Source organism: Pan paniscus, chromosome 5 (genome assembly GCF_029289425.2).
Source record: "Pan paniscus chromosome 5, NHGRI_mPanPan1-v2.0_pri, whole genome shotgun sequence".
Lineage (NCBI taxonomy): Eukaryota > Metazoa > Chordata > Mammalia > Primates > Hominidae > Pan > Pan paniscus.
Genome location: NC_073254.2, coordinates 113,312,015 through 113,600,372, shown reverse-complemented (window position 1 = coordinate 113,600,372; position 288,358 = coordinate 113,312,015). Strand labels below are relative to the sequence as shown.

The following is a 288,358-nucleotide window of genomic DNA, read 5'->3' as shown; positions in this document are numbered from 1 at the left end:
AAGTATATTGGGATGATGTGCTTAGGTTATATGAAAACACTACTCCATTTTATATAAGGGCCTTGAGTGTCCATGGATTTTGATATCCATGGGAGTTTTGGAACTAACCTACCATAGTTATCAAGGGATGACTGTTTAAGAAATACTTGTGGCCACATCAAGTGGCTCACACCTGTAATCCCAGCACTTTGGGATACTAAGGTAGGAACATTGCTTGGACCCAGAAGTTTGAGACCAGCCTGGGCAGTACAATGAGACCCTATCTCTTAAAAAAAAATCAAAAATTTAGCTGGCCATTGTGGCACGTGCCCATGGACCTAGCTACTCAAGAGGCTGAGGCAGGAGGATTGTGTGAGCCCAGGATTGCGCCACTGCACTCCAACCTGGGAGACAGAGGGAGACCTTGTCTCAAAAAAAAAAAAAAAAAAGTAAAGAAAACAAAATGAAAGAAATGTTTATATAAAGAGTACCACAAAATTTTACTAAGGAAGAAAAACTATTTTAAAAGTTAAGTAAAAGTAGAGGGACATGTCAGATTTCTGGATTAAAAGATGGGATGGTATAGATGTATAAATTTTCCTAAAATTACCTGTAAATATCATGAAATGTTAATCAATACATCAAAAGAATATATTTCAAACATGACAAAAATAATTCTAAGCTATGAGAAAAATAAATTGTATTATCTTTGTGCCTTCTCTCCTAAAGAATGCCATGTTTGAGGAAGCATATGGACTATATTATACACCTCACTGAAGAAGATATCACATATATAAATGAACAGAAAACTAGTATGTGACTGTTGTTAGTGAGCTGCATATCTTGATAGGCAGCATATTCCATACTATATTTTTGCAGTTCTACTAATTAGGCAACCAATGTTTCAAAATGTAATGTGCATAAATATATCTTGGTACTTAGAATAGCAAATAAAAAGGAGAGAATCTCTCTTGACCAAATTTCAATTTCTAAGTTAATCTTTTATAAATGGGAAGTAGGACAAACACTAATCCACATTGAGGACTTCTAATTTTCTAGGTACTTTACGTATATTTTGTCATTTAATCTTAACACCAACACCATGAGATAGATAAACCAATAGTTCCACGAGAAAACTGAAACACCAGTTATTCAACTACTTACTGGTAAATTCAGTCAATCCCAAGATTTTCTGGCTCTCTAAATTCAGACCCCTTCAATTTGCCATTTTTTAGTGGTTTAATTGCTTCTATCTCTTACATCATTTTTTAATATTCTTATTTCAAATAGTATGATTTCTACTTTGGTCATTCTCTTCATCATGTCTGCTGATTCTCATGTTGGTTTACTTCCCATGCATTAGCAATTTTTGATTAGTGAAATTTTATTTATCTACAGCATATCCGCCTACTATCTATCTATATTTATTTATTATTTAGAAAGCCCTAGAGTTGTGGAAATGCCACTTCAGACATGTCTTTGGTTGTTTTGTTTTTTTGTTTTTCAGGGAAATTTTAAGAAGTTTAATAACCCTGGCAAAATTTTTATGTTGAATTCTTGGCATGTTGTTCTAAAACCATGCAGTGTGTGTACTTTATCATTTTATACTCACATTTAAGATAAACTTGAGATTTCCATTTCTCTTCAGTGACATTTCCTCTTCAAAGATAGAGACACAAGAAATACCCTTACTGCTTTTTAGAAGAAAGGATGCAGTGAGGAGTGCTGAGTTTTATTCAGGCTCTTGCCTCCTAAAGCCCTGAGGCTATGCCATTCATCCTTGTGTGTCTTTACAAACTTCAGAACCCACTTCTCCAGACCGGATATGACCCCCCAGAATTCTATTTCCTTAGCCACCTTGGTGTCAGCCTCAATCTACTACTTTTGGACTGGTTTTGTGCTTGATTCCAAGTAAATGTGGATTAATTTTTTGTTGTTTTTAGTTCAGATATCCAACTTTTTAAATCTAGCATTTCCAGATATGTATAAAGGGGCATTTCCTCTTCTCTCCCCCTCCATATGAACTGACACTTAACACCCCATGCTCTTCTCATTGTTTTTACCCCCATGATCTAAGAATTATTCCTCTCTACTCTCATCTAGTTTTCTTAAAATTCGCAAACAAACATTTTCTAATCCCTTCCTTTTTTTCTTATTATTTTTTTTTATTTCTTTAATCTTTTCCTCCTTTCCTGGGTGCCTTCTCTTCTTTACTATCTCCAACATCAGCCAGTCCACTTCTCCCCACTTTTCTTTCACTTTTCATGTAACTTATCCATTAGTGATTAATTTTGTTTGGTTTTCTCATGTTATACAAGGACATAAGTCACAACTGAAATATTTTTTGTGTGTGCTTCATTGGTTAGCTTGGAACACTACAAAAATGCAACCAAAATGGGGCCTAAGGGATCAAATTATTATGAAAAATTAATTAAGTTAATTAACTGTAACTTGGAATTTGAATGCACAGAACTCTTTCAGGTAATTAGCACTCCTATAGGCTAGGGATTGTATTTTTAGGGTGGAACAAAGTGTGAAGTTTGAACTGAAGTCAGGTAATTTATGAAAAAAACTATTTCCCCGTGTTAAGATCTAAATAAATATAAGCCATTTCAGTTTTAAATATAAGATCTGTTAAACTATGCCAAGGTAGCTTTTCAAGGGAAGATATTCTGTTAAAGTTAATTCTCATTCTACTTTAGAAAACTAGTTAAAACTTTCAGAAAAAAAATCTTATTAATGTAGGGATCAATTCATCATTTGGAGATCATCTTGGGTCAAAAACTCAGTTTGTACAATAGAAAAAAATTTTAGCTCACAGTTATTCTGCGCTATGTGCCAGGGACTATTCTAAGTGACTTATCTCCAATCATTTAGTATTTTCTAAAACGACTCTAAGTAATAGATCATGCTATCATTTCATTTTGTGAGGAAACTGAGGCACAGTCAGGTTAGGTAAGTTGTTCCAGGTCACATAGGTATTGGATTTTGGAGTTAATATTTTAAATTAAGTAAACTCACTCCAGGTATGGGGCTTTTTCAAAAAAAAAAAAAAGCACTTTTTAAAATAGTTCTTTTCTTCCTATTTTTTTTTTTCTTAGAGCCAAAAATTCCAAACACTAAAATTAGGCTTTCTTAATCCTAAGTGGTAATTGGGTGAGTTTTCCTGCGGAAAAACAATTCTGAATTCCACAGTGTTCAGGAAATAATGCGATCTGAGAGTGAGAGAATAATTTAAAGCTAAAGCTATGTGAAATATTTCATAAAATATGAGAAAAACGACACTTTAAGAACTATAAGTCTAATGCAACTGCATTAGAAGAACCATGAAATCCATGGATAATTAATATTAATCCAAGAAAGAGAATAAGATTTGTCTACATCCTATCTATAGAAATAAATGTAGATGTTAGTATACTGGTGTAAATGTGTACGTGTATTTCTTAGCTCTGTCTACTGAAAAGGCCAGGAGGTAATGAGACCCAAGTAACAATGAGCATCCTCAGTGCCTCAATCTTCATTTATTAATGCTACAGTCCAACAAATGAAATGCGTGCTTCTGGAGAAATGGCTGATTCCAGAGTGCTTATGTTATTCATTTGCAATACTGTTAAGCTCATTTATATTCTTTGTGTTATATTTTAGGCTCTCCCACTCAAATCCTGGTTTCTTTTAATTTTTTAAATTATTTCTTTAAAATAAATAATTTGGGAGGATGTTAACATTGTGAGGATATGTTAAACAGCAACATGGTTCTACAAGTAAAAACTATACAAACAGTTATAATCATACAACTAATACTCCCTACTCATGCCACCTACCATCACCCCCATTCTTTTCATCTCATTCCTACCCTCTAAGTAGCCAATCTCATTAGTTTCTGCTTTATCCTTCCTTAACTTCTGTTTAAGAAAATGAGAATATACATGTATATTTCCATGTGCCGCTACTTTCTGCAATAAAGGGTAGAAAACTATAGATAATGTTTTCACTTTGTTTCTTTTACATAACAATATATCCTGGAAATCAATCTATGTCAGTTCAAAGAGACACTTCTTATTTTTTATAGCTGCATAATATTCTATTATGTAAGTGTATCACTTTATTTATTTATTTATTAAATCATCCTCCCATGTATGAGCATTTAGGTTTTTCTGATATTTTGCAATAAACAATGCGGTAATGAATAATATTGTCAATGTGTATTTTTATATTGTCGGAAGGCTATTTTCAAGATGATTTCCTAGTAGTCAGATTGTTCACTGTAATAGGTTGAACGGTAGCCTCAAAGAAGATATGTCCATGTATTCATCTTCAGAACCTGTGAATGTTGCTTTGTTTGAGAAAAGAGTTTTTGCAAATATAATTAAGTTAAATATCTTGAGATGGAAAAGACTATCACGAATCATCTAGGTGTTTTCTAGACCACCTAGGTCTAAAAGATAAGGACCCTTTTAACAAAAGGGCAGAGGGAGACTTCAGATTGACATAAAAGACAGAGAAAAAAAGTCAATGTGATCACAGAGACAGAGACGAGTGACGTGGCCACAAATCACATATGTCAATAGCGTCGAGAAGCTGGAAGAGACCAAGAACTGATTCTTCCCTAGAACCTGCAGAGGGAGTATGGTTCTGTTAATACTTTTGATTTTTTTGAATTCTGGCCTCTGGAGTTGTGAGGGAATAATTTTTCTTGTTTTTAAGCCAAAAGGATTGTAACAGATAACATTCACACTGGTAAAAAGATTACCTGTTCCTCAACAGCCTCACCAAAAGAATATATTGTCATACTTACAAATTTTTGCCAAATCTGATCGGTTCTATTGGTGTTCTTTTAATTTATATTTCTCTGTGAGTTAGATTAAACACTTTTCATATGCTTAAATGCCATTATTCTTTCTTGTTTGTTAAGTATCTTTCACATATTTTCCCAATATTTCCATCATGTTTTGGCCCTTTAATCCTCAATTCATTTTGTTAATTTTTATTGTATATGGACAATTTATATTTGTGTATGTTTATGGGATACAGAGAAGTGCTATAACTTTTTAACACAATGTTGAATGGTTAAATTAAATAAATTATATTAATCAGTTCAAATGTTTAACATTTTTGTGATGAGAACACTAAAACTTTATTCTCTTTGCAATATTAAATCATATAATACTCAGTTATTAGCTATATTCAGCATGCTGTGTTATGGATCTCAAAAAAAATCAAACTTCTTCCACCTATCTTACAGAATTTATATTCTGTGACTATTATCTCCCCATTTCCCCCACCCACTAGCCTCTGATAAATACCATTCTACTCTTTGCTTTTATTAGTTCGACTGTTTTAGATTCCACATACAAGTAAAAATATGTGGTATTTGTTTTTCTATGGTTTATTTTACTTAGCATAATGTTTTCCAGTTCTACCCATATTGTCACAAATGATGGAATTTCTTCCCTTTATAAAGCTGAGTTGTATTTCACTGTGTATATGTACCAGATTTTCTTTTTTTGTTTTTTTTGTTTTTTTTTTGAGACGGAGTCTTTCTCTGTCACCCAGGCTGGAGTGCAGTGGCGCGATCTCTGCTCACAGCAAGCTCCGCCTCCCAGGTTCATGCCATTCTCCTGCCTCAGCCTCCCGAGTAGCTGGAACTACAGGCGCCCGCCACCACGCCCGGCTAATTTTTGTATTTTTAGTAGAGACGGGGATTTCATCGTGTTAGCCAGGATGGTCTTGATCTCCTGACCTCGTGATCCGCCCGCCACGGCCTCCCAAAGTGCTGGGATTACAGGCGTGAGCCACCGCGCCCGACCCAGATTTTCTTTATCCATTTGTCCCTGGACGGACACAGGTTGCTCTCATAACCTGGCTATTGTGAAGAGTGCTGCAATGAATACCAGAGTGCAGAAATCTCTCAGACATACTGACTCCAAAGCTTTTGGGTAAATGCACTGAACTATGACTCTAATTTTTAAGAGTTCTTTATATATTAGGGCTATTTTCCTGTTGTCTATGATATATTCTGCAAATATTTTCGTACAGTTTGTCAATTGTCTTTTGACTTTGTTTATAGTGTTTTCACCATACTTTTTTCTTTCCTCATTTTTCTGTAGTTAAATGTATCAACCTTTTAAAAATCACCTATGGATTTTGATTCATGATTAGAAAGACTTTCCCTCCATCAAGTTAAAGAGAAACTCATTCAATGAATTCTAGTTTTCTTCTAGTACTTATTTATTTCTACTACTTGTATGGTTTTATTTTTATACTTTTGTATCTTCCATCCGGAGTTTATTCTATAATTTGCACGTGACTGATACCGTTTGGTGCAGTCCTATACTTTTATAATTTCTAAATCCCCTGTTTTAGATGTGTGTCTTCTATACATCCTATAGCTGAATTATGATTTTGGGATCCAAAATAAAAATACTTTCTTTTAATAGATAAGCCCATTCACATTTATTGACATGGCTGAGACAGCTGGTTTCAACTCCGTAATATTTAATAATTATGTACATTTTATCTTATTTGCAGTGTTTTTATTAAAATGTGTGCTTTTGCTTTTTAAAAACCTTATGTTTGTTTGTAAGAAGATTTGTATTTTTATTCTAGTGATTCTCTTTTTTAGTTAGACCTTTATACATGCACTTTCCTTAACCTCTTAATTTACCTTAATCTACTTTCTTTTCTTATTTTTCCTTTTATAGAGCATTAATTTTGAGTTTTTCACAACATCCATCAATGTGCATTAGTAGTCCACTCATTCTACTTTTGTTTTAGATCTAGAATTACATATATTAAAATATTTACCGTCAGTCTTTTTGCTAAAGCATTGCCAGCGATACATCAGCTGAGTGAAGATTATCCTGCAGTATATTCTTCAAGAAAAGATTATGGGTACAAAATCCCTAAGTTATTGTACGTTCAAAACTGTTTTTATATAGCTTTGATAATTGAAGGACAGTTTGGCTGGATATAATCCTTAATTAACTTTTTTTCACTGAGTTGTTTGAAAATCTGCTCAATTTTTGTCTTGCTTATGTTGTTTTTAAAAAGTCTGATGCTTGTCAAATTCTATTGACTTATAATTTATATGATCTTTTTACCCGGAGATCTTGAGGATATTTTCTTTATCTTTGAAGTCTAATCATTTTACTGTGACATTTCTTAAATTTGACCATTCTGTGTTAATTTTTCCAGGCACCTAACGGGACCCTTTAATATATACACTCAACTCTTACTTTACCTGGAAAGTTTTTGTCTTAGATTATAGTTTAAATACTAGTTACATTTCATTGTTAACCCTTTCAGGGACATCAATTACATAAATGTCATTGTTCTTATTCTTTTTACTTCTGTTCTTATCCCATTTTTTATCTTACTGGTTATTATCCCTTTCTTCAGTTCCTCTATTAAATTTTCATTTTATTTTGCATCTAATATTTTATTCGTTATCTCAAAGATAATTTTGTCTCTTTCTTCTATTCCTTTCCTGAGTACAACCAATTGTATTTTTCTTTCATCCTATTATTTGTCCATTTCTGGTCTTAGTTTTTAAATTTCTGATTCAAACTGCTTCTTGATAACTCCAATGCTTGTCTGATTATATTTTACTTTCAAATGTTGTTTCCTTCTGTGTATTTTTACAAAGAGTGAGAAAGTAAAGGGGTGACTTTCAGTGTTTTAAATCTATTATTCTTTACAATATCTCTGTATACACTTATTGAAATTTTATGTTTTTATTTCTGTGGTTTGGAATGAATAATAAAATTCTGAATTCAATGAAAGCTTCTCTCAGTGTTTCAAAGTCTAGATTCTTCAATGGGCTTTACTCTACGTTAGGACAAAAGGTTGAGTAGTGTGCCTCTGGTATTTTTTCTAATACTTTGTATGGCCTTGAATTTTCTCTTTTGTGTATTTTCCCTCTTCAGCACAGAATTTCCAAAAATTTCTTCTTCCTTCCTTTTTACCTTTTTCTGACCCAGAAGCTAAGCCTTTCAAAAGCTGCCACTTCAAATAATGTACAATTTTAAGTTACATTCTTGTAGTCCACACTCTTATCCGTCAAAAGTTTATTTTATAATAATTTCACAGTAAGAGTGAAATTACATATTCTGGTAATAGTTTTATCTCAACCTCAGGTTATTGGTATTTCTCTCTTCTCTCTTCCTCACAGTTTTTCTCTACCTACCCTTACTCACACAAAGATGTGCATCAGGGCAACTCCTGGAGTAATCACTTGCTGGGATTAGATGGTTTGCCTTTTTTTCTTACATTTACTTTAACATTTAGCAACCTCTGTCTTTAAGTTATACTAAGGGGTTTGTTTTGTGTTTTTTTTAATTATTAAACTTTAAGTTCTGGAGTACATGTGCAGAACATGCATGTCTGTTACATAGGTATACATGCGACATGGTGGTTTGCGGCACCCATCAACCCGTCATCTACATTAGGTATTTCTCCTAATGCTATCCTTCCCATAACCCCCGAACCCCTGACAGACCTCCCTGTGTCCATGTGTTCTCATTGTTCAACTCCCACTTATGAGTGAGAACACGTGGTGTTTGGTTTTCTGTTCTTGCATTAGTTTGCTGAGAATGATGGTTTCCAGAGTCATCCATGTAACTGCAAAGGATATGAACTCATCCTTTTTTATGGCTGCATAGTATTCCATGGTGTATATGTGCCACATTTTCTTTATCCACCATCATTTATGGGCATTTGGGTTGCTTCCAAGTCTTTTCTATTGTGAACAATGCTGCAATAAACATACATGTACATGTGTCTTTATAGTAGAATTATTCATAATACTTTGGGTATATACCCGGTAATGGGATTGCTGGGTCAAATGGTATTTCTAGTTCTGGATCCTTGAGGAACTGCCACATTGTCTTCCACAGTGGTTGAACTAATTTACACTCCCACCAACAGTGTAAAAGTGTTCCTATTTCTCCACATCCTCTCCAGCATCTATTGTTTCTTGACTTTTTAATGACAACCATTCTAACTTGCATGAGATGGTATGTCATTTTGGTTTTGATTTGCATTCCTCTAATGACCAGTGATGTTGAGCTTTTTATCATATGTTTGTTGGCTGCATAAAAGTCTTCTTTTGAGAAACGTATGTTTATATCCACTTTTTGATGGGGTTGTTTGTTTCTTTCTTGTAAATCTATTTAAGGTCTTTGTAGATTCTGGATATTCGCCCTTTGTCAGATGGATAGATTGCAAAATTTTTCTCCCATTCTTAAGGTTGCCTGTTCACTCTAACGACAGTTTCTTTTGCTGTGCAGAAGCTCTTTAATCAGATCCCATTTGTCGATTTTGGCTTTTGTTGCCATTGCTTTTGGTGTTTTAGTCATGAAGTCTTTGCCCATGCCAATGTCCTGAATGGTATTGTCTAAATTTTCTTTTAGGGTTTTTATGGCTTTTATGTCTCATATTTAAGTTTTTAATCCATCTTGAGTTAATTTTTGTATAAAGTGTAAGGAAGGGATCCAGTTTCAGCTGTCTGCCTATAGGTAGCCAGTTTTCCCAACACCATTTATTAAATAGGGAATCCTTTCCCCATTGCTTGTTTTTGTCAGGTTTGTCAAAGATCAGATGGTTGTAGAAGTGTGGCATTATTTCTGAGGTCTCTGTTCTGTTCCACTGGTCTATATATCTGTTTTGGTACCAGTACCATGCTGTTTTGGTTACTGTAGCCTTGTAGTATAGTTTGAAGTCATGTAGTGTGATGCCTCCTACTTTGTTTTTTCTGCTTAGGATTGTCTTGGCTATGTGGCCTCTTTTTTGGTTCCATATGAAATTTAAAGTAGTTTTTTCCAATTCTGTGAAGAAAGTCAATGGTAACTTGATCGGGATAGCATTAAATCTATAAATTACTTTGGGCAGTATGAACATTTTGACGACATTGATTCTTCCTATCCATGAGCATGGAATGTTTTTCCATTTGTTTATGTCCTCTCTTATTTCCTTGAGCAGTGGTTTGTAGTTCTCCTTGAAGAAGTCCTTCAGATCCCTTGCAAGTTGTATTTCTAGGTATTTTTTTCTCTTAGTAGCAATTGTGAATGGGATTTTACTCATGATTTGGCTGTCTGTTATTGGTGTATAAAAATGTTTGTGATTTTTGCACATTGATTTTGTATCCTAAGACTTTGCTCAATTTGCTTATCAGCTTAAGGAGATTTTGGGCTAAGACAATGGAGTTTTCTAAATATACAATCATGTCATCTGCAAACAGAGACAATTTGACTTCCTCTTTTCCTACTTCAATACCCTTTATTTCTTTCTCTTGCCTGATTGCTCTGGCCAGAACTTGCAATACTATGTTGAATGGGAGTGGTGAGAGAGGGCAACCTTGTCTTGTGCTGTTTTTCAAACGGAATTCTTCCAGTTTTTGCCCATTCAGTATGATATTGGCTGTGGGTTTGTCGTAAATAGCTCTTATTATTTTGAGATGTGTTCCATCAATGCCTACTTTATTGAGAGTTTTTAGCATGAAGCACTATTGAATTTTGTCAAAGGCCTTTTCTGCATCTATTGAGATAATCATGTAGTTTTTGTCATTGTTTCTGTTTATGTGATGGATTACATTATTGATTTGCATATGTTGAACCAGCCTTGCATCCCAGGAATAAAGCCAACTTGATTGTGGTGGATAAGCTTTTTGATGTACTGCTGGATTCAGTTTGCCAGTATTTTATTGAGGATTTTCGCATTGTGTTCATCAGGGATATTGGCCTGACATTTTTCTCTTGTTGTGTCTCTGCCAGACTTTGGTATCAGGATGATGCTGGCCTCATAAAATGAGTTTGGGAGGATTCCCTCTATTTCTATTGTTTGGAATAGTTTCAGAAGGAATGGTACCAGCTCTTCTTTGTACCTCTGGCAGAATTCATCTGTGAATCTGTCTGGTCCTGGACTTTTTTTGATTGGTAGACTATTAATTGCTGCCTCAATTTCAGAACTTGTTATTGGTTTATTCAGGATTCGACTTCTTCCTGGTTTAGTCTTGGGAATATGTATATATTCAGGAATGTATCCATTTCTTCTGGATTTTCTAGGTTATTTTTGTAGAGGTGTTTATAGTATTCTCTGATGATGGTTTGTATTCCTGTGGGATCTGTGGTGATAGCCCCTTTATCATTTTTCATTGCATCTATTTGATTCTTCTCTTTTCTTCTTTATTATTTTGGTTAGTAGTCTATCTATTTTGTTGATCTTTTCAAAAAACCAGCTTCTGGATTCATTGATTTTTTGAAGGAATTTTCGTGTCTCTCTCTCCTTCAGTTCTGTTCTGATCTTAGTTATTTCTTGTCTTCTGCTAGCTTTGAATTTGTTTGCTCTTGCTTCTCTAGTTCTTTTAATTGTGGTGTTAGGATGTTGATTTTAGATCTTTCCTGCTTTCTCTTGTGGGCATTTAGTGCTATGAATTTCCCTCTACACACTGCTGTAAATGTGTCTTAAAGATTCCGGTACGTTGTGTCTTTGTTCTCATTGGTTTCAAAGAGCATCTTTATTTCTGACTTCATTTTGATATTTACCCAGAAGTCATTCAGAAGCAGGTTGTTCAGTTTCCATGTAATTGTGTGGTTTTGAGTGAGTTTCTTAAACCTGAGTTCCAATTTGATTGCACTGTGGTCTGAGAGACTGTTTGTTATGATTTCCGTTCTACTGTATTTGCTGAGGAGTGTTTTACATTCGATTATGTGGTCAATTTTAGAATCAGTGCAATGTGGTGCTGAGAAGAATGTATATTCTGTTGATTTGGGGTCAAGAGTTCTGTAGATGTCTATTAGGTCCTCTTGGTTCACAGCCGAGTTCAAGTCCTGGATATCCTTGTTAATTTCTGTCTCCTTGATCTGTCTAATATTGACAGTGGGGTGTTAAAGTCTCCCACTATTATTGTGTGGGAGTTCTAAATCTCTTTGTATGTCTCTAAGAACTTGCTTTATGAATCTGGGTGCTCTTGTATTGGGTGCATATATATTTAGGATAGTTAGCTCTTCTTGTTACATTGATCCCTTTACCATTATGTAATGCCTTTCTTTGTCTCTTTTGATCTTTGTATGCTTAAAGTCTGTTTTATTAGAGACTAGGATTGCAACCCCTGCTTTTTGTTTTGTTTTGTTTTCCATTTGTTTGGTAAATATTCCTCCATCCCTTTATTTTGAGCCTATGTGTGTCTTTGCATGCGAGATACAGCACACTGATGGGTCTTGACTCTTTATCCAATTTGCCCATCTATGTCTTTTGTTTTTATTCTATTGTTCCATTTTGGTTTTTGATAAAATGTTGGGAGATGTAAACCTAGGCAACTGCCATTGTCCTGAACTACACAGATTTGCAAATAAAAATATTAAACCATGATATTATACCTGAAATATATACTATGATGAAAAGAATATTAAGATAAAGTCATTATCATAAATATATACTATCACAAAAAGGGTATTAAGATGAAACGATTATCATAAACATACAAACAAAACATAAATTTGTGAATATAAGGTGTTTAATCATTGTTCAGTTTTTAGCCTTATGTTCTAAATAATGTTTCCCTGAACATGATATGATATATTTATAACTGTCTTATTTTTTGAATCTTGGGCCCCTCATTTTTTGTTTTGCATTTGGCCACCCAAATTATGCAGCAAGATCTGAGTTCTAATGAAGGTACTAACAGACTCATGATAGTAGCTTCCATTTCTGCCTCCTTCATCAACTCAAAATAACTGATAAGTTCCATCATCCCTTACTTCTTATTCACTTATTCTTTTCCAGCAAAGGTTTATTGTTGAGTTATAAATTCCATGATCTTTGAGCTATTAAAGTCTTTATTTATTGAATATCTCATAACATGTTTCCTCTTCAATTTTCTTAAGCCTGGCCATTTATCTGCAACTTAGTGAGTAGAATAGCTATACCTTGACTTGTTAACACATTGAACTAAAATGGTATTTATTTTACATCAGATATCTTAAATGTCTTTATTTCCTCTTTATTCAATTCGCTCTTTAAATTGGTACAGTATACCTTTGTTCCTTGAAACTTCATTTTCACGGTTCAACAATGATCTAATTGCCAAACTCAGCACACCTTCCCTGGTTTTTCACATTCTCCTTGACAATATTTCCATTGTTGACCATTTCTTTTCTACTAAAAATTTTCTCTCAACTTCTTTCATGATATAACATTTATACCTTTCCCCTCTTACTTCTCTGATATTTTCCTGCTCAGTCTTCCTTTTTGTGGTTCTATATAAAGCATAAACCATAAGGCTCAAACCTCACTCAAGAGAAGAAAGGAGTAGGAGAATTTAAAGGAAGAACGTATGCGTAGTATCCAGAATCAAAAGGAGTTCTGAACTGAGAAGGTCTCACGATTCAAATACAGAAATTTGGGAATCTTTCTCTAGGTTTTTGCTATGAGAGTGATTCAGATGCAGTGACTCATAACATTCTGTGAAGTTTCAGATTCCAGAAGGAAAGATCTGATTGAAACATCTAATAAAACTAGAAATACAGCCATAGCCCTAGAGGCTGAAAAACCCCAAGTTGATGTCTAATATAAGTATTCACTCTAAGAGTCAACTGCACTCTGACAAGAAATAAATATTTCTGAATTTTTACTCCATTCTGTGTGATATAGTTTACAACAGACAATGAAAACTTAGCCAGTAAGTACGCAGAGAAGAGTGGTAGAATCTAAAAAACAATTTCCCAGATAAGGGAAGAGTTGCGGGGAAGAAAATATACCTTAACAGTTTTTAATATCTTATCATTATTATGAGGTAGAAAAACTCAGTGAATTTTTATAGCTCCAGTCAACAGAAAGGACTATCACAATGTAAAATATGTGTCCTCATATTTCAGAAGCCCAAAGTAAGAAGGAACTTTTTTTCTATTACAAAGTTTTTCATTAATAATCTTAGGAGAATTTAAACACACAATAAATATTATGAGTAAATTCCAATTTTACTCTCACCAGATGTTAAAATTGAAGATTAACAATTATCTATGATGAATATTCTAGAGAAACATGCTGATACTAGTTGAAATCCATAGTAAGCATTGTCAAATAATATAGTTACATAATGTTGACATTGGACTAGGTCTTAGATAATCTAGCCTACTTCCATAATTCTATAAATGAACAATGGGAACTCTATAAACTATGTGGCCACAGGGTTGGTTAGTGACAGAACCAGAACAGAAATACCATCTAGGAGTGCTCCACAAACATGGAACATAGTGTAATATCTATAATGAGCAGAGGGACATAATGGATCACAAGCAGGAACACTGGTTAATCTTAGTCCTTAATGTCAAAAGTTATTCTGACAGGCTCAAGCTATAAAGTTTGCCAGAACGCTCTGCTCTTATGTGAGGAAATAGCCTAAGTTGGCATTTTTTTCTAGCAAAGATAATAAAAAATGTTTACATAATTTTTAAAATATAAAAGTAATATAAACCAATACCAAAAAAAATGTGCCAAATAGAAGAAAGAAAAAATCACTGGAATCTACTTCCGTTTGAGTGGAAGAAATCCACTCAAATACAATTATTTTGGTCCTCTGGCTTATTTAATTTCAACACTTATTTATAATATGTGTGTTTTTACATGTACATGCACACAACATATACACATGCATATGCTCTTCATATATAAAAAACCTGCACCTTTATTTTTTACTCTTCTTCTAACTATGATCACATCATCTTAAGTAGTTCCTTGCTTCTCCTTTAAATGAGTTATCAAAGAACAATTTTAAGAAACTAAAATCTTAAGGAAGTATTTTTAAAGGAAGTTATAGAATATAATAGCATTTTTCATATTATAACAATGCTCAGGTATGTCTATATCCATATTTAACTTAAGAAGATTCTTTACTCACACTTACATTTTCTACGATTCCTTCTGGTTTTTCAAATCTACTGTTACTCAACTGCTGATAAGGATTCTAAATGATGATAATACATAGATTACATATTTTATTTTGACTTAAAATATATAAATGAACATTTATTCACCCACCTTTTGATGTAAGAAATTTTAAAAAAATTCAGCTCTACTGATTGGACAATATATTATTTGTAAATTCTACCCTTTTTTTGAAGCAGAGTGAAAACTTAAAACACTTTTCTAAATATCTGAGTGCAAAATCTTTCTAAATTTTCTTCTTTTTAAATTTGTTATTATCATTTGTACATAAAACTATGGAAATTTTTGGTGATTAGCTATTGAGTCTTTTCAAAGTATTTAACTTAGTTTTCATAGACCCAACTCTTTTCACATTTATATTTCATTATCTTTGTATTATGGAATTATATTTTATAATTACAATGGTTATAAGCAGGTTTAATAAAAAATTCAACTGGCTCTTATTAAGCATATGAATCTTCAGTGGGAACAGAAGTGCACTGGTACACTAGACTACCTGTCATGAATCTGTGCTATGACTTGGGCAGCATTTAGTGTCATTTGCAGAGGGACTCTGAGGGTCTGTTACGTTCAGTAGAGTCTGAGTAAGAGAACTTCTACTTTATTTGGGGTAAGATAACATATTAACATATAAACAAGTATATAAAATATAGTAGAAATCACTATAGAACCAGGTGTGAAATACATATATCAGGTTTTATATATGTGTGTATATATATACACACACACATACATATATATATGTATATCACAATGTCTAGTAATGTAATTGACAGTATATCATAAAAGAGTTCAGAAAGAACTTTTCAAGCATAAAGGTATTGAGAGGTAACAGTTTTTCTCTACTCCCAATATTTCCTTCCATGTAACAGTAAATAAATTAGTGGAACACCCTATCCTCTCTGCCCCTTTACCACAACCATTCAAGGAAAATGGAAGACCTTTTTTTTTTTTCTCTTTTAACTTCAGCAGTATATGTGCAAGTTTGTTACATAGGTAAATTTGCATCATGGAGGTTTGTTGCACAGATTATTTCATCATCCAGGTATTAAGCCTAGTACCCATTATTTATTTTTCCTGATCCTTTCACTCCTCCCACCCTCCACCCTCTGATAAGTTCCAATGTGTGTTGTTCCTCTCTCTGTGTTCATGTGCTCTCATCATTTAGCTCACAGTTATAGGTGAGGACATGCAGTATTTGGTTTTCTGTTCCTATGTTAATTTGCTAAGGATAATAGCCTTCAGCTCCGTCCATGTCGCTGCAAAGGACATGATCTCATTTTTTTTATGGCTGCATAGCATTCCATGGTGTATATGTACAAGGTTTTCTTTATCTAGTCTATTATTGATGGGCATTTAGGTTGGTTCCATCGAAGACCTTTTTCCATTGGAAAATTTGAGCTCAACATTTCCCTTCTTCCCTTTTGATAAATGGGCCTGCTCTCCCAAGATAAGGTTTTGCCACAAGGTATAGAGAGATCTTGCTCCAGCCCAGAGATGCCTATGGTTTGGGATATGATGTTAAGAAGCACATATGTCATAATCTTCAACATACCATTTATCAGTGGTAAAGGTGATATTTGGGCTCTCGTTTGCTTATTTATGTTCTTGTTTGTTTGTTTGTTTTGCTGGTTCAGAACTTGAGCGAAGAAGAGGGTTCTAAGTGGAGGCCCCTGCAAAGATTCAAGCAAGGAGATGAAGGAAGGCTTGGTAAATGATATGGTACTTCAAAGACATGGGGTGAGAAAAATGAAAAGTCCTGAGTACTCACCTATTTTATTGAATTGTCTGAATTGCTTTTAAGAAGTCTGTTGTTCCCAATTCTTTGCTGATCCATTTTCCACTCTATTGCCACAGTAACCTTCCTTTAAAATGTGACTATGACTATGTATCTCATTTAGTTCCTCAGCATAGCATTCAGGGCCCTTTATGGCTAGGGTGACTGTATATCCTATTTTGTTCAGGAAAGTACCAATTTAAACATACTGCTTCAGTGTAATTATTTACAGTGTACCCCTTGACTCTCAAAGTGTTCCAGTTTCAACAAATTATATTGTCAGTATTTATGATCTATCTGTTACCTACCCTTTCAGTCTCATTTCTTCTTACCCTCACAGGTCCATCCAACAACAATCCACTCAGGAATTCCAAATAATGCATGTATATTATCTCCTCTGGCCCTTTGTCAAAGCTGCTTCTTTTAGTAGGATGTCTTTCCTCCTTTCCCTCACTTGGTAAAATCCTACTCTTTCATTATGGCCCAGATCCAAGGCCACAGCTTCTGTTGTTTTCAATGACTCCTTCTCTACCCTTCCAAATTTGTACAGCCTCTGTGTCTACCATTGGTACAAAATGTACTTTGAGGCTCTAATGCACTGGTACGTTTTGATCAATGTATCCAATGTAATTTTTACTAAGACGGAGTATACACAATGTTAAACAGTGTCTATTGAGTGAACACTGAGCTGAGAGAGTCCTTCATTATGGCACAGAGCTGGGTACAAGATGCTCTTTGGAATAGTTAATTAGAGTTTAGTGTTCAGCGGGTGACAGGGAACAAGCTCAGGTTAAGTGTGACGTGTGAGAGCTCTCCCTGGTGAGTATATAGCAGTACTTGTTTAGATGGGCAGTACACAGTCCAAGTCCAACGGAAGCCTGGGCTAGAGAACAGTAAATCCTTTTATAGACATTGTGAGACATTGTTATACTGTGGTAATGATTACATTGTAATTGTTGCTAACCTGTTTAGTGTTCTTTGGAGTCTTTTAATCATTTCAAGTGTGCTGTCAAAAGTTCTAGTGTTCACAACTATGCTGACAAAAAAAAATGAAGAGCTACTGATACATTAAGAGCAAGCAAAGGCTTGTACAGGGCATATAGAGTGAGAGCTTAATAAATGCTAGCTACCCCTGCCTGGAAAATAGTTATGTACTCTAGTAAGCCATAGAGATACCATGGGAACTGATAAACTGGTGTAATTTTTTGTCTGTGGGGAAAAATGTGCAGAAATAAAGTGAAAAAAATTTCGAATAAAAGTCTCCCCAAACAGCTTTTCAGCCACAGCAGACTGAGTCACTAGCCCCAGTTCTCACAATTTGTTTCAAGCAGGTTTGGGTACTGAGGGACCGACACAGTGGTCACATCTCTCGTTAGTGTGCTTCCTTGGGAATAGTTGTCAAACTTAAATGTCTTTTCATGATCTCTCTCTATATATATCTTTGTTTCATTTTATTATTTATTTACTTATTTATTTCATTTTTTGAGACAGAGTCTCGCCTTGTCACCCAGGCTGGAGTGCAGTGGCGCCATCTCGACTCACTGCAAGCTCCGCCTCCCGGGTTCTCGCCATTCTCCTTCCTCAGCTTCCCAAGTAGCTGGGACTACAGGAGCCCGCCACCACGCCCGGCTAATTTTTTGTATTTTTAGTAGAGGCGGAGGTTTCACTGTGTAAGCCAGGATGGTCTCGATCTCCTGACCTCGTGATCCGCCCGCCTCGGCCTCCCAAAGTGCTAGGATTAGAGGTGTGAGCCATCATGCCCGGCCCTTTCTGTATTTTTGAAGAATTCCAGGTATTTACCTGGCAAGCACTATTTTCTGTAACTATTTTCGCAGTCAAAGCTTCTATACCCTCTGATTCACAACGGGATAGAAAATAATTTCCTATATTCTCCCTTCACTGTATTCCTCAAGCAAATATACAACATTTTGAATGTTTTATTACAATGCTATTACTATTAATGAAGGAAAAAAAAGAATAACCTCTTTACCATACTCTGTGAAAAATTTTAAAAAATACTCCTCCATAAAGGCTAATGGATTTGGGTATACAAATAATAGAAATAAATTCCATTCACTTTTGAGAAGAAAATCATTCTAAGAATATTTGAGCATTTCTTCACTGCTAGGGCTAGGGGTCAGTGAAGGGAGGTAAAGTTGGGAACATAACAGCTGTAGAAGTAGTAGCAGAAGGTTACTGAAAAATCAGCTTTAGAATCATTTCTTCTTCTTCTATTTCATTGCTCTTGCCCAGAGAAACATTCATCTTGCCAAACAAATTGTGATTCAGTTTCCTCATGATAAGGGTAATTATGTTATCAATTTCATAGGGTTGTTGTGAAAATTAAACATGATAATAAATGCAAAACACTATAAACAATTCATTGCACATGTTAAGAACTCAATAATGTTAGTCTTTATTACTGCCATTACTTTAATTTTTATTATCCTTACCCTAGACGCATACTAAGGCAGAATAAAAAACTGGGTGAATAGTGTGATGTGTATGGGATGAGATAGGGAGAAGACAACCCTGTACTGAGACAAGAGATTGCAGATAAATGGAGAAAAATGAAAAAAATACAAAAACACTCTACCAGCAGAAAAGGGAAGACCCCCACATTCATTGGTATAGGAGTATACATGTTCCGTGTTTGATTTCAGCTTGGGGGTCAAAAGTATATTGGCCGCAATGTGGTGATAGGGCAAAAGGAGGTATTGAGGCAGGGTGCAAGTGTAATCAGAAAAAGTAGGAAAGCAAGATGGTACAGAATACAGGTCACAGCACATGAAGGACATTGCTGAAAAAGAGCATAGATAATTAGGCCACTTCCAAGCCAAGCACCTAAGACTGAAGAGGAGAAGGTGTATGAACAAATTATTCTTCCCTGACAAGAATATGGTAGCAGTGCAGGAACATCAGTGCAAAGCAGAGACAGAGACCTTCCTGCCATTCCAGGAGATACATTGTAAAATTGAGAGAGTTTATGAGTGGACAGGTATTCAGGGTTTAGTTCATGTGAAATGAATTGAACTAAAACAGGAAAGAAGCATAACCCTAGTCAAAAAGAGCCAAGACATTCACATTCTTTAGGAACCAATGTGACGTGTGCTCATAAAAGGATGGAATCAAGTAATTCGCTTAGGCTCCCAGGGAAGGTTTTTTAAGACCTACTGTTGCCACCCAATCAGACAGTAAAATGTTTCCAGGAACATCTTATGATTAATTAACTGGGCATTTATCTCTTAAGAAAATGAGAAGCAACTCCTCCACATAGCTGAATGCCCAATTGACTCACTTGATTGAGGCTAAGATAGTGAAGTCCCTATATATAGTGAAGGATTTACATTCATGTGGACATGCTTACTATAAAGTTCCTGTCTCAGTATAAAGGCTGAATAAATTTTGACTGTACCTAAGCCAGAGTACATATGCATCTTAGTCATATTTAATCCCAATATAGAACAGTGATTGATTGGCGAATTTCTAGTACATTGGCAGGAGTAAAGATGGATATATTTTGGAGACAAGCAGACTTTTGCATCTTTTCAAATCCCATTGAAACCTGTGTGTGCCTAGGAACCAATCTTACACAGACAGTTTTTTTAGGAGGTTCTTGGAGTTTCCAAGAATGCCACAAAAAAGTAATATAGACACTGTATTCTACACTCCCTGGGGAAAGTAAGTCAACTCTCTTACATTTGTTGAGAAAATAGTCTGAAATTGTGAGGTCTTGAAAGAGTCACCTAAATTATCTCATGAGATTGAATGAACTATTAAAATTTTATAATTTGGGGGATAGATGATATATTAAAATTCTTATTTGCTAAAATTAGGCTAAAGTAAGCAGGTACAAAACTTTAAATTCTTATATAAAAATAAAATATATATGCAATTTGGCTAACAATATATTTGGAAGAACTTTGAACTTGTGTGCGGTTTGAAAAATGAAGTTCACGGTTACCTGAGAATAAGGGCCAGCTTTATTTTATCCATCATTGTAATGCAGCTATCAATATCTTTTCAAGTAACCTCAAGTTCTCTGAACTCGTCTGGATTTAACTCAGGTTTCTAATGGCATTTTAACATTTTACACAGTGGTTTAATAATACAGAGTCTTCAGCTAAAAAATATTAGGAACAGATGGTGAGAATGGACTCATTCCCATTCCTGATGTGCACTTTATTATACTACTTTCAAAGAGTGACCTAAAGCACATTCCAAAAATGTACAGTAGGTGTGTGAATTGCATCTCTTGAGAAATGACTATTTGGTGCAGTATTCCTTTAACTATTGCTATTCCTAGCTCTGTTTCATTATGTATGAGGTAACGTTAGGTAGAAAACAAAGTAAATTTATATCCGGGGATGCAAATGCCAATAAAAAATTTATAATCTATAAATGATTTTTAATATCAAATTCTTTTTTGATAAAAGCCTATTCCCTAATGTTTAAAAAGTGCTTTTACATCACTCAATATCAATCACAATAGGATACTTTCTAAAGTTCCCTATTCCAAAAATTATGAGCTGGTAAGATGAAAATAATACAGGTTGAGTATCCCTAATCTGAAAATTTTAAATTCAGAATGCTACAAAATCTGAAGCCTTATGAACAGCAACAGGATGCCACAAATAAAAATTTTCACACCCTACCTCATGTAACAGGTACACAAAATTATTTAAAATGTATAAAATTACCTTCAGGCTATGTTTATAAGGTTTATATGAAGAATAAATGTATTTTGTGTTTAGGCTTGGGTCCCATCTCCAAAATATTTTATTTTGTATACAAATGTTCCCAAATCTGAAAAAAATTCAAAATCCAAAACTCTTCTGGTCCCAAGCATTTAGGATAAAGGATACTCAACCTGTAATAGCAATAGCTAATATTAAGTGAGTAGTTGTTATGTGCCAAGCACTATTTTAAATACTGTATATTTTTCAATGCCATTTTTTGATCAAGATATCCCCAACTTTAGAAAATAAATTTTGAGGTATAAATTTATTCCCAATTCATATAAGAGAAAACAAAAACACAAAGAAATTAAGTATTTTGCCTGAGTTCCTAAAGTTCATAAATAACATACTCTGTTAGATGGCGATTAATACTAACATTTAATCGTGAATAGAATAGGACATGTTTAAAGGTACATCTACAGAGTAAAATAAATTGGTTGATATTCTAACATATTTATTACTAGATTACAGTATACTCTGCCATCTAGAAATATAGATGGGCTTATGAAAATCTTCTCCAAGTATACCACTGACTCAATGCACTCCCACTGTATTCCGACCAAAAAATCACCATAAAATTGTCTTTAAAATTTGATATTCTGCTTCTTCTATCATAGTTATTTTACTAGAATAATAAACAGTGTGGAGGTTTGGGGAGGCTGATGCATCTTTATAGTAGTAATATCTTGCTATAAGCACTTTGCTTGGCTATGAACATTTTACTTTGCTTGGTAAGACTGGGGAGTAGCTAGACATATATGCAAAAACAATAATCCAGATCTGATTCTGCACTGAAATTCCACATAGACACTGCTACAGTGATCCTGAAAGAGTGAATATCTGTGTTCCTGAGTCACATATCCTTTTAGAGAGATTTAAAAATAACATTTTGTGTTTGAACAGTAAATATTTTCTTCAAGTAGCTTACAAAATGTCATACTTGCTTGAGAAATACAAGATTGATAATGAAACAAGAGACCTTTACCTTTATTTTATCATGTAACCAAGGATTGGCTTGCACCTCCTATGGATTTAAAATTTAGGAAGATTGCACTGACTTAGGCTTATAATTAGTTCTTGTTAACATTGTATAGTGCATAAAGCAGTGGTTCTCAAATGTTAGTGTATATCAGAAATCCTGGATGGTTGTTAATAATCCTTACTGGGGAACCTACTCCCAGAGTTTCTGATTCAGTAGGCCTCAAATAAGGCTGATGAATTTGCAGCTCCAAGTTCCCAGGTGATGCTGATATTGCTAGTTGCAAGACCACACTTTGAGAACCACAACTGAGTGTGTACTACAAGAGTCTTAAAACCAAGTATCAATTATTGGAATGAAATTTGCCTATAAGTTCTAATGTCTTTGTTCTCTCTTAGAAATAATTGATACTAATATGTATTAGCTGGTTGTTTTATATAAATGTATATACATTTTACCCCTTTCTTTTTTATAGGATGGTTGCCCTATAAATGCTTCTATACTGGGCCCTTGAATCACAAATTTAAAAAAATAGAAATGCAAAATTTTATGAAGGAATACATCTAAATATATAAATCATCCTTTCTGCAGTACCACGGTTCTTAGGTGGCAGTTTTGCTCAAATGAATAGACTTTTTTTTAGTTGAGAAAATGATAATCTGTTTCAAGTTGCTCTTCTTTCTAATTAAATAATACTAGAAAGAATTATCATCTGCAGCTTTCCCAAGCGTATAGAGACTATATAAAGAAACTGATACATATTTCTACATGAGTCCTATTATTTTATTTTTTATATATTGTCATTTCTTCTAGTGGTCTTAGAGCATTGTCAGTAAAGATCTGCATAGCACACTTCCTCTCAGGTTTTGAGATCAACTTTTTGTTAACACTTAGATATGCCTTCCCTTCTCAAGGAGGATTATCCTATAAACTTAACCTTTGAATTAAAGATATTTATTGACTAACAATGTAAACAGGAAAAACTTTAAAATCTCAACAGAAATTATTTTCTCTTTAAATACTTTATTACATTTTATTTTACAGCAACTCACATTTATGGCTTAATATGGAACTCATTTTACAGACTGTTGACATGTTATTGTTAATGAAACCAGTAAGATATTCTCTTTATAACTCTAAACATAGCTATGTTATCAAGGTACAGTATCTAACAAAATGCTTACAAACTTAAAATCAAAAAAAGTCTAACATCTGTTTCCAAAGTAACTTTGCAGTCACTAAGAGTAAAACCATATTACTATCAAGAGACACAAAAGAAAACCAGAAGAGTTGTATTTTCTCAGCTTGTTTGTATTGTGAAACACAGTTAAACAAATAGCATCTCCCTTTCACGGCTCAGAATCCCAGCCAACAATACAGCTGAGGCTGAAACTATTTGAAAGGAAGCTGCGGCTTTTGTTGGGATCTGGCTGAATGACATTGCTTGGTGGAAAGCAAAAGTGCTCTTGCTTTACCACAAATACTTTACAAGGCAAGGAACTTTAGAGAGGGACGACAGCAGAAACTATTAGAAGATTAATGAGGATCCCCACAGCCTGTTCTTTTAAGGATTGCCAGGAACTCTTTCATCAAGCATATTTACAGGGGAAGTGAATCTACTGCAAAAAATTATATATATTTACTATACATATATATAGAGAGAAATGAAAGGGTTTTCTTTAAGCCTGCTTTAAGGTAAGAGATCCTAAACAAAAGATTAATGGCATTTTATCAACAATGAAAGACTCAAAAGAAAAAACCCACTAAGGAGAAAATCTATGAAAACTTTCATTGTGCATGCCAATTAGCCATTTTGCTCTTCAATGCCAAACAAACTCCTGTTTTGTTTTGTTTTGTTTTTTCTCACAAACATAAAGAATGTAGGAGGAAAGTGAAATATATCATACTAAGAATGTGTTAATATGCATGTTAAATCATATTAAGTCTGATTTACCTGTAATATGTTGTCTTTCCACAATAAGATGTAAACTTACAAGTTCATTACATAAAACTCACAAGAACAAAATGGATATAATGTTTTTTCAACTTTTAAAATTGCAACAAGTTTAATATTAAGTTTATATGCTGCGTATGCTGACAATATAAAACTTATTTTTTTTTTTTAGAAACAGACTGACCAGGTTTAAATCTGTTAACGGTTTAGTGCAGAAAAATAATTTTAAATGTATCTGTCCTCTCGCTTTTTGAATGAATCCTTCTTTAAAACATGGTAATAAAGTACTCTGACTTTAAAGGCTCCCTCTGTGCAGCAGCAGGCAAAACACAAAAGTAATTTCATTTACTAAAAGGAATTGAAAATAAGATATATCACTAGAAAATAAGAATAAATACAAATTTATTTATGGACTTCAAGTCATTTGGGAGGTATTTCAAATATTGATTTTCTCTTCCATGTAATAATATAAGAGATAGTCTTCTCTCACTTTAAAATTTTGAGAAATAAAGAGCTCTTCACAGTTTAAGCATTTTTAAAATTACTATACCTAGGGATTTTAGTAGATATTTGATAATTGTTTAAGATGTTAATTATCTTTCTAATGATTAACTGACCCAACTTAATAGTCTCTCCACTAGGATAAATCACCCATATTCTAGAAAAATATAACCAAACTCTTAGCATCTCTATTTGGGTTCCCAGTGGGCATTTCAAAATTACCAAGTTCAAAACAGAAATCTTGACTCAACAGCAGCCTCAGATCTACCCCACCCCTAAAACGTCTTCTGCTTTTAGATGTCCTCATTCACACTTGATATTACCTTGATGATCACCCCAAAATGTAAAAGGCAAAATTAATTCATCTCTTTAATAATATCCCACATCAAATCCATCTGCTTAATCTAGGGGTTATATACTTCTCATATACTTCTCAAATCAGACCATTTCCATGAACACTGGCCGTCTTGATCATTACCATCTTCTCTCACCTGAAATACTAGAATAGCCTCCTAACCTGTTACCCAGTTTCCATCACTGGATTTCACATGACTCATTTTCTACTTGCTAGTCAGGGCAAATTTTCAAAAATGTAAATCAAGTCATGTTACTCCTTGGATTAAATCTTTCCAATGGTTTCTCATTGCAAGAAACTATTGGAAAGCACTCAAGGAATACCATTAAGTACTTCAAAGTAGCGGATAACAACAACAATAAATATCTAATCTGGTTGTATAAGCCTACAATCTACTGCTTGATTCAGTCGGTCTGCTTAACCATTCACTACTACACTTCAACCAAACAGACTTTGCCAAGCTCATTTTCTCAGATAGAACTTTTCATATTTCTCTTAAATCCTACAAATTCCTTGCCCTAATTATTCAAAAGCCTGGCTTTTTGTAATAATTCAGGCCTCAAGTCAAACGTCACCTTCTGAAACAGACCTTTATTGGCCATCTCACTTATGGCAGATCTCTCTTCCTTTCTACTCCAGCCACTTCTGATCCTATATGCCAGTGTTATTATTATAGAACTTATTACCATCTGAAAGTACGTTAACTTTTTTTTTTTTTTTGAGTTGGAGTCTCGCTCCGTCGCCCAGGCTGGAGTGCAGTGGCGCGATGTCGGCTCACTGCAAGCTCCGCCTCCCGGGTTCACGCCATTCTCCTGCCTCAGCCTTCGGAGTAGCTGGGACTACAGGCTTCCGCCACCACGCCCGGCTAATTTTTTTATATTTTTAGTAGAGACGGGGTTTCACCATGTTAGCCAGGATGATCTCAATCTCCTGACCTCGTGATCCGCCCCCCTCAGCCTCCCAAAGTGCTGGGATTACAGGTGTGAACCACAGTGCCTGGTAACTCACGTAAACTTTTAAAGATCCAAACAAACATGCAGTAGGCTGATTCATTTGAACAGTATAGACTAACTCCAGAATTAATGTATTAATAATAGTCATTGCCTTTAATGAAGGTTACACAATTCCCTTAAAGTCAATATAATAATTTTTGAAATTTGACAGCTCAAGAAAGAATAGAAAGAGGCTTAAAATCTGTTCAAGTATGTTATGAATAGCAAAGATACACTGTACTCTTAGAAAATGTATCCGTGTAAAATGAACATGATTATGATTTGATTTGTGCAGTCGTGTTTATATGATTACTCTTAATATTGCTTGTTAATTCTTAGAATTATATTGAATATGCTAAAGCAAGATTGTTTAATATCCCTTGTGATTTCCATGAGAAATAAATGTCGTTTTCATTTGGCTAGTGGAAAATATGAACACAAGTTCAATACTAATTTACATAACGTACTGTGCTGTTTCCAAAGGCTCAAGAATACGCATTTTTTCCCACATAGTAGTAATCCCTTCCACTTTATAGTATGAAAATCCCATCACATATATTATCTCATTTGTGCCTCATAACAATCATCTGAGTTAAGCAGAACATTGTACTATTTCATTCCTTCAAATGAGGGAAAAAGAAAACTGGGGATCAAAAAGTTGCATATTATAATTTTTTCCAAATTGCACGGCTAGAGAATGAACAAACCTACTGTATAGCCCAGGGTTTAAATTTTTATCCCAGCACTCTTTTCATTGTATCATCCACCTCTGTTAATTTCCTGACAGGTAGCACAGGAAGTAATTAAAGAACAGTGCCTTGAGCTATGGCTGCCCACAGAAGCATCATGGCATCCATGTTTCCCTGCAACAGCAGATCCAGTTATGACTCCAAGAAGGAAGTAACTATTTTAAACACAAGGGGATGAAAACTTCTCGTGTATCATCAAAGTGAAAAAGAGAATGCTAATTCTACGAAGAGAAAGCAGCTGCCATTAGACACACATCTCTCAGAATCAAAGGGCAAAGAGCAGCTGGAATCCACTCCCAGACAGCAGTTTCCAGAACATATTGAAGTGAAGCACAGCTTTCTATAGACATCATTTGATAAAGATTCAGTATTTAAAGATTCCTCATTGAAGGAGAAGAAAAAAAAATACACACACACAGGAAAAGACTGAGAGCCTTGTATTACAAGGCATAAAGCTTGCTCAGACAGAATTGGGCAAAACAAACTTGAGACAGAAAGATCAGAATCCAAATTGGACTATATCACATTGCTATATGAATATCACAAGTCTTCTGTGAGGAGAATTTGGAAAGTGATATCAGAACCAATATTATACTTATTTGACTATACTGTAAATTATATATAATCTTTCTTTAATTTATAGACCCAATTACTCTGGACAAATAAATCTGCTATCTTCATTAAATTGTACTGCAATGAACCTTCTCTGAGTACATTTTTATGAAGATACCTGGACAACACAGGTCCTATTAGAGCAAAAATTCTGAAGCCCAGATGTGATGAGATTAATTAGTCAGTAAACCCACCCTATACCATTCTGAATGAGTTTTATTTCTGTTTGTCTTAGGCTGATTATTTCCCTCCACTAATGATCATTTTATCTCTCAAGGCCAGGATTATATACGACTGCATCCTTCCAAGCTCCCAAACTGCTTCCTTCCTTACTATCCTGGGCCTAGGTGTGATAATAATTTGGCTGCTACAAAGGCCTAGATTACTGAAATATCCATTGTGGTAACTAGACACCTACACCTTGATAATTAGTACCTCTGTAAATAAATCATCCTAGAAGTAAGCTATTTTCAAGTGCCATCTGTTTCTTATTGGGACTTTTAACAGATACAGCCCCACCTGGTACCCACAGAGTACAATACTTTCAATACTTTCTGTTATCTAGTCCTCATCACATCCATAACAGTTATCAAATAATATTTCCTGTTTTACATTAATAAAACTTCGACTCATAGAGTTTAAACAATTAATATACTGTCATACATATAGTAAGAGGTAATGCTAGAATTTTGATATAGTATAGTCTGAGCCAAAATCACTGATGTGTCTACCATAGTGTATTGACTCATAATTTTTTATTATATATATTCTCACATATATATGCTTTATTTTTACAAAGATTTTTATAATGGTACAGATGTTTTAGTGAAAAAGATTGTAGAATGATATGGTTTGGCTGTGTCCCCATCCAAATCTCATCTTGAATTGTAGCTCCCATAATTCCCATGTGTTGTGGGAGGGACCTGGTGGGAGGTAATTGAATCATGGGGGTGGGTCTTTCCCATGCTGTTTTCATGATAGTGAATAAATCTCACAAGATCTGATGGTTCTATAAAGGGGAGTTCCCCTGCACATGCTCTCTTGCCCACCACCGTGTAAGATGTGCCTTTGCTTCTCCTTTACCTTTGCCATGATTGTGAGGCCTCCCTAGCTATGTGGAACTGCAAGTCCATTAAACCTCTTTCCTTTCTAAATTACCCAGTCTTGAGTAGGTCTTTATTAGCAGTGTGAGACTGATGTAACACATAGAGGTAACCTATCTTGACTCCTTTATAAATAAATGAGGTATGAAAACTAAGAAATAATGTACCTTGCTCAAATTCACAAAGATATTGACTGCCACCTTAGCATCCTACATACACTTTAATTAAAGACATATGTAGTATTCAATGAGTTATGCAGAGAGGTGAAGTGACTTGCCAAAGTGACATTCTTAAAGGTAAAGACCACGATTCTTATCATTTCCAAGCACCTGTTTTAAGAGTTGTAGGACAGTAGATGCTCATAACTCTGCATACAAAGAGAAAATAAAATTTTTGTTAATTTAATGTATCCATTAAGTATTTAACTGGCTATATTATAGATGTGATTAGAAATAACAAATCAATTTATGAAAGTAATAGTAATTTAAAGGAACATAATTGACATTTTTAAATACTATATTTCTTTTTGTTACCTTCACATTATATTTAGAGTATCACTGTCTGATCAAATGAGGAAGAATCCTGATATTTTAGGTTATTTTGAGTAAACCCTTAATACTGGCTTAAAAATATTAATATTAATAAAAAATGTAAAAGGGGGATCTAAAATTTGACTAAGTTCATACTAAATATGAAACTAATAAAATTAGGGAAAAAACACAAGAATTTCTGATAAAACTGTTATAATTTGAAATGCCTTTGGAAGTTTTAACCAATTAATCAAAAATAGAACTTAAGAAGTAAAAGTCTAAATATGGCAATATAAACAAAAATTATTTTTCTGGATAACATGTTTTTACAGCTAGAATATTCAAATTGATCAAAAGAAACACTAATAAAGTTAATAAGAAAATTCGATAAGGTGGCTGAAAACAAAATAAACATACAAAATTGCATAGCTTTTCAGAATACCAGTCTTAAATAATTGGAAGTATAGTGGTCCCTGGGTAGCCATGGCGGATTGGTTCCAGAACCTTCTTCAGATATCAAAATCCATGGATGCTCAACTTCTTTATATAAAATGGTGTAGTATTTGTACATTGCCTACACATCTTCTCCTGTATGCTTTAAATAATCTCTAGATTACTTATAATGCCTAATACAATATAAGACCATGTAAATAGTTGTTATACTATATGATTTAGGGAATAATGACAAGAAAATAGTGTCTGTACATGTTCAGTACAGACATAGCCATCCATTTTTTCCAAATATTTTCTATCCTCAGTTGGTTAAATCTTTGGATGCAAAACTGTTCCATGCAGAAGGTTGACTGTATAATTAAATACATACATACATACACACACTCACACATACATACATGCTGATACTATATACACACATACATACATACTAATATTCAAATATGAGGCACTTAGTAAGAAAATGAATAAGAAATATATGGGATGTAAATAAAATAAACTGCAGATTTCCTGAAAGCAATGAAGAAATATTTAAATAAATTAAAAGTTATGCAATATTTCTGTATAAGACTACAAAACACAATGCAAAATTCTTTTCAAACTACTTTAAATTTGTAACACAATTTTAATTAAAACTTTAAGGAGATCTTAACTTAATTTGAACAAAAATAATTATCAAGTTTGTGAACAGACAACCAGAGATAAAACAATTCTTAGTAATTTTAGAGTAATAACAGAAGATGTGTCTGAGAGATTAAAATATTTATAAAATGTATTATAATTCAGTGCAGAATTTCCACAAAATAGATAAATTGAGTAGATAAAATGAATAGCCCCCAAATGGAAACTAGTTCATAAAAAGAAATATGTAATAAAAAATGTGGAAAACAATGAGGGAATAAGAAATTAATCAACCAATGTTCTTGAAGAAATGGTCACTAATAGAAAAACATGAATTAAGATCCTTTATACCATACGCCAAAATTCATTATAGATTAATTAAGTTTTTAAATATAACAGATCAAGCCATAAAAAGCTAAAAATGTATAATAAAAACTTTCTAAGTTTAAAGTAATTGTGATAAATTATGAAGGATACAGTTTATATGCTGGGAACATAAAAAGTTAAAGCTAAATATCAAGAGTATCACAAACACTATTAAAAGAGTGGAGAACTGCTTGCAATGGAAAAAGATTTAATAACTATTGCATAGAGTTCACACAAGCCATCAAGGAAAAAACTGATACAATAGGTGAATAAGTAAAGAATATGAGAGACAATTCATAAAAAAGGAATTTCATATAATAAATATACCAAAAAGCTGATTATCCAGAGTAATAAAAGATATTTTCATTAAAATTAAATCAAAATTTCAACAAACAGATTTAGAAAGATTTTTAGAAGTTAATACTTTTTAAAAGTTTGTGAAAAGAGGAAGTCTCATTCATTGACGGAAATTGTATGTTTCTGGGAAGTAATTTGAAAATATGTATTAATATATATATTTTATTCTTGGTCATCCATAACAGGGACATAATCTAAAACATAAATATTTATGCATTAAATTGTTTCACACTGCATTAGGAAAAAAAAAGCACACCCACGTTACATATATGATATGAACTATGTACAATTCAGCAGTTCATGTTAATTGATTCTTTTGTAAATCAAAATATCTATAATACTTTGCACTTTCCTAATGACTAATGATGCTGAGCATCATTTTATATGCATATTTTCTTTTAGTATATACTGCTTTGTGAAGTGTCCATTTAAACATTTTACCACTTTTATTGAGTTACTTGTCTTTTTACTACTGAAGTTTTACTTTTATTTATATATTCTAAATGACAACCACATAGTGAGGTACCATGACACATCTTTTAGAATGGCTATAATAAAGTGACTGACTAAACTGAGTGTTAGCAGCATGTGGAGAACCTGGAACTCTCATATACTGCTGCTGGCAAAATAGCACAACAACTTGGGAAAATAATTTGGCATTTAAAAAAATAATTATCATATTTTCTAGCCATACCATCCTTAGTATTTATCTAAAAGAAGCAGAAGTATATATCTATACAAAGACTTGAACAGAAATATTCATAGCACCTTTACTTATAATAGCCAAAAACTGGAAATAACCCAAACGTCCATCAACAGATGAATAGACAAATAAATTGTGATAAATCCATACAATATGGAACATACTAGACAACAAACTAGAAAAACTATTTACTAATACATGCAATGACATGGATAACTCTGAAAATAATTATGCTGAGAAAAAGAGGATAGATATTTAATTATTAATAAGCCATGAGTATTCAACTATTCAAATGATAAACAATTCTAGAAAATGTAATAAAATCTATAGTGTTTAAAAAGTAGATGGAACTGTGGGGTTTGGGGGGAACTTGAGAAGAGTGTGGGGAAGGGTAGAAAATAAGAATTATAAAAGGTGATGAGATCAGTTTAGGGAATGAAAAATATATTCACTATCAGGATTCTGTTTATGGGTTCACAAGTATATACTTATGTCAAAATTAAGCAAACTACATTTGACATACGTAAAGATTACCTTATATCATTTATACCACAATAAAGCTGTTAAATATTTTAGAATGACCATGTATATGACTTTTCATGTTTAAGTGATTTTCTTTATTCTGCAATTATATTATATATGTGTGCAGATTCCTACCTTGTAGCAGTAATGTGAAAAGTTGCCCTCACTGGAACAGTTTACAGAGGGAAGTTCTAAGTGGGTCAGTTAGACAGCATAGGTTACCCAAAAATTTCCCGTGGAATATAGGCATAGGAGAGAAGGCAGTAACAATAGGGAGGAGGTGGAGCAAAGAACAGAGAAGGAAGAAATAACATAGGTTAGCTGTAGAAAATGGGTTTGGAATGGTCCAGGAGCACATAAAGGCTGAGGTCCTGAGGCCTGTAGTCCAAGGTCTCACGAATTCTCCCAGGCTGGTCATGAAGACTAGAGTGTCTCATTTGATTTTTGAGGAAAGCCTAGCAGGTTTCATTAGACTAGGGTAAGACAAATGACATGTATTCTGAACTAGGTAATGAATCAATTGATTAAGTAAAGAAGAGACCTCTCAACGATACACCTTCAAAGGAAGAGAAGTTCCCATACTAGACAAGGAGAAACATTGTTCACATTATGTAAAAAGGAATTTGCTGATGAATTGTAGCTAGAAAGGAAGATATGAACACTTTCTTACCCTACTGTGTATATAAAATAATTGCTCTTTGAAAAAGTAAAATCTCAACTTAATGATAATGCTTAGGGATTAAGATGTTCTTGTTAATTGAATTTTTTATTTATACAATCATTGATGACAATCACAGAATTTCACAGTTGGAAAAAGACCTTGGAGATCATTTAGTCCAACCTCATTTTATAGATTAGGTAACAGAGGACCAAGAGGTTAAGTAAATGGCCCAAGGTGGCAGTCAATTAGTGACAGAACTGGGATTATTTTAGAGAAACTTAACTAGAACATGCTTTTTGTTTCAATCTCTGTGATTGAAAATCTTCCTGCTCAAAATGTATTCATCAACTTAAATGTGTTAATATAAAAATACAGGAACTCTGAACCTGTAAGGAGGTTGTGCCCCCAATTTCTTCTTTTACTAATTCATTTAACTAATATTTATGGAATGCCTACTATGTTCTGGGCACTGATTAAGTTCTGAGAATAAAGAAATAAAATGTACAAATAGCTCATTTTCTAAGGGTTTGGCAGTAAGTAAATGTGATAAGTGCTATGGCAGTAAGCACAAGGGCTCTAAAACCATAGCAAAGAGGTGTCTGCTGGGGTGAAAAAAAGATTGTGGCAAGTATTGCATTAATATAAACAATTGATTAATTAAAGATACACACACATTCACACACCCACACTCACACATACACACACACACACACACACAGTAAAACTATAAAGAAAAGAAAGGAAATTATTATCACAAAACTTAGGATAGCAGTTTACTCTAGGACAGAAGGAACGGAGGCAATTGGCAGAAGCCCATTTAATTATATTGGTAATCATCTATTTCATTTCTTTTTTTTTTTTTTTTTTTTTTTTTTGAGATGGAGTCTCACTCTTGCCCAGGCTGAAGTGCAGTGGCACGATCTTGGCTCACTGCAAGCTCTGCCTCCCGGGTTCACACCATTCTTCTGCCTCAGCTTCCCGAGTAGCTGGGACTACAGGCGCTTGCCACCATGCCCAGCTAATTTTTTGTATTTTTAGCAGAGACAGGGTTTCACCATATTAGCCAGGATGGTCTCGATCTCCTGACCTCGTGATCCGCCCGTCTCAACCTTCCAAAGTGCTGGGATTACAGGTGTTGGCCACACGCCTGGCCAGTAATCATCTATTTCTTGAACTGGAAGGTCATATATATATACTTATTGTATTTTTTAGGTAGTTATATATGTTTTGTGTTTACAGGTTATATTAAATAAAGAAAAAAAGTTTAAGCAGCTGAGATGTAAAAAGTTAAAAGGAGAATGAGCGAAAATTAAAGTCCCTCTTAGTGGTAAGGGGAAGAAGAATTTCCATAGTAGTTCTAGGGATACAGATGTAACAAAAGGAAAATTGGAGAATTATAAATAAGTTGTGCTTGGGAATGGTGACAGACGCTTCATATTTTTTCACAAAAAATATGAAAAAGAGCTAATTTTGAGAAATATTAGGAAAAGATAAAGGCATTTCAGGGTGTTCCCTTTGGATTGGATGTCCATGGTTCTGTTAGCAAAAATAAGAGGTATGTTTCATATTTGCTGAGAATAAAGGCAAGTGGTTGTAGGCTAGGGAGAGAAAAGTTAAGGGGGTGTGGATGGGAACGGAAGTGTTCTTTAAAGCTAGAAAGGAATAAAAAAGTGTGAAACAGTCTCTAAGTGATACAGAAATTACCATCAAAGTCTATCTGAAGAGTAGCAATTAATCTGAAGTTGATTATCTTAACAGTCTTGTGACTTTTGTTTTTTGTTTGTTTTGCAATGATGAGCAGGCTGGCAGCAGAAATAGAGAGCTCAGGAAGCTTAGAATAAGGCGGAATGTGCTGTGGAGTTGACTGAAAAGGAAGGAAACATAGGGTATTGGCTTATATCATACATGGGACTGGAGTGTGAGAAGTGAAGTTCTGATCAAGCAGACAAAAGAGAGGAAAAGTTGAAGCCATTTGTACCTTAATCCAAACCCACCAGGGAAGAACAGGTATAGAGATTATGTTTAGGGTGAGATAGTTAGGTTTATTGTGAGACTAACTACAAAGTGCAGTTGAAAGGGGAAAGGGTGTAGGAGGTTGTATGAGCCATGAACAATGTACAAAGAATGTGACAAACTCAATTTGGATTCAGACAAAAGTCAAAGAGGGTTTTGCAAGAGCAGGTGTTAGATCCCAGCAGGAAAGCAGGGCACAGCTATAATCTGGTTGATGGCTCAGGAAATTTAGGAAGAAAAAAAAAAGGTCTCTATTGAGAAACAGGTTTGTAGGTGGAAAATAAGGGCCCAATTAGTAGGTGAATGTTTAGAAGCAACACTTTTGTACAACTAGAAAGGAGCAGAAAAGGAGACAGGCTAAAATGAATTGAATTATTAATTAGCCCTTGTGGGGGAACTGGATCCCGTAGAGATAAGAGTAAGTTTGACTGTGAGGTCCACATTCCAGAGCCTCTGGCTAGAAGAGTAGTTAAGGCTAAATGTCATCAGATTTGTGTAAGTTGTTCAGTAGATCTTTCCTAAGCAGGATGGTCTTAGACATGCGGAACTGCCAAGGTGTATTGGATGGGTATCAGGTTCACTAGCAGAGTTTAGAACAGAAGAGTAAAGAACTGAGGTAGGTGCTGTGAGAAAAGGCAGAATAGACATTGTTTAGTAGAAAAGGTTCAGCATTGGGTGTAGGAGGTGGTTAGAATTTAGGGCCAGCAGCCCTTGAGATTCTCTGCTTGTGACTGATACAGTGTGTTGGTTGTCTTCAGGTTTTCTGTTAGTTCATATCATCACCAAGACTGTCCAAAATGATTTATAGTCACCTACATTTCTTCTTGCAGACATTCATCAGAATGTCGGATCATGGGTTAGTATTTTCAAAGACTTGTGTTATTCTTGGCAAACTCAAAGTGTTCCCCAAAAATAGGAGCACCAGTGCTGTCAAAACTTCTTTAGTATATGAAACTGTCACAAAGGAAAAACAAAACCCACCCTGGAATCCTGGAAGATTCAATCACTTTCACTTACAGGCCATACTTAACAGAAAAATGACAAGCCAGAGTCACTAACCTTGAGATAGTGAAATGTGGTCAATCATTTGGGAAGGTTAAAAGTGCGTGAGTAAAATTTGTGGAACATATGTGACGTGAAAAATGAAAGGAATAGGACTAAGTGTAGGAAAATATTCATATAAAAGAGAGAAGTTAAAAGTATATTATCATTTTAATTTTTTCGTATTAAAATGCACCTTAAAGTTACCTTTAAACTTGATGGATTTAATTTTAATGGGTTGTGTGTGTAAACTTCACTGCAGTGTTCTTCACTGTAAAGCATAAGAGAAGCAACTACATTTGGGCATCATCTGGAGGATTATTCAGGAAAATACCAATAGGGTCTTAAAATTATTTCACCTATGGGGAGTCCCACAGCATGAACCTTGAGTGCAGTGTTTCAGCAAAGCTTCAATATATTTGTATTTTAATACTTTGGAACAAAAACTAGAACAATGTGCTCTGGAATTTAAACATATCACATTAAGAATTCATGGGAGTGGCTGGGTGTGGTAACTCAGGCCTGTAATCCCAGCTCATTGGGAGGCCAAGGTGGGAGGATCACTTGAGGCCAGAAGTTCGAGACAAGACTGGCCAACATGGTGAATCCCCATCTCAACTCAAAATACAATAATTAATTGGGTGTGGTAGTATGCGCTTGTAAACCCTGAGGCAGGAGAATAGTTTGAACCGGAGAGGCAGAGGTTGCAGTGAGCCAAGATCATGCCACTGCACTCCAGCCTGGGTGACAAGCTGTCTCAAAAAAAAGAAAATAGAAAAAGGAATCCATAAGAATGCTAAAATAATTCCCTATTTCATAGTCTTAAAGATTAATTAATATTTTATAATTTTATCATTATTAGATATATCTTTAATTTTTACTTTCTAAATTATATGTAAAATACTTTTAAATTATCTAAATTGTTAATAACTTTCTTCCTGTTGATATTAAATGTTATCCACAGAGAGTTTAAAATTAGGTTTTAATTGTTTTAGGCACAAAACTTTCATGAAAGCTTTTTGTAACCTTATTTATCTGAGAAATATTTTAATGTATTTTAACTTGATTTATGTTCTTGAATATAGGAAATTTTCTTAAAATATAAGTGCTATTCAACATCAACCTAAATATTTTGAACTATGGCCTGGAATAAAAATACATTTTACAAAAGCATGCCATTGTTCATTTTATCCATTTTTTTTCAAAGTTAGTCTTGAACACATACTTTCCTAAGGGTGAACAAAAATTATCACTGTAAAGTAGTTAAAAAAGAAAGAAAGGAAGAAAAAGCCATTCTTACTCATTTAAAATTTTGAAGAAGAAATCATGGAAATAGAAGAAAATTATATGAGTCAAGTTCCCAACAAGAAATGGATCAAATAGGATACACTCAAATCTGGATCATTCAGCAAACTACTCGAATATGAGGCTATTTACAGAGATGGGGGTGTAAGGGAACCACAAAGTACAGTGCAGCAACTCTGGCTTGGTAGTAACTGTAGAGCTGCTGCCCCCTGACCTAAGGGAGAAGAGAGGGGACACTTACTGGACCATTACCGGGAGAGGGCCAATAGAATAAATACCAAGTTCATTCTCTTTCTGCCCACTGTTCGTCCACGGCGCTCCCCACTGGCCAGAAACAAAAGCCCTATTGCGGCAGTTTAAGTTGTAACATTTCCTCAAACAAACAGCAGGGTAGAGAAGGAAGAGCAGAGGATCTGGAACCCAAACCCAAAATATATAGTTAAAAATGTTTCTCCTAAACTAATGTGCAACGTGTTTAATTCATAAAATTTATTGTGCAGTATTACTAATTACAACCAACAAGTAGATGGCTAAATTATTTCTAATTTCCATGATCATTATTGACAAAGTTCACAATCTTGCTTAACACAAATCTTATCACTAAATGAAAGTTAGAAGAGATATTTTCTGGGGTTTTGTTCACACACACATACTTTTAAAAAATTAATATATTCAATAGCTAGTTTCATCATTCATTTTTTTTTCAATCATTAACATGCACTCCGCTAGACAATAGGGATTAAAAAGGAGGTCTCTGCTCTCCAGAAATTCATAGTGTAATGAAAGAGACAAATTTAGCAAGTAATTAGAATACAATGTAAGTGAAAAGTGGTTAAAGACCTCAGAACTGGGAAGCCTTCACAAAAAGCTAACTTTTGACCTGAGACTAGAAGAATTACCGTAGATAAAGTGGAGAACATGTGCAAAATCAAGAAGTGAGAGGGTCTGGTATGTTTGGGAAACCACAAAAAGCTAAGAATGATATGGACAGAGTGAAAGTGAAAGATTCAGATGAGATGCAAAAGATGAATTAGGAACAAATTGCAAAGACTTTTTGAATACAAAAAAGTAGCTTGAATTTTGTCTTTAAGACAATAATTTTCAAACTTTTTGCCAAAATAATACAGAAAGCAGAGAGTGAGTTGGTACCATCATAAGTCCGTCAGTAACATATGAAGTAGTAATCTACTGCAAACCAAATAAATAAATAAATAAATGTTATTGTACTTTATTGTGAAAATTAATGATAATTTTACATTTTATTATTTTGTTTGTAATAATATGAAAGAGATGTTTTGACCCATTTACAAATGAGTAAAGTGGATACTAGAGTATGCTCAGCCATAGTTATTTTGGGGCATCTAAAACTTTTTTACATAATCCAAGAAAGTATGCCTTTCCCAGCAAGCTTTAAAGGCAGATTTCAAAAGTCCCACGAGGCAGAGGAGAGTTAACAGAGGTATAAATGTATATATACATATGTACAAAAGTAAATTTACCAGAAGGAAATACTTTGATGTTAGGGAGGCCACCCAAATATTAGAGTCATAATAGGGACAGTGATAAGGAAGAAAAGATAACTGATTCAAGAAATGCAGCATCTAGGGTCTGAAAACTTTGGGAAAGGAAAAATAAGAATACAAGGATGATTTCAAGATTTCTATCTTGGAAAATGTTTCTCAATGGTGATAATATTGTTGAAAATCAAGAGGAAGGGTTGGAAATGAAGGTGATGATTACAGTTTGGGGACATATTGTGTGAGTTTTACAAGTAGGTCATACATGTAAGTAGAGTTTTTCAGAGAAATTATATAAAATCAGGTCTAGAATTATAAAACTGAAGTTTAGATGAAGGTTCAAAAATTAGTCACTTTTATGATATATGCCCCCATTTACCCTTATGTGATTATTATGCATTGCATATCTGTGTCAAAACATCTCATGTAGCCCATAAATATACACACTTATTTTGTACCCACAAAAATTTAAAATAAAATTTAAAACAAAAAAGTAGCCACCTTTAAACCAAATTTGGTCTATACGAGTGTTCTGTTTAACTTGTACCATGTTAAAATAGTTTTCTGAACAAACACTGAAACATTTAGAGACTAATTACAACTCTTCTCAAAATACTGGAAGTTCAAAGAACCCTGAGCCAAAGCACCACATGACAAATATTCCACTTGCTAAGTGAGGGCTGCCCCTTTATAAAAGATTAGCAACCTCCTTTACTCCCCTGCTCATTAAAGACACACAAATGCTTACCTCCATCTTCTTTGCTCATTTATATTACCTGTGAGCACCTGTTGATCTTTATATTTTCAGTCAAAGCTTTTATAGTTAATGAAAGCACAACTGAAGAGGAGAGAAGCGGAGTACAACTGAGAAAGAAAAAGAATTAAGAAGAGACAAGGAGAAGAAATGGGAGGGGAGAGGGAGGAAAGAAGAATGTTTGCCCTGAAAAGTATTACAGAATTTGGAAGAGAGTTTCAGCAAAGGATTGTAAGGATTGTCAAACAAGTAAGAAAACTGAGATTATGCTGTCATGAAAGCCAAAGGACGAGAGATTTCCAATAAAGATATGAAAAATCTCATGCAGTCAAAAGGTTCGGTTCAAAGAAATTTGGAATTTTGGAGATCATGTTGTTTCAATAGGGGTCAGGTTGCAGGAAGTACAGTAAGAAGAATGGAAAATGAGAAAAGAGCTACAAATGATATAAAAAAAATTGTAGTGATTTTTTTGTTTGTTTTTGAAAAGTTTAATTCACGTAACATTCTAAAAATGATTCTGAAAATGTTTTACATGTAAAGGTTTGTAGAACATCAGAAATCAGTGTCCTAAATTATAAATTCTTACTTGACTTTAAATAAATTTTATCTTTAGAATGCACATATCAAATGAGAAAATTGATTGGTGAAGAGAAACATGACTTGGACTTTGTTTTAGAATGTTGCTTGAATATGAGGATAGATGAGGACTTGAAATAAACCAACTTAAGGCTGTGGTAATTTTTGGACCTGACTCTGATTTCTCCTTATTTAGGAGACTATCAGAAAAGTTAGAGAAATATTAGTGAAAGCATGTATTATGCCTAAGGTTTATATAAACTTATTATCTAACTCAATATTTAAAAAAAATCATTTGTGGAACAGCAGTAAGTCCATTTACAGCTAATGATGTGTTCTGCACCCCACCTGTATCAGTCGGCTTGGTACATGAAACCAAATACAAACTCAAAAGGAGTATGTGATTGAAGAGAGTTTACAGAAGGGACTGTTGAACAAAGGCTTCAACATAGTTAAAGGAAAACATAAAAGAATGGTAAAACATCCAATGGCTCGTGATAGTGGAAAGACGGTTCAGCCCCAACCCTGAGTATATAAGGAGAGGAATTATTTAGAGAACGCAGGTAAACATGTCACTGTAGAAAAGGAGCAGGGCAGGATCTGTGGCCTTCAAGAGACAATAATAACAGCCAACCTAAAGCCAGGCACTAACTGAGCTAGGAGAATAAGTAACTCAAACCCATTGTCTTTCTGATCTCTAATTTTTAGGCTTTGTTTCCCATATTCTGAGGCCAACCAGAAGTTAAGGGAGACCAGTTGATATGCCCGTAGAAGTTAGCCTCCCCTAGCACAGAGCAAAGTAGAAAAAGAACAGAAAGACATCTCTCTTTCAGCAAGTCTCCCAGGCCCTTGCTGGGAGACTTCAAGGAACAATGAGATATATCTTCTAGGAACAATGAGATATATCCTCTTCAAGGAACAATGAGATACATCCTCTACCCCGATAGTAATCATGTCTCATTCTTACTCTCTTGCTGTTTGGAGTCTTGGACATAAGGCAGGTGCTATGGCATAGTAGTTTGTTGGTTTCCTTGTTTTTACAGCATTCAACCTCTTCTTATTTTGAAGAAACTCCCCATTGTTTATTGTCTCTGTGGGGATATGGGGGAAAGAACTCCTGCCAGTGATTGAAGGCTACTGGAAGCCAGAAAAATAGACTTTCCTTCTTCCTGCCCTTTGACTAGTAAGGTAAGTGTCTGGGCCTAAGAGCACTGAGTGAGATACGCCCCTCCCAAAACACTAAACTTGGAAGATATAAGCAAAAGTAACTAGAGTTAGGATTTATTCTAGACAGAGGAAGCTTTTCTCATTTCCTTAGCAGCAGCAGCAGTAGCAGTAGCCTGCCAGGTTATCCCTGCTAAAAACACTTGTAGTGCTTCCTGTATTTTTACTACTAGGAAGTGTTCAGCTCAATTCATTCCTCTAAACTAGCCTTCCAGCTTCTCTGCAATTACATATGTTCCAAAAATCCTCCCAATAAATGCGCTTGTTGGCTTCTGTTATTTGTACCTAAGAGCATCGTAACACATATGGTCCCTAGTTGCAGCTTTGAGTTGCAAGCTGGATGACACCAGGTTCTCCCAAAGAGCAAGTGAAGTTCTTTCTTTGCTTCTGTCACCTGGATCTATCCCAGTTTGTCCTGTCCTCTTTATCCAGCCACTCAGTCCCCTTACGTAATCCTCCCTTTGACCTGACTCTTCCTCTTCCCTTCTCGTTAGTTTTTTATTTTAAAAAATAATTTTTTAATAAAAAAGAATTTTATAATTTCAATCCTAATCTTGGGGAATATTTTAATGAATTAACTTAAATGGGAATAACTGATAGAAGCTTAATACAATAACCAATAGACTTTCAAAAGTCAGAAGCCAGCTGTTAATGGAGATATTTGGGGAATAGGAAGACCATCCTGGCAGTCTAAAAATCTAAAACGATTGACTACTCTGATTACAAATCTTGATGCAAGGGAAGGCAGGAAAATAACATGTTACCTGTGTCTACTCTAAGCTAACAGCACTATGCTAGCCACTTTTGGAAAAAATTACCTCCTTTTGTTCTCGTAAAAAGATAGTTTAGGCAACTGTCTCCAGTCGTGGCTATTTAGTGAAAAACTTGGGAACTGAACATGTAACATCTACCCTCAGTTCCTGCGATACCACCATCCTGCCTAAAAATGACAGCTACCTCTTTACAGAACTTGACACTCATATATGAATGTGAGAAAATTAGTGGCAGGAGTCTGTTCAGCGACAAACGTACAAGAAACTATATGGCACCTCAAATTTCAAGATGAATTTTTGACAGCACAAGAGGCACTTTATTAAGAAGTCATGAATTTGATTGGGTTATGCTTAAAACATCTACAAGAAAACCATTTCTTAACATTACCATTTTATTTTCTATGGTATTGATGGAAAGGAAATTGCATAATTTGCTCATGTGTCAGGGGTAGTCTGCTTATTTACTGTTAATGATAATCAAAATATCTGACATGTCATAATGTTCTGGTAACACTTAAATCAAACTGATTATACTGGAAACCTAATAAACAGTAACTACAGAAATTTTTAATATGCTTCTGGCTGTTGACGTACTGCCAATCGGTAAAATATTTAAATTCCAAACCACAAATGGATGTGTATTAGACTGTATAATCAAAATAGAGGAAATAAAAACACAGCTTTGATTGCGCAGCCTTTTAACATTAAATTAAAGAAAAATAAGTAAAAATCATAAAAATACACTTCAATTTTGGATGTTAACTTTAGAGAATTAATATTGTTTCATGAACAAGATGAGTTTCTTTAGTGTAATTGAATTCTTTTTGGTAATCGGGTTTCATAGGTGTGACTGGAAGCAGCTGCAAAAGCAAATCAAGTTTGCTCAGAAAGAATATTAATGGCATTCTGAAATTTCTTATTCCCAACAGGAGAGTAAAACTTTAAGCTAAATACTTGAAAGAATACACATTTTACATGTTTCTTTCATTAGTTATGAGAGTTGCTTATTAATCAATGTTTAACAATGTAATTACAGCTGTTTTAGTCTCACCAGATAACACAGATTAATAAATGACCTGCAACTAGTGAAGTGTATAAAAAGGGTAATGAATTCTTTCCATCAGCACATTAATTTATTAGTAATAAACAAAGACCATGATGAATTAGGAGAATTGTAGGGTTTCTGATTATTGAAATCAAATTTCCAGATGAAAGCATTTAATCATTCAGTTTTCCTTCATTTATTTCTCTTCATGTCTGATAATGGGCTGGGATTTGCCTTTCAGGGCTGCATTAAATAGTTGATATAAAGCTCATCTCTTCTACTATTTGCAAGTTTACATTGATCCTATCCTTATTGTTATATATTAGTTTTACCTAACACTGAATGTAGTATAACTTTGATTTCAACTAATTGAATTATTTATGTTCAGAAGAGCTTCTTGTTCCAGCTCAATAAAACGTTGCTGGATCAGTAGCTGTTTTTTTCAAAACTGGAATTAACTATATAGAATCCTATTTGAAAGTTTCAGCTAAATCAAAGGAAAAAGGCAAAATGCATGCATATTATGACAAATATCACCAAAATATGACAATAAAGGAAAATTATCAGTCATATGAACACTGAAAAGTAACATTTAAGACTCATATTATCAACTTAAAAAAATCTAGTGTCTTTTGAATTTCAGAGCCATACAGTTGCTCAAATACGAATTTTTACCTGGTAGCATATATTATAATAAATATTTCTTCAATAACCACCAATCTGGGGGGGATGAAAAATTGGGGGGGCAAAAATTTAGATATATATTACTAAATTAGAAAAGAAATGCTGCTTTAAAACACTATAATTAGAAGGAAGAAATACTTAAGATTTTTTAAATGTGCAAAATGTGCTTAAAACCTATACGTATTCTGCTTTAACTGTACTTTAACATGTGAATTCGGAAAGAAAGGTATTCATTCTTTTAAGAAACAGTAGGTAGAGTGAGCTGGAAGTGAGAATTTTCCAAGGGTAAGAATTGGAAGCAAAATAAAATTTTACACTAACTTTCTGCCCAGAATGGAAATGAGACAAGCAAGAAAAATACTCTCTCCTGATAAGAGAGGGTAAATTATAGAATGTTTCAAACACCTGAAGGATGACACTGCCTCCTGCCTGCACCCACATGTAGTTGGAAATATCCTCTCTTCTTCTAGCTCTAGTCTAGCCCGATGGAACATAAAGTTTTTTCCTCATGTAAAAAGAGGCAAGTTCGCAAAGGAACAACTACTTATGCATGATCAGGAAGTAACTTGGTATTTTTTTCTCCATGAAAACTTACAAAGAGGACGTTAAAAGCTTTTTAAGACAGAGAAATTATATATATAATGATTCCTAATGCCAAAATTGTTCTGAATTCTTGGAAATTAAAAAAAAAAGACATATATTCATTCTGAAATTGTGCTTTAAAAAAAAAAAGTAGGGTACTTCTACTCTTGTCCAAATTTTTTCACAAAAAAAACCTTTTTCACGTTTCCTGGAAGACTATGGTGCACTGGGTCCTACCGTACTAGCCCTGTTTGTAGCCTCACCTTCCGGGATGTCCATGACATTTGGACTTATCATCCTTATGTTGTGCTTCATATAAGAGTTATTTAGTCATGTAGTAAAGACTCATTGACTGTCTTGTATTTTAATCCCTGTAGTGGCTGAAATAGTAGTTGCCAACCTAAAAGTACAGAAGAGTGGTAAAAATGAGCCACTTCTTTGGAGGCTCACACAATCTATTGCCAATAGAATATCAAGCTGAAGATGGAATTCATACTGCTCTTTAACTGTTTACCAAGTTGTGGTACCTGAACTCACCACAAATAGTAGGTTTAGCTTCTTGAGGAATTTGAATATCTTAGAGGGCTACGGAACCATTAGAGTCAGCATAAGAACAAAATTAAAGTTAATCAGCATTTCCTCGTGTGGAGCACTTTTCATTGTATCAGAATTCTGCTGGACCAATCAAAATATGAAAGAGGGAAGGGTATTTAATAAATATTTGAATAGATAAGTGAAGCGTAGTAATGACCAGTAGAGTAGGCAGTAAGAGTAGGTCAAATTATCCTAAGCACAGCCACATGCAGCAGGCCACAGTTGTGAATAAATGGGAAAATAAATATGAGAGATAAAGCAAACCCACATTCAGGTATATCATACAGTTTTATATTTCACTCCCTTTTTTCCTTTCTTTCATCTTTCATCAAGATTTCTGGTCACTTTCAGACCTAGGAAGCTCTTTTTTTCTGAAAATGTTTATATTTCACTTTAAAACATAATTTAGCAGATGAAAGGTTTAAATGGAAGAGGAAATCATTCAGTGGTGCATATATTAAATGTTTCTGACCATACCATTTCTACATTGTCACTACAACATGTACTAAGAAAATTGATAGTGAGATCTATGTATTTTTAGTTGTGATTTAATGCTTAATTTTAAGAAGATATTTATAAAATGTATATCCAGAGATTGACTAGGTATCAGTTGAAGGGACTCAGTGAGTAGAACCTATCACTTTTCCTTAAAATGCGGTATTTTGAGGTATAAGATAAGAAGCAAGCTCAACTGGTTGGTTGATGATATGGTTTGGCTCTGTGTCCCCACCCAGATCTTATGAATTGTAACTCCCATAATTCCCACAGGTTGTGGGAGGGACCCAGTGGCAGATAAATTAATCATGGAGATGGATTCCCCCATACTGTTCTCGTGGTAATGAATCAGTCACACGAGATCTGATGGTTTGATAAGGGGAAACCCATTTCACTTTGCTCTCATTCTCTTTGCCTGCGGCCATCAATGTAAGACGTGACTTGCTACTCCTTGCTTTCTGCCATGATTGTAAGGCTTCCCCAGCCACGTGGAACTATAAGTCCAAATAAAACTCTTTCTTTTGTAAATTTCCCAATCAGCAGTGTGAAAATGGACTAATACAGTTGACAATATGGGCCCCGAGGCAGAACACAGGAGGAGGTTCTCTCTGTCTTTCTTTCTCTCTCTCTCTGCTCCTTCTTCCCCCCTTCCAAAGATGGAGAGTAAATACAAGAACAACATTATCAAACACTTACACTGTGCTATGTGATAGATGTTGTTCTAAGCACATTTGTCTCTTAATAATTACATGAGTTAGGTACAATGATTATCTCCACTTTGTGCGTAAGAAAACTGAGCCACAGAGTAGATAAGCGACTTGTACACAGTCACTGAGCTGGAAAGGGAGGCTGAGAATAGAATCCTCACAGTTTGGCTCCTGTGATCAACACCAAAGCTTCTTTGCTTACATTATGAAATCCATCCCTGGTAGCAACAAGTTAGAAGCTGAGATAAATGGAGTATATTGCAGCATTCAGTCAGAGAATTGAGAGGGATGAAATAAGGTAGGTGAGAGGAAGAAGCAACTATTTAAAAATTATAGGCAAGTTGCAGTTGGTCTGAGGAATTCTAGAGCTATCATATAAAAGCTTTCAGTCATTTCTCTAAAGATTACAGTAGAGGAATTATTAACAGAAAGAGAAGTATAGGAATTATAGTTATCAGGAAAGGAGAAATTTCTGAAACAGTAAAAGGAAAATTTCTAAAGCATTTGTAGTGTGAGCCTTAGAGTTTCAGAATGAATTTATAATGACATGGGAGCACACTGACTGGTGGCAATGGCCCACAGAAAGTTGGGAGTTATTGATCCATTCTGAGAGAGCTGGCAGAAACTAGCAGGAATTTAAGAAGAAAATGTGTCAGAAGCATCAAAAGAGGTCACTGAGTAAATACAAAAACACATAGAAAATCCAGTTTAATTCTAGAGAGGCTGAATTCTACATAAACATAGCAGAAATAATAATGCCAATGTTATTTAAACTATTCAAAACATGAACACGTTTCAATATAATTTTTGAATGTGTCATAACCAAGAATGAACACTGTGAGCCAATTTCACTTATAACTGTAGATACCTAAATTTAAATAAAATAGTGGAGATAATCATTGTACCTAATGCCTAGAATTTTTAAGAAAAAAAATGTGCTTAGAACAACATCTGTCACATAGCACAATGAAAGTGTTTGATAATGTTATTCTTGTATTTATCCTCTGTCTTTGGAGAAAGGAAAGAAGAAGAAGAGGTGGGGGGATCCTGCTCCTGTGTTCTGCCTTGAGGACCACAATGGATTGAGAGTAAGCAAATGAAAAAAGAAATAGTCCTCGTAAATAGCTACCTGTAGAAATTTGGGGTTTCTCTACTAATAATAGACAAAATAGACTTTAAGCCCAAAATTGTTACAATGATAAATAAGAATATATATATATATATATATACACAGTTTAAAAAGACATTTAATCAATAAACTGTAACATTTATAAACATATATTCACCAAAAAGAGAGAACCCAAAATACATGAAGCAAACATTGACAAACTTGAAGGGAGATACAAACAGTTCTGTAATAATATTTGGAGACATCAATACCTCACTGTCAACAATGGATAGAAGATCTGGCCAGAAAATCAATAAGGAAATAGATTATTTGAATTGCACTTTAAACCAACTAAATCTAACAAATATGTATAGAACACTCCACCCAACAACAACAGAATATACATTCTTCTCAAGTGCACATGGAGCATTCCCTAGGATAGACCATATTGTAAGCCAAAAAACGAATCTCGGGTTTTAAAAGATATCAAAATATCTTCTCCAACCATAAGAGAATGAAGCTAGAAATCAATTCACCGAGGGAAAACTAGAAAATTCACAAATATGCTGAAATCAAACAATATAAAATACACTTAAGCAACCAGTGAGTCAAAGAAAACAGCACAAAGGCAATTAGAAGAAAGATTTCAAATCATATCTTAATATTACACTTTAAGAAACCAGAAAAAGAATATGCAGCTAAACTCAAAGTTAGCAGAAAGAAGGAAATAGTAAAGATTAGAGCAGAGATAAATAAAATAGAGCTAAGAAAACAGTAAAGAGAATCAAGGAACAAAAAAATAATTACTTGTAAAGATACACAAAATGGAAAAATCTTAGCTAGACTGGCTAAGGAAAAATGAAGACACAAATAACTAAAATCAGAACTGAGAACAGCAAATTATTACTAACTTTACAGAAATAAAAAACAATTATAAGAGAATACCATGAAAAACTGTACACCAACTAATTAGATAACCTAGATGAAATGGAAAAAATTCCAAGAAACACACAAACTACCAAAACTGACTACTTAAGGAGAAATAAAAAAATCTGAACACATGTATAATAAATAGAGATTAAATTAGTAATCAAAAACCTCCCAACAGAGAAAAGCCAAGGTCTACTGCTTTACTGGTGAATCCTACCAAATATTTTAAACAAGATTAACACAAGTCCTCAGACTTGTCCAAAAACTAAAAGGAGAGGAAACTCTTCCTAACTCATTTTATGTTACCAGCATTATCCTGATAGTAAAGCCAGACAAAGACACTACAAGAAAGGAAAACTACAGATGAATATCCCTGATAAATATTGATGTAAAAATCCTCAACAAAATATTAGCAAACAGAAATCAGCAGCAATTTGGAATTACGTTTCCAAATTGGAGCCCTGAATGACTAGAACAGTATTGAAAACAAAGACAAAGTTGGAGGACCAACACTTCTCGATTTCAAAACCTACTAGAAATCTATAGTAATCAAAAGAGTGTAGCACTCTCATGAGGATAGATATCTAGACTAATGGAATTGAATTGCATGCCATTATCAAGTAGGATTTATATCAGGAATTCAAAGGTGGATCAACACAAAAAATAAATAAATATAATACACCACACTAATAAAACAAAAAAGAAAAAAAAAATCCTCACCATCTCAGTCGATATAGAGAAAGTGCTTGGCAAAATCAGATACCATTTCTTGATACGAACACTGAGAAATTTGAAAGAGAAGAGAACATCCTCAAGTAATAAAGAACTTTTATGAAAAAACCCTAAGTAACATCATAACCATGGGGAAAAACAGAGGAATGAAGGTGAAATACAAGGATGCCCGCTTTTACTATTGCTGTTCAACAGTGTGCTGGCAGTTTTAGCCAAAGCAATTAGGCAAAGAAGAAAAGAAAGAAAGAAAGAAAAGAAAGAAAGGAAGGAAGGAAGGAAGGAAGGAAGGAAGGAAGGAAGGAGAAATAAAGAAATAAAAGGCATCAAAATTGGGAAAAAAAATCTTTATTTAAAAATAACATAAATCTATATATAGAAAATTCCAAAGTATACACACACACAAACATACACACACAAACCAAATCAAAATAAAACAAACAAAAAACAACAACTAGACCTAATAAATAAACTCAGCAAAATTGCAGGATACAAGATTAACATACAAAATTCAGTTTTATTTCTATATACCAGCAATGGTAGTTTGAAAGGTTTTTAAAATCAATTTGATGTATAACAGCATCCAAAAGAATAAACTATCTATGAATAGATTTAATCAAGTAGGTGAAAGGCTTCACTAAAACACAAAATTTTGCTAAAAGGAATTAAATACCTACATAAATGAAAAGACAACTTGTTTTCATAGACGGAAAAATAATATTGCTAAGAGGCAATATTATCCAAAGAGATCTAGACCTTCTATGCAATCTCTATCAAAATTCCAATGGCCTTTTTTTTCTTTTTTCTTCTTTTTGCAGACATTGAAAAGCTTATTTCTAATTCATTTGGAATTACAATTACAAATTGAAGCCCTGAATGACTAAAACAGTACTGAAAACAAAGACAAAGTTGGAGGACCAATACTTCTCGATTTCAAAACCTACTGGAAATCTACAGTAATCAAAAGAGTGTAGCACTCTCATGAGGATAGACATCTAGACTAATAGAATAGAATTGAAAGTTCAAAAATAACCCATACATCTATGGTCAATTAATTTTCAGTAAGAATGCCAAGACTATTTACTGGAGAAAGAATAGTCTAGGACATCCACATGCAAAAGAATAGTGCTAGGATAACTGGATATTCATATGCAAAAAAATAAATCTGGACCTCTATGTTACACCACGTACAAAATGGCTCAAAATAGATCAATGATCTATTTCTATAAAAGCTAAAACCAGAAAATTCTTAGAAGAAGACATAGTGGTGTATCTTTATGACCTTAAATTTAGCAGTTAATCATTAGATATGACATCAAAACATGTGCAACCAAATAAAAAATAGATCTAAGTTGGACTTCCTAAAAGTTAAAAACTGTTTTGCATCAAAGGATATTATCAAGCAAGTGAAAAGAAAACTTATAGAACAGAAGAAATATTTTCAAACTATATATCTGATAAGGGATTAATACTAAGAAGAAGAAAAAAAAAACTCCTACACGTCAACAACAAAAAAGGCAAACACCCAATCTCCAAAAAATGAGCAAAGGACTTTAATACACATGTCTCCAAAGAAGATATGCAAATGGCCAACAAGCACATGAAAAGATAGTCAATATCAGTAGTCATTAGGGAAATGCAAATCAAACTCACAATGAGCTATCACTTCACACTCTCTAGGATGACAATTAAAAAACAACATGTTGGCAAAGATGTGGAGGAATTGAAACTCTTATACATTGCTTACGGGAAAGTAAAATGGATCAGGCACTATGGAAAATAGTTTGGCAATTCCTCAAAAAGTTAAATATAGAATATCATGCAACCAAACAAATCCAAATCCATTCAATATATGCCAAAGAGAAATGGAAACAGGTACTCAAATAAATAAACATATATGCATGTTCATAGCAGCACTGTTCATAATAGCTAAAAGGTGAAAACAACTCAAATGTTCATCAATATATGAATGGATAAATAAGTTTGGTATACAATATGATTTTACTTATCCATAAAAAAGAATGAATTGAATATTTATACATGCTACGACTTGGATGAACCTTGAAAACAATATGCAAGGTGAAAGAAGCCAGTCACAATCACCACATATTGCATAATTTCACTTATGTGTAATAACCAGAATAGGTAAAATCCATAGACACAGAAAGCAGATTGGTGGTTGTCAGCCAGTAGGAGGAGGGGAGAGTGAAAATGGGTAGTAATTACTTCATAGGTTTCACTTGGGGTGATGAGAATATTTTGAAATTTGATAAAGGTGATGGTTAAGCAACATTGTGAATATACTAAATGTCACTAAATTATTCACTTAAAATGGCCAGCTCTATGTCATGTGAATTTCACCTCCAAACAAGCAATCAAAGAAACAGAAAAAAAACATAATAAACCATGGTCAAATAGGGCTCATTCCAGAAAGGCTGATCAAGATCAGTTCATCTACTTAAGTAACAAACTCATATAATTATAGTCTCGGTCAGTTAGGCTCCTATAACAAAAATACCATAAACTGGGTGGCTTATAAGCAATAAAGAATATATATTTATGAATAAGTAATATTTATAAAAATTCTAAAATAATAGAACTAGAAGAGAACAATTTCACTTTGATGAATTTTGATAACAGATATTTATCAAAAACTTATCATTATAGTGAATGGTGAAATGTTAAAATCATTTCACAAGTCAAGAACAAGAATACCTGTACCAACTATTGTGATTGAAAATTATTTTGGAAAGTTTAGTTAATGCAATTATACATAACAATTAATTTTTTTAATACTGGAAGAATAAAAAACTCTATTTATATAATATATGAATATATACCCAGAAAAATCCAAGAATTAAAAATAAAATTTAGTTAAATTGGGTGGATACCTAATAAACATGAAAAGTTTCACTGATAATTCCCAATAACAAGTTAATAGGACTGAAAAATAAATGTTCCAATTACAATTTAAAAATTATAAAATGCAAGGAATAAGTTTTCAAAAATAGCACCTGTGTGAGAGAAATTATATTATTAAAAAACAAAAACAAACAAACAACAAAAAAACAAGACCTGAACAATTAGAGGAATAGATTTTTTTCTCTTGGTAAGAATATTTCATATTATTTTTATTAACTTACTGCAAGTCCAATCAGACTTCCCACACAATTTTTAAGGTTAAATATTTCAATGTTTATATTGAATAATAGCCCATGAAGAGCTAGCAAAATTAAGGAAGAGTATAATGAGTAGAAAAAAATAATATTAAAAAATACTAGTTTTCCTAAATACCAAACTTCTTACTATAAAACTTTTGTAATAAAATATAGTATGGTCATGGGAAGTGAAAAATCAGTGACACAGAACAGAGAATTCAAAAGTATATCAGTATATATAATGACTCACAACACTAGGTAGCTATATAGGCAGTTATAAACCCAAGAAAAAGAAAAAATGGTGTGGGGTGTGTGTGTGTGTGTTTGTATGTGTGTATAGAAGATTCGTGTTCTGAAAGATACAGTTGGAAGGAAGGAGGACACTGACTCCATCTCTCAATGGTGAGGTATGTGGTGCTGAAAACATTCAGTTTCAGGAGAGATACAGTCTGGGGACTATCCCTTAAGGTGCCAAGGTGGGAAAACTCTCATAGAGGTTGAGAAACTTACTCACCATGTACCACCAATATTGGCAGGAAAACAGTGGAAAGCATCAGGAGTAGTACAGAGAAGAGAAGATATGAGGAAACAGTTGGGTCAGGGAAAAGCAAGAAGAATGAGAGAATGAATGAAATTGAATGAATGAAATAAAGATGGAGCTCACCATATGCAAAGTTAATTTTGAATTCATTCAGTGTTTAAATTTTAGAGACAGTTTTTAGAATGGTTCATATTTATGGAAATGAACAGATCCTGTTGATGCATTACGTGAGAAAACAAGTTACAGATTCAGACCTTATGATTGTTTTAAGCAATTTTGTAAACCTAGGGAAATGACCATATTGTAAGAGGATGGATAAGGCTGTGGTTAGATACACACCAAAATGTTAACATGTTTATATGGGATCAAACTGGGAAATGAGAAGTAATGAAGAAGGTAGTGGGAAATAATTATCAATTTTTCTTTATATATTGTTGCATTATTTAGTTATAGTGAATTCATGTTACTTTTTATATTATTTGTAAATACACTTACAAGAAAATAAAATAATACATTGTAAATCCTTCTAAAACAGAAGTGTGGCTTAAGAAACATGACAGTAGAAGATTGAGACTGAGGGAAAACCATTAGAAATCTGAACTGGGAGGAAAAAGGAAAGCATTTATTAGGCCTATGCCAAAAATTGGAACATAGGACATTTTCCCACTTGAAGGCACTGACACAATTTAGATAAATTTGTAGTACCAATATCTCAGGAGATTTAGGCAGAATGGCACAGATCAACCCAGTGTCCATTCCATGGAAGCATTCAGAGACTGAGGCTCCTCAGTCCTACCACAGAAACACTGAGAGTTACAGAATGGCAAATATCTGTAACTGGTTCCAAGCAAGAGGTAAGAGAGAATGAGGCACTCAGTAGGAATTGTTGGAATTGAGGTAGAACTTGGGCCTACTCATCAAATTGTTCTACAAATCAATTAGGCTAGTAAGTAGTCCATAGTAATAAGCAATATTTATTATTAATAATAATTTGACAGAAGGCTGCTTGTTAGACCTTTTGCTGAATGATAACTTTTGTAAAATTTGTTTAAAGACTACTATCTGCAATGCACTGTGTTAAGTGAGTTATACACATAATTTCATATTGCATCTCTGGGAGACACCTATTTTCATCTCTGTTACAGATGAGGAAACCAATACTCAACAACTAGAAGTTACCTACCCTAAATCATAAAGCAAATAAGAATATGGACTGGGGTTTAACTATAGATATGCATGCCTGCGTCATTATATATCATAAAAAATACACCCCAGGGTAAGACTGTAATTGACGTTTAATAGTGCTCCCTGAATAGTATTTGTTTCCAAGATACATGCCTAAAACTAAAATCTTGACTTAATACAAAAATCACATTCAATTAGCAAACAGGCACCAATGATTCTTTCCATTCATACAATTTTTCTAATATTATGATCTTAGAACTTAGGCAGGCCTGAGATATTGAAGCTATAGTTATTGAAAACTTTTAAGGAAAATTGATGAAAGTGAATCATTACATTGAAATTGGAAAATTAATTATCAACTTTTGTGTCATGCCAACACAGAGAATAGAGCCAGTGCCCAAGAAATGTAATGAAGTATTTGCGGTTATGTAATGATACAACCAGAAAAAGATATACCTGAGGAAGAGACAAAAAGAGAACTGTTATATGAAAACTTCTTTTTATTTGAGAAAACATCAAGCACACTACCGAAATATTTACACCAAAACCCATAAAACCTGCTGGGGACATGACATTAAAACAGTACTAGTTTTTCTGGATTTCTCATGAAGTATATATGGCAGATCATGAGTTGATTTAATCATTTCTTTTCCCACAAGTAAAAGTCTCTTTGTCTTTGAAAGACAAGATGTATTTACAACATTTGCAACTTTATTTTCCTGCCCAACTGAGTTGAGATAAGGTATTAAAAATGACTCATAAACTGTGGGATCAGCAATATGTACAGAGAAATTGTTTATGAGTAGCTCTTTGGGTATAAAGAAAAGTTTAACCATTATAAATACATGGAATGTGTTTCTCTGCTCAACATACATATATATGTGGATTTATATCTCTCTCTCTCTCTCATATATATACATACATATATATGTGGATATATATATATATCTCTCTCATATATATACATACATATATATGTGGATATATATATATCCACACATGCACACACGCGCACACACACACACAAATGTACATGACTTCTACCAAGTTTATTACATGTTTCTGTAATAAACTAAAAGGATCTTGGTCCATCAAGCTCTGACAGGGAACCCTATTAGGAACTACAGCCTTGCGCATTTCCTTTTAAGATGTTCTCGTTGCAAGGAACTTCAACCTTGTCATGGAAGATACAAAGGGAGTTTGTCAGCAGTATTTGGCCATCCTTCACCTCAAGAAGGGCTTAGCTAGGACCTAGGAATTGGGCTTTATGCAATTTAAAATAATAATATGTGTTCACTTTTGTACTTGCTTCTGTTGTAGTGGGTTATATTTTGTCCTCTTTTTTGTTTTAAATAATAAAGTTAATATTTAATATTAACTTTAATAGGTTTAAATATTAATGTATATCCCAAAAAATTGTATATTTTACAAACATTAAATCCATTATATATATTTTTAATCATTATGCTATAAGTTCTGGGGTGCATATGCAGAATGTGCATGTTTGTTACATTGGTATACACCTGCCATGGTGGTTTGCTGCACCCATCAACCCATCATATAAATTAGATATTTCTCTTAATGTTATCCCTCCCCTAGCCCCCCACCCCCCGAAAAGCCCCAGTGTGTGCTTTTCCCTTCCCTATGTCCATATGTTCTCATTGTTCAACACCCACTTATGAGTGAGAACATGCTGTGTTTTGTTTTCTGTTCTTGTGATAATTTGCTGAGAATGATGGTTTGCAGCTTGATCCATGTCCCCGCAAAGGACATGAACTCATCCTTTTTATTGCTGCATACTATTCCATGGCGTATATGTGCCACATTTTCTTTATCCAGTCTATTATTGATGGATATTTGGGTTGGTTCCAAGTCTTTGCTACTGTGAATAGCGCTGCAATAAATATATGTGTGCATGTGTCTTTATAGTAGAATGATTTATAATATATACCCAGTAAAGGGATTGCTGAGTAAAATGGTATTTCTAGTGCTAGATCCTTGAGGAATCGCCACACTGTTTTCCACAATGGTTGAACAAATTTACACTCCCATCAACAGTGTAAAAGTGTTCCTATTTCTCCACATCCTCTCCAGCATCTGTTGTTTCCTGACTTTTTAATGATCGCCATTCTTACTGGTATGGGATGGTATCTCATTTTGGTTTTGATTTGCATTTCTCTAATGACCAGCAATGATAAGCATTTTTTCATATGTCTGTTGCCTGCATAAATGTCTTCTTTTGAGAAGTGTCTGTTCATATGATTTGCCCACTTTTTGATGGGGTTGTTTTTTTCTTGCAAATTTATTTAAGTTCTTCGTAGATTCCGGATATTAGCCCTTTCTCAGATGGATGGATTGCAAAATTTTTCTCCCATTCTGTAGGTTGCCTGTTCACTCTGATGATAGTTTCTTTTGATGTGCAGAAGCTCTTTGGTTTAATTAGATCCCATTTATCAATTTTGGGTTTTGTTGCCATTGCTTTTGGTGTTTTAGACATGAAGTCTTTGCCTATGCCTATGTCCTGAATGGTATATCCCAGGTTTTCCTTTAGGATTTTTATGATCCTAGGTCTTATGTTTAAGTCTTTGATCCACCTTGAGTTGATTTTTGTATAAGGTGGAGGAAGGGGTCCAGTTTCAGTTTTCTGCATATGGCTAGTCAGATTTCCCAACAACATTTACTAAATAAGGAATCTTTTCCCCATTACTCGTTTGTGTCAGGTTTGTGAAAGATCAGATGGTTGTAGGTGTGTTATGTTATTTCTGAGGCCTCTGTTCTATTTCATTGGTCTATATATCTGTTTTGGTACCAGTATCATGCTGTTTTGGTTACTGTGGCCTTGTAGTATAGTTTGAAGTCAGGTAGCGTGATGCCTCCAGCTTTGTTCTTCTTGCCCAGGATTGTCTTGTCTATGCAGGCTCTTTTTTGGTTACATATGAAGTTTAAAGTAGTTATTTTTCCAATTCTGTGAAGAAAGTTACTGGTAGCTTGATGGGGATAGCACTGAATCTATAAATTACTTTGGGCAGTGTGGCCATTTTCACAATATTGATTCTTCACATCCATGAGCATGGTACGTTTTTCCATTTGTTTGTATCCTCTTTTATTTCCTTGAGCAGTTGTTTGTAGTTCTCCTTGAAGATGTCCTTTACATCCCTTGCAAGTTATATTCCTAGGTATTTTATTCTCTTAGTAGCAGTTGTGAATGGGAGTTCACTCATCATTTGCCTCTCTGTTTGTCTGTTATTGGTGTATAAGAATGCTTCTGATTTTTGCACATTGATTTTGATTCCTGAGACTTTGCTCAACTTGCTTATCAGCTTAAAGAGATTTTGGGCTGAGACGACAGGATTTTCAAAATATACAATCATCTCCTTCCATCTCATTATTCAAGATTTGACATGCATATCGCGTCCTTAAAAAGGACTTTGCCTACACCTTGATTTAAATTAGTTTTCTAATCAATTGTATCATATTGCCAACATTTACTAGTCCTCAAACACTTATTCTCAGATCCCATATTATTTTTATTTGCTCACATGATTTGTCTCCCTCATGCAGAATCTAAACTCCAGGAAGCCAAGTGTGAGTTGTTCATTGATACATCCTCAGTATCTACAACTGAATCTTGCTCAACAAAGAACAAAGAAGAGAAGACTGAAAGGAAAATGAAGAGGAAGAGGAAAAGAGGGAAGGAGAAGTGGAGAAGAAGGTGAGGAAATGTGTTTATTTATCTGAACTTCAATCCAGACTACTTGAATTAGCCAAACCCAAGATGGGTTAGTAAATTTGAACCCTGAAGCACTGGAAACATACTTGTCCATTACTTGTGGAATGCACCAGAATTGGGAGGTAAATGCATGGGGAAACATTAGTCTCACAAAATTTGCAGTGACTTCAGACTTTGGTGGGAAATGGTGCTGGAGAAATTGGAGTATTCCAAAAAGAAAAAAAAAAAAGAAACTGTACCTAACCCTCATGACTATAAGAAAAATAAACCCAAAATAAATAAATCACAGACTTAAATGTAAAAAGTGCTAATACCAAACTTTTAGTAAAAAAAAAAAAAAAGAAAAAATAGGAGAAAGTCTTTAGTACATAGGGTAAGCAAGGAGTTTTTAGACTTAGCAACAAGAATACAATCCACAAAACAAAAACACTTGATAAATTAGGCCTCCCCAAAACTAAAAATTTTTTTCCTGTGAAAGATCTTGTGAAGAGGATGAAAAGCTACAGACTTTGGCTTTCTGTTCAGCAATTTACGAGTTAGAGTTATCTAGCTTCTCTCTATCATTGCCAGGATTTGATGTTATCACAATTTTTAAATTTTAGCCATCATTTAGGTGTGTAATGATTTATCATTGTGGTTTTAATTTACATTTTGCTAATAGATAATGATGATGAATATTTTCTCATGTGATTACTTGCCATCTGTACATCCTCTTTGGTGAAATGTCTCTTCACATCTTTCACCATTATCCAATGAGATTTTTGGAGTTTTTTTACTGTTGAGTTTTGAAAGTTCTTTATATATTCTAGATGCAATATAAAATGGAGCAGCTCCTTTGAAAAACAGTATAGAAGTCTCAGCATTTTGCAAAATTGAACTTGTGCTTACATATGAACCAGAAATTGTACTACTGGGCAGTATTCCAGATAAATTAAAATGTGATCACTCAAAAACCTGTACATGAACATTCATAGCAACTTTATTTGTAATAGCCCAAACTTGGAAACAATCCAAACATTCTTCAATGAATGAATGGGCAAATAAACTGTAGTATACTCAGAAAATCAGACAATGCAATACTACTTATAAATAAAAAGAATGAACTATTGATACACTCAACAACTTGGATGAACCTCAGGAATTACTATGCTGACTGAAAACAGCCAATCTCAAATCACTTACTACATGATTTGTAAAACATTCTTCACGTAACAAAATGAGAGACATGGAAAAGATATTAGCAGTTGCCAGACATTCCGAAGTTTGGGGAGAGGATGTGGGTGTGACAATAAAGGGGTAGCATGTGAGAATTTTGAGGTGATGAAACAATTCTGTATCTTGATCATGGAGTGGCTACATTAATCTAAACATGAAAAGTATATGTCTGGTTTAGTCTATTTTCTGTTGCTTAGAATACTTGAAATTCGATAATTTATAAAGAAAATGAATTTATTTCTTACAGTTACGGAGGCTGTGAAGTCCAAGGTTGAGGGGTTGTATCTGGTGACAGCCTTCTTGTTGGTAGGGAATTTCTGTGGCATTCCAAGATGGCACATGGCATCAGATGGCAAGAGGGTTGAGGATGCTAATGTGCTAGCTCAGCTTTCCTTTTCTCATAAAGAAACCAGTTCCCTTCCCATGATAACTCATTAATCTATTAACCTATTAATTGATAAATCCATTCATAGGGCAGAGCCCTAATGATCCCATCACTTCTTAAGGGTCTGACCTCTTAATATTGTCACATTAGGTATTAAGTTTCAATATGAATTTTGGAGGGAACATTCAAACCATAGCACTGTCCAATAGAGTAGCAATTAGCCAGATGCTGCTATTGAGCACATGAAATATGGCTAGCGGTACATGTTAAAAGTATAATATGTTTGATATATTAGATTAAATAAAACATATCACTAAAATGTATTTCACCTGCATTTATTTTTAATGTGGCTACTTTAAAATTTAAAATCACATATATAGCTCACATTATATGTTTATTGAACAGCCCTGCTCTACAGCAATTATTCCCAGCTCTGAGTATAGAGTAGAATTACCCAAGGAGCTTAAAAATGTACTAGTATCTACACTCACCTCCTATTAAATATATAAAATTGTTGATAATGATAATATCACTGGCCTTGATAATTTTAAAACACTTCCTAGATGATTTTAATGTGCTACCAGGTTTCAGAATCACTGATCCAATGTAGTTCTTAATTATGGGGAACGTGGAATCTTTCAGCAATTGGATATGGGAAATCCTCCCCCAGAAAAACGCATATTTGCACAAGATTTGCATAGAATTTCAAGGTATTTCTAACAAACCCCTATTCCAAGGCTTTTGTATAATTCACTTTACGTCAATTGGGTTTCACAAAATTTGTTATTTACGTCCTTAGTTATACACCTTTATTATCACAGTTCATTGCCAAGTAGGAATGCTAGGGCTAGGGTGAGCTGCCCATCTTGACGCTGCTAGAGATTTTTTTTTTATTTACTTAGCATATATAATGAGAACTTATCCTGCTTAATTCTGCCAATTTCCCTAATAATTATCTGTTGTGTTTTAATATTTATAGCTCTCTTTAAAAATGAATATACATCCTCTGATATATTTTTCCTCTTTTGAATTTTATATATTAACTATTCTAATACTCTTCAAAGATTTGAATTGTTATTACTAATGGCACTGCCAAAAAATCTTGCCTCCAGATAATCTAAACTGCAGGAAATGTCCTTGTAGAATGTTTCTCTAGAAATAACCTTAAAAATCTAATTATAAAACACATGGTCAAGCTAATTGAAAACTATTCATTAATTTATTCAACAACTAAGTACCTAGTATATATTTAAGCACTGCTCTAGGCACCAAGGAGAATTTTAAAACTCCCTATCCTCATGAGTTCTAAATTCTAGTTTAGAGATATATTAAATGTTATAAGTTAATATATGATATATTGAGTGATGGTAAGATCTGTGGAAAACAATAATGGGGATAGAGAAGCCTAAAAAAAGATCTTTGTGAGAAGAGACAATTGAGTGGATCTGAGGGAAGTGAAAGAATGTTCCATGCAAATGTGGAGAGGAATTACACTTCTGGCAGAGGGAATTCAAATATCCTGAGGCAGAAGCATGCCTGACCTCTTAGAAGAGCTGGAAGCCAGTGTGATGAGAAAAGGTGAGAAAACGAGAGGGAGCCGGAGAGAGGGTAACAGTTTGGTGAGACTGTGTGAGCTGTTAATGAGATGGGAATCACTGGAGAGTTTCCAGGGCCAGAGTAACATATTATGATATATAGTTTTCTAGGATTACTCTAGCTGGACAGGCACTGTTATAGTCAGAGGCCCCAGTTCACATGCTAATCCAAAATCTAAGAGACAAGTAATGTATTTTAAATTTAAATGCTGTGTTTTGTACCTAAAATTCTAACTTACAAATATATAGTGTCTTAGTCCATTTTCTGATGCCATAACAGAATCCCAGAGACTGGGTAATATATTAATAATAGAAGTTTATTTGGCTCATGGTTCTGGATGTTTGGAAGTCCAAGAGGATGGCACTGGCATCTCGCAAGGGCCTTCATACTGCATCATGCCATGGCAGAAGGCAGAAGGCAGAAGGGCAAGCAAATACGTGAGACAGAAAGAAGAAATCAGGCAGAACTCATCCTTTTATCAGGAGCCTAATCCCAAGATAACTAACCTAGTCCCACAATAATGGCATTAATCCATTCACGAGGTCATCACCTCTTAAAGGTACCACCTCTTTTTTTTTTTTTTGAGATGGAGTTTCACTCTTGTTGCCCAGGCTGGCATGCAATGGCACAATCTCAGCTCACTGCAATCTCTGCTTCCCAGGTTCAAGTGATTCTCCTGCCTCAGCTTCCCAGGGAGCTGGAATTACAGGTGCCTGCCACCATGCCCAGCTAATTTTTATGTTTTTAGTAGAGACAAGGTTTTACCGTGTTGGCCAGGGTGGTCTCGAACTCCTAACCTCAGGTGATCTGCCCTCCTCGGCCTCCCAAAGTGCAGGGATTACAGGCATGAGCAACCATGCCCGGCCAGTCTTACCTCTTAATACACCATAATGGCAATTAAATTTCAACATGAATTTTGGAGGGGACATTGAAACCCTAGCAGAGAGTAAATGTTTTGAAGTTTTATCAATGTGATAAGAATCTTTATAAACACATTTGATGGCATAGGGTTTTAAATGTCATATTTTCCCTCTTATACAAAAGCAAGTAGAAAAATATTCCAGATTCCTGACTACCATGGTTTCTTTGGCAATAGAATTTCCTCAAAAACTTAGTAGGATCTTGCAAACATACTGTCATCTGCTGGATTTATGACCAAAGCACCACTGTAGTGCAATGCAAAAGAGTGAGTCTTTCCAAGAAATTATGCTGGGTTCATTGGATATATCTATGGAAAAAAAAAGAATCTTGACCTCTACCTCACACCACATACAAAAATTAATTTTACATGGGTTACAGATCCAAATATGAAGGAACAAATGATAAAGATTTTGAGGAAAACCTAAGAAAATACCTTTTTCGCTTGGATTAGGCAAAGATGTCTTGAGCAGTACACCATAATTACTAATCACAGAAGAAAACAGTAATAAATTGGATTACAGTAAAATTAATATTTATCAAAAGATACCATTAACATAGTGAAAAGACAAATCACAAAGTGTGGCAAGATACGTATATCTGACAAATGGTGCATATCTAGATATAAAGAACTCTTAACAGTTTATGAGAAAAAAAACAGATGACTCAAATAATAAAGGCAAAAATTTTGAACAGATTCTTCCCAAATGATGATATCCAAATGGCCAATGAACATATACATAATACATACATATGCAACTCTGTGAACCAGTATTTCAACTCCTAAGAATACATCCAATAAAATGCACATATATGGTGTATTGCTTTGGGCTTCTATAGGAAAAACACCATAGATTCATTGATGTGAACAACAGAGATTAATTTCTCACAGTTCTAGGGGGTAGGAAGTCTGAAAGCAAGGTGCTGTCATGGTTGGATTATGGTGAGGGCTCATTTCCTGGTTTGCAGATGGCCATCTTCTAGCTGTATCCTCGCATGGCAGAGATTGTCTCTCCTGTCTCTTCTCATAAGAGCACTAAATCCATCCATCAGGATTCCATGCTCATGACCTAATTACCTGCAAAGATCCCACTTGCAAATACTATTATGTTGGGACTTAGGCTTCAACACTGAATTATTGGAAGGCACAAACATTCAGTCTTAGCATATGGTCATCAAATTAGAATTCTAGAACATATCATTTATAATTTTCAAGAGCAAGGAATTATTAAATGTATATGAACAGTAGGATAAATAAATCAATTTGGTTTATTCTTGCAATGGAATTCTGTACAACCATGAAAATAGAGAAACCACAACTACATACACTATGCTCAATAACATGGACAAATCTCTCAATTGGTTAAGCGACTACACCAGACACAAATTACATAATGACAGATTCAGGTCACATAAACTACACAAAATGGAAAAACATTTTATTGGAAGTAGAGACTGAGACTTGACAAGAAGGGGGATTTCTGGAAGTTCTTAATGCTCTGTTTCAAAATTCCACTACTGGTTATGCAAGTGTATTCACTTTATAAAAATCAATCAAACTGTATACTTAATAATAAGTACGTTTTCCTTGTATGCATTACTCTTCAATAATTTTTTTTTTAATTCTAAATGATAATGGTGCCTCTTATCATTGAGAAATATTAATGGACTTTGTTGTTCAAAGTCTTGAAATCATGTAAGACTTGGAAGTTGAAAGTTAAGCCACAGCTACCACCTTTCTTTTGGCTTTATATTCTGGCAGGAAAGACCATGGAAATGTCTTGTGTTTTTGGCAGCAGTCTTCCACTGACTTTTCTTCAGCTTCTTGCTTGGTGAGAACAGTGGCAGCAATGATAGCTGGGGGAGTAAGGGTTCTTGTTTTCAGCTTCCTGATTCCAGAATCGCTGCTCCAGAGATGCATTCCGAAACCCATTCCACAGGTGGTTTTAAGTGCAGAAGTGTCAGTGTTGAAGAGTTCTGCACGGATCTGGTGATCATTCCTGGAGGACCAGTCTAAAGCCTGTTTCTTCAGACTCATGGGTGACAGCCCCTAAGATGACCCCAATGATCCTGAATCCCAGTACTCAAGTCCTTGTGTATCATTCTCCTCTTGAGTGTGGACGGGACCTAGTGACTGCCTTGCAATGGGCAGAAAAGTATAGGTATCACTTCCGAGATTAACTTACAAAAAGATGGTGACGTTTATCTTTCTTGTGCCTTGCTGACTCTTTTTTCCTTGTGGTCCTGGCTCTGGATGTAAACAAAGTGTATGTTGTGAGTAACCCTATGAAGAGGTCTGTGTGGCAAGGAACTGACATTCGGTTTGCAGACAATGAAAAATGAGGTTGCCACTGTCATGCTGAGTGATCTTGGAAGTGGGTCTTCTGACACCTAACAACAGTCACTTGTGTTTTAGGAAACAAATCCTCCCCTTCAGCTTTGAGATTATCACGGTGCAGACTGACATCTCAATTGTGACTTTGTGGAAGACCCTGAGACAGAGGACTCAGCTAAGTTGATTGGATTCCTGACACACAAAAACTATGAGATAATAAATATTCGTTTTGTTAAGCCTCTGAGTTTTGGGCTAATTTGTTATGCAGTTATGTACAACTAGTACAATAATGTTCAAAAATTTTGTGAGCAGCTAATTTTCCAAATTAAATTTATTCAGCTTAAAATGCCTAGGGTAGTGTCTGTTTCATCAATAAAGTGTAACTTTTATACTCCCCACTGCGCCCTTTACATATTATCTTGCTCCCTGAAATTTCCTTTCCCCTATTCCCCTTGGCGGACCACCTATTATTGGCAACTCAAGGTCAATCTACAATGCCAGTCCCTAACAGGATGCTCTCCAGTCTGATTTATTGCTCTGAATATATCTATCAGATATCTACCTATCTCAATTAAAAGGCAGTATCTGTTAATTGTGTATTTCTGCCATATACTAAAATAAGTATTTCTTGAGGACCACAATGGAGGACATTTCCTAGTCATTTTTGCATGCCAGTACCTAGACAAAACCTGGAGAGCAGAATGTATTTCTAAAGTGTGATGAGTGAAGGGAAATAAAGAATAAAAGAGGGAAGAAGCAAAGAATGGAAAAAGAAAAGAACAACTAACTATAAAACCAGTCATTTTTCAAATACAATATGGTAACTACAACATGATGTCCCAAAATCTGAATGAATTCTTCAGTGTCTCATTATGCAGCAGAAAACATATTTCAGGCTAAATGTTGCAGAATGGGATAAAATGAAAGGGGTCAGGGCCGCAATAAGATGTACCTAGGTTTGCTAAGGGAAATGCTTGGATCTGTAGGTGATGGAAGTAGCCTAGAAAGGCAGGTTGTATATTGTCCAATAAATATTTTGACAGGAAGACTGGTACTATCTGCAAATGGTTGACATCAGACAGATTCAGAAAAACATAGTAGTAGTTGTCTAAAAGGTGGCAGGAAAAGTCAGGCATTGACGAGCAGTTCACATCCAGGCAGATGGCAGTTGTCCACATCAAGACAATGTATCAGTAACTAACAAGGCCTAAGGCATAAGGCCAGGTTCTGGACAAGGATCCCATTAGAGGGATGGGGAAGCAAAAAGTTAACCTATGGAATACACACTGTAGTTCTTAAGAGATTTGAATACCAATTTTAGAAAAACAGACATAGACTTTAATTCAAAAATGAAACAATGGTCCTCTGAATATTTAATTCGTGATCTTTGAACGTTGTCTTTCTAAGGCTAGGCTTAGTTTGGATAGAGACTAAGATGGCTTCTACTGGGTGTAGAGAAATATGCAAAATCTATGCATCACATAGACCTTGGAAATGATAGATATGTGTATTTGAATAGGTAAATATTTCTGGATCTATGTTTATGATGAATCAGACACCATTAGAGAAATACATTTTAACTATTTACTTTAGCATTGAGATAAATGCCTTATAATGGTAAGCCTAGAAAATTTTACATTTTGAATTACAAGTATTACTAGAGAATACATTTCAGATTAATCTATAAAGCATAAAACTGCAAAATTACACATTTCGTACAATGGTACACAGAATACACTATCTTAGTCAAGTTTTAACTATAACTTTAAAGATATATTTATAATATAGCTCTAGCAGTACAATTTTTATAAAATTCATACTTTCATTCTCTGATCAAAAAATTTATCTATTTAAGTCTTAACCTTGATTAAAAATTAAAATGGCTAAGTATAGGGCATTTGTTTTTAAATATTCATCATATTTTAAGATATTTGACTAGGTAGAACTCTAACATGGACTCTAATGTGTTACTACTTTCCTTTCCTTTTCATTCAGTATTATTCCCCTCCCTGTTTTATAGCCTTCTGACCAAGTATAACCGATTGGGCCAGAGCTGCCAATTCTCTAAAATGGACACAACTACCATTTATCTAAAACGTGATGATCCACTGGACTTTCTCAAAAGTACCTAAGAATATGCATGTAATTATTGTACTGCATTTCTTTATTAAAACTTAGAAAGTAATTTTTCCCTCAAAAGTTTAAATCAAAGGTATATGCAAATATATTATAATTTGTTAAAATAAAGACAAAGATATGATAGTATAGAAAAATTAATTTCAAGTTGAGATCTTAAAGAACTCTCATAAGAGATCTTGTACTTCTTATTGAAATGCAGGATAATTTCTCTTTTCTCTGTACTTGTGAGGTAGATAAAGTAGGTTTTGTCTTTTATGGTTATCATCTATCTTTAAATGAAGGAACTTTCTGCCAGAATTTTCATGTTTTTAAGTTTCACAGACTTTGCCACCAAAGCCTGCTTGTTAAAAGCCTGCTGAAAGAGTGACTATCAGATATTAAAATACTTAATTAAACTGAGATTGACCTCAGTCATTTCATCAATCTAAAATCAAATAGAGAATGTGGCAGGTTAATTCTGTAGCTTATCTACAGCAATGCGCCTATGAAACCAAACAATGATAATAATAAGCTCATAGAATCTGAGATGATGTAAAATTTTTATGAAATTTTCTATCTGATATGAGTGCAGGGAGGGGAAAAGAAAACAACTTTAGACAAGTCAGATGATAAAAATCCTTACTGTGCATTGAATTTTCTTGCAGTTTATGGTCAATAGTGCAATTATAAAGATATCATCACTGTTGAAATCAACACAGAAAAACTGAATGGTTACCTATTTCTCTAAGTATATGATATTCTCCCTGTTTTCAAAAAGAAACATGAGTCACAAAGGCATCATGATGGGTGTTAGGTCTTTTGTGTATTGGGTTATGATTTATTCATCTGCGTATGTCCCTAGTGCCTTTTTGTATTTAATAAATACATGAAAAGCCTACTTTTGATAGAGGTTTTGGTCACCATTCTCTCTCTGGAATCTTACGACAGATTGTGAATCTTTAATCAGTTTGATCCACATTATCAAGAAGAAATACAGTCACTTATCTTTTTTAAGTTTGCTTGTCGAAATGGTCAAATCTAGCATCTCTCTTTTGAGGGCTTCTGCTCTCCTTAATTCCTCCTGAGAATCTCTAGGCATACACTCAGTCGAAAGGGATCATATTTTGTCCAGATGATTATAATGTTCAGTGCACTACTGACTTTAGTTACATCACTGTCATATCACATATCTTTTAAAAATTGGCTGTACTTAGTATTACTACAATGATACCTTGTTATATAGATCCCTCCATGCTATAATGTCACTTCACCTTTGAGCTAAAATGGTAGAGCTCTTTTAGTTCATACTTGCGTAATCAGCATAAATACCATAGCTAGGTCGCTGGGTTCCAAGGCCTTTGAGTATCAGCAAATGTCTTCACCCAGTAAATTTTAAGCTCAATTCTATTTCCCTCACAGTAAGCACTTCTTTGTGATACTTGGGCTCATTTCTTTCTCAGTCAGAACCATTCTTATCTTTCAGAGCTTCTAATACTGTTAAAACTCAAATGGGATAAGTTTGGGATCCTCTCCTCCCAGGAAAGTCCTTGTCTCTTATATAAATTTGTCTTTTCTTCAAAGAGAACAACTGCATGCCAAGTCTAGAGGTATTATAAGACATCACCTCTGGTATGTATAGAATTTTACCCTTCCTCCATGGAGAGAATGTCCACAGCTTTACAATTTCACAACTAGGGGGCACTACTCCCGCATTTCTTTCTCTAAAACAGAAATTCCAAATTATTACGATACATAGAAACTCATTATTTTTTAGACCTCTTCTTAGACCTTTTTGAGATTAGTCAGGCAAGTTTTGACAGAATTTCATTTTTAGTATTAACCATGGCAGAAGATTAGGATGAGGTGTGGTGTCTAAAATACTCCTCAGCCTAGAAAGTTCTCTGGGAACTTCAGAGGATCCTTAAAAACTCTGGACTGTTAAGTCCCAGAGCATGCTCCGTCCCAGCCTGGCCCTGTTCTTTGGGTAAAAGACTAAGATAAGTGGGAACAGACTAAGGAAGAGAGTATCTGAGGTCACTCTGGAAACTCAAAATTCTTCGGGTTAGTTAAAAAAACAAAAACAAAAACTGGAGCAAGCTTTTCCATAGTATAATTCACCTTCTAATGTGCCTTTGAGCCTATTCATTTAACTTGGCCTCTATGGACTAAAATAGGTCATAGGACATCTCACAAATTTTTATGAAGGCATTTTGTAGGCTGGCATAGGTACCGAGAGAAAAAGAAACTTAAAAGTAATCAATGAGACAAATATTATATATTCATAATATATGTATATATACATGCACAAATACACACACATACAATTTCACAATTAACTCATCTTTACCTTGTACAGGGTGGACTTGATTGTCCAGGACACCCAGAGGTCCTGTTGCCCCCTGGTGGTCGCTGAATTATCACAGATCTTGATACCTAAAAATCCTCTGGGTGAAGAGCTTAAAAATTACAACATGAGAAACCATGGAAGCATGTAGAAGTAATTTGAATAATTTAAGCCAGTTCATCCTATCAATCCTGGTGATTTATGGCAAAATGAACTGGAAGTAATGGAAGAAAAGAGCCTCCCCATGCAAAATCAAGTTTGAAAAAAAAAAAATCCACTAAGAGCACCGAACATGTGTTACTTGATTTCAGGTATAAAGTGCTACATTTTCCTAGCTACATTTTGTTATTTTAATATTACTTAAAAAAAGAGTAATTTGACTGAACACTTTTTAATATTTTAAGTGATTAGAAAATTTCAGTGGTACCTCAGCAATAATATTCAAGTGGACTCATAATTTAGATATAAATTATATTTTTATTTGTTAAACTGTCTGAAATTAACTTGGAAATTGTACTTAAAGAATTATAATTGTAATCTTCTGAACTTTAGTTATTTATCTGACCTCACAAAAGTGTGTGAAATTTTACAAAAGCACAAAATAAATTCTTGACTTATGATTTGATTTCTGACCTCTGACTTCCTATACTTTCAACTAAATCTGAGCTTAGAAAAATTCATGAATTAATACGTTTTTAATGAGTTTAGGTTATGCACATTTTTTACATTAGACTGCAAATAAATATTTTACATACACTACATAAATCATGTTAATGTAAATATGTAAATGATTTTCCTACACAGTGGAAAGATTGTTTATATTTTGACTGAAATCACAGAATCCAATTTTCTGTAATATCTGTTAACTGAGACATAATGCTTCTTTTCTGCTTATAATCAATTTCTTCTGCACAGTACCTTTTCTAATTCAGTTTAAATTACCCTTTTTCTGTGATGAACTTGCATTTTCACATTTGCCAGCTGTGAATGCATTTTGATGATAAGTACAAAAGTAGTGGGTTCAGAAACAGCCCTTTGATTTCATTGTTGTTGTTAACTATTTAGTTTGACAGTCTTGGATTTGTAACATACTGAAATCTCCAATTGTTCCTTTGCCCTCGAATGGCCTGAATACTAGACACACACAGTATAACCTTTTCTTTCATTTGAAAATTCATAGAACTTATTCCCTGAAGTCATTACAATTTACTCCTATTTCTCTCTTAAAATCAGAGAATATTTCCCAGAGTTAAACAGTGAGGTAAATATTAGTATTGTAACAAGTTAAAACAAAATAGCAGGTGTACCCTCATTTAGAATGTGTCTTGAATTTGGACATTTCCCTACATGTACAGTCATGTGATTATTGGTAATTATACAAATAAATAATACAAAGTGCATTAAAATTGGGTATATCTCCTTTGTATCTGAAGAGAGGCGTTTTTCATCTTTCCACTATACATTTATTATAGATGTTGCAACAGAGGGGATATAAAATTGAAATATTAAGGTCTTAGTCTCTGTTTCCATTTACTTAAAATTCACTAAATATATGTGGACGACGCTATCAACTTAATTGTACAATGAATGCATAAAAATGTAAAACTAGTTTTCAGAATTATTGCTTTGGCACACAAGTGTTGGTCTCATACACTATTTGGTATTGCTCAGGAAGACAAGTTCCTTTTGAATTCACTTTATATACAAACACATTGCATTATTAAAAATAATTGAGATAATATGCTTAAATCATAAAATGAAGCTAAAATAAACTGTAATGGTGTGAGGAAGTTCACCATTATGTTATTTTAAAATGAGAAAGTTTTGTATACTGATAATTTTTATGTCAGTGGCTTCATGTACAAATAGGTCTATATGCTTTATCATTAGTCAAATACAGTCGAGTGTAAATTTATATATTAATCATATACTGTATGCTGAACACTGTCTTCTTGACTGTCATTTATTTTTATTTAAATGCTCCGAATTCTTTGTCAATATATCTAGATACTACAAAAGAAAGAAGAGAAGTTTGAAAAACCTAAAAATGAGTATCACTGTGCAGCTATGCAGGGAGAACTGTCAGCAGCCTGGCACATGTGCATTTAATGTGAAGCTTCTTGTCTCTAAAAATAAGAGTAAAGTTACACATGCCCCTGTGTCTGACAGAGAGAAGGGACACAAAAAGAGGACTCACTATACCACCTACACTCATCAGAGGAGTGAAGGATGTTACTTCTTTGGTTTCCTGGTTTTAATGGAAAAGTATTTGTATTCACATCATTGAGTATTAGTCATTCAATAGATGAAAGGAATATTTTAAACTTTAAAGGCCACCTTGGTGTCATTGTAAGAAGTGGGGATGAGACCCTGGGGAAAGTGTTGAAATCCTGGAGAATTCGTTTTAACTATTAGAAGTGGTTTAATATTTGTAAGTTTGTAGTTCTGTGAGTTCTAAAGACTAAGTGCAGGGATTTATGTTTTTAACTCTTATGCTTTAGTTTACAAGTTTCATCCTTAAATCATCTATTTGTGTAAATAAAGCTTCATCTCCTCTATAACAAGTGTGTTCTCCCCATATTTTTTTTTGTCTCTTTCTAAGGTTAATCTATTACGTATTTACATTTTCTATGCATCCTTTAAGGGACACTGAAGATGCTTTTTGATACACTTTCTAAAATATTAAATAGGCATAATGGCTAGGAATATGTAACATTTAAGAAATGTTTCAGAAACTACAGAATCAAAGAGGTTTAAAGAATAAATTTCATATCTCTCTTCCATGTTATTTTATTAGGCAAATAAAAACTACAGGAGACAATTTAACATAAAATACAAATAAATATCTGGGGGTTGTCATCTTAGAGAACTCCCTACTATAAACAGCAGAAACAACTCAATTTACTTTATATTTCCAGATAGAAAGGCTGGAAAAAGTTTGGAGCCTTATGTGAGATCAAACTTTGGATCTATCGGAAATAAAAGGAAATCATAAATGACTGAGAAATATTTTTAAAGGAAGAAATTATAGGACAAAAAAAGAAATTCATCTTAAATATGTGATCAAGTTACTCTGTGTGACTTTTGAAATTGAAGATTTGGCAATTAAAATTTTAAAGTTCTTCCTCTTATTACCTACCTCTTGAATACAAAGTGTCCGAAACTGCCTAATGGAAAACAGATTTCTCTACGCAGCCTTCCTTGCCGTTCGGGTTGAATGAATTCAACTGGAGATATTGGTTATGACTTTTTTTATTCTTAGTTTCTCTTTGAAAGATAAGCATTGAATAATTCCTGAAAATGGTAAATACTTGCGAAGAGAAAGGTCTTGTTTTATGAATTTAATACGTAGTGGCATTCTTTAAAATTAAGTGTAATTTACGCAGCGAAATGGAAAACTATCAAAGTGGAGGCAATCCAAGGAAAACCTTAGAAAATGATAAACGCGTAAAAAAACGATACGCAACCATCAGAAGGTTCTCTCCTAATGTCTCACTTCGCTCAACAAACTATGGTGAAAAGACAGGGCGGAGGAGAAGGGGCGCTTAAAACAAAAGACTTCCTTTCCCACTCCCTTTTCCTCTGTTTCTTTTGCCAGAGCTTGTTGCAAACTCTTGGAAACATTGTTTAAACATAATACACTTGGTTACTTTATTCTTTCAGGGATTGTGGTGGGTGGTACCTAAAACTGACGGCTCTTGGAGTAACAGAAAAAGAGAAGTAGAAACTTTTCAAAAAGGCAAAAAACAAAGTTACCCTGCCCGCGGAGGTTCTAACAACAAAAAAGTAAAACACACTTTACTTAAAGGCACAGCTCATTTCACTGTCCGGGCTCCGTGCTTGGTAGCTGAGAGAAGGCTTGCTTCGCCTCTAGTTTCTAAAAGATCGCGCGGAGTACAGCTATAGAAAAGAGTGTAAGTTGGGAGCGTTATTCTCAGATTTATTCTGCTACGCGAAAGCTGCGGTTGCTAAAAGCAGAGCGTCCAAAGCAGCACACACCTCGGCTGCCATCCTCGTTCTCCTCTGAACATCCAGCGCGAGCTCAGAACCTGGAGGGAATCCTGGACCAGCAACCTGACTCCGCTCGGCACCGATTGGCTCCTGCCTCGGACCCCGCCCCCGAGGCCGGGGCGGCCATTTCGCCGGGACCCGCCCCTTGGCCCTGGGAATCGCCTCCTGGCAGGCCGGCTGTGCCTGCCACTCAGCCCGAGTGGCGGAGGCTCTCGGCTCGGAGCCCCGCCCCCTCCCCCCCTAATTGATATTATTGGAGTGTGGAGCAAGCGGCCGGTCTGCAGTCGGAGACTTGCAGGCAGCAAACACGGTGCGAGCGAACAGGAGTGGGGGGGAAATTAAAAAAAGCTAAACGTGGAGCAGCCGATCGGGGACCGAGAAGGGGAATCGATGCAAGGAGCACAATAAAACAAAAGCTACTTCGGAACAAACAGCATTTAAAAATCCACGACTCAAGATAACTGAAACCTAAAATAAAACCTGCTCATGCACCATGGTTTTTCAAACTCGGTACCCTTCATGGATTATTTTATGCTACATCTGGCTGCTCCGCTTTGCACACACAGGGGAGGCGCAGGCTGCGAAGGAAGGTAAGGTGATGGGAAAGCAAAGTTTGTTCTGACTTATTTATTTAGATGTCTACCTGCACAAGCCAGCTCGTCCGCGGCGCTGCCGGCCGCGCCTCCGGCGCCGGGCGACCCTCCCCCGCCGGCTCCCCGCCCCCTCACCGCTGAGGCCGCTCCTGGCGGACCAGCGAGCGCGAGCCAGGGCTGTTCCTAGCCGCCTACAGCCCTGTGCCCAGAGCCGTCCATCCGACGGGTGCGGGATTTCTGGCGCGGGCAGTCTGGAGGGCGTGAGCAGCAACGGGGGTGGGGTGGGGTTGGAGGAACTGCCGGCGAGCTTATTTCTTAGTACCTCAGGCGGGTCACATCTCTCTCTAGCTCGGTCTTCCTTCTCTCCTTATTCGCCTTCTGTGGGAGCTGCGGCCAGAGTTGGGTTGGAGACTGGGAAATGCAGCCCCTACCGTCTCCGCCAGCCCGCCGGCGAGTGGCGGGAGCCCGGAGCCTTCCCAGAGGGACCGAGACTTCGATGAGCTCGGAAAGCTCGGGTTACTAATGAAGTGCTCACTGCGTCGGAGGCGGCGGCGCGGTCCTGCGGTTGGCGCTCGGCCGCCAGCACGGAACAATAACGCCGCGGAGGTGAAGCGCGGCGTGCGGCGCGCGACCCGAGGGCCGGGGATGTCTCCATTCAGCGCGCGCTGCGCGTCGGGCCCAGCGGTCATGGGGGCAGCGGCAGCCCAGCGGGCTTGGCCGGGCCGTGGAGGCAGGGGGCGGGCTGGAGCTGTGCAATTTGTAAGGAGATGCCGCCTGGGCGACTCAAAGTCCCCAATTATTTGCCCCATAGTGCAGCAATTGAGGAATCCGAGTGCCCAATCCTTGCCAAAGACCTGAACCCTGAGGGTTGGTTCTGGTAGGAGAAGGCAGGTTTTATTTGGCAAGCTGTTACAGGTACGCCTGTATATGGTTATGTTTTCCTTCTTTGAACCTTTGACAGAAGGTAAAATACCTTTCGGTGCCTGTAGTTGGAGCTGGGGAAAAATAAACCCTGTCAATGGAAGTCTCTTGCTTTTGAGCAGTGTCACAATCCCATCCCCAACCCCCCTCATCCCGTCGCCCCCCTGGTCTTTCAGGCTGTGTATCTAAGTTTCATTTTTTGATCTGTTAAAAGCAGAAGAGAAATAATTGCTTATTCCTGATGTGTAGAGGGAGAGGAATCTGTTATGAAATTTAGGTCATGGTGGTTATCGGGCGGGGTGTTGAGGGGACTTACATATAGGTCCTTGATTCATCTATTTCTGAAAACTTAGTGCACCTTTTCTTTATTCTCATCGTGCACTCCTCTTAGTTCGCTCAAGCCCCCCTCCAACCCGGCGCCACATTCTAGTCCTACTTTCAGCCTGACCTTCTGACCCCACTTTCCACATCTGCAACCTGTATAGATGCTGAACCCATTCAGAGAACCCCGTGCCTCCAAGCTGGCGGTTACGCGTTTGCAGAAGGACGGACATCTGCTAGAAACGCACGCTCATCCCCTCCAAAACCACATTTCTACTCCCCTGACGTTAGCGATCAGAAACCTTCAGCCCTGGCATACTGTGATTCCTCTGGAATAGCGGACCAGAGGAAAAGTTTGCACCGCCGCGGCGAAACCCCGCGCGCGAACACACGCAGACTCGGGCTGGAGTTTGGGCTATAAATAACTGCATCACTAGGGGGAGAGGTTCCTGCAGCCAGAATGTCTAGTTCTCTTTGCTCTTCTGGGTGCAAGCTACGTGAAGAGGATTCTGATTCTAAGAGCCTGAATTCTTTAGATGCAGAAGTGTGATGTATAAAAGGCGCGGGGGTGGTGGGAGGGAGGGTGGTGATCTGTGGCTGGCGGGCGGCGAGTGCGCCCGGCTTCTAGGCGGCGACGCCTCTAGGGCGCAGCGGCGACCAAGAGCTGGCGTTCTAGGGGTTCACAAGCCCCGAGGCGGCCCGCAGTACCCAAGGGCTAGCTCTGGGAACCGCTTGAAGCAGGTGCCGGGCCTCCTGGGGCATTTGGGGGTGGCTAGAGGAAGATAAGAAACCCCCTTCCCTCACTTTCCTTGTGCACGTTCTCTCGGGTAGGTCAGTTATCATCGCTACAGGGAGCGCGTGTCAGAGTCTGACGCTTGGAGGCAAAGTGCAGCTGCTTACTTTTTCTCTCCGTAAATGCCGCCGCCTCTTCCTCAGAGGAGATGCTTCCCGAAAGCCACTCTCCTCTTCCCGAAAGCCACTCTCCTCTTCCCGACTCCTTCTCGAGCGAGGGCGCCACCGGCTCCCTGGAGTGCCCAGGTCTGGCAGAGGCGTAATGGATGCTTGGCGGGGCTGGCGCGCCCGTCTGGCAGCCCCCGCCCCGCCCCTCCGACGGCCCCGCCCCAGCCCCGGGACGCCAGCCTTTGCCCGCGCGGTCGTTGCCTGGGTCTGTCAGGGCGCGCCCCCAGTCTAGCCCCTCTCCCATCACCTGTTGGCCCACAGGACTCCGGGGCGCGGAGCCCTGGAGTCCTAGGCCTGGCCCCCAGCGTCCGGGTGAGCCGAGGGACTGCGCCTCCGCGGGCGCAAAGGGAGGTCGGCACTCTGCTCCGAGCGGGAAGGGTAACGCGCTCTCTTGAGGGTTTAACCAGAGAGCGGACCGAGCAGAAGAGAGACGCACGGATCACTTGAGAGCGGCTTCTGATTAAACGTTCTCGGGCCGGGTTCTGTTTTGTTTTAATTTGTTAGTTTGTTTCTCTCTTAACTTGGCCATCACTGCTGTCTGCTTAGGTCCCTTGCTTCCACCCCCAGGCTGAGCTGAGGGGTAGCAGAATGGCAATAAACAGTAATCTCGCAATGTTTATTTCACTCTCAGAAATGACCCAAGAAGGTCACCTGCATTTAAAATCCTGTTGTCTATATTCAGCACACAAGAAAAATAAAATAAAAATAAAGTAAGCATCTCAAAAAGAGTAGAGTACCTGGCCACCCACCTTGTTTCCTTGTGCTTCATGTCTGTTGTTGAGGATAAAAATAAACTTTAAAAATTACTTTTTATATAAATTCACTAGTCCAACGATTTATCGATGTTACAAGTTGAAATACAAATTGGCATTTTGAAAGTGTTGTGGGTGTGTTTCTCATTTGAAAGGGAGTCAAATGTTTCTGATCAAGTTTTTTTTTTTTCCTGTCAGTCTCCCTGAGAGTCTTAAGTGTAAAACACTAAACAAAGAAACAACAACAACAACAAAACAAAAATCCTGGGTCTCTATATTTTCATTTACAGTGAGTAACTTTGACTAGTGTGAAGGAATTAAACACATAATCAACTGTTCCTTTAAACAGATAATCAGTTGTTCCTTTGTTTTCTTATCATAACACATTTTTGTCTTTCAAATACATATTTTATCCCTAGTGATTGAGTTGTATAATTATTAAAAGTTCATATAAGCATGTATTTTAAGTAAAAATTTTAACATTTTGCTGAGGCTGATGTTAAGCCTATTGACATACTTAAAATTTATTCACTATTATTTCTGGACAAATTGATGCATTTGTCAAAATGGTGTAGAGTCAGATAAATATTTTTAAAGTGCAAAAACTTATGTAACTCTGAAACCAGTTTGACCGAAAGAGTGAGTGCTTTAGAAGAGTAATTGTCCAAAAAAGAAATAAAATATATCAAATAGAAATATTATGTGTATTAATATATAACATTCTAATGCATTCTCATATTGATAGTATCAGGAGCATTTATAACACTTTATATACATTTTAAATTAATCGCATTATGCTTTTTGATAGCATAAAAGTGAAATACAAGTGATTAGAAGTCAGAGTTGATACCATTTTGAGAATTATCTGTCACTTTGAAAATTTAGAAATTAAAAAAAATGCTGAAAAAACTGATGTTTGACTAACCTGAATAAAAATCTTGCAAATAATAGGCAATTTGGTTTTCTGCTAACATTGCTTAACATAGTTTTTAACATTTCTGTATTCATTTTAGCTTAAAAAACGACACTGTATGTGGAAAGATTTTTTAAAAGATAAACTCCAGTTCTCAAAAGACAATAGAAAATACTGCTGGCAGAATGTTACAAATTAATGACTGGATCAAGAGTAATATAGGAATTATACCTTATTATGTTCATGTTATTGTATTTGACAAATTTGAACAGCTCAATGGTTTACAAAACTGTAATATATAATTACTGTGGAATTAATGTATCACATATAAAATTTCTACCCTCATTCTAATATTGCATTTTAAGATTTATTTTAATATTGTAATTAAAGCATACCAAATATAATATTGGTGTCTTAATATCTTTTTTCCTTTAAGGAAGTGGAATATACATGTATCAGGAGGGTGTTCATTTCACCATTGATTTACTTAAATAACTACAGATCTTAAGTCATATAGTGATAGTTATATGAAAAGATTCACCTTAAAAATGTCTACATGTGTGCTTAAGTGTTTCATGTAACATATGGAAATACAACTTTCTTTTTCAGTACTACTGCTGGATTCTAAAGCACAACAAACAGAGTTGGAGTGGATTTCCTCTCCACCCAATGGGGTAAGTTTTTTTCATCATAAAATATCACTTTTTTAAAATAAGAAACAAAACGTTTCCCTTCCCTCCAGGGTAATTATTCACACTCTTCATGTATAAACTGTTTAATTCCAAATATCTCGTCCAATATTATGTTGCATTTATAATGAGACATTGAGTTCCCTGATTAGAGAGGGTATACTTAGAACTTTGGGAAATGGAAAAAAAAAAACAAACCTCATAGCCATAGTCTTTTGAGTTCTTATTGTGTGGAATCATACCTCAGGGTCCAGGCTGTAAATGCTAACTAATTACAGGGAACATTCCTTTCACAAACTCACTTAAACCTCTTTAGTTGCTTTATATTTCTAGTATAATCACCATGTCAGTGGTATATAATTCTTTAAATCAGTATGTAATCAATCTGTTTTCCTATTTTTAAAAGTTTCAGCATCATTCAAAATGTACTTTAAAATATAACTAAAAATGTACTATGTTCAACATTTTGGTATACAATTTACTATAAAATATTATATAGATTCTCCAAATTTATATTATGTGCTATCCGCTGTTATTAATCAGAAATGATGGCAAAGCCTGCACATATTACAATAAAAATCTGCAATAGATATGAGTGAAAATTGTCCAGTAATAACCTACCAAAATATTAGTAAATCTTTAAAAATACTAACCATTATTTTTCATATGTAAATGTAGCTCAGTATCCGTGTCTTCAGATCTTATTTTTAATTGTGAGAGAGGGCACATTCTTTATTCCTTATCAAGTAAGAGGGCTTTGAGAAAGGAGAAGATACCCTATTGCTATTTGTGTTTATCTTTGGCTTATTAAAAAAAACCGTGTGGAGTGTAAGTTATGATACAAAAACTAGCATATTTTGCAAAGAGAAGAATGAAAGTTTGAAAGAGATTGTTGAGATCATAAAATCAGCATGTCAGGAACTGAAAGTTTAAGAATGTAAAATATGAACAAAACAAATATGTGTAAGATATTTAGAGTTTTCATTAAATTTAATTTTTAAGATTCCTTTCATTCATATTGTGGTTATCTGTATTGGTTATGATAAATTATAAATCAATGGCAACCATTTTACAGATTAAATATAAAAATTCCATGAGTTGGAGGTATGAATATAATACCTTTCTTGAGATAAGTGGTTTCTGTGAGTAAAATAATATACATTATAGACAGCCATTCATGATAAAAAATGAAACACCTTTCTTGCCAATGACAGATGTAGCCCATTTTCTACCATCCATCAATTAAAACAAATAGAGATAGAGGATGGTTTTATCTCTGAGGAGAAGTAAACTGATATATGATTGTAGTATTTCATCCATGTAATACACAAAATGACAAATTATGACTGTCAATGTTATCTTGGACTCAAATGGGCATTTTATCAGTCCAAAGTATCTTAACAGTTAACCCTACATGTCTGTAGACATCAACACATAATATTAGAAAACAATGATGGACAATATTTTCTATATCTGTGCAATAGGTTAGTTTGCATGTGACTAAATACCTAACTAAAAAAAAGTTCTTGAGATATAAGTTTTGAGAAAATATTTCTATAAACATACTATAAAAATGCAGTGTCTGAATGAAGACATTTTTCCCAATGGCGTCATTTGTGGAAATGTTCATAATGTCTTAGAAAGTGAGATAATAAAACAACAGTTGTGTTAAATGAATTTATGTAGTCTCAATGTTTGTAGTCTACATCATAGTTTTCCTGAAGCATTCCCCTCTGGAATAAAATTTTAAGTAAAAATAAAAATTAATTGGGTTTCAAGGGTAGTAAAATTGATTTTTCTTATACAGAATAAATGAATAAATTTGTTCTCGAAGTTAGATAAAGGAATTCTTAGGCTATATTCTTTTAAAATAATTAGCTTTGGTTTCTTCAAACTGCAGAGTTGTTAAAAAGGAGCACATTTATCTTTGGAGCTTTTGATTTTTTGGTAGATATCATTACTAGTTTTACTTCTTTTAGCAATTTCAATCTAATTAAGAGACTGAAATCTACCCATCCAAATGGATGAATTTGGTTATGTTTGGCTGATTGCCATTCAGATTGTAGGCAGCTAACTGAAACAAAGGGAAGCTAGGCACACTGTTAACTAGTCACAAATGCAAGTTGAACTGAGTAAAAGCTGAACATTAAAATGGGTTCTTTACTACATTTGAGTACCTTTGATGATATTAGGCTGTGCATAACAAAATCATACCAAATATATAACATCATCAAAGTAATTTCTGAATTGTATTATATTGCTAATTTGTCAGTCTTGTTAATTTTCTAAGGACTGGTTTTAAAAGTATACATTAATATTGTACAGAACACTTAAATAAATCAATACTCAAATCAAGTATTTAAAATAAAAGTATTTACCACATGATTTTTATTTTCTCATCTTTTCTTGAAACAGTAGTTAAAATATTGCATGCTATGCAACTTTGGACTTGAACACAAATGTTTTGTCTTTGAATTTTTTATTGGGGAAATTAATATTAACATGACAATTTCATTATTAAGACATCATAAATACAAAGTGGGAAATTTTTTAATAATTGTACGAAGAAAACTATTCATTTAGGCTTTTAAGATTCCTAGGTGAAATGATTTTATTGATTAATGAGCGACAGAATATTATATATGGTTTAATAGTTTGAAATTGTTGCAAATTCTGACAAATGCACTTTTTTTCCTTTTTTGAGAAAATATTTAATATAGATTTGTTTGTAATGTACATTATATCAACATATAAATGGACATTTTTAAACATCTGATATTTTTCCTGTCAGAAGGTTTATACTAAATATGATCCAGCATGCAGATTTGCCATGTACATTTGATTGTCTATTGAAAGCAATTTATTTATAAAAATGAATCATACTCTTATAACTACTTATTTATAGTTATGTGGCTTTGTATGCGATATTATATATAACACTGGAATAAATAAATAGCTCTGTAAAATGTTACTTCCTTATATCTCATTTTGAAACGATTGTAAAATATTCCAAATTATAAATATCAACAGGTTGTTGAATGGTTTATTCAGAATACCGTGGGCATTTTCTTCTTCATGTTTTTAAGTACTCTGTAATCGTAAGTATGATATGGCCACTTAAAATGTCAACTGAGTTATCAAAAATTCTGCCAGGCATCCGTATGTATATACTTTCACTGGTAATTTAAATAATTGTGAGCTTTAGTCTATAAAAATTATAATCTCAATGGAGAACATAAACATAAGCAAACATGTAAAAAAGAAACACTAATATACTCACAGAAAGATATTAAACAAAATGAAATATTTATTGTATGTATACACAAAGCAAGCAGCGTAAGTATGTTCCACCACCAGGATGAAGCAGAACCTGGAATCTTACATTCTCTGGTTTATAGTTTTGCCAGCATAGGAATCAACCGAACTTTTTTGAAGATCTGTATTTGTGAAGTACTTGCACTTTCAAAAGCAAAATGTTATTTTTTGCTGAATGACTGATGACCTTTTTTCAAATTTTACAGTGGGAAGAAATTAGTGGTTTGGATGAGAACTATACCCCGATACGAACATACCAGGTGTGCCAAGTCATGGAGCCCAACCAAAACAACTGGCTGCGGACTAACTGGATTTCCAAAGGCAATGCACAAAGGATTTTTGTAGAATTGAAATTCACCCTGAGGGATTGTAACAGTCTTCCTGGAGTACTGGGAACTTGCAAGGAAACATTTAATTTGTACTATTATGAAACAGACTATGACACTGGCAGGAATATAAGAGAAAACCTCTATGTAAAAATAGACACCATTGCTGCAGATGAAAGTTTTACCCAAGGTGACCTTGGTGAAAGAAAGATGAAGCTTAACACTGAGGTGAGAGAGATTGGACCTTTGTCCAAAAAGGGATTCTATCTTGCCTTTCAGGATGTAGGGGCTTGCATAGCTTTGGTTTCTGTCAAAGTGTACTACAAGAAGTGCTGGTCCATTATTGAGAACTTAGCTATCTTTCCAGATACAGTGACTGGTTCAGAATTTTCCTCTTTAGTCGAGGTTCGAGGGACATGTGTCAGCAGTGCAGAGGAAGAAGCGGAAAACGCCCCCAGGATGCACTGCAGTGCAGAAGGAGAATGGTTAGTGCCCATTGGAAAATGTATCTGCAAAGCAGGCTACCAGCAAAAAGGAGACACTTGTGAACGTAAGTAATGTGTCCTATTAAAACTCTACTTTGCCTTTTTAAATTTCAGTATCAGACATTTTAAACTTTAATAGTTATTTGAATACGTGAATCTGCTCTGTACCAGAAGCGCAATTCAGTAGATCTTAAACAAAGCCACCGTTGAACTTAGTGATTGCCCTACAGTAGCATCTGCACTAAGTGTATGTAATCAATATAGGTGATAATGAAATTTGTTACTAAAATTTAATGTGTCCTATGCTTAACATGGAAGTCAATAGTTGCACATTGGGCTATGGAGTTTAGAGAGGAGTCTGGGTAGTTGGACATGTAGCCTGGCAAGACTGAGGTGACATTTAACAGGATTTAATGAGATGCCATTCCTCCTGTTTTTAAACCCATATTGTCTGGGCCGTTGAGTAGCAGTAAATAGGAGGTTAAGAGGGCTGTGAATAAGAGCTCTAGTGACAGGCAGGGCATAAACGAATACATTTACAAACTTTTAGAATTATCTTATATAAATACTATAACTTTAATACAAAATTTTCAAATTTCACTTACAAAATCTCTGTGGTTACTTCTGAGAAAGGTGTGTTTTTTTTTTTTTTTTGGACTAAGTACCAAAATGACCACATTTTTGTGAAAGTGGGCCAAAGTAAAGTTTTAATTATTATAGTACACCAATTGCATGTTTTGAAACAATCATGTATGAATTAGTAAACTTTTTTCTTTGTTTTATAAAACCGTTTTTTTTCTCTTTCCTAGCATTATGTGGCTAAATATTTAAAACTATGTCATATGGACCTTCAAGATTGATAGATATTCTGTTTCTAGGTTTCATGAAAATAAATTATAAAGTTATGTTACTAGTGTCTCTTTTTAACTTATGATATATAAAACATAATACATTAAAAATAACACATATATCTATATTTATTTTTACGCCAGAGCCAGAAGCACAGGTTTTATACTTGGAATTCTTAGTTGAGCTAAAGGGGACTACTGATAATAATAACTATTATAACTAATTTTTCTTGATAACTTAGTATGTGCAGACATCCTCCATTTCCTTTACATAGGCAAGCTTATTTAATGAGGTAGGTATGATTATCATTTATGTTTTACACAATAAAAAAATAGAGGATATCAAGAGTAAATAGCTTGCTTGCAGTTACGTTAGTAATATTTGTCTGAGCTTAAATTCAAACTTGAGATATTCTGACTTTAGAGCCTAGGCAACGATATTGCCCTAGTTTTAATCACAAAGCAAGGAGAATCCTAGGAAATACTGTTTCAAGGCTCATAGTGTTTAGGTGCCTCATATACATATATAAATTGGATTACTTCCCCATAAAATTCTCATTCTAGTAGAATATTTTTAAAATTAAATAATTTTTAAAAAGTTTAGACCTGTGCTATACAGTACTGAACCCAGCAGTCACGTGTGGCTCTTTAGGTTTTGAAAAATGACTATTCTACATTGAGATGTGCTGTAAGTAAAAGTTACACACTGGATTTCAAAGCTGTACTGCAAGAAAAAAAAAAGTAACATATGTCCTTAACAATTTTTAAATGTTGATTACATGTGGAAATAATAATATTTTAGGTATACTGGGCTAGATAGAGGATAATGTTAAAATTTCAGCTGTTTCTTTTACTCTTTTTTAGTGTGGCTAGAAATTTTAAAATTGCATTTGTGGCTCACATTGTGTTTGTATTGGATATACTTTTCAAATGGAGTAACTGAGCAAATACCTTTTTCTGTCCTATTCAAAGAGTTAAATACTTCATGTGGATGGCTGCTAAGCATGTAAAGTACCTATGGCTCTGCACTCAATTATCATCTTCACCAGAGGTGACATTGTGAAGTGAACTCTGAGCAAAACAAATGGAGATGATATAGGTTCAGGTCCCATAGGCCAGTTTAGCAGTCTCCTTTTATGTCCCTGAAGGAGTCAAACCTGTCTCCTATTGTCTTCTTTCCCTTTCCCTCACTGGCAGTATTTCTAATTGAGTAGAAAATCCTGCAGTTTCCATATATGTGGAAATAAGAAACTGATGAAGATTTATCCCTGCTTGTAGGCAAAATGCTATTCCACTGGGTAAGTAGAGAAATATTCTCAGTGAACTAATCAATTCAATGAAAGGCAGCGTTCCTATTGACAGGAGGTTAACAGTTACTTGAAAGTGATGGTGGATTCAGCAATAACTGTTACAAAAAATTTTGGGAACCTTATTGCACTTTAGTTATGAAAGGAGCAGTTTCAATATTATGCAGAACTTGATTGATATGAAAAAGGAACTTAAAACTTTTACACAATTAAAATGGGAAAAATAACGAAGTAGAAATACATATAAAAGTACACAATTAAATTTATCTGAGAAAAGATAGGAAATAACATTAAAGGCCCTGTGTTTTAAAGGTTTTAAAGAAGATTACGGGTTTTTGTGGCAGTTGTTTCACTTTGTGTAATTTAACTCATTTATTTGTTAAGAAAATGCGATTTCCACATTTATTCATAAGAAAATGTGAACAGGAGCTGTTCGAGTTTTATGCTTCTAATTATAGAATTTAGTAAGAAAAGAAAAGCAGTCTTAAACCACAGTAAATAGATATATTTATCATGAAAAATAAACCTCAATTTATTTCAAATGAGAAAAATCATCTCATTAAACATGGTACTGTAAAATTACTTACATTCATCAAATTTAATTGCAAGAATTGAAACATTTTACTACCAAAATTATTGTTACCTGCAAACTATACCAAGGTATTTAAAAATAAAATAAAATTACTCCACTGTCATCTTCATTAATTCTGCTTTTGAATACTTGAAATTAGGTATTAATATTATAGTAACATTTAATTAAAAAATAAAAATACATGGTTAAAGGAGGCAAGATGCTGCCTTATGGTTTAATCGAAAGAATATGTGTGCGTTGTTGTAAGTCAAGTAAATTGCTTATGACATAACTTTCTTAATTTTTAGCCTTGGTGATGTTGACAAAGGAATTAAATACCTTCTACTTAACCATGGAACTATGTTCATTTGCAAAAACACTTCCCTCCTTGGCATAATTCCAATGCATTGCTGCAAGAGTACTTGCCTCTGGAATCACTCCAGGCTTGCCTTTACAGTATTCTTCCTGTTTCCTTTCAATGATCCTGTTAAGAGTTTGAAAACAAATTCCAGTCCCATATTGAGGAAAACTAATGTGTTTGGGAGAGGATGCTAGTGAGTCCCTAGCCAAATGAGAGTGGTTAGCCACTTAAAGGCAAGTTTATCTGGGCACATTTTGAAGTAGCAGCCCATTGTGATGTTTGCTAGAAGACAATATGAAATATGAATAACTATAAAAAACTGATTTTAGGTTTGATGAGTTGATGTAAAAGCTTTTCTTCATGACTGAAAAAATAGCTCAATTTTGAAAACCAAATGCTTCTCAAGTCTAATATGTGGAGAACTTCTGTCCAATTCTTAAACATAGTATTTTTATGAGGACATCTCTTTATATTGATTTAAGAATTTATAATTTCATTTAGTATACTTTTATTGTCATTTTTTAAAATTTACAAGTTATGTAACAACTTTGATGCAAACTAGCCAATACATTTTCTTAGATAAAAAGTATAGTTATTTTAAAAATTAAGAGATCCTGTCATATTTTACATATGTAAATATTTCAGGAAGACTAATAAAATAAATCTACTGAAGTATATTTCAATTTTTGTAACTTTTATGCAATTTTATTCGATTTAGAAAGTAGAATAGTGCTTGTCAAAGTGTGGATCTGGATATTATAACTTGGATTTGCATAGACAGTTTGCAGTTTATACTGAACAGTCACATTCATTTTCTCATTTAAACCTCACCACATCACTAAGATGTGGAAAATATTATTATTTTTCTCTCTCTTTCAACATATGAAGAAGCTGAAGCTCAGAGATATTAATAAGTAACAAAATTGGATAAGAATTCAAAAATCCTGTTTACCAATTCAAGTCTTTTTTCCTCACTCCACTACTTCTCTAAAATTTGTTCTGGACTTTACCCAGTAGATTTTAGTTACTAAAAAACTAATGAAACTTTATTCTATGTAGGGTGACCATATGCCCGATATGCCTGGGATAATTGTTTTTTTAATTAACACTGCTTCTTTTTGCTTTGAAAATTTTTTTTTTTTATTTGGATGATAATCCTACTTGTAAAAAATTCTTCTCATTTGGAAGTAAAAAATTCAAAGACATAAGATTTACATGCACATATATCAGGATATAGAAATGTGATTTACTTGCATTACTATATTGCTTAATTTAAATTTTCTGAAAGCAAATATGTAAAATTTTTCTTTCAGATGATTTCACGTAAAGGGGAATTCAAGTAATCATACACTTATAATTTTTATGAGAACTTTTCCTAATAGCAGCTTTTTAATAGTTTGTTAATGTTGAGGTCTATCATTATTTTAATAATATATAATTTATGAACATATGTATAATTTAACAAATGAAACAATACATTCAATTTTATAGCATCAACAATATTTAAATTCTGTTTCTTGATCAAAGTTTTTGAAAACTGCCTTTATTTTCACAGACGAGTAGCATGTAATTTGTACCATGAAATTTTCATAACAAATGAGTCTTTATATAGTATTTATAATCATATATATATATATATATATAAAAACACACACACACATATATACAGAAATGTAAGAAACACCAGTGGGTTAGTAGCTCAGATGCCGGAGTCACAGTTTCAAAATGCTGGTTTCACAACTTACTAGGTGCATAAAGTAGGACAATCTCTCTAAACCTTAATTTCCTTAAGTATAAAATGGGGCTAATAGAAATAGTACCTCCCTCATAGGGTTCTTGTCAGAATTGAATGAAGTAATGTATGTACAAATCCTAAAAATAGCATGTGGGACATAGCAAATAATCAATGAATGCTTATCATTAATAATAAAACAAGGAATTTGCTAAGTAAAGAAACCTTATGGTGATGAACAAATGAACATGTATCTCACAGGCCACAAATAGTTAAATATCCTTTAAGCAAGTAATTTCACACCTGTTAATTTATCTAAGAAGGCATTTCAATTAAAAAATATTTTACATAACCCTTTTTTTCCACCAGCAGTGTATGCAATTTTAATTATTGATAATAACCTAAATGTCCAAAGTTAAGGTGTATCACCTTGATTGAACTTAGTCTATAGAATATCAATGATATTATAAAGGAATTTTGAATTTCTATTAATAATTTTGAATGAAAAACAAAAATTTGTATAAAATGACATTTAGAATTATGCAAAATATACATAGGAAAAAGAGTAGATGGTAGTCTAACAATGAATGTATCCGTGTAGTGGGATTGTGGGTGATCTTTTGTTCTGTCTATAATTCAAAACATCTTGAACATTAACTTTTATTTTTGTACACTATAATTTTAAGTTCTAAGTAACCAGGTAGCTTATATAAAGACAACTTGAATTGTATCTCCAAAATATGGGTTTTTAAATTAAGTTTGTTTATGTATAAACACAGGGCTCAGGTACTATAGCAGTAGTAAGTGGCAAATATAGTTTAAATTATATAAAAGGTAGAAGATATTAATAGAAGGCATTCAATAAATACAGCTCATATATTTTGTTCGTTTTTAGTTGTTAATAGATACCAAATCCTATTTTAAGTACTTGCATGTATTAAGTAATTTAACCTTAAAGGGAGGTGTTACTAATTTAGTCTAATAGAATGAGACTATTATTACCCAGTTTAAAAGAGAAAAAATACTCTTACCGTGAGAAGTATATGTCTCTCTCTCTCTCTCCCTCTCTCTAAACATGTGTGTGTATATATATATATATGATTATATGTATACATGTATACATATATATGTTTATATATCTTATATAAGTTTGTATATATATAAATTCATGAATAAAAACAATGTAAGGAAACTGAAGCATAGTGACTTTGGGTTAAGTACTTATGATCACAGAGTGGTGAACTGCTTTTTAATCAAGCTAGTCTGGCTTCAGAATCCTTATTCCTAACCAATACCCTGGATCATGTCTTTATAGAGGAACATTTTATCTATTGCAAAGTCTTTTATGAACATAAACTTTTTTCAGAACATCTTGAAAGGTGATACAAATCTGAACATTTTCTTTCATTTATCATAATTTCGAAATATGTGTCTCTACCTTTCCTAACATCCTAAATATTTCACTTGCTTTGTCATTCTCTTTTTGATTCCAGTTCTTTCTTTAGATGGCCATCAGATTGTATTTTGTAAAACACAACATAGTATCATTATTCAGAAAGCTTCAGGCTTCTAATTACCTAGAAAAATTGTCTGTATTTTAAACTTGCATGTAAATTTCCTCATCTTCACCTTATCTTCTTTTCTAACTTTCAGTCACATTTTTATCACAGTTGAAGCCCCTGCTCCCTCTGCCTGATACTGTTCTCTCACTCTGCCTTAAGCATGCCCATAGATATTTCTACGATGTCTCATTATTTAACATTTGGCCTCAACTAAAAGGAAAAAAATTAACAATTATATATCTCACAATTTTCTATTATACTTTAATTATATGCATTCTTGAAGAGGCTCCCTAGCTTCTTTTTCAAATTCTGATGTTGGTTACTGGCAGTACCATTCTCCTTGTTCTTAATCTATCTTGTTTTTTCCTACGTAGTTACCATATATTTTCTTATGGTCTCCCAGTTGTAGAAATTCTGCCTTTCCTTAAAATATCAATTTAAATACCATGTATACCCTGTTAGTTGATCTCTCCTTTTTCTTTCTTTTTTTTTTTTAAGAGATGAGTGTTGCCATGTTGCCCAGGTGGGAGTGCAGTGGCTATTCACAGGTGCAACCATAGTAGATCATAGCACACTACAGCCCAGCACTCCTGGGCTCAAGTGATCCTCTCTGCCTCTACCTCCCAAGTAGCTGGGACTACAGGCATCTGCCACTATGCCTGGCTTCTCTTTTTGAGTACTTAAACTTTGCCCTTTCCCTAGGGGAATCATTGCATGCTATCTTATTTTATTCCTTGTCTTTTCCTCTTAAAGATTCTATTTTTTTAAACAGCTAAACCTTGTGATTTTTTTTTTACCTACCCGCCATGATACCTAGCAGTTTCTTACACCACCTTAGCCTTCCAATAAATATTTATGAAATTTCTTAAAGAATTACTCATAAACTACCCACTGGCAAAGGAAATATTTTCTTTCTCTGAATTCATTTAATTCAATGAATTTAAATTAATTTCAATGCAATTAATTTAATTTCTTGTATATGGCTAGTCTGTATGAGTAGTCTTAAACTTTGTGAGGATGGGAGTCCTTAACTACATTCCATTTTCCTCATAGCAAATAACAGGATAAAATGCTAATAATTAGCAAACATAAACAAGACTGCCTTCTGGAGTTGAAGAATTTATTCATGTGAAGATAATATAATTGTTACTTATTGTCACATTCTCATGCTTTCTTACTGTCTTTATGTGTCTTTTCAATTTCTCCCTTTTTCTCCTCTGAGGAAACAAAATGCATTTCACCCGTGTTAGCATTATTTATGTCTTAAGAAACAGAGATCTAAGAGCCTGCTAACATTTTCTATATTAAGAAGGCCTTGAAGTGTGTTTATATTTATATTATATGGGAAAGCAACTTTTGTTATAAAATTATATTGTTTTGCTTCCAAATTATATATTATAAATATTAGTTTGGATTGCAAAACAAAAAATAACAGAAAGAAACAAAACATGATAATTATCCCTAAGCTAATATTACCCTATTGTCTCTGTAAGTGGGAAATTACATAAATTCCATATTATGTCAAAACGTTTTTCTCCTATTTGAGTTATACCTACACATATTACCTTTACAATTTTTTATGCCCTTCATTAAATTATTCACATTCAGAAACTCAAAATACTTGTTTTAAGACATTTTTGGATAGGTAACATACACAGATCTAGAACAAATGTCATCCCTATGACCCAGTTCCACAGTATATTTTTCCAGGTACAAATATTGTTATTAGTTTCTTGTGTACCTTGCAAAGATAATTGCTCTTACCTTCCTTAAAAACATGGAGAAATATCATTTTGATGCTTAAAATTAGAATCATGTCACAATTTCCAATTAGAACATTGTAGGTTTTATTTGAAATTATACTTCTTTTTACCCATATTTAGTCATCTTTGTTCTCACAATGCATCTAACATGGTACTTATTTCAGTGAATAAAGAAGGATAGAAAGAACTGATGAAAGGGGGGAGAACATAAGGAAATACGGAAGGAAATAGGAAATTAATGTGTCTGATTTAGTTTTCTGTGGTTTGTTAGTTTAGTGTGACTTCAGAGTGTTTCTAATTAACCTAGCATTGGGAAGTACATGGTCAGTCTTTTATAAATTTCTAGTGGAAGTTTAAATTGGCATCGGTTTCTGGCAGGCAGTTATAATACAAATCAATTATGCCTTAAAATTTTGCATTTGATTTGATTTTTCTGTGTAATTCATAGCTATTTTCTCTAAGATAATCACTAATCTATGAAATATTCATGATGATATTGTCTATCATTAGTTATTTTATAGAAATAATATTTTCATGGGAGAATTTTGACACAGCTATATATTTGATATTTTTCTCTATGTCCATACAAATATGATACATGAATACCAGAGGAAAGATTTCAGAAAATCTTTTTGTTTCAATTTTTCTCACATTTAAATAACTTTAAATTACCTCATCCCCTGCAAAATATCTCACAAATTTAGTTTTATGGATGCATGTCTTCATTAGGATATTAATGTAAGTTTAATATGTGAAAAGTAGAAGGTCACATGCACATACAAGTTTTTATTTTTTAACCTGGTAGTAAAACAACTCAATTTAGAATTTAGTTCAAATTAATGAGTTATAGATGTTATTTTTTGTTTTCTACCCGTGTTACACACTTTGGCTAAAGTTATAGAATCTGTAGGTATATGTTACAATATTAATCTCGAATGATAGCATTTCTCAGGAAGCCAAAGTGATACATCAGCTGAAACAAATGTACATTATTTTTCTTATATTCTGTGATTTTGTTAAGAGTTATGGAAGGTTTATTATTTAATTTACTTTGTTTAGTGTCGATGAATGACATAAGAACAAAGAAACCCAGGGAAATTGCACTCTGGGATGTAATAGTTTGAAAGTTTTTAATGGTTATATTTTTTATGGATTTTGAATTTTTTCATGTTATTTAGTCATTTAAGTTATTTACTGCTGATGATTATGTTATCTCTTGCTCCTAATGTATTAGAAAATCAGGGGGCTTTGAAAGGACACATACTGTATTTAATATTTTGTTTCATGTGTCACCCAGTTAACACCTAGTTTAACCCCTGGCCTGTGGTGATGGTAGCCTCAGACTTACCCTGAACCCATTAACACTGAATTACAACCTTACATAGAAAACCTAGATCTGGAGAAGAGATCACTGTGATGCTTTTATGAATAAAGCATAATATCAATCTGATACAATATTAACTACATATCATACATTTATCATTTTTAAGTTGAATGATTCAACAATCTATTACATTAGTATAACCTAGTCTGCTTTTTAAAGAAATCATTCTTGGTAGGCGCAGTGACTGATGCCTGTAATCCCAGCAGTTTGGGAGGCTAAGGTAGGAGGATTGCTTGAGGCCAGACGTTTGAGACCAGCCTGAGCAACGTAGTGAGACCCCAGCTCTGCAAAAATTGGAAAAGTTATTCAGGTGTAGTGGTGTGTGTCTGTAGTCTTAGCTACTCAGGAGGCTGAGTTGGGAGGATTACTCAAACACAGGAGGTTGAGGTCACAGTGAGCAGTGAGTGATAATGGTACCACTGCACCCCAGCCAGGGTGACAGTTAGACCTTGTTTCTAAACAAAACAAACAAAAAAGCAGGGCAGGAATCATTCTTTCTAAAAGAGAGTTGGACCAGGAGAGGGATTAGGGGTGAATGGATAGGTGTGGAGGGATAGAACACATCTAAAAAACACTTGTATATGTGGAGTTGCTTGATAAAATAAAAGCTTATTCTGAGAAAAATAAATGAAAGATTAGTAATTCACTGTGCAATTCTATATTTCCAGTGATTTATATGTTCCCTGTTTATTTTAATAGTAGTTTACTATCATTATTTGCTAAACTAGTTCTCATATAGAAAATAATACCAAATGGCATTAGCTTACTTAATGACATTAACCTAATATATAGGTTAAATAAACCTAATGGATTTTTAAAATGTTTCATAATATCTTCTACATTTATCCCAGTAAAATAAGTGACTTGTATTATATAATGTCCCTATTTTAGTTGACATTTTCCTATAAAGTACTTTTATCCTCGAAGAGAGATGTGCGGTAGGATATGCCCCTCACCCACTCAGATATGATACACTCTTTATAACACAAAAGTTCTTTGGGCATTCTTGTACTCCTTTAGGGCATAATCTCTTTCAAGACACTTAATATTACAAATTCTTCAAGTCTGAGTGTGCCTTAAAGATCATCAGAGATAAATTAGAGGGTTTTTTTAGTCTTTTTATTTTTAAATATATGGGACAACTAAAGTCCTCATTTATACTTCTAACAGTTCATTAATGACAGATTCAAAAGTAAGTCACATCTTACTCTTTCCAGTTTCCTTTCTCCTTTGCCAGTACACACACATAATACATATACACACACACAACCACAGATATCCAAAAGCATGCATATATAAATACACTCATATGTATGTGCACGCGCACGCGCACACACACACACACACACACACACACACAGAGCCAACAAGAGGGGAAAACATAAGTCAACATAGTGGAGCAAGAAAACAAAATATCTTCTTGAATCATTTTTAGATTTCCAAATTTCTATGCATTAATTCCTTAATTTGGGAGTACTGAATAGTTAAGATTTCTTTTCTATGGAAATCTCAATTTACAATTAAAAAGAGGCTAAAAAATCCTGTAGAATATTATTGAATTATTTCACATTTTAAAAATAATAAAATAAAGCTACTTCAATAACATCTTTAAATATTGCTTCACAGAACAACAAAGGTGTAAACAAACTTCTTTATTTTCAAGTAGATATTTAGGTTTTCTTTATCATATGGAATACTTGAAGGCTATTTATGTCTGGGAAGGGAAGAGAAAGTAAACTTCACTTTTTATATACCTCTAAATTTCTGTGGTATTTTAGAACAAAAGAACACAAATTTTAGCAATTAATGATTAGGAAATGTGTTTTAAAATGAGAACAGTGGGCACCTCTTACGTGATCAGAAACTGAAGATTTGCGCAGGAGCAGAAGTTTTGCTGTTTTACCGTGTGATTTCTGACCAGATCTCTTCTGAGAAACCTTTAAACTTTAACCTCTCTGCCCTTGCAAGGGAAAAGGGGCAATCACCCTTCTGCAATATCTGTTTCTCAAAACTGACTTTTAAAATTAACACATGTTAAGCTTAGACATTCAGGCTGTGAATTGGAACTGGGAAAACACGTGGCTCAAGAGTTATGTTGAGACAGTGTTTTAGTTTGCAAAATAAACCTGACAGGAAATTTTAAAGTTCACTATTTAGCACATGTTCTTTACTGTGTCTAATGTTTATTCTGCACAAACATTATATACAGGAGAACTGTGTTTTTCAGAGCTGAACATAACAATTGGATCATTTCCCTCCTTTGTAAATTTTTCCAATGAGACAATTACTACTACAAAATCAAACAGCTCTCTTGCTGATTTTCAAGATTATTTACTAGGCCATCACTGTGTATGTATTCATCCTCTAATATGCCTCATCCTTCATTATAATAAAGTGTATCTTCTTTTCAATCCCTGTTCCATCTGATTTCTTTTTTTTTTCCTTCTCCATCTTCTCTTATAGTGTTTTAGACACTGGCATTAAATGTTCATTTATCTTTGAGAAAATTCTACACTATTCCTTTAATGGAAAGATAAATAGTAATTTCAAAATAAAAATTACAAATCATACGGTATGGCACATTTTCATAATTTGAATTCTGGCCTCTTTTATAGAGCTAAGAAAATAAATCACACTTTGATCAATGCTGAAGGTTATAGTCTCTTTTGTAACATTTGGACGGTGACTTGTATAATTCCAGAATTACCACTCTCAATCAATACTGTAAAGGAACTCAGCCAAGATGTTTATAAGAGTACTTAATCAGTTAAAGTTCTTAATCTTTATTTTTTCTGAAAGCTGAAGTAGTTCTGTTATGGTGTGTTTCAATTTGAGAAAGAGAAATGGAGACCAATAACAAATAAGAATATAAAAATAATATATAGAAATAGTTTTTGCTGCCAGGAAGATAGATTAAGGGTGAAGAGGTAAGAGTGAACAAGGTTAAAATACTGACACAACTTGTTCTGATCTTTAGTTTTTAAGGATTTTCTGTCATTATATACTCTGTTGCAGAGACAAAAACTATATGTTAGATCTGTAAAAGAACATACATATTCAGGAACCTGTGAATACAACTCATTTAAGCTTATATGTTACAAGCTGGGATAAAGTTGACTAGAAAAACAAAACACTGATACATACCAGAGTTCACTTTAAGCACACTTTTTTATTGCAGCCACTTTCTTTTTCTTCCTTTTTTAAAAACCACTTTGTAATGTATAATATGAAAGAAAATAACAAAACCAAATCTGCTTTTGAATATAGGGTAATTTACACAGAAAACAATGTACATTATATTCATATAAACCTAAAGGGCACAGTTATTATTCATTAATGTTAATAGATAACTGAGTGTCGCTTGCCAGTCAGACTGGAATCCAATGGAATGTTGACATCGATTGATGGACATACTCATGAGAATATTCGTAGGTAGACTGCTTAGGTCAGTTGAACACATAACACTATCCTGGACCCAACTTTGGGGGTGATAAATCTTGCTATTTTTCTTTATTCTTAAAAAACATTGCATATTCTTCAGAATTCATATAATTAAGATTAATTTAGAGTTTTAGGACCATATTTATCAATTAAGAGTAATGATTGATTTGATTTAAAGAAAAACTGGGTTCCTGGTGCTTCTGGTTCCCATATTGGAGGAAGAATTTTGATTTTGTTTACTCTGTTTTATAGAATGAAAATTCTAAGTAAAAATTGATAATTACTTTTCATATACATATTTGAAATTATTGGAACTTTTCTTGAAAAACTATTTACTTGAGAGAATAAAAATTGAGCATCATGGATGCACATCCTATATGACATTAAAAAAATAGAAGGAAACTGTGTTCTTACAAGTGTTGGTATTGTATTTTTTTAATGGGCTTCTCCACCTTAGTAAGTATACTTATTTTAATGATTGAGGTTAATGATACATCTAGAACAAAGCTTTTGGCTGAAGAAATTTTCATTGATAGTTATTTTCAACTATAATTTGATAATGTTCTCAATTTTAATGAAAACAGTAACACTAAAAATAATATTCAGAATATTCAGAATATTTTAATTAAGCTCATTAATAGATTCTATTTCAGAATCATATAATATATTATCATATATTTTTCTCTACAGTCTAACAAAAGGGTTAACATGGTTAGAATTAGTAATTCTTCATTTTTAGTGAATTTATTTTTAATTTCCCCATTTGTACTGGGGATTGTCATATTTATATTTATGTTGCATACATTTATTGGCTAACTCTGAAATTCCAGATGTGCAAATATATTGTTATATTTTGTATGGAATAATTTTGATAGCTATATATTGTAGTACTTTAGAGCTGAGTTACAACTGCATGTTTCATAATAGTCATTTTTCCTAAAATGTAAATCTATTTGTAAAAACATTTTATCATTTTAGCATATGCGTTTTTGAAAAGTGGAATTTGGGGTTATGTAATCTCTTTAACATTCAAGTATCAATAACAAATCTCGAACATATTAAAAGAGCTCACAGTCAGGATCTCAAGCAGCATGTAATTTATTATATTGTTATAGCATCTTTGTTAGGTATTAAATATTTTTATATGCTTTTAGTCAGGATAGGATCTATATCACAGCTTCAGCCACTAGTAAAAAGCAAAATATATTTCTGAAAATTATGTAGAATTTTTTTCAGGTATGTACATTTTAAAATATGGTTGTCAGTAACAGTTTATATAAAATGACTAGAAAAGTACATTTTTTCTACCTAATGAATAGTTCTGTATAATTATTGTTTACACATTAGTCATCAAAATGGCATGAGATTTTGATTTTTCACCTAGAAATATGCTGTGAGATTATCCAAGGTTAATTTCGACAGATAAATGACATGTCACTTTCATTAAAATGACATTGGGAAACTGAGATAAATAGTTTAGCATTTTCTGTGCTGACATGATGTTTGCCTGTCTGATTGCATCCTTTCCAATAGACAGCAGAGACACAATTACAAAAAAAGACATCTGTGCCAAGGTTTAGCTAGCCAAAAAGGGCATGCTCTTGTATTTAAAAAGGTAGAGAATCCAATCGATGAAAACGTCTGGACCTGTTAGCACCAATAAAACTGAAGGCCACTGGGAAGCTCAGAGAGGGTCTTTGTTGTAGAGATAGAAAGAGACCCAAACTATGACACTTTCAGAGGAGAAGGGTCAGCAAGGAAGATCATCCATCTTCTTCAGTGGCAGCTTTCTGTCAGATTCTAACCCTGTTTAGTGGAGGAACTAAGCCTCTTCTGTTGACACCAACCGATTCTCAGCCAAGTGTAAATGAAGCTAATATTCACTGACCTTATGCATAGCAAATGAAGCCCTATGTGTCATTTGAGAAATAATGTTATCTGACACTTCAAAAAGTGAGTGACGGACAGATTGTGTGTGTGTGTGTGTGTGTGTGTGTGTGAAATAAGTAAAGATATATCCTTATCCACTTTATATTTTTAGTTGACTTTCACAATAACCACAGTTTTACCATTTTGACAGAAATTTAAGTTTGTATTATTTTTGTTTACATGTCATGACATTTTACATGCAGAGCTTGACTGTGCTGCAGAACAAGCTCGTTTGGCTTTCTTCTGTCTCTAAATGCAGTGCCTAGTTACAGAAAGAGAAGATTCAGTTTCTACTAATAAAAGCTGTAAATTTCCAAGACAATTCTGAATTACTAGTTCACACTCAAAACATAATGAAGGAATATATACATCTTTCACATTATTAAAACATGTATTGGTCTTGTTAGAGATCAAGTCAAAAAGGCTTTTTTTAAAACCATTTTTAAAGCATTGTCTAAAATCTCCTTTGCTTTTTAGTTAGTAATTCTGTTAAAATCTAATAATCTTTCTTAGTCTTTAAATCAAGATTTTCATGTTTTGCTTACTAAGGATTATATTTTAAATTGCATATTATACATTTCTTGTTTGGAAGGATTTTCCATAGTACTGTAAAAAAAATTCTCACAAAAAATAAAGTTTAAAATATGCCAGTAATAAGAAAAATGCTGTACATCAAAAATATTAAGTATTTGCTGTATTTTGTAAGTAAAATATTAATATTAGCAGAAATGAATAATTGTGATAAAAATTAAATAATTTTAAAGAATGTATGGAATTTAAGGATTTGGGGAAAAGATAGGTTAAAGCATAGCATTGGATTTTCTGAGTTTCACGGAAGGTGATTATCTGACACGGTAGATTTCCTGAGAATCACCAGGACAGATCTGCATCTAATTGACATCAATCATGTTTGAACTGAAAATAAACAGTTGTAAAATTTTTGGAATCTGTGGATTGATTTTTGTTCACCTCATCAGTCTTGTTTATTTGTACTTATTAAAGAAGTGAACTTGCTTTTTGTTCTACCAAACTTAAAAAGACAGCATCTCATCAGTAAGATATTCTCTTCTTAGTTCTTTTTTGACAAGTAACTAAAATCAGATGAGATCTTACATAGTTTCCTCCTGGCATTGTTCCTGAACCTAATCATACAGACACTAAACATGTGTTTAGTCAGTTCTTCTTATTTTCCTCCCACATTTTTGTTAATCTAAGCACCATTCTAAGTAAAATGGTGCTCAAAGACCACAGAGAAATTATCTGTGTTGATAGTAACTTCGCTGAGTTCTGACTTTTCTCTCTCTCTCATCACTTGTTTATCCTCAGTAGGATTTAGTTATGATATATATATATATGGCGCGTATTTGAGTTGTAGCTTTGTTTATAAAAGATATGCAATATCTGCACATACAGCTACTAAATTCAGCCAATGAAGCCATTATTTTTGAAGTAGTACGATAACAAAGAATAACTTAAGAAGTTTTGTTATTGTTGGTAGTTGTAATGGTGATTGTGGTGGTGGATTAAATTGAGCTAATTTTCAAATCTTTAGAATTGCAATAGTTTGTCTAAAAAGTCAAGATAAATCCGATGGACACAATTACATGCAAACACATACACTCAGAAATGACAGGAGCCTCTTATTATGGAGATAATTTGTATAAGTGATCTACACAGTCTAGTTTAACTCTACTGGTAAAAATTTATGAAAAAGCTGACTGGAGTACAGATACAATTTGTTGTGCATTTTTTACATTAATTTGTGATGGATTTTTTTTTCAGAAACCTCACTCAAAGAGTTTCCATAAAAGAGGGGAAAAATATGATTTGGCTAAAAGGCAGTGGATTTGGCTTCATGGAATCACTGGTTAATGGATTTAGCCAGGTGTTCGAATCTAAATTGAAAGGGCCAATTGTACTTTATGATCTGCAGAAGTCATATTAGATTAGTAACACTGAGGTTTAGAAAGCAAAGTGGCATTTCATGCTGCTGTCAAGTAAGTTTCTACCCCTTTGCCCTGGGAGCTTAGAGATTTCAGTCTAGTTCAGTCCTAGCCCAATATAGGGTTTTAAAAAATATGTTAATCAGTGTATTTGGAATCATAAAGTCTTCTGTTAACTTTCTAAAATTATTCTTTACTGAATCATTTGAACCAGTGATATCATCTCACTGGACCTCTTAGTTTAATCTGAGAGGTGTTTTTTTTGGATGGAAACTTCTAAGACTAAAAGGGTACTAAATATATTTCATATACTAATTTAACAATCATTGATTGAACTACATCACTCAAGATTATTTAGGTACTGTATTTACATATGATACTGATTTATATTTCAGATATTTATTAGCCAAACAATTCCTAAAGTCACTAGGATTCTAGGTTCTGGAAAGCTATCATAGCTGAGGGCTATGGTTTGAGAAAAAGATGCCAATAGAGGGTTATTAAAGATGCCTAAACAATTCACATCACTTCGACATGGATTTGTTAAAACAGGTCTTAAAAAGAGTTTCAGAAATCCTTAAATGCAGTCAGACTGTAGAATTGAAGCACCCTTATTCAAAGTTGATTGCAATTACAGCCACATATGATTATTTAATGAAATGAGATTTTTTTCTTAAACTAGTATTAGTTTCATGATCCTGTGAAAAGTAAGGTATTACTATAATTAATTTAATAAATAAGTTTATGTAATTGTTATTCCCAATAAAGAATTTCTGTTTCTATTCATTTTCAAAGAAATATTGAAAAATATTTAAGAAAATTGATTGTTGATTTCATATTTTATGTTTTTGTAAAGTCCTTGTCTGAAAAATATATCAAAATAGACATTATGCATATTGCTTTTAAATAATAAATGGTGTTTTATTATATAACGGATAGGTTTGACATACATACATTTTTCAATATGAAATAAATTATTTTGCATTTAAGCCATTAAAATCAACCTATTCTTTGGTGGCAATTTGCTATGCTGTGTTAAAGAATGCAAAATGTTATTTTGTATCTTTAAGGAATTACTTGTAGAAAAATAAGGTAAATGGATAGTATGCACTTTTAAATGCATTTTATTTTTTTCTGTTTAAAAATGTATTTAAAAATTTAATAAGATTTTTGTCATATAATCAGTTAGAGAATCATCAGGTGAATAGTGACATCTGTAACTGAGAGCCATGGAATTTGCTGTTTTTTTCTTTTGTGTCGATCTGGAGGGAAAAATAAATCAGTAGTTCCTATACCTGGTTTGACATTTCCCAGCTTTTCCTATTGAGGCAGCCAGGCGAAAGCAGTCAGGACAACTGAAAAGGTAACCATCCCTTTGAGGGCATGGTTGATTTTGCTCCTGATTCTTACTGTGCTATAGGGGTCAAGGATATCTGGAAAGGCTTGACCTGTGTTTCCTGTCAGGAAAAGTGGGTGATTTTCACTTTCTACGCCTGCAGATCTCTGGAGTTACGTGTACATTGGAGTTTACTCTTCACTGCTTTGTCAGCATAGCTGTGGCTTTCTTCAGCAGTTGTGAAAGAATCCTGAGATGAAAGGAATTGGGTGTAAAAATTGCGTTATTCTGTAGAGCAGGAGAATGTACTGTATAATTTTTTACAAATTTAGATTGTGCCATATGATTAAAAAAATTTAGATTATGCCATTTTATTTAAGGAAATTGAGTCTAACGCTGTCTGATATGCTCCAAAGAATTAACACTATAATGAGTCAAAAACCAACTACAACTCAGAGTTTATATTTTTAGTTTTATTTTTTTAATCTCATAAACCGTGAAGAGTTTAATTTTTATTCTATTTTTAGGTAATTGGAAGGTAAATTGGGAAGCAATAGGTTAGAAAGTGGAGTATTTTTTTTCTGTTGCCTGTGTCTTTTAGCTAGGTAACTAATTAACCAGCTTCCCCTTCCTCTGTTTCTCCCTCTCATCCTTCCACCTTTCTGTCTGTCATTTGTATTCATAAATATAATAGAGAGAGTTCATAAACCTATAGATATATTCATAAATATATAGATAATTTTCTCAGGTCAAGAAGTTCTGTAGTAAATCCTTTTCTTAACTGTAACTTTTCTTTGTGACTGGAGGAATAGTTTTTTAGTTTTGCCATGTTCAGGCTCCTTGCCTTGGTCCTTCTCTGTCCTTTTCCATGGAAGCATCAACGTCCACATGAGAAGAGGTTATGTTCATATACAAGAACAATTTGTTCTTGGCAATACCATATAATTATGTTTCAAAATTTGAATATTGGGAAGTATTTTCCAGTTTTCTTTTCCTCTCTTGCCAGTTGTCTCTTTTGGTTTGTTTCTTAGATGGTGATACCATATTAGTAGTTTCTCAAGTAAAGATGCCACAGAAGTTTCCATTTCCACTTTTATTCCTATAATGACCTCTCTTGCTCCAAGGTGTAGTTCCATCTTTCAGAACCTCCATGAATCTCTGGAGAGGTAGCACCTGCTAGAAAATTCTGAAGGGATTGTACTTTTCAGAGTACACTTATAACAAGGCTACAAGGATTATTAGACTAGATTTAAATACTTGTTGACAATTTAAATTATTACCAAAATTTAATGCATTTTAATGAGGGAAAATGATTAAACTGATGGGAATGTAATATATTGGGGGATTAGGAATTCTGCAGTGCTGCATGGAGAGTAGATCAAACACAACAAAATATTGGCATTAACGAGAATTCAGTACTAAAAAGACTGTTGGGAAAAATGTTTGGAATTAAAACCAATTCAATTTAGTTCAATCAACATTTCTTGAGTGCTTTTTGTTTACAGATTAACTATAATAAATTTTGGAGAGAGAGATAAACCTGCATGAGTTTGTAGGTTGCCAAAAATACTTAAAACTAATAATGTTAACAATCCAGCAATGCATTTTCAACTCCATTTGAGAAATTAAATTTTGTTTTATTTATTTCCTTTAAAAATGCCAAAGTAACAGGAAAATAGAATAGTATAATGAATACCCTTATGGTCTTCAGACTCTCTAATTGTTAAAATTTTTCTACATTTATATCCCCACTCCCCCCAGCCCTGTGTGTGTATAAACTTTTTTTTTGTCCTGGCTGAACCATTTGAAAGTAAGTTACAGGCATCATGACAGTCAATGCCTAAAGACACTAGCATATGTTCTCAAAATGAAGATGTTCTCTTACATAAACACAATGCCATATTTAAAATCCAGGAAATGTAATATTTATTTTAAAATTTATCTTAATGTGTAGTTTCTATGTAGTTAATATGCCAGTTTCTGACCTACTTCAAATTGCCTTTTTTATAGCTGATTTTTTTCAATTCATGATTCAGTTAAGTATTTCATATTTGTTTTGTTGACATAATTTTTTTCTTTTCTTTTAATTTGAAACTTTCATTCACCTTTTTTCTTACTGTACTGATTTTTTTTTTGAGAATCCAGACCAGTTACCTTTTAGAATATTCCACATTGTAGATTTTCTTATTTCTTTAAATGTTAGATTCAAGTTGAATTTTGGGGGCAGGGATACAATATAGTTGATGTGGTTTACTTTCCATTGAGTGACAGCATGCTGCTTTGTCTCCTTATTTCTGATGCTAAAGTTTAGTGATTTTGTTAAACCAGAACCCTGTATTATAAATTTACAAATTTCAGTGATACTTGGAGACACAGAAATTTTCCAATTCACTGACAATCTTTTACAAACTGCTTTATCATTAAGATGTCAACTGGAATCATTTGTTACAGATAGTACAAAGTGTTCATTTTGTGTATTTTATTCCTTCTATATTTATTGTTTTATTCTGTAAGAAAGATTTTTCTTTCTCTAGTCCCAACTTCTTGTTGTTATTGTTGAATAGTGCTGTGGACTCAGATTCCAATATCATTTTTTAAAGAAAACTTTCATCTTTTTAATTTCTAGTTGAAGAAGGGTGAAATGAAATATTCATTTACTTTTGTGGCAGTTCATAATTTTTAGGATTGAAATTATAGCTAATTTATTCCAACATTTGTTCTATTTTTACTTGCTTATTTTTCCTCTGACAAGAATTTAATGATACTTTACTTTTATGCATCTTTTGTAATGCGTAAATAAGTATTCCATTTTCAGGAGACTTTTTGAGACATATTTCAAATTAGATTGACAGCATAACCCTATTAAAGTAAGTAAATAATTATCAAGAATATTTCTTCCAGACGAGATAGACAGAGGTGCCAGTCCAGAACCCACCACGTGATTAGCTGTGTGAAAGCGAAAGCTATTTAATCTCTCAAGACCTTTGTCTCCTACTTTCAAAGTGGGAAATATTAGCAGTATCTATTTCAAGAGGTTGTGTATGGAACAAGTGATGTAATATACACAAAGTACTAGCACATAGAAAATGGACAATAAATATGCATAAAAATGAGATGATGCTTATAAAGCATTTAACACACTGTCTAACTCATGGTAAGATATCAATAAATGTTAGCTACAATTGTTATTCTAAGAATTGCTTTCTGGGTTTGTATTTTGGTAAATGTGGCTGGAAATGATACAGAAATCTTATTGATTGTCTCTCCAAATATCTCCGAAATCTATTCTGTCAATTTCTGTACATCCTACTGCACTATTTTGGTTTAAGTCTGTGTCTTATCTATCTTACAGAGTGTCAGTAGCCTCCTAATTTATTTGTGTGCATTTGATCTTGCTCCCCTTCATTATTTTTTCTACTTACTCTCCAGAGTCATTTTTTAAATTGCAAATTCAATCATGTTATGATTTTCTTTAAAATATATCATTTCCTCCCATAGTTTCTAAGATCTTTCTTAATATTTAATCAAAATCCTTTTTTTACTTACCTTTGCTTATCTTTTTATGCATCACCTAATGACACTGAATAAGTATCCTAAATGTTTTATTCCCCCCTGTGATTATAATATATTGTAATTTTCTGCCTGGATTGTTATCTCTTTACGGAAGGTTCTTCTAAGCTTATCACCCTTCACTATTCTCCCCATTTCCTTCTGAACAAGCCCACAGTCATGCTGGTCAGAGAGGCTTTCAATATGTACCCAGTTTACTGTAATGTGCCCCATTAGATTATAGGTTACTACAAAATAATAGCATTTCTTTATATCCTTCACATAGCACCCTGCCTAACTCACCTAATGAGTAAATAGAAGAGCAATGATTACACATATAAATGAAGTCATTTAGATAACTTCTGTAAAGCAGGAAGCACAGATTATATGTCCTTATCCAAAATGTAGTGAAGTACCAACAAGTGATTTTGATGATGGTAATATTGATAATAATAGGGATTCTCTTCCAGGGTGAGAAAATGCCTTTTGACTTTTGAAAAGATGTCAACTTAAATGTCCAAGAATAGGGGATTAAGACTATTATGAATATCCTTATGGTGAAATGTCATTGAAACTCTTAAATTATGTCATTAAATTATATTTGCTTTCATGGAAAAATGTTAATGATATTAGACTAAGGAAGAAAGAAGTGCACAAAGTAATGTGATACATGTTTTTAGGAAAAGACTGGAGGAATATACAAGATAATGTTCATGTGGGTCATCTTTTGTTGGTGGACTATTTGGATTACTCTATGTTCTTTATGTTTTCCTCCTGGATCATGAATTGCTATATGTACATGTGTATGTCTCTGTGTCTATCTATCTATTCTATCTATCTATCTATCTATCTATCTATCTATCTATCTATCTATCTATCTATCTATCTAAGATGGTCTGGCTTTATGTCCTACACCAAATCTCATCTTGAATTGTAATCCACTGGTATTGGGGGAGGGACCTCATGCAAGTTGATTAGATCATGGAGGTGATTACCCCATGCTGTTCTTGTGATAGTGAGTTCTCATGAGATCTAATGGTTTTATAAGGTGTTTTCCCCTCTTCACTCTGCAATTCTCTCTCCTGCTGCCATGTGAAGAAGGATATGTCTGTTTCCCCTTCCTCCATGATCATAAGTTTACTGAGGCCTCCCCAGCTATGCGTAAGTGTGAGTGAATTAACCCTCCTTCCTGTATAAATTACTCAGTTTGTGCTATTTCTTCATAGCAGTGTGAAAACAGACTAAAACAGTCAATTGGTATCAGGTAGTGGGGTGCTGCTATAAAGATACCCTAAAATGTGGAAGTGACTTAGGAAATAGGTAACAGGCAGAGGTTTGAACAATTTGGAGGGCTCAGAAGACAGGAAGATGTGGGAAAGTTGGGAATTTCCTGGAGACTTGTTGAATGGCTTTGACCAAAATGCCAATAATGATGACAATGAAGTTCAGGCTGAGGTGGTCTCAGATGGAGATGAGGAAATTCTTGGGAATTGGAGCAAAGGTGACTTTTGCTATGCTGTAGCAAAGAGACTGCTGGCATTTTGCTCCTGCCCTAGAGATTGGTGGAACTTTGAACTTGGGAGAGATGATTTAGGGTATCTGGCAGAAGAAATTTCTAAGTAACAAAGCATACAAGAGGAAGCAGAGCATACAAGTTTGGAAAATTTGCAGCCTAGTGATGTGGTAGAAAAGAAAAAAAATTTTCTGGGGAGAAATATGCTGCAGAAATTTGCATAAGTAATAAGGAGCCAAATGTTAGTTGCCAAGATAATGGGGAAAATGTCTCCAGGGTATGTCAGAGACCTTCACAGCATCCCTTGTCATCACAGGTCCAGAGGCCTAGGAGGAAAGGACAGTTTTGTGGGCCAGGTCCAGGAACCCCCTACTGTGTGCAGCCTAGGGACTTGGTGCCCTGCATCCCAGCCCTTCCATCTGTGGCTAAAAGGGGCCAAGGTACAGCTCAGACCATAGCTTTGGAGGATGCAAGCCACAAGCCTTGGCAACTTCCATGTGGTGTTGGTCCTGCAGGTGCACAGACATCAAGAATTGAGGTTTGGGAACCTCCTCCTAAATTTCAGATGATGCATGGAATCACCTAGATGTCCAGGCAGAAGTTTGCTGCAGGTGTGGAGCCCTCATGGAGAACCTCTGCTAGGGTAGTGCAGAAGGGAAAAGTGGATTGGAGCTCCCACACAGACTCCCCACTGGGGCATTGCCTAGTGGAGCTGGGAGAAGAGGGCCACCATTATTCACACCCCAGAATGGAATATCCATGAACAGCTTACACGTGCACCTGGAAAAGCCACAGGCACTCATTGCTAGCTCATGAAAGCAGCCAGAATGGGGAGCCCCCCTCTTGCATCAGCATGATCTGAATGTGAGACATAGAGTCAAAAGAGATCATTTTGGAACTTTAAGACTTAATGACTGCCCTATTGGATTTTGGACCTGCATGGGGCTTGTAGCTTCTTCATTTTGGCCAGTTTCTTCCATTTGGAATGGGTTTATTAACCCAATGCCTGTACCCCCATTGTATCTAAAAAGTAACTAACTTGCATTTGATTTTACAGGCTCATAGTCAGAAGGGACTTGCCTTGTTTCAGATGAGACTTTGGACTTGGAATTTTGGGTTAAAGCTGGAATGAGTTAAGTCTTTGGGGAACTGTTGGGAAGGCATAAATGTGTTGTGAAATTTGAGAAGGATGAAATTTGGGAGGTGCCCAGGGTGGAATGATGTGGCCTGACTCTGTGTCCCCATCCAAATTTCATCTTGAATTGTAATCCCTATATGTTGGGAGCAGTCCCCTCTGCTGCCCATGCTGTTCTCATGATAGTAAATGAGTTCTTATGAGATTTGGTGGTTTTATAAGGAGTTTCCTTTACTCCACTCTGCACTTCTCTCTCCTACTGCCATGTGAAGAAGGACGTGTTTGCGTCCCCTTCCACCATGATTATGTTTCCTGAGACCTTCCCAGTTATGCAGAACTGTGAGTCAATTAAACCTCTTTCCTTTATAAATTTCTCAGTCTTGTGTATTTCTTCACAGCAGTATGAAAATAGACTAATTATCTGTCTATCTATCTATCTATCTATCCTATCCATCCATCCACACATCACCATCTCTATGTATATCTAATATATTTATATATAATTTTACAAAGAAAAAGCCTCATGGGAGTAGAACAAGACAAAATTACCCATCATTGTCTCATTCTTCAGTCTCATTAATAAGTGGGGTGCAAGTACTTTTTTGGTTGTTGTTAAATAAAAATATGAGATACCATTGTAGTTAATAAATATAGGGTTTTTTATTTTCAAGAATATTCCAGTATAAATTAAAAAATGCAATCTGGACCAATTTATTTAATATACTACTATAAATGTAGAAGGAAAACAAGTTTTGAGGGAGTTAAAAGTATGAAAGCGTTTGATTTTTATTATTCCTTTCTGACTGCTAGATGACATAGAGGTGGATTATTTAGACACACTGTATTACATAATATGTAAATATCTCTATTATATATTCATATGCATACACATATATTTTTTCTCTTCTATTAATACTAGTTCTTGAGCTATTGCTGTTACTAATAAACCATTATACATTTGCAATCAGTTACATTGTTTTGTGGGAATGAATTTCATTTATAGAACAACATGCAAATGGGTAGCATGAGTTCTAATAGTAAATGTGCCATTTTATGTAAGGAAGAAATTGGTATATAATAGTGTATTAATCCCCAAAAGGAAACCAAATTAATTACATAACTAATAAAAGGAAGTGCATACATTGCTATAATCTTCTTCAATGGCATATTAAATTTTGCCATATACTTTATATTACACACATATTTGTGTTTGTAGTGCAACCAGTTTTTGATGGTCTGTTATTTCATATTCCAAATCTCTGGGTTTCTTCCTTCTATTGAAAATATAGTAATATAGTTTTTTACCTTCATGCCATTCAGTAGGTTTGTTTTAAGAAATTAACACTGATTTTCATGCTAAATTACAAGAAATATTTTAAGAAGACAAATCGTTCAATAACGAGTTACAATATAAGTCAGAAATTAATTCTAATTAAAGTGAGGGAATAAATTTCAAGGAGGGAACAAATAAGGTCTTTCAGGAGATAATATGTGCATTGAGGTTTAATAGACAAATGTGCGATCCTGTGAGGGCACTTCTAGGCACAGTGAGCATGATGAACAAAAGTGGGTGACATATGAAATCGCAGCTCTTATTTGATGATCAGATGGCTAGGGCTTGAGTGAGAAGGATTATAGTGATAAAGCTAGGAAAGTAGAAAAGTTGCATTAAGTTCCGGAGGGCTTTCTATGTTGTACCAAAGAATTTGTACTACTCTTTGTAGTTATGGAACAATGGCCAAGAATTCTTAAGGAGGGCATAATGATTAAATTTTGGCTATAGTAATAACTTTAAGGGAAGTTAAAGTTATTACTGAATACTGAACTAGATATGAGAGAGGCTGAAGGCAACAACTTCTTTTGGAAAAATTTTAGGCAAAGACTCTGAGCTAAGATCCTGTTGCTGAAAATGGGAGAGAAGGGAGGGGGATGTGTTAGGGACACGTTATGGAGGTAGAACTAGTGCTTAGTAAAACAATGAGATGTATTAAGGGTAACACATGACATTAGGTTTCTGAGTTTATTTTTTAACTATTCTTTTTAAGCCAAATTCACTTCAGCCAAACTAACTTGGTCAATAATTTTAATATTTTTGAATGTGCTTATTTTACTTTCCTGATACTGATTTTCTTCCATCTCCTCATAAAAGGTTTATATATTATATGTCCTCCAAAAACTCATGTTGGCCATGCATGGTTGCTCATATCTGTAATACCAGCACTTTGTGGGGCTGAGGCAGGAGGATCCCTTGAAGCTAGGAGTTTGAGATCAGCCTGGGCAACAAAGCAAGACCTTGTCTGTACAAAAAATTAACCAGGCACACTGACACTCCTGTAGCCTCAGCTACTATGAAAGCTGAAGTGGGCAGATGGCTTGAGCCCAGGAGTTCGAGGCTACAGTTAGCTATGATGGTACTACTGCAGTAAACTGGGTGACAACAAGACATTGTCTATAAAAAAAGAAAAAGAAAAACCTCAACTATTATCCAGGAAGCCCTCTCTGATTTTTATGATCAAAACTAATATCTCCTTAGAAGTCCCAGAATATTTTATTTTTACATTTTTATGACAAATAAATTATTGCCTAAGATATTACATTTTGGTGGTGTAATTTGATGTAATCCTAAGTGCAAGCCCTTAGAATTACATTTTGTTGGTGAAGTGCAAGAGTTCAGGGACCAGCGTTTACTCTACCACTTACCAGCTGTGACCTTGGGCGAGCTACTTAATCTCACATAACTTGAAGTTTCCTCACGTTAAACTGAGGAACCATGATAGAATCTATGCATTGAGTGACATCCAAGATTATTATTAACATTAAATTATACACACACACACACACACACACACACACACACACACACACACACAAAATGAGTTCCGATATAAGTCATTGTACACACACACACACACACACACGAGTTCCAATATAAGTCATTGTATATTTTATATATATGTATATGTGTATATATATATGTATATATGTATATATATACACACACACACTACAGTGTAATGTCCTTGGAACAAAATAAATGCTTGGTAAGTGTTAATTATTGGGTGGCATTAGAGTTTATGTTTGAATTATTTAGAATATTTAAGGGAGTGGGGAATGGAGATTTTCTTTTAAATGATGGGTCCATCAAATTAAGCTCTCTTAACATCAGGCTCTTAAAACAGGATAAAGACTTGTTGATTGGGTTCAGTGGACAAAGAGACGGAAGCAGTTTCAAATACTCACTTTCCCTAAAATCTCCTTGGTCATTCAGAAAGTCAAGTAGTTTTTCTTAGAATGAATGTGGCTCTGGATAGTGGCTGTGTGTGATGGTAGTGATACCTTTTGAAAATGACTTGGGTATGTTGGGACTTTTTCATGGATATTTTTAAAAAGAGTAGTGGTAGAAAAAGCTGGAAGGACAAGTTAGATTAAATCCTGGTGGGAGAGTTTTTCACGGACACCCACACGGAGCAAGTAGGATCTCATTGTATCGCTTAAACAGTGGTGAGGGAAAAAACCTCGTTCAATAAACCGGGGACTGAATGGTAAGGTGGGGAAATGGCTGGAATAAGAATAGAGAGATTTCATGAAGAAAGAAGAGAAATGACAAAGCAAACTTGTTAGCAGAGTGAATAAAAGTTTATTCTTAAATTATTTATATTGTCTATAGCAGGGGTCCCTAACCCCCACCTGCAGACAGTAGTGGTCACTGGCCTGTTATGAACTGGGCTCCACAGCAGGATGTGCGGGGCAGGCAGGTGCATTACCACCTGCGCTCCTTTTCCTGTCAGATCATCTCAGCATTACATTCTCATAGGAGTATGAACCTTATTGTGAACTGTGCATGTGAGGGACCTAGGTTACATACTTTTAATGAGATTCTAACTAATGCCTGATGATCTGAGGAGGAACAGTTTCATCCTGAAAACATCCCTTCTACCCAACCCCCACCCTGGCACCCATTTGTGGAAAAATTGTCTTCCGCAAAACCAGTCCCTGGTACCAAAAGTGTTGGGGACCACTCGTCTACATAATAAGGACTCCACCTTCTTTATACTGTGAGATAACAACATTTGAGAGGTTAGTTTTAAGGAATTTTTCTATCCAAAGTTTTCTAAACTTATTGGATTGATATAATGTGTACAGTTGACTTATATCAAATTATTTTTATGTAATTCTTAGTGGTATTTGGAGCAATGTTTGTGAACACATTTGGCGAAATGATTATCTAGGCATAGAAAGCTGGGTTAAAGTGGAAGAGGAACAAGATACAAGGCTGAGATCAAAGTGAGGAATTTCAGAATTTGTGACTGGAAATGAAAAATTTGACTGCTGATGATGACTTAAGTATGGCTGTGCTTGTTGACAGATGGAAATGCCATCAATTTCTCTCTCCAAAAGACTGAGCAGAGGAATTGGGATGAGAGGATCACAGGTATAAAAAAAAAAAAAGAAATAAAAAGAAAAAAATCTTTGTCACAGAATTCCAGGATGTAATTGTTTTTTCTCCTAACTTGTCAGTTTATTTGTTCCAACAACCATTGACATAAAGCTTGTAAACTTTTTAATTTGTGGTTAATTAAATTTGTGACTAATTTGCTGTTTATTAATTATCCATTTGTTATAATTAATAGATACATGTGTTAATTATGATACCAAAAGTAGCAGCTTATTTGGTCTATAGAATAACTCAAAAAATCCTAGTTTTTAAGGGCCATATTTTAAGTGAAAAAGATTTTCTAAAATATAAACCTTTAGTTTGTTTCAGATAATGTAATAAAACACAATATGATCTTTTAGAGGGATATTGCATTAGATCATATTTGGGTTCCCCACAATTTCTTCAGCCTAGATTTATGAAAATGAGATAGGTATCACTTAATTATACAGTAACTTAAAATAATAACTTTTATTGCTTATTTTCCTTTCAGGTGAAAACTTATTGCACTAAAGTTTCTCAATTTGTAATTGTGTTGTCAAGGACAGATGTGCATGGAGCACTAAAAATAGATAAATTTTAAAATGGCAAATGTAAATTCTTTGAAATGAATATACCCGATAACTGATAACATTCAGAAAAAAATAATTATGTATTGTATCTAAAGAGGACTTTATTATTTTCATAGAAGATATCTCTGAAAATATTCAGGAGGCATTGCTTAATGGCAGCTGAAACAAGTGAAAAGCAAATGGAAACAAGGCAGTCACCGTCTGCAGAGCTTTTAATAGTTTTGGTGAAAAATTAAGGACCACTTGCCATGTTGAATTTTATGAGTGATGCAGAGGTACTTGCCAATACATTCATGAATAAGTGAAAAAACAGGGTTTTTAATAGTAACACAAACCTTCAAATGGAATTAATAAAAGACAAGGCTCTTCTTTACTGGGTGGAAAGTTATCTGCTATATAGAAAGGCCTATTGAATGAAACATTTGTCCTCAAATTCCCTTTAATCTACTGTGAGGTTCTGCCTGTTACCTCACTTGGAATAATGTGCCAATTTTGTAAGGATAAAGAGAATTTTATCCTTTTTTCATTCCCTTAGCTGTTTGCTGCAGCATTTCCTTAAATTTCACAGTACCTGCCTGTTTTTAGCAGCTCTAATTTCAGACTATCACTTTCCTGAACTAATGTGTAAAAACTGATATTCTCATCTTTTTGATGGAGAATATTGACGAAATGCAATCCCAGTGAGAATGCCACTTACTAATGGATATTTCTTTCTCCGGACATCTTAAAAAATTCTGTTCAACTCTTTATACCTCTTGTTCTTTATAAAAATGGATTAAAATGCCTGGTACCATGGTGGAATGCTTTTATTGTCACATATTGCTTTTGTATTATATACTGTAAGTGGTTATTGTTCACATTTCATGCCTTTAACAGTTCATGCCTTTAACAGTAACTATATTTTCGTTTCCCCCTCCCAAAATATTTGTCTTGTGGCAGTTTAGAACTGGAGCGCAGGAATTATGAGAGATATTACTAGATTTGATGTGTTTGGTCTTTACTCTTTGCTTTTCTAAGATAATTGGGTACTGCTCCTACAGATTGAAAGGGTTAAATGGATTAATAATAGATTTTTTAAAATGTTACTGGAGAATGAAATCTGTTTTGTCACTGAGGCAAGAAACCCAGATTCTTCATACTAAATCAGGGTGCTTTAATTAGTATGGAGGAATGTTAAAAACAAACAAAGAAACAAAATCTTTTCACAGTTTTAAACTTGTTTTTGAGCAGATTGATGCTGGGAAATATATTGATTCTAACTCCTAAAAGCATTGGTAGAGGAACTGCATGGCAAAAAAATTTCACAAAATCTCTAAATTTCAGAACTTTGGTGTATGTTTAGGTTATTGTTTGATGTATGCCTGCTGTATGTCTAGGTGTATGTCTTTAGTTATTATATTTAGGATGAATTTTACTAATGGACTCATCACTATAATTTCAAGAACTCTTTTATTTCCCTTTATTGTTATTTTAGTGATTATGGTGACATTCATTCTGCTATTATTAATAGCTCTTTTTTCACTCTTGAAAGGGTCCTGGTTTGATTGTATAATCACTGGCCATATAAACCTTTTGGCATTCTATTTCCACATATTTTATGTTTCCAAAACAATCACTTTTCTAAGTGTATTCTTGCATATTTTAGCTTTTTAAATATAAAAAGTTATTGTTACATATCGTATCCCAAGTTAAATTGATCTTCATGTATCTGATAATTACATTCCCTAAAAAAAGTTATTATAATGCTCTAAAGTTAAGTTATTAAACTGTGACTGAAATATTCATATTTCATAATAGCAAAATGACCAACTATAATTTTTGGAGCCAAATCTAGAGCTGAAAATGTAAAGCATTTTATAGAATTATTTGTCAAATTTAATTAAATGGAAAGAAAAATTATGTTTTGGAGGAAGAGGCAATTCAAATTTTTAATTTTTCTTTCTACCAACCGGAATTAACCTTCAATTAGAGTAAGTCTGTATTAAAGCAAATTTGATTTTTATAGTTCATTACATATTTATGTTCTGATCATAGCGCCAACTATCCCATGTGTAACATAATTTTTACTTGAATAATGCTAATGTATTTCTTTTTCTTGTATTACTTATGTTAATATAAATACTTGTTTATAATTTTATTCATTTCAGCCATATTCAATATATGTTTGTGTTTTTCATCTCCATTTCTATGTGGAATGGCTAGTGAATAAAATGTATACATTTATGAAATAATTAGAAAATTGTACTTGACAGTAATGAAGTACCAGATTGTACAGTACACACCAAATAACACAAGACTTTGACAGAAGTTTAGAAGCAGAATCCAGAATCTAGAATTCTAAATCCTGAAGCACCATAATTTACTAGAAACGGAAATGGATTCAGAAATGAATGACTGGGTTCTAAGCCTATTTTTACTACCTAGTCATATTCCAAAATATAGTAAGTTACTTAATCTCTCTGAGCCTCCACTTTTGTAATCTGTCTAATGTGGGAACTTTACTTGTCTTGCCTATCTCGTATGATGGTTGAGGACCCTACTTGCAATTGTAAATCAAATTGCATTTTAAGTTCCAGTGTTTTAAAATGGAATCTGCTTGATGTATTCTGGATAACTGAAAAGTATAAGAGTAGAGACTAGGGAATATGTTAAACATCTCTTGATTTCCCTTCTCAAAGATTTTCTCGATGTCCAGTTCCCGCTAAACTAATTGATGCATACTGCCTCAGTCTGCCGTCATCTTACATGTCATCTTGCATTACCACCGAAGCCCTCCCGTTAGTTTTCTGCCTCTTGCTAATCCATCATGGCTAGAGTAATCTTTCCAAATGCAAGTCTTATCATAACACTATCTTTTAAAAACCCTTCAGTAGCTTTCTTTTCCTCTTAGAAAAAACAACATCTTACCTCTTTTCCTGTCTCTTTTTTCAGCTCTGACCTTTGCTTCTCTTCCACTTGTATTTGGGACTTCAGCCACTTTGACATTGCCTCAAGGCACCATGATCATTGCCTTAGATGTGCCATGATCTTTTTCCTCTCTATTAGTTATTTGCCTATGAATTGTCTCTTTCCAGTCTCTTGAATATCTCTTACATTTTCTGCAGGTTTCAATTATACCAAAGACACCAACTGTCCATGTTTCTACAGTGATCTCCTTTCATAATACCTAATGCTTTATTAGAATGGTTTAATTTATTATTGGCTTTCTACAAACTGAGAGGTCTATGAGGGCAGGAACTGTGTCTGTTTTTCTTCCTACAAGGGGTCTAGTTCTTAGCATAATAAGAACATAAGAAGTACCCAGAGTATTTCTTGAATGAATTAGCGAATGACTGAAACAAATCAGGAATGTAGGATCCTAAATGAGGTGAGGTATGATAACGATTTGACACAGAGTTACTGTTATGAGAGGGTCAAAAGAATAACAAACAGGAATTGATTACATTGATATGAGAGGTAGAAGAAAGTAGAAACTTTTAAGTTTTCTGCTGTTAAAAGAATGACAAATTTGGAGGGAGATTTTCTTCTGATTTTCCTTTTGAAATTTGAAATTGGGACACTGATATAAGATAAGGGATGGTGGAAATAACAATAGTTCTGTCAACTTAAATCTATGTAGCACATTTTTTTTTTTAGTTTTTCAAAGCTTTTTTCTTATTTTACAGAATTATTTCAAAGTTAATTTCCAAGCAAATCATCTAGGGAACTTTGAAGAAAACCTAATATTTTAAAGGATGAAACTAACTTTTCTAATGAAATTATGGGTTTTTTGTTTAAATATTTTGAAAAAAAACTAGCAATAACCATTATTTATTTTGTTCAGTTAGGATGGGCTCTATTACAAGGACATACCTGGAGCCTAGAAGTAAAACTGATACCTGTTTGTATTAAAACAGAATTTCTCAACAGTAGCACTATTGACATTTTGTACAGGATCATTCTTCGTTATGGAAGGCATATAGGATGTTTAGCAGCATGCTTGATGTCTACCTACTAGATACCAGTAACAGACCTCCTCCACACCCAGTTATGATCATGGAAAGTGTCTCTGCAGATATTGGCAAATGTTTCCTACAGGGCAGAATCACCTTCATTTGAAAACTATTGCACTGGAGAGTTAGAAATTATATTCCATAGATAAGAAAATTTGTAAAGTGTTGGAGCCTTGTAATATCATGTAAATTTTTTTATGGATCTTTGATTTCCTCATGGTGGTTATATGTAAAATGTAAAGCATCAAGGTGATTACTTTCAGATACTTCCAGGAATGCGGAACGCTAGGGATGCAATGCTGCTTGTCTCAGGAAACATAGACATCCGAGCAATAGAGTAGGTGATGAGAACTTAAGAAAAGAAAGACAATTAATTTATGTTTTGAGGGTCTTCCTCAGAGATGGAAGGAGAAAGCACCTGAGTCTGCCCAAATCTTTAACTTGAAGCCCAGGGCTGAAGAGTCAAAAAGCTCTTATATTTCCTCAAATGTGGGGCTTCCGTTACCGGGTATGCATTTATGCATACAATCTACTTTATTTTTGTTCAAATACATTGATATGGAAGACATTAAATGTTATTTTATAAGGGAAGGACACGATTTTCCAGACAATCAGCTACATGTATTTCAGTAGTTGGAAGAAGCATCTTCTGCTTCTGTTCTCATATATCATGATGGTCAGTTATGTTCTCAAAGAACTCATGTCAGTTATTTGGTGGCAGACTTTCAGTGCTGAATTGGTTTATGAAAATGAGCCAGGCGTGGTGACTTACGCCTGTAATTCCAGCACTTTGAGAGGCCAAGACAGGTGGGTCGCCTGGCCCCAGGAATTTGAGACCAGCCTGAGCAATATAGCAAGGCCTTGTCTCTAAAAATAATGTTAAAAATTAGCTCAGTGTGGTGACTCATGCCTGTGGTCCCAGCTACTCAGGAGGCTGAGGTGGGAGAACTTGAGCCTCAGCCGTTGAGGCTACAGTGAATAGTGATCATACCACTGCACTCCTCCTGGGTGACAGAGTGAGATCCTGTCTCAAAAAAAGAAAAAGAAAATGAAACCCCACAAAAAAAAATGTGTCCCCTGATAATTACTGGTGACAGTATAGCATTGTGCCCTCTCTCTTCCTCTCTTGATTATTTTCAGACTCATTAATGATGAGATGACCAACCCCCACCTCCTTCTGACTATCTTCTGCCATGTCCACATGGCATAAATCTTTTATAATGAATTTTCTGTGGACCCACTGGATAGGAGAAATAACAATGGAAGAAATTCTAAAATATTTTCCTTTTGTGATCATGAATGAGGAAAATGGGAGCTTTTGTTTTTCTTAGTTGTCTTTAGAAGAAAAGTCAGATTCTTCAGGTTAGGTGGGAAGCAGATTAACAGCAAATTGTGTATAGAGACTTACATCACTGTTTAGGGTAGCAAAGAAAAAGCATGAACTGACTTCAAATGTAAGTTATATTTTCACAGAACTCTCTTCTTTTTTCATTACTTTTTTGATTAGTGAATTTTTTATCTATACTAGCTGCCTATTAGGAGTTTTTTTTTTTTTTAATTGAGGCTTCCAAATCTTGGAGGTTTTTTTTGTTTGTTTTTTGAGTCAAGGTCTCTCTGCTTGGCTCACTGTAACTTCTGTGTCCCAGGCCTAAGTGATCCTCCTGCATCAGCCTCTCGAGTAGCTGGAACTACAGGCACATGCCATCTCACTATTTTTTTTTATTTTTATTTTTAGAAAGAGAGTTTCACCATGTTTCCTGGGCTTGTCTCAAACTCCTGAGCTCAAGCCATCTGCCCACCTTGGCCTCCCAAAGTGCTGGGATTACAAGTGTAAGCCACCATGCTTGGCCTCTCTGAGTTTTTATCAGTCTTGTTAACTTGTTTTTGTTGTTTGGTTTTACATTTCAAGTTACACATATTGGAACATGAGTTTGGCATACTTTCTTCCATTGTAGAGTGGAGAGTAGAGTTGTACTTCTAACAAAATAACATGCTAAACAAAATAAGTTTATGGAGATCAATAACAGAAGGAAAAGAGGCTTATTTTCAAATGAATATTTTTTAATGATATTATTTTCAAGGATCCAGTATACATTGTTTCCTTACTTGTTGAAATTATTAAAGGAATTTCTAAGTTGAAACTTTCAGACATTTAGTTACATGGTTTATACAATGAGGCAGTTAAACAGATTGCAAAAATGTTAAAAACTATTCAGAAATTTTTGTATGTTATGGAGGAAGCAATATTATCTTTTTTGAAATGATATTCTTTACTATGTTATAATAATTATGATGATAATATTAACTGATATGTGTAAATTACTTACTATGTGCCAAACACTCTTACATGTTCTTTAATTTAATCCTCATAGTGATCCTATTAGGAAAGTGTCACTATTATTCCTGTATTACAGATGAGGAAACCAAGGCAGTTTCCTATTGGTGATCTAATGATGGTTCTAGCACTTGAACTCAGGAGTTGAACTCAAGGTGTTTGGCTCCATAGCCAGCAGTCTGAACGACTAGTCTCCACTGTTGTTTAATTATTTTCTTAACCATCCATATGCATTCACAGATACAAGTTTCTTCTATTTTGGCAAATAAAATTACAATGACTATAAATATACATAAAACCACAACATATTTGGCAGTGTCAAAGATTCGCTAGTAAGGCATGACACTTAAAAGGAAGACTTAAAATGATTAAACTGTGAAATATAAAGGTAATATATTTGACACTTCTACATTTAGTTAGAAAAATATGATCTTGCAAGATTTTAGTGAGGGTATAATGTACTCAGCATGAGACAGATGATAGAGAGATAGAAACATAGAGTATTTGTCTATGTATATAAATTCATATCTCTATTCTTTTCTGTAGTGCTAAAATAGAGGAATGGGAAGACAGACGAGGGACTCAATTACCTAACCCAGAGGTCAGATATGGCTTCACTAAGGAGGTGATGTGTTTTAGAAAGTTAGCAAATATACCTGTAATGACTCTCTTCAGGGAGTTAGCACTACATAGTGTACTCCTTCATAGAACTATCTCTAGATTTGACCTGAATATTTTTTTAAAAGCTCTGGTTAGATACCTTTAGTGCGACTTCATGTTATTTTGAGGCTCTCTCTTGGTTAGGAATTTAATATTCTGTTATATTCTTAATAATTCTTCTGACATGTTATACATTTTTATTTATTTAGTGTTATGCTTTATTTCTCTGAAAATTAATTGATGTATTTATGAAACATGAGGTATATTGTGAAAGCCTTTATTCCTTTATGTACTAGTATATGTCAAATGAGCTTTGAAGTGAATTTTTTTTTTACCTTTTGTAAAACATCTAACAATATACTAATCCATTAGTAAATGGCACACTTATGTTAAGCTTGTGATTATTTGAAAGAGAATACACCAGAAAAAAAAAAAGAAGAGTGACAAATAGAGCATAAACCTTTGTCATTCTACAGAAATAGCTCTGGAGATGTTGGTGAATCATGAGAGCTAAAAATACTACTAATCTTGATACCATCATCTAAGCTCTCTAATTAAACTGTCTCACATAATACTGTGTGATAATCCTATATGGTAAACAATTGGCAAAACCATGAAATATCAGATTCCAGAGAATCATGTGTAGAAGTTAATGGCAAGAGTGAGAACCTATTCCATACAATTTTCACGAATGATATTGAATATAAGAAATGCAGTGTAAAAGTACTAAATTACACGCAAGTTTCCCTGACCTGCCTTATGGAATTCACCATTTCTAAGAAGTCAGGGCTTCTGTTCTTGACTCAAGTCTTTTTTTCACATGACCAAGTTATTGAACAATTACTTTACACAGAACATTTAGATTTTAAGAAAAGGTCAAGAATTATTGCTCTTGGAGATTTCTGTTAACTTTGTAATTTTTCCCTTTTGATATTGAAGCAATAAAGTAGAATTTGTGATTATTTTGATAAAACTAAATATAATATAAAGAGAACTAGTGGTTTCTAGCTGTTAATTCCAAAGATATATTACTATAATTATTGACTATATGTCAAAATACAAATATATCTTCTGTTATATATCATGTATCACAATTAAATATTTGAATCGAAAATGTATGTATTTTAATCCAGACAACTATTTTGACAATTGTTGAAGACATATGCACCCTAAATTGTAAGAGTATATACCATAATTCAGAAGGAAGTACTACATTTTCAGAATTCTCCATCTCCTTTTAGTATAATTTTGTTTAAAAAGGTAGTGGAAGAAGTAATTTACTAAAAAATTAATGAAATCATGATATAGATATTAAGGCAAAGCCAATGTATAAACTTAACTATTATATTTTTCATGTGAAATGTGGAATGTTTAACCATATTGAATAGCACTTAGGCTTTTATAGCTGCAAGCACAATGCTTTTGAGTTAGTCACTCAACACATTTCATCAACAAACAGAAAACTATTTAAAAGTTTGGACAACCTATGCCATTTGAGGCCATAACTTAGAAGGAAAATTTATAAAGCAAAGATGTAATGGAAATAACAATCAAAAAGCAATGCATCTTATCTTGCTAAAAATTGTTTTCTCTAAATTCTAACTTTGTGAAATATTTTATAGCATTCAACACTAATATATGATAAGAGTAGGATTTCAGTCTGGGAAAATCAAAAACCTTAAAACCTTATTGATTCTATGTCTAGACATTATCTTTTAACATCTGTAGCATGAGAAGATTCACTTTCTAGCCTCTTATTTAAACAGCTGCTAACTTAAACTGCAAAATAATCATGTTGAAAAATGGCAAAAGGAATAGTCATACTCTTATAAGGTTGTAACTCCCCTTTCTGTAATTGCTGATATTTGGCAAGTATTACCCTTTGTTTTGCTGTGCCATAGGTAGTATGCTCATTATGGTGAAATGAAATGAAAGCATAAAGGAAATGTTCAAGCATCAGATACCTCCTTTATCATTGGTGTTCATCCACTCACAAATGTTTATTTAGTAAGTTCTTATACAATGCTTGATTATTCCTAAGTAATATAAAGATAAATCATTCACCCCTTAGCTTTTAGATATTCTGTTTATTTAGATGCATGTAAAACTAGTTTTCTTATCAGTCTTTTGAACATTTACCCAAAAGGGTAATTTAACTTAAATGTTGAAAAAAAATTGATTCTAAAAATATTGTCTGATCCATTCCACCTGGTATCCATCTGTGACAGTATGTCTTCACAATCTGTCATCTGCTTTTATCCTGTATGTTCTTAACCACTTCATTTGGGTGCAATCTTTGAACTGATTTTTTCCCTTCCTTATTTCTGGTGTTCTGGTTAGTATAAATTGACATTTTCAAATCTTTAGTCAGGTTTTGGGATGATGTATACTAATTAATTAGGAAGATGTAATGTGCCATCAGCTCTCTATACATATTCGTTTATAGCACCATTAATATAGAGGTAGAATCAATCATTATATTCTAGTTTTTCATTTCCTTTGTAAGAACTTTCAATGCATTTTTATTTGGAAATGTATACGTTTACTTTATCATCATTTCCTATGAGAAAACAGTACTTCACTTCTAAATTTCTAAATTATTTCAGATTGAAATATATGCACACATAGGTGTTGAGTCTAATACTTTGTAGCGCTTGTCATTACAGTTGCCTCTCAGTATCAAGGGGGGTGGGTTACAGGATCCCCTTGGATACCAGCATCCACAGATGCTTAAGTCCCTTATATAAAATGGCATACATAGTATTTGCATATAAGCTATACACGTCCTTTTCTATACTGTAAATAATCTCTAGATTACTTATAATATCTAATACAGTGTAAATTCTAGGCATGTAGTTGTTATATTGTGTTGTTTTTAAAATTTGTATTTTTGTATTGTTGCATTATTTTTTGTTATTTTTTTCCCCAAATATTTATTATCCATGGTTGGGTTAATCCATGGTTGCAGAACCAGTGGATACAGAAAGCTGACTGTGCTTTTTCTTTTTTTTTTTCTTTTTGAGACAAAGTCTCACTCTGTCGCCCAGGCTGGAGTGCAGTGGCGCGATCTGGGCTCACTGCAAGCTCCGCCTCCTGGGTTCACACCATTCTCCTGCCTCAGCCTCCTAAGTAGCTGGGACTACAGGCGCCCGCCACCACGCCTGCTTAAGTTTTTTTTCTTTTTCTTTTTTTTTTTTTGTATTTTTCGTAGAGACAGGGTTTCACCATGTTAGCCAGGATGGTCTCGATCTCCTGACCTCGTGATCCACCTGCCTCGGCCTCCCAAAGTGCTGGGATTACAGGCGTGAGCCACCGCACCTTGCCGACTGTGCTTTTTCTGAGTTCACTCTGAATATTAAGGTACTTTACAGTTTTGCCTAGTTTATAACTTGAAAAATGTAAAGTAGTATATGTACATATAAATAAGCTTTCACCTTTAGTTTTGTCGTGCCCCTCCATAGGTCATAGATCAAATGAATTAGTATGTCTTAGAGACATATGAAATGTAATAGGAAACCAAATGTACAGAAGGGTGTGTGAATATATATGTGTATTTATGCTCATAATAAAAGAAAACAAAAGATGTAATATCCCATTGTTTTTAAATCAGTGTTTTTGCTTACTCTACAATTGTTTAAATATTTAAAAGAGAGCCAGTAAGAAATAAATTGAAATTATTTTTCATAAGAATCAGTGATATTTCTGTTTTCCAATAGAAATGTTAATTATTAGAATTTATTTTAATAGTGGCCTGTCTAGTTCTAAATTACCAACAGAAATGAAAGTATTGTGTACTTATTGTATGGCGATTCTCAGTAATCTAAAACTAGAATATTACTTTTTTGAGTTTGGGTACGTCATGTATTTAAAGAAAGATAGTTTTTTAAAATAATCCAGAGCAGGAAAAAACTATTATTCTTTAAATTTTTGCCTTGGAAACAACCCTGAAATGATAGTTTTGTTATAACTTATAATTCTCAGCTTAGTTGTTTTCCTTCTCTTGGACCTTTTCTCCCCTGTATTCAGAGAAGGTATTCAATTATATGCTCCTAAAATGCTTTTAATTTCATTCGTATACTTTTTCTTATTACTGTGTTAAGGATGCTTACAGAATCATGTTAAAATCATCTTAAGTATTAATCTAAACATGGCTGTGCAGTTGTCTCCCTGTGCAGCATAACAGGGAGACTTAAAGACTGAAAGCCAGTGAAGTGTCTCTCCTTACTTCTGTAGCCAAGGCTGCACTCCCCCCTACTAAGAATGTGCCACATCAGTCCTATTGCTCTGATGACTATGAAAAATTTACTAAGTGGTGTCAGTGAATTAACCTTTGGTAAGTGGGATGGTGTCACCAGATGCATAATGCTGGAGGATGAATAAAATTCCTTCATTCGTCCATTCAGTAAACATAGATTAACCTCCTGCTATGTGCTGGACATTGTGCTAGGCTCTGGGAATCCATGGATACATATATTATAATCCCTGAACTTGAGGGGTTCACAGTGAGTTAGAGGACACATGCATAAAGAAATAATTATGGCAGTGTGAATGACATAGTGGTGGTATGTTGTATTGAGTGAAACTGTTCTCCTAAGTAGCCTTAAGAGCTCAGAAAAGATGGAGGAGGTAAAGCGTTTAACTGATTCATGAAGAATGGATGTTACTCTTTTAAAAAGAATGAAACTGTACAGGGTTATTCTTTACATATGTAGCTACTTTTTCTGCAGAGTTTGTTTTAACAGACGATTAAATGATATTCTGCTACTGGCTACGTTGTCTTTTTGCAAAATTCTATGGATGCAAAGTTAGTAGGATAATGGATACAAAGAGATGTGGCAAATTATTTACTTGGGTGTGGAGGTAAAACTCAGCAATTAATTAACTGGTTTTCTCTTATGAAGGAGTAGAAAGTATGAAAATACAGTCAGAATTCTTACTAGTTTATTTCTAAAAATTCTATGTATCTTGCAAGTGTGTGCGTGTGTGTGTGTGGCCTTTATTTTTCTTTTCTTTTCTTTCTTTTTCTTTGCCAGGTCCTTTTTTTAAAAAGAAAGGATTGAGCTCAACAACATTTTTCTAAGCATTTATTCTGCTTGTTATTTTCTTTTATTTCTAAGAATTAAGGACTGAGTGAATACACTCATTGTCCTGACGCATCCATTTAATATGTCATGCTTCAGGGTAAACTGATTTCTTTATGATCTCCAGAAAATTTTCCACTGACATAACAGAAATGATTATTTACCTCCCCACATGTTCAAACTGCCTTAAACTGCTTTAGGGTTATTTGCTTCACAAGACTTAGTATTGATCCACATTTTATAACTGACTAAATAAGGAAACAGAGTCTTCACCAAACAGCTAGAACGATTGCTTTAACTGACAATTTTGCTTTAATCATTTTTAAAATTATCGCAGAAAACTGATAGTGAAAAGCCCATGTCTTGGACTGCTTTGCATAGAAGTATAGCTCTTTATTTTAGGAAATTAAGATGAAATTAATTATCTTCTTTTTAGCTGTGGATTTTTCAAGGCTTTCCCCACAAATATATAGATTTAAATATATTATGGGAGAAAAATTAATTATTGACAAGCCACTCACAAGATAGTCCAATTTTAATCCTTCGAATTGGACTAAAGTTGCAATTTTTATGAACTTGAAGTAACCTGACCTTATAGAGTATTCTGATATTGCCAGATCCTTCATTAGCCTCATTGAAAATCAAGCCAATAACTGCCACAGATAGCTCTCCAGTTTATATATAAAATTGGCCAATAATGTGTCCCTGCACACTTCCTGCATGTCTACCTGTGCTGAGTAGTTTTCTCATTTCACATTGATGAAATGCTACAGCTTTGGCAGGAAAGGTGACTTTAGAGTTTATAGTCACCTCTGAAATAGGAGATAATTGGGCATGCTGTAAAAGATACAAGTTAAGGTACAATATTTATAATTTATATAAGTAATTTACTATTAAATATCAGAAATTTAATTAGCTTAAGCTCATAATCAACTGATTATCCATACCATTTGAAGCCAGTGGTCAAAAGGATAATGTAGTGTTTAGAGATCCTCATTATTTGTCTTTTTAGCTGATATACCTTTTTGGTACATTGCCTGCCTGACACAGTAATAGATACACAGTATGCAAATAATAATAGTTTGGTCGAGGAATGAATACTGGGCTATATTTGGTTAATAACTAATTTGTATTTCTTATTTGCTTACACATTTGGGAATAGGGAAAGTGGTTCAGAGGTTGTCTGGGGTAGAAACTACAGTGGGATCAAAACTTTGCTTGGAAATTGACATTGTAAAATAGTCACAGTAGTTAACTAATTATTGAGTGCTTAGTCTATGCCAGGCAGCATACTAAGTTCTTCACGTGAACTATGCACTGTAATTCATAACAATCTTATAAGATAGTCTTATTATTATTTTCTCTATTTTATATATGGGAAAACTGGACTCAGAACTTGAGCAAATTTGTAAAGACCACACAGTGAATACGTACTAGGAGAGCAGCCAGTCTTATAATTTTTGTGTGTGTGTGTGTTCTAACAGTCTTATAATTGATATAAAGAACAAGCCATCCTACCTCTTTAGGATCATTGAAGTGAGACCTTATATAGTGAGACTGACAATGTCTATCATTCAAAATATGAATTTTATCTTTTGAAAAATGTGTTAAAATTATGTAACAGCAAATGTAATGTTACTTAAAAGGGGAATTATCACTTATATTTTTTAACATAGAGCCTACACTCTCTGACCTTTCTCAGTAGGTTTTCATAATGAGAATGTATAATAAAACTGATATGCAAAATTTATGATACTTTAGTAAATATGAGAACAATTTGAAAATAAACTTGGCAGTGGCATAAATGCTATTGAAAATTGTGCCTCCTGTCTGAAATCTTCCGAACACTAATTGTGGGGTAAGAACTCTCCCAATTGTTGCCTCTTGTTCATAAAGACATATCCTCAAAGAAGATTTTTAGTAGAATAAAATAGTGCTGTGTCACAATTAAGCCAGACTTTTAAGTTCCTACAAATAAATAATATAATGTTTGAGTTTATTAAGCTAACTTCCTCTAATTTAAGTATTTTTAGTCCATGGGAACCCCAGAATAATACTGTTTTGTCACGGACTTGAATTAGAACTAAAAGTACTTTATTTTACTGCTTTTCCTGTCCAGCTACTAGATCCTGAGATTTCATAGTTCATTTTTTTTAATCTATAGGGTGAACTCTCAGAGTAAACCTGTGAGGACATTATTGAGTGACATCCAGAAGGGTTTGCATTTCATTTTGAATCTTTCCTTTTTTGCACAAGTTGATTCTTTTTAATAATTTACATGACTTAAAAATTCTATTTCTGGATACTTACCTGCATGAACCAAAATGAATGTGCACATCTTCGGAAACACAGACAAGGTTCAGCAACAATGGCACGGTGAAAGCTAGAGGTAAACCGGTTGGCAGAGGGATCTCTGACAAGAATCAGACACCATCAGGGGTGCCGTGTGGATGCAGGACAGCCCTTGTAGAACCTGCTTTTTAACACTGTTGCTTGCTAAGGCATCTCTGAAAGACTAAGTGGGTGTACTGTATGTTTCTATATGGTATATTTGTAGGGGCGGTTAGGCTGATGATGGTAGAAACATGCATTTTTTAAAGACAGCATTTCAATTAAAACAATTGGAAGGTAGTTTAGCAGCTAGACATTTCATTACTGTGTTATTGTTATAAACAATCCTTTGCAGATAGAAATATAAATAAAAACTACTATGTCTGTAGCACATTAGAGTTAACAAGGAAATAAGGAAGTAGAAGCCTAATGTGAAGTGGCTTTGCCCCAATTGTATGCTAGTAAATGGTGGAGTGGATTTGAACATAGATCCTTTGAATTAAAATCTGAATCTCTTTCACTGTATCATATTACCTCTTCAACATAGGCTCGTATTTATAAAGTAGAATACATAACAAGACAAAAATAATCCTAGAATATTCTAACTTGACTTTTTTTTTCTTTTTTATCATTTGGATAATGACATCAGAATTATAGTGATCATTTGATGAAATAAAGAGTCATAACTCCAGACCTCAACCAGATTCTTAACATATTCTAAGCTGAAAATTTAAGTAAAGATGTGTTCACATAATGCTTTGTTTTATTTCATTTTACATTCTAAACTTTAGAAACGAAACTTTTTAAAGCTTCTTATTTTACATGTTTTTCTTTTCCACTATATGTTATTAATAAAACATCAAATAATTAAATAACACAAATTAATAACAAACACACACGTAAAATGCCTTGAAATGAGTTTTTCTTGTTAGTTTTAAAAATCCCCAGGTTATCATCGAGCACTTAAGTACCTGTTATGAAAAACTTTATATTCTGCATGCTATCTTTTCTAAACTCTTGCATGTTAGTTCCAGGGTGATAGGGATGGTGTTCCACAAACCATAATGTACTCATTACATCATGTTGTTTTTATCCTCCCTGCCCGCTGTTCATTCTCAACGTGAAAAATCATAGCATATTAGTGACAGGAGGTCTGTATTTTAGGCAGACTTTTGTAATTATTCCCACTGAGGCACAGTCAATAGGATTAAAACACAGATTCTGGATCTGTCCATCCCAGATGAGGTCAGTTCTTTGAGCAGTGGGAGTACTATTTCTATAAGCTGTGCTTTCCCCTTTGCCTTATAGAAACATAGATATTAATATGACACAAATATTTGAAAGCTCCTATGGAAACAGACTGGCTTTGCCTGAATTAAGATAAATATTCATCTGCAATAAATAAAATAACAGCATTCATTAGAATTCTTAACTACGTTTGTATGTAGATTTTACAACAATGTTAAAGCCCAGAAAGTTTCAATTACAGAACAATCTACTTACAGTTCATAATTAATAAACTCTTTACAGCTGCATAACTGTGGCCAGAAACATCTGCAAAGCCTTATATTTTACACACAGATGTACATAATTCCTTCAGAAAATGTTCAATTGTGCTTAAAATCACAGGTCTGGAAATGGAGTAAGACCTGAGGAAGCTGAGTCAAGTTGTATTCCTTTAGCTCATGGGAGAGAAGTGGAGAGATGGGAGAAGGAAACCAGACCTCATCTGGCAAAGTAATGTGGATGAAAAATAAAAATGTTTAATATCTATTCAGAAATTCAATCACAAATATTTCTATAAAATGTATCAAAAATCTCCTCTAAATATAAGCTTGGTTTTGGTAAGACTGTTTTTTAAGTGATAAAATTATTACTCCTCAGATAAAAGATAAGCTATTATTTATGAAACTCCAAAAATACATACTAAATTAACATACAGGTTAAAAGAATACCTTGATAATAGATTTCTAATAGTCTTAAAAGTAATCCATAGGTAATTTCTTTTTTTTAGTTTTTAATTTTTGTGAGTACACAGTAGTTGCACATAGGCAATTTCTTTTACCTAAATGCAACTTATAAAATTTGATGCATATAGAGTATATATGTTAGAAAAATAAACTAATATAAGCAAATAAAATTTACTATTTTTTCTTAATGTTTGCCTGTTTAAGTGTTCAGATTTGAAGGTACATTACTGATGAATTTTTTTTTTTTTTTTTTTTTTTGAGACGGAGTTTCGCTCCTGTCGCCTAAGCCCCACGCTGGATGGAGTGCAGTGGCACCATCTCGGCTCACTGCAGCCTTCACCTCCCGGGTTCAAGTGATTCTCCTGCTTCAGCCTCCCCAGTAGCTGGGGTTACAGGTGCCTGCCACCACGCCTGGCTAATGTTTGTATTTTTAGTAGAGACAGGATTTCGTCATGTTGGCCAGGGTGGTCTCAAACTCCTGACCTCAGGTGATCTACCTGCCTTGGTCTCCCAAAGTGCTGGGATTACAGGCATGAGCCACCGTGCCCGGCCCTGATGGATTTTATAATGAGAGCTTTATTAAGATATAATTCACATATCATACAATTCCCCCATTAAAGTGTACAATATATGGATTTTTGTTATAGTCACAGAGTTGTACAACTGTCACCGCAAATCATTTTTAGAACATTGTAATTACCCCAAATATAAGCCTTATATCTATCAACAGTCAAATGCCATTTTTGCTTACTACCCCATCCCCTGAAAACTGGTAATCTATTTTCTACATCTATAGATTTGCCTATTTAGGATATTTTATGTAAATTGAATCATACAATATGTAGTCTTTTATGATTGGATTCTCTTATGTAGCATGTTTTAAAGATTCATCCATGTCGTTTTATGTGTCTGTATTTAACTCCTTTTAATTGGTGGATTATATTCCGTTGTTTTAATTCATTCAGTAGTTATGGACATTAGGTTGTTTCCACTTTTTGGCTATTACAAATAATTCCACTATGAACATTAATGTACAGGTTTTTGTGTGCATGTATGTTTTCATTTATCTTGAGTATATACCTAGGAGCAGAATATACTACTTGGGTCATGTAGTAACAATGTTTATTCTTTTGAGGAACTGGTAGTCTTTTTGAAAGTGGCTGCACCATTTTACATTCCCACAAGCAGTGTAGGAGAGTTCTAATTCCTCCATATTTTCACCAACACTTGTTATCTTTTTGGTTATAGCCATCCTAGTAGATGTGTGGTTTTGATCTGCATTTTCCTAATGGCTAATGATGTTGAACATCTTTTTAAGTGCTCAGTAGCCTTTGGCACATCATTTTTTATGTGTTTATTACTCATTTGTAAAGCTTTCATGGAGAAACATCAATTCAGATTCCTTGCCTATTTTTGATTGGCTTATTGATGGATTTTAATTTTTGCACTTTTAAAAAATTATTGATAATATCTAATTTTACCTCCTCAGTGTTATAGGGGAGATATTTTATTATCATGTATTCTTTAGAGACTTTGATAGTCCAAGAAAATACCTGGAACCTCCAGGATGTTGGTTCTGAACACCTATACAAATTTTTTAAAATATAGAAATGTCTAGGCCCTAATAATGATTTAATTATTTGGATAGAGTCAAGACATTAGTGTCCTATCAAAGCCTTCCTAATGTTCAGCCATGGAGGATAGCCAAGCAAGATATGGATTATCAGTGCCTTAATGTTCAGGATGGTGTGAAGTATGTCTGAGATAAAAGTTGGTGCTTAAGAGTTCCAAAAAATCAGTCCATTAAGGATCAGGAAATCTTTTTTTGGCTGTAAAAGAACTCTAGAAGTAGGTGGATTTTCTAGCAACAAGATTGTCGGAAGGGGGATCCTTAGAAATATAATCAGGTAAGATTTCTCCCAAGCATGCACTTATAGGTCATAAACCTAAAAAACTGGACCAAGTATGGGTATCTGTGCCCTCATTCAGGAAGAAGATACATTCCATTTCTACTTAATTGGTTAAGCTAAAGAGGCATGGGAATGTATGGCTTTTGGGTGGCCTTTAGGATTGTTCATTTACAGTTGTTATACCAGTACCCTGATTGGTCCACTGACTGCATAATGCAAGTATAGTCTCAGTGGCCTGGCATCCCATTGCTTAAACAAAACATCTATTGAAGACAACTATGGAATATGTGATTGTTAGGAGAATTTAATGGAGAATCATCATAGAAGGTTTTGGTATCAACTCTCTTGTATATTTAAATATATTTGATTTCAGAATTTTGGTGCTTTTTTATTCTTAAATAATTTATAAATGGGAAACCTGATTGCCTTTCATGTTCTTTGTTAAAAATTTTAAATTAAAAATATTATTTAAATCAACTTTGTGGGACAATATTTAAATAGTTGAGATTAAATACAATAAACTACATTTATTTCGTAACAGTAATATAGCAGATCTTATGACTTAATGTGTTGTAATATCATTTAGTAGATATATTGCAGTAAATAATACTATTACTCTGGTATATAGAAGTTTCATGTATCTCCTAGATTTCCTTTTTCTTTGGTGGTTTTGCATTTAAAGAACAGACTAAGCAAAAACTTGCTTAACATATGAAATCTGACAAGATTACAGGTTTTAACTCTAGGATAATGAGCTTTTTTTATTCATTAAGGCCCTAAGGACTAAAAGAACAGTCAAAAGAATCAATCCTAGGCCTTCATGGTATCATGGAAAAATACTGTTATTAAAATAAGAGGTGAAATATTATTTTTACAAAAGTAATTAAATATTTAAAACAATTTTTATACATATCCCTAATTTTTATCAATATAATGAATGTTCAGTTAGAAAAGCAAAAACATCAAAAGACACAAAGTTACAATGCTATATTTCTTAATGTCACTAACTTTATCCATAGGGTACATACTATATCAAAGGGCACATGCTATATCAATTAAAGTTTGCTTTGAGTTCATGTGCTATTGAACAGATTGAGAAATAAAGCAGAGGAAAAATTTGTAAAACTGCTGTTGCACAATTCCTAGAATGTTGTTGTATACTACATAATTATGTATGAAGGGAATTTATCTCTAAGGTTTCAGAAGGCATTTACCTCTGAAGACTTTTTACTGGTAGTTTCCAGAAAACCAGCTGCATTTAGAGAGAGGAGAAATTGCCTGGATTTCCATGTAGCTTTTCTGGGAGTAGTTGGTGAGCTCGTCTAACTTTCCTGTATGTATGTATCTCTCAGATATGCCACTTTACCCTGCTTTATCTCATTGAGTATTTAACTCTAGGTATTTCGTGTAGATATCTTATCACAATTTCTAATGTTAAGAGCATCTGTTACTGCTTTCCCAAGCTTTTTCCACCCAGTAGATCACTGTTATCATAAGAGGTACTGCTTTTGGTTTTTTTGCATGTTCTTGGCTTTACTCTCAACACCATTGCTCCAGCGCTTTTGTACTTACTTTCAATAACTCTAAATTGGTAGTTTCCTTTGAGATCAAATGAAAACTGGCTTGCTTCAACTTATTATTTTCAATATTAACTGAACTGAGACAGAATATTACTTCAAAGAAAAAATGTTAAGACTTTTATGATCACATTTTTCCGGTATTGCCTTTATATATTTAATGATAGTCATACATATATTCCATAATTGTGCAGGTATCATCAGTGTCAAAATTCATAGTGAAATTGACAATATCCGTTTAATATCTCTTCTTAAGGTATGTTGGGATATTATTTCATAGCTTTCTAAGTTAAAGTAATAGCTTTCAATTAGTAAAAATGTATAATAAAAATAATAAGGATCCATTGAAAATTAAGTTTTAGGGTAGCTAAAGCCCTTGAGTCCCATTACGTAAGTGTCAAACTTTGGCTCTTTTAACAGTAAATGATGATGGTAGAATAGCATAAGGCTGAGTGTCAGTAGTCCTGTGTTTTAAATCCAGTTTTATCCTAGACAAATATCCTATCCAGAATTATTGGAAGAACTCAGGTTACTTTTGCTTTAAATCTGTTTTCCCATCTGTTAAAAGGGTAACAGAATTCAACGTAATTTGAAAGTTAAGTGATAAGAGTTTGAAATTTCTCTGCATTAGTATCATATAGATTCTTGAAATCATGTAAGTTGAGCAAGAAATGCACCTCATTTGTGGAAAAAGGGGAATCAGCCTTTATTTAGAGGCTTTTATTTGCAATGGGAGAATGAGAATTCTGAGGAATTCCACTAGTAAACATCATTTTGGAAATGTTAAATCGTGTTGCCATTGTCCCCCCATAACCTCCTTGCCCTGTAAAACAGTAAACATACACACAATGTCATCAAAAACTTGTCAGCACACACCTCTTATTTGTCTGTATGTCTACTTTGGTTGTTTGTTTTACTTCTCCAGGCCTTAATGTCTCAGACAGCGAGTTGTGAGTAAAGCATTGCTTTCTCTGTTTTATGGAATGTTGTCTCTGATCTTTGAATTACAAATAATACATAAAGCAAGATACAATGAATATTTTAAAAAAGAAGAATTTCCATCCCGAGAAATCTAAGCTAAACCCTTTATCCTTTCTGTTAACCATATTTTTTAATGTGACAAGATCATATATTTAGAAACATTTTAAGGTTGTATATTTTTGTTATAATGTTTAGTAATCAATATCATTGTTCTCTCTATGCCTTATATTTGCAATAATTGCTATTGAAAACAAGTGAAGATGCATTATGCATCTTTGCTTAATGTTTTTGTAACTGCTTTCCTCTTGTATTAATTGAGAAGCCAACTAAAGACAACATAGCCAACTGGCTTCTGAGGGCAGTAGTGGGTCATAAATTTACAATGAGATGGTTGTAGCCATGTATAAATCTATCTGTCTATCTCTATCTCTCTCTCTCTCTCTCTCTCTCTCTATCATCTATTGATCGATGGATCTATATTCACAACATAACATACCTTTAAATTGAGTCTTTAAATTATATAAAATACCTATCTTGTTAATGTAAATCTACTTTCTTGATGCCCCCTAAATTATTTTGAGCTCCCAAATATATCAAAACTGTGCGTTAAAATTCAGCATTTGAACAGAAGTTAAGGGATGACTCAACTGTTTTCTGGAAACTATGACATCTCAGTACTTTAGGATTGTTCTTGCTTTCCATGCCCCGCAGAGTGAAAAATGTGGTTAATTTTTTGCATAATACCCAAGTGGAGAATATTAAATGAACTTTCAGCCAATAAATTAAATGCTAAATTTTTATTTATGTTAAATTTTCACTAACTTTTCTTTACAGATATGATTTTCTTTTAGCTAAATATGAAGGTTACTGAAATTTAAGTAGATGTTTATTTAATAAATATGAAGAATAGATTGAATTTCTTCAATATATAATATTAATAAAAATTATTGAAATAATGTAAAAATAACTTGCTAAATTTTCATTGAAAATAAATATAAATATATGAAATGTCCAGTGATATTAAATGGTACACTGTTACTGGATTTAATTACAGAATCTAAATGAATAAGAGCAACTTCATTAGGAGGTGGCAGAAATGCTCGCTGTCCATCTCTGTTTGTTGCTGAGAAAAGTTGCTGTGTTAGTGTGATTGCACCCTAACCCTCTCTCGGCAGAGGACAAACAGGGCCATAATCTACTTGCCGTTGATGGCTTTCCCCTTGTTTCTGGTGGTGCAGCCATCTCCTATTCATAGGATTTCATTATTTTTAGTAACAAAGAAGTTCACTTAGTGGAAACCAGCCTGCCTTATAACTTAAATTGGTTGAAATTCTATCTTGGAGTTTCCTGAAAATTTGGGAAAATATATTTCTATCATTTTCAGGTGAAAAATTTTACATAGTTATTTATTTCTAGTCTGGTAATTAAAGTTACATTAATGTTTTTCAACATGAACCAAATCAACATGTCAAAAGTTAGTTTAAAGCTATATTATATTAAGAAAACATAACTTGAAGTGTTCTAATGCAGACCAACAAACAGTTAATTATGTTGAAATCCAAGTTAAATTTGAATTATATATCGGAATTAAATGTTCTAAGGTTTTGGCTAAATAAATTATGCCTGTATTCAGTTTTCTGCTCCAGACTTTGGCCTGGTGCCAACTGCAGGTGCAAGTTTGCTGTATCATTTTGTTTGTATTATTTTGTTTTAAGATGAACTATCATAACATTTGGCTAGTGAAATACCCTAAAATGAATATTTTATCATAAAGAGCTTGTTTTACATACATCAAATTTAATATTTGATTCCTTGCTAAATAATACAATTTTTCTTTAAAGATCGATTTGCTCTCATGTCTCAATTTTTGCTTTCTTTTGCATACCCAGCCTGTGGCCGTGGGTTCTACAAGTCTTCCTCTCAAGATCTTCAGTGCTCTCGTTGTCCAACTCACAGTTTTTCTGATAAAGAAGGCTCCTCCAGATGTGAATGTGAAGATGGGTATTACAGGGCTCCATCTGACCCACCGTACGTTGCATGCACAAGTGAGTTGTATTATGAAAGTAAAGGACTTTCCAATCCCTTCCACTCATTTGTACTGTTGTGACATCAATGAAATAGATATTGAATTTGTGATACATTCTTAATTATACTTAAATATTAAAATTATTTTAAAATATTAAGATAAGAAAATTTTCCTTCATAAGCAGATAGGTTTAGTAATATAAATATATCTTACATCAACTTTGGTGTTTTTCCACGTCTGCAAAATTAAGATGCATTTTAATATTTTTCACATGTATCTCATAAGAATCATAAGTAAAATTAAAAGTTATTAGGGTCGGTCAGGCAGGGTGGCTCATGCCTGTAATCCCAGCACTTTGGGAGGCCAAGGCGGGTGGATCATAATCACCTGAGGTCAGGAGTTCGAGACTAGCCTGGCCAACATGGTGAAACCCCGTCTCTACCAAAAATACAAAAATTAGCTGGGAATGGTGGCGCCCACCTGTAATCCCAGCTACTCGGAAGACTGAAGCAGGAGAATCACTTGAACCTGGGAGGCGGAGGTTGCAGTGAGCCGAGATTGTGCCACTACACTCCAGCTTGGACAATAAGAATGAAACCTCGTCTCAAAAAGAAAAAATAAGTTGTTAGGGTCTTGCATGGATATTAAATGTTATTAAAAAGTAATGGTTTCTGAATTAAAATTCCATTACTAAACAGAGCAGATCTCACTAAATAGAGCAAATCTCACATCTTGGTTCTTCAATTAATGAATGTTTGAGAGATCCAAATCCAAAGCCAATCCAGACATTGCTATAAATCATTCTTGAGTATATTAAAATGAATAAATGTATTCCCTGTTATGTGGTTAAAAGGAGAACTATTTTTAAACTACTGCACAGCTGTTTTTTTTAGGTGCATTAACTGTACTGTTTTAATTGCTTGGAAGGAAAATAGTTAAAGACTGTGGCAAAAGTACAAAGACAGTTGTTATCCTGTTTTCATTTTGACGTATTAAAAGGAAAATAAATAAAGCCTCTTGCCAAGTGAATTCAAGGAGGCTTTTATACAGCTTTTCTAGTAAAGGTAATGAAATGTTTATGTGAAAGAAAGCATTTCAACTCGTTTTCTCTTTGGTAATTGAGCTACTAGCTTAATGCCCCACACAGATCCTTTTGTTCTTTTTGTTTGTATGTTTTTTTTTTCTATTTTTGCTTATTTACTTATTTATTCTTGGTTTCCCAAGGGCCTCCATCTGCACCACAGAACCTCATTTTCAACATCAACCAAACCACAGTAAGTTTGGAATGGAGTCCTCCTGCAGACAATGGGGGAAGAAACGATGTGACCTACAGAATATTGTGTAAGCGGTGCAGTTGGGAGCAGGGCGAATGTGTTCCCTGTGGGAGTAACATTGGATACATGCCCCAGCAGACTGGATTAGAGGATAACTATGTCACTGTCATGGACCTGCTAGCCCACGCTAATTATACTTTTGAAGTTGAAGCTGTAAATGGAGTTTCTGACTTAAGCCGATCCCAGAGGCTCTTTGCTGCTGTCAGTATCACCACTGGTCAAGCAGGTATGTTTTGTGTTTATCTTCACTGAATGAAATAATGTGACTACCTAAATGAGGTGTCTTACTTGAACATTTAGTTAGTTTCTCTGCACAGAGCTTGATTCTTCCAGCTTGTTGATTATTTACAGCTTTAACTTTTCCTGTTGCTTGTTACACCATTAGTGTACTCATTAACATCTTCAGAGATCTGGCAGGAGAAATAAAAGGAGATAAAATTGGCCAGGCGCGGTGGCTCACACCTGTAATCCCAGCATTTTGGGAGGCTGAGGCGGGCAGATCACAAGGTCAGCAGTTCGAGACCAGCCTGGGCAACAAGAAACCCCATCTCTACTAAAAATACAAGAATTAGCCGGGCATGGTGGTGCACACCTGTAGTCCCAGTTACTTGAGAGGCTGAGGCAGGAGAATCACTTGAACCTGGGAGGCAGAAGTTGCAGTGAGCCGAGATCGTGCCACTGCACTCCAGCATGAGTGACAGACTAAGACTCTTGTCTCCGGAAAAAAAAAAAAAAAGGAGATAAAATTGTAAACCCTTAAGACTGCTATAAAACAAATAACTCCACTGAAAGATCTAGAGGAGGGGAGTGAAAATAGTGGTCAAAATGAAATAAAGGATGTATTCACACTTTTACCTTTTTGTTTGTTATGCTCATGATCATAAACTACATGATAATTAGGAATAATGAAAGAGTTGGCTTCATTGTCTCACATAATGTTACCCAATTTTTTACTACATAGACTATGGTCTTTGTAATATATGACGAGTCTGCATTTTAATATGCATGAGGGAATTTTAAGTTCATCAGTAGATTTGTGATCATATTAATTTGCATTTTTATATTCGAATAAATGGCAGATTTCATGAGGATTTCAGAAGAAATGGCATAACCATGATAATAGTGCACTTGTAGCTTAGCCTAAAGGTAGTTTACACTTATTTTCTTACTGGCACTTGAAATGCCCTCCTTAAGTTATTCTTTGTTGTGGTTAGGTATGTTTTGGAAAATACGAATTGGAGACTTTCTAAACCTTCAGAAAAATCTTACTGCTGAAGGAAATCTCAGAAATTAGGGGCTTTCTCAGTCTTTTCAAAAATTCTTATTGCTGAAGATAGATGCTATGTAGTAAATGCAACAAAGTGCTACGTTATCAACAATATTAAAATCGGGCCTTTACTAGAGTAGTGTGTTGTGTGAACAATGTAACAAGCTAATAACAAGGTCCTCTTGGTCTTTGGCTGGCTGTCTAAAAGCAACCAGTATTATCCCAAATTCCTGGACACAGACTAATCTATTCTTCATTTCCGTGCTAATTTTAACCAACTGTTACCTATTTAGATTATATCTACATAATGAAAACTATGTATATGATCTCAGGCTTACCATTTTTTAACAAATTAGTGGGTTTTTATTCTAAAGGTTTCATTCTGATGCTTATTTCAAAGGCTGTTTGAATCAGATCTCCTATTTATAAGAGCAGATATCGGGAGGTAAAACATAGAAATGTAAATCTTTAATAATTAGACAAAAAATAAGTGATTTAGCTAATTACCTGGACTTACCTATTTTACTTTGGACTTACCTCTTTTATTAGCAATATTTATCCTATTTATTTTAAAATGCTGTTGTCATAAGATAGTTCCACTTGTGTTGTTTTATATATAAATTTGTTGTCATAACTTTGCAGTGAGTGGATTTGAAACGTTTTTAGGTTTATGATTTTGACATAAGAGCTATCTTTTGGAAGCATTAATATAAACTTGGTTCTACTAAGTTAGAATGACATTCTTTTATTCCTGCTAATATCAAGAAGTGACATTTTTATTTTTGAATATAACCAGGTGATGCTGAACTGATACCAGAAATAGTGTTTGCCAAATTGGCCACTTTGGGGATGTCTTTTCATGTTCCTAAAATGTCTATTGTTTGATTTCTCAAGTTAATACTATACAGGCTAAATATATTATCAAATTTCTGTAAGTTTCTGGAATCAAATATTTCGCAGTTGTTATGTAAAATGGCTTTGGATGTTGATTCCCTTCTGGTTAAGAACAAACTAGGTTGGCTGGAGGGTTTTTTTTTTTTTTTTGCTTTATTTGTGGGGGAGGTTGATTTAAATGTACAATAAATATATTGTGATGATTGTACAACAATCCTGTAAATATACTAAAAATACTTAATCGTATATTAAAATGAGTACATTTTATGGTATTTAAATTATACCTCGATGAAAAGAAAAAATGATAAAAAGAATACCTATACATTTATTAAATAACATAAACATAAATAAAGGTTAAAAAACTAGGTTTGCAGTTTTGTATTAAAATACTAATTCATGATTGCCTAGTCTGACTACATCTCAAATGCTAAAACTCATGAATTTACAGTTAACTTTTTCTAACAGAGGAAATTTGGAATGTGTTAGTGACTATTGTTATTTTGTGTGAGTATACTCAGTTCCCTCCATTACCATATTTTTGCTCTTCCTAAAGGGGGGTGATTTGAAACTTTGTCCGAGTTCAAAACTATCCAAGGAACCCTGTAAAACCCTTGAAATTATCATTCTCCATTAAACAAATAGCATCATTTCCAACCTAGTTTATGCTGAAATCACTTCAACAGTGAATTTAAGTCTATATTTCTGGTTGGTTATCTTCCTCCTCAGCAATCCACTGATGCCTAGCATAAAAGGGTTTATTAAGAGAATTTCATGATTCTGGGAAAGCTTAGAGAGTCAGGATAACAAATAATCAGCCAGTGCTTGAAAGGTAGTGTGTGTACTTTGTAGTTCCTTTTCTGTTAAGTTTTGAGTTTGGAGCACAAGACCCTTTACCAGTATTTGTGTGAGTAGAAGTGTATTGAATATCCTTTGCTCACAGGAAGAATAGGGCCATTGGTATCAAGGGCCCTGAGTTCTAGTTTCTAGTCTACCTCTATGAGGTATATACATTTTGGGTCGATCACTAAACTCCTCATGAAAAAAAAATGGGGATAAAATAATACCTACCTTCCTGTATTATCGTGTTAAGTGAGATGATGTTAGAGGAAACTAAACTCATACATTGCCATAAAAATGCTAATGCAGTGAATAGCAAAATGAATGCCAATTAGTCCTCTTTTTATGTAACTCTTTGGGAACCTGTCAAGGCAAAATGGACCAATTTCTTTATCTGCAGAAGCATGAGGGAAAATAATGTGAGTGCAGAATTGGCAGTTAACGTATTATAACATTGGAAGAGGGAGAAATTAATTTTGTTTGGCCTGTAAAAAATATGACTTATCTAGTTATCAATTATCTTATGATAGAGGTTCTTATGTAAACCTTAGCTTTAAGATAGATTTGTATTGAAAAGCATATTTTAATATTCATATTTATATACTTTTAATATTTACTTATCATGAACATGCCATACACAAGCTGGCTGAACCATACATTTTTGTTCTTGTTGTTTTGTTAGTAATTATATTGATCTATTAAGGCTGAAGTCAGAAAGATCAAGTTACGTACAATGGAGATATTTTTTAAAATATAGAAGTAGGGGGAAAACATATGTATTTAATTTATGACATTATGACCCTTATTCTTCCTTATATTTAAAAGTTCTCTTTAAAAAATGCCTTTTTTAACCTTTTATGTTAAGTTCAGTGGTACATGTGCAGGTTTGTTACATAGGCAAACTTGTGTCATGGGAATTAGTTGTATAGATTATTTCATCACCCAGGTATTAAGCCTACTGCTCATTTGTTATTTTTGCTAATCCTCTCCCTCTGGCCACCCTCCACCCCACAGTAGGCCCCAGTGTGTGTTGTTCCCTTCTGTGTGTCCCTGTGTTCTCATCATTTAGCTCCCACTTATAAGTAAGAACATGTGGTATTTGGTTTTCTCTTCCTGTGTTAGTTTGCTAAGGATAATGCCCACCCACTTCATCCATGTCACTGCAAAGGACACGATCTTGTTCTTTTTTGTGGCTGCATAGTATTCCATAGTTTTCCATTCTTAAGCACTATTTAAGTGCTGCTTTTTAATATTAGTTTGTCCAACTACACTAAGTACCTAGTGCATGTCAAGCACTATGGGGGATGCTAAGGATAGGAAGGTAAAGAATGGTTCTCTTCTTAAGTATCTAACAATAGAACACTTTATTATAATGTTGTAGAACAACATTGGGAACAAAGTACAAAACTCTGAAGAATGATTCATTCAGAGAACAAATGAAAGCCCTTCCATAAAAGATGTTAGTCAGTCTAGAGTTTCAGAATGGATGTGATTTTGCTAGATGTAAGAGTATAAAAGTAAATCCTATTCTAGGCCCTGAAGAATACTACCCCTTTTCTGTAATCAGAACATGGTAATTGCCACTACCTTCCTTCCTGAGACTAAGTATGGTAGCACAGAAGTAGTATGCAGAAGTATGAACGTTAATAAAAACAGATCACTCAAAAAATGCTGTTTCTTTCTTTAATACTTCATTCACTCTGGGATTATTTAAGCAATTGTAATATGTGGTCTCTCCTCAAAGGGAAATAGATGACTTAGCAATTATCCTTCAAGTCAGGAACTGTGTCATGTTTATCTGTGTCACCACCATCAAATACAGTCTTTTCTGCATACTAGCTGTACAAAAAATGTTGTGGAATTAGGCCAATGGGAAAACCAGAAAAATTAAATCATTATACAAGAGTGAAACCATTAAGGCATTAATAGAAAAGACTTATTATTTGATATTAGATGACATAATTACATGATTTTAGACAAGTTACTTCACCTCTTTATACTAGAATTTTCTCCTCAAGTGGTACACTATTTGACTCGTCATATTGTAAAAATTGAGCAAATAGCTTAATTCCAGGTACATTTATTAGAATAAAAAGGTGTGTTACTGTCCTGAAACAATTATAAGAGCAGTAATTAAAATATTACTATTTATTGAACACTTACTATGTTCCTGGTACTTTTTGAAATGTAAAATGTGCATGAAAAGAGTGTCAAAGTTGAGTCACCTAACTTTTTTGGCCTCATATTTTCCCCATAGGCAACTGAGAGATTTGGGGCATAAGACCTCTCAGACCTCCACATATATTTATAACTAAATAAATAAAGTAGTATCTCAGTATAGAGTACAAACGTATCACTATGCTACACTATTCACTGTACACTATTAATAGGTGAGTGATACTGTACATATACTACAGTTTTTAATGAGAGTGATAACTATTTTAATGCTCTGGAAAGCATCCGGAAGGAATTAGGATGAAAACTGAAACCTCTTGAAAGAGGTTAGGGATAGTTTCTCAAGTTGGGCTCCCCAGGAAGCAAATACTTATATGGAGATTAGCGTGCATGAGTTTTATTAGGAAGAATGTTTGGGATCAACACCATCAGAGAGAAGGGAAGCAAGCAGGACCAAGCAGAGCAGGGCTGAGCTGTGATGGGGTCTCATTGGAATCATCAGCCAACTCCATGGGGAGTGCTCTACCTGTAATGAACCCTCAGGTTGTCCCTAGGTGACAGTTATATACGTCTATGTTGTCCAGACATGGGTTGCAGTTTTTCCTAGGAATGAGCAAGGTGTTACTTTTCAGAAAGGAAATTCTAAATTAGGCAGGGAACTGAGGCCTGTTTTCTGGCAAATATCTCGGCAGCTGGGCAAATAATTTCTTTAGTCCTTTTCTAAGGAGAATGTGGGCAGCCCATTACAATATCCATTATAGAGGGTTAAATTATGCAAAAGAATAAGAGTGGCAGCATTCAGAGTGTGATTATGGAATAATGGTATGAACTGGATGAATAAAGATTTGTGGGAAAGATTACTGGGGAATTTTTATTTTTAGGAAAAGAATCTTTTCTGATAGACAGCGGGGAAACCTGAGTGTTTTTGAACAGGAAAGTAACAGATTGACCCTGGTTTAACTTAAACTTTTGTGTATCTTCCGCAGTACATTTCACGTATTACATATAGTCGTTTGTTAAAAAAAAAAAAATTCCTGCCTAGTGATACTGTGGAAAAAATGTGCAAAACATACAGTTTCTGAAAATATAAGAAGGCTTCAAAGAATCTGCCATTATGGTGTGGAGACATCTCAACTATCTTCAAAGGTCTCTTTAGAGTCTCTCAAAAAGAATTATATTTTATCCCCATCATCAATTTTGTTGTGTATGGATGAATGATCTATATGACACTCACTCAGATTATATTAAAATTTGAACTAAATTTGTGGAGTTGTTAAGACAAGAACTGATATCATTTTAAAAGTAAAATTTTGAGGGTTCGAATGACTTTACAAAGGTCACACGGTAAATTATATAGTGATGACCCAAATGATTGCAATCAAATACACTTCTTACCTCAAAATTATTAAGCGTTTATGCAATCTTATCATAGAGTGCTATCTTTAAAAATGTAGCTCCATAATCCATTACACGAGAATTTGCAGATTGGTTTAACGGTCAGTGATAAGAGCTGTTAAGTGAAAAGGAGACCTACTAAGAAGTGTTATTTCCTGAGAATATTAACAAATGTAATCTTTGTGGGATAGCATTGCTAAATATAGCATTTGCCTTCTCATTACTGTTTTATTATCTTTCTTCAAGAAACTTTAAAAATAGCCCTGCATATTTTAAACTGACTGACTTTCCTGTGTTTTTCAATGCCCAGATCTAATTTCTCAGCCAAAATAAAGATTTGCGTCAGTATTCCCTTTACTTTGATTTGTAATGTTTATATAATGTACCAGATGAAATATAACCTGAGTCATGTGATATAACATTATACATAAGCAAAATTATCCCCAAAAAAGACAAAACCAACAATCATTTTCTTTATTTGTCAGAAGTAGCTTCACTCACATGAATTAATGTGACTCAACTGTGATTGTTTTCTCATAAATTAACGTAGATCGTCTCTTTTCAATGATTTAATGCACACACATCAAGTTATATGTCTTTTAATAAGTAAATTAATTCCATTTAAATTTGTGTATTTTTATACTTGTTAGGAATATATAAGATTGATTTATATTTTAAAGGAACATGATATTGAGAAAATATATTTTCTTATTTTAGAACATTTATTGGTTATATAAAGTAATATTAAACACAGCATTCTCCACAGGGTGAAACAAGGCATAATTGTTTTATCACTAGGTTAAAAATATATAAATGCAAAAAACAGGAACCATTTTGTAGAGATAGTGTTATTGTTATTAAAACATACATTCATATGTACACCTATGCCATCTGCAGCAGAGAATCAATCGAATAAATTTCCTTTAACAGTAAACTGTTCAAAATATGCATTTCTGTTACATTTAGACATTTTATAAACCTGAGGTATCCGAAAGTGCAGGATTTAGTCATTCTAATTCATGCCCTGCAGGGCATGACATTTTAGTAATTCATATGCTTTGCTTAAACAAGGAGTAACTTTAGACTGTTAGTGAAATTTATTTAAGTATTTTTGTGACACCATAAATATGAAAACATATATATATAGATACATTTACATTTTTATTTAGTGGCTGTAAGTTATTAAAACATACAAAAAGGATGATATTTTAGATAACTATTTTAATAAAATTTTAATTAGGTAACATACTACCATGTTGACATTAATACTAATAACCAGGATTTATGTAGTGCTTAGTATAAAACATGTTGATTCCTTTACACGTAAAGGCCCATATGTTTGCACAGTATCTTCACATTCCGAATTTATCATGTAAGTTTAAGAGAAAATTACATGTTTCTGTGATATGGTCTTATACGAAGTGTATCATATATTTGTAATATTCTTCACATATTAGTTGTGAAAAGTTTATCTTTCCTCTTAGGCTTCATGTTATAAGAAAATGGCGGTACCTTTGATCATACTCTCTAGCCCCATCAACATATTGGGCCCAGGGTAGATGGTTAGTAAATATTTGTTGGCTGAGTACATAAATTCTTTGTATACTGTAATATGCAAAGAAAATTTCTTAGACTATCTAGGTTGTTACAGAAGACATTAATTTAATTCAAATGATATAATGTTATTTAAATTATGCAATGAGTACATAAGTTAATAATTTCAAGTATAGTCATTTTGCAATTTGGTCCTAAAACTGTAAATATATTTAAAATCTTAAACTGTTTACAGCCATAATGTGGTATTTACGCAGGAATTTTAAACAAAAGCTTAACCTTCTTATAAAATATTAAAGGTACAAATAAACCTTAACTTTGAAAACTTTCGTAATGCTTCATATTTTGAAAGCTTGTTGAAAATATAATTAATTTATATCTTTTATATAACATTGAATATGTAGAAGCACAGAGATCAGGATTGGAGATGCTTTCTTTAGTACCTAGGAAAATAATATCAGCTTTTCATACATTATTTTAATATTTTTTATAGTTTGGTATATTTAGGTTTTAATATTTTTGTATTTTTTTTGGTTTGGTGACAGCTTTAAGGCTACAGCACATCACTGTGCCATGACTCTTCTCAATTAAAACATACATAAGGAAATACCTCTAAGTAACCTGTGTTCTCATCCCCACACCCTAATCTTGCCACCTCAGCTCCCTGATCTCCAGTCCCAGTATCTTTCTGAGTTGTCAAAACTATCCTTTTCTGATATGGTTAATATTTGTAATGAAATAGGCTTATGTTGAGGTTACGGTGACAAGTTGATCTGCATACTGTTTAATGGACATGCTCTTAGTAGACTCTTGAAAAAATCCTTGTATAGAGTATTTTAAGTTGCTTCTCATATTTCCAATTTAATGCTTCTTTATCTTTTCTTAAATTCTTTGATCTTTGAATTGCTACTTTGTAAATAATGATGTTTACATACATGGGAAGCAAGAGTTCATTTTTTGCAATAACCCAGTTATTCTACTGCTGTGATGGAATTGTGTCCCCTCAAAATTCCTATGCTGAAGCCCTAACCCCCAATGTAACTGTATACTTTCCTCCACACACACTGAGAAAGGCCATGTGAGCACATAGCAAGAAGATGGCCATCCCCAAGCCAGAAAGAGAGGCTTCAGCAGAAACTGAAATCTGTTGGACCTTGACTTGGGACTTCTAGCCCTCAGAACTGTGAGAAAACAAATTTCAATTTAAGCCCCTCAGTCTGTGGTATTTTCTTATAGCAACAAATGCAGACTAATACTCATCCCTGAGATAATTTAATTCCATCCTGAAAAGTCTTTATTTTCCATATGCATGAGGACAGCTAAGGCATGTAAAATTTTATTTATGGGACAAGAAATGACAGTGGTAGAAATTTTATGCATTTTTATGATTTTTCCCCTCCAAAAAACCCTTAACTTGTTTAGTGCAGTACCTTTGTAAGTAGCAGAAAATGACCAATAGTAATGTTTTATTTTCAATGTCCAAGACAGGTTTTTATTTTTTAACAGAGCCAGTTAATCATCTAATAAATTTTAGAAGGTGATACATTGATGGTAACAGAACATCCAATATAAAAGTTATAATAAATTTTGTTCCCAAGTTTTGTAGCTTGGGTAAGTTTGTCAAATTCTTGGCAATTTTAACCTAATAATTTCTACAAGATTAAGCAGTCAGTACCATTTCAGGATTTTCTTAGGAAAAAGTGTTTATAGCTCTATATTTTGGAGATACAAATTTGTAATTTGTTAAATTTAAGCATCCTCTTCAAAAAATATGACTTCCCATTAGGATCATTATCCTGGAATAGTCCATAATGATGGAATTATATAAAGTAATTCTTATTACATGTATTGCCCTTAATAGAAGATCGTTTATTTTGCAATTGCGAGTTTATGTAGTAGACATTGTAAGTAAGCTGAATATTCATCTACTAAAATAATATTTGCAAATAAATAGCCACTTTAGAGTAAAGAAGTTTGTAAGCTGAATATTCATCTACTAAAATAATATTTGCAAATAAATAGCCACTTTAGAGTAAAGAAGTTTGTTCAAGTGATATATAGAAAATCTGTTTTAAGTAAAATGTGACTAACTGGACCACATGCTCTTTACTTTTAGGGGAAAAATACAAAAAGCAAGTTAACAGGAGGAACTTAAATAAAATATGCAAAGTTTTTCAGGGCATAAACTTAGGTAAATATATATTGAATACAGTCTCTTTTTCTGGAGATAGTAAACAATTATAAATCATAAAAAATAACAAATATGTTATATTTTAGTAATACCCTGCCAAGAATACAAACTAACACATTTGTAATAGGTTTCCAATATACATTGACTAAAGAAGTGTTTTTGGTTAATCCTTCCTTGACTGAAACCAGTTACCTGATTTGCTTGGTTCTATGGTACAAACAGGTTTTGTTCCATGAGTCATGAATTAGTTTTTATGTAGCTAGCTATCCTGCCCATTTCTCTAAGTGTTATTGAAGCGGTAGCATTGTGGAGACAGACACAGTTTCAGAAAAATTTCATTTAAGAGCAAGAAATCAATAAGCTGCATTTCAGAGAATGAAAAGCCAATGGATAGTAATTTCATACATTATTCATGTAAAGACAAAGACACATAATATGAATTGGTAATAATGATGACGACAGTAGTAAAAACATGGGCCCATAAATTTTAAGTACATATTTAGGTTTTCCCCCAATCCCAATTCCTATGCACTGCCACTGTCAATCATATACACCATTTTCAGCCCTGGATCAGCTAAGGGACATAGCCTTGAAAGCTATGAAATGTAGGTGAATGATAGGAGATTGTCTTTAAATTTGGACAAGCATTTAGTTGTTGTTCTGTTTTCACTACATGTGTTCAGAGGGAGTAAATGTTGATTATTTTATCCCTTGCTTCGTTGGTGATGAATTGAAGCAAATTTGATCCAGACAAGCAATCTGGTGGAATGATGCAGAGCCATCCAAAAAAACATCTGTACTAATCTACCAATGCAGTAAATTAGAGCTACAAGGAAAAGGCATTGATCCACAAGAATCATTAACAGTTTTAACCAACTGATCCAAGTAATAGGGTAAAGGAGAGAACACTATCAAGATCTTGTTTTTCAGATCTGTCAGTTACAACTGCTAAAGCATGATTGTTACTTGTTTGAATTTTAATTGTTTTTATGACTTTGGTTCCCTTTGTACTAGTGTAAGCAATGAACAAGGATCAATTAAGAACCCTGGGAAAAAATTACCCAAATTCCCTGCACTTAATTTACAAATAGGTCAATCACAAAGGGAGAGATAATTGCTGCAGCCTTAACAAAATTAGTCAGGGACAAGGCAGAACAGATGATGTATGTTCTGTGACAAAATACATGGCAGAGATGTACATACAGTCGTGTAGCTGCTTGCCTTGTTTAAGACACAAGGACTACAGAGGAAGATTTGTGAAAAACAATTAGCACAGCTTTAAAGCATGCAGTTCTTAATTATCCATAGCGTGTTGACATCAGATAATTAGTGTCTTAATTTTTAATATTTCGTCATTAACTTCAGCATATAGAAAGATGCAGAACGTTGTCTGAGCATAGCATCCATAATGGAAATTGTATATGATGGTAAAAACAAAACTGGTTAAGCCATATCACTATTGTATTATTCAAATACTGCTAATACTCTTAAACTCAGCACCCTTAACTCTAGTTATGTCAGACTATACCACTGTGAACTGATGTATTTATGTGTATAGACATGTATAGACAGTAATAAACATATGTTCTTTAACCTCATACATTTTATGAGTACATACATATTCCTAAGAGAATGGGCATTCAAATGGTGGTAGGGCTTAAATGTTACAGCTTTAGGAATCTTTTGCCTATAGATGGTGAGTTAATGAGTGGCCTCTCCTGGGAAGAGGAGTGGAGGTATAATTTAAAAGTGTGACAAAAAAGTTTTGAGAAAACAAATAGTTAGGATGGAAGCATCTCAGAAGCACATGACAAAGACCAAAGAGGGGTGGCCAGGCCAGTTGAATAAGGGGGCTGTCACAATTACCAAAGGAAGGGAAATTTTCTCATTAAGTTAATCATAGAATCAAGTGTCACAGGAGGTCAATAGAATGAAGACACAAGAAAGTCTACTGGATTTGAAAATTTGGAACCATGAGAAACAGTTTTTACTGATAACTTGAGGTAGAAACTATCATAATGATGTTTACCATGGTCAAAAGCAAAGCCTGACACTATGGCATACGTAGTAGAGTATTCAGCTCAATGATGGCTGAATTGAATTGTAATAGATTACTTTTTATGCTGATTTCATACAACATTTATCAGACTGGTAAAGACTTTAAGACAGAGAATGAGTCTGAATTATGTTTGGAAAAAATTACTGCCTTTGTTCTTTTCTAATACATTATCATAACCTTGTTTTCTCCTTGTTTTGACATCTCATCCTATTTTCTCACATCCCTGACATCACCAAGAACCCAAATATAGCCTCACACAAATTTCATTGTTGAGAACCTGATAATCTCAGAAATAAAGGTCATAAAAAGAAAGATGTTAATTGTACAAAGATAAACTATGCATTTATAACTATCTCTCATCTAAGATAGTATCATTAATATTAAATGCTATAAAATCAAAGGACTGTTTATACACATCTAATACAGAGACTGTGTTATGCTAGATAGATGATAGATAGATAGACATGTATCTCTTCTTCTTTCTCCAGTAGATTTTAAATTATATGTCCCATATCATGAACTTGCCAATATAAAAAGTATAACCACCTAAAAATATGGAAATTTTATTTTTGCTATGTGCAGTATTTGTTAATACTGATAAGTCTTTTATTTTTAGACACATTTCCTTTATCTTTGAAAATTATATAAACAAAGAACAGAAAGCCATTATCTTATTTCAACAAACGTCGGATATTAATATAATTTGTAAGTGACTTCTGGTACACTTGCTGCATTAAACACTGGTGTTATGTTTGAAAATACAACAGCTGACCTCCTTTAGACTGCTGCCTGCCTACTTTGATGTTTCATTATTTTCTTCAATCCAAGGATGAAATGGATGAATGGATCTTAATTATAGTGTCCTGGTGACTCTTTTTTCGACCATTTTTCTGGACAAGCATCAGCTAATCTGACAAATCATGAACAGTTTACTTTATAGTTTGGCTGGGATTAAGTTACTAACTGGAACCTGCAGGGAATGCAAAAAGCAATGTCTCCTGATAAAATGCACTGGGTGTTTGCTATGCCTGTTTTCAATTTTAATTCATAACCTTTAGGAATGAAGAACTATAAACAGATAATTCTCTGACAGATATATTTTTATACACTTAAATTTATAGCACTTCAAACACAAACCCTGTATATCCAATTTACATATCTAAAATCTACATCATGTGTTTGACTTTGAATTTTTTTATTTCTGGAGTTTTCACTGTGTAAAAAGAGCTGCTTTGTAAATTTTTTTATGTAACACAATTTTAGAAATATTTCTTTCTTAGAACTAGGTTAAAACATCTGCAGTTATTATTTAAATTGCATGTAAGTGATTATAAAAATTTGATTATGTTTTAATTTGAAGTATTTTTATGTGATCCTGGGACAGATAGATTGTTGAAGGAATTTGAGTTCAAATTTTGGATGTTTTTCAAGTTTAAATTAAAAAGTATAAAGTTTTGGAAAAGTCAAATGACTATTTGAGGGTTTGTAATAACTGTTGTAGATCAGTATTATTCAAAGTTTTCCAAAGAACAAAAAGTGTTCAACTTTTATGCTTAGGTTATTATTATTTCTTCTAATAGTAATTGATTTTTTTGTGAATTCCATATGCCATCTGCTGGATGACACGATTTTCTTGTTCAGCATGAAGTTTGTTCTTGCAGACAATATGTGTTTTCTTTACACATATCAGTAAAGACGTGTTCATTAGTTAGAGTAGGCAAATGAATAACATGTAAAGCCATATTTTCTAGTAACTGTCATTTAGTTGGATATTTTGTTTCATCTTTCTTCTCTTAGATGCATAATAAACATATATAGGATAACTCAATATAGAAATTAGATTTAGTATCCTTCTAGGTAACTGAAATTACCCTGCCATCCTTATAAAACAGTATTTTTTATTGTTCTTACACTGTAAATAAATGTACTGGCAATAAAGAATTAACAGCACATCCAGGAAGACTTTATTTAATAATGACAATGTAAAATACTTCTTGTGCCATTCTATTTATCTAATTTATAACTCTATTTGATTACTCCAGCATGCCTTTATCTGTAAGAATTGCACCCTAGGGACTAGTCAACTTATTAATTCATCACTTGTCATTTTTTATGGTTGCAATCCCCATTATAGTATGAGCATAGAGTGATACTCTCTTCTGAAAGCTGCCAGCCAACTGGTTCCAGTCTAGGTGACCTTTTGTTTGTAACTATGGTCCTAATGGTTTTTCTATTGGCTTCTATTTCTAATAGATTACATTACAATCTACTTTTTTGTCTTATGGTATCATGATGAGGATAGGACAGCAAGAGTGAATTCCACACCTGCAATTACAGAGTTTTAAAAAGAGGAAAGACTTGCTTCAAGTTAACCTGTAGGCTTTTAAAAAAATGCCTTTTGATTTATCTGTCACCTGATCCATCAGCAATGAATAATTTTCATGGAAGGTGCACTTTAATTACATTCCCATTTGACTTGCATTATCAAGCCTTATCTAGGTAATTAATCTCACCAAGTATCCAATTTCGGCCTTTATTGCTGGCAGACAGACCTTCAGAATTATGTGTGCTTGAATGGGTCTTGGGCCTTTTTCACCAGGCAGGCCCTGAAAGAGATCTGAGGCCTTCCAAATCTTGAAAGTATGCCTATGAATTTTTTCTCTTAGATATTGTGAATAAATTAAATTATATTTGGCATCACAAATATACTTCCATAATCAAAGAAACCTATAGATTATTATAATCATGAAAATGATATTAAAATTGAGTCACCTTTCACTTCTAGGTATAACCAATCTGCATGTCATTTTGTATGTAGAGGACCTGTGCTGAATTATTAACTGTAGCTAACATTTGTATCAGTTTGCTGGTGTAAGTTTGCAAAAGCTACCATCTAAACTTCAGCATGTTGGTTTAGTTCAGGATTTAAGGTTTATATGAACTGAAGTGAATTGGGGTTAAAGATGGTTAGATAAAATTAGAAACATTTACAATTAGCCTCGTACTTTAAATTCAGTTATATACTCTGTTTTCTACAACTTTCTTTATTCTGAATTAATAGATACCTCACTTTTTATATTTTCCTATCTTTTGATTTTCATAATTTCTATCCCTTAATTTCTGAAACTGATTAATGTCAAAGGTCAGTGATCCTAACAACTTAGTTGACACACACACACACACACACTCAAAGTAAGTTTGAAATATAAAATTTGCCTTCTGTTGTAGTCCTATTTTATGATCTTGTGCAAAAATGCATAAATGTTTTATGATTTGTATATTTGGAAATTATGATTACTGTGTATGTAGTATTTTGCTTCTCTGAGAATATTTCAAGAAACCCTGGGGGTTCTCTGAAAATCAAATTAAAATATAGAGTAGATGGATTGGCTGTCTGTTTGAAAGTGACCTAAATATCTGCCATTATTTTAAGCTATAGATTGTCTGATTTGCAGAAGAGAAGGCAGTCCAATCTTTAATAGACTAAATAGGTTATAATGCTTACACAGCAAGAATTTTGGAAAATTTGGACTGATGGTACTAGGAGAAAAGGTGAGTACTTTTCCAGTTTCCACTGTCACTCCTATGCAGGTGAGCCCATGAATCTCTGCCTCTTGCCCTGAGTTCTCTCACAGACTACTGCCTGTATCTTCACAAGGCCATAGATTGTGATGGCATTTATAAGTGTTCCACTATAAAAACCAACTTTACACAGCTAACTTTGTTTTTTTTTCTCTTAATGTATAACTTTAATTTGACCTTTTGATTTTTACAAAAATAATTGAAGACATATGATATGGATTTCTAAAACATTTAACATTTCTTTGTAAAAATCACATGGAACTTTTTACCCAAGTATTAGTTTCCCTTGTCATTTAGAAATAAATCTTCAATTTTTAAAAAGTGGCTTACTTGCAATTATATATAGAAACATTTTACTACAGGTTGAGTATCCCTTATTTGTAATGCTTGGGACCAGAAGTGTTTCAGATTTTGAATTTTTTTGGAGTTTTGGAATATTTGTATTATACTTACTATTCCCAGTCTAAAAGTACAAAATCCAAAATGATTGAATGAGCATTTCCTTTGAGCATCATTTCGGTGCTCAAAATTCTTTAACTTTGGAGCATTTTGGATTTTAAATTTTCAGATCGGGTATTCTAAACCTGTACCCATAATATTTCTAGAATGAAGATGTGATAATTTAATAATGTTTTCATTAGATACATTCATGATAATTGTTTACAAACCACACAGTAGGTTAAGTCAGAATTTAAATTGGTCAAGAAGATTCATTACTGAATGATTTACTATTGTGAATTCTGTAGTAAAGTTTATGTATGCACATACACATATACACACATATACATACACACTCAGATATGTATATATCCTGTTTGAATATATATGAATTCATATTTTACATTTTTAAAGAAATTGTTTTGTTTATATAGTATTGACATACTTCCTGTAATAATCAGGCATATATAGCTAAACAAAGAGTTTATGGCTTATTAACATCTGTCCCTATGTTTATTTCCCTTTGGAACCTAGGAATCATGAGAATTTATATTTCTCAGTAATTGTTATTGTTCCCTGTAACACCATTTTGAATTGGAATATGGCAAATATAATTGATCTAACTTATATAGATAAAGGGAGAGATTATTTGTACATTGTATTGTAAATAAATAGGGTCCAGTTTAGTATTTAGGAATGATTTGTTAACCAGAAACATTCCCCAAAGTTATTTTACTTTTATATATTCTTTAGACATATGTTTTTTCAATGTATTGACATGCCAAAAATATGTATTGCCTGGGCTGTTTACATAGTCAATAAATATATCGAGCCCAGTGGATTATTTTTTTATATCAAAATAAAATCAGTTTCTATGTAATAATGCATCTAGAGAAAAATAGACATAAAAGACATATCAGAGAAATTGGACACTGGATTTAGAATCAAAATGTTTGAATCCCAGGTTGATCAAGTTGTTTTTTGACCTTGGGCAAGTAATGCAATCTCTTTATCTTATTAGTTAATCTCAGTATTACATGAAGCAATATACGAAAAAATGTTTTATAAAATAAAAACCTCATGCAGTTATGAGTTAGTGGTGTTGATGTAGTAGAATTGAATTCTTTGCTATAAATTTAACTGTGGCAAAGTGCAGTTTTGGAAAAAGTAACAAAATAATGCTGATTATTATACAAGATTAATGTTGTCTTCAGTCTCACAATATGTAACCCTCTCAATAACCGGGACTACAAAAGAATAATAAATCGTTGACTATTCTTTAAAGAAGTAATGTTGACACTTTTAAATACCAATCTCTAGGCAAAATTTTACCAATTAATGAGTTGTATTAGATATAATCAGTTTCTAAAAATGAACTTTGAATTCTGAAGACACTATCTCCCAATAAATTAAAAACTTATTTTATTGCCAGTTTTTGTATTATATGTTTTTAAAAATGATGCTCAGTGTTCATGTAAATTTTATTCCTGTACACTTTGAGAAATTGTTATTTAATAAAATGTTGGTATCCTATGGTATTATATGTGTGCATATATTTATATAAAATTTAATATTTAATTTAACATAAAATTTGATTATCTCTCTGTACATATAGATATAGCTATAAGGAGAGATATATAATATAGAGATATATAGAGATATGTAATATGTATTAAAATATATAATACATATGATTTTCTTCTCTATCAGACTACAGGACCTCTTCCATCATTGCACTCAATTTATATCGTGTTTTGAGGTTAGATAGTATAACTTTGGAAGACAATTATTTTATAGGAGGAACATTGAAAAGATTCTAAAGATCAACTCTCGGTAGCTGTTTTAAGTTTTTAAGATATATTCTGTATCTCACCTCCATTAAACAAATAAGAGAATGAAAAATAACCATTTTATTGTTTCGATTATTATTTAATATTCAGGTATAATTGAGAACTTTGAGGAAATTTTAAACATTTGTGAACATCTATTTTTGAAATTTAAGCCTATTTATAGCCAAACTGGGCAAAAAAGAAACATGATTTATTGGAATACCGATTTGGAAAGAGAGATGAATTTCAATGGTTCAGAGGTGACATAGGAATCACAAGCAGAATATCCCCCTGTAACTTTGTAGGAGCTTCCAAGGTACCTGAAAGTCACTCTCTTATTTAATACATTTGATTGGTTTTAAGCTATTGAATACACACACACTAACACATACACCCTGCTTAGACTATTTCAAACTATTAAATGTAAAAAGCAAGAATTAGGAAGCTGAAGAATGTAAAACACAAGAAAGGAGAGAGAAGAGAGAAGCATGTGATTTCCTCAAGCACTCTGAATTTGGATGGAATTGCATATGAATGACAGCAGTCCCAGACTTTCCTTAACCACAGAAAATTGTTTTTTCTTTTACATTTCTACTCCCAGAGGCTGTTGGTGGGGATTTGGGGGCAACATGATGATATTCTTAGGCTTCCTGTTCAAGACTTTTGTACTGTTTGATGAGTTATCTCCCTTTTGTTCCCTCCCTCCCAATGCTGCTTCTTCCCTCCCTCCCTTTCTTTGTCTCCTTCCCTCTTTTCCTCACCTCCCTCCATCCTCACTCCATTTCTTCCTTCCTGTTTGTTTTGGTGATAAGGAACTATGTGCAGAGGAAAAAAGCATGCTACAATATGAAATCATTATTCCAGTGTCACAAGAGTCATATAAACGGTGAACAAAGAGCAAGCTGTTCCTGAGAATTCATTTCTTTGCTTCCAGGACGCTGCTGCTTTTTCCATCCTGTGATACTTACTTCTCTTTCTGAGGTATATCTAACTTGAGAGCTCCAGGTTTGAGATCAGTGGTGAGAACAACAGGCTTGTCTGTGATACTCTACTGTTTGACATAGAAAAATATTGAAATATTTTCTTTTCCTGCCAGCTCTCTGTGAGAGAAATCTCTCAATTATCTGCTGAATACGTTTCAACAAATCTGAGTGAGTTTCTTTTAAAGTAGTTGTTTGAGGCTCTTTGAAAATAGATTTTCTTTCCTTTGACACTTATACATTCTTGTAAACAAAATACAGCACAATGCCCAAACTGATTTTATGTTTATACAAGTACTTTTTTTCTAAGGGTAGAATTGGTCAAAAAACTATCCACAGAAAATTAGGTCTCATTTCTGGAATATAGATTCCAGAGAATAAAAATAGACTTTTGTTGCAGCCTTGTGCAATCAGTGTGTAAAGACATTCACTTACTAAAAGAACTTGTGATTCTGACCTTTTGGAAATGGTGTGCGGTCACTGGAACCTTGCTTTTGATCACTGGTAATCTTTGACATTATTGAGCAACCTTATCCTTGTGGATCTTTCTTCAGTGTTCTGGGTCAGTCTCCCATGGGAGAAAAGTGGAACTTTGAATTGCAGATTTGAAAACACAGCAGCAATACTCTCTTCTGTTTTTTAAGGTATTTTCTGTGAAGATTCTCACTGTACTGACTGTGCATTCAGCCAAACACAGTAAAAACAAAACCAGCAGCCACTTTTAATTACTCATTGATACTTCCTTTTTATGTCTTTTTTCTAACTACTTCAAACTGCCACCCCTATAGAGGGCAAACAAAAGGAATAGGTTGGCTGATAAAAGCGTCTTTGTTTTTCCTTTTTTTTTTTTTTTTACAAAAAATAATACTTTGTAAACTATCCAATTTATATTACTCCACTGATCCTTCAAATTTATGGTAAAATTGGTAAGTTGGAAGAAGGATGCCATTCAAAGCAAGAGGTTACTCTTGGTTACTTGAGCAGTGGCTGCTATTGGAACTGGTATTGGGGATGAACTATTCACTTCTGTTCTTAAAAGGGTAAAAGGGGCTGGGCAGGGTGGCTCATGACTGTAATCCCAGCACTTTGGGAGGCCAAGGCGGGCAGATCACAAGGTCAGGAGATCAAGACTATCCTGGCTAACACAGTGAAACCCCGTCTCTACTAAAAATAAAAAAAAAATTAGCTAAGCGTGGTGGCACGTGCCTGTAGTCCCAGCTACTTGGGAGGCTGAGGCAGGAGAATCACTTGAACCCAGGAGGCAGTGGTTACAGTGAGCCAAGATCGTGCCACTGCACTCCAGCCTGGGCAACATAACGAGACTTCATCTCAAAACAACAACAACAACAAAGTGTAAAAGGCTTTGAACAGTTGTACATTTGACTGCCCACTACACTTTCAAAGTGAGATACACATGAAATCCAAGCAATTTGTAACATATGAGATATGAATAGAATCTGAAACTTTCATGTATACCTTGCATTTGCCTCGTTTTCTGATGCTAAACTCATTGAAGAGGTTATGAGAAATATTTTATTGGGCAACCTTAAAATATGAAGTTATGTGATGATTATATATTATTTTTCTTTCTTGTATTAAAATACTTTTATTCTAGTAGTAGGGTAGCAGTAGGCTTGAAAGTTTTAGTGCTCAATATACTACATGAACTATTTTTTAAACACTACTTTAAATAGGCTTTTAAAGGTACATCAATTATAATGAAACATTATCCAATATGTTTTGGGTACCAAGGATAGTACTTGTGCCTCTCTTGTAGGTTATAGCAAGAAAGATTCATTATATGTCTCTCATATACTGGATACATGTTCAGATCTCTATCCAGCTATTTCTGGATTATATCAAGAAATTAATTAGATAATTTCACTATGTGTGATTTGAATTTTAATAATCTCTATTTCTAAATAGAAAATTTTCCATTTGTCTATTTAAATTTTCACAAAATACAAAGGAAAATAATGTAATTTATTGTTACTCATACCACAATAAGAAGCTAATAAGGATTCAAAGAGTATAGTTTCCATGTCTGTATTTTAATTGTTGTAGATAGACAGGCATGGGATTAAAAATTAAAAAAAAAAAAGAAAACTGTGGATGATTATTACTGGTTAAGTTATGGGTCTAACAGGTTATTCCTTTTTGCTCCTATTTTCCCACTACTATTCTACATCTTTGCTGGTGGTCTCCCTTCTAAAACACAGGTGCTTTTTAAAAATATAATTATTTCACTTTTTAAAAAGTATTTCCTTATGTCCTTAATGATACTGAGAACTTTAACAAATCCTTTGGAATTATAATATAAATACCAATGAAACTGTAAAATTTGAAATATAATTACTGTCCCAGGTTTGGTCAGGGCAAAACACATACATTACAACCCTAGACGGATAATGTATCACATATGTTGATGATTATGTTTTACATTATATGAAAAGTCTCATTTTGTGCTAAAACTAAAAACAGAAGTAGAATAATTTTTATAATATTTCTTGAATATCTCCCATTTTTGGAAGCAGAAAAAGTAAGACTGGATTGACGTAAAATATATTGAAGGATACATTCTGTCTGTTAACACTTAATTGACCCTCTAGGAATCAAACTTGCGATAGTTTTGTGAGGAATATGTTATTACTCCAAATGCTGAGAGAAGTTAAACAAATTGCCGAAGGTGATAAAGCCCATACACTTGCTGGGTGAGACAACACCTGAGGTTATATGGGTCTGTGGCCTGTCTTGTTGCCCTCTAGGTTATTTATTTCTTCCTGTCCTTGATTTTCACACTTGTGTTGTCCTATTTCTGGGGAAAAAAATCAATTCTAATAAAAGTGATGCATACTAATACTGGAAAATTTTGAAATATGAGCTACACATCGCAATCTATACTAGTTTTGGATTAAGTTTAAAGGTGAAACATGCAAATATGTTCATGGTTATCAGAGAATGAAATGGATTTGCATCACTCGTTTAACCTTGATATTTGTGTATTTGAGTCAGAATAGCCTAGTTATAATGCATGGAAAATCCACAGGGATACAGTTTTCTATGCACAGTAGCAGAAATGCTAACACCTTAATGTGCTTCTTTGGAGATATTTTTTTCTACATTATACATTGTTTGTTCTCTAGTAGTTGGAAAGTGTTTTAGATTGTAGGTATTGTATATGCTGGTTAGAGAATTATCTTTAGAAATACAAAATTAGTTTAAGTTCCTAATAGATTCTGGCTATTAGATTTTTGTTGGATGCCAAATTTGCAAATATTTACTCCCTTTCTGTAGGTTGTCTGTTTACTCTCTTGATAGTTTCTTTTGCTGTGCACAAGCTCTTTAGTTTAATTACCTCCCATTTGTCAATTTTTTTGTTGCGGTTGCTTTTGGCATCTTCATCATGAAATCTTTGCCAGGGCCTATGTCTGGAATGGTATTTCTTAGGTTATCTTCCAGTGTTTTATAGTTTTAGGTTTTACATTTAAGTCTTTAATCCATATTGAGTTTATTTCTGTATACAGTGTAAGGAGGGGGTCCAGCTTCAGTCCTCTGCTAGTCATTTATTTGAGCACCATTTATTGAATAAATAGTTCATTCCCCACTGTTTGTTTTTGTTGACTTTGTCAAGGATCAGATGACTATAGGTGTGCAGCTTTATTTCTGGGCTCTCTATTCTGTCTAGTTTTGTACCAATACCATGCTGTTTTGGTTATCATAGCATTGTAATATAGTTTGAAGTCTGGTAACATGATGCCTAGAATTGTCCTGAGTAAGTCAGCTCTTTTTTGGTTCATATGAATTTTGAAATAGTATTATCTAATTATGTGAACAATTTCATCGGTATTTTGATAGGAATAACACTGAGTCTGTAAATTGCTTTGAGCAGTATGGCCATTTTAACAATATTGATTTTTTCCTATCATTTAGCATGGAATGTTTTTCTATTTGCTTGTGCCATCTCTCATTTATTTCAGCAGTGTTTAGTAATTCTCATTGTACAGATCTTTCACCTGTCTAGTTTGCAGTATTAAACAATCCTATTACAAAGTGGGCAAAGGACATGAAGAGATGCTTTGAAGAGAACATACAGGTGGCCAACAAATACATTAAAAAAAGCTCAACATCACTAATCATTAAAGAAATGCAAATCAGAATTGCAATGAGATCTCCCAACAGTCAGGATGACATCATTAAAAACTCAAAAAATAACAGATGCTGGTGAGGTTTTGGAGAAAAACTTATACACTGCTGGTGGGAATGTAAATTAGTTCAGCCATTGTGGAAAGCAGTGGGGTGATTTCACAAAGAACTTAAAACAGAACTATCATTTGATCCAACAATTCCATTATTGGATATATAATGAAAGGAATATAAATTATTCTGCCATAAAGAGACATGCATGCGTATGTTCGTCACAACACAATTTACAGTAGCAAAGTCATGGAATCAACCTAAATGACTATCAGTGTTAGAGACTGCATGGAGAAAATGTGGTGCATAAATGCCATGGAATACTACATAGCCTTAAAAAAGAATGAGATCATGTTCTTTGAAGCATCATGGATGGAGCTGGAGGCCATAATCCTAAACAAATTAATGCAGGAAAAGAAAACCAAATGGTACATGTTCTCACTTACAAGTGGAAGCTGAACACTGAGTACAGAGAGACACAAAGAAGGGAATGACAGATATCAGGGCTACTTGAGGGTGCAGTTTCGGAGGAGGGAGAGGATCAGAAAAAATACCTGTCAGATACTACGCTTATTACCTGGGTAATGAAATAATCTGTACACCAAACAACCATGACCCAAAATTTACCAATAAGACACCTGCATATGTACCCCTGAATCTAAAATAAAAGTTTAAAATGATATAAATTTAACATAAAAATAAATATGAAATTAGTTTCTATTATTTTGATGAATTTGAGCCAGCATCTTATGTTTAAATTAATACTCTGCACAAGTTAATTGCTTTAAATCTGCCATATCACGATATTGATCATATCAGTTTATTTTAAATTCAAAAATACTCTAAATCATATTTTTTACTTAATTGTATTGAAATTTTAAGGCATTTTCTGAAATAGCTCTTGCTTTTGTCTTCAGAATTTGAGATGTATTAATCCAATGTGCACAATAAACAATGTTTATATAAACTTGTTTACTTTGGTCATGCACATATATATTACCATATAGCACAAAAATTAAATTTAACATTATAATTGAGTTCCTATAAATTGCATATAAAAATATATAAGCCACTTAACAAAGAGAGAGATAGAATTTGTAATGTAAGTATGTATCAGATAAAAGATTACAAATATACAAAGCTCATGTTCTGTAGATAACTGTTCATTATTTATAGTACTTACTAGAAATATAATTTGCCTGAGTTGGGGTGAAAAGAGTTATAGTTACCATTATTGTACTTATTTTATTTTATAAACATTTTTATCAAATTATTACTTTTCTCAAGTTTTTTTGTTTATTTTTTGCTTGCTTTATTCAGTTCTCCTTGTCACCTTCCACTGGGTCCACTGAGCTCCACTGTACTACACTTAATCTTAGCCATGACGCTGACAAGCAATTGAGCTTCACTGTAAATACACTTTGAAACCAATTCTGTGAGAATATTTTTAAACAAGTGCTATTATTAAAAGTCTTATCAAAAGTCAAGTACCTGTTTCCCGTGATATCAGTGAACAACAAAAAAGTCAAGCACCTAACAATGTCAGGTGTGTAGCAGTTGTATAATATGTATTTTGTTGAGAAAATAGATTAATATATTATTTCTATTGAACTGAACTGTGTGAGGCAATGTGGCATGTTGTCTACATTTGCCTTAAAGCAGAATTATATAATGAAAGCCTATTCAGTCTTTGCTTGTGGATGCTATGAAAAGATAAAATGACATAGTGGTTTACAATAGTAGCTGAAAAATAGAAAGTACGTATCTTTGAAGAAATAATTAATTGATAAACTAAACAAGGTATAATGTGGTTGAATTGCTATTTGCCACAAACATACAAATTACATGGGGAAGTTATTGGGTGAGAAAGCAACATTGCCTCAATTGCTTGTATATTTCATGTAAAGTAATAATTTGTCCTTAGGTATTCAGATAATTTCCTTAACTCTCCATGATCATTTCTTTGAAAAAATGTTTATGTGTGTACATGAAATAAATTTAGTATGCATTCTAGACAGAATGTCTGTTTCTAAATAAATTATAAATCAAAAAGCAAGACTCATGTCTAGGTTTGATTTTTAAAAGCTCTGGATTTTTTTTTGTATTTTTCTGCTAACTATATAATCTGCATATTTCAGGAAGGCATGTATTCAGGAGTTGCAGAATTTGGAAAGGGATTAAAGGTAAAGAAAACTGAGAAAAGACCTTTGTGTTTAGCAAGAAAGATGTTATTGAAGACCTTAAAAAACACGATTTTATTATAGTGGTGTGACTATGCATGTGCAATGTAAAACTAGGGAGACTTGTTTAGGCCATCTCTGTTTACTTCTTTTCTTAAAATACAGTGATATCCTTCATTTTTAATATTGTAACTTATACTTTTGTAGCCAAAGTTATAACTAAACTTTTACAGATTTACTGCATTTCCATGTTGCTAATTTTACAATTTGGCATCTGCAATACTTTTCTCCAAATAGCCATTAGTTTATCAAAATGTTTGACATATATGCCCACTCTTGACTGTGAACCTAAACAGCCCGATCATCTAATGAAAAGCCAGTTAAGAAATGTTCAATATTGTGGGTAGGTGTGCATGTTCTCCATACATCAAAGTCCTAAGATCAGTTATAGAGTAAGGAGTTAATAAATGCTTTACACCTTTTGAGATGCCTTCTCAGCTGATACCCAAGGTAACATAAAAAAGAGAAAAATAAATATTTTGCCCTTGGAGAAAATGCTGTTGATTGGCTTGGATAAATAACTTTCATAAAGGAAATCAGCATATTGAAGAGCTATCTGCACCCCTATGTTTACTGTAGCACTATTCACAATAGCGAAGATATGAAATCAACCTAAGTATCGATCAACAGGTCAATAGATTTTTTAAATGTGGTATATATCTACATAATGATATACTATTCAGCCATAAAAAAGAAAGAACTCTGGTCATTTGTAGCAATATTGTTGAGCCTGGAGGACATTATGTTAAGTGAAATAAGTGAGGTACAGAAATACAAATACTACTACATGTTCTTACTTACATGTAAGGGCTAAAATCTTTAATAGAAGCAGATAGTAAAATAGTGGTTACTGAGAAGGTTAGGGGAGAGAGGAAAATAGAGGTTGGTTCACATATACAAACTTATAGCTATGTAAGAGAAATAAGCTATGGTGTTCTATAACACTGTAGTGTGATATAGTTAACAATAATTTATTTTATATTTTCAAATAGCTACAAGAGAGGATTCTGAATGTTCCCAGCACAAGGAAATGATATTAACAAATGTTTGAGGTAATGGATATGCTAATCAATCTAATTTCATCATTACACATTCTATACTTATATCAAAATATCACTATATACCTCATAAATATGTAAAATTATTATGTGTCAATTAAAAGGAGTCACTTTCATCCTATGATTACCATTTTGTGTACTGTTGGAAAACAATTTAATTGCTATGTTTAACATTGTATAACAAGAATTATTTCAACTTCCTTAGTTATCTCCTTCTCTCATTCCACTGACTGTGGCATTTTTCTCAATTCCTCCAAAATATAGTTTTCCTTCTAACTAGTGTAAAAGGATAAACCTGCTTATACTTTAGGTGAGAGTTTACATTGCTAATAACTTAATTAATTAGTATTCTTGTTCAGTATCTTCTGCTCCAAGAATGAGTCTTTGTTGTTTTTGTTTTTTTTAATTTCACTTCAGCTGATGAGTGTAATGGAAAGAAGATGGGCTGTGAAGCAAGAGACCTGTTTTCACTTTCCAGTTCTGCCGCAGTCTCCTTGTATAAAGTAGAACATATGTATAACAAAAGTATTTATACAAAACATAATTAAAAATATTTGAGACAATGAGATTATTTGAGAAAATCAATGAAGTTACTAAGTTTATTTAGTCAGTCATACTCTATAATGGATAAAATGTATTCTTTAAGAGATGTCTCCTTTTTTAAAAAAAGTATACGAAGAATAGCTGTGTTGGAAAAGTATTTGAAAAATCAAAGATGTCAGGATTCATACACAGTTCATGGCATAGCACTCATGTTCTTTATTAGGTGTGAAGTAAAATTCTTGGAACAGTTCTTGGACCATATGCTGTTGCTAGTTAGCATGTCTAAAAATCATAATTGTATTTTCATATTTACATTAATATTGCTTATAATCTGGCTTATATACTAATTAACAAAAGCTTTTAAACTTTCTGTTTGAAATAAATAACGATTAGCAATTAGACATTTCAGTTACTTCTGATTTTAAAAGTATGATATATGTTTAGTGGCCAGTGTCTCATTCAGAACTTGTAGGTCATAATCTGCAGTTATTTATCTTTGGTGTGTATTACTTATATTATTACAACGCAGATCTGAAGAAAGGATTTTCATTCAGTCTGACACTAAAATATAAAATTCTTAAAGGAAACAAAAGTTAAAAGTTATTGGTAATGAAAAAAATACCCTACATCACTTTATTCACTTTAGTTCCCTGAAGAGTTAGTTATTTGTGTGTATATGTTATTGTTAAAGTTATTTTTAATATTAACAGATGAATATGGATTTTTATAATGCAGTTTTGGTTAATTCATTCTGCAGAATGGGACCTTGACTTGCTGTTTTTCTCTTCCCTCCTTAATAATGTTATCTTTAAATTAGAAAATAGTACTTTTCATATTTGGTCTATTTTATTGTATAATCAAAGTATTATTTTGCCCATGTAGTCTTTTAAGGAGAACATGCCATTTTCTATTCCTCTTTCTCCCTATTATTTAAGATATGTGCTTAGAGGGAGCACATTGATTATGTAGGGCTTCTATGAGAATTCGCTAATGAGAATATATTATTACCCAGATTGAATAGTGCCCCTTTGATGCATTGAAATTGCCATGACTCAGGAACCAATGTCCTAGGAGAAATCTTGGTATCCAAGATAATAAAGTCAGGTAAGAAAGACCAGATTACCTCTATTTTGGGTGAGGAAAGATGATTAAAGTATGACTTATGATGCACTTTAGAAAAGTGTGGATTCCATCATGCCAAAACATTTCCCAGCTGGCTAATATTTGAAGAGTCACCAGTGAAATGTTTTCCCTTAAAACTCTCATATATTGTTGTATCATTCAAAGATATTTATTCAGCATTTCACATGTTTCATACATTACTCTAGATGCTGGGAAAAGCTATAGACAAAAAAAGAAATCTCTGTCTTTAAAAAGTTTCTAGTAGAAGTGGGGTGCAAGTAGAACAGACAGAAATATACTAAATGTGTAAAATATAAAAAAACTAGATGATGTTGTTCAAACAAAATACATAGGAAAGCCATGAATGGAGTGTCAAGAGATTGCAGTTTTTAAAAATTTCCAGGAAAGGCTTTATTGGGATGACGTTTGAATAAAGGCCTGAGTGAGATATGAAAGCAAAGCCAAATGGAAGAATAGTGTTCTGGACAGAGAGAACAGCCTGTGCAGGTCCCAAGGAAAGAGCATGTTTAGCATGTTCAGTGGGGGAGATAAGTGTATCTGGTGTGAAGAGAGAAAGGAGGAGAGTAGAATAAATGGAAGTTGGGTGTTAACAGAGTTGCAAGGACACACTGTGTTAGACCTTGCACGTCATTATAACCACTGGCTTTAGATGAAGACTGAAAGCCACTGGAGGGATTTAAACGGAAGAATGACATGAATATACTTTCATAACCATCTCATTAACAATCTCGCTGCTGTGTTAAGAATAGCTAAGAGGGGTTCTCAGGAGCAAGAGATCAGTCTAGGAGGCTATTGCAATAATCTAGAAGGTGGCTTTCACTAGGGTGGTAGCAATGGAATGGTAGGGAGTAGTGAATTCTGAATACATTTTGAATATAGAGTCAACAAGATTAGCACACTGAATGTGGAATATGACAGAAAGACAGTGGCCAAGGGAAGCCTTGAGTATTTTAAACCTATGCAACTTTTGAAAAGATGAAATAACTAGTAACTCTAGACAGAAAAATTTGTGGGAGATACAGGTTTGAAGAAGTTTAGGAACTCAGTTTCTGTCATGCTATGTTTAAGATGCTACAGTTGCCTCTAGTTTATGTCTGATATTGGGGTTAATTATGTAAATCTGGAGTTTTCAGCATCGACATGGAATTTAAAGTCTTGAACTAAATGAGATAAAAGGAAGTGAGTATAAATATAATAAAAACCAGGGTTGAGGTGTGAGTGCCAGGGCACTGGATGATGAAGAACAATCAGGAAAAGTGACAGAGAATGAATGGCCATTGAGATAATAGAAAAATTCAATTTGATGCTCAGAAAGCAAAGAAAGTTATTTCAAGGAGGAGGCAATGATCTGTCCCAAATGTTGATAGCTCTGCAAGGTGAGGAGTGAGAACTGAACTTTGGATATAATCAATTCGGTATGAGTCTAGTGGCCATCAGAACATTTCATGTGTCTTAGACTGCACTGATTTATAGAGTAAAGGTGGCTGATACTCAGCTCTGCTCGGCACATGCCACTTCCAACTGGGAATATTGTGCCCAATTCTAGATAGCACAGATTAACCGTCATACAAATGTATTTTAAAGTGATGGGAAATATGAGGTAACTCACAATCATGTAAGATGGATACCAGTTGAAAGAATGGGTTTGGCTAAGTTGGAGAAAACTAAGAAGATACAACAATAAAAATTTGCAGCTTTATATCTTAGAAAGTTCTTTCTTATATTCAGTTACAATATGTCTTTCTGTTGTTTCTGCCCATTCATTGATGTGCTTAATAAATATTAAGCACCTGTCATGAGTCATTCTGCTCACCGCTGGATGTGTGTTAGTATGAAATAAAGACAAGATTCCTCTGTTCACAGAATAGATTCTCTGAAAGATTTTAGTCCAAACACGTCATATGCTATGATGGGATCCCAGGATCTATTCTTGTATTAGCAGGAAACTCACTTGCTAAAAACAATGAAGAGGAGAGACCTTACCTTTCAGTTTCAGTGAACAAATAATTTCTTAGTTTTAAAACTTGCTTCTACTTATAATTTTCAGTGAAACTGGAAATCTTCACATAGAGATAATTTTAGGTCACTTTATAGTCAGCCTTTCTCCTAAGTAAGTTCTAGTTATGCCATTCATTAGATATTTAACAGTTAACACAAGAAACTATCTTCATATATTTTATATAAATAGAGCATTCATTTAAAATCACTCTTTAATATGTTTAAGATGACACTGAATGTTGTGCAGTGTTTTATTGAAATTAGGGTTGTGATTTTACTTGTTTGTTGAATACTTATTGAGTGCTTACTGTATGCCAGGTAATTTACTGAGGGCTGGATATTCAGTGGTGACATGAACATAGCCTCTCATGGAACTTAGACTATAGGGAGAGACGGATTTTAATCTCTTTCCTTTTTACTTCCCACTATTACCACGGCATAATTCTTCAACGTTCTTATGAGATTTTCATTACATGAATATTAGACTATGAATAGAATTATCTGCTATGTAACTAATGTTTGGTGAACACAGCAGGCAGTTTATAAATCTAGAATTATTATTCTTGACTCTTTGTTAGATCTCATTGATGGCGAAGAGAGGATATTGTGTCATTTTTTTCTCAGCAAGTGTGGGCATCAGCACTACATCTATCTTGAGCCAGCAGAGCAAACAGATAATTATTTAATATCCTGTGTTTGATGATAACCATTTTTCTTGGCAAATGTTTGAATTAAGCAAGTTTTCTTTATTGAAATTTTCAAGATATGAAGTCCTTCTTTTTAGCCACTTAGATATATTTAGAAACTTCAAAGTGTGTCTAGTAAATATAAAATATTAAGTATACCAGTAGATTCGTGACAGTTTTTTACTGCAGTTAACCTTGGTTAAATGTACACCTGTTTTCAATACCAAGAAAAGTGGTGGTTCGTTTTGTTGGAATTTTTAAAATTTCCTTCATTTATCTTATCTATTATTTTTACCTTGATTCTCTAGGTAGATATATTTTGGTAAGATTAGAAAATGTAGAAGGTGGGAAGGAGTGGAGTATAGTTGGATGATAGATATTAAATTTTACTATTTTAAACAAAGCTTACAATTACAGAAAATTTTAGACAATTGATCATAGAAGATATTTATTTTAAGTCACTTACGCATCACTGGTTTGGCCTATATTATGTAGCTAAATAAGCCTGGCTTTTGTTTTGATAAAGAGGCATATATCTTTTTAGAAGGACTTGGTGATGAACTCCTCACTTAAATAATTTTATTTATTAAAAAAGAATAAGTGAGATAATGCTGAAGTTTCTATAATATAGAAAACGCTTAGGACCAATTGTTTCTGAATTCCATTGATTGTGTCCTTTGAATTTAGGGTTAAAATTGAGCTATAGCTTATTTTGTAACAAGTGTTTCCCTATATGCATATATTATTCCTGGCAATTCTAAATATTTCTTCACCTGGTAGAATCTTCACTCAGTCTCTGTCTGTACACCCACTCTCTCTCATTCTCCTCCCATACACTCTCATTTTTTATACTACATAACCCCAGTTTTAGAAAGGTAGTTCGCTGGAAAAAAAAAATGCCTTTTTTCAGGATTGTTATTAATAGGTACAAAATAAAATAGTGAGTGAAAAATCTATCAATAAAAGGCTTGCACATATCCCTTCTGCCCTCTACAATATGAACCTCTTTTGCTTCTATTCTTACTATGAATACACAGAAACATTTTACTCAGCTTCCTGGCCAAGGCCTTGATTTGTAAAAAATTATGAAGTTCTCAATGCTTTTATGTTTGTTTGCCTTGGTGATAAATAGTGAATATTTGTCTTTCTCTGTATACGTGTTGAAGGCACCCTTGATTCCCTCTTTTCTTGATCATGTTTCTGCAGTCTCAAAGAATGGAATGCCCCTACTTGCCGTAGCACACTTACACGCATATTTTTTTTAGAGTGTGGCAACTGATATTATTTAAGAGGTAGGATACATATGTTGAGAGGGTCTAGTTTCCTTCTTCCAGATTTACCCTATTGTGCACTTACATGTTGTATGAGTTCTGTGATCCCATTTTTGCCTCAAGGCCAATCCTGCTAGTTTATTGTATTTCATGCCTTTCATCTGCCCTTGGGTTTACAAAAATCTAATAAAGGTTTATAGATGACTTCCCCAAGCTAGAAAATCTAATGGCACTGATGTTTATGAGGATCAATTTTATTTTCAGATAGAAACTTTTTTAAATTACCCGAGATTTTCTTTGCCACTCTTGTATAATCAGAGCTCAATTAAAAAGATTCTGATGAATATTATGAGGATTTAATTAGAGGCATATTTTATGTTAGTTAATATACTCATATGTTGGTAAAGGAAGTTATCCCAGGACAAACTTAATGCAGATTTTTAAAAAATCAGTCTATCCATTAACAGTAATTTTGCAGTATTTTTGTAAGGAAACACATCAAAAGACAGTAGCAATACTTCTGCCTTAGGTGAAAAATCTCAAAAATATTTGTTGTTCTCAAAAGAGTCTGTCTGCCCCTTCATGGATGGTTTAAGATAACTTCTGGCAACAGAAAGCAGACCACTGATAATACTTGGAGGTAGTTTTGTATTCATGATTTAATACATGTGAAATATGTAATGGAGGGTCTCCTGGAGTTAAGATTTTAATATTTCAGTTGTAGATAACTCTCTTTGAAAACATAGCTTTTTATACAGATTTGGTGTGAAAATGTTTAGTTGAGCAGATGGAGATCCAGCTGGTAGAATATATGTTTGTCAGGGTATCTGGCATTTAGCTACATCCAAAAATGATATCAAACTGAAAGATGCTAAAGAGCAGCACTGTATGAAAGCCAGTATGATCAGTTAAGGGTAGAGTCCTTTCATTTTTGATTTCCTAACCTTGTAGAAATACATTTTAATCCAGATGGAATTTTTAATTTTAAAAATAAAATCTGAGAAAATGTAAATAAAATTGTCAAACATCTGCCTTTCCAAAATCTTGATTCTAGTAGGCCAGGAAAAACATGCTACTTTGTGTGTTAAAACTTAGTACCTAATGAATAGTATATATTTGTACGTGTACAATAAACATGCACATTTCCCAGAACTTTATATTCTGTATATTTGGTATCATTATTTTGGTTTCTTGAGCTAAGCTGTAAGAAGTGGTGGATGGTAATCGAGTAGAATATTAAGAGAAAGAAGGAAAGAATTCGTGGAAGAATGACAAGAGTCCTAAATACACTCGAAAACGTTTTACCCCATTGGATTCCAGTATTTAAGTCCCCACTGAGGTGGATAAAAGGCCAGCTTAGCAAGGAATCATGTGTTTACTCCTAAATTTTAGAGTCTTTACATTTAATTGATTAATACAGTCTGCTTATTTGTTTCTTTCATAAAGAGACGAATATGTAGAAATAAATTATTTTGTTAAAATGCTTAAATATGTATAATCAAAAAATTCTATGTCATGCATTTGAAGTTGTTTATTTTAATTGAAAGCAATTGGGCAAAACCAAAAAGTTTTCACATCTTTTTTTTTGTTTCCCCTTTGAATACCATATTAATAAAATCTTCATTCAAACTTTTAAATTAAGTCCACTGAAAATGCCCAACTTGATTAACTGCTATTCTATATGACCCTCAAAAAGTGATAATTGACATATTCATTCATAGTGCTAGTAAAACACACACACACGTAAAGCACAGATGGGGGACAGAATGCTCCCTGAATCTGTAAAACTGCTTACCATAGTGAGTAAAAGTATCTGTAGGTGACTTTTGGAAGGCTTCCCTCAGGGATTTATTGGAATCACTAAATCCAAAGAGAATATTTAATCCCTGTATGATACAATGAGTTCATGAAAATGGGTCCTAATTTTGAAGGTATAATCAGAGTTAAATAGTCACTAGTATGCCTCTCTAATTCAGTCATTGATATAACCTGAGCTACGTGCACTGCTTTAAAATATTCCCTTACCAAAAACTAAAGCTGGGAAGAGCATGTTCCTTAGGAGCATGATTTGGTAAATCCAGACTTAGAAATTAATTAATGAAGAGTATGCCTCTGCAAAACTCCAGTATATTTATCAGAAAAGCACCCCTCTATGAAATAATAAATCTTTTGGCCTTGCTGGGGGGCTTTATATTTTATAAAACAGACAAAAAAAGGAATTGCTTGCAGTAGATTTTAAGCGATACAAAATTTCCCTCTAAGTTTTTGTTGGAATATTTCTTCCTAAATTTTAAAAAGAATAGTAATTAATGCTATATTTTTTCTTCAAATTCCATCTTAAACTTTACTTCTTTTATCTCACTTTCCTACAGTGTAAATTATATAGTATACATTACAGATATATAATTTAAAAATTACATACAGTGTAAATTTTATGCATCTGTATATATGTGTATACATACATGTTTGCGTGTTTATAAAATATGTGCGTGTATGCATCTGTACAGTGTGAAAGCCTGTGTGCTTAGCTTATGACATATTGAGCCTTGTATTGTTTTTTACATTCATTATTAATTCATTAATTCAATGAATCTTCACAGTGCTCTATAACATAAGTAGTATTGTCCTCATTATAAATATGAAGAAATTAATGTATAAAGAGTTTGAATAACCCAAGGTCGTACAGTGGCAGTAATCAAACCCCAAATTGTGCTCTTAATCAAAATGCCTTATGGCTTTTTCTAATTTTCTAACATTTCTAAAAGCCAACATTAATCTCAAAAAGAGATAGTTTGGACATTTACCTGAGTAACTGACCAGTTAGTTTAACAAATTCCTGTAAAACTGATCAATGAATGTTGATGCAGTGTGGAGTTGTGTGGACCACAGGGAGCTGGAGAGGGAATATCTCCTTTATAAGGAGTAATCACTTCCCTGTTCTTGCTGAAGATGCGTAAGTGCCCAGTGGGGTCAGAAATGTCAATTCCAGAAGTCAAGTCAGAAATCTAAATTTGTCAGTGAAATTTCAGATATTATAATTTTTGTCTTGTAATTAAACTTAATAAACAAACAGCACCTTAATTGTGTCTAACAAAGCAAATATAGAGAGAAGAAATAAGAAGAGCACTAATTAGTGAGCTCAGTCATATCCAGACATTGGAGATTGAGTTCCAAGGATAAACAGACTCTGAGACAGAGATACATATGCAGGAATTTTATTGGGGAATGCTCCTGGGATCAATGCCTCACCTATTGTGATTGATATATACATAATCAACAAATAATATATTACTGTTGCCTACTATTTGATTCTTCTATTCTCAAAATATCTTCTCAAAGTTGATATTAGGTGCTTGTTACAATGCAAATACTGAGACCCACACTCAGGAAGTTTTGATTCTGTAGACAAACTTGGTGGAGACCAGTTATGTACATTTTTATAAGTATGCAGGTAATTCTAATGATTTTAATGCATATGCCACATATTGAGATATACTGATTTAAAAGAGACATATATAAATACTGATTCATATATTTTCTCAAGGGTATGAATTGTATATTGTAGATCTTTTTATAAGCCCTCCTCGTAACAGGTGATAAGTAGATTGAATTTACTGCTATTTTATTTAGCAATTATTACATGATACAAAATATACACAAACTATCTTGTTAACTGTATAACATTTTATAAGTGAAATTATATTTCAATGAATCAAAATTATTTTTGAAAATTTCTGACTTGGTAAGCTCCTACAATCCCATATTTCAGCATTTTAATGCTGCCTCAGGACTTGGCTAATTGTGTTGGGCCATCTTGTCTCTAAAGCATTAAATACTAGCAAAGCTGTGTAAGCTTTAAATATAATTTTCCAAATTATATTTTCCCATGAATGCTTATGAAATTTCATGTTATCAAAATTGCAATAAATTTCTTTATTATGAAATATACTTCCCTTAGCTTTAATTGCACCTCTGACCTGTGTCTAATAGCATCTTTTAAAACCATGAAAGAGAATACTAAGCATTATACTTCTACAGAACTTGTTTTTTCTAGCTACATTCTTAAGTATATTTAGTAAATATGAAAGGGAATTGTTTTTCTCCCAAGTGAAGTAAAATTGCACTACAAACCATTTTCTGCTAATGATTGTATTCTTTTAAAATAGCAAAGCATATTTGGTCTCTAATCACTTTGCCTATCATTGTAATATAATGTTAATTTTAAAGAGTTCTGTTTTGGAATGAAAAACTAATATACTGAATCTTTATTCGAAATGTACTTATATATTAAAATGCTTTGCTAAGCTTTTGTTAAATCTGCAGAATATTCCAACATGCTGAAACTTCTTAATATTAAAATATGACATTTATTAAAGCACTTCTGAGTAAAATAAAACCAGGCATGAAAATATAATATCAGATACAATTTCTACAGTTTCACAAGGAGGTTAGCTAATCAATGAAATGGATCAGTGATTTCTCCTCCTTCAATGAGCAGCCCATTAATACTAGCACACAATATATGCTAGACATTTCACCACTGAGTCACATCTTTAATTATCTATCATACTTTCTTATTATAATATTTTACCCAATTTATCCCTAAATATCTAGTAAATCTGTACTAGTAAGAGGGAGCCTCAGCATAGAATATTTTTCAGCTTACCACAGAAATTGAAAAAATATATAAAATCAACTTTTATTGCTGTATAGATATTATTTTTCATGTGAATTTATAATTGTCAGTTATCAATTATTAAATAAAGGGTATAATATTTGATTATGAATATATGTAATCTTTCAGGAAATCTTATTGAATCTACCTTCCAAATATTTGTAAAACTTATGTATATGGAATATGACCACTTTCTTCACTTCCACGGCTATGTAGCCCCCAGCATTTCCTGTCTGGATTACTGCAAAACTTCCTAGTAGGTCTTCGTTGTTCTATACTTGACTCTACATCCAGTTCTCAATCACAGCAGTTACATCCTTTTTAAAGCATAGACCATTTTGTTCCTCTGCTCAGAAAGCTGCTGTGAGTCCACATCTCACTCTGAGCAAGAGTAGAAGTCTGCCAGGCTTTATGTGATGTGCTGCCTATCCCACCTCCTCAGCTTCTGTGGTCTCAGCTCCTACCACTAACCCCCTCATTCATGTATTCCAGGCATGCTAGTCTCTTTACTAATCCTTAAAACACACCAGAAGTGTTCCTATCTTTGGGCCTTTGTTCTAGCTGTACCCGCTCCCTTAAAATTATCTTCCCCTGGATATCTGTTTGGCTACCAAACTCATCTCTATCAAATCATTGTTCAAACCCTGCATGCTCAATGACAGTGTGCAAACAACCTTACTTAATATAACAACTTGTAACTTCTTAACATTTCTGACCCCCTAACCCTACTCTTTCTAGAGTATTTTGCAACTTCCACACCGTAAAGTTTCCTTAGTTGTTAAATTTATTGTCCATCTTTTTGGGGAAAATATACGTTTTACTAGGATAGAGATATTTCTTTTCCTTGATATTACTTCCTAAACACTTATAAGAGTGATGTGAACATGTGAGGCCCTTAATAAATATTTGTTAAGTAGAATTGAATTGAATTCTAGTTTGTGACATTAGGAGGAAGATAAATTATTGAATGCATATCATTTTTATTTAAGAATTGAAATCTAAATTTAAGTGACAACAATGGTTCAGAGGTTGAAATGCCAGAAAAATTCATTGTATTTTTCAGAAAACACCACTGTTTTTCTTTTCCTTTCAGCCACAGCAATAGTTTCCTGATTCTAGAATTTGAGGTAACTTTAAAATTGAGAAAACAATTTTTAAGAAGGAAAAGCTGACAAATGATTGCTGCCTTCTTTTAAATCTTTGTTATTTTTTCATAAAAACTACATGAAGTTCTAATAATGAGTCTCATTATGGTATCATTGCCAAAATGGTCATGCCATAGACAACAAAGCAAAAACAAACAAACAAAAAACAAAATGACATAGTAATTTTATGTCTACTGTTTATTAAAAGCAGTTGTCTTTAAAAACTAAGCAGAAAATATAATTTTAAGATTAAGGTCATTTTTTAAATTAAATATATTTACCTGTGTTAAAATGCATAATTTATTGCATTACCTGTCTTTTTCTCATTTCTCATGAAAACTGCATCAAGAAATTGTTCTTATCTGCCAACCTGCACTTAGATACAATGAATTAGGGAACGTGTTGGCTTCAGAATGCCTGGTTCCAAGTAGCTTCTTTCTGTGCATATCTTTCACTTTCTCACCAAGCAGACGGCAGCATAGTGGCAAGTTATGGAGACATGCAGGCCAATTTATTCTGCCATGCACTAAAAACTGTGCTAGAATTTGTGGGCAAAATAAAAGCAAGAGAAGGAAACTAACACTTTTTGAGAGCCATATTATATACCAAGCTCTGTGTTAGTGTTTTCATATACACTATTTTATTCAAGAAATCCTTGAATTAGCAAGAGAGATATGTTAACACATAGGAGTACAGTATGTCTTATAAGTACATTTTTTCTTTTTAGAAGGGTAATGCCATAATTGGATTAGTCGTTTGAACTTTATGCAGTATAATATTTCTATCAAAAAGAAATGGTGGGACTTTCCAGATACAGTAAATGATTATGAAGAAGGTATTGAGGTGAGAATGAAAGTTATGATTACTGGATGGCTGACCTGAAGGAGGATGAAGAGTTCCAATTCATATGTAACCTCATTAGATAAGCTGCTTTATCTCTTTCTAGTTAATGACTCTCCAAGGGGTTCATAAGCCAGCTGTGATGGCAGCAGGAGCCAGCTTCACATATTGTAGGTGCTAGACACAACCAAGGATTTCTGCCTTTATAACAGCTGAAGGGGTTGGAGGTGGGTTGGTTTGATATGGAGGGACGATACAACTTATCTATGTTTTAATTCAGGCAAAATGGGCTCTGCTCAAGCAGTTAATATCTGAACTTGTTGTGATTATGTGTAATTCTGTGAGCAAGTTTAAATGCAGCTTAAGACTAAATCTTTATATGCCAAGGCCTCATTAAAAAGAAAATTGATAATTAATTCCTTTGCTAATGTTAAAATTGAATGACCTGAAAAATGTGTCTGAGAATTAACCATGGCTATAATTCACATGTAAAAATACCAAGGCCATCAAAAAACTGGGTCCTATAGAAGTGTGTTCCCCCAATTTAGTACCTTTACTTGTTGAAGAACTGTTTTTTCTCAGCTAGCTTCTACTGCCTTTTATACCATGCATTCCTAGGACTGGCTCCCACCTGTTATGTATGGGAAATGCGAATTCATTTTCACATTAGCTTATTTAAGACATAATTAAAATAGTAAATCTTCTTTAAAATCCCTGTAGTAAATTCCAAAGCCAGAAAGTTGTGGGATTTCTGCAAGAATATTTTACATCTACCTAGGCAAACATACCACTTACACACTAGAGAATAAAGCCCTCAAGAGCATCTGCCTGTAAGTTTGCTTGCATCCTAGAAGAAAGAAAGAATGAGGAGAGAAGAGAGAAAATCCAAAATGTTGAGCATGTTATTATATGTTTAGGAAAGAGCAGCCAGGGAGAAATGACCCTCGTAAGCGCAGCAGGTAGTTTTACTAAATGTACAAACTGAAATTACTATGTTCCATCTTAGGACTGTAGTTTAGTTTTCCTCTTGTCAAGGCTAATTATTATTTTCCAACTGGCTTCTAAATGTTTTCAATATTTGTTTGTATTGCTATCTCACTTGTATAGTTAGAAGCCAAGCATATAGGGAAGGTATTCAGAGAATCTAATAATGAATACTATTCATTTACATAATGCAGAAACTCAATATCAATAGGACATTCTTGAAAATATATAATCCTTCTGAAATATAATCAGACATAGTAAACAATTTTGCTTTAAGTTTACTTAGTCATTTTTACTAGTTAATATAGAAAGTAATTTCTTTGCACAATTGATAGTTTATATGTAAATAATTTATTGCATATCAGATAAGCAGTTTGTATCTGATAGGTAGATACTCAGAAGAGTATATATTGCTTTAAAAGTATAGATGTTTTTCACAGAAATAGTGTTACACACTATCTAGAAATTCTATAATTGTAGTATGTAATATAATACAAGCAATGTTAGAACAGTAGCTTTCAAAGTCTCTGAAAACATATGTAACCTCACAGGGAAAACTCCTAAATATTTTCAGGTTGATTCTACAAGTAAATTCTGATGTTATAAGCTAATTGACATATTCAGTTCAACAAAATGAAAATCTTAAAATGATACAATTTTAAACATTGTTAGGAAGTTAGAAAGGGGGTGTTATTGCAATTATTCTTAAACATAAATAATCTCCTACATATGCATTGTTAAATATGAGGAATTTTAGAAATCACTCCTTCCTGCCTTACCAGTTGTGGTTTGAGGGAGTAAAGTAGTCTCATTTTAAGGATCTGTTAGCTTCACTGTTATTATAACTATGGCAGTGCAGGCCCTTCCTATGTTAGCACAGCTATTTCATTTGCTTTCTTTCCAATAATATGTTCTCATTGTACCCTCTTATCACTTTCAAAAACATAGGAGCTTAGCTGAGCCATTTCTTTGACTTAGAGGAACTTTAGTTTCTACAACAGGAACAATGAAATCAACTTTTTTCCATCTATATAGTTTAGGGTGCATATTCCAGGGGGTCTAGTCCTACAACTAGGTTCTTAAAATAGAACATAAACTGTGGATCCCTAAAGAGAGGATCAAACACTGAGAGTGAATTATTAGTACTTTTAGCATAAGTAAAATAACACACTGTGAGAAGATTAGTTTCATAGGCCATGAAATTGATAAGACAAAACACAGTACTTCTTAGGTAAAAAGTTGAACAAGAAAAGATCAGCAGAGAGTGAATCTGTTGATTTTAGAATTCAGTGATGAGCACTTTGAAAAATATGCAGCAGAAGCCAAATCACTTATTCATCTACAAGAGTAACACTAATGTTACAGAGATTTTTCAAATACAAAAAAATAGACTTGACCATTGGTTTCCATAACCAGAGATAACAGCTGAAATCAGAGCAAGCTGTTATATGAAGGGGGATGAAGTTTCTGTCATTTAGATTGTTACATATTAAGTATTTTCTTTTGAAATTTGTCATAGATTTGCATGATTTGGGAACTTTGAAGACGAAGACAGACCACACAACTGCTGCATATTCTTATAATTATGCTCTTTATTCTATGGTTTAGTTTGCATCTTTGAGATCTTTGACACATGGCTTACAAGAAATTACCCTAGTTTTTGTTAAGTGTGAACACCTAAGTGATACATATTTTAATCAGAGATTTAAACCCAATGAAAGCATCTAATATTCTGGTTTATCAGATTTTGATAATATATATTTACTTACTAGTCACTTAATGCATTTTATTTAAGAAAATTATATTGTTAGTCTTAACGTTAATTTTCAAGTTTTTAATATATAAATATCATAGTGACTTAACATTTTTAAAGTTTGCAAGCATCATTAAAATATTTATTCAGTAACTATAATATCTAATAAAATTCGTAGTTCAATTCCAGATAATTATCAGTTAAATCTAAGTTCAGTTTTCTTGAGTAAACATTTGATGTTTTTATATTCCCACAAAATTGGTTGTATTCTTTAAATAACGCCTACTAATATGGCTTTCATGTTTGGTCATCGTTGTAGGTCCTGTCTGTAAGGTGGTCTTGTTGCTCTTCGTTGAACTAAGAGCTCTGCAAATGGTCAGTAGATGTATGCTTCACTTAAGGATTGTGAGGCAAGTTAAAACAGATATGGAGGTTGGACCTGTCGGTGAAAGGGTCAGCTTTTTTGCAGTTAAATATGTTTATGCTACTTTGTTAAATACTCATCCAAGCCTGAGATTCTTCATCTCTGCAGTTGTAATCACAATAGTAATAAGGATGATTACTATGCTAGTTAAATAATACATAAATCATTAATGTTAGACAATATAATAAGAGCTGTGGTAATGGGTGTATTATATAGGATTTTTGCCATATAACAGTTCTTAGAAGAAAAAAAGCAGTTTAGCCAAACTGAAACTTCTTGACATTTATTTTCTAATGTAATTTTGAGACAGCTATTGTTAAGTAGAACTAATACCTTATAAAAACAAGGCAATTGAAATAAATGAATGAAGAGAAGGATAAGGAAGTTAATGAAACAGAAAAAAACAGGAGAAAAGACTGTGGACTGTAAGACATAGAAGAATTGAAAATGAGAAGAAAGATGAAATGAGTGAAATTATAAAATATACCACAGGAGTAGAAAAGATAAAGGAGGAGAAAGAAGAGAAACATCATCTCTAAACTCATTATTCCTAATGAATTTGCTACCATCTTACATCTGTCTACCAGTTAGTACTAGGCCATGGTACTGTTGCCCCAGATTTTTCTCCTTCCTAGCCTAAGACCACCTTCCTTAGTCTGGTCCTATTTCTTAATCATCACCTCATTACAGGCTAAAGAAACTTCTGCTTGAGTCTTTATATTGCTTGTTCCATATCTTTTAAGAAAACTTAAGCTTAATGATTAATACTTACTTATTTTTATTTTTTTAATTCAGAAATCGTGAAAAAATGCCTTGGGTCTAATTTAACAATCTTAATTTTTTATTTAGTAATTGTTTTAAAAATAGAATGTATTTTATTCTGCGTAGTTATCCATATTTAATTTTGTTTGTATCTTTTTTATACCAAATAAGGATATTTTGCTATATGAATGAGATTCTTTTATATTGTTTCTGGCTATAAAAGCAGTAAGTGTTTCCTGAAGAAAATGGGAAATCCAGATATGCAAAATAGAAAGACAAGAAAGAAAATAATCACCAGCTATTAAAATTTTCCCAACTTTTCATCTATAGTATATATTTCATCTTATATGCTACTTTTTCCTCAATACCACATAGCATCATTTTCTCATGAAATGAAATCTCTTTTAAAACATTACCACCAGTGTTTTTATAATATTAACATCTGAAGGATATTTAGATAGTCTCCAACTCTCTACCACTACAGACATACCTGGTTTTATTCTGTTTTGCAGATATCGCATTTTTTACGAATTGAAGGCTGTAGCAGTCCTGCATTGAGCTAGTCTATCAGCATCAGTTTTCCAACAGCATGTGCTTACGTTGTGTCTCTGTGTCACAATTTATTTCGTTTTTTTCATTATTATTATAATTTTCATAGTGATCTGTGATCAGAAGTTTTTGATGTTACTACTGTAATTGTTTGGGAGCACCATAAGCCATGCCTGTACAAGACTATAAGATAGCAAACTTAATTGATAAATGCTGTGTGTGTTCCAACTGCTCCACCAACTATTTCCCTATCTCACTCCCTCTCCTTGGGCTTTCCTATTCCTTGAGACAGAACAATATTAAAATTAAGCCATTTAATAACTCTAAAGTGCTTCTAAGTGTTCAAGTGCAAGAAAGAGCTGCAGGTCTCTCACTTTAAATCAAAAGCTAGAAATAATTAAACTCAGTGAGGAAGGCATGTGGAAAGCTGAGATAGGCCAAAAGCTAGACCTCTTGCACCATACCATTAGCCAAGTTGTGAATTCAAAGGAAAAGTTCTTGAAAGAAATGAAAAGTGCTACTTCAGTGAATACACGAATGATAAGAGAGTGAAACAGCCTTATTGCTGATATGGAGAAAGTTTTAGTGGTCTAAGATCAAACCAGCCATAACATTTTCTTAGTCCAAAACCTAATCAAGAGCAAAGGCATAGGTCTCTTCAAGTTAATGAGGGCTAAGAGAGATGAGGAATCTCAGAAGGCAAGTTAGATGCTAGCAAGGGTAGGTTCGTGAGAGTTAAAAAAAAAAAGGAGCCATCTCCATAACATGAAAGTGCAAGATGAAGCAAGTGTTGATATAGAAACTACAGCTAGCTATCTAAAAGGTCTAGCTAAGATAATTGATGAAGGTGACTACTCTAAAGAACAAATTTTCAGTGTAGATGAAACAGCCTTATATTGGAAAATGATGTCATCTAGAACTTGGTATCTGGAAAGGAGAAGTCAATGTCTGGATTCAGAGATTCAAAGGAGAGGCTGACTCTCTTTTTAAGGGCTAAATGCACCTGGTGAATTGGAGTTGGAGATACTGCTCATTTAACATCCAGAAATCTTAGGGCCCTTAAATTATGTTAAATTTACTCTGTCTGTGTTCTATTAGTGTGTCAATGAAGCCTTGATAACAGCACATATGTTTACAGCATGGCTTACTGAATGTTTTAAGCCCTCTGTTGAGACTTACTGCTTAGGGGAGGAAATGCCTTTTAATATATTACTGCTGATTGGCAATGCACCTGGTTACCCAAGAGCTCCGATGGAGATACAGGAGATTAATATTATTGTCATGCCTGCTAAAATGATATTTATTCTGCAGCCCATAGATTAAAGAGTAATTTCACCTTTCAAGTCTTTTTTAAGAAATACATTTCCTAAGACTATAGCTGCAATAGATAGTGATTCCTTTGATAGATCTGGGCAAGGTAAATCGAAAACTTTTCTGGAAAGGATTCACTATTCCGTATGCCATTAAGGACGTTCATGATTCATGGGAGGAGGTCAAATTTTCAACATCAATAGGAGTTAGAAGAAGTTGATTCCAACCCTTGTGGATAATGGTGAGGGGTTCAAGACTTCAGTGGAAGAAGTAACTCCAGATGTGGTGAAAATTGCAAGAGAACTAGAATTAGAAGTAGATGCTGAAGATATGACTGAATTGCCACAATCTCAAGATAAAACTGCAATGGATGAGGAGCTGCTTCTTATGGTTGGGCAAAGAAAGTGGTTTCTTGAGAAGAAATATTGTCTTCATGAAGATTCTTTGAATATTGTTGAAATGACAAAGAAGGACTTAGAATATTACTTACATAAACTTAGCTGATAAAGCAGTGGCAAGGTTTGAGAAGGTTGACTTTAATTTTGAAAGAACTTCTGCTGTGGGTAAATTGTTATCAAACAGCATCACAGGCCAGGCTCACGCCTGTAATCCCAGCACTTTGGGAGCCTGAGGCTGTTGGATCATGTCAGCCAGGAGTTCAAGACCAACCTGAGTAACATCGTGAGATGTTACAATCTCTGTAAAAAAAAAAAAAAAAAAAAAAGCTGGGCATGATGCACATGCCTGTAGTCCCAACCACTTGGGAGACTGAGGTGGGAGGATCACTTGAACCCAGGAGGTCAAGGTTGCAGTGAGCTGTGATCACACCACTGTAACAAGACACTCAAAAAACAAAACAAAACAAAACAAAAATACAGCATCACGTGCTACAGAGACATGTTTCACAAAAGGAAGAGTCAATTGATGCAGCAAACATCACTGTTGTTTTAGGAAATTATGACAGCCACCCCAACCTTCAGCTGCTACCTGATCATCCAGTAGCCATCAACATCAAGGCAAACCCCCTCATCAGCAAAAATATTATGACTCGCTGAAGGTTCAGAGGATTAGCAGTTTTTAGTAATGAAGTATTTTTTAATGAAGATTTTAGATATAATGCTGTTGCCACTTAATGGACTACAGTATAATGTTAATGTAAACGTAACTTTTTTTTTTTTTTTGAGACGGAGTCTCGCTCTGTCACAGGCTGGAATGCAGTGGTGTGATCTCTGCTCACTGCAACCTCCATCCCCCGGGTTCAAGCAATTTTCTGCCTTAGCCTCCCAAGTAGCTGGGATTACAGGCGCCCGCCACCATGCCCGGCTAACTTTTGTATTTTTAATAGAGACGCAATTTCATCATCTTGGCCAGGCTGGTCTTGAACTCCAGACCTCATCATCCACGCAACTTGGCCCCCCAAAGTGCTAGGATTACAGGCGTAAGCCACCGCGCCCAGCCTTTGTTTTGTTTTTTAAGTTTTGTGAAACTATAAAGTGAAACATTGTGTAAAAACATTGATGTCATCTATTGGGGGATTTTTCCATTGCTTATTTTTATTTAATTTTCAGTGCTTATCACAATATAACTGAAAAATCACTTGTTGGGGGTGGCCGTACAACTTTCTCCATTGAAGTCATAACCAAAGTTTCTATGAACTTGACTCATGTCATAGGCCAAGTAATTTATTCCAAAACCTTTTAGCACCATGAAAATTAAGTTAATTTAAATAATTCATTTTTATTGAAGACTGTTCAAAAACATACCTCTTTTTAGTCTTCATTCTTTTAAAATGTACTTGCTAGATGCCTGATAAAGCAATTAAACTGTCAAGAAATTAAGGACTGTGAACCAAATCTAAAATGACTAAAGTGATTAAAATCCACCTCTTAAAAATTAATTCTCCATGCTTCTGATCTCACTTTCTTTATTTGCCATTTTAAAAAGTCAAAATTAAAAAATGTTATTTTCTGATATTAGAGCATTAACAGAATACTTAACAATATTGTTCATTTAATTGTGCAACTACTCATGGCCTTTAACATCAGAAGTTATGTTAATGCTTTTACTTGCTAGTCTCTGTGAATATTCATTTTGTTCTTCACATATGTTGATCTCAAGTATAGAATGTTTTATGATAAAATATTTTATAATGGTATATTTGAATGGGTATGAATTTATTTTCTTATATAATTATCTTGAATTATATAGGATCACAGTTTATGAAATTCAAAAATTAGATTTATTTCAATAGCATATGTAATAAAGATATTTTAATTAGCCTTACTGGGCAACAGATACTTTTTGCAATGTTTAATTAAAAATGAAAATGTCTTTATGTCATTATTTTATATCAAGTTGAGCTTTTTAATTATGATTATAAGTGCTGAAAAAAAAATTGTGCCCAAAAATATTTTAGAACTTGGATGACTACAATAATTTCTTCATATCAGCATTTCATATGGTAAAATATATGTATAGAACATTTTGAAAGTAGCCTTCATAACATGAAGAATTTCAGAAATAAAGTCTTATTTATATGCTGCTTTTAAAAGAAAAGACATCTCTGAAATGTATTTGTTAAAAGATGTTTGAGGCTGGGCGCAGTGGCTCACGCCTGTAATCCCAGCACTTTGGGAGGCTAAGGCGGGCAGATCACCTGAAGTCAGGAGTTTGAGACCAGCCCCACAAACATGGTGAAACCCTGTCTCTACTAAATACAAAACAAATAGCTTGGCATGGTGACACATGCCTGTAATCCCAGCTACTCAGGAGGCTGAGGAAGGAGAATCACTTGAACCCGGGAGGCGGAGGTTGCAGTGAGTGGAGATCGTACCATTGCACTCCAGCCTGGGCGACAGAGCAAGACTCTGTAGTTTAAAAAAAAAAAAAAAGTTTGAATTATTTATAAGTAATTGTCAAACTAGTTGGGGCTTTTAAAATCTACACATGGGTAGTCAGCTAGCTATCTTAACTATATAGCTTAACACCTATGTGCAGAGGTTAGAGCCCTAATCTAAAAGCCATTAGGAATGATGCCTTTAAAATGTGGTATTTATATAGGACTGGGAAATGTTGAACCTACATTTCTCTGCTGTGGATTCACTTAGTGTGTTAGTATATTCCTAACTAGCTATTAACTCTTAACTATGTAGTTGAATACCTATGTGTAGATTTTAAAAGTCCCAACTAGTTTGACAATTATTTATAAATAATTCAAACATCTTTTAACAAATAAATTTCAAATATATCTTTTCTTTGAAAATAAACACATAAGTAAGATGTTGTTTCCTTTCTGTGTACATCTCAGAAAGGGATATACTAACATATTAAGTGAATTTTACAGCAGAGAAATTTAGGTCCAACATTTCCCAGTCCTACATACACACCACATGTTTAAAGATATCATTCCTAATGGCTTTTAGATCAAACTCTAAAAAAAGTAAATAAATAAAGTAGTGCTTCTAATTGCAACAGCAAAAAATAATAAGATATATTTTCCTTTGGTATATTGTAATCTATTCTACAGTAGCCAGAGCAGGTGTTGAAAAGCCTGTGTACTCCAGTCATCAAACCACAGAGAAAAAATCCTAGTATCCCGAGCAAGAGGGGATGCTGACAGTTAGAGCCTGAGACAGTTTGAATTATCATGTAAGCATGTCACTCAAGAGTGATTAAACCTCAAAAGATTAAAAATGGTCAGCTTCTCATGAGATACAAAGAATATGCTTTCTGTTTGGACAGTGCCAGTTTTCGGTGACTGATATGGTTACTCTGGTATTGTTAGCTTTTTCTGCACACTAGCATTTCTCCCAGCCTACACCCTGCACCAAGAGCACAGCAACTCAGGATCATATTCTCTCTTTATTCTGATAGTGATGACATCTGAACAAAAGTGCACAAATCCATATTCATCAGGAAAAAGTCTTGATATTTGAGAACTAAGTAGATATTGTTTACTACTTTCACTATTTTCGAGTAACCATAGAAGTTACTCTCATTATTACTAAATCTTCCTGGTTTCTCCCAAGCTCAACGTATGGATGAGTAGTAGTACTATCCTCAAAATGAAGAGGACAGTACATGTTTATCCACTCATTAGGGAATTAAAACATAAGCGTAATGATTGATCTATATGAATATGTAATATATGTGCATACATATTTTACCATATTTATTTTTTCCGCTGTCTACTAACTACTTAATCTGAATGTCATAAGATTTAATCTGTATTAGTCAGCCTAAGGGGAGCGCAAATAAACTTGGCTCAAAATTGCATACTTTACAGTGTAAAACTTAGAAATTATTTTTTAGTTTTCATTGAATAGATTCAATCCTTAGAAACTGTGTATTTTGGGAAGAAAAAAGTGGGATTACATCCTTCTTTTTATGTTCCACAATACCTGTTCTTTAAAGGATTGTGGAAATGGTTTAGCCCAGAGTAAGCTAGAAATCACTGCATAGGGCTTATTCAATATCTGTTATCAGTTTCAGAACAACTTTTACCTAAATACATTCAAAGCTTTCTTATCTTTCAATTATTTCTGTTAAATGATGTGGACAGTGTCTTTTAACTAGAATTTTGTATTTATGTTTGCTATCATGGTGAATTTTTTTTTCTTTTTGGTACCACATATTGTCACATTGGTTGATTTTCTAAAAAAATACAGAATATCTAACATTTGGTTGATGCAATAATTGGTATCATTATTTAAATATTCTTTATAAAGAGATGCAGTTTAGATGGGTTTGATAATTTATAGACTGAGTTTATTTTTATTAGCAGTTATGTTTAAGTCCTGTATTCAAATATTATATTATAATTATTCTTCTTTTATGCAATAGTATTATATTATGATTTAATGGAGATATGAGCAATTCTAAATGTGTCAATCCACTATGATATTTTCTGTTAAAATTAATTATAATTGCTACTAAAAGATAGAATTTATTTGATCCATCTTCATAAAGAGAGTTTTTTTCTCCTTCTAGAGGGAATTGATTTATTTCACATGATGACCAAAACTAAGCATTCTTACAATAGGTCATAATTCGGTTCAAATTGTAGCATAGTGAAAATAAAACTGAGGGATGATTGTCTAATGCTTTGGAAAGTTAATTTGATTATTTATATAGGAGATGTATTATTTACATATTTCATGATAAATATTGATTTGAACTGCACATGGGATTTAGTTTAGAAATCAGGAAAAGTGAAAGCAACTGACTTAAACTGAACATTTTGTTAAACATTGGAATTTGTTTTACATTAAAATGTATATTTAGTTCAGTATAACATAGTTTACATGAAATATGACCTAGCTTTATTTAGGTCTTTGTTTTACTCTGAGTCCTTTGGTTTTGTCATTTTTAAGTCCATCATACTGTGCCATGCACACACATTTGTGGGATTGGCTAGTTCAAAAGAAATTATTTGCTTTAATTAATCTATTTGGATATTTAAGAAATATATTCCTAAAACCTTTTAGTACTTTGTGCAAACATGATTCTTGGCAAATTCCCTGAGGACATTTTTTTATATTTTCACCCCAACAGAAGCTAACATTATAGTACCCTTATCATATTAAGTGAGATAAAATGTAAACTTCTCAATACATTCTCTGGCATATCAGCAAAATAAAAAGTCATTCAACTGGGATTTCGGGAGACTTTATAAAAGCAGAGAAAAATTGTAGGCCGCTTACAAAATTCTGCAGTCAAATTATATTTTTAAAAATCCATCTAGAGTTAGAGACATGTTTGGACTAATTTAGTTCAAGTAAGTATGATTCTTGGATAAATAGTGATTTTCACACTGCCCTTTTTTATGTAAAAATATTAACAAGTATTTCTGCTTTTTAGACCAAAATAAATTATATTCCGATATTTTATTATGATATCCATTGTATAGACTGATTTATTTTAAAGCCAGGAATTTCTAGATAAGTACTGAATATTAATGAGAATAATAGTGACTATATTAAATACTATTATATCTGTGTGAACATGCAGGATATATGACAACAAAGAAGAAACTTAAATTTTTTTTATTTTCTTCTGACAGATAAGTCTGCAAAGGTGGCTCTAGTAGAGGTATTGACAATAGCAAACAAAAAAATCTATTCCCGTAGGTAATGAAATAAATTAATTACTTATGGTTTTCATTTACTAGGTAGTTTAGTCTGTATTATTTTCACAGTAACCTCAATATGTCTAGTAAGTCTAAATAAACATTAAATTTTATTGAAGAATGAAAAAGAAAGCCACACTCAGAACCACTAGTTTTTGGTAAATACATACTTTAATTGTATGTATTTTGCTTCTTTGGTTACCAGGAAATATTTCTTTCTCACATAGGCTCTTTAGGTTGGAATTGCCTGAGTGGCTTTTAATGTTTATAGAGGAAATGTAGGAGGAATGATTTATTTTAAAAAATGATTTATAACCCCTATAGGGATTCATAATATTATTAAGAAATTTTAATTCACTGAATTCTGGATAGCAGAACTGCTTCAGCCTCTTACATTTTTTTTTTGGACTTTTACTTTCATAATTTCTCCTTTCACTAATACCATCTTTTACTTTTATTTTGGTCTTTTACTGTTCACCCTGCTTAATCAATTCTTTCCCCATCCTATAAGGTCTAACTCATGCTTTCCTTCCATGAACACTTTCAGTTGTGCATTGATTCTACATACATATATTTTGTACCAGGAAGTAATAGGGAAGCTATAGAAATAGTTGTGGACAAAAAAAACACATAAAAATTGCTAATATAAAAGCTTATAAAGCTTACATTCTAGTGAGGTGGGGCAGACAACAAAATAAATTAATAATCTACATTATATTTTAGAAGGTGATAAACAGGAATGGAAGTAGAAATGGGGTGGTGAGGCAGGGGTTGATTGACAATTTTAAGTAACAGTAAGAGGGTGATATTTCATAATATAGAAGAGGAAAGGAAGCAAACCGTGTACATATCTAAGGAAAGAATCTTCCAAACAGAACACCGTCTGTGAGCCATGAGGCTGAGGCATGTCTTTTGAGTTCTGGTAATGGTAAGGAAACCAATGTTGAAAAAGCAAGAGAAAGAGAGTAGGCAGTGAATTCATGTAAATACTCTCAGGAGTTGGGCTATTGTACTGAGGCAAGTGAGAAGCCACTGGAGAATTTCAGCAGAGGAGTGACATAATCTAACTCTGGGTTGAAAGAATTCTCCTCCTATAAAACAATGGCCTTCATTAAGGCAATCATTTTTATCTAATTTCCTGGACTGACTTCTTACTTTCCTAACCTGATTATATGCTCCTTTTAGTCAAGGACATGAGATATAATCAATCTTTTTATATTCCCTACAGCATCTAGAATAAAGTAGGTGGTATAGTGGCACTCAGTAGAGAATTATTGATTTGGTTTGGGAGGCTGGAGCAGAACAGATAAAATAAGCATTGCTGCCAGCATTGGCAGCTCCAGAAATCTTTTCTGCACAACTCCGTTAGTTTACCTTGTAAATACAAACAGTCCAATAGAAGCTGCCTTCCTGTCTTCAATCTAGAACTGAGAATAAATCACAAATCATCAAGTGCATCTGTATTGTCTTTCAAAATCTGAGCAAGTATACATTTGCTCAGTGTATACTACAAGTATATACTTGTAGTATAATTACTATACTACAAGTATAGTAATTAGTCATAACAGCCAATCCATTCTAGAATGCCTACTATTCCTTTACAATTTGTTTTAGGAGATCCTGTGATTTAGTCAGAGAAATGTCCAATGTCCTCTTCGTTTGAGTGCAGTGAAGGCTGTCTTTAACAACAGATGCAAAAGCACCTTTCTCCTATTCATTTCTCAGACATTTATGTCTTGCAGCATGTGAGAAGCATATTAAGTGCTAGTCAGGTAATAGAAGAAAGGTTTCCACAGATAATACCTGACAATTCAATCAAAGAAAAATCAGGGAAAAATTCATGGAGAAAGGTGGCTTATAGACAATAGGTGGAGTTCCTGTGGACATTCACAGAATAAAGAGCATTGCCTTGCTTTCCTTTTCAATACTTCAGAAATATAACTTCACCTATCATTTTATAGCATCATAAATCACCTATCTACTGATGAAATTACATTTAAGACCTCAAGTAAAAGCTTAATTAATTTAATTTTAAAACGTAGAGCAGATAGTATGCTGATCCATATGATTGTGTGTATGCCTTTGTCTTCATTTATTTCCATGTTGTTTCTTAGAAATGAATGTATGGTAAGATGTACTCCTTAAGGTAATATGTATGCTAGATCTAAAAATGCAGCCATCAACAAACATTCCCATCTCTACATCCAGCTTGATTTTTTTTCTCTTTAGCACTTCTTACTATTAACAGAGCATATATTTTATTTATTTGCCTTATTTTCTATCTACCCCCTTCCCACCCCTATAAGAAGGTAAGCTTCTTAGACTCTTCTGGAATGAGACTGAAACAGGCAAACACAGAAGTAAGGAGATAGGTTGGCAAGCTATGAGAGGGTACAGTGCTGTCTTTTAATGTAGTGAGAAGTGCTTAACACTGGCTGTATTTTGAATATTGAGCCAGCAGGATTTGGTGTAATAGACAGAGGAGTGTTCAGTATAACTTCACATTCTCTGGTCTGAGCAAATGTAAAGATGAAGTTTCCACTGAGACAGCACTAATTGTGAGCAAAGTAGGATCACAGGCAAACATCAGCAGTTAGGTTTTTCATGTGCTCAGTGTGAGGCAACTGTTGTGTGCCTACACAGTACATGGCCTTGTGATTCCTGATCCATTCTTCTTGATTCCCTTGCTCTATGTGTATGGCAGGTCTTTACCCCTGCAGGTAGTGTTTCCCAGGCTACCTTATCAGCTAACTTTTGACAGCATGTGGCCCCTATTAAGAACTGGCTAGAGCTTGGAAGGCATAAGAAGGCGAAAAGGCAAGTATTTCTCCCTTTTTTCTGTGCTTTAATTGTGGTTTCCATTGGCAACTATTTCTCTTCCATGACTCCAGGTCCCTCCATGCAGTTCCAGTTTGTCCTCATTTATTCCTGTCCAGTAACTCTGCCTTCTCCTTTTCCCCCTCCAGTGAAAGGATAGCAAAAACATCTCCTCTTGCCTGAGGCTTGTCAGCTCTTCTAACATCTGTATAAACAACTTCATAAATTAAATTATCTCTGTTTCAAATATATGTTGCTGTTCTTGCATCCAGATTTATATAATTTACAAGTAGAGATAAAAGGTAGAGCAGTCTACATCTCAGAGAATTATATGCGCCAAGGCAGTTGAAGAATTCTAACAGTCCAGGTACCAGAGGGAGTGAGGTGAGAATGATAGGAAGTAATAGAGAGTGGCACCCTGGAAATTGTTAAGTATAAAAAGAGTAATGATGAGGTCTAGGCTATGCCATGGGAGGGGACGGTTGAAGTATTTGGAGACATGAACACTGAAGAGCGAGAGGTCAAAGAACCCAGGAGTCATAGTTCAGTAAGAATTATTTACCTGGAATTTGATATTCATAAATATTATGACAGGAGTAGTATCAGTAAAAATGTCAGTGAGCTAGGGACTAAAATCTTCAAGGAGTGAGAAAGACTGACCTGGAGTCTGTGAATAGCAACAGCTTGGAGGGACAGAAGTCACATAATCAGTTGACATAAGCATTATAGCTATGGGATTTTATATGGAAGTGAAGAAGTAGTTAAGACTTTCAAGGTTATAGAAGAGAAGAGCAAGGAGAATTACCCACTTTCCGGCCCAGTGACGGTAAGGGTGGAAGAACAACCAACCCTACTTAAGAGGGCTTCCAGAGAAGCTATGTGCTCTCAGAAGTAAGCAAGATTCTGTGAGGATGTTAGAACAAGAGAGGATAGGGAACGTTGAAGAAGATGGTGAAGATTTTGCTGATGACTAAGGATAGAGTAAGGCATGTGGTTATATTGTTATGGGTGCAGATTTGTGTGGAGATGATAATTCAGATGTCAAGCAATGACTTGGGAGTACTGGGTAGTTGTAACTGATATATCAAGGACAAAAGACATGGAGGGATTATTCTAGATTGTCTTTGAGAAAGATCGCATTCACTATGCTGTAAGTATAGGGAGCAAGGGAGAGGCAAGGGTTTTTCCAGGATTACATAGAACTTTGGCTCCTCTGTCATCATTTTTGGTGATGTGGAGATGACAGACAGTTGCTATTATTGGGAGCTAGTGATAATGTTGACATTTTTACTAGAGTATATGATTTGAAGTGGTTTCTATTTGTCTGTAAAAAAATCACTATTAAATTTATTATATAAACATTTATAAAGTATTTAACAACTTTGTTTTGAATGGATTTATACAGATTTTACCCTTCAAATGTTGTCTACGTTTCCCAAATTGTAAGATCAGTTTTTTACAGCAGAAAATATATTTTAAATTTCTTGTATATTTCAAATTAGCTAGAAGAGAAGAACTGTCATGTTTCCAACACAAAAATATTTTAAGTAATAGATATCTATCTCAATTACTCTTATTTGATCATTACACATTTTGTACTTGTATCAAAGTATTACATGTACCCTCAAAATATGTACAAATATGAGATATCAATTTTAAAAAAAAGAAACTTAAAAGAAAATACATTTTAGAGCAGAGTAGATAATATATTTACTGTGGCCAGACATTTAAATTCTGAGGGTCACTTCATCACCTGTATGAGAGATACAGTCATATGCTACATAATGACATTTTGGTCAAGGACAGACGACATACACAATAGTTGGCCCATAAGATTATAATACCATATGTTTACTCTGCCTTTTCTGTGTTTACATATGTTTAGATACACAAATACTTACCTTTGTGTTACAATTGCCAACAGTATTCAGTACAGTAACATACTATGCAGGTTTGTAGCCTAGAAGTGGTAGGCCTCATAGCCTAGGCTGTACTATCTCGGTTTGTGTAAGTACACTCAATGATGTTTGCATAATGATGAAATAACTGAATGATGCATTATTCAGAATGTATTCCCATCGTTAAGCAATGCATGACTGTATATTTGTTTCATGCAACAGAACAAATTAAGAGACTTTTAAAAACAAATTAAACAATATTCCCCTTATGTTATCTAACATATCTAAATAAATCTGAAATATTTATTGAATGCATTATTAAAATATGAAGGTCAATTGGGAGAATTTTCATAGATATTTGGGTTATAGCTTTAAAAATTACAGATTGTTAGCAAAATTTGACTAAACATTGAGGACTCTTTATTATTGTATTCATGTATAATTCTTTTTAAAAAATTATACATGTCCAGAAATTCATAAAATTACAAAAAATTGTAAGAAAATAAAAATTGTCTTAAATCTTACTGCATGTATTTCTTACATTTCTCCAGGTGTGTTCTATATGGCTCTTTACTATGCCTGTATTTTTACATAAGTTGTTAATTATTTTTGATAAAATTTAGATCATACTGAATATGTTGTCTCATTTTCATTCAACAAAGTCATCAGCATGTTGCCACAAATGTTTCTAGCTATTATCTGAATGCATGATTTCAACTATCACTGAATCCTATTCTATGATTGTAGTACTATTATTTTAATCACGTATATTTAAGCAGTTGTTACTGGTGCTTCTCACGTGAGAAACAATCTGTGTTTAAATCACTATACCTATCTTTTTTAAAAAAATCTTTCAGTTCAGGAGTACATGCGCAGGTTTGTTATGTAGATAAACTCGTGTGTGACAGGGGTTTGTTGTACAGATTATTTCATCACCCAGATACTAAGCCTACTACCCAGTAGTTATTTATTCTGTTCCTCTTCCTCTTCCCACCATCCATCTTCATGTAGGCTCCAGAGTCTTCTGTTCCCCTATTTGTGTCCATGAGTTCCCATCCTTTAGCTCCCACTTACAAGTGAGAACATGTAGTATTCACTTTTCTGTTCCTCTGCTACTTTGCTAAGGATAATGTCCTCCAGCTCCATCCAAGTTCCTGCAAAAGACGTGATCTCATTCTTTTTTATGGCTGCATAGTATTCCATGGTGTATATGTACCACGTTTTCTTTATCCAGTCTTTCATTGATGGGCATTTAGGTTGATTCCATATCTTTGCTATTGTGAATAGTGCTGCAGTGGGCATTTGTCTTTATGGTAGAAAGATTTATATTCCTCTGGGTACCTACCCAGTAATGAGATTGTTGGGTCGAATGGTAGTTCTGTTTTTAGCTCTTTGAGGAATCACCACACTGCTTTCCACAATGGTTGAACTAATTTATACTCCTACCAACAGTGTATAAATGTTCTCTTTTTTCTGCAACCTTGCCAGCATCTTTTATTTTCTGTCTTTTTAAATAATAGCTAAACTGACTGGTATGAGATGGTATCTCATTGTAGTTTTCATTTGCATTTCTCTAATGATCAGTGATATTGAGCTTTTTTTCTTTCTTCTTTTTTTTCTTTTCTTTTCTTTTTTTTTTTTTATTGAGACGGAGTCTCGCTCTGTCGCCCAGGCTAGAGTGCAGTGGCGCGATCTCGGCTCACTGCAAGCTCCGCCTCCCGGGTTCACGCCATTCTCCTGCCTCAGCTTCCTGAGCAGCTGGGACTACAGGCGCCCGCCACCACGCCCGGCTAATTTTTTGTATTTTTAGTAGAGATGGGGTTTCACTGTGTTAGCCAGGATGGTCTCGATCTCCTGACCTCGTGATCCGCCCGCCTCGGCCTCCCAAAGTGCTGGGATTACAGGCTTGAGCCACCGCGCCCGGCTGAGCTTTTTTTCATAAGCTTGTTGGCCATATGTATGTCTTTTGAAAAACGTCTGTTCATTTCCTGTGCCCACTTTTTAATGTTTTTTTCTCTTGTAAATTTGTTTAAGTTCCTTATGAATGCTGGATATTCCACTAATAAAGCAGAAAAGAGAGAAGATCCAAATAAACACAGTTAGAAATCACTATACCTGTCTTTGATTATTTTGATAGTCAATTTTCAGAAATAGTCTTGTTTAGCTAGAAAGTATTGGAATTTTATTGTGGATAGCCAAACTGACCTCCAGAAATATTTAACTACCAAGAGCCCTTATCAAAACTGAGCATTGTCTTTTGGTTTTCAATCTTTGCCAATGTGATAGGGAAAATAATTTCTCATTTAAAAAGGGATTACTACTTGGTTTAAGGCTTAGTATTTTTCATATCCTTATTGGCAGTGCATGTAGTATGTATCAGTGTCTCTTTAGGCCTCTTTACTGATTTAAAAATTAGGATGCTCTACTATTCATCAAATATGGCTGTGAACTCTTTTGCATAAACATTTATGATTTGTTGCCATTTAATTTTATATATGCTACTCTGCATTTTTATGAGTCTATCTTTTGTTTAATGGTTTATGGCTCTGATATGATGCTTTGAAAGCCTTATCCATAACAAAGTTAGGAAAATATTTATTTCTGTGTTCATCTTTTGTTAAATGGCTTAAATTTTATGTTAAAATTTATTTTATCAAGATTATGGTTTGTTTACAATGTGAAGGTATTTCTGACTGTCGGCTCCCACTAATCTATTCAGTAACGTTGATACCTTTATTATTAAAGGCATCCTTCCCACATTATTTTGAAAGACTAATATTTTTTTTTCAAGGCCAGGTAGAGACTAAAGACTGTTTCTAGACTTTCTGGTCTTATTTAATTCTTTATCATTTATTTTGTGGCTAATATGGCACTTATATGTTTTACTTATCATAGATACCTGTTTCACAGATATTTATATACCAAACATGTCTTTGAAAGAATCTCTGAAATGATACTTATTTAAAGCTAAAGTTTGCTGCATTGAGGGCTACTTTTGTTTCTACCCAAACTAAGGATAATTCCGTCTCTAATCAATGGGCAATTACATATAAAATATTATAATGGAAATAAGGGCTAACTCAGGTATTTTCGAGAGAGATATATGCTGAAGTAGAAACTTCAGTGGCTTGAAAGCAGTTAGCTCAAGCCTTTGTAGTATGTCTTGGTGCAGACTTGGAGATATAGTATATATGGACCTCAATTACTGAGTTCCTGTTTTTAGTAAATAGCTGCCCTGTAGGTCACTAAGTGCTATTGCTGACAAGGTTGTGTATGAGAAAGCTTTTATTTTAATAACCAGTGGCAACTGGCACTTACAAAGAACCTTCCATTTCTCAAAATTCTTCTTTGGTTTAGAACGGCTATACAGAATTGCAGGCACCTCAGGGATAGTAGAACTAAACCAATTATAAACAAAGGAATAAATGAGACATCAAAGAAAAGGAGTTTTTAAGTAGAGACAGAAAACCAAAACTTATTCTTATGAAATGTGGTTTGGTGTCTTTATGACTATATTGACCAAAAGAACTTTGGTTTAAAAATATGCTTTACTTGAGATCCAAACACAATATCCTGCAGATAAGTAAATTCATTTTCCTCAGAAAGAAAAATAAGCTATGCCTAGTTCATGTAGAGTCTACACTGTAGTTGTCAGCTTTAATGTTACAGGTTTGGTGATCTTGGGAAAGTTACTTAAATTCTTTTAACCTGTATCCTATCTGTAAAATAATGAAAATGCCTTCTGTGAAGACAGTTTTGAGGATTAAATTAGGTAATTATATAGAGTGCCTTTCTCAGTCTGCAGTATGCAGTTGAGAAATGAATGGTGACCAATGAAAACGCATGATTATATTTTTATTTTTAAGTAAATTCTATTTTATATATTTAAGTTATACAACATGATGTTGTGGGATACATTTAGATAATAAAATGATTACTATAGTGAAGCAAATTAACATAGCCATCATTTCATATAGTGACCTGTTTGTTTGGTTTTGTGACAAAACCAGGTAAAATCTTCTCATTTAGCAGGAATCCAAACACAGTATAATTTTGTTAACTATTCTCATGTTGTATATTAGAATTCTATGAAGTTGCCAATGTGATAGGCAAAATAATTTCTCATTTAAAAAGTAATTACTACTTGGTTTAAGGTTTAGTATTTTTCATATCCTTAATGGCAGTGTATGTAAGTATGTATCAGTGTCTGCTGCTTTCTAGCCTCTGACCTGCATCATGCCATTTTCTCCTCACCCCCTTCTTATCCCTGGTAACCATTATTTTATTCTCTATCTCTGTTTATTTGACTTTTTCTTAGATTCCACGTGTAAGCAAGATTACGCAATATTTTTCTTTATGTGCCTGGCTTATTTCTCCTAGCATAATGTCCTCTAGGTTCATCTATGTGGTGGCAAATGGCAGTATCTCCTTGTTTTGTTTAATGCTGAAGAATATTCTCTGTGTGTGTGTGTGTTATATATATATATATATATATATATATATATACATGCTGTGAATAGTTTATCCAGTCACCAACAGATAGTTAGGTTATTTCCTTGACTTGACTATTGTAAATAATGTTTCAATAATAAGGGAGTACAAATATTTTTAGAAGGTGGTAATTTCATTCCCTTTGGGTATAGTCCCGGAAGAGGGATTGCTGGGTCATATGGTATATCTGATTTTTAGTTCTCTAGGAACCTCCGTATTGTTTTCCATAATGGCTGCAGCGATCTGTGTTCCCACCAAAGTGAAACAAATGTTCCTCTGAGGAACATTTCATCTGTTGTAAAAACCAACAGATGAAAATCTATAAGGGGCTATGTAATAGATAAGGTTTTATATAGAAAACTACAAAACATTTTCAAATGGCATTAAGAAGACCTCAAAATATAGAAAGGCATAAAATATTTATTGCTCGAAAGTATTAATATTTTAATTATATATAAAGCCTTAAATTAATTTATTAATTAAATATGAGTATGATATAACTTCCAGTAGGAAGTGGTATGTTTGTGTATGTCTGCTGAATTAAATGGAAGATCAAAAATGGCTAAGAATAGCTAAAATTATTTGAGGACGAAGTTATGGGGTTGTATTATAAAGCCATGAAATTCAGAAAATGCATTGTCAGCAGAAAGATAAGTGGCATAAATAGGACAGAAATCTCAAACAATGGAAATATATATAACAGAGGTGACAAAAATGGATAGTAGTATACATAATAAATAAAATCAGTTCCATAGAGTAAAGACAATTATGTAGGGAAAATAAATAAACACTTTCAAAGAAAATATAGACTATCTTAATGACCTTTGATTAGAGAAGGAATTCCAGAAAGCCCTGTCTATAAAGAAAATCTTGATAAAATTGACTATAAAAATAAAAATATAAGACACACAGTGGAAGAAAACGTCATATATATTTGTCATATGTATTTAAGTATAATTAGATAAAGAAATATCTATTATATATTTATTTAAAAAGAAAACCACAAAACCGTAAGACAGAGACAAGCAATCTAATCACAATGTGTGAAACTGAAGGAAAAAGAATGTCTGCTAAATACACAAAATTACAGAAACTACCAAAATGGAGAGCAATGAAAAATTACTTAAGACATAATTAAGAAGTGTAAAATATTAACTAAAAATATAGCAGCATATTAAAGGTCATCCCAAACACACAAAAAATGGAAAATTTCATAAATGGCTGGTTGAACTGCAGATATGTAAATCTGATTACAAGTAATGTAGCAATATTTATCAAACTGAAAATTATCTCACTACTGAAATTCTAGTGTACACATTCACACAAAGTTCAAAATGGTTGATCTCTCTCTCTCTCCCCATTCTCCCTCCTTTTGTTCCTCTCTCCCTTCCTCCTTTCCTCGTTCTCTTTATCTCTTTCTCTCTCTCCCTTTTCATCTTCCTCCCTTCCCCCCTCAGTTTCAAAAAGTAAACACACTGTATGATTTGGAAATTTTTCTTAGAAAAAGTCAATTCAAAACTTTTCAATCTTAATCTTTGAGAAGACCATTAAACAAGCCAATCTGGTTTTAATATAACTATTACATATTTCAGATAAATTCAGTAAAATATATACAAGCAAAGAAAAAGTACTGATTTTATTCTACTTTCTATAACCCTCCAACATTGTGACTTATCAATGCCATATGTGAATCTATATCTATTAATGTATGCATTGAAAAAGTTGGATTTAAGCTGAGCATGTAAAAATAAACAGATATATTAGTTAATTTTGAGAGCTGGCATGTTATAATTAATACAACTGTAACTTTATATGATTATACATGTTATATATTCTTTGAAATAAAGCAACATTTAACTACCAATTTATGACATTGTTCTATTTGTTAAAAAGAAAAACTAGACATATGGACTATTTTTTTCTTCTTAAATGTGTTAAGGAACATTCCCCTTAATAAAAATCAGGGTAGTTACCCATCAAAAAATATATTTCTCCAGTAAATATTCATCTTCAGGTTTAGTATATCAGTAGTTATATATAAATTCAACTTTTTGAAACATCACAATAGACATTTTAACCGTAATAGTCATGGGATTTAAATTTAGACTACCTTGTCACATCATCCCTGATACACTGCCCATTTAAGGGCAAGAAGAATCCTTATTACATGAAAAAGAATTTATTTTAGTATATTCTATTCAGAGTCCGTAGTTAAAACCCAGGCTATGTTGTCATCTTCACATTCAAAATCATAGTGTATTAAGACTTTTTCCATAGCTAACATCCTTGAGGTTGACATCTTCTTGTGACTGAGTAGATAGCAGCAAGAAATTCAATTACAGCAAGCCAGCTCTGTCATTGCACCTGTCTGCTTGCACGGGAAATGATTTGTAAATTGGGCTTTATCTTTCCCGTCCCATAAATCTCCTGTCCATAATTGACACTTGTCAGCATAGATGAATAGCGGGAGAAAGAAAACAGAAAGTAAATGAGTAGCCCACCTGGGAAAAATGATGTCTTGTTGCCTTTGGGAGTCATTTACAAACAGCAGTACCTGCGGGCCAGTTTTTATCCATAAGCACGTTGCAAACATTTTACTATTGAAAAATACAATGCCAGGGCTGAATCATAACAAAGACAAGACAAAGGAACCATAATTAACATATAACATTTTTCCAGAGAACATAAACATGTCTTCCAAGGAAATTGAAAGCTTTCTTTACTGTTTGTGATGCTCACTTATTGCTGCTGCACATTTGTAAGTATCGAGTTAGCATCTGACCTGTCAAAATGCATTCATGAAGCAAGCATTTTGGTTGTCTTGGGAGTTGATATTGTCACTTGTTACACAACTCAACATGAGTTCAAAGTTGTTTGATACCAGTGTCGACAGATTGGTTTTAAAAAGACGTGAGAATGGCGATATTTTCTTTCAAATGTCAAAGAAAGAAACAGGATTCCATAATGATGATCTTGGGAGCAAGCACTACCCATAAAAACATGACAGATAAACCTTCATATCTAATTTTTCTAAATGTCTTATATGACTTCACATCTCTTTATGAAGCTTATCTCATATTGCAAAATATTTATACTTTAAAACCAAAGGAAAATATTTCAGAATTCATTAATAATTCTTAATACTAAATACCTAAATATTCTGAAACATAATTCTTAAATTATCACTAAAATTTGATTGTTTTAAATTTTAAAAATACCTAAATAAGATTAAATGATAGATTGAATATTTTGCAAGCTAAATTATGAATAACAAAAAATTATATATATATATGGGTTTACATAGTCTTTTCTATGTATTACCTGATTTTTAATAATCTAATTCTTAAATGTGTATGATTTTGTCAATATTTTTAAAAAATCTTTAACTTAATATTAGAAAAAAGAATTTATCATTTCTTTTCAATTGTACAAGGCCTCAAACTATTTCTCATCTCTATCATTTACTAGCATCTTCTAACTTAAAAGAATAACATCTTTCTTACCTTCTTTGTGCCCACAGATCAGCATGAATTTAAAGAGTTTATACCTTCTCCAAAATGAGTGCAAACAATTAGAAATGGAGCACTTGGCAGGAGCGCAGATTTATCTTGAATACCTCTCTATCACTATCTTCCGCTCTTATCACCTGTAGTTCAATGGGTTGTTTGCCTTTCTCTCTAGTATTCATAGAAGTTGTAAGCATTATATTATATTTACACTACAAAATGAAAAGTTGTCTGATGATGTTGTTACTTCTCTGTAGGTTATTGTTAGTGTAAACTAACTTATTTATTTATACCTACTTTCATATGCTGAGCTTGTAAAAACAGTTGGGAATTTCTTGGATATTGATCTAAAGCAATAGATATTAATAGCCTAATACAGTAGTACTCCATAACCTTTTATCTGGGTCAGCTTTGTCATGTGGCAACTTAACTGAATACCGCCCCCCCGAAAAAAAACACAACTTTTCAATACAAATAAGAATGCTGCATTTCTGCCTGTCTCTTCCTAAATCATCAGGTTTCCCATAAATAATATTGTTTTTCTAAATGGTATCAGCAGTTTAGACAGAGATATTTAAAATACTAGGGTAAAATTAAAATATTAGGTAGCATTGAAAGTAGAGATGTGAATACTTGTGTATTTATGACTGCATTTACCAAGTCATGTTCCCTATTGATATGCAAAATAAAAATAAGTATTAAAAAATAAAAGTAATAAGTTGGGGGCAAGGGGAGGGAGAGCATTTAGCAACTTGGACAAAATGACTTAACTAATAAGTGACAGAGCTGGGATTGTGCCTTTTCTTGCATGACTTCAAATGTTGTGAAGGAGTGTGGGGAGTGTCTTCAGTAATACACTTTCTGTTTACTGTAGTTAACTATATATGCTTATGAGACAGTACCCAATCATATGTTATTGTTTAATTCCAAATATGAGAAGTAAAATTTATGTTGATTTGAAAATATTTTTTCTAACTTTGGGACATAATGGAATTATATTCCATGTATGTTACATACCTTGAATATTTTGATGTGTGTGTGGCTAAAGTTCTTTTGCACCTTATCTGAGGAGTAATGTACAGTTTTGCAAATGAATCATTGGGAAGCAACTGACAAATAGCTCTTGTTTTTGTACACATAACCTGGTAATCTGGTTCCAGAAAAGTATTTTTTATTTGTTGTTTAGTGATGGAAGATTAATCAATTTTGCAGCTTTTGTCAAATATTTTATTTGCCTGTGTGATTAGATGCTTATTGATAATTCTCTTTGGTCCTTGACTAAAAAACAAAAACCGTAAAAGCCTTAGAATTCTGTTAAATTCAAAAGTTCTTATTTTAAAACATTGCATAAGGAACATTGCATTCAAAATAAAATTTTAGTAAGTACAAACTGTAGAGAGTATTCCTTTTATTTCTCATTGATATGTAGTACTTTATAAACAAAATATGTTACACAATTGCTTTTGCTTGCCATCCAAGACAGTTTAGGACAGAAATCAGGGATGTATCCATAAGGGGGTTTTCAGAGACATGCACTACTGAACAAATTTTATTACTATCAAAATATAAAATTTACTCATTTTAAAGAAAAATTCGGATTTCTTGGTCAGTGATTTGCAAATATTAAGTGAACATCTACAGAGTAGTATTTGCAACATAAACTACTGGGATCTATTTCAATGTTGTATTCATTGTTTGCAGCTGTATTTTTTGTTTGCTTTATGATGATGATGATGAAATGCAGAATCCAGTTTATATTAACTATTAGATAGAATTCCCTTTAAAGAGTCATTTGTGTGACTTTTGCTGGGCCACAAATCTTAAAATGCTAGGACACTGGGCATTCGGAAGAGCCTCGCTGTTATGTTTAGTGAGAAGTCCTGTAATGGAAGGTACTCATACCCTGTGTTGCTTCACATCTCAGCAAGCAAACATTACTGCCAAACCTTGGTTATAGTTTGTATATAATCTAATGGTTTAAGCAAAAGAGATCTAAAACTGAATAATTAACCTAAAGCTAAAATTAAAGGAGAGAGAGAGGAAAGAAAGGAGAAATTACTTCTATTCCAGAGGAAGATTTTAGATAACTGAAAGTTATCAGACTTCTAGGGACTAATTCCAGTCTCTCTGAATTAGACCTGGCAAATTGCTAAGAGTTGAAGAAATTTCCAATGCCATTTTGTATGTATTACCTATCATTCGAATGGAGAGCTGAAACCTTATCAATCTTGTACAATTATTATATATAGAATTCATTTTTAGAGAATATGAGCCAATACAGTTTCCATGACAGCATTATATTAAATGAGAAATATTTCCAAGAAGGTACAAGTCATTTGTTACATAATACTTTTCTGTAGTTATCATATTATGGAATTCACTAGTCAGAGAATTACCAAAATATGTTTGTTCATATTTTATATGTCATATTTTATATTACTATATATAGTCAAAATTGCTTTTGACTATAAATATGAAGAACTTTTTATACAAAAATCATTACACATGTGTATATTTATGCACATATACATATATGACAAGTTTAAAAGGAAACTCTTGGCTTAGATACTATAAAGAACTATAAGCATTTTATTACATGGAAAATTACAATAAATATTAAGAAGATGCATGTTGTGTATAAAATAGAGTGTGTATCAGTTTAGACAAAAATTGTTCTTTAATAATTTGTTCATATTTTGCTTTTCCATCCAAAATGGTTTTAAGGCAAAGGGAATATATAAACTAAAATCCTTCATTGTGATGACCATTTAAATGAAAATTCAGGGAATTGACACTATCATTTTGATGGGCTTTGTTTTATTAGTAAGTGTGTTATATGTAACCAATGATTTTATATGTCCTACTTAATCTCCAAATTCCTGTTTAGGCATGCAGACAAAATGTAATGAGAGAACTTGGTTGCATTTGGAATATTTGTTTAAAATAAGGAAAACCTTAAGATTACTTTTAGCAAAATTATTCTACATACTTTTTTTTTATTTTTTTATTTTTTTGAGATGGAGTCTTGCACTGTCACCCAGGCTCCAGTGCAGTGGCGCGATCTTGGCCCAATGCAAGCCCCACCTCCCAGGTTCACGCCATTCTCCTGCCTCAGTCTCCCAAGTAGCTGGGACTACAGGTACCCACCACCACTCCCAGCTAATTTTTTTTTTTTGTATTTTTAGTAGAGATGGGATTTCACCATGTTAGCCAGGATCTACATACTTTTAAAAGCTATCAGTTTATAAACTATGAATTAATAGTTGTAATTCATTGTTATCAAAATTTCTTAGTGATATATTAAAAATTATCAAAAAAATTATTGCTGACTTTCAAGTTGTTATTCTAACTATACATGGTATCACTAATTTGCTTCTCTGTCATTTGAGAGTTAATGATGTTTCCCTCTTAGAGAATTGCAATATACATTGCAAGCACTAGTTAAAAATATAAAGTGATCTTGAGGTGTGTGTACAATTTTACAAAGTTTTATAAGATATTTTAGTACTTTAATTTGAGCAAATAAATAACCTAGAACTTATATGGGGGGGGAAAAAGCTTCCTATCCAAGAGGGAAATTTTAGATAATTGATAGTTGTTATTCATTCATTTAAACAGAATTTAATATATGTCTAAAGTTGCATGCTGTGATAAATAATGGGAACATATTGGTTAGCAAAACCAAATGTGGCCTCCCCATCACTTTATGGTACTTACAGTCTAGTGGGGAAAACAAATAGTCATCAAATGATCATACAAACACATGCCAATTTTCAGCTGTAAAGTGTTATAAAAAGATATTTCCTAATTCCACTAGAACACATAAGAGATGGATTTTACTCAGAGAAGTTAGGAAAGTCACTTTAAGAAAAGAACAGTCAGAATGATATCTCAACTTGGTGTGAAAAGCAGCTGGGCAGAGCCAAGCAACAGAAAAGAGTATAAGGTGCACAAAACGAGGGAAGATTTATGCATGGTGAGGCTGGAAAAATACATGGGGCTCAGACAGTAAGTCATGGTAATGATTTTGTTTCTTATTCTAAAAGTCATGCAAAATTAAGTATTTTAAACAGTTTTTATTAAGTATAATTTGCATATGATAAAATTCACCCAGTTCAAATGTATAATTCAGTGATTTTAATAAATTTACTGAGTTGTGCAAGCATCACCACAATCCAGTATTAGAACATTTCCATAACCCCATAAGATCCCTTCTGCCCATTTACATGTATTCCCATTCTCACCCCTAGACCTAGGCAACCACGAAACTGCTTTGTGTCTGTCTAAAATTGTCTTTTCCAGACATTTCATATAAGCAGGATCATACAATGTAGTTCTGATACGTCTGGCTTCTTTCACCTAGCCTAATTTTTTGAGGTACTTCTATGTTGTACTGTACCGCCTATCCATCCATTTGTATTGAGCACTTCTATTTCTTTGTATGTATTCCACCTTATTTGTTTGCTAGTTTATGAACCTTTATGTTGTTTCCACTTTTGGGCTATATGAATAATATTGCTGTGAACATTCACATTTAAATATTTGTGTGGACCTATGTTTTCATTTCTTGCGGGTAGATAACTAAGAGTGGAATTACTAGGTCATAGGGTAACTTTATATTTAACTCTTTAAAAAAAACTGCTTTCACATAGTGGCTGCACCACTTTGCATTTCTACCAACAACGTATAAAGAATTCTATTTTCAAATTCTTGCCAACACATGTTATTATCTAGATTTTTTTAAATTATAGTCTTTCTAGTTGGGTGTCAAGTGATATCTTACTGTAGGTTTAATTTGTATTTTCCTAATAACTAATAACGATGAACATCTTTTCATATGGCCTTGAAGAAATTTGACTCTTGCTTGAGGAGAAGGGGTTTGCAAAGGAAACAAAGTGGTAGCTAAATAAGGAGAACACATGGACACACAGAGGGAACAACACATACTGGGGCATTTCGGAGGTTGGAGGGTGGAAGGAGGGAGAGGATCAGGAAAAATAACTAATGGGTACTAGGCTTAATATCTTGGTGATGAAATAATCTGTACAACAAACCCCCATGACACGAGTTTACCTATATAACAAACCTGCACATGTACCCTTGAACTAAAAATAAAAGTTAAAAAAAAAAGAATCAGCCAGACAGGAGAAAAACTAGAAGAGAATGTGCCACAAAAGCCAAGGAGAAAAGGACAGAGAGATTAAAAATATTAATGCTACTGAGAGTCCAAGAAAGGTAGGGATTGAGAAAAGCACTTCAGTGTGGGTAACCTTATCAATAACTCATTTAATGGAATGAGGTGGACCGAAGCCAGACTAAAGAAGGTTGAAACATGAAAGGAATTGAGAAATGGAGAAAAAGAATATGGACAATTTTTTTCATATTTGGCTATACAGTGAAGAAAAGAGATTCCCCAGCAGGTGGAAAGAGTTATAGGCTTGAGAAACAATTTTATTTTCTTGGGAGAGTTTACACAAAATCTTTCAGGAAGAATCCAATAGATAGGAAGACACTGGTTTATATAAAAGAGTAAAGGTAATTTGTAGTGTCACACCATTATTCGTTTATTTAGCATATACTAAGTGCCAAAAATATGCATGGTGGCGTATTCCTTGTTAGTACTGTGAATCAATTTGAGACTTTTTCAAATAAATATTTCTCAATTATAAAACAGAGAAATTAAATGTTATTGAAAGTCTTTTAAAAAGTACTATATTCATGCTAGTTAACATATTATACATGCCATCTAGTAAATGACTTCTCTCACTGGAAATATGTTTATCACCGATTGTGACTGTTTCAGACCCAACCTTTGCCCTGTTCAGGGTCTCCACAGCTGTCTGGTCCTGGAGGGAAAAGCTTCACCTGAAAACTCCCAGATACAAGCAAAAAATATTTTTCTCACCTGCTACCTTTTAAACCTGACAAATGAAGGTTTAATGCTATCATATATAGTCTTCCAAGCCCCAGTTTAAAAATATTATTTTTATCCATGATCTGGTGCCTTCACTTAGGAAATCTGAATCAATTCCTTTGGTTTCTTCTGTTCTATATTCAGAGAAGAAATTAACTGGGGAGGAGGGAGAATCAAGTTAAGTGTGTGATCTCCCTCTCCTCTGCTATTGGGATGATGAGGGTGACAGACACTGCTACTTTTCTCCCTAATATCTTCTTTCTTCTTATTTACCATATTTTTTAGTGCAGCAGTACAGCCAGATTACATTTTAAAAATCCATTTCCCAGCCTAGGGAATAAGATGCAAACAGAAGATTTCCAGAGCTTACTGGAAACTGGCTTTCCTAATTCAGGTGCTGAGCATTCGCATTGCTTATTCCTTCTCCATGCCGCAATATAGATGTCATAGGTGTGGTAGCAGCAGCCAAGAGGGAAAGGCCATGAGAATCATCTGTATAGCCTTGAACAACTGAATAAAACATAGATGCCCATCTGTAGAATACATTTGTGTGGGGGTGTGTGTGTAGGGTGTGTGTGTGTGTGTGTGTAAGGAAAAACAACAACAATCAAATTACTAGTTTTTTGAGTTTTCTTACTTGAAGCCACACAGACTGTAACTCAGAGAAAGGCAAACTTTTTCTGAAAAAGGCCAGGTAATAAATATTTCACATCCTGCAGGCCATGTTTTCTGTGTTAGAATTCCTCAGCACTCACATTTTGGCACAGAAGCACCAGAGGGAATATGTAAAAAAGGGTGCCGCTGTGTTCCAATGAAACTTTATTTACAAAAACAAGTGGCTAGCCAGATATGGCCCATGGGCCACAGACCCCAGCTCTAACCGAAAAAAGATGAAAGTCAGTACATCATCTACTTTATATTTATATCCTAGTTAGTTTTTGAGTTCGTTATTTCTTGCTGGCTGGAGATTATTTAGGAATAAAGCCGGAACTTCATATGTGGCAAGAGAAGGAGACAGGCAGACAACAAGCAAAAGTTTGTGTCCTTGGCTAAGAGATATCAGAATATGGGGAGAATTCAGGGAGATCTTCATTCCTGTAATTGAAGCAACTGCATCAGTAGAAATAGCAAACACATTTTATTCTTTGTCTTGGTTTTTCTCTTTTGCATAGTTACTAATATTAAAACAGAATTGTTTTCGATTTCTTATCTGTGCAAATTTACAATAGTTTAAGAACATTCTGGGTCAAATACATGTTTGTTGGCTGGCCTAGCAATCTGCTATTTATGATATTACTTTTGTGTTAACTCCAAATTACAAACAATGAAATTACAAATTAACTTTTGGAGCCAAACTTATTCATAAAATGGTAACTCTCACTCTGTATAACTATTATAAGCCAGATCTTCCCAGTGCAGTGATTCTTGGGTATTAATTAGCTGCGTTAATTTTCTCTTGGTACTAAAATATTATATAGTAAATTAATGCTGCTTTGTAAAACAACAACTTTAAAATAGAAGTTGCAAAGCTAATCAAAATGTATTTAGCAGAAAATATTAAACTTAAGTGCTCAGTTTGTAACAGATTCTTGCAATAAAGTGATAAATCTTGACTAATATTGAGAACTTATTAAGCAATATGAATTTCTTAAGTTTATGCACTTTTGAGATACAATGTATTCAGAGTACCTGGAGCAATTGAAATGATAAGTTTTTTAAGTGTACTTTTTTAAAATTATACTTTAAGTTCTGGGATACATGTGCAGAATGTGCAGATTTGTTACATAGGTATACACATGCCATGGTGGTTTGCTGTACCCATCAACCCGTCATCTACATTAGGTATTTCTCCTAATGCTATCCCTCCCCTAGCCCCCCACCCCCCAACAGGCCCCGGTGTGTGATGTTCCCCTCCCTGTGTCCATGTGTTCTCATTGTTCAACTCCCACTTACGAGTGAGAACATGAGGTGTTTGGCTTTCTGTTCTTTTGTTAGTTTTCTGAGAATGATGGTTTCCAGTGTCATCCATGTCCTTGCAAAGGACATGAACCTATCCTTTTTTATGGCTTCATAGTATTCCATTGTGTATATTTACCACATTTTCTTTATCCAGTCTATCATTGATGTTGATGGGCATTTGGGTTGGTTCCATGACTTTGCTATTGTGGACAGTGCCACAATAAACATATGTGTGCATATATCTTTATAAATGAGGTAGTAGTAATGAGTCTCAAGCCATATTCATTTTCCTTCCTTTTCACTTCCTTCTCCCCCTGCTCCTGCTCATCTTTCTTATTCTTTTCTTTCTCCTTTCTTTCCTGTTTCTTTTCTTCTTCCCCTTGTAGGATAATCCACTTTACAGATCATCACTCTGAGGAACACCAGAGTGATGATTTTGAAAAAAAGTAAATAAATGAGCAAAGCCACTAACGAGGAAGAATTCTGCAAAAATAACATTGTTAAATCATGTTTAAGAAAGTTAATTTGTGTTTGATATATATGGGTTTTAGGCCTGGAAAACATACAGTCAAAAAATATAGAAGGAAAAAAGGAGAGAAATAAAATAAAAAGATAGAATAAAATAGAAACAAATATGGTACTGATAGCAGCCAAAATATAATGAAATTGATCATTCTCTTCAACCATTATTGAGAACTTTGTGATGGAGTAAATTAATGGTATAATATGGAACTATCAAGCATTTTTGCTGTATGAATTATGTTTTGTATTTTATCAGCTTAAATGAATATCACTTTAAGAATAGGCATACCTTCAATTATATTTTATGTAATATAGTGATTTCCAAAACTTTAAATTGTATTTATAGTAATTAGTAGATGCATATTATATATCTTTATTTTCCTTGATCCATATGCACATAAACATGTGAAGCAAAGGTTCTGTGAAACTATATTACTGTGTCCGGAATTGGGGGGTTCTTGGTCTCACTGACTTCAAGAATGAAGCCGCGGACCCTCGTGGTGAGTGTTACAGTTTTTAAAGGTGGCGTGTCCGGAGATTGTTCCTTCTGATGTTCAGATGTGTTTGGAGTTTCTTCCTTCTGGTGGGCTCGTGGTCTCGCTGGCTTCGGGAGTGAAGCTGCAGACCTTCGCGGTGAGTGTTACAGCTCTTAAGGCGGCGCTTCTGGAGTTGTTCGTTCCTTCTGGTGGGTTCGTGGTCTTGCTGGCTTCAGGAGTGAAGCTGCAGACCTTCGCATTGATTGTTACAGCTCATAAAGGCAATGTGGACCCAAAAGAGTTAGCAGCAGCAAGATTTATCGCAAAGAGTGAAAAAACAAAGCTTCCACAGTGTGGAAGGGAATCTGAGAGGATTGCCACTGCTGGCTGCGGCAGCCTGCTTTTATTCTCTTATCTGGCCCCACCCACATCCTGCTGATTGGTCTGTTTTACAGAGCGCTGATTGGTCTGTTTTGACAGGGTGCTGATTGGTGTGTTTACAATCCCTGAGCTAGACACAAAAGTTCTCCATGTCCCCACTAGATTAGCTAGATACAGAGTGTCAATTGGTGTATTTACAAACCCTGAGCGAGACACAGAGTGCCGATTGGTGTATTTACAAACCTTGAGCTAGATACAGAGTGCTGATTGGTGCATTCACAATCCCTTAGCTAGACATAAAGGTTCTCCAAGTCCCCACTAGACTCAGGAGCCCAGCTGGCTTCACCCAATGGATCCCGCACCGGGGCCGCAGGTGGAGCTGCCTGCCAGTCCCGCGCCCTGCGCTTGCACTCCTCAGCCCTTGGGTGGTCGATGGGACTAGGCACGGTGGAGAAGGGGGCAGCGCTCCTCGGGGAGGCTCTGGCCGTGCAGGAACCCATGGGGAGGGGGATGGGGGAGGCTCAGGCATGGCAGGGTGCAGGTCCTGAGCCCTGCCCTGCAGGGAGGCAGCTAAGGCCCGGGGAGAAATCGACCACAGCAGCTGCTGGCCCAGGTGCTAAGCCCCTCACTGCTTGGGGCTGGCGGGTCCCGCGGCTCTGAGTGAGGGGCCCGCCGAGCCCACGCCCACCAGGAACTCGCGCTGGGCCGCAAGCGCTGTGTGCAGCCCCAGCTCCTGCCTGCCCCTCTCCCTCCACACCTCCCCACAAGCTGAGGGAGCCGGCTCCAGCCTTGACCAGCCCAAAAAGGGGCTCCCACAGTGCAGCCGCGGGTCGAAGGGCTCCTCAAGTGTGGCCAGAGTAGGCGCCAAGGCCGAGGAGGCGCCGAGAGCGAGCGAGGGCTGCGAGGGCTGCCAGCATGCTGTCACCTCTCATTACTATCTGCAGTGAACTCAATTTTTATTCTAATTTATTTTTTAAAACTTCGGTTGTAATCCATTCATTGTGTTCACAATAATGAAAAATGCTGGTGTGATGGAAAAGTATTTGGGAAATTATAAACAGTGTAGTCACCTATTAAGCACTCAGTGTTCCGTAATGGAAGTTTTATTTAAATGGTTAAATAGGATTTATTATGAATGTGTATGATTAACAGAATGTGTAATATCTGCCTTAAAGACAAATCTCATATTCCCTTTTTCTTCAATTTCCTTCTCATGGACCCTGTTCTTAATAAACAAATTATATATTGTTTAAATACATGATTTACTGTTTCTTAAAAGTAAACCAAATCTGTGAATTTCCAGAGTATTATTATGTACATGACAATGTTATAAACATTGTGCACATACTTTGGAAGAGGAACTAATAAGCTTACTTAAGCACATAGTGACATATATATGTAAAATTGTATATATTACATAAAATTATTTGTACATTTTATGAAATATATAATATATAAATTTACCTTATCTAAATGAAGGATTATACTGATGTGCATGTTGTAAGGAAATACAGTTATTGTACATCAAATTTAAAATATAATTTACCCGTGTAATACAGAAATCCATATTGTAAAGAATTTAAATATAGCTATGGAAATTTAAAGATACCCATAGTATGACATTTAGACTATGTTATCATGTCAAAAATTGTCAACTGGCATTATAATATTTTTGAGATTGGAATACTATGTATTTCTCTCTTTATTTAAAAAAAAGTTCTGAGGTCAAAGAAAATGTGCACAACTGAAAATGTTACTCTGATGACCTGCAAGGGAGGTCATTAACTAATGTATGTGTGTGTTTGTGTGTGTGTGTGTGTAGACATATATACACATATTCTACTTAAAGGTTTATTGTTAAAGGAGTCTGGTTGTGGGCCATAGCTGTCCCATACTTCCTGATAAATCATTTCTATGATTATTTTGTCATTAAAGCAAAGCCACAGTTATATAGTTGACTTTGTGAAGTACCCTTTGGCTATGAATTCATGGAAAATTAAAGATGGAGCCAGTTTACTGACTGTAAAAGTATGAAAGTAGTTTAAAACAAATCATTCAAAGTATTAGTTTCCTCACCAATCAAAATAGAAGTTACTTCATCTGTGTATTTCTCTTTCTCAATATATTTTATAACATTTTGAAAAGAGTGTGTGTTGTTGGTCTTCGTCTCATTTTGGTAGTCATTTCATTTTCTTACAATGATGTATCCCTTCTAAGTGACTTAACATTGATGACGTACTTTTCTAGCTAGCTCATGCATATAAAACAGTATAAATTATACAAATGGATTATTTACTGAAATAGCTATTTTATAAAAATTATCAATGTGATTTCAAAAATCTAACATTGCCAGCATTTATTATGGAGAGTGCTGGTATCCCACCTTAGAATAGCAATTTATGTTCCTGCAAAAGATTTAAAGGAATTATTCTCAAACTCAGCTGTCTATCAGCTTTATCTATGGAGTTTTTGAAAAATACAAAGGCCTGAATCTGATCTTAGAATCGGAGTATTCTGGAAGGTGTCCCAGGTATCAGTAATTTTAATACAAACAAAGTCAAAATAGAATAATAATACCTTTTTTTTTGGAATTCTTACCACGTGCTAGGAATGATTTTAAATATTTAACATTTATTTATATATTTAATTTCCATAACAATTCTATTTATGATGTAAGTATTCTGATTATCCTTATTTTAAAGCTGAGAAAACTGAGACACAGAGAGCTTCAATTTTCTGCTCAAGGTCACACAGCAAATAAGCCACGGACTAGCTTTCTGGCCCATGCTCTTCGTTCCTATACTCTACTGCTTCTCTAAGTTTTCTACCTTTAAGGAGCATCAGAATAGCTGAGGAGATAGACAGGTATAACATAATTGAATGACACATTGTGTAGCCACTCAACTATCAACAGAAAATGAAATCTGTATTAGTTGAAGCAGAGGAAGAATGATTCAAGGAGTTGTTGGTTATTGGTGGAGGCCACTAGACAGAAAAATGTGTGCCCAATCTTGAAACTGAGTTTGTTATTATCTAATTGATATAAAGTTATCACTTGCAGATTATAGATATGATGCCAACAGTCTTGATAAGCTGTTTAAGTGCATGGCTATATACCAACCAAATGCTGAATTACAAATGGGGTTGACAACAGGAAAATATTCTGTGTGTTTTGCTCTTTACTGTCTCCCAGGAATATGTTGGCACTTGATTTATATTTCATCTATGTTAGGATATTTAGTTTTGCATTTAGATTGTTTGTGAGCATTCATGTTCTAACTTGTTTTCTGGATTTAAATCTCCTGGAAGGTAGTAACTGAGACATCATCATCTTTGCAATTTGCACAACTCTTTATACTATAATCAGTCATGAGAAATTATATGTTGAAGGTATGAATGAAAGGAGTTTTCATCAGAAATCAGTAAAAATGTTATAGTAATCTTACCTTTTGGGCATTTTAGTGTTACAGTGAAGGGTATTTAAGACTAATGCTAGCATACTTTTAAAAGTCACTGCTACTCAAAATGCCAGCATATGACAGATAAGTAGCAAGCACCAGAAAGAAAATGATCAAGGAAGCTGCAAAGAAAAAGAAATGCTTCTTTCATCAAGAAATCTTACTAAGAAAAAAACGTCAGCTGAGCTACAAAAAAGTGCTTACTGATGTAGTTGATGTACATCTGACACAAGTTCCTCTCACACACCAACAACTTGCAGCTGTGTTTTGAGTAGCCAGCCTGCACTTTGAGTGGCACTGCTCTAGAATATTTTAAATAATAATAACCAAATAAATTGCTCATTTTCTTTTCTAAAGCAAAACCTCTAAAGGAGTTTTAACAATTGCCACATTTTGCCTATTCAGTCCATGTAACTTTGCCTACCTACCTCTTTTCACCTGTGGGCACTAGACCACTTTGAAATATTTTACTCTCCTTATAGGATTAATTAATTAGATACCAGTTTGCCAGCAGTTTCATTGGATCATAATTAGTAAGAAAAAGAGGTGGGAAAGGACCATGCTTATTGGTAAGTGTCTGGTCAAATAAATCATGGCGCGTATGTATAATGGAATACAACAGAGCTGATAAAAGAGTGATGCAGATCTATATGTGTTAAATGATATGTTATAAAATACAGCATAAATCAAAAAATATCATTCATGTAAAAAATGCACATATTTGTGTTTACCTAGACAATTTCTGGAAGGATACCAAATAAATTGCTAAGAGTGGTTGCTTCAGGGAAAAGTACCTTAGTTACATGGGGACAGGTTGGGAGGGAGTGTCAATTTTCACGCTTTAGTATTTTTGAATTTTGTCGCATATACACACATTTTCCATTTAAAAAATCTCTGCTCAGCTTAATCTCTTCTAGTATCTGCAGCTTCTGAGACTGCTACTGCCTACTGAGCAGATCCCTATGGGTCTTTTGATCCTTATATTCTCAAAACCTAATGTCCTGGCACATCACGGATTCTCAATAAATATTAAATGAGTGAAGGACTGCTTAGCTTTCCTCTTGCTAGTTTCTGCTCTCAGGAAGTGACAGAGCCTAGAATTTTGCAGTATAGTTGAAAAAAAGTTGGGAATTAGGGCTTTAAAATGTGAATTAAATAAAAAATATGCCTCTTTCTGAGATGATGCTGCTTAATTTTTAAGGCTCAGCTTCTTCACACACACACACACACACACACACACACACACACACACACAAAACAGCAAGAAAAGCAGTATTTACCTCATAGGGTTTTAGAAGGGAAGAAATCAATCTGTCTATCTAATGTTGCAAATTCTAAGGAACTATAAAAATCCACAATGCCATGCATATAGTAAATGCCAAACAAATATTTGTTGAATAGAACTAAACCAGTAAAAAGATAGTATTACTTGTTGATTGAAAAGATAGATAATGTGTGTCTTACTATCAGGAACTCCTTAACCATTCTGAATTGTCATGTTAGGTCATTATTGAGTTATTCTTTTGTAAGACTGGTATGAATAGGACAGCCAGTTTGGGGAATTTGCCTAATTTATACCTACTGTGTTCAAAATTTTATCTTTTTCACATTAAGAGAAATTCTATTAAAATAAAAATTTATGAGGCTTTACACATTAACCTTTCAACAGTTGACATTTTAGTCAGTACTTTAGCAGAGATTAGGAGGAGTCCTAGTATGTGTTTAGTAACAATGACCAACAGTAGCTCTTCTCCACAAACTGATGCCCCTTAAAGCCTTTTACTTATAGATTTTTCTGAGAAGTGCTAACTCCTATAATAATTAATTAAATGTCCAAACAATTGGTTGCCAATTACCTGGTGATATAAAAGAAGAAAACTTTATTCTCAGAAAGATGTGTTGTCAGATCATTTTTACAATCGCTGCCTTAAAGAACAGAATGGTTCTTGGTTGATCAAATTGTGAAGTGGTGACTTTTGTAGTTCTTATTAGGTATTTTATTACTCTACTGAAGATATATTGATTTAACTCACATGTATACCTGACTGGGGCCGCTATGCAGGATGCTTTTATTTTCCTACTTTTTCAGCTCAACATCATATTTTTTTCCAGAACTTTCAAACCTTATTTCTTAGTCAAATTGTCTTTTTAGTAACTGTTTCTTGAATTTATTTAGAAATTCATTCTGTTATATATCTTACTATATTGTATATTTTACATTTTGAAAATCATTATCCTAATTGGTATGTTAAGTAGATAGCAATGCAAATAACATAATTTAATTTTGAAAGAACATCATTTCTCTTCCACCGATTTTTTCAAATACTTATTATAGAATGAAAATTTATGTTGGTTTTAACTACAGATCATGCTTCTCTCCAGCCAAAGATAATTTGACAGACGTCTATCACAAAAGAATAGCTCATAATTACTACAGGTTCAATTACCCTTAGTTCCTGTACTTATTTTTTTAGCTAAAATTGCATATGTATCATTCTTAATATTATTAGCCACTCTGTTTTTCCAAAGCCAAGAAATTGAAATGTTGTGAAATTATGTGTTTAGCATTTTTTATGTATATCTACATACTCTAGAAATAGAATTGCTATGTTACATGATACACTGCACTGCATGTATAATTATGGCCAAGTATTTCATTATTTAAGCAAATTTGTATGTATTTTTATGTGTTTTTCCTATAGTACAAAGATGAACACATGTGGGGAAGAGTGAGAAAGCTAAAAGTTGTATATTTTAAAATACTAAGCTCATAGTAACACACGCATTTGTTATTTCGAGGATTGCTAAAAATGAATTTCTTGCTGATAACGTACAATAGGAAAAGCGTTCCATGAAAGAGCACCATTCTACTATTAAAAGGTTTTCCCTTGACTGTATTCCAGAGATATCTTTATTTTTCCTTTTTCTATTTACCTAATGGATATCTAACAAATTTCAGTGGATTTAAAAACTTGATATATTTGCTGAAAGATCATTTTATGCTTGTTGACCCATCTTACCTCATTGTATTGTTGAAAAATACAGGTATATTTTTCCATCTCATTCTTTGTTTAAATTCAGTTAGAAACATGTAAATGTAGAAAAAATGAATGGTATAAATAAATGACTTTTTAAATCCAAAGTGAAATTCATTATCTTGGTTAAGTTCTTTTCTGTGAAACATTGTGTTTTGGGTCTTAATCAAGGTCAATATTCCTTGATTCCATGCTATTTCAACATACAATTTAATATCACATTATTTAAGTATGCAATCACTAGCCTGTTTTCATAATTTCATAAAAATTTCAGTAGGTCTGCTTTTTTTACTACATGTATTCATTTTCTATTGCTGCCATAACAGATTACCACAAACAGTGAACAATTTAAAACACTCATTTATTATCTCACAGTTCTGTGAGTCACAAGTCTGGGCACAGCAAGGTTCAACTACCAGCCTCACAGGCTGAAATCAAGTTATCGGCTGGTGTTGGCTCTTACTTGAAAACTCTGGGGAAGATCCACTTCCAAGCTCATTCCTGTTGTTGGAAGAATTCAAATTCTTTGCTCTGATAGGACTGAATTATTGATTTCTGTACCGGTCAATCAGGGCCAGTCTGATCCTAAAAGCTGCCCCTGTATCTTTGCATGTTTCTCTGAGGTCCCCTCCAACAATGGCAAGTTGGTTCCTCCCACAGTTGAAATTTCTCTGACTTCTACAGCATCTCTGTTTGCTCTTAAGGGCTGGTATGACTAGATAGTGCCCACTGGGAAGAATCCAGGACAATCTCTTTATTTTAAGGTCTGTAACCTTAATTATATTTACAGTACCCTTTTGGCCATGGAATTTACATATTTACATGTTTCAGAGATTAGGGTATAGACATCTTCGTGGGGTCACTCTGCCTACTTTGCTGTGCTTTAAAATTGTCTTTTTCCCTACTTCATGCTAAGAAATTTTCCTTTACAAATAGTTAAGCTTAACCTGTTGGCAGGGGGTAGAGGGAGGCAGTACATAGACCTTATGAATAAATTCCATTCTGTAATTTAAATACGTGTTTTGTAATTGAATTTTAGTTGGAAATTGATTAAGATCAAAGATCACATATGAGTGCTTGAAGCTCAAAATCTGTAAAAATGCTGATTGGTTCAGGTCTGTACATAAACCCACCATTCTTGTTACTGATTATATTTCAATTTAAAGCCTTATACTAACAAACCCATTCCACAAATTTACTTTTCTGCCTGTCATTAGACTTTTGCTTTACTCTTTCATCAAATTTATCAATTTTGTTTTTATGCTGTTGAGATTTACCACTTTGAACTCTGGAAACAAATTTTGAATTTCCTAAGATCTTCTGTCATTGTCATTTGTGAAGATTCCAAATATGATTAATAATTTGCTTCATGGCTTAGTCTGTTTTGTATTTTATTTATTTGTTATATCTTATATCCCTGATAAGACTTGAAGATCTTTAAGGGCAAAGGAAGTTCCATCTGTTTTTTCAGTTGAATTTAATTTTTATTTTTGAATACTTCTAGAAACTCTAGTGAAAATGAATCTGTTAATTATTTGTTAGAAAACCTACTAAAAATTTATGTTCAAAAAGCTCTGTTATAGACAGTATTTGTTTTCTCCTACATCTTTCAATTCGGAACTTTATTATTGTTGGTTACTATTTATTATCTTCACATAATTCCAATTACAACATGTCTAATTTCATTTTGATCATTATGAAAATTATAATTTAAATGTTATAACACCAAATTGGTTCTTGAAGCATTTAATTCATTTGTATATTCATTTGTATATTGTCACTTGTATATTTCATTTGTATAATTCATTTGTATACTGTTATTTTCTTTTCAGAAATGAACTTTAGATTGTAGTTAATTGAATATTTTGGTGTAAGAGTGAGCACATTTTTAATGAGATTGTTACAATAACTTTAATTTAGTAAATCAAATATATTGACCATAGAAATCATTGTGTTTTAAGATTAACATACCTTATGCCACTTTAATTTTACTTTAACATATAACTTTATCTGAAAATAATTACCTTGTTAGAATATAACTAGGCTAGAGATGTTTTTGTTTATAAGCTGTATATCCTGTGAGTTGTGTATCCTTTATACCTAAGATATTGAAGCTCAGGGAAAATATAATCACGTTTCCTGTACCAAATGTTGTATTTGAAGGACATAAGACAGAGAGAGATTTTTCCTATCATGCAGTTTATCCATTCTCAAGGGCCATGTGCTAGTGCTTCCGTTTCTGACCCTCTTAAAATGTGTGACTTGATATAGTATCAGCAAGGGATACAAGAAAAAAAGAAAGAAATATAGAAGAATTCAGGAGTATATTCACTTACAGATATGGATCCTGTGCAAAAGGGAAAATACGTTGCAGCATATTTCACTGTCAGCGCTGTGATATGAGTTTCAACATATTATATATTTGAAGTATTTTTAGCAGCTTTTCTTTTTCAGTTCCCAATTGCTATAATTTTATTGGTAAAAATTATTTTCCAGGATGGAAATAATGAATGTAATTTTAGTGTATAACTTGCAAAAATCATCTCATTTTATATTTAGATCTTGTTTCAATGTATCAGAAACTAAATAGGGTAGATTTATAACCCAAATCTTTTCCATAACCTGAAGAATTCAGAGTCTCCTGCCTCTTTTATCATACCAAGCAAAGTGATAGTTAGGGATAGAAACCAAGCAACATGTCTTAGTGTTTGACTTATACTGAAAATCACAGTAGGCTATTGGTGTTATTTGAAAGAAACCTAGAGATTTACACATACGAGCTCTCTAACCTATTTCTAGCTAACTTATTTTCAAATGGCACACATAAATGGTAAACTCTGATCAGAGACCAGCAACTCCTGGGTAACTCAATGTGTTAACCATTGCAGTATTCTCACCTGTGCTGCAGTCTATTGTTTTTACTAGTTAAAATGTAAATTTTTTGGAATGATTTTGTTAGGGAAGTTATGCTACTAGAGATTATTTGTCAAGTAGAGTCTCATGTTACAATTAGTTGGAGTTGGATTCCTAAGGCCATGGCCTAAGGAAGCAGCCTCTTGAACGTTGCAGTCTACTGAGTTATGCTAAGCAGGTTCTGGGTACAGAGATGTGTCACTTTAGAGATAAGTTATTGTTTACTGTATATGTTCAGGTTTCAAAAGTTGTGACAAAAATAAGATTTCTTACTAGAAATTAGCTTCATTGAAAATATATCAGAAATGCATTTAGACTGTAAACACAGTTCCTTGAGTACCTCAGCTACATCTCCTTCAAGGGAAAGTTGTCCCACTTAAACTGCCCTCGTTACGCTTTTGTTAGTAATCTGGGAGGAAATGAGAGTCATGTATCTTCCATGTCCTTCCTTCAAAATCGCCAAGCCAGAAAGAAGTGAAAAATGTGGTTTTTAGACATTGATACAAGAAAATATTAAGTAGAAGAAACAAAATAAAGCCAAAGGGATAAACATCGGAAGGTTGCTTAAACGGCTTGGTCCCATATAATTGCTTTTCTGTCAGCAGGATTATTAACAGTTTCAGACATCTGAAAATTAAATTAACAGCCTGAAAATATTTTACAGAATGAGATAGAGCGTGATACATGAAACATAATGACCCCACTGAAATTCAGCCAAGCCAGTGCAGCTACTCATTTAGACAGAGTAGACAACTAGTTAATCATCACTGAGCAAATTAGACAGAGCAAATTAGTTTGCTACATTCCACAGACTTAGCTACCAAAAAGAGTATATGTCACTAATTAGAATGAAAGAACTCTAAGCATATTATTATCTGTATAGAAAGAGAAAGCAAGATTGTAGCTTTGAATTGCTCCTTTCAAAGCTTGAAGCCTAGGTTACGTAGGTATAAATTACACATGCAAGAGTCCATGTGTATGTATGTGTGTTCATGCACATAATTTAAGTAGCAGGCAGCCTTTGCATTTTCTTGCATCTTGACCTAATAAAGTCTAAAAATGTTTTCCAAAGTTGTTTGGAATTCTTTGGGAGTATACACACACCAAGTGAAACATGGAAACATTTTAAAAAATATGATTCTTTTAATTGAAGATCAAAGTAGCCATTTCATACACTTTTTCTTGCATCATATTAAATTATTTTTTCTTTTAAAAAGTGTATTGCTGTTGCATGTGAAATAAATATTTGGACTCAGTTTATCACTGGAGATTAATCTGAAATCATATTTTCTAGCCTTAATTAGCATTCATTTGCTTAATTGTCATTCTCAGCCCCATCATTTCCATTTTTCACTAACTTGAACAATGCTATCTTCTGCTGTTTGCACTTTAATTTAAATTTCTATTAAGGTTTATGAACAGTAATAAGGTCCTGTTTGAATATTCATTAGCTTCTGAATTGTGAGCTATGAAAAGGTGCTTTCTTTTACCTTAATGAAACTGGCACAGCATGGGACTGATCAGTTGTGACATTTGATTTGAGGCATCCGGTGAATTTTCTCATTGTTTATTGACACATCTTGTCCAAACAGCTCCCTCGCAAGTGAGCGGAGTAATGAAGGAGAGAGTACTGCAGCGGAGTGTCGAGCTTTCCTGGCAGGAACCAGAGCATCCCAATGGAGTCATCACAGAATATGAAATCAAGTATTACGAGAAAGTAAGTGCTAAGAGCAACTGAAATGTACAATGTGCTGTGTGTCTCATGTCATCCTACTGTATTGTAGACTAAAGTTGGTCATTATGCCAACAATTTGGAGCTACTTCAAACTTCGTAGTTAATTTTAGCCATTTATAATAACCATCTCTGTGAATCTCTGGCTTATCATTATAAATGTGATTTCTGTGTATTAAGTGTCTGTGTTACACAAATGAAAGTATCCCATTTGTAGCATATATATTTATTTATTTATTCAATTTCTGATATTGTAGTAATTAGATATAGGATATTTTAGTACCACAGAAACCACACAGCCCAATGCATTTTGAAAAATATTTTCTTTAGTATGTCTGTTTTGGACCTTAATGATTTGTTTAATTTATGTGGTTTCAGTGATGATAATGACCTCAAATAATTTAGTAATTTGAAATAATAAGAATATTTTGTATAATAAATATGTAGTTCTTCAGACTTACAAATCAGATGATGTTATTTCACTCCTTTAAATTCCTCCTGAAATTTATTTTATATATGTTTTAATAATCATGTATGGGACTTATTTATACCTCTCCTTCCAGGAAAAATATTATGGCTAAAACCCAAGTGCTGCCTTTTTAATCCGCCTATAATGACTAAATTTTAGTAACTAGTGATACATCTGAGTATATGAGTATATTTATTTCTGTTTCATTTGGAAAGAGAGAGAAAATGTTTATGTGAACCATGTTCACAGATCGTAATTTAAAACCCCACCTCACAGAAAGACTCAGTGCAAGGTTTGAAACGTGGAAACCATTGCTATTACCAACAGTAACAGTAATAAGTGTTACTATTTTTGGCTTACCTGAGTTACCTGAAGTGCTATAATACACATAACCGTTTTAACTGTTTAGACAATAGAATTAGAAAATAGGAGCTTAAAGCTTGAGAAAACTTTGGGGATGAATGGACATGATTAAATAAATTGAAATGTATATAGTACATTGGCAATAGATACCTTTGTTTTTTTTTAAAGAAAAATTAGTTTAAAATATGATTTTGTTTTAATGTTCAGATTAAATTTAAAATATTTTTGCTTGTTACTTACATTATGAATTCATGACTTCATGGCTAAGGTTGCATTTTATATGCTTCCTTTATCATCCCAACAAATGTGTTTTAGAGGGGATCATTGTTTTTAATGCTGGTTTTGGTATATCTGTTTTCCCATGAGAGCTAACAGTTATATTCCCTGCTTAAATTGCATCCAATTTCAAAAGCAATGAAACACATAGGTGGTAAGAGTAAAGTTTCTTACAATATAAATCTGAAATATTTTGCAAATGTTTTCTCTAGAATAAATCTGTTCAAATCATTTTTTGGCCTTACAGAAATCTACATTCACTAAATTTGCATATTAGGTAACTAAAAGACAATAATAGTATTGTATTGTATTATATTGTAATGTATATGCACGCATGCGTGATGTTTGTGTCACCTGAGTTATGCCTAGGTCTTTCGTTTGAGATAAATACGTGTAATACAAACTATCATTTTTATAAATGATTATAATGAGGACAATCACAGATCAGTTTGAGTAAATCAAGCTTAAGTATATATTTATTTACACTTTTGCAAATCTCACTGTGAAGGCAAATCAAACAACTTGATTGACATTTTAAGATTTCAATGAAGAATTTCATTGCCAGATAAAGTTGAACACATGTATTTATTATACACCAAATAAGAACTCTCTAATATTGTATATTATGAAGTATAATTTTTACAACTTTTATTCAGAAATAGCTTGTGAGAATCATATCAAGGAAGATTTAAATTTTTATTTATTTAAATATTGTTTTGATGGAGTTTTTATATGCTTGAGTTTTTACATTTATTCCCTTCTTAATCTTATTATATATGCGCATAAAATATGTTTGATAATGATAGGATAAAAATTGTTAATAAACATATAATTGATTTTAGTAAATTTGCATTAGCTTTTATATCTGAAATATGAACAAAATGAAATAAATCAGGCTTAAAATATTTTCAAACCATAAATCATATATATTTAAACTTTAATATTTATAATTTTACTTTAAAAATATTTCATTAAACACTGTTTTGCAGAAGTGGTTTATTCTGTGAGAAATTCAGGGTTGTTTTAAAAAAAATTGGTATGTCAGTATAGTAGTAGTGTTATCTGAATTTCTTGATTTAATAACTTTCTGGATTTTTAGCATCTGGCTTTTTTTCTTGCTGAATAACTTTCAGAAAAAACTTAAGAGAACTACATTATGATTTGATGACCTCTACTAAACTGTAGATTGTACAGGTGTACCCACTCTTTGACCAATAGGATATTTTATTATATTATGGCTAAATAGTTCTTGTCACGTATTACCTCTGCGAAAGCTAAAAACACCATAAATGTTTTAACTAAATTATTTCGCCCTAAATATATATAACAAAGGCATGTGTTTCACATTTCCATTTTATATTACCTTAGAAGTGATTTAACGTTATAATATTCCATAAAGTACAATGTAGCCTCTATAAAAACAATGGAGCAAATTGAATTAAATTGAAACAGTTGGCTGTCAAATTGTCTGGTTGCAATCACAATTAAATATTTCCTCTAAATATTGTTTCTAGGATCAAAGGGAACGGACCTACTCAACAGTAAAAACCAAGTCTACTTCAGCCTCCATTAATAATCTGAAACCAGGAACAGTGTATGTTTTCCAGATTCGGGCTTTTACTGCTGCTGGTTATGGAAATTACAGTCCCAGACTTGATGTTGCTACACTAGAGGAAGCTACAGGTAAAATGTTTGAAGGTAATTATGCCTTTGGTTTGGTTTCCTACTCTCAATAACTCTAGCATATATTAATATTTTTTTCAATATTGAGGTGATCATTTGTATCATCATAATTTTTACATATACAAATAAATATATATGTACATATAAATGTACTTTGTAAAAGTTCATAATAATTTAACATTTGCTGTTTTGTTTAGCAATTTTAGAACCTTGTGATTTAAATTAGTTTCTTTAATGCATACTGGATTTATTTTTTGAAAAAGGTGAAATTAGAAACAGAAGCAGGACTGATTCAATTTGTGTATTGACACAAGATGTTTTTGTCGACCTCAAAACAATCTTATTCTAAGTGTGTCCATCAAAGCAGCTACTTCACAGAAACCCACAAATGAAGCCAGAATGTGTAGTGAGGTGGACAAGAGAAAGATGGTATCTAAGAACCTGTATTAATTTAAGTGACTTGCCCTTTAGCAATGATTTCAAAAATTAGAGTTCAGGAAGGTCTTAGAACTTGTTTTTATTTTTATTTTTGACATTTTTCATTTTTGTTATGGAATATTTCATGCATACTAAGGAATCTATTTAAAGTAGATATGAAATATAAGGGAGATAATTAAATGAATATCCCTATAACCACTCATCTTAAAAATAGAATATAACCAGTATCTTTGAAGCCCCTTTATCATTTTATGTTTTACAATGCAACAAGATTATAGTAAAAATGCATATATATATATAGTGTATAAGAAGTAAGCAGATATATCTTGGGATGGATGTCCCCATTTGCTGTCAGATTCCAAGTTCAGAACACCCTGAATACCACTGCTGTTGCTCCTCAACAGAGCTGATGTCTCAGTACGTGTTTCTATATTTTGGAGTTTTGATTCCTCCTGATGTTACTGCTTAGGCACATGGTTTACCCAGGTGTTATCTCTTCTCCTTGCCAATCCAGCCTTCCTCCAAAATTCTAATCAAAATTAAGTTGGAAAATGTTATATAACTTTTCTCAGTTAAAAATATTTAAACAAATTAAATTAATATTTTGATTAAAGAATTATTTTGGCTTTAAAGGAAGAATTGTATAGATCTTCAAAAGGTGGAGTAAATTGATAAATATCCTTTGCATTAACTAATGTTTGTTAAGTTTGCTAGCAGTATTATTCTTCCACATATTTTGTTACATTTTAAAATAAATCTGTAACTCTCATAGCCACAAATAATAAAAACATATGCTGAAATCATTTTGACATATAAATCATTCACATAGAGTTGTAAACATAAAGGCATCAGTTAAAAAATTTACTACATAATTTGATGTGGTAAACTTAATACCATTATTCATGATTATTCTTTTTAAATAGATTATATAAGATCAAGAATCAGCATATCAAAGTTTAGTGTCCCCCAAAACATTAAAGCATTTTAAGTTAAGATTTCAACATTTAAACATTTGAGTGGTTAGTGTTAAAATGTGCTCTAGTAATTTTCAACTCAGATCTATATCATAATATCACCCTGTAAATTCAGATATAATAAGATACTTCAAATTATGTTTTTTATCTTTTAATAAATAGTTTAAACTTAAAATGTCAGTTATCTCACATTTACCCAACCATTCCTTGTTATTTAAAAACACTTTTAGATTTCAAAAGTTTCAAGATGAATTTATGCCTTTTCCTGACTTTGTAAATTGAGAATATTAAACCAAACTATCATTTAATGAGTGCTGAGATTCATAGATATCATTTTTATTATTTAAAAAAGAAGTAACCAAGACTCAGAGATTAAAGTAGTGGAACCTGAAAGATCACATGAAATGTATGTTAAGAATGGATTTTTGCATTAGAATTTAGTGATTTTTACTATCAATATATTCTCTCCTACTGGAATGTCAAGTTGATGAAAGAAGAATCCATATGTCTTTTTCTTACTGTTGTCTTGCCAGTGCCTACTATGGTTTCAGGCACAGAAGGCACTCAGTAAATTAGCAATAAATGAATACTTCACACTGATCAACATAGAGTGAATTATTAATATCAATCAGTACCAGTAGAGAGCTGCCTGGTTTCAAATCTCTCTGCTCTGCCATGTCCGGTTATAGGAGTTTGGATGAGCTGGGTCTCTGTACCCTAATTTCTAGTATAGTAGTACTCAATTCACAAAACATTCTGAGGTTTAAGTTAAATATACAAAATGTCAAGGAGAGCCCCTATCATGGAAAGTCTTAAGTGTCAGCTGTTATTAAACACAGCCTTTCTCAAAATTTTCCATCCCAGGAGCCCTTTTACTATTAAAAAATGTTGAGGATATCAAAAAATGTTTTATATTGGTTATATCAATTAATATTCACCAAATTAGAAATTAAAATGGAAACTTTAAAAACACAAGAACACACAGACACATTTTATTAGCCATCAGAGTCATGGTATTATCATGTCATATACCTTCTGAAAATCTTAACTGCATTCGTAAGCAAGTGAGAGTAAAAAAGTCAAATAACATCTTCATATTACATGAAAATGATTTTGAACTTGCAGACTCTATGAAAAGTTCTTGAGGACTCTCAGAGTTTTCCAGACTACTCTTTGTGAACCAGTGAGTCAGCATAAGGTACTATGCTAAGAATTAAGGAGGCACAGAGACACACAGTTCATGATCTTTATTAAAAGTTCAGTAAAAGACAGGGACAGGTACACAGATTCTGGCCACACAATTAAGCAGTGGTGGAATGCGTGGTCCAGTGATATCACCATGTCAGGGAGCAGTGACTTGCTGTGCCAGAAAGCAGGTCAGAAGGTAAGATGCAGCCTAAAAGAAGTCACTTGAGCACTGTTTGTAAAGAGAAATTTGACAGTCTCTTCCATTGCACATACATCCTAAAATCCCCTTCTGTGCAGTATCCTATCTACTTTTTCGAGTTTTTAAACCATGATATTCTGTTTATAGCCTTAGCAAATTATTTTTAATATGTATTGCCCATGAAATAGATGAAAATATTAACCATAATGTCAACTATGGAAAGATTAAAGTATGACCCTGACAATATACAAAAATGTATAAATAAATATGCACAAATTCTGATTCATCATTCACCTGAGTTCATTTTTCTCGTTAGAGTTCTCTTTCTGAAGCTAAGGGAAAAACTGAGCCTAAGACAAGCAGAGAATTAGGCCCATGGGACACATTGATTGAATGGAAAGAATTTCATAACATATGTACATAATTTTTTCTTCCTCATGACTGGAACTATTCCATTCTTTTTCTTTCTTAAAATGTACATTAAAAAAACAGACTAAAAACAAAAAATAAGCAAATTTTTAAAAGACTTGAAGTCATCTTTTCTCTGTTGTGTGATAATAGGCTGTAATTCAGAAATTAGTATTTGAAAGTTGTTTTCTTCTTCTGTTTTTTTAACCTTTTTAAGTTCCCTCAGGGAGCAATTCAGCAGGTGATAAATTAGAGAATGTGTGTAATCTTCTTTGTTCAGAAAGTATCTATTAGACCAGAGCGATTTTTCCTGTTTTTCAACACAGGAGCTATCTCTTGTTAGCATAGGTATACAAAATTAAGAGATAAGTTGTCAAAAGGAGACAGACAAACTAGAGAAAGGCCAATCTGAAAAAAACTTTATACTCCCTATTGTGGCAAGATATGTTTTGCCTTCATATGAATTACTTCTCTAGAGATCTAGTCCCTTGCCATCAACAAGAAGGAATGGTATTTTCCATCCTGCCTTAAATTAAAGATTGCAGCTCTTGATTGTTTCAGAGATAGCAAATTATATTAGTTTGACCTTATGTATTTTATGATATTTGCAACTGGATCATTTATTGGAATATTCATTTTCATTGTTTCATATGTCTTTGATGATTTTATAAAGTCTGTATTGCTAATGAAAATATGAAACTCTGGGAAAATATGACAATTGTGAATCATCATATAAATAAAACTTCACTAGTTTGGAAAAATGGAAGTGATAAGTGCAAAAATTCTATATCAGAAGGTGTTTTAAAAGACATGCAAACATGTACTTCTTCCCAAAGAGACTGTCAGAAAGGTTCAGCCAGGTTTGCCTTAATGAGCATAGAAGAATTATTTAGTATTGTATAGGAAGGGTTTGCAGTTAGGTAATGATAGTGTTTTTTTAAAGCACTTGCAGAAAGTTTGCTTTTTCTAAAATAGGCTAGCTACTTTGTAATCTTAAAAATGAAATGTGTTTACTCATACTTCATGAAAATTAACACAGATAATGTGGCTCATCTTTTTCCTGAATTATAGTGGACTATCAATTCATGATGTTTATGATTACATGATGCTTTCCATTTTAATTGATGATATGAGAGATAAAGCATTTAATGTGTGTTAAGGTACTTCAAAAATACATGAGGTATGTATTTTGGTTCTGATTTCACATACCAAAACACAAGACACAAAGGGATCAAAATCAAATACCTTGCTGAGGAACAATAGGGATTTAATAGCACTTGCAGATCAGATGTGTCTATCTCTTGATTTATAACTAAGCTTTCAACAACTAAGCAGGAATATAATCATTCAATAAGGCATTTATACATTCTTTTGTAGCTGATAAATGGAAAATATGTGAAAGTATTGTCCTTACCAGTTCTTTAAAAGGCAGAAATAAACATTTATTTAAATTTACTTTGTTACAATATAATGCGGTTATTTAAAATTAGAAAGAATTAAATAGAAAAGATAACTCTAATTTTATTTAACCTTTCAAGTTCTTGCATGGTGTCAAGTATTTCTGAGCCTATTTCCTCTGTTTACAGCTACAGCTGTCTCCAGTGAACAGAATCCTGTTATTATCATTGCTGTGGTTGCTGTGGCTGGGACCATCATTTTGGTGTTCATGGTCTTTGGCTTCATCATTGGGAGAAGGTAGAACACAAAGTTGTTCTAATCTGTAACATAAAATGTATTGTTTTTTAAGAATTATGTCAGCCTGTTACTTAGTGTAATAGAATTTTAAATAGTAAATGCAAACATTCTTTGATATAAAACATTAAAGGTCAATAATGTGTCATTCCTTCAAGATCAAAATGGAATATGAGTTTCATCACTGCCTTTCATTTAAAGAGAATGAGTATTGCAGTTTTTATTGGGTGAATATTTTTGCTTATTTTCAGAGTTAAGTTTTCATAATAAATATAGAATATACCTGGGGAAATATTTAGTCTTTTAGCTATTAAATGTTTTTGGACACCATTTAAAAAGTTTTTCTTTTCCAGAAAGAAATATAAGTAAACATTCACTTGTGAATATTTGTGACTCATGAATATTTTTGTAAATTGAACCTTGTGGATTCAAATCATACTGAATTTTGTGTATTCAATCTAAATGTATTTTTTAACATGTTCCTTTTACATTTTCTCACACAAAAAGTTTGTTTTCTGTGCAATTTTAATCATGTGAATTGCTATATTATTACTAAATGGATTCATAACTATGAACAGTAAATTTAGCTCTAGTAAGTTGTTGAGTAACTAAGGTACATTGTACTGAATATTAAATATATAAAGTAAAATGACTGAGATTGTCACAAATTTGCTTTCTTCCAGGCACTGTGGTTACAGCAAAGCTGACCAAGAAGGCGATGAAGAGCTTTACTTTCATTGTAAGTGTTTGGCTTTTCTTTATTATGATGTACCCCTATTAACAGAAAAATCTGGTTATTAGCATTGGCATTAACAAAGTCCTCATGCATCATGCTTGAAATTATACCATGAGCTCAAAATGTTGCTTTAAAGCATTTGAATCAGATGTTTAGAATTAAAATCATGTGATGTGAATTTGAAAAAATAAAATATGTTCAGAAATGTCATATAATTGCAGGATATTCAGCTGCTTTTACATCACAATGTTTCGTTTTGCAAACTTTGCCCAAGTGTTTCTTACCATCCTAATAATAATACATTAAAGGTTGCATGTGCCCCTTCTCTAGCTAAGGAATGTCATGCCAGGTTACAAAGATAGGCCCTTTTTTAATCCAATGAGTGATGCTACCACAAAAGGCTAAATTAAGGAGCCTCTTTCTCTTCAGCTACTATAAATTACCTATCATTGATAGATATTTCATAGGACATAAATAGTATAATAATAAGATTCATACTTCTGATGTTTTCCTATAGATTTGAGTTAGCTTATTCTTAAAAGTTCATTTTAGAAATCATATTTAGAAGAAAGCTTAGGGACCCAAATAAAATAGATGCCTATCTGCATTAATCTTATTCTTGTTGCAATGAAACAAGATGGCATGTGAAAATGAGAGCACTGAGAGTAACTGTTATTACTTTATGTATGCAAAATCAAAACCTAACAACCAAATTACTTCAGTTATGATAGTTGATGATGTTCTTACCCTAACCTGTTTTCCCCATTTTTAATCCTTAAGAATATTAAAAACCAATTTTATTATTATTTTGTAGTACCCATAATCTTTGGCAAATGTTCTCATGTGTAGATAAATTTCCCATGACATAAGATGTAAGAATTGTATCTTTTGTTGTGTTAATTATTAGATTCTTATGTCAATATCTGTGAAGATACTGTCCTATACCTATCCTAAAGTCATAAGACTTTATCTTATGACAATATCAAAGCCTCCATCAAGAATTTCTAATACATTTTAGATTTTCTTTGTGATACTTTTTTTTAAATAAAACTCAAATGACAATGTGTGGTTTAAATACACAAATTGTAAATGCTCTTATCATTCCTAAATTTTCTCAATGTGTTTGTATTTTTGAACCAACAGTTACCTTTAATTTTCAAAATAGAAGTGGTTTTACATAACACAAATCCAAATTGAATAAGAAATTCTCTTGAATCTCAACCTCTGATGGTAGGAAGGGCATGTGGGGTAGTACAGTTTACTACAAATTGAAGTTAAATGTATGCCCAGAAGTGGCTTTATTATAAAGTTTAATATTCAAGGCCTCTTACTTTCACAGGCCTTTTTTAGGCCCTGGGAGTGCTGTAGCAAATTTATGTATATAATCATGTATTCTTTCCCCTAAAAAAAGTATCCCAAACTGTATATGGGGTAAGCCTCAAAAAACTTAAATATACCCCTGAATATGACTGAATATGTGTGTTTCTATACCCCACTTGGGATTATTTGATATGCCCCCAATGTCAGAACTTCCTTTTGCTAATCTGGCATTAATTTTCCTGTGACAAGCCTCAGTGAAGAGAGAACCATAGGTAGTTTATAGCTAGAGGAAATAGAGAAAAAAGTGGAGGTTACCTTTTTTTGTTTCTATTTAATGACATGTGAGAATATTTTTAACACTTCCCCAGACAGGAAGGAGCAGATCAAAACTTGAATGCCTAAATTTTATTTCTAGTGTAGAATGTATATAGAAGAGTAATATAAGACTGTAGTTCCTGAAATCCCTGGTCCTGCCCATATGTGAATAATTTAATGGCACAATTATTTAATATTACCATAATCAGTATGTCACTTTTCTTTTATTTATTGAGCATATTTGAAATATCCCCAAATGATCACATACACCAGTTTATTTACTTTTAACTTGCAGGTTAATGCAGGAGGTCAGTTGAAACATGGCTTATCCAAAATTTGTTGTATAGCCTTATGCTTAATTGTCATCAGTCAGTTTTAATATTTTTATGCCATTCACTTTTTTCACATTTCACATCCAGTTTGTAATTAGAAAATATATAGTTGCATGCCTTACTTGCTAATATAGACAAGATAAACTTGCTGTATATAAAGTTTTCATCATTAGAGAAAACTAGCAATGGTGGTTTTAAGATGTTGAACTTTCATGAGAAATCAAAATAATATTTTAAAATACAAAAGTTCATACTCAAGTTGGGATAAACCAGAATATTCAGAAATAATGTCAATATTTTCCTTATTTTAAAACATTCATTTTTAAATGAATAATGAAAAAAGTGCACTTAACATATCCCATCCTGGTAAATTCTTAATATTTTGAGTTACCCTTTTTCCACGGATATGTTTTCTTGTCATTTGATTAAAACCAGGTATTTTATTTGATTTTATGATTACTTAATATAGACAGTATAATACCGTGGTAACCAGCTGTTTACAAGTTGCTGTGTTTTTATTCCTCTATTTAGTACATGGACAATTTTCCCAGGTGCTAGAACACCAGATTGAATTTTTACAGAAACTTGAAAGCAACCATTTAACTAGCTTTTAGAGCACTGAATTTAATAGAATGTCCAGTCATTTGTATCAGGCACCCTCAACTTTCCATGGCCCCGAGTGCTACATTTAAAGATATAAACAATGGAGGAATTTAGTGAAGCAATTCCAATTTACATTTTGTTTCCTCCTACCATTTCTTCTAACAATGTCTTCAAATCCAAGCTGGGCAGTATTTCATGTTTTTATGCCAAAAAAGCTCTGGTCTGTCAAAATGTTTTATGACAGCTTGAATAAAGAACCATCAGAGACCGTTTGAGATGCAGAAGGTTACCTCCAATCTAGCTCCCTTATCAAAACAAAATTTTAAAAAAATGAAAGGAAGAGAGAATAAAAAGGGAGAAGATGGCTCATTCTCCATCTGCCTGCCAATCTAGGAGGTTAACCTATTGTTTTCTTCCCTTCTCTCTTTTTCTCTTCCCCTTTTCCCTATACTCCTTCTTCTCTCTTTTCTCCTTCTATCCCCTCTCTCTTTTCTTCTCGTGTTTTTTTTTTCATCTTCAGCTTTAGTAACAAATGAGCATCTGTCAGTTTTATAAACTGCAACAATAATTGTTTAAGACAATCAATTTTGGATAAACAATCAACTACAGCAGAATAAATCAAGATTTTTAAATCCCATTTTCCTTTATACATTTTGCTTCTTTTTGTTATGTGTTTACTTTTAAAATATAATTTTAATGTGATGACATAAGCACAGTTAGGCTGCAGTGTAATATATAAAGAAATATATTGTTCTCCAAATAGTAAGATTTGATGAAAAGATTGTTCAGTGGCTTTGTTAAAACAATAAAGTTTTTTTGAGGATATAGTGTAATTTTTATTGCATTAATATAACCAAATATATGCCTATCTATCTTATCTTTGTCTTTTACCAAATAGATTTGGAATATATTATTGTAATTGAATTTTATTTAAAGTTGACATAGTATTATCTGTTACCTGCATGCTTCTGGGTGCATTTTAAGAAGATTTTAACTTTTAAGATTATTCTATGTTGTTTGCATTTTGACTACCTTTTGTGAGGCATATTGGCTACCTCCTCAGCAGTTAAGATCTTCCAGAGCCTTATAATTGAAAGTTCATATAAACCATTCCTCTTTCAAATCGCTGTCATACTTGGTTAACAGATCCCAGGAATATTGTAAATTTTCTAACTTTACTCTGCACTTTGTATATCTGGCCTCTATTGCCCTTGAAGGTGAAGATGAAACTGTCTTTAGAAGATATCTCTTTGATTCTGTGATAGAAGTCCCTCACATCTTGTATTAATTTTATGTATATATCAACGGTGGTTGGTCTTTAAAAAAATAAATCAAAAGAATAAGTAAGATGTCTAAATGTTTTTAATATTGCTGTCAGTGTAGTAGGCTACCTGTAAATGAAATGTCTTCTTTTCCCAGTGTATTAATTTGATTGATTGACTGACTGGTAGATTTACAAATGTGTTTCCAAGTCCATTACAAACCTTAATATGGCTTGAACTATGCCATGATAGCAGTGAATTTAATTAAACCTCCAGTCTGATAGGCATGTCAGAAATTTTGGTGAATGTCTTTTGTTGATTTACTGGAAAAGCAATTCAGTTAGTAACCTATGAGCTGGATCCTATGTTACCTATAGAAGCTTGCAGATAATACCTATACGCCAGCAGACTGAAGTAGTCTGTTAAAACTGCTGTGAATCAGGTGATGTGGAAGCAAGTTCACTGTTCCAAGGAGCACTCTGCATAATGAAATTCCTGGGCTGACTGCACAATAAGTGCTTTGCTTCATCACAGTCATGCTTTCTTACATCATTACAGTTAAATTTCCAGGCACCAAAACCTACATTGACCCTGAAACCTATGAGGACCCAAATAGAGCTGTCCATCAATTCGCCAAGGAGCTAGATGCCTCCTGTATTAAAATTGAGCGTGTGATTGGTGCAGGTAAGGCTATTATAGCTTCCTCGTTCAGCCGTTCCATTTAGCCAAGATCGAAAGTCATACATCATAATGACAGGCAAATAATTATCCCTCAAGTATAGAACTTTTGCATTTACCTGAACTGTTGGAAGCAGTGAGGCTGTACTTGTTTATGAAATCTTACAAAAAAATGTGAAAAACTAGCATGTGGCACAAAGAATCCATATATTTTTGGTTTTCTGTTGGATTTTTAAGATATTGTTCTACTACAAGCTACTTTATAATAGCTCTGGCCTGTCATTTAAGAAATGAATTTGTATTTTTAAAAGGTCAGAAATTTCCAGAATTTTGCTGGACATTTCCTTTTACTTGATTTACTGTCTTCTTACAAAACTTTCATTTTTATCTTTTTTCTTGTATTTGTAGGTATTAGCCATTGTACTTTAAATTCATGTGGAAAATTAATGTGTATGAATTATTTAAAGGGAATATTTTCTATATGTATGTATTTTTATACTAATTATACATTTCTGATTCTAATTCCTTTAAATCCAGTAGATATAGTGCATATAAATTCCAGATTTTAAATATTTAATAAATATTTTCTTCTCAAAATTAAAAGGAATAGCAATGTTTAGAATTTGCTGATGTGTCCTCATGCTTTAGTAGGTAGTCTAGGTAATATACTAATATAATATATATAAAAAAATTTTTAAATATATAATATATAGTAGCATAATTCACATCTAAATGTTGACCCTGAGTGTTGGTTAATTCAATTGAAAAATAGTAGCCGTTTAACAGACAGTTTAGGAAAGCGTAACTTCTATGAAAGAGCTCTGAACTCTATCTTCAAGTTTTGATTTCATTTATGCCATTATTTTCAAAAACAACTTTTTTGTGTCTAGGAAATAGACTCCCCTATATATGGGAATGTATTCAATGTAACTTACAGGGCTTTACCAAGTATTTTTGAAAATATTTTAAAATGCTTTCAAATAATTTACTAAAAGTTAAAGAAAAATAATTCAACGCATTTACTCTTAAAAGAAAATTACAATATTTAGAAACTAAAATATGCCTGCTTGTTCTGTTACTTCAGGAGAATTTGGTGAAGTCTGCAGTGGCCGTTTGAAACTTCCAGGGAAAAGAGATGTTGCAGTAGCCATAAAAACCCTGAAAGTTGGTTACACAGAGAAACAAAGGAGAGACTTTTTGTGTGAAGCAAGCATCATGGGGCAGTTTGACCACCCAAATGTTGTCCATTTGGAAGGGGTTGTTACAAGAGGTAGATATTGGTTATATCTTTATTTTATCAAAAAGACTGAGTGTCAGAAATTAGTATTATTATGTACATAATAAAACAAATTATGAAATATGTTGCACAGTCTAAATGAATGTGTTTTCTTGGTATGTAACTAATCAAAAAATTCTTGCTTTATGTTATCACCTCAAGGGAAAAGAAAGCAGGAAAAAAATGAATGCAAGATTAGAGTTGAAGAATAACTCTGATAGATGGAATGACTGATAAATATTTTTATTTCTCTTCAAGAGACGTAATAATTATGCAATATAGTCTTTACATTTTACATAAAGTGTAATTTTCTCTGAGTTTTACTCACTAAGCAGGAGTCAGAAGAACACAGTGACTTTTATTTATATGGTTTAATTTTATGAATCATGACCATCTTCCAAGCAGACATATAATGACTTTTTGAGCTTAGCAGCAACAATAAAAGAAATGCTCATACTTCTCACACTCACTCTTTCAAAAGAGCACCATGTGTTTTATTGGGGGATGAGAAAGGAGATAACCCTGCAGCTCAGGTTACGACTTCTGAAACTTTTTTTTTTTAATTTTAGGGAAACCAGTCATGATAGTAATAGAGTTCATGGAAAATGGAGCCCTAGATGCATTTCTCAGGGTAAGTACCAAAGTGATCCACTTATTCTAAATATACTATGCTTGCTACCAATATAATTTTATGAACTTTTTTTGCGATGTAAAATGAGAGCCTTGTAAAATAGTAAGAGGTTAGAAGATTGTCTTTGAAAATCAGATTAATAATCAGAGTTCAAGACTAGATTAAACTAGAATATTTTGAGCATTGAAGTGATACAATGTGGTCAAGAAGTTATTTCCATTAATATTATTACCTGAGGTATGGAGGATGCCCGAAGCCCTGTAATTTGAATTCATGTTATAAAACAGTATATACAATTTTAAATGAAATATAGAGATAATATGGAAAAGACTAAAAGGTGAGATAATCATTCTGTGTTGACACTATGATCACAACTCTGCTCTGTAGAACCATTTCTATTCTATTGTTAGGTGAACACCAAGCATAAAATGTATGATTATTAACATTATTTTTCAAATTAATGGTATGTGGTTTATTTGTAAATGACATATAAATCCAGAATATATAAACATAGATATTTTTACTCTCAGAGGCTTTTTAACTAAGAATATTAACATGTGAACATTTTTCCAAATGGCAAAGAAAAAATAATCTAAAGAAAAAGAGAACATGCAAAGTTATTTAATATGATCTAGAATCATATTTAACTCAGGCGTATAAACAGTCATAGGATTTAGAGAAACTTTTATTGCTGCATCATCATGATAAAAGTATCAACTAGAAAATTAATCAACTCAGACTAGCATACTTCATCCAGCATGTTTATATTCAGCTGGAGTAATTTTTTGGTTAAAATGGGTTGGAAGTGGCCAGTCTGGTTGCAAACAGTTCTCAATCCCATTTGCTAGTACATCTGTCCTAGAGACTCCTTGTTACAAGTAATGCTCCTATCAGTAGCAAAACTGAGAAAAAATGAAATGGAAACAAAGTGGCCACTACAATTACTTTCTACATTTTAGTTTCTCTTCATTTTGACTCAAATATTTCCCCCCTTGCTTTTTTTTAGCATTTAGAGGAAAATAAACCTTATTATGTGTATATTAATTTCTTTATATACTTTTATATTATTTAGACTTTTTGGCATGTGGGGAAAACACTTAGCTATTGGGGGTAATTTTTTAGATACTCTATTTCCAAACTTAAAAATTAGCATATACTTTTGGACTTGTGCAATCTCAAACTGTTATTAGTTCATTTTAAAATATCAAATTAGTATACATAACTAAATGATTACCAAAATTATCTTATTTGGCTGTCAGCTAAATGAGCATGTTATTTTTTTTCCACAGGTATCCATATTATATAAAAAATTAACAATTCCCATTATACAATAGCAAATTACTAGCACGCAGATATTTTTCATGGTGATTTTTGTCCCTTTTAAAGTATGCAGTTAACTGGGCTTTTATTTTTGTCTTCCTGCAGAAACATGATGGGCAATTTACAGTCATTCAGTTAGTAGGAATGCTGAGAGGAATTGCTGCTGGAATGAGATATTTGGCTGATATGGGATATGTTCACAGGGACCTTGCAGCTCGCAATATTCTTGTCAACAGCAATCTCGTTTGTAAAGTGTCAGATTTTGGCCTGTCCCGAGTTATAGAGGATGATCCAGAAGCTGTCTATACAACTACTGTAAGAAAAAGTCATTTACTGCACTTCTTCATATTCTTAAGATTTTTCTACCACGAAAGCAGGACCTAATAATGTAAAACTAAACAGGAGAAATGAAGCAAATTGAGCTAAGCATTTTGAGGTTGCTTTTTTTGTTTTTTGTTTTTCTGGAAGAATCATTGTTTGTACAATACATATATAGACTAAGAAGGAAAGTGTTGATAACATGACTGCCCTATATTGGGAGAGTCATAGAATATAGTTACATACAAAAACATCTAGCTACTAGCACTCATATTTGTAGAAAGCTGTAATCACATTTTAAATAAAGATTTAAAAGAATATTAACTATGCTAATCCTTATAACTTTTGTAAGATTAGAAAAAAAGAAAATATGTGAGAATTTATTTAAATTATCCATATTTTGTTTCATTTTCATAGTAACTTTGCCTAGTTTGTCTTTGTTGTGGCTGTTGTTGTTGTTGTTGTTGTTGTTGAGATGGAGTTTTGTTCTTGTTGTCCAGGCTGGAGTGCAATGGCACAATCTTGGCTCACTGCAGCTTCTGCCTCCCGGGTTCAAGCAATGCTCCTGCCTCAGCCTTCCGAGTAGCTAGGATAACAGGCGCCCACCACCACGCATGGATAATTTTTTTGTATTTTTAGTAGAGACGGGTTTTCACCACGTTTGCCAGGCTGATCTTGAACTCCTGGCCTCAGGTGATCCACCCACCTCGGCCTCCCAAAATGCTGGGATTACAGATGTGAGCCACAGCGCCCGGCCTGTCATTGTTTGTTCGATATACTCTTGCCCTAACACCACACAAATCTCAATCAGTTGAGTTGCCTTGTAAACTTGAAATGATGAAACTTGTAATGGTATTCTAAAAATCAGATAAATAACTTTAAATACGCATAGAGATTCAAGATGGGTAGACCTGATGCTGCTGAACTACCAACCAAAAATGCACATATGTATTTATGGTATTTCCATAAATAATATATCAGTTATTATACATATTTAAAATGTTCATTTCTTTTTATAACAGGGTGGAAAAATTCCAGTAAGGTGGACAGCACCCGAAGCCATCCAGTACCGGAAATTCACATCAGCCAGTGATGTATGGAGCTATGGAATAGTCATGTGGGAAGTTATGTCTTACGGAGAAAGACCTTATTGGGACATGTCAAATCAAGATGTAGGTGTTACATTCATTTAAACAAAAAGGATTGAATACATTAATAGCCAGTATTACTGGAACATGTAGGTAAAGGCTCATTAAGAACACTTTTAAATAATTATAAAAGTACAGTTTTCCACAATTACTACCACACTAATTACCATAAATTAGTGGTTCTACTAATTTTATTATTTTGGCTTTCATTTTGAATAATCACTTTCTCTTTTTATAATATAAATTCTATGGACACAAAATAGAAGCTTACTAATGATATTTCCTCCTTAATAAAGATAATGTTTCCACACTTGCACAGCTGGAGTGGGAGCATCACATGAGTAAAAGAATCATTTGTGAAGAGGAGGGAAGGAAGTTTGGTTGTGCTTTGTTTTGTCTTTGAAGCTTATCTTTTTCTTTTAGTGTTCAATGAAAATTCTTTAAATTATCTACTGTTGATTGGTTTAACTAAGTTTTAGTTTCATGGGACAATCTAGATTTTATGATCAATATTAGTAAATGTTTCATAGTGATATTTTAGAATGTAATCACAATAAGAATATCTTTGGAAATTCCTTTTAAAAGTATATTTATTAAATGTACATACCCTGTTGCCATGAGGACATGCTAAAACATAAAACATACTGTTTTCCGTTGAGAAAAGAAACTGATGGTAGTCCATGTGAGCGTATACATCTCACAAAGAGACCACTTATAAAACAATACAGCAAAAGTGCAAAAAAAAAGTTGCTTTTATTAGGTTGAGTTTGTTAAAATGGCCATTTTGTAGGCCAAGAGCACTTATAGTTCAACCTATTGAAATATGAGTGAAAATTAGATAAATGTAGAGCCAGTATGAAATCTAGGAAGATATCCAGGATTGTACTGAAAATCTGGTGGATACCTTGGTTCAGAGCTGATGAGCCAATTCTCTAAGGAAGCACACTGGAAAGTTGAGAAGTTAAGGTTTAGAGGTGTATGAAGACCGATCAAATGGACTCACTTTTCTATAACAGAGATGCAGTACACTTGTGGTAATTAGAAATGAAGATGTAGGTTTGGACAAATTGAAGAAGGAGTTTTCAGAGGAGTCTGGAAATGATACTAATGCAAATTCTTGGAGTGTGGAGTCAAAAAAATAAGTAGTGCTTAAGGAAAATCTACATTGGGTCTTTAAACTTACAGTAGTTATTTTTAGACAACTAACATTTAGACTGTTTTATATGTTGTTGACAAAGTTATTTTTGATACTTTCCCTACAAATTTTTTCACTAACTGAGAAGTCCACAGTCTGAAAAGAGGAAGGTTATAAATCAGTTATATCTATTGATATTTTGAATTGGATGATGACATAAAACTTTTTCATTTGCTTTTTGTTTTGTTTTTGTTTTTCAAAGATAAAAGTCTAAATGATGAGTCTGTTTGGCAGAGGCAAAGTTGTTAATATTTGACAGGTCTCAGTGTCAAAGATTTCATGGACTGTCAAAATTTGGACAAACAAATCCTTAGGGCAGAGAAAGAGAAATATTTACATTCCCTAGACACTCCGTGGAGTTTCATTTCTTTTGACACCTTCCTTCTGTATTGGATTCAAACATAAAGGGACTGACAGGACTGACAAATTCAGAGTTCACTTAACTTCCAAAAACAAATAATGGAAATGGTTAAGAAGAAAAAAATTAATATCTCCAATTTTAAATTTTAAAATGTGTTAAGTATTGTTTTAGTTTTTCTTAAAAATGAACATTATGAATATAGCCTTACTATACCAAGGATTAATATTTTATTAGTCAAATGATATAATTATGTCTATTATGCAGTTTAGTTTTAACCTAAAATATTTGGCACATTCTTTAATTTTTTTATTTAGAAGGTCTAAAATAATTAATAAATTTGGACACAGGTTTGTTTAGCAGTGAGAGATTACCTAGATAGGTCAGTTTGTACAGTGAAATTGATATTCATATTCCTCTTATTAGATAATATTCATTATTTTATAATTATGCCAGTAGAGTGCTATTTGAACAATTATATGTTTAATTTTCAATATGCAAATGGAGAAAAATTAGATAATTTAGGATAATGATTTCCATTCTGGGATAAAATTTTCTAGATAAAAGGTTTTTTCTAGGAATCTGTGGTAGGAGTTCATGGAGAGACTTAGATCTATGAACCCCTGTGAACCCCTGATACATGTGGAAACTGCTGTGTATGTGTGAATATATTATTTTTTTTTCTGGGAAGGTTGCCTTCCTCAGATTTTCAGATGTATTCATTGTCTTTTAATTAGCCTAGATGGGTTTATCAAGTGAACCAATTAACTCTACATTATTAAAATTTAGTTGCTAGGAATTTGTCAGGGATTTTAGAAAGCCCTCAAATTTTAAACGCCTCAGATTTTAAAAGATTTTTTTACGAGACACAAGAAAACAAGATGTACAGTGATGGTTACATTTCTAAGCAAGTCCACACAGTTCCAGGCTGAATGCTGGATAAGGTGAGGTTTTTGTAACCTGAAGAGACACAAAAGGGTGGTGTAGAAGCTAATGAGTGAGAAAGTTCTGGACTATCCGAACAGTTTGTGTAACTCTGGACAAGGCAATGAACAAGAAAAACCTAGGGAAAACTAATATACCTATACATGACCAGATTCATACTCAAATAGGTTATCCATTAGTTAACCCTTGAATGGGCACTCATTTGTATTTTTATGTGTCTATTATTTTCTTAAGTTTTAACTACAATGGAAACAGTCGGATTCAGTTACTTGCAATTAAAACCAAGAGGTTGAGCTTTCCAAATAAATTTCCAACTTTCATTCTTCTAAAAAATCTGCAAACATTTAGCTCTTTCCATTAATGACTTTTCAAAGAAAAATCTTCATGTATGTAAATGTAGTCAAATATAAGAAATATTGTGGAAATTGAAAATATCCTTTTGGTTTTCACAGCAGCCATCTTTTAATTGAATTTTATATCTTGATTCATCCAAATCAAATTTTTACCCTCAAATTATGAAATTTTGAAGTTTTTTACTATATAGATTTTATTTTTTTCTTCTAGCAGTATTTTTCTTACATTAGTATTTTAATGTATTGTAATATAAGAAAAAATACTACTAGCATAAAAAGAATAAAATCTATATAGTAAATTAAGTATCCTAATAGTTAACATAAGAAAAAAAGTATTTTTTAAAAAATAACGTAAGAAAGTATTTTTTTCTTATATAAAACTAGGCCAGTAAATTGTTAATTTTCCTAGTAGGTAGATATTAGGATGTTAAAAAATTTAAGCTTTTTTAAAGATATGAGACATGAAGATAATTCCTTAAAGCCATATAAGAAAAGTCATTTAAGGGCTTGGAAAATATAACATACTCGTAAGTAAATGTATTCTCAGCTAAATTGTGAGACCTCATTTTCCTTTTAAAAGTCATCACTGATTTATGACTTTATATTTTTTCATGTTAATATAGAAGCAAAATTATGATGTTGTTTTATGTAAAACTTTGCCAAAATCTCATAAGTGAAGTCCAACATATTTAATTGCATAAAATGTAGGTCATGTTATTGTGAGGTTAATGAAATAGAAAATGAGTATTGAGCAGAGGACAGAAGCCAATCATGTCATATGCCATTTTGAGTTATTACAGGCTCGTTAATGGGGTCTTACTGTGTTCCTTTTTCTCTTAATTACAATGGTCATACTGTAATAATATGGAAACACTTCTCAGTAAGTAACTTTTGTTTTTATTTCTAAGTATTGCTTTACAGCATTTGCCAAAGAAGTGGTCCCTGTTGTGTCCCAGAGATCTTTTTTAAAATTACATTTACCCAAATCACTTCTGGTTCCTCTGGGAACTATTTAGATATAGAATTGGTTATGAATGAATTTTATTAGAATACTAAGGCAAATACAAGGAGTTTCTAGTAGTTTCACAAGAATATGTTTCAGATGAATTCAATGAACCAATTACATAATCCTCTAAGAAGTGGAGGGCCAGCTATCTTACCTCTGTGCATTGTTTTTCCAAGAATATCTAACTATATGAAGAATGTACCTATTTTTTCATTGGAAAAATAATGCCATTCTTAACAGCACAGGCTCTGGTCTGTGGCCTACGTCAAATTCTGTCTTTTCTACTAACAGCTACCTGATACTGACTGGCCCTCTCTTTTTTTTCCTGTGCGCCACACATTCTTTATCTCTAGAATCAGTATAATAATGATACTTAAACCTAATAAGGTTTTTGTAAGAATCAAATAAGATAATTCAAGTTTAAAACCATGCCAATCACATAATAAGCACTTAATAAATATTAACAATGATTATTAGTTGCATATTTAACAAGAAAATTGTTTTACTGCTAGGCTAATAAATGAAAACTGCAGAACCTCAAAGTTCAGTTTTTGCCTAAATTAGCTCCTATTGGCTGGTTTTGTTTCAAAGGGTGTATCTTGGATTATGCCAAACTGCTCTATAAGGTCGAAGAGTTCCCAGCAAGTACCTTAAGTGTTCATGTCCATAGGGATGTGACTATTAATGAGATTATTAAAGTCCCAATATCTCTTATTTTAAATGTTATATCTTGTTGTTATTCCTTTAAAAATGTATAAACCATTATATCTTTGAATATAGCTAGGAGTTTCACTTTGAAGTGAGATCAGTGTTGTTTCTCTACAATAACAAAAGGAATCATTAAATTTCTGTAATGCAGTAGGACAACTACAGAGGTTCATTAACTCATTTTTCTAATAATCATTTAATGGTCCTATGTTCAGTGCTACAAAAACTTAAGAATATATTGTGTTGAAAGCTAAAGAATCAATAATTTTAGGTGTTATTCTGAAAGCTTGAAGTGCTATTGAAAAGTATTATGTCAAGAGGGCATGATAAGATTTAGATTTACATTTTAAAACATTATTTGGAGGGAAAGAAAAAAGGAAAGATCACTCGACTTACATTGTTCCTTTCAGGACACCTGAAGATAAGCTATAAGCAGGGAAATAGGTTAGGAGGTGGTGGGAAATAATGAGGACTGAATTAATGTTATGAGCATTAGAATGCAGTCATGTCAAATCAGAAATAGACTGTATGTGTTTAAATAGAAGCAGCCTCAAAGACAAAAAGCCGCTCATTTTCCAATGAAAAAAATACCCCCAATTGCTTATTGTGTGGTCATTTTGAATACATAAAATTTCAGAAGTTATTAGTTTATTTATTCCCAGCTTGATCTGCTATTTAAATCATTTAACCCAACTTTCTAAAAGTAAATTACTTTTACTTTTATTCACATTTTTTAACATAGCATTTTTGAATCCAAGTACAGTGCTATTACTGGAATGTTTTGCAAAACCACTGAAATTCTTAGCATTTAAAATGTTTTTTAAAAAATATAATTTCTCCTGTACTTATATATTTGTGATCCTTGCAGAGTTACCATTTGTATGTATTTGTTTGATGTATAGCTTTTAAAAGGGATATTTTAGAGGAATGTTTACAGTGATATGCAACATTTGTAATTATGGGATCATAAAAGGAAATTTTTAAGTTCTGTCATATGACCTCCATTGCATTTAGTACCAACACTGATTAAGGTCACTTAAGGCCAAGGTGTTTTCTCCATAATTGTTGTTCAAAATAAAATACTTAAAGAAACACCTCAGTGTGAAACTTTGTAAAGACTTAACTATGAGATAATCACTCCATCACTTCAGGGAGATGTATATATAGAGAGAGATATATAAATGTAGATATAGATATGGAAAAACACTTTTTCTAGTATTTGAGCATATATTGTATTTGGGAAGTAGAAAATCATCAGAAAGTGGTGACTAATTGTGTATATAAAGAGGATGTGAGGCAGGAGGATCAGGATGTGAGGCCCTGGAGTTCAAGGCTGCAGTGAGCTGTGATCGTGCCACTGCACTCCTGGATGACAGAGCCTGGATACAGAGCAAGACTCCGTTTTTTGTTGTTGTTGTTGTTGTTTGTTTGTTTGTTTGTTTTTAAAAAGAGAGAGAGGGAGAATGAAAGAACCTGGGACAGTTTTCAGCTTTCTGACTGGGACTGGATGTGCCATTAGTTGAAATAGTAAAGGATTGGGAAGAGAGGTGATAAATTCAATTTTAAATATATACAGGGGAGGTACCTATGGACAATTCAGATGAAAAGTTTAATAAACTGATAGAAATACAACCTAGTGATTAGGAGAGAGTTTGGTCTTAAATTTTATACTCATATAAATTTTCAAAAATTACTATAACTAAGTCCATCTATTTACTTTTTAAACTTTAGAGTTAGAGATTTTTCTTAAAGAAAAAAGTAGACTTTTTTTCCCCTTATACAAGAGAATTTTTTTTCAAATATTGTTGATGCCAAGTACTGTACTCATTACATCCTATCCTACAACCTTTTATATTTTAAGGTGCTATTTTTGAATGTCAGCATGCATCTTAAGGATGTGTTTCCCTAAAAATATTAAGACCATCAACATTTCTTAAAGCCAGCTTTTTGTTTGCCTACTTTTGGCCTTATTTTCTTTGAAAATTCAAAGATTTTTTTTTTCCTCAGAGGGTCATTTTTTGTTACATTTCTACCATTATATCAGTCAGTGTCAAAGGATTTGTTCTTCCCCTTCGAATGCTATTTTAGTGTTCTCCAATCCCTTCTTATTTCTGCTGTTTGTCTTCTTGTTCTCTTCCCTTTGCTGCTCAGATTTGGATCATTTTCAGATTTTTAAGATCTATTTTTGCCTTTCATATAAATAAAAAACCCAAGTCTGAATGATAATTTTTCTGATTGCTACATACAAATGTTTATAGGGGCCTATTTTTCACTAACATTCAAAGCTTCATATAAACAGTTTTTTAGGCTATTAGATATAAATAGGCAGTCGTATGCTGATAAAAAATAATAATAAAAACCAGCTCTCTGACTGGGAAAGCCCTGATTTGTACCCTTTCCCTATTTCCTGCTGTAACCCTTCCCCCACGCTGATTTCAATCTGCCAGTGTAAGGTAAGGGAACTTGGAGTAGGGAAGGGTTGCAGTCGCCACTCATAAACCAGTACAACCTCGCTCCTGTCTTACAACTACTGTCTTATAACACTAACAATAAGCTTCATATTATTTAAAAGGCTCATGTGCTTGGTAATATTTTCTATCATAGTACATTCATATTATTTTGCTACCCTGTTTAAAAGTGAATCATTTTGGCTCATTCTGGGTAACTCAAATTCCTTTTACAACTTGCAGAATTATTAAATGTATGGGCACATATGTATACTCACAAAGATATACAAGTAAGATATTTCCATAACATGTTCCCTTTTGAAAGCCTCTGGGATGATGTTAAAACTATTTCCATCTATTGTACCCTGGATGAACTTAATTGCTGTTCCCTATTGCTGAATTAACTAGGAAATGTGATCATATCCTGCACTTCACGCACTCCTTAATAACATGCTTAATATTCATGGAAATTTTGGGAAAAAAGTAAGTCTTTTGTGAAGCATTGTGCTTCATTCGTCTCTGGATAAATCATTTTGCCTACCGGGAAATTTGGTTTATTATAATTGAACCTAAATCAGTAATATTTGTAATGTCCTTTTGGCTATTAGGTTATAAAAGCAATAGAAGAAGGTTATCGTTTACCAGCACCCATGGACTGCCCAGCTGGCCTTCACCAGCTAATGTTGGATTGTTGGCAAAAGGAGCGTGCTGAAAGGCCAAAATTTGAACAGATAGTTGGAATTCTAGACAAAATGATTCGAAACCCAAATAGTCTGAAAACTCCCCTGGGAACTTGTAGTAGGTAAGAAATGCCTAAGGGAATGGAATCTGGGAGAAATTAAAATAGTAACATAAACCATTTATCTCCTCCACCCCACCACAATGGCAAATTGACTTTTGTGTTGACATATAAACTCATATTAAATGTATTGCATTTACTGAAGTTTATTTTTTTCTTTTCAGTTAGGCTTACCTTAATTAGTGTTTGAAAAGAATCTGTTAGTTATTGCATTTTTTAAACTTACAAGTATCACTAGCTGCTTTTATAAAAAAACTTTATAAACTGGATTTGTGTGATAAGATAGCAGCAGTTCATATTTTCAGACCAATATTATTATTATTACATGGGTTTTTATTACTGTTGTCCTTGTTTTTTGTTATATGCATAGTATCTATTTAACTGTTTTGCTTCAAGTCATTTAATAAATGATTCAATGATGTTAAAGTTTATAAGAGAAATTCAGGCTAGGTGCAGTGGCTCACGCTTGTAATCCCAGCACTTTGGGAGGCCGAGGTGGGTGGATCTCGAGGTCAGGAGTTCGAGACCAGCCTGGCCAACACAGTGAAACGCCATCTCTACTAAAAATACAAAAATTAGCTGGGCGTGGTGGCGGGCGCCTGTAATCCCAGCTACTTGGGAGGCTGAGGCAGGAGAATTGCTTGAACCCGGTAGGCAGAGGTGGCAGTGAGCTGAGATCACGCCACTGCACTCCAGCCTGGGCGACAGAGCGAGACTCCGTCTCCAAAAAAAAAAAAAGAAAAGAAAAAAAAAGTTCAATACATGATTAAAGAGGTGTACTCATTAAAAAGAGTCCATTCATCCTTTGCATTTGGCTTGCTTGATTGTAATGCATGTTAATAGTTATTCAGCCTCAGACGCCAGGTAAGATTGATGCTCTGGTTTACATTGGTAGTAAGTTAGGCACCTGTGGAGGTGTTCTAACTCCCCAGGCATTCACAAGAATGCCATCAGCAAAGGAGATGCACAATATCTCTACAGCACCCTTGTGGCCTGAACAGGTTAGAACACAGCCATATGTGCATCATTTACTCCCAATTACTTTTGGAAAAGCAAATGAACAATTATTTACTGATTCCAAATATTGTTGGCTGTACTTTTAAAAACATATGGAAGACAAAACCGGGTGGTCATCATATCTAAATAAAATGTAAATTTAGGAGTTTGTAGTTACTGGCCTCCTGGATGCTTTAGGTTTTTATTAGCATATCGATGTATTTTTTATTATGTACACCAATTAAAACATCTAATTTTGTTCTTTATACCTTAATTTTATATGGGCCAAAACATTCTTTCTTTGGTAGTTCAGGATAATATTCGCTTTTCTGTTTCATTTTTATCTAGGCCAATAAGCCCTCTTCTGGATCAAAACACTCCTGATTTCACTACCTTTTGTTCAGTTGGAGAATGGCTACAAGCTATTAAGATGGAAAGATATAAAGATAACTTCACGGCAGCTGGCTACAATTCCCTTGAATCAGTAGCCAGGATGACTATTGAGTAAGCTTAAACTCTTAAAATTGTATTTAAGGATTTATTAGGTACAATCTACACTTTATACATTAGGTTATCTTCTTTATATTAAAAGAATTTGAATCCCAAAATCAAGAAAAAAAATACTTCTTTAACAAGTTCTTACTGCGTACCAGGCATTATACTAAATAAGCCTTTAAACATATTACCTTTTTAACCTTCACAACAATAATTGTATTAAGTCTATAGTTTCATACCTATGTTGTTGCCAACAAGGCTAAAGTTCAGAAAATTTAAATATTTCCCCTAAGCCAAGTTAACTAGTAAGTAATAACTAATATGGCTCCATAGCTGGTGTTCTAAACACCATCCAATGAGGCTTCCTCTGTAGTTAACTTCTGTATTATTTAGATTCCTATTCACTGGGGAAACTTTCTCCATTGCAAAGGAGGATTTCTTTCACCATGTTTGTGTTGAACTTAAATAATCTCAAAACTTTATACTCAATGCTGAAATGCATTAGAACGTCCAATATGATTATTTCTGAAGAGATCAAAAGAAGCTTAATTCAGTTAACCATAGCTTAAAAGTAAGAGTTCAACTTACTTTTTGGAAGATGTATGATCAATTCCTTTTTTTTTAACCTGAAAAAAATGACCTGATAAAACAACTTTTGAAATTTCTATGAACTTGAAGTTAAAAGAACTCACTTTTCCTGTCTGGCTCCATCACTAATTATGGGTTCCTGGACAATCTAAAAATCTCCGAACCTCAGTTGACTTGGCTGCAGCATGACTTTCATGGGTGACATAGTTCCTCTCAGTCAATGTGTTTGAAAATGGAAAACAACAATCAAGGTTCCATTTGTGGGATCCTATATTGTACTGTCATCATTTTTCCAATGAGATGAAGACTAGCAATCAAATATTATTTTCTGGTATATGCCAGGAAATGTCACGTACATGGGTTTAAGTGTGTGCATGCTATTTTGTTCAGTTTTCTTCCAGTCACGATGTGGGCATTTTTACACTTGGGTCCCCAAAGCAATCTGTACCCCTGAAAACCCATGTTTCTCAGTCACTGCCATGAAAAACTACGGTGCTATAGTTTTGCAATATTTTAGCTGCTTGTAAAGACATCATCTCATTGTATCTGGCTATTAGGAAAGGCAAAACACAGATCCAATTCTTAATTCAAATTTAAGCTATTAAACATAGATGTACATTTTAAAAGATAGTTTTTATAACATATAATGAAATGATTGAACTGACTGAAATAAGTAGATAACCAATAATATGCTCAGAATTACCACACGTTAATTAAATCCAGTATAAAAACTTACATGGTCATTGATGAGTTCCAATTTTTCTACTAGATCCCACAAACTGTTTTCATTATCCTTTATCAAGCTTTTTCCAGTTAGAAATTTCTAAATCCCTATTAGGTTCAAGAATACAACATTTCAAATAACATTTCCTAACCTTTCCTTAAGTTAATAATAGTTTTAAGACTTTAATAATTTCTTATGTAAAATTTCAAATCACTTTAAAAGTGAATTGAGAGTAAATTGAGAACCTGAGCAGTTAGGTTTTTACAAAGGAGAATGTTGATGTAGGTTTTACAATTCTGATCTGCTGCAGGGGTGTGATCATAATACCCAAGAACACTAAGATAAGATCTATTTGGCTAAGATAATATATTTAATTAAACAGTTGATGACAGTTTAGTGCCACATTTATTCTTTGTAAGGTACCTAATAAAAAGTGCATTTGTCTTTTTCAGGGATGTGATGAGTTTAGGGATCACACTGGTTGGTCATCAAAAGAAAATCATGAGCAGCATTCAGACTATGAGAGCACAAATGCTACATTTACATGGAACTGGCATTCAAGTGTGATATGCATTTCTCCCTTTTAAGGGAGATTACAGACTGCAAGAGAACAGTACTGGCCTTCAGTATATGCATAGAATGCTGCTAGAAGACAAGTGATGTCCTGGGTCCTTCCAACAGTGAAGAGAAGATTTAAGAAGCACCTATAGACTTGAACTCCTAAGTGCCACCAGAATATATAAAAAGGGAATTTAGGATCCACCATCGGTGGCCAGGAAAATAGCAGTGACAATAAACAAAGTACTACCTGAAAAACATCCAAACACCTTGAGCTCTCTAACCTCCTTTTTGTCTTATAGACTTTTTAAAATGTACATAAAGAATTTAAGAAAGAATATATTTGTCAAATAAAATCATGATCTTATTGTTAAAATCAATGAAATATTTTCCTTAAATATGTGATTTCAGACTATTCCTTTTTAAAATCATTTGTGTTTATTCTTCATAAGGACTTTGTTTTAGAAAGCTGTTTATAGCTTTGGACCTTTTTAGTGTTAAATCTGTAACATTACTACACTGGGTACCTTTGAAAGAATCTCAAATTTCAAAAGAAATAGCATGATTGAAGATACATCTCTGTCAGAACATTGGTATCCTTTTTGTGCCATTTTATTCTGTTTAATCAGTGCTGTTTTGATATTGTTTGCTAATTGGCAGGTAGTCAAGAAAATGCAAGTTGCCAAGAGCTCTGATATTTTTTAAAAAGAATTTTTTTGTAAAGATCAGACAACACACTATCTTTTCAATGAAAAAAGCAATAATGATCCATACATACTATAAGGCACTTTTAACAGATTGTTTATAGAGTGATTTTACTAGAAAGAATTTAATAAACTCGAAGTTTAGGTTTATGAGTATATAAACAAATGAGGCACTTCATCTGAAGAATGTTGGTGAAGGCAAGTCTCTGAAAGCAGAACTATCCAGTGTTATCTAAAAATTAATCTGAGCACATCAAGATTTTTTCATTCTCGTGACATTAGGAAATTTAGGAAAAATAGTTGACATATATTTTATATCCTCTTCTGTTGAATGCAGTCCAAACATGAAAGGAAATAATTGTTTTATATTATAACTCTGAAGCATGATAAAGGGGCAGTTCACAATTTTCACCATTTAAACACAAATTTGCTGCACAGAATATCACCATCGCAGTTCAAAACAAAACAAAACAAAAAGTCTTTTGTTTGTGAACACTGATGCAAGAAACTTGTTAAATGAAAGGACTCCTTACCCTAGAAGGAAGAGGTGAAGGATCTGGCTTGTTTTTAAAGCTTTATTTATTAAACCATATTATTTGATTACTGTGTTAGAATTTCATAAGCAATAATTAAATGTGTCTTTATAGATATTGCAGGAATGTATACATATTGTGAGTAATGCTTTCAAAACTTATGAAAATCATGAACTACCCCAGAATTGAACTGTTGTACTTCCAAAGAGAATTGGGCTGTTTATAATGATTTTAATAGAGAACGATCCCAGGGATCGGTCATAATTGGTCTTGTTTGATAATGTGGGCATCCACAAACAAACAAATAACAGAAACAAAATCTGTAAATGTTCCTTTGTAAAACTTGTAAATTTTATTTATACTGTCTTGTTTTGTACACACATTTCTCTGTAGTGGGCTCTGAATACATTGAAAATGCACTATATTTTTCTATTTTACTTGCAGAGCATCACAAAAGAACAGGTATTTTCAGTGCTACATAATGTGTTTTCCCACATTTAGGACCAAAGATGGCTATAGAAAAACTCAAATGGATTGCTTCCCAAACCCCTCCCCACCCTTTTTTTTTTTGGTTTTAAATCACTGTACAGTGTTATTTGATATTTTAATTTATTTTTTGATTGACTAGAAAAATCATTTTAATTTCACTAAAATGTTTTTTGTCCCTAAGGAAAAGTAATCTGTAAAAATAATTTTAATTAGCATAATACAGTCACCTAGACACTTCCACTTGTAATCTTTGTAATAGACTGTAAATATATTTTTGGAACTATAACACAATGTGCTTGAGGGTTATTTTTCAGTGTCTGCAGTGTATACAAGTGTTTATACTAAGTCCAGCACTTTACAATTCTAATCAGTAGCATTGGCCTTTGTGAGAATGAGTGAAAGAGTTTGAGTGAGTGTTCTTAATTCCTTTTGGATTCTAGACTCACTAATAATGAAGTTCTTTTCTTGTTCATAGCTTAAGGTGCTTATTTTTTCTATTAAAATTAAATTAACAAAAGCCATTCTAGAAATAGAAGACATAGTATGGTACATGCAAACGGTGTCTTTCCTGCTTTTTTCTAGCACTAGATTTATAGTTGAGTAGTCTTTCTTGAGTAGAAGGGCAGAATAAAAGTTTTTTTGAGTTTTTTTCAAAAATAACTTTTTCCTTCAGCAATATACCTCATCTGCCTTAAATTTTTTACAGCTCTTTACAGGGAAAGGGGAGAAGGGATGGGAAAGACACACAGCACAATAGGAAGTGTATGATTACATCACTATCTCGTTTGTAAGTTTCTTTTCCTAATCAACATTATGATTTTGAAATACATGTATGTGAAACAAATATTAAGAGAAAAAGAATTAACATTGTAATGCTGATTGTAATACTCTCTTCCAGAAAGAGATGAGATGGTATAACGATAAGAATGTACAACTTGCACCTTGAAATCTTTTTTTTTAAATAAATTAGTGCTCAGGGGAGGAAAAGTAGAGAAAGTGAACGTCAAAAATAGAATTCCAAAATTATAAAAATGCAAAAGGAAATGGCCTCCTTGCTTTAATAGAGCCACCTTTTTTAGAACACTGTCCTCACACTTGACCTGTGTTTTGCATTCAGTACTGAAATAAAAGTAACTTGTTCTACATTTGAATCTAACATTTTCTCAGCAATTGATCTGGGCCTTGTTTACTAGAACTGGTGGTTTATGCTTGTCAGAGCACTATTAGTTGAATCATATTGTATACTTATGTAATCTACATTAGCTAGTACTGTTTAGGACTATATTTTAATTGCTCTTCTTATCCGTGTTTTTAAGACAATTAAAATGGTGTGATTCACCTCTCTTTTTTATTTAGGTAATGCTGATATTCTCCCTTTTGTTTCTTGAGTAGCCTAGAACTACGCTACTCACTGATGTGCATGTTCAAATAAATTACTGATGTGTATTTTTTTGCTGTATGTGGAGAAATCATGGGGAACTCGGGGCGAGATGTGCTTTTCGTTGGTTGAATTTGTCCCTCCTTGCCTAAGAAATACTACAGGGGTCATCCTTTTATAAGGACAAACTGCTTTTGAACAGTGTCTTCAATGTATCAAGCACAAATAACTCTTTCTTCAACATGAATCATAAGTCTCTTTTTACCAGCTTAAAATAATAAACAAGTCTATTAGACAATGTAAAGAAAATCCTGTCTCCAATCATTGGTGGATTCCTTTATATCCCTTACACGTTCTTTATTTTCCTATACAATATTACAAGAAGAGATAAAGTTTTGTTGAAATAGTTGAGTGGACCAATCAGAATACGAAGAAAAATGAATATCCATTACTTCCTTTTGTTCTCTTGCACACTAACCTAATTCCACTCTAATTATTACAGAATAACAAAATTATGTCTTCAAAGAGCCATACTGCCAAACAGTTATAATTTTTCTTGCTCCTTCCTGAAACTACTGCATGATACTAACAATAATATTTGCATGAGAGAGGAAATATTTTGTCGTTGGATGTTCACATATATTTTAAACGTTTGATATAATAAATGAACTTTTTTTTTTCATTCAGGTTACTAGATCATGCAAACGTTAAATCCAAAACAAAAGGAAAAAGTGATAAATCTGGTTGAATGATTGAGTTGTTTGACATAGAAAGTGACTCAGTGACATTCTAACTTGCACCCGAAATGATGAATACTAAGCACTCCCTATTTTAAAACATCACCCTCTTAAATTCCCCCAAAAAATGAGAATAATAGGCAAATGTCAGATGAGGTGCTATTGCTAGCTATCATACTTGTAGTGCTGAGGCTCATGCTACACCAAACTGAAATTCAAAGATAATCTTGATATCCTGGCCTGTCCCTGCCCATTTCTGATACACATATTAACAAAATGCTGCTCAAAGATGCAAGACATAAACCAACATTCTTCTTAATTTTATACAGTGATAATTATATATCCTGGAATACTGAGGGAGATCCCGGAAATTATAAAATTATCTCCAAAATATTAGATTTATAGCTGGTACAAAAATACACTATCATAAGCCATTATTAAAATACACAAGTTCCACAACTAAATAAAAATTATATTTAAACATTTATGGTAATCATCAGTAACAATGTTTTCGTTGAAGCACTTATCTCCTACTTTTACCCTTCGTTGTATATTGTTAGCTGCAATGAAAAGTCAATGTCAATTTTGAAGAAAGCTACTGAAAGAAACACACAAATCAAAGAGATTATCTAAATCCTAAATGCAAAAACTGTAACTCCAGATAGTAAAATGATAAAGACAACATGGTGACTGGCAAATTTTCAAGCTGTGGAGCAGCATCCTCTTGGCCTTGTGTTGGTGTCCCTGCAGTATCCCACACACTCCTACCAGCTGTTCTTACTCTTCTGTCTAGTGCATCTCAGCATAGCTTAAAGAATGTGGGCAGGAGAATAAAATATTTCAACAGGAATGCTTCTGCGAACCTCATTAGAGTTAAGTGCTGTAAGGGGGTGGATTTTTTTTCAAGTTCAATGATTGGATGTAATTAAATCTGTAATTAAAACAATAAAAGACCTCTTCTGATTGACCTTGAGGTTAAAATAAATGTAATTAATTGATCCAATTTAATTGGACCTATTGCACAAAGTTTAGTAAGTAGGGATGCACTAGCCAACTATTTTGTAGATAGGTAACAGTAGTAGGAATTTCTAAATTTGATAATTTGGCAACAATAACAAGTGAGGTGTTGTCTATTCTAAACCTCCATTAATGGCAAATAAAGCTCCATCGGATATAACCTGCACCTTGTATTTCATTAGTTTAAATGTCCTAGTTATCTACTGCTGAAGATTATTTTTATCTCCCTCTTGAAATTCAAATTAGGTATATTTGTAGATTTTATATATAACTAAAGAAGGTACAATATGTTTTTCAATGTGCGGTTAATCATAGATCTTACTTGAAGATGCTCAGAGGAAAAAAATGAGCAAATTTGTTTTAAGTAGCATGGTTTTAGTGTCACCATTTCACATAACAAACTAAATAAAATGAATGACTAGACAACAAACAATAGGAAAACGAATAGAAAATGTTAAGCCGCATATGCAGAACATGTTGAAATAAATCATAGGATTTTTAAAACTTCATAGAAATGAAGCAAACAATGTAAGAACACCTTTAAAATGTAACATGAATTTGCAGATGCTTATTACACTGATAGCACAGACTCCACAGCAAATTACAACAGAAATTTCTGAGTTTAACTTGATATTCTTTTGTCAATTTGCTAGAAATATGCACTGTTTACATTTAAAAAACAGACAGAATATGAGACTACAATGTATTCCTCCCAGATGACAGACACCCATGCCTTTCTTCATTCCTAACATTTGCAAGAGTGTTTTCAGGGATCTGCTGGGCTGGAGATCTGCATTGTAATTCTTTATTTTCACTTCGATCCTCACCAGTTACACACTGAGCTCCATATGAGTTCACCAGGACCCAACTTAACAGGAACTACAGGAACCTGACACTGAAAACAGTCATGCTTAGTTTTACCTGAGAAATGAATGTGGGTTAATGCTTGAGTTACTGCTATTATTGTGATGGCTTCTCTCATAATAAAGGAGTCCCTGTTCGGTTAGGTTAGTTGTGGAGCCAGCAGAACAAGGTGCAATTAAATATCTTCCGCTCTGCTTACAAAACAAGACCCGCAAACATTAAATACAATCCTTCATATTTTGAAGAGGATTAAGTAATATTGTATAGAAATTTGTATAGAAAAGGCAGAGATGAATTACATCAAATCTTGAAAGTCAAGTAGGAGAAATTGAGTTTAATAGGAGAGGCACTACAAAGCTATCAGCAATTTTGGCCAGAAAAAAAGGATATGGTGGAAATGAAGGTTAAGGCAATGGTGTCTGAAATACAGATTAACTACTGACTGTTTCTGGATCAGATCAATAGATTATACGCTCCTTGACTTATGAAGGGGTTACCTCCCCATAAACCTATTGTAAGTTGAAAATATTCTAAGTGGAAAGTGTATTTGATGCCAGCAACACAGCAGAGGGTCCCCAACTTAGTTTCTTCACTTAGTATGGGGTTATCAGGACGTAGTCTCATCCTAAGTGGAGGAGCTCCTTAGAATTTAGGTAAACAAGAAGTAGTGGGCTTCTATAATTAGATTGACAATCTAATGTTTTGATTAAACTATGAGGTTATGGCCTCCACTGAATACACAGTATGGCCTCTACTGAATGCACAGTATGACCTCTACTGAATTTCACACCATGGTCAACTCCACAAATCATAAGTGAAACTATTCTAAATTGGAAACAGGCTATACTTCCATGCTCCCATTATTTTGCTCTCCAGCTTCACATTCCCTCCCACATTTCTTTTTCCTTCTTTCAGTTTTGTTTGTTTGTTTGTTTGTTTCCTTAGAAAGAATCTCACTCTGTCGCCCAGGCTGGAGTACAGTGGTGCGATCTCAGCTCACTGCAACCTCCGCCTCCTGTGCTCAAGCAATTCTCTCACCTCAGCCTTCTGAGTAGCTGGGATTACAGGCGTGTGCCACCACGTCCAGCTAATGTTTGTATTTTTAGTAGAGACAAGGTTTCACCATGTTGGCCAGGCTGCTCTCGAACTCCTGACCTCAGGTGACCCACCTGCCTCTGCCTCCCAAAATGCAGGGATTACAGGCATGAGCCACCGTGCCAGGCCTCCCTCCCACATTTCTAAATGAGAGAAATTCCCATCTCCAAGATATAACTCAAAAGTTATTTCCTGAAAGTCTTCACTGACGCTAGGAACCCAGAATTAATTCTCTTTGGCGCTTTGCTTACACTGCTGCTGCTACTATTATCCTACCTTGTTCTGTCAGATTATTTGTGTGTGTCTCTCCAACTAGATCAAGTGCTCTTGGAGGGCAGAAGCCAAATGGAAATCTTTGTTTTATGTCCTTAGGGACTTAGCAGTTTCTGGCACTCAGTAGACACTGTATAAATATTTTAGAATCCTTGAAGTGTAAATTAATTCAAATTGTTTTCTTCTTAAAAGGTAGCAAGAATCAGGTGCTCTGAAGGATGCACAAAGTGCAGGAAAGGTGGTAGGAAAACGGGTGTTGAGGGAGAAAACTAATTTCAGAGCATGGATGGATGCTTCTGTGATGGACTGGGGAAGCAGGATCGCCCTGAGGGGCTGAGAGGAGGAGCAGAGGTGTGAACCTGTGAGAGAAAGGAGGGTGGAATGAGCTGATTAGTAAACAAGATCAGGGTGTACCACATAGCAGCACCTTCCAGATCTTGAAAAAGAATAGGCGGCATCAATGGCTGCAAATAGGCCAGATCAAATAATTTGAAATCAAGTGGAGGAAATTGGACTTGATGAGAGAAACAATGAAGGATTATTTACCAATATCTCATTTGATGAGGGAGACACATGGTAAGACAGTTTTTGAAGAAACAGTAATATGCAAAGGTATGTGAAATGTGATTTTGACCACTTTAAAATTCAGACAAGATGAAGACAAATATTTTTTTCTTCTTCCATAATGAAAAAAAAGCCATCATTCTATCTCCCAAACTCAAGATATCAGTAATTCTATAGTTAAGTAAAAATATAATAAAACAGAATGTTGTTGGCCAGCCTGTAAGTCTACTTAGCATTTATATCATGAAAAAGGTAGCATCGGGTGTTGGGGTGATTGAAGAAGGTTTGAAGCCAGACGGTGTAGGATTTATTCTTATTACTACATTTGTAACACAGGGAAAATGATTTTACTTCTCCATATCCTTTCTCTTGTCTGTAAAATGGGCAAAAATACTACTTACTTTAAGAGTTGTTGAGGGAGGAGCCAAGATGGCTGAATAGGAACAGCTCCAGTCTACAGCTCCCAGCGTGAGCGATGCAGAAGATGGGTGATTTCTGCATTTCCATCTGAGGTACTGGGTTCATCTCACTAGGGAGTGCCAGACAGTGGGCGCAGGTCAGTGGGTGCACGCACCGTGCGCGAGCCGAAGCAGGGCGAGGCATTGCCTCACTTGGGAAGTGCAAGGGGTCAGGGAGTTCCCTTTCTGAGTCAAAGAAAGGGGTGACGGCGGCACCTGGAAAATCGGGTCACTCCCACTCGAATACAGCGCTTTTCCAACGGGCTTAAAAAACGGTGCACCAGGAGATTGTATCCCGCACCTGGCTCGGAGGGTCCTACGCCCACAGAGTCTCGCTGATTGCTAGCACAGCAGTCTGAGATCAGACTGCAAGGTGGCAGCGAGGCTGGGGGAGGGGCGCCCGCCATTGCCCAGGCTTGATTAGGTAAACAAAGCAGCCGGGAAGCTCCAACTGGGCGGAGCCCACCACAGCTCAAGGAGGCCTGCCTGCCTCTGTAGGCTCCACCTCTGGGGGCAGAGCACAGACAAACGAAAAGACAGCAGTAACCTCTGCAGATTTAAATGTCCCTGTCTGACAGCTTTGAAGAGAGCAGTGGTTCTCCCAGCACGCAGCTGGAGATCTGAGAACGGGCAGACTGCCTTCTCAAGTGGGTCCCTGACCCCTGACCCCCGAGCAGCCTAACTGGGAGGCACCCCCCAGCAGGGGCACACTGACACCTCACACGGCAGGGTACTCCAACAGACCTGCAGCTGAGGGTCCTCTCTGTTAGAAGGAAAACTAACAAACAGAAAGGACATCCACACCAAAAACCCATCTGTACATCACCATCATCAAAGACCAAAAGTAGATAAAACCACAAAGATGGGGAAAAAACAGAACAGAAAAACTGGAAACTCTAAAAAGCAGAGTGCCTCTCCTCCTCCAAAGGAAAGCAGTTCCTCACCAGCAACGGAACAAAGCTGGATGGAGAATGACTTTGACGAGCTGAGAGAAGAAGGCTTCAGTCGATCAAATTACTCTGAGCTACGGGAGATTTTGTCACCACCAGGCCTGCCTTACAAGAGCTCCTGAAGGAAGCACTAAACATGGAAAGGAACAACCGGTATCAGCCACTGCAAAATCATGCCAAAATGTAAAGACCATCGAGACTAGGAAGAAACTGCATCAACTAACGAGCAAAATAACCAGCTAACATCATAATGACAGGATCAAATTCACACATAACAATATTAACTTTAAATGTAAATGGACTAAATGCTCCAATTAAAAGACACAGATTGGCAAATTGGATAAAGAGTCAAGACCTAGCAGTGTGCTGCATTCAGGAAACCCATCTCACATGCAGAGACACACATAGGCTAAAAATAAAAGGATGGAGGAAGATCTACCAAGCCAATGGAAAACAAAAAAAGGCAGGGGTTGCAATCCTAGTCTCTGATAAAACAGACTTTAAACCAACAAAGATCAAAAGAGACAAAGAAGGCCATTACATAATGGTAAAGGGATCAATTCAACAAGAAGAGCTAACTATCCTAAATATATATGCACCCAATACAGGAGCACCAAGATTCATAAAGCAAGTCCTGAGTGACCTACAAAGAGACTTACACTCCCACACATTAATAATGGGAGACTTTAACACCCCACTGTCAACATTAGACAGATCAACGAGACAGAAATTCAACAAGGATACCCAGGAATTGAACTCAGCTCTGCACCAATTGGACCTAACAGACATCTACAGAACTCTCCACCCCAAATCAACAGAATATACATTTTTTTCAGCACCACACCACACCTATTCCAAAATTGACCACATACTGGGAAGTAAAGCTCTCCTCAGCAAATGTAAAAGAACAGAAATTATAACAAACTATCTCTCAGACCACAGTGCAATCAAACTGGAACTCAGGATTAAGAATCTCACTCAAAACCGCTCAACTACATGGAAACTGAACAACCTGCTCCTGAATGACTACTGGGTACATAATGAAATGAAGGCAGAAATAAAGATGTTCTTTGAAACCAACGAGAACAAAGACACAACATACCAGAATCTCTGGGACACATTCAAAGCAGTGTGTAGAGGGAAATTTATAGCACTAAATGCCCACAAGAGAAAGCAGGAAAGATCCAAAATTGACACCCTAACATCACAATTAAAAGAACTAGAAAAGCAAGAGCAAACACATTCAAAAGCTAGCAGAAGGCAAGAAATAACTAAAATCAGAGCAGAACTGAAGGAAATAGAGACACAAAAAACCCTTCAAAAAATTAATGAATCCAGGAGCTGGTTTTTTGAAAGGATCAACAAAATTGATAGACCGCTAGCAAGACTAATAAAGAAAAAAAGAGAGAAGAATCAAATAGACGCAATAAAAAATGATAAAGGGGATATCACCACCAATCCCACAGAAATACAAACTGCCATCAGGGAATACTACAAACACCTCTACGCAAATAAACTAGAAAATCTAGAAGAAATGGATAAATTCCTGGACACATACACTCTCCCAAGACTAAACCAGGAAGAAGTTGAATCTCTGAATAGACCAATAACAGGATCTGAAATTGTGGCAATAATCAATAGCTTACCAACCAAAAAGAGTCCAGGACCAGATGGATTCACAGCCGAATTCTACCAGAGGTACAAGGAGGAACTGGTACCATTCCTTCTGAAACTATTCCAATCAATAGAAAAAGAGGGAATCCTCCCTAACTCATTTTATGAGGCCAGCATCATTCTGATACCAAAGCCAGGCAGAGACACAACAAAAAAAGAGAATTTTAGACCAATATCCTTGATGAACATTGATGCAAAAATCCTCAATAAAATACTGGCAAACCGAATCCAGCAGCACATCAAAAAGCTTATCCACCATGATCAAATGGGCTTCATCCCTGGGATGCAAGGCTGGTTCAATATACACAAATCAATAAATGTAATCCAGCATATAAACAGAGCCAAAGACACAAACCACATGATTATCTCAATAGATGCAGAAAAAGCCTTTGACAAAATTCAACAACCCTTCATGCTAAAAACTCTCAATAAATTAGGTATTGATGGGACGTATTTCAAAATAATAAGAGCTATCTATGACAAACCCACAGCCAATATCATACTGAATGGGCAAAAACTGGAAGCATTCCCTTTGAAAACTGGCACAAGACAGGGATGCCCTCTCTCACCACTCCTATTCAACATAGTGTTGGAAGTTCTGGCCAGGGCAATTAGGCAGGAGAAGGAAATAAAGGGTATTCAATTAGGAAAAGAGGAAGTCAAATTGTCCCTGTTTGCAGATGACATGATTGTATATCTAGAAAACCCCATTGTCTCAGCCCAAAATCTCCTTAAGCTGATAAGCAACTTCAGCAAAGTCTCAGGATACAAAATCAATGTACAAAAATCACAAGCATTCTTATACACCAACAACAGACAAACAGAGAGCCAAATCATGAGTGAACTCCCATTCACAATTGCTTCAAAGAGAATAAAATACCTAGGAATCCAACTTACAAGGGATGTGAAGGACCCCTTCAAGAAGAACTACAAACCACTGCTCAAGGAAATCAAAGAGGACACAAACAAATGGAAGAACATTCCTTGCTCATGGGTAGGAAGAATCAATATCGTGAAAATGGCCATACTGCCCAAGGTAATTTACAGATTCAATGTCATCCCCATCAAGCTACCAATGACTTTCTTCACAGAATTGAAAAAAACTACTTTAAAGTTCATATGGAACCAAAAAAGAGCCCGCATCGCCAAGTCAATCCTAAGCCAAGAGAACAAAGCTGGAGGCATCACACTACCTGACTTCAAACTTTACTACAAGGCTACAGTAACCAAAACAGCATGGTACTGGTACCAAAACAGAGATATAGATCAATGGAACAGAACAGAGCCCTCAGAAATAATGCCGCATATCTACAACTATCTGATCTTTGACAAACCTGAGAAAAACAAGCAATGGGGAAATGATTCCCTATTTAATAAATGGTGCTGGGAAAACTGGCTAGCCATATGGAGAAAGCTGAAACTGGATCCCTTCCTTACACCTTATACAAAAATCAATTCGAGATGGATTAAAGAGTTAAATGTTAGACCTAAAACCATAAAAACCCTAGAAGAAAACCTAGGCATTACCATTCAGGACATAGGCATGGGCAAGGACTTCATGTCTAAAACACCAAAAGCAATGGCAACAAAAGACAAAATTGACAAATGGGATCTCATTAAACTAAAGAGCTTCTGCACAGCAAAAGAAACTACCATCAGAGTGAACAGGCAACCTACAGAATGGGAGAAAATTTTTGCAACCTACTCATCTGACAAAGGCCTAATATCCAGAATCTACAATGAACTCAAACAAATTTACAAGAAAAAAACAAACAACCCCATCAAAAAGTGGGCGAAGGACATGAACAGACACTTCTCAAAAGAAGACATTTATGCAGCCAAAAAACACATGAAAAAATGCTCATCAGCACTGGCCATCAGAGAAATGCAAATCAAAAGCACAATGAGATACCATCTCATACCAGTTAGAATGGCAATCATTAAAAAGTCAGGAAACAACAGGTGCTGGAGAGGATGTGGAGAAATAGGAACACTTTTACACTGTTGGTGGGACTGTAAACTAGTTCAACCATTGTGGAAGTCAGTGTGGCGATTCCTCAGGGATCTAGAACTGGAAATACCATTTGACCCAGCCATCATTACTGGGTATATACCCAAAGGACTATAAATCATGCTGCTATAAAGACACATGCACGCGTATGTTTATTGTGGCATTATTCACAATAGCAAAGACTTGGAACCAACCCAAATGTCCAACAATGATAGACTGGATTAAGAAAATGTGGCACATATACACCATGGAATACTATGCAGCCATAAAAAATGATGAGTTCATGTCCTTTGTAGGGACATGGATGAAACTGGAAATCATCATTCTCAGTAAACTATCGCAAGAACAAAGAACCAAACACCACATATTCTCACTCATAGGTGGGAATTGAACAATGAGATCACATGGGCACAGGAAGGGGAATATCACACTCTGGGGACTGTTGTGGGGTGGGGGGAGGGGGGGACGGATAGCATCGGGAGATATACCTAATGCTAGATGACGAGTTAGTGGGTGCAGCACACCAGCATGGCACATGTATACATATGTAACTAACCTGCACAATGTGCACATGTACCCTAAAACTTAAAGTATAATAAAAAAAAAGAAAATAAATAAAACTTTTTTAAAAAGTTGTTAAATTTGTTAATTGATCTCAGAAAGTATTTATAACAATATTGAGTGAGGAAATACATGTTAGCTCTTATTGCTTTGGGTAGTATTTTTGTCTGCATTTCTCTCTTTAGCAAACATTTATAAATTCATTGCTGTGAATTCTGAACAACTAACTCACAAATGAATTTTAGAATTTAAATTATGTTTTTGTTCCAAACCTCTTCCTTATCCTTTATTCAGTTTTTGTTGTGTTGTGTTTTGTTTTGTTTTTTAATCATCATTAATCACATCTCTCAAATCAGTACACAGAGGGTCAAACTTCATTAATCTGGCCATAAACAATTGTTCCCCACATCCAGCTGATTTTGGCTCTTCAGTGTCCCTTGAATCTATCACCATTCCACAGCCACTGACCTAAATTAGGTTTTCATCATCTCTCACCTAGATTAATGTCACATCCTCTGAATCTGTTTCTCTACCTCTATCTAATCGTTTTTACTTATGACTTCATGAGTAAATTCTCTAACACATATCTGATCACGCTATTGCCTAGTTTAAAAGACTTTGGTGGCCACTAACAAATCAGAAAGTCACACTCAATTATGTAATATAGCATCAGCAATTGGAACCCTGCCCATGCATGATCTTCAACACTTCTCCTCTCTTACCAATGCTTCTGCTGGACTGAACTACTGGTGTCTCCTGCAGCATAGTTCTTTTATATTTCTTTGTAATTACGAGTTATCCGAAGGAGATAAGCAAATGTACTTTACTCTTTTTAGTATATACTGAGCTCAACATAGTGCCCAACACAGAATTAATGGCTAGGATGGTTTCTATTCCTATCCCCTAATGCAAGAATATGTAATTACCACTAAAACAATTCTTATATTTGGAACATGCTACTGAACAAAAAAACGGTTAAATTTGAGGAAAAGCACACAATTCCTACTCAACATGTGCTGCTATAATTCTCAGTCTACCCTGATTCTCTGCTCCCAAAGCAGCAGCAGACACTCCTATCTGCCATGTATTTGGAAAGACGGCCAAAGAGGTGTGCATCTACTGTCTTTATACATTCAATGTGCTAATGATAAGAACCAAAATCTGTTCCTAGTAATTGCATTTATTGACATAATTTTAGTACCATTTAGGAGTAAATAGATCTTCATGTTTCCTACTTGCTTGTTTTATATAAAGAGTTAACTTTCCATTATATTACTGCAGAGAGTCTCTCTGCATGAGCTATGGCCATGGAGTTATTATAAGGAATCTTCAGTTTTATATGCTTACTCAGCACTGTGTATAGGCTGAATAAATACTGCCTTACACATAGTAGATACATAATCAATGATTTTGACTGAATAAACAATTATGTAGCTGCCTTTGAGGCTAAAACATATAATACATCTCAAGTGCAACTGAAATATAATCTTTCACTTACTTAATACTATCTCAATTTTGACTATTAGTTATAACTATCATCATGCATAAATTCATATAAATTTGATATGAAAGAAGAATCTCCACAATTAGCCTAAATACAATCAAGACAGAAAAAGAAAGTTAAACGGTTTCAAAATTAGAGGACTTCAACAGTGGATGTGTTAGTCCTGGCTCAACCATTTACTGATTCCTTGACATTGCGGGAAACAATTTAACTATAAAACTCAGTTTCTTCATCCATCAGATTGGAGATACCTGTCTTGACTTATTTTTCTCCAGTGAATTTAAGAAAACTGCATGAAATTAGACAGCAGCACTTAAAATAATATAAAGCAAATTAAAAATAACGTTAAGATGATTTTATCTCTTTGGAAAAAAGATGTCTTCGCAAAATGCCTTCTTATATGTTTCAGTTTAGCCTGATAAATCCCAGTATATGTGTGTAAGAAAAGATATTGATGCTTCTTATTTGTAATGATTTTGGTATATTTTCTTAGTATCTAGGATGGTATTTTCTAACTTACTTGTGGCTTCTCAACCTTCATGACTTGGATGTTATGTAGTCCAAGAATTTCCCTCTAGCCACTGTTTTGCTTTTCCTTCGATGGCTTCCACTCAAGCACAGGCTCCTTGTTCAAGGTTGTTCTTTGTAGCTTCTATAGCTTCTAGAGATCTTACACGTAATCTGCAACGTCTCTTAATCCCATAAACACTAGAGTCATGTTCTCTATCCTCCGAACTTCATACCATTTATCTACCCTTACAGCCTACCTGGAGTTTCTTGGCCATGATGAATTCTGTGTGGTGGCCCCTAGGTTACAGGAAGTGGGTGTTACTCAGTACTTGTGTAAGCTGCCTGGATTTAACAACTGCATTTTCTGCATGAATAAATGATGTTTGCTTATTTACTAGTGCTCCAGGGTATGATAAATTTTGATTTCTCTATTTTAATCTTGTTTATATCTCATTATGCTTGTTTGGTTTAGCACTGCACAGACGTGTTAGGTAAGTTATTATCAATGGTTTGCTCATCTTGAAATATCAGCCACAGGACTAGAGCAGAACAACTAGAGTTGAAGCAACGTGCCTGAGGTTTGGTCAATATTGTTTTTAGACTCCGTATAATTTTAGAGATTTCTAACTTGGATGTAAATAATCACATCAGATTCAACCATGGCAGGTCTGTTCTGACCCTTCTCTCCAGGTCTCAGATGATTTGAATCATGTAAGGTGACTGACACTTTTGAGAATTTTCTTGTTACTCTGGATTTTCAGGTGGCTCACTGCATTTAAAAGAAAATAGATTTTTTAATTTTAATGTATTTCACACAAATAGGAAAATGTATGCATATGCATAAATATCAATGCTTTGAAACTAACCATTTCAAAACTATTGCAACTGAATAAATAAGCATATAAATACTATTAACATTAAAGAAATACATTTCAGAGTTATTAAACTGTTTGACTTGCTTGGTAGTTCCTCCATCTTTGACAATAAAGTTGTAACTACTATTATGTGTAGATCCATAAAATTTCTGATAATATATGGCATATTGTGTCTTGATTTGCATTTTGCTGGTTCCTAAAGAGCTTGCAATTCTGGTTCTTAAACATCTTATCTTCATTTATCAAGTTATCAGAATCTTTTCTCAATTTAACTTCAGAAAATCTGTTGGCAAAAGTGAGGGTAGTCCTTGTTTTAATTTCAAAATTAGATGTCTAAAATTGTAGATGTGTTAGTCCTTGTTTTAACTTCAAAAGTAGATGTGTAAAATTGTTACCTTCATGGGATTCCAAGATATGACACTGAAGTCTCTTCTATTCTCAGTCAGATGGTGACAGTTTGAGCAAGCTAGACATTCACAAATACTTGAGCTTGTCTAGAGGGAAAGGTTAGTAATGTTTGTCTGTAAAGAAGGTGTGAAACTCTTTTGTTTCTACTTTCAAATCCCAGTTCACCAATTACTGGTGGTGTGACCTTAGACTAGTTAATCACATTTTTGCCTCGTTTTCTCCTTTGTAAAATGAGAATGGTAAATAGTACCCATTTCATAAGATGCTGATAGAAATAAACTAATTAACATATGTAAAGCCTTAGAAGAGTGCCTGACTATAATTATTTTAATCATTAAGCTCTGTCACTAAAGATTCCTCAGTATTTGTAAGTTAAGAGGGCAGCAGCCTATCTAAAGATATGCTTCATTATAAGCATTCAAATAGAATCACTGCGAGCAACTTAAATGTCAAGCATTTTACTAGGCCTCAGAGTCCTATGATTATGGAGGAATAAATGAGAGAAAATGTAGGGAACCCAGAAAACAGCTTTTAGAGAACTTTTGAAAGAAGAAGGCTATGTACCTGAATATGCAGATTTCCAGAGCAAAGCATAGATTCTAGGAAAAGGGAAGAAAGCCTGCTTATGTACTATCTTAGTGCACAGATGTGAACTATGGATTTCTTAAATCCCCTGCAATGACTGCACATTTATTAGAGTAAGACACATTTTGCTTAAGTGAAAACTTGACCACTCAATAAATGTGACTTTGAGGCTACCTCTCAAACATTTTGAATCTGTATCATCATCAGCCAAATTGGGCTAAAGTACCTCTTCAAACTGCTGCTTTAAGAAGAAAAAAAATAGATATAGCACACTCTCTACTAATACAACAAAATGTTTACTTTCCTCTCCTTGACCAAACGAAGGGATTGACAGGACACACAGAGGTATAGAGTACGCCTTTTCCTTGGTCTACCAGGATCTGTTTCCAAGGACAGAAATCCTCACAACAAAGACAAGTGTAGTAGTGACTATATCTTCACACTGTACATGGAAACCCCAGCTAGTCTCTTCTGTCCAAGGAAACTGAAATTTTTTTCAGTCTATACCTACCCCGAATTGCCTTATTAGTAAGGAGCAGCCAGGGTATGATGCAGCCACTGTCCTTTATTATCAACATATCTGAGAAACAAAGCCTTCTGTCTCCACCAATGGCCTCCAAACCCAGAATATAATTTGAATGTCAAATTTTTTAAGATTTAATTTTAAAAATTAGCATCACTCAGAATTAACAGTAAGTTATTCTAAAACTTAGCTAACATTACAAATATACCAAATCTAAGTAGAAAAAAAAAGTAAAAAAAAAATAAAAAGAAAAAAGAGATAAGAAGGCATTTAGTTGTTGAAGCAGGGGTAAAATTAGTAGAATAATAAAAAATGGGCTAAGAGTTGATGTAATACACCCCCCACAACACACATCTACAGGAAAAAGTTCATTAAATGGGGTGTTTGTGAACATATATGATGCCCTGGCATTTGTAATCATAATGCAATTCAATACCTCAGATAGTGTGAATGAGACAATAGTTTGTGTCTCAAACTCGGTGTAATTTAATAATGAAGAGATATAAGCCAAAGAAAGAGAGATACCTAGTTACTATTTTTACAACTTAATTTATTCTTTTGCCCAAATGCCTTTTCCTTTCACTATCGTGACCTATGAGAAACTAGTTTTTAGGAAAGTATACCAAGAATCTGCCTGTCTAAAACTGCACAGGTTTACAAAGCCCATTTCTTTCCTATTTTTTAAATAATTATAGAGAGAATCTTGAAAATTATAGAAAAGCACAATCTTCCTCTACTTTATCTTCATATGCATTCCATATTGTGTCACTGGTAGGAAATAGTATCTTGCCTTCATGCATAGTTCAGCATATAAAAGATAACTATTTGAATAACTAAGCAAAAAGTTTAAGTAACAAAAAGCAAGTCAAGAAAGTATATATACCCCCATCCTTATGTGAATGTTTTGAAATATGAGCCTGTAAAACTCTAGTTATTAAATAGATAACAGTCAGTCACTGAACTTACAATCCTAGCCGAGTTAATGTACCAGGCAAAATCCACATTTGAAATATTGTGAAAGCTTAAAAGTTGTCCTTCAACTTCTGTTAGCTGGACTTCTCTGTTTTATTGAGGAATTTGAAACTAAGTGTTTTCATGACTTCTATACTGTAAAATTCCAATTCCAATTATGAGTTTCACGATATTCAGAAGTATTTTCACTGATTTTTCAAGACTTTACTGCTGGGTATTTTCTAATTTATTTCTTTCACTTGGAGGGCAGTAGGTGAGGCTTGCTTGAAATAATTGTTTTTTAAAACTTTTAGTGTCTTACCTACTTCTCAGATAAAGTCCCCACTAATTTACTTACAGGGATCTTAAAGAAAAAAAGGAAGAAAAGTTGGCCTTTAAATAAACAAAAATAATGACATAGCAAATAACTTAGTATTAAATAACCTAAGATCATCTTGAGAGAGGTACAATTTCCATCTTTACCTCAAAAAATTTTGATGGCACTATGAAGAATCACTTGCAAATTTCTTATCGGTCTGTACAAATAAATAGAAGCACAGTTGGTCAAAGTTCCTATGAGAACTAGCACTTTCTCACACCATCAGCAGATTGGAAATCGTTTGTCAAAAACCTTGAGAGACCTTGGAAGTTAAAACAAGAAATAATTTTACTTCAAAGAATTCTAAGTAGAATAGCTTTCAGATTTAGGTTTCAAAACAATATTTCCCTTGCTTAATAAAGTATAAGTTAAATATTTTATATGACTATCAATGTAGAGCCTACTTTTCTTAGGAGCAATCTAAGCCTACTCACTCTGATTATCTTGCCGACCCTATAAATACTAGCACCCCACACCCTCTGTATTAGCCCTGATCATGTTGTTTACAAAGTTTGAAATCTTGCCAAATACTAGTGTCCTTTTAATTATTATTATTATTTCCAACTTTCCTTTGTTATTACTTCTTCAAAAGCTAGATATCATTGAGAGCAGCCAACCACAAATGATTTCACCTAAATGTTTTCTTTAGTATAAAAATCTTTAGTTTGTGAATTGATATTATAAACAAGAAGAGAAAGAGCTGAGTCTAGGGCTCAAATCTGCAACCTAACACTTATACTGATGAGTCCCAAATTTGATGCACGTTAGAATCGAATAAGGGTCTTCAAAAAATATGCATGTCTTGCTACCACAACGAGCATTTTGTTACAACTGGTCTGTGGTACAACCTGCACATTAGGATTTTTTAAAACTCAGGTTATTTTATTGTGTAGCAAAGTTTGGAAGCCATTGATTTGGACTATGGTTTACAGGCTTTAGGACAGAACTAAATAACACTCTTCCAGCTCTTTTCTCACTTAAAGAAAATTTTATAAATGATAATTGCTTGCAAATCTCTTTTCTACTCCCACTCCTCCTAACCTCAGGAAAAATGAAACAGTTGCCTCTGTCTCATATTTTTTATAAAACTGTAGACATGTCTACAATGAGGAAATGTTTGAGAAAGACTCTTCATCTTGATTATGTTAATCTTCCTTAGTCAAGAAATGGGAAGTTGAGATCATCCCTCTGCATCAACAGAGACATGTTTATCATTGACATAAAATTGTTTTGGGGTAACCTGAATATATCCTTAGGCTTAGTAAAAGATTCATGTGGGTCACTTTATACTATGTAGAATACGAAAGGCTAAGACTTTTTTTACTTTTCCAAATGGTATTATTTCAGAATTCTAAGTGATTCTATATGAGCACACCAATTTAACTCCTTAATAGTACTCATGATTTTGCTTCTTCATGGAAAGTATTTTTGACTATAGAGCTTCAGCGAGACTTACAAATAAATGGTGATTTTCTAACATACAATAATAGCACTTTATAACATCTTTACAAGACAAAATATTTTAAAAAGTTATAAAGTTCAATTTTTATGGACAGTAGTGAGGTAAATAAATACGTTTAGGTACATTTTACATGGGCTAAAAGTGAAACAAAAAATAGTTATTTCCAGAGACTTCATAGTACTGAAATTGGTTTTTTATAACAAACATTCTAACATCTTAATGTTAGATGCTTTACATATACAATGTTAGATGTTTAAACGGTAGAATTATTCCTTGGATATATATAATCAATATTGTAGGCTTTATTTATTGAACGTATCAGGTGCTCTAGATCTTATCTGATTTCCTTCGTTTAACTAGTAATAACTAAACATTATTTTCAAATATATTTAAATATGCAATAGTAAAAATAATGAGTTAATTTGTGTTAGTAATAATACTGTTATTGATAAACATAAACAGAATCACAATATTTTGCCAGGAATATGCTAAATCTGGTATATGAATTATTTCAATTAGGTACTCTAAAACTAAATAAGGTGAAGATTATTGTTAACTCAATTTCTAGATGTGGAAATAGAATTAGAGAAGGTAAATGATTTGCCCAGATTACACAAAGAATAAACTGGCATCCAGGATTCAAACCAAGGTAGATCATTTCCAGAATCCATATTTAATATATTGTAATGAAACTAACACCAGACCATGGCTGGGTATGTAACTTTTAAATAACTTGAAGAAAAGTTTTAAAACTTGTATTGGCCACTCTTTATTGGCCAATGAGATCTGTTATCCAGATATTTAGGAACATGAATGCATATTGATTTTATTTTATTGTTAACCAAATACTAAGTGTCACCACATGCAGTCTTACTTTTTATATGATTTGGGATGACAACTAACAAAATCCAAAATATTTTTAGAATAGACCCATAAACATTTTTCAGACTGAATACTCTATTGGAGTTAACTATCTGGATATGAATTAGTGAAGCTTTCTTTCTTAAAAATAATCTGAGTGTATGCATTAAATAGAAGGAGAATATTTATTGCCCATTTGCAGTATAAACTTCATATCCCTCTTTACCCTCTTATTATCTGAAAATCACACTAGTATTAGGGGCCAGACTCTTTAGCACGTCAAACTCAAATGGCATAACCCATAACTGCTTCCTTTGAAGGACATTCTTTAAATAATTAACCCAAGCAGCCTTGAGGGTTTTCTAGTAACTATATTGACAAGGTGATATGAGCTCTGATGTGTTAAGGCAATGCTAAAACTCAGCAGTTCCTTTTGTAAATTATTGTCATTTCATAATTGCAGACAGAAATTGCATAATTTTTAGATGAAATATCTAATAAGCTAACTGTCTATAAATTCTAAGAAGAGTTACCCTTTAAAAACAATACACTACTTTTTGGTACAGATTGAAAAGCTGTATTAGGGCCGATCATAGTGGCTCATGCCTGTAATCTCAGCACTTTGGGAGGCTGAGGTGGGAGAATTGTTTGAGGCCAGAAGTTCAAGACAAGCCAGGGCAACACAGCAAGACCCTGTATCTACGAAAAAATTTAAAAAGTTAGCCAAGCATAGTGGAGAGAAAGAAAGAAAAGAAAAGAAACCTATATCAGAACTATTGATGAACATAAACTGAATTACAGGGATAAGAACTATCCCACTATCTCCAATCCAGAGAGGATGCTAGGATAGTTAAGGGTGCAGGAAATACAAACATACATGAACAAATCCACACATTAGAAACACAAGAGTTATAAAGTCTTTTGATAAGAAAATAAAGAAATATATAAAGGTAATAGCTAAACTTAGATGGATATTTACTGATGACATTATTATATCATAGCCATCTGTAGAGGAGTTTAACTTCTAGACTCAATATATACCTTCTTTTTATTTATCATGATAACTCTGTGAGGCAGATATTCGCAGTCCACAGATGAGAAAGCCAAGTTCTAGAGCAGTTGAGTACAAGGTCACACATCCTTAGTGGCTATATTTGACTCTGAAACACCACACTCTTACCTGCATACCACATTAACTAAATTGTTTGCTTATTTCTGCCTTCCTGGTTCTAAATGTTCTCGCATCTGAGCAGGAGAGAAATACAAGTATATATTTCTAGAATCTTCTCATAAAGCTTCCCAGAACCATAAAATGTGAATGTCTTACATTATCCATTAAAGAGCTAAAAATACAAAATGTGTGGATGAAGAAATACTTGTATTCAATATGATTTTTATTTCAGGTTTTTCTAGTGACAAGTTTAATTTTTTAAAATAGCTTCCAATCAAAAAAAAAATAAAGGGATGTTATTAGTATAATGCAGTTCTCCAATTTTAAAAAAATAGTTTTAAGATATTGAAAGAAATACATCAGTAAAATTTAATAGACAATACTTAAAAATTTGGAACAGTGAATAATCAATTTAAAAAAACTATCTTCTCAACATGTGCTATAAAAATCTCCTAAATCTAGTTTTCAGGTGCTGGGAGCCATGACACTTTATGCTGTTTAGAAAAAAGAGCATAAATGGCATAAAATATGAGGAAAACTCCATGCAACTTAAAAAAGTGTTGGAGAGTGGAAAGACTATAGTAATTTTGCAGTCCTGAATTACACACACCTAAAATTTATTTTATTAGTGTCCTAAAGTTGCACTGTAATACCTGGGTCTGTAAGGTTATCTGATAATGATTCAAGCCCGCAGTCAGAAACACGTGGTCCTGAAGCTGTGGCTCCACCTCTCTATTTCCACCCTGCAGGCTTGTCACACCTCTAAGTTCTCACTGCTAGTCTTTTTTTTTTTAATTTTATTATTATTATACTTTAAGTTTTAGGGTACATGTGCACAACGTGCAGGTTTGTTACATATGTATACATTTGCCATGTTGGTGTGCTGCACACACTAACTCGTCATTTACATTAGGTATATCTCCTAATGCTATCCCTCCCACCTTTCCCCAACCCACAACAGGCCCCAGTGTGTGATGTTCCCCTTCTTGTGTCCATGTGTTCTCGTTTTTCAATTCCCACCTATGAGTGAGAACATGCAGTGTTTGGTTTTTTGTCCTTGCAATAGTTTGCTGAGAATGATGGTTTCCAGCTTCATCCATGTCCCTACAAAGGACATGAACTCATCATTTTTTATGGCTGCATAGTATTCCATGGTGTATATGTGCCACATTTTCTTAATCCAGTCTATCATTGTTGGACATTTGGGTTGGTTCCAAGTCTTTGCTATTGTGAATAGTGCCACAATAAACATACGTGTGCATGTGTCTTTATAGCAGCATGATTTATAATCCTTTGGAAATATACCCAGTAATGGGATGGCTGGGTCAAATGGTATTTCTAGTTCTAGATCCCTGAGGAATCTCCACACTGACTTCCACAATGGTTGAACTGGTTTACAGTCCCACCAACAGTGTAAGTGTTCCTATTTCTCCACATCCTCTCCAGCACCTGTTGTTTCCTGACTTTTTAATGATTGCCATTCTAAGTGGTGTGAGATGGTATCTCATTGTGGTTTTCATTTGCATTTCTCTGATGGCCAGTGATGGGTAGGAAGAATCAATATTGTGAAAATGGCCATACTGCCCAAGGTAATTTATAGATTCAATGCCATCCCCATGAGGCTACCAATGACTTTCTTCACAGAATTGGAAAAAACTACTTTAAAGTTCATATGGAACCAAAAAAGAGCCCACATTGCCAAGTCAATCCTAAGCCAAAAGAACAAAGCTGGAGGCATCACGCTACCTGACTTCAAACTATACTACAAGGCTACAGTAACCAAAACAGCATGGTGCTGCTACCAAAACAGAGATATAGACCAATGGAACAGAACAGAGCCCTCAGAAATAATGCCACATATCTACAACTATCTGATCTTTGACAAACCTGACAAAAACAAGAAATGGGGAAAGGATTCCCTATTTAATAAATGGTGCTGGGAAAACTGGCTAGCCATATGTAGAAAGCTGATACTGGATCCCTTCCTTACACCTTATACAAAAATTAATTCAAGATGGATTAAAGACTTACGTGTTAGACCTAAAACCATAAAAACCCTAGAAGAAAACCTAGGCATTACCATTCAGGACATAGGCATGGGCAAGGACTTCATGTCTAAAACACCAAAAGCAATGGCAACAAAAGACAAAATTGACAAATGGGATCTAACTAAACTAAAGAGCTTCTGCACAGCAAAAGAAACTACCATCCGAGTGAACAGGCAACCTACAGAATGGGAGAAAATTGTTGCAATCTACTCATCTGACAAAGGGCTAATATCCAGAATCTACAATGAACTCCAACAAATTCACAAGAAAAAAACAAACAACCCCATCAACAAGTGGGCGAAGGATATGAACAGACACTTCTCAAAAGAAGACATTTATGCAGCCAAAAAACACATGAAAAAACCACTGCTAGTCTTTAAAGAAACTGATTACTTAATTCAAGACTTTTGTGGATAATTTAAGGAATTGCTTAGGGGCAAAATGAATAAATAACACTAACAAAAGAGACTTTGTTTTTAATCTTATCTCAGTACCCACATCAGGAATGTGGTGACCTCTGAGGCTAGTTTCCTCATCTGTCAAGTGAAGACCTTGAATTAGGTCAATAGATTTCAAATTCTAGTGGGCATCACAATCACCAGAAGGGCTTGTTAAAGCACAGACTGTTAGACTCCACACCCAGAGTTTCTGCTTCACTGGGTTTGAGGCTGGGTGGAGGAATTTATATGTCTAACAGGTTCCCAAGTGATGCTATGTTGCTTGTAGGGACTACACTTTGAGAACCACTAAATTAGATGATCTCTATGTTTGCTAATATATCTAACATTCCAATTTTTTCTACGTGAAGATTTCAAAATATTTCCCCAATTTTTCCTCCAACAATATTTCTAATAACTGACATTTTTACATTTGTATTGCACAAATAATAGTATCAACATATCATGTTCACAAAGTCTAAAAACCCTAATAGAGAACCTTCAGTCTTTTCCAACACCTTGTTAGAAGAATGAAACTGATACCTAATCTATTGTTTTGTGTCTAATGTCCTTGTTATTAACATTAACAGAAATGCAGACTGAGAAATTAAATAACTTCCACAAAAACTTGGTAGTGAAAGAACCCCAAGTTTAACTTAAGTTCTTTCTTCCAGGGTAACTAAACTATGCCTTAGTTCAATCTTGCTTTAGAGATGTGTTTGATATTATATCTTCTACTGAGGAAGGATTTTGAAATTATTTTGGTATCGCTTTATGCTCTAGACACGAATAGATTCAAATCTGAATCAACACAACAATCTCAAGGTGCAATTTTTCTGGGTAATAGTGTGAACACAATGATACCAACAGTCAGAATAATTATCATCACACTACAGCATAGTAGTTTGAATGTGTATCTGATGTGTCAGCTTTGATGTGAATTCTGGGTATACATATCGGTTCCATAGTGCTTTTTTTTCATTTCAAACAGACAAGTTCAACAAGAGCTCTTTAGCAGTCATGAGGCTGGGGCAAGGTTATATAGTTGCTTGATATCTCAGGCACTCTCCTGTCACACAGCTCTTTCTGCTATACTTAGCAAGTAATTGTCAGCAAAGAGCCAGAGGAGGAATCCAAGGGCAGACTTACATATAAGAGGGTTATTCTCTCATAACAGCTATGGGCTCAGTTTGCTGTGGTCAGTTTCCTCACGGCAGGTTCAAATTTATCTTTCCACACATACAGGATATGAAAATATGACGTCCCTTTTCCCCACTTTCATATTAATCTGTACCAACTATCAATGCCTGAATTCAGACCATGTCTTCCTTATATGGGGAACAAAAACACTTTCTCATCAAGGCAAGAGTGTTTTTTTGTTTTTGTTTTTGTTTTCCTAATCTCATGAGGCAGGTGTGACACTTCCGCTGATCTGGTCTTAACATGCTGTGTTGGCCAAGCCAGCAGGATGGGGTGGTAAACTATGCTACCCTCCTAGGAGTCAGACAGTTAAGAAAGCCTTGTTCACGTGACCATAGTCTTTATGTTCTTCTGCTTGATTAGGCATTCCAGTACTCTAGTCTTGCTCCTGAGTACCGGTTTGGACTCTGATTCTTATGGTTCAGTATCACGGTTTTTGCATCTGGCCTTTGACATTAAATTGTCTACTTCTAGGCAGTTAGTGAAATTCCTTATTATAAACAATGGTATCACAAATAATGAAAAGACGTAAGTAAGAATTGTTTAATTTCTGGTGAATTTCAGATACTAGGATTGAGTTTGGCAGACTCATAGGTGTTTAAATGTCTCTCGGTTACCAACAGTTTTGACCTCTCTACAGTGGTACGAGTAGCAAAGAGTAGCAGGAGTAATGACAGTTCTGTTCTTGTTCAGTGTCCATTTTATGTTCCCATTAAATTATCATCACATGAGAAAAAATGCTGTAAGGCTTGATTGCAAAGATTACCATAGAGCAAATTTATACTAAACAAATTAGAGAATCAGAAGAGTGGATCTTCTAATTTTAAACATTTTGCAGATTCCTCTTAATGTCTATACTAGTTTCGGAAGTGCGATACATTCTAGTCAATCATATATATCAAAATGTAAATCTAGTCATGTGTGTGCATGTGTTTTTATGATTTTTACTGTCATAGGAAAAAACCCATATCTGAAAAATTTGCTGTCCCATATTTTTGTGAATATTCTTAGACTTAATTTAAGATGGTATGGACATTCACTCTACAACTGCAAATAATGTGTATGATTCAAGCTCAAAAGGTAAGACATTGAGTTCACAGGCACAGGTGTACATGTGGCTCATTATGTAGAGTCTTCGCTTGAGCAGCCTTTCACAGGGAGATGGCAGTGAGTGTAGGCATGGTGGCTCAGAGTATACCTAGGCCTGGGACAGAGAAAGACAAGAGCCATAGCAAGAGAAACCCAGTTTTAGCATGCTCCACCTTTTGTCCACAAATGGTCCAATTTCCCTAGTGAGGAACACTTGGTGATATCCTGCCATGTTAAATATTTGTCAGTTGCCTACCCACTGTTCAATTGCCTCATCCACTTGGCTGAACTACTCTCACTTTCAGACAAGTAGCCACCCCAGCAGTGCATGTGCTTCAAGTTGGCATCTAAGAATAAGGCCCTATTTATTTACACTTTTAGATTTAATTTTGTTATTTGAAACTTAGGTACACAGATTTGGATTATTCATGATCTTTGGCTTTTGAAGTACTCATTTTATTGGTCCAGGCATGGCCCACTTGTATATAATTACTTAAATAGTTTAGTTTAGTTTTTTATTTTTCAACTTTTATTTTAGGTTCGGGGGCACATGTGCTTATTTATTACATAGGTAAATTGCATGTTTCTCGGTTTTGGGGTGTGATTTTGTCACTTAGGTAGTGGGCATAGTAGCCAATAGGAAGTCTTTCAACCCTTATCCTCCTCCCATCCTCCACCCTCAGGGAGGCCCCTGAGGCCTCTTGTTCTCCTTTTGTGTCCACATGTACTCAGTGTTTAGCTCCCACTTGCAAGTGAGAACATGTGGCATCCAGTTTTCTGTTCCTGCATTAGTTAACTCAGGATAATGGCCTCCAGCTTCGTCCATGTTGCTGTAATCAAATTACAAGGTATATACTCAGTTTAATACCATACTAAGAACCCATGAACCAAGCATCTCAAAGCCTAACTGAATCTGATATTATGTTGGTCATTATTATTCATATGGTTTTGCCAAAGGTCAAATAGATATAGGCATTACATCCTGCCCACCTGATAAAATATGTGATAGTGGACAAATAGTTTTTGTTTTCTCATTGCTCACAGCCCCTCCTTTGGGTAACTGATCACTGTTCATACTGTGATTGTGCTAGTCTACCAATTCAAAAACTCCATGCAACTAGCCACAGGGATGGGTACGTGGCCCCTGCCTGAGCAATCATGGCAAACCACCTACCTGGCTACTGTGAGTGAACTGTAAGTAGAACTTTCCGGACCATTGTAACATCTGTGGCTTTTATTTTGAGCGAGATAGTGAGGCACTGGAGGGTTGAACAGAGAAGTGTGGTCCGATGTACTGTGTTTTAGGGCTACTCAGCTGCTCTGTGGAGAAGAGAATCAAGGAGATGAGCAAGTCAAGAATTTTGTGAGGAAAGGATCCAAGCACAGTCTGACACCTCCAGTGTGTTTTTTAACAACCTTGTGCTCTGTGCAGAACATGCTGGCAAGCAAAGAAATTGCATTATGTGCAACAAACTCACAGCACAGCCAGTATGTCTCTGTTCCCTCTGTAGAGTGCACGTGCAAAACTTCCTTGGAACTTGTTAGCCAGTGGCTCTCACACATGCCCCCACTTTTCTGTATTCTCCACCCTGCAAGGCAAGGGTTGGGGCCCTTTTTCTGCTGCATGAAGTAGGGTGCATTCAGCCACACTGCCATGTCAGCTGGAAATGGATCCACTAGCCATGCAGAGCCAACTCATTGCAAGGGGCTGGGTTGTGCGTGCTCTTTTCTCTTGCTGTGAGTAAACACTGCACCACTTCAGCCTAGTGTATGTGTTTTCTGTTCTCAGCAACCTCAAAGCATGCATTTTTCTGGGTACTGCTTACCTGACTTTTGACATTGGTCTCACTCTTGTTACATCCTATACTGAAGGGCAATGAAACAAGTATAATCTAGGAGGGAGATGAAGTAGATTGAAGTAGGTTGTAGTAGTGAATTTGATGAGAAGAATTAGATTATAGATATATGCTGAAGGTAGAGACAACATAATTTATACTGATTGGAAACAGATTGTGAGTTAAAGAGGCAGAGCAGTAAACAGTGTTTGAGGTCAGGACTGAACAACTGGAAAAAAAGAAAGGCTCTATTAACAGAAGGGGAAAACTGAACTGGAAGAGGCATCAGTTTGGAGCTAGGTAGAAATCAATTTCTATTAGGAGAATACAACTTTGCAAGGCTAGTAGATATCCATATGAAGGTGACAAGAAATAGTTTGATAAGTGGACCTGGAGTTTAGGGAAGAGGCTGAGGCTAGAATTTAAGTTTGGAAGGTATCAGCACATAGATGACAAGTAAAGCCCAGAAACTGAATGAGATAATCAGGAATGAGTGCAGACAGAGACATGGGCTAGACAATCCAGGGACACTACAGGGTGCAGGTAGAGGAAGGGGAGCCACCACTGTAGAGCGAAGAGGGACAGCTCCTGAGGGTAGGAAGAAAGTCAGAAGAGAGTGTTGTTCTAGAAGATTGAAAAAAGGGGGGTGTTTCTATAGGAAGGAGGGATCAACTCTGTCGAACGTCACTTATGAGTCAAATAAGATGAGGATTGGGAATAAATCAATGGATCCTTGACAGCACCAGCTCTTGCAGAATAGTGAGGTGAAATATTTATTGGAGTAGGTTCAAAAAAGAATGGGAAGAGACGAATTGGAGATAGTGAGTACTGATGTTAGGTTTTGTCCTTGAGAGTTATATTTTACTCTTTTGAAAAGATTTACTTGCTATTCGACATTTTACTAAATGTAAAATGTACATGGCAATTAATTTAATAAATTCCTTCCTAACACCTAATGAAACATCTGTGTCTTTTTGTCCCCTGCAATGATTGAGATGTATGGCATGCAATAAAATTATTAATAATGTTATCCTTTTGAATGAGAATCTACTCTTTGATTCACACCATTAAATAACCTTCTTATCTGTGAGCCAAAATGTCAGCCAATACGTTGGACTGGGTCCTAAGAATATTGGTGGGTAAGAAGAACATTCCTTGGCTGGTTTATTTTTCTTTGGTATTAGTGCTTACTTGGCTCATCTCAACGTCTGTAGTAAATTGCTTTTCACCCAGGAATTTGCAAATAATTTAGCTGGAACATTTCTAACCATATGTATATATATTTTTTATTAAATCCTGGCCAGATTCCATCAGTTCTGGAGCTGTATTGTTTTACAGATTTCATGACTGGTTTGTCTCATAAAGTAGAACAAAATCTAATCTTTTTTGTTGTTTCTGGGTATCAGTTTCATTTGGCAATGCTAGTATTTCAATAGCATCTACAAGATGTCTGATGTTGGGTCATGGCTGAGAATGAGCCATTATTGAGCATTTTTGGTAACACACATTCGTTAGCACAAGTCCAATGTATCACCAGACAGACAAACAAAGGTTGGCTATTTATTCTGAGCAATGTGTCCCTAGAAATCTACTTGGTTTTAACTTTAGTACAAGCAGATGGATTTCAATAACATACACAAAACAAACCCTGCAATTTGGGAAAGAATATTTACTTTTTTCCCGAAACTGTTCCATTTAAGCTTTGAATTTTTCACATACAGTAATTACAACAGGAGAAAAATTTATGATAACATAGGTTACAAGAATTTTAACAGAGACATTTTAAAATATAAATATCTGGTGATGTCAAGCTATATGATAACTTCATTATATATTTCTGAGATTTCTAGATGCATACGTAGATAATTTAAATATATATATTATTACCACAGCATAATGATTTTTAAATATCAGATTTTGAATATCTATATTTAAAACTACTATGACTACTATTAACATCTCTATGTGTACAAACTAGAACACCTAAAAGAAATGAATAGATTCCTAGAAACATACAACCTCCCAAGTTTGAGGCAGGAAGAAATAGATTATGGAAAGACCAATACCCAGTAATTAAATTGAATCAATAATTTAAAACCTCCGAACAACAACAAAAAAGCCCAGGACAAGGTGGATTTACAGCTGAATTTTACCAGATGTACAAAGAACAGCTGATACCAATCTTACTAAAACTATTCCAAAAAGTCAAGGAAGAGGGATTCCTCCCTAACTCATTCTATGAAACCAGTATCACTCTTACACAAAATCAGTTGAAGACAAAACAAAAGAAGAAAACTACAGGTCAATATCCCCGATGAGCAAAATGCAAAAATCCTCAACAAAATACTGGCAAACCAAATCCAACAGCACATCAAAAAGATAATACATCACCATCAAGATCGAGTGGGTTTTATTCCAGGGATGCAAGGATAGTTCAACATATGCAAATCAATACATATGGTTCACCACACAAACAAAATGAAAAACAAAAACCATATGATTATCTTAATAGATGCAGAATAAGCATTAGATATAATTCAGCATCCCTTCCTGATGAAAACCCTCAACAAACCAGGCACTGAAGAAACATAGCCTCATATAACAAACCCATAGCCAACATTATAATGAATGAAAACAAGTTGAAAGCATTCCTCCTAAGATCTACAACAAGACAAGGATGCTCACTCTTACCAATCCTATTCAACATAGAACTGTAAGTCCTAGCCAGAGCAATTAGACAAGAGAAATAAATAAAAAGCATCCATATTGGAAAAAAGGAAGTCAAATTATCTCTGTTTTCTGATGACATAATATGATACCTAGAAAATCCTGAAGACTCCAGCAAAAGACTTTTAGAATTGATCAACGACTTCAGTAAAGTTGCAGGAGACAAATCAATGCACTAAAATCAGCATTTCTATACACCAATAACATTCAAGCTGAAAACCAAGACAAGAGCACAGTCACATTTACAATAGCTGCAAAAAAAAAAAAAACAACTATGAATACACATAAAGGTCTCTACAAGGAGAACTACATAACCCTGATGAAAGAAACAAATGGAAAAAACATCCCAGGCTCATGAATTGGGAAAATCATTATAATTAAAATTTTATACTGCCCAAAAACAATCTACAGATTCAGTGCAATTCCTGTCAAATACCAATGTCATTTTTCACAGAATTAGAAAAACAATCCTAAAATTCATAGGAAACCAAAATTGAGCCCAAATAGCCAGAAAAAAAAGAAGAAAGCTGGAAGCATCACATTACTTGGCTTTAAATTATACTACAAGGGTATAGCAAGCAAAACAGCGTGACACTGATACAGAAATAGACACAAAGATTAATGAACATGATAGAGAGCCCAGAAATAAAGCCACACACCTACAACCACCTGGTCTTTGACCCAGTCAACAAAAATAAACAATGGGGAAAGGACACTCTGTTCAATAAACGGTGCTGGGAAAATTGGACAGCTATATGCAGAAGAATGAAGTTGGGCCTCTATCTCTCACCATATACAAAAACTAACTCAAAATGAATTAAAAATTTAAATGTAAGACCTGAAACTATAAAAGTCATTTTAAAAGTCTAGGAAAGCCTAGGAAAAACTCAACTGGACTTTGGCCTCAGCAAAGAATTTGTATATAAGACCTTAAAAGCAAATGCACAAAAACAAAAATAGACAAATGGGACTTAATTAAACTAAAAGGTTCTGCACAGCAAAAGAAATAATCAACAGAGTAAACAAACAACCTACAGAAGGAGAAAAAACTATTTCCAAACTGTGCATCTGGCAAAGAAATAATATCCAGAGTCTACAAGAAACTCAAACAACTGCACAAGAAAAAGCACAAATAATACCATTAAAAAGTGGACAAAGGATGTGAGCAGACATTTCTCAAAAGAAGATACACAAATGATCAACACACATAGAAAAAAATGCTCAACATCAGCAATCATCAGAGAAATGCAAATTAAGACCACAATAAGATACCATTTTACACCAGTCAGAATAGCTATCATTAAAAAGTCTAAAAACAACAGATGTTGGGAAGGACTTGAAGGGAAGCACTTTTTCACTGTTTTTGAAAATGTAAATAAGTACAACCTCTATGGAAAACAGTATGGAGATTTCTCAAAAAACTAAAAATATAATTACTGTTTGACTCAGCAATCGCATTACTGTGTACCTTCCCAAATGAACAGAAGTCGTCATGTAAGAAAGACATCTGCACTTGCATGTTTATTTCAGTACTGTTCGCAATAGCAAAGTCATGGGATTAACCTAAGTGCCTATCAGTGGATGATTGGATTGAAAAAAAACATGTGGTATATATACACCATGGAATACCATGCAGCCATGAAAAAGAATGAAGTCATGTCTTTTACAGCAACATGATTGGAGCTGGGGGGCGTTATCCTAAGTGAAATAACTCAGAAAATTTAATAGTGCATGTTTTCACTTATAAGTGAGAGCTAAACAGTGGGTACAGATGGACATAGTGATGGAAATAATCAACACTGGGACTCCAAAAATAATCAACACTGGGAGAGTATGGGAGGGGGGGTATGATTGAAAAATTACCTATTGGGTATAATGTTCACTATTTGAGTGTTGAGTACACTAGAAGACCAAATCTCACAATTATGCAATATATTCATGTAATATATGTGCACATGGAACCCCTGAATCTATTTTTTTAAAAACTAAAAAAAAAATCTTTTAACACACATCCACAATATATGTTCATTTATTTATTTATAAAGTGGGACATATGAAACATATACAAATGTGTGCAGTTTAAGGAATGATCTGAAGATGAAATAATTAGTTTCTCTTTGTCATGGCTTCATACTGCTACTATCTAGTTTCTCAAGATATAATATACTCTTAAAAATAGGCTTAGCATATCAATAATGAATGCAGTTTTATATTTCAAGTAATCTATTTATTTATTAATTTTGGGCGGAACAACTTTTACTCAAATTGTCTCTTCTTTTTTTTCTTTTTAGACAGGGTCTTGTTATGTTGCCCAGGTTGGTCTTAAACTCCTGGGCTCAAGCAATTATCTTGCCTCCGTTTCCTGAGTAGCTACAATTATAGAAGCAGCTACAGAAGCTAATATGTATCAGAGGCTTCTTATATATTATTAATATTTGCTCTAAGAATCATTTGCCTAGCTAAATTGCTATTATTTTTATGTCTTAACATGCTTGGGAAGAGCTCTGTCTAGGTGAAAGACGCTGCTTCAGGACTTGGAGATTCAAAGTTGCTGGCTTCATGAAGCTTATATTCTATTAGGGGATATAGATGAAGCAATACACAAATGTCATCTTGAATGCAGTAAGTTCAAGGAAGAAACATCCAGCAATATAAAGAGAAAGAGCTATTTGAGATGGAGTATCCACGGAAGACCTCTGAAAGGTGACATTGGAGCAAAGACCAGAGCAAAGTGAGGGACAAAGACTTGTGAAGGTTTGACAAGGAGTACCCCGGGCGGGCAGTTGGTTTGTTTGTTGCCTGTCTGGCTCCCTCAGAATATAAGCACCACAAATTCAGGAAGCTTCAGTTATCATGCTAACTGCAGGTATCACAGTGTACAGCACCTGGTACAGAGTGAAAATTCCATAAGTATTGGATTAAATCAGTTTTAAAAATATTTATCTTTTGAAAAATTAGTTTGGTGATAAGTTAGGGATGAATTATAAAAATGCAGCATATAAATAACTTTCAATACTAAATCTGCCAGGATTTTTTTCTAAACAATGATATGAAAACAAGTCCAACAAGTGTTATTAAGGAGTGGAAAATATGCAGGGAAATTTTAAGTGGAATGTTGATTATTAAATTTACAAGGAAACAAAAGTAGAGAGCTAAACAAACAAAAGAAAAAGGAAGTTACTCCATAAAAATTCAGTTTCTATGGAAACCCAAGTTTCAGCTCTTAAACATTTTCCAGGGGCTAACTATGCTGTTTGGGCTGTGTGGGAAGCAGATGCTGGGATGGAGTTAGGAGTTCAAGAGTTTTATTGGATGGTAACACCTGTAAACAATGAAAGGAGAAGGAAGCAAGACAGGAAAGAAAAAAAAATCTTTAGGCCTCAATGCAATGCAGCACTGACAGATGTAAAGGGAAGGCAGAGCTAGGGACAGAGGAGAGGAGAAGCAGGATTAGGCAGCAAGTGCCTCAGGCTGAGTTGCAGATCTGAAAATGTCTCCACCAACTCAACAGGGAGCTCCAGAGCAAAGATTGCCCTTAGAGGAGGCCCACGTTGGTTAGAAATGGCCAGGCCCTTGGACTCCCACCATGATCAGTCATTTGCTGGGGGCTGCCAGAGTGCAGCAGAGGCAAATGATGCAGCACTAATACCCGCAGGCTGTCAGCTAACTGTGCTTCTTGCAGCCTGACAGCAAGCTCTTCCTTGAAGGAAGATCAGAGAGGTGCACCTCCATGCATGACACACTCACAGAAGAGGAAACACCTGTGGTGTCAAACTGGATGGCCTTCCAGGGGACTCACATTAGAGGTCTCACCTCCACCCTTCTTGTTGTTCTCTCTGGTGCTGGTGTTAAGAGTTTTATCGACAACCAGACTCTTTTGTAAAAAAAAAAAATTTAAGGTCTCCTATCTACTTTGTGAGTCTTGATTTTGTTAATAGTAGATTGTATAAGTCAAAAATCCATGTCATTGGCCACAGGTAAACTGCAGACACTGTAAACTGCTAAAAGCAAATGGAGCAGTTGAAGGTGCAACATCCTACCTCCTGCCCTTTTCTCAAATTCCTTGTAGACTCTTCACAACACATGGTTGTCCTGCACTAGTGCAGTAAAGTTGCCGGTTCAAGTCTCTGTTAATATTAGCAGAATTTTTTTTTTCAATGTTTTGTCTTATTTATTAAGACACACACATATGGAACTGGAAATGCCAACATTTCCTCCATTGTCTGTTTGGGGAATGGTAGTAGTCTGTGACATGTAATGAGGAGATGCATAAGAGCAAAGGCAGGTCTGCAGCCTTTTTTTTTTTTTTTTTTTTTTTTGAGCCGGAGTTTCACTCGTGTTGCCCAGGTTGGAGTGCAATGGCGCGATCTCGGCTCACCGCAACCTCCACCTCCTGGGTTCAAGCGATTCTTCTGCCTCAGCCTCCTGAGTAGCTGGGATTACAGTCATGGGCCACCACGCCCGGCTAATTTTGTATTTTTAGAAGAGACAAGGTTTCTCCATGTTGGTCAAGCTGGTCTCAAACTACCGACCTCAGGTGATCCGCCTGCCTCGGCCTCCCAAAGTGCTGGGATTGCAGTTGTGAGCCACCGTGCCTGGCTTCTGCAGGCCTTCCGAAGGCACTATTCTGTGATGGATTTTGCTCACTGCATCTGCCAACTGCTGATATCAGGCAAAATACATGCAATTCTGGTAGCACTACCTTTAGTTCTGGCTCAAATGGCTCTTAAGATGGCAACTTAACTACCTTTTATTGAAGGGGCTTAATACGTATCAGAGGCTTTTTGTATATTATGATTATCAATTGCTTTAAGAATAGTAATATTATTTCCTCCATTTTGTAGATGGTAAATCTGAGACATAAAAGGAGATTAAATATCTTGCTCATATTCACACAGCTATCATTTGATAGAGTTGAGATTCAAATCCAGGTCTGATTCCAGATTTCATATTCAAACATGTTCTAATTATTTCTCACAATGAGAACTTTAATAGCTTGTTAAAATATTGTTACAAAAAATAGAAAGAAGAGTATCACTTGTTTATATACAGGATATGAGAATGTACACATTTATTTTTGTTTAGTAAATTTTTTTCTATCTCAATATTTTACATTTTGTTTACCATGGGCAGCTACCCTTTCTGTACCCTATTTATATTTCAAAAACTGTCTCTTTATTGCTGTGAAATTGAGAACAGTTTTCTTATTTGTATTCAGGTGACAATGAGAGGAAGCTACCAAATGATGCACAGGAAGAAGGCAAGGCTGTCATTATAAACTGAGTGTGTGAGAAACGCCAGTCAATGCTGGTGGCTCATAGGCTGGCCCACCTCTTCCCTCCACCCTTCCCTCCCTCCCCTCTTCCCCCTTTCCCCCTTTCCCCCCTTCCCCACTTCCCCCCTTCCCCCTTTCCCTGCGTCCGTCCTTCCTTCCTTCCTTCCTTCCTTCCTTCCTTCCTTCCTTCCTTCCTTCCTTCCTTCCTTCCTCCCTCCCTCCCTCTCTCCCTCCCTCCCTCCCTCCCTCCCTTTCTTCCTTCCTTCCTTCCTGCGTTTAGAAGCAGCCTCTGCCTGCATGGTAATGTGCTGAGGGCAATGCTATTGTCTGAATGCTCTGAAACCAGAGTAACTAGCTTAAAGGAGACTTAGGGAACACACTTGGTCCACAAAATGAGCTTCTGAATCAGGCAGAGTCCTAGTTCACCTTTCACAGAGGGTGACAAACTCTGTTCTCTTCATACTTGGCAAAATTACTTGGCATTGCCATGTTTATGTTCCTGCTCCATGTTTAAAAATTCCTGGAAAAAATTCTTCTTTGACACCCTAATAAGAACATCCATCTGAATCCAGATCAGTGTGCATTGGATGCTTCCTGCCGGGTGTTGCAGATCCTTCTGTACTAAGATGTTTGTGATTTTCTGAAATTGTGCAGTGTGAGCGCTCAGGAAGCCGGGATCTTTATCTGGCTTCCACTGGCTCCTTAGTTTGCTCCTGCTACAGTGAATGAGGATTCCAATTCCATAATTAGAAAATCTCCTAGGCCATCTTCTCTAGACTGAACAAAGGGAGGTTGCATGGCCCCCTGACACTGGGGGAAATAAGTCACTGCCCTAGAAGAACTCTCTTTGGCTACCCTGAAGAATCTGTATAACCTCTGTGTGGCCAGTGATATGCACTCATTACTTCTGCTCTAGAATATAAGCTCTGTAAAAGGAATAATTGGGTCTTTCTAGATAGGTCTGTATCCCCAGCACCCTAGCACTGAGGCCATCTTAGCTGATTGATAAATATGTGCTTATATGAATAGAAGAGCTGAAAGGAAAGGTATCTTGTTGTTAATTTTTGTTGGTTGGCTGATTGGCGTTAGCCCCAAGACATGCTACCTCAAAACCTGTCATGAACGAACTTCTGGTAGATCCATGTGAGGCTCCTCAACTCTGGCTTGTTTTTTTCTGTGTTTGTTTGGTTTAGTTTAAATTTTAATTTAATTTTTGACAAATTATAATTGTACATAAATACAGGGTACACAGCCACGTTGATATACATACAGTGTGGAATGATTGATTTTGAACCTCCCACCTTAACTGGCTTCCTGTACTGGTTCTCTCTGTCACTATTTATGTCTCCTCTTGCTCTGGCTGATCCTCCAGTTTCTGGCTCTTTGCTTTTCCTAACTTCTCATTCCTGCCACTTTCTTCACACTCTGATCTCTGCTTCCAGGATCTTTGCTTCCTAGGCCTTTTTATTACAAGCGTGACTTTAAAGCTCAGTGGCCAAACCAATCTTGCCCTCAAACAGCCATCTTCCTGTCACTTTCCTTCCCTAACCTTCACTTGTGTTCTTTAGGTGGAACTATGTCATGAACACTGGGGATTTTCTTTGAAAGTAATGATGCTTGCTAATGTGAAATGCTTCTCTGGGAACAGAGACTGACAGGTATAGCACAACTAAAGTACCCTCGCCCCAGGTACAAATGAAATGCAGCGCGGCTTTCCATTCTCTGTACTTTGAAGATATGTTGTCGTTCAGCAGCCATCTGAGCAGCTATTTTGAGCATATCACTAGGCCAGTTTCTGTGAGGAATACAAAAAAGCAGGTTCCTCACTGTTCAGTGGCCTGCAGGAAGAGTAGTGTTGGGCATAGCAACGAATACAGGGAAAGATAACGGAATAGAAGGTGTATGTGAGCAGTGCCAAGATAGCAAGAGTTTTAGGAGCAAGTTAATTGCTAAGAATCCCAAAAACAAAAAGTAAATGTTTTACCTCAGGCTGTTTTGGATTCACTCCTAAAGAACTACAGTCATCTTGGGAGGGTTTTCGTATGCTAGAAACACCCAGTGGGACAGATGCTAAAACGTTTTATCTATCATATTTCAAAAGGAGATCATGGAAGGTGTTTCTTTTAAAATGTATGCATTAAAATATTTGCCTTTCCAACAACTTATACTGCAAATATTTTCCCCTGTGTTTTCCATACATATTTCACTTTAAAATAAAAATCAAACAGATGACCTTAAAATATATTACCATTGTTATTTTTTTAATATGCAAACATTTGCACAACCCAGACCACAAGTCATGTGAATAATTCACAATTTATCTTTTTTTTTCTATTGGAGAGAGTGTTATCTTCCATACTGCAAAGAATATGGCTCCTTAGTCAATAATATTTAGCAAAGGAAGTGGAGGAATGTAGAGTGATAATCTGAGATGTAAACGTGTTTCAGCTGCCACATCTCTGAAGCAATAATTCCTTTCTTCTGACAAAATACAAAACTTTGTATAGGTTACCCACTGTTGTGTCACAAACAACCCTAAACTTTAGTGGCCTAAAAGAACAACTCATTTTTCTGTCTCATGGTTCATGGATTGACTTAGCAGTTCTTATTCAGAGTCCATCATGTTGCAGACAGATGATGGTTGAGGCTAGAGTCATATGAAGGCTCAACTGAGTTGAATATCCAAGATGGCTCATTCATAAGGCTGGCAGTGTGGGCAGGCTGCTGGCTGAGAGCTTTTTTAGGACTGTTGAGTGAAATACATACATGTAAACTTTGCATATGTCTTTGGGCTTTAGACAACATGGCAATATGTCCCCAGAGCAAGCATTCTAACAGGCTCAAAAGAACTAAAAAATGTCTTATGATGTAGCCTCCAAGATCCCAAAAGTCATTTTCACTATACTTTGTTAGTCAAGTAAGTTACCGGGAAAGTCCCTATTCACAGGGAAGGGCATTAGGCTCCACCTCTTGATATGAGACTCAGCATGTGTATAGGGACCAAGACTATCTACCAGTTGGCCTGTGGCTATTACAATTCATAT

At 34.0% G+C, this 288,358-nt stretch overlaps 1 protein-coding gene across 5 annotated transcripts; it reads left to right on the top strand.

Annotated features, from left to right (window-relative positions):
* The first annotated feature begins 72,759 nt into the window (after positions 1–72,759).
* On the top strand, positions 72,760–251,338 carry EPHA7 (EPH receptor A7). 5 transcript variants are annotated; one of them, XM_034962538.3, is made up of 17 exons: positions 72,760–73,096; positions 77,576–77,640; positions 81,177–81,846; positions 133,889–134,044; positions 135,250–135,585; positions 219,226–219,350; positions 221,988–222,156; positions 226,950–227,058; positions 227,739–227,794; positions 232,194–232,307; positions 233,386–233,571; positions 234,147–234,208; positions 235,634–235,843; positions 236,869–237,018; positions 244,615–244,808; positions 246,150–246,305; positions 248,061–251,338. In XM_034962538.3, the coding sequence occupies exons 1-17, from the start codon at positions 73,000–73,002 to the stop codon at positions 248,173–248,175; spliced, it is 2,970 nt and encodes a 989-aa protein (XP_034818429.1). In that variant the 5' UTR covers positions 72,760–72,999; the 3' UTR covers positions 248,176–251,338. The 5 variants fall into 5 exon arrangements, with proteins under 5 accessions (XP_034818429.1, XP_034818428.1, XP_034818426.1 ...); XM_034962537.3 differs by having other exon boundaries at positions 232,182–232,307; XM_034962535.3 differs by having other exon boundaries at positions 72,761–73,096; positions 221,988–222,171.
* The last annotated feature ends 37,020 nt before the right edge of the window (positions 251,339–288,358 follow it).

Excerpts from the sequence above, each read along its gene's own strand:
- EPHA7 (XM_034962534.3), top strand. The coding sequence starts at position 73,000 with ATGGTTTTTCAAACTCGGTACCCTTCATGGATTATTTTATGCTACATC. Across the intron at positions 77,641-81,176 it reads TTTCCTCTCCACCCAATGGG|TGGGAAGAAATTAGTGGTTT; the intron begins GTAAGTTTTTTT and ends CAAATTTTACAG. Across the intron at positions 222,172-226,949 it reads TACAGGTAAAATGTTTGAAG|CTACAGCTGTCTCCAGTGAA; the intron begins GTAATTATGCCT and ends CTCTGTTTACAG.